Genomic DNA, 247,996 nt, shown 5'->3' on the forward strand with positions numbered 1-247,996 from the left:
AGAAGAGCAGGAACGAGGATGGGGGCTTCGTGCATTCCATCCTTCTTCTTCTTCTTCTCTCTCCTTCTAGGGCGGTCTGAATTTCTCATTTCACATTGGTACCGATCTTTGTCGCTTTCAAGCCGAACTTCCTTCTTCTTTTCTTTCTTGAGATGGTCTTCCATTTTCAGAACACTGTCTAGAAAATTCGTAAAATCATACTTTCGTGTTTGGCTGTTGCTCCCTCATTTGATTTCTAAGTCCATCATAAAATGGACATAGGTGAGACGTTCCACTTTGGTCTTACTATGCTGTCTTTTCCCATGTTTATATAGAAGTCGAAACTCCGATCCTGCTGATTTAGATAGCAGCTTATTGGTCTTCACTACAAGGGCAATCTAGATGGTGTGTCCTCCATGGGGTGAAATCTTCCTCTGTGTGCCTCTGCTAGCCCAGCCTTTTCTGTGCTGGTGTTAATTATTAAAATCAAAGAAGGAATGTGACGCCATCCCTGAGCTAACCAATGGCAGCCAGCTCAGTCATTTACAGGTTGGACCTCTTTTTTTTTTTGGACGATGTTCACAAAGGTAGTCCCTCTTTTTTAAAAGAAGATTTGCTTTATTTATTATATATACACTGTGTCTGTCTTCAGACTCACCAGGAGCAGTCATCAGATGGCTCTAAGCCACCATGTGGTTGCTAGGATTTGAACTCAGGACCTGTTGAAGAGCAGTTCATGCTCTTAACCACTGAACCATCTCTCCAGTCCTGATTTTTCTTTCTTAACTTCTTGACAAGTATGCCACTATGCCTGGCTTTCTATTTACTTTGTAGACTTTCTTTCTTCATTCATAAAGTAGCGTTGCCCTTTGCTCTAGACTTTCTGTGACAGGAAAGACAGTTTGCTTAAGCTCCCAGTTCTGTTGGTCTTCTATGTGCGCTCAGCTGTGTTGTTCTTGAAGAAACCTAGGCTTAGCTGACATTTAAGGAGATTGTACTTGGCGAATTACACTACTCATGAGGAGTGATTAATGACAGCATCTGGCTGGAAGGAAGACTGGAGCACTCCAGAAACTGTGCTGGCGACATTTTTTCCAAGGCAAGAAGCAAATGAAGAGTGCCTTTACCAAATCTCTCCAAGACCCTGAAGAAGAGTGTCACTTGCATTATGATATATACATAAGCATGCCCCAACTCCTCACCCAGCCATCAACCAAAGACCTCGGAATGCTGCGAGCTGAAAGAATTGACCTATTCATATTCTGGCTCTATAAAGGCATCCTTGCTCCTGGAAGATCCCTGGCTCTTATCTGTTTGATCTAAGCCAAAGAAAGACAGGAGTTCATGTTTGTGTAGCTGCTCTGTTCTCACTTACAAGTAAGCACTGGGAATAAACAATAGTGTGGAGATATCCATTTCATTCAAAGATCCTGGGAAAAGGAGATTCTTTGCAGAGCTGATCTCAAGTTATAGCTATGCACCACCAGACTTACCTTCAGCCTGAAGAAAGTCAGTGTACCAAAATACAAACTGAACACAGATTTTTAGCATTCTTGCTGGAATTAATTTTTCAACAACAGAGCATTGCTCTCAGGAGAGACTGTAGGTCAGTTGTGTCATTGACAATGCTATTAGCAAGGAAATGGGCAAAGAAAGACAGTAACTGTGATTACAAAATACTAGCTATGCTCAAATGACCTTACTGGTGATCCACTATCTTGTAGCCTCAATATTCGATATTTATAAATTTTGAGTATAATATCCCTCCTTTGTCTTAGAAGATTATTTTTAATGACATTGATAAAATCTCCTTGAAGCTTTGGCCTGCTTGAAGAATTTCTGAGCAAATGTATTTGCGTTGATTTTAAGAAACTGCCACCTAAATCATAGGCCATTGCTCACTGTCTGGTTGCAACCTTGAAATCTGCTTGGTGGAAAGAAACACACATTTTCTTTTAGTAACTTTGGTCATTTGGTCTTAGGAGGCCTTGGATTGAGGGTGTACACATCTCATCCCACACTCATCTCTGACCTGGACCACAATTTTAAAACAGGTGGTTATAATTTATTTTTGTATCTTATCACGATTTATTTGCCTATGGCACAGGAAGACACTTGTGATATTTTTTTATACATACTAAATAACAAGAAAAGGTAACATTAAAAGATTGTCTGAAAACACTTTATGTCCAGGAAGACAAAAATTGACCTCAGCTAAAATTCTAACAAAAAAAAAAAACAAACAAAAAAAAAACAACCCGAGGTTTGTCCTATTTGGAAGGTCAGAAAACTTAATAAACTTGCTTAATTTAAAGCTTTATTTCTCCATTCAAGGGAGGGGGATATAAAATGTATGTTTTTTTCATGTACCTATTACTTTCCTTCTCTTCCCCTTTCTTCTTTCTCAAAATTGTCACCTACACGTGGGAATAATTTCTCACGAATTTAAAAATGCATTGCTAATTATTTGGACATTTCACTAAGAAACCAGAAACACCTCAAACTGCCTCTACTTAATTTGTGACTCAGGTTGGCTAGTTGAGTTCATGCCACAAATGATAAACCCATAGTGTATATTTTTACCCTCATGTATTGGTAGAAGGAAATAGTTCTCAGTGGTAGAAGAAGTACCCTGCCTTGTGCTCCTTCCTCTGCCTGTATGTCGTGTAGAGCATCAAGAGACTCCTTCTGATCTCTCTTTAGCCAGGAGACGTTATCCAGGAACCAGCTTGGGTTGGCATCATAGGAGAGTAGGTTAAAATATGCACGGCAAGAAAAATAACTTTTGATTTATGGTCACGGATGAGGGGCAGGGAATCAGAGAACAGGGGCAAGGAATGGTTGACGGGTGGACATTTTGAAGATCACCTTTATAAAATCCAAGTGAACAAAAAAATCAAGTCAGGACAGAAAACAACAACGACTATGAAAACAACAACAACACCCACTAAAATAAAATAATAAAATAAAATAGAAATCTGAGCACAAGTACCCAGCCAAAGCAAAATGGAATTTAAGGCAATTACCCAACTAACTCAACAGCAAAATTCAAAAGGCCCATTCAGTTTCATGAACATTTAAGACCCCCAAATGGTCATAAACTAAATGACCTGCAATTGTAGATCCCCCATGGCTACATAACTTTGCCGGCCAACTCTAGTCTCAGGCCCACGTACTGCAGAGAGGCAGGACAGGTTTTTTTTGACGGGAACTGGAAAACCACAGTGAGTTTGTTCCAATTTTCCCATGAAATAAAGTGCTGCGGTGAATTGCCTGGCTTTGGAAGTGGATTTGGAGAATTGTTTAGTTCCCTGCTGGATACTCAACAGATACCACCCAAATTCCTCAGGGTTTGTACATACACTGTATATAAGTGCTTTCCAGCAGGCCTTGAAACCAATAACTATGAAAAAGCCTCGAAGCAATTTCCTCTAGTAACACCATTCCCACAGATAGATTAAATGTTCCAACATACTGGAAAATCCTCACAGTAAATTTATTTCTTTCGAGCTTCTTTTAAAGGCTGCATTAAAAGTAATACCAGCAATAAAATCTACTCTTATGAACCTTCTAGTTATGTTCCATAACTGTGCAGAAATCATAGGATTCTGTATGAGATCTTAAAATAACCTAAACTGAAAGCAGGTACAGATATCAGAGATAATATTCAAATGCCTAGGAGTTCCCTAAGTGTAGCCGTGCTTTTGAGTAAGTACATCATGATTCTGTCCTTTCAGCTTCCCTGATTCTTCTGCTACCTACAGGATACCAGTACATCAGCTGTTGGGAGGCATAAATATTGCTGGGAAGCCCTGCATTAACAAATTGTCACCAAAATACAAGCACAAATATTTGTTCTTTAATAAAAATGGTAAGATATTTAAAATGAGGTTATTTGGACATGCAGAGGGTTTTGGGAATTACGGGGTATACACTCAGTGTACATTTTGTTTATAAGTAACACCCCTTGAAGAGGTCATTGCCTGCCTTCACTTTTGACTGAACCTGAAAATCACTTCACAGAGTAAAATAAAATTGTAGTATGCAAAAAAGAAAACTTTTTTTTTTTAAGCCCTAACTTGGAAAGAAAAACTCTAATTGGCCTCTCTCTCCATGGAAGAATTATGGAAGGGATGAATAAATGCTCTAAGGAATGAACAAATGAATTAGTTGTACTTGTAAGACACCCTCATTGTTTTACTAGGAAGTTTTTAGAAAAAATTCTAGAAAATCCTACACCTGTTTAGTTGGTAGTCCTGTTATCTTTTACTGTTACCATTTTGGGACACTTTATGCCTTATACTGGCATGTGCGACACAGCTTCATCTCTGCGGCATATCTGTGTGGTGCCTGACACATAGCTTTGTTTCAGAGTAAACTTGTCACTGCATACAAACTTGCCCCCACCATGCTCAGTGCACACATGTTGGACCGAAGATGAACTGTGTGCTGCTCCCAGAATCAGGCAGCCCATTCTTGGCCCTTGCACTTCACCACTAGGTGAGACCTGAAGCTCCACCCGCACCATATGCTCCTGATGACTGTCAGAAGGTCTCCAAATCAGAACAGAGGCTCAAGCAAACCCACAGCAGGGCTAATATTCTGGAGCCAGAAAAGCAACGTGGGCCTCAGACGGTACATTTTAGAAAGCAGGCAAAAGCCCAAACAGCACCTGTTTTCAATATGGGTTTCTCCATTCCCAAACACACATTTTTACTTGCGTCTCAAATTAGGCCATGGAGAACCAGCCCCCGGTTTCCCACTAGCCCACCCCTTTCCAGAGTGGGATCCGTCTATATAATCAGCTGGCTTGGGCCATGGTGGTCTGGCTGGCATCCACTCACAGTGCCCTCAACCCTGAGTGCTCACTGAGCTTATCTGCTCCCCACATAGCTAACCAACAAGTCTGGCCACGTTACCAAACAGGCTCTTGCCTGTTCTTAGCACAGTAAGCAAGGGGAGCTGTGTTTTCCCTCAGGGGAAGAGCTGAAAAGTATAGACTAAATAGAAACCATCGCTCTCTCAGCAAGTCACAACAAGGTTCTGGAGACCATCTTGGTGGCACATTCTCCTGAGGATGGGAAACAATCCGGTGGCTGGTGTTTTTCTCCAAGCTAATGAGAGATTTGCACCAATTGGAAGCATCCTTTACTTCCTCCTCCCTCTTGACACAGATCCCCAAATGACAATTGTCTCAGCTTAGAACTTTGCTCCTTGTCAAAATGTGAATCTTCCCAGAGGAAAGGCAGTCTGAGCCTCTGGGGTATTGGGAATGGGAGTAGGTAGGAGGTTGAAAGGTCCTGAGATGATCCTGGCTTTCCTCATAGGTATTGCCAGATCTAACTCTGAATTTCATACAACTCACACAATTTTCAATACGATAATATGCTATGTGTCACTGATATCGAAATAGGGTCCTCAGACCAGCAGCGCTCCTATTCTCTGGGCCCCTGTTTTGTTGTTTTGTTCTTTTGGGCATTTTGGGGTTTTTTGTTTGCTTGTTTTTAAAGGAGATCTCATTAAAACAACTGTTACAGGAAGGAATCTAACGGACTTTGTGCATGCAAAGCAAGTATTAAACCACTGAACATTTCAAACCCTGTGAAATGAAATCTTTAGACCCCTTTCCACAATTCTACTGAAGGAGAGAGGCATTATGGCAAGATTCCTAGATGATTTAGCTATTCATTAAAAGTTGGGACTTTCAACTTGGCACAATAGTTCATGCCTATAAAGCCAGGACTCTGGAAATAGAGATGGGGGTTCAAGGCTAGCCTGACTGGGCTATGTCCCAAAAGAAACAAAGTTGTTACATTTTGGTGTAATAGACTCAAAGAGACCTAGTTTCAAACCATGGTTCTATGACTGGAGTCATGACGCAATAGCAGAACACACATTTATTATGTAGAGGTCCTGCCTTCCACACTCTTAGCTGTGAAAAAGAACCACAGAGCCTATCCTAGATCTGCCATTTTGTCTTTAATCTTGGAAAAAATCCATTCATTTTAATAGGCTTCAGTGTCTTCATCTCGAAAAAAGTGATGATAGCCTAGTTACATAGTGTTGTAAGAATGAAGCAATAGAGTTCATTAGTGGCTGGCATGTGGTCAGTGCCTAAGAGGTAGTACATAGCACATTACTACTTTGTATGTCCACTATTATTCACCTGTTGTCCTGTAATCATAATCCCTTCATTTTTCTCCTCAGAACTAAACGTCAGTGAAAGTGTGCTTACAAGACAGACCTAAGTCCTCAATGAAAAATGTCCCCCAGGCCCAAATACCAATTCAAATTACACTTCTCATACTTTTCACCCTATGCTAACTAGAGACCAGGTTTTTATTTTTAAATCTAAGTTTCAGAATCCGTGGGTTGCCGATCGTGCTCATTTTGGTATGATTAGTCTGATCATGCCAGCTGTGACTGTCAGAAAAGTATGTCATGGGTGACAAGATGACAGAGCCTAACCTTTAAAGGTGCTTGATAGGAGTTAATGATGTGACTTACCACTAACTTAACGGGACCTCCTTTCACAGCCTCACAAGCACTATATGTCCAAGCACTATATGTCCATACTGTCACGAGGCCAATGGCTTTTGACAAAAAAGGAGAACTGGCCACCTCCCCCAGGACTGCTGCTTCGTTCCAAGCACATGTCCTGTCTAGAGCTATGCACATAGTCCCTGGGACTTGAAGCACTGTTTTGCATCCTCTAAGAAATTCTCTCCCCATCTTAAACAGTCACATCACAGTTCTCAGCAACGGAGTCCACCTAGGGCTGAAGGAGCTTGGAGAGAACTTGGCTTCCCTGGTACCTAGACTAACGCCAAAAGATTGGGATGATGATTGTCTCAGTTAGGGTTTATTGCTGTGAAAAGACATCATGACCAAGACAACTCTTATAAAGGAAAACATTTAATTGAGGCTGGCTTACAGGTTCAGAGGTTTAGTCCATTATCATCATGATGGGTTTCAGGACAGCATCCAAGTAGATGTGCTGGAGGAGCTGAGAGCTCTGCATCTTGACTGGCAGGCATCAGGAGACTGTCTCACTAGGCACAACTTGAGTGTATGTATGACCTCAAAGCCCACCTCCACAGGGACTTTCTTCCAGCAACAAGCCCACATCTCCTAATAGTGCTTCTCCCTACGGCCAAGCATGCAAACTCATAAATTCATGGGGGCATTCCTATTCAAACCACCACAATGGCAAAAATCTCTACCTGCACTCTAGACAGCCTTCACTAACTTCAGACTGTTTAAGAAAATGACATTTGGAACGGGTTCATATGGTACACTGCTTATGTAGTATACTGGAAACCCTGGAGACTGTGGCATGGATTTGTAATGCTAACACCTTGGATATAGAAGCAAGAAGATTAGAAGTTCAAAGTCATCCTTGGCTGCAGAGAAAGTTCAAGTCCAGTTAGTACTACATGAGACCCTCTCTGGAAAAGGACATTAGGAACATTATATATGTAATCACAGAATGCAGAAGTGTTCCAATAATGGGTTAGGTGCAAGTGTGCATTGGGGTGAGAGGTCTTCCCCATTGAGTTTTCAGAGAACTGGCTCATCTCTAAACAGACTGACCTCAACAGACACTGTTAGAAAGGCAAGGGTCTCTCTTCGAAAGAAAAGCAAAGGCCAGTGTGACTATTAGGAAATTTAACACATAATTGTAGATTAGATGACTGGGTTCAAGTTTTTGGTCACTTTTTAGAAAGCAGGACTCTGTATTCAGCATATTTTAACAATGCCAAAACAAATTTCAAAGCCAGATCTGAATGTGAAGAAAAAGAAGGGAGGTCAAAAGGAGAAGAAGAAGAAAAAGGAGACGAGAAGGAGGGGGGAAGGGGAGGGAGGAATGGGAGGGGAGGGGAGGGGGAAGATGTTGCAAAGGGAAGTGGTCAGGATAGCTGGTGTAAGAAAGAAGCTAGTAAAGGAGGATTAAACGGGTGATATGACATAATGATTGATGACATGCTGGCATGATATGGTTATATTTTCATGACCATATCAATATCAGTGTTGATAGAATCAATCTCATAATTAAAAGTAATATCTCCTTTGAAAGATAAAATGCTCAAAAACAAGACCTTTTTATGGTATATGAGTTTCTTTTGTATTTGCTGTGACCAAATACTTAACAAAGAGCAGCTTAAGGGGGAAGAGTCTCTTTCGGCTAACAGTTCAAAGGAACCCAGTCATCATGTTAAGAAAGGCATAGTAGCAGGAATGTGAAGCAATTGGTCTCATTACATCTTAAGTCAAGAGACAAAGAAAGACAAATGGTGCTCAACTTGCTTTCTCCTTTTCCTTCAGTCTCGTACTCCAGCCCGTGACATGGAGCTACCTTCACTCATGGTGAGTCTAAGCACTGCAATCAACTGAAGCCTGACATTGCCTTCACAGGCTTGCCCCGAGGTTTGTCCGCTACGTGATTCTAGAGCCTTGCAAGCTGACAATTCATATAAACTAACACACACACACACACACACACACACACACACACACACACACACACACACAGAGAGAGAGAGAGAGAGAGAGAGAGAGAGAGAGAGAGAGAGAGAAGGCACTGAAGGACAACTAGTCCACTAACATCATTCCCTATTCTTACACCCTTTCCACGGGGACAGTCACAAGCTTAGCTAGGTTTCTTTTATCTTACTGGGAAGAGAGCAATATGGAGCCTACCTGCTACACTGATTGCATTTTAAAAATTGTAAAACGCTAATTATCTTTTTTATTTATTTATTTGTGTACTTGCATGCATGTGTGTTAGTGTGTGTATATGTGTGTGTATGTGTGTGTGTGTGTCTCACAGTGCTGACACGGATGTCAGAGGACAACTTATAGGAGTTGGGGGTGACAAAGTTAAAAATTCATATTCTGTATATGTCTGTTATGGATGTGGTAATTAATGTAATTAAGAGGGCTCAGGATCTCTCCTTCCATCATGTGGGTCTCAAGGATTGAACTCAGGGCTTGAGGCTTGGCCCAAACATGTTTACCCACCAAGCTATCTTTCTGGCTCTATAGTGATTGGTTTTTTTTTTTTTAAGATTTATTTATTTATTATATAAGTACACTGTAGCTGTTTTCAGACACACCAGACGAGGGCATCAGATCTCATTCCAGATGGTTGTGAGCCACCATGTGGTTGCTGGGATTTGAACTCAGGACCTCTGGAAGAGCACTCAGTACGCTTAACCGCTGAGCCATCTCCCCAGCCCTATAGTGATTGCTTTTAAAGTTAACACATTTGTTTAAAATGACCATCTCAAATATTAAGTTATGGTATGGTCTAATCTTTTGTTAAAATTTAAAGCCACAGAGGCTGTAGTTCAGTGCTAATATGCTTGAATACTTATGTAAAACCCTGGGTTCCAATCCCAGCATGTACAAAACTTAAAATAAAAAATAAAAATGGAAATTAAAACAATCAAACAAAAAACAATAAAACTATGTTAGAGGTTTTTTTTTTCTTAAAAAAAAAGAAAAAAAAACCCTAAAGATCTTAACGACAGACACCTTTCCCAAAATTATTTGATTGTTTATGTGCTTGGCAACACATATAAATCTGCAAAGGAATTTTCACTAGAAACTTCCTAAAACTCCCATTTCCAGTGGCAATGCTGATGGCAAGTTCAAAAGCCGTGTCACCTCGGAGGTAAGCATGCAGCACGCCTATGGACATTTTGTAGTTCTCAGAAAATCCTAATGTTCCCTAAAGACAGAGCATAATCCAGAGTACTGAGAGTTGTTCAAGCACCGACTGTTCAACCATTCAACTTGACCATTGAAAAGATAGTCAGTCAAAAAGGATTCAAGATCAACCTGGATGACCTTCGAGGACTAGGAGGACTATGAGACTCAGTTGAGTTGGCGTATTTCTAGAAAAGGATATATTAGTTTCTGGTTAAGCTCTATAGAGATGGTGCCTGAAATCTAATGGTTTGACTTAAGGTTTTCTAATGCCAAACAACCATGATTGGTGCAGCAGAAATCATGATAGGTAAGACAGGAAAGCAGCCTAGACACTTTATCCTAGACTAGAGAACGAAAAATATGATAAATGTACACGATAGTTAGTCAATTGTAAAGAACAAAATAATGTCATTTCCAGGAAAATGAGTGAAATTAGAGACTAGCATGTTAAAAAATGGATCAGACTGTGAATGTCAATTATCACATGTTCTCTCTCTTTACTTCATCTCACCTATGGCATGATGCTCATCTGTTAGTCCATCCCTTAGGAAGATCACAGGTATAGTCAAACCACATGTTTGCCTACAAGTGATCTTTCCCCTTTCCTTGTCAATCAGACCCAGATAGACTAGGGTCCATGTTGTTGCCCACAGCAATATCTTTCAGATAGGGTTGACCTCAACTCAGGATGTGATCTTGGTTCCCTTAATGCTTTATGGTTCAGGACATTTAAACCAAGCTCTAAGTACCTGCAGGATCATACTTTCTGCAAAATATGTCTCAGCTCTCCCAAAGAGATCCAAGGAAAATGGTTCTTTATTGCTACCATTGGAAAGTACTGTATAAGGATGTGTTATCACTAGGACTGCTATAAAAATATTGCAACCACCAGGTAAACTACCCAACACACTGGGACTAGCAGAGCTGAAGGATAGAATTAACCATCCTTGGCACTTCACTGCATCATAGTTTCCTATTGTTAAATATGATGAATTCCCTTCAGGAATGTCCAATTATTTGACATTGAAACCCAATGTTCCTATCTACAATGTTCACACTTGAGAATGACACAATTAATTTACAAAAAATGCTATAAACCCTCATAATGCATTAAGGGAATTTACAATTTGGTCGTGGGCCACATTCATTACTGTCCTTGGCTGCATATGGCCTATGGGTGAGAGATGGAACACGCCTCAAAGTTACTTTGAGTTGGATCCATCACCATGTACAATAACAAAGAGCATCTTTTTTTTCCTTTTTTTTTTATTAACTTGAGTATTTCTTATTTACATTTCGATTGTTATTCCCTTTCCCAGTTTCCAGGTCAACATCCCCCTAATCTCTCCCCCTCCCCTTCTCTATGGGTGTTCCTCTCCCCACCCTCCCCCCATTACCGCCCTCCCTCCAACAATCACATTCACTGGGGGTTCAGTCTTAGCAGGACCAAGGGCTCCCCCTTCCACTAGTGCTCTTACTAGGATATTCATTGCTACCTATGAGGTTGGAGCCCAGGGTCAGTCCATGTACAGTCTTTGGGTAGTGGCTTAGTCCCTGGAAGCTCTGGTTGCTTGGCATTGTTGTTCATAAGGGGTCTCGAGCCCCTTCAAGCTCTTCCACTTCTTTCTCTGATTCCTTCAACAGGGGTCCTATTCTCAATTCAGTGGTTTGCTGCTGGCATTCGCCTCTGTATTTGCTGTATTCTGGCTGTGTCTCTCAGGAGAGATCTACATCCAGTTCCTGTCGGCGTGCACTTCTTTTCTTCATCCATCTTGTCTAATTGGGTGGCTGTATATGTAGGGGCCACATGTGGGGCAGGCTCTGAATGGGTGTTCCTTCTGTGTCTGTTTTAATCTTTGCCTCTCTATTCCCTGCCAAGGGTATTCTTGTTCCCCTTTTAAAGAAGGAGTGAAGCATTTACATTTTGATCATCCGTCTTGAGTTTCATGTGTTCTAGGCATCTAGGGTAATTCAAGCATTTGGGCTAATAGCCACTTATCAATGAGTGCATAGCATGTGTGTTTTTCTGTGATTGGGTTACCTCACTCAGGATGATATTTTCCAGTTCCCTCCATTTGCCTATGAATTTCATAAAGTCATTGTTTTTGATAGCTAAGTAATATTCCATTGTGTAGATGTACCACATTTTCTGTATCCATTCCTCTGTTGAAGGGCATCTGGGTTCTTTCCAGCTTCTGGCTATTATAAATAAGGCTGCGATGAACATAGTGGAGCATGTGTCTTTTTTATATGTTGGGGCATCTTTTGGGTATATGCCCAAGAGAGGTATAGCTGGATCCTCAGGCAGTTCAATGTCCAATTTTCTGAGGAGCCTCCAGACTGATTTCCAGAATGGTTGTACCAGTCTGCAACCCCACCAACAATGGAGGAGTGTTCCTCTTTCTCCACATCCTCGCCAGCATTTGCTGTCACCTGAGTTTTTGATCTTAGCCATTCTTAGTGGTGTGAGGTGAAATCTCAGGGTTGTTTTGATTTGCATTTCCCTTATGACTAAAGATGTTGAACATTTCTTTAGGTGTTTCTCAGCCATTCGGCATTCCTCAGCTGTGAATTCTTTGTTTAGCTCTGAACCCCATTTTTAATAGGGTTATTTGTCTCCCTGTGGTCTAACTTTTTGAGTTCTTTGTATATTTTGGATATAAGGCCTCTATCTGTTGTAGGATTGGTAAAGATATTTTCCCAATCTGTTGGTTGCTGTTTTGTCCTAACCACAGTGTCCTTTGCCTTACAGAAGCTTTGTAGTTTTATGAGATCCCATTTGTCGATTCTTGATCTTAGAGCATAAGCCATTGGTGTTAACAAAGAGCATCTTATCCAACATCACAGTCTTTAACTGATCGCATGAGGAAAGCACTCTCTAATCCATGAGGCAGAAAATGATACAAAGGATGGGCAATGGGATCTCCTAGACTCTTTGATTTCCTCTAGTCCTGGTCTAATAGCAGTCCCATAACCTAACTTTCACTTGTTTCCCTTATAGACTGATCCTGCACAGGGGACTCCATGATAGTTTCTAAAATAACATGCTTCCCACTTCTCTGGCCTTTTCTGGATCTTAGGGTATGGCAGGCACAGTGGACAGTGAGTGCTTTGGTTCAATTTAGCAATGTGAAAGATTGACAAGAAATTTAATAGTCTAAGGCAATTTACCTCATTCTGTTCCTGCAAGTATTTCTCTGCAGACATCCCAATGACTACCCAATAGGACTGCAGAGCTCCAAAGCCCTTTGATTGGACCAGTGATTTTCTAAGTGTCATCTCAATGGGAGTTTGGTAAATATACAACTGATGGGGCTCCATTCCTGTCCTGCAGAATCAGAAAATCTGGAGCTGGGTTCATCAAGCTCTCAGCAGTCCAAGTATGCCCAAGTTGAGGGAGGGTTGCCCTAGACGTCAGATGCTGCCATAATTGCTAACAGAGGTAGGGTTCGCTAAGGCCCTAGTTGGATTATTTTGTGCTGGAAGGGTCTTATTTCCCCTTGTAATTACTTTCACTGGTATGATCATTTAATCTCTCTTCCTAGGGATGAGAACCACCACAATGGATGCCAAGTCTATTTTCCTTCATTCACACATCCCCAGTGTCTAGCACAATGCTTGACACATAGTGTCCTATCAGTATTTGTGCAATGGGTGAAGCCCGGCCCTCATAGGCCACATAAATTTCTAGGTCTCTCTTCTAGTTAGCTTCAGCTAACAACTTGACACAGCCTAGTTTTAGCTGAGGGAGTCTTAGCTGAAGGCTTCTCTCTATGAGATTAACTCATGGTCATATCTCAAGGGGCCTTTTTCATGATTGCTGGTTGATATAGGCAGTCCCAGCTCATTGTTGGAAGTGTTGGAAGTGTTACCTCTGGGTTATATCAGAAACTGGTTGAGCATGAACAAGGGAAGCAAGCCAGTAAGCAGTGTTACTCCATGGACTTTGCTTCAGTTCTTGCTTCCAAGACCCTGCCTTGAGTTCTTGGTTGACTTCCCTCAAAGACTGACTGTGTCCTGAGATTGGAGATAAAATAAACCCATTCCTTCTGCAAGTTCCTTTTTGATTACAGTGTTTGTCATAGCAGCAAAAAGTAAAATAAAAAAGTGTTACATTTGCCCCCATAATATATCCAGAAAACTTCCTAAGACACTCATCTAGTGCCGCTACCCATGCTGACCTCAGTGTCCTGGTGTTCATCTGTCATGCCAGCACTTTGGAGTCTGACCTTGTATCACCTTGAGCAAAACTAGGGAAACTACATGGGCAGACCCTGTCTCTGCCTTCCCACCAAATGTCTTCAATTATACAATACAATATATTTTCCCTGAAGGAGAGTACAACTGATAAATTGACTTACAGATTTCCCTACCTTGAACTCAGTGATGAAGATCACTTCAAATTATTCCAGATATGATTGTCATCAGACTATTCCTGATGTGAGTGCCATCAGACTATTTCAGATATGAGTGCCATTAGACTATTGCTATGCAAAGAAACAGTGGGTTGACGTTCCCTGAAAGTTTTCTTTTATTGATTTCCCCCAAAGGCTTGATTGTAAAAACCACTGAGGACTCAAGAGCCAGGCTGAGAGGAAAGATGACAACCATCTAATGAGTCCCTGTCCTTCGTTAACCCCAGCCTATATCTTCTCAACTACTGCTCTTCTAAACACAACTTTGGATTCTTTTGGAGACAGTAGCTAGGAATTTGACACTGGGCAACATTTCTACAGAGCTTCTCTTTGATCCATATCAACCCTGGAAACAGAGGGGCTGGTGTCCCTTTGCTATGTGACCAAGAGAGAAAGACTATAATCTATAAAGTGTGGATGGTACTTTCCCAGAAACTCAGAACCTGGCAGGAATATGGTGGGAAGAGTGGGACAGAGGGTAGGCAGCTGAGGGTCACCTGAGTGTGCTACTTGCCACCTATGGAAAAGACCTAGTATTTGTATTTTCCCCATGGTTGTGTGCACACAACATTAGTACAGACTTAAACTCTCCCTTCAAGTCCCTCTTTTCTCCCCCTTCCTCCTCTTCTTCCCCTCCCCTCCTCTTTTCTCTCCTACCCTCATTTTTTTCTCCCTTACTTTTTTAAAAAAAGCAGTTGAATGTAGGCTAATCTGGGTTCACTATATTATTGAGAATGAATTTGAACTTCTGATTCTCTTGTTCTCCCACTCCCCTGTGTGCTTGGCTTATAGACACCACTACATTTAGTAAATGCTGTACTCAGGATTGAGCCAAGGGTTTAGTGCCAGGATAAAAAAGGTTTTTCACCCTTGTCTAGACGGCTGATTTCCTAGCACAACTCGGCAGTAAAGTTTTCATGTGAAGGTAATCTTCCTGTTGTCATTGGATTTGGGCAGAAGGCACAGGCTTTGCAGCCAGACTAAGTCCGTGCTAACTATGAACAGTGTATATAGACCAAAAAGATGGATCAAGATGACTGATGGGGTTATGGTCTCAGAGTCCCCGTAGCAGAGGTTCCTGCTGGCCATGTTCCAACATGTGCTCATTGCAGAAGGTAGAGTTCAGTGACCAGATCTCATAAATGGTGCCTCCTCCAAGCACCTAGTGGGCAAGGGACTGCACAACAGCCACTGACCTAGGGAAAGTTCTATGACAGAGTAGCTCCCTGTACCCTAGCCCATGACCTTAGAACAGTGTTCCCCTTTCCAGATCCTCAAAGATCTATTCCCAGTCTATCCTCACAACCACTCTGCACTGGAAAGGGCCACATTGACCCTCATTTAAGAGAAAAACAAAGAAGATGCCCTCAAGAGGTAGTGACAAGAGGATCAGATGTTCAATGTCAACTTCAGCTACATAGAATATATATGAGATCTTTGTCACCAAAAATGTAAGTAAATAAAATAGGAAGTCAGACTTCCCTTTGTGTTGGATCAAATCAAGACTGTCTGGGGTAGCTAAAACACAGAGGTCGAAAGGAGGCCGAACTGCCTTAGACTGGAAAGTACTTTTCTCCACATAATGTTCATCCATGGAACAACTGCAAAAGATCCACGTCACAGCCTCCCACTATCACATCGTACTCTGCTCAAGAACTTACCTCTAAACCTATCTATTGGAATTCTAGATGTCCTTGCATGGCCTTTTGAGGGCACCATTCTGACCATCCTTCCCCAGTCCTGTACTAGGGAGCCCAACCTCTTCTGCTGTTTGCTTATTGTGCTTCTGGAGATGAAACTTGTTTGTATATGATGGGCAAAAGCTTTCCTACATATCCAATGCTGTTTTCTTCTTTTTGTTATTATTTTATATCTCCCAGTATTTTGCCTGCATGCATATCTGTGTACCATGTGACTTGTGACTTCAGACGCCAGAAGAGGGCTTTGAATCTCCAGGAACTGGAGTTACAGATGATTGTAACCTGCCATGTGGAGGATAAGAATTGAACCCAGGTCCTTTGGAAGAATAGCCAGTGTAGCCTTACCTTCTGAACCGTCTCTCCATTCTCTCCGCTTTGTTTTTTAAAAGCACAATTCTTTTCTGCCTTCCTTGCTACCAGCACAACAGCCCACTCATCCTTTATGGTCCAGAGACAACGTTCAGCCGCACCTTCCTGCCTTTCCTCCTGCAACTGACTGCACAGCAGCCAGTGCTGTGTTCCACAGTGGGAGTAACTGGCAACACTCACACAACAGGAAAAACCCATCATGAATCCTTCCCACAGGAGCTCTGAGGTTAATTCCCTCTTCTGCTTGTTTATTGAAATCCTACCCTCCCACGGAGACCAGCATTATCTGTTCCCCCTCCATAGGGGCGCACAGCTGTCCAGAGCCCTGCAGGCCAGCTGAGAATGTATGTTCTCATTGCCATGTTTCCTGACCAGCTTTGCCTCCAGTGGGACTATAGGGGTCTCCTTGGGGTACAGGCTTCACTTTTACATTTTTTTCTTGCCCTCCCACGTGGAGACCAGGAAAGAATATGTCATAAATTATAGTTTTTGCCTCAAGTTCAATGTGGTTTTCAAGGCCCACACACCCAGAGAGAGATTGCTGCTATCCAATGACTGGCCATCCTGTGGGCACTTCCTCTCTCTAGTCTGTTTCTCAATATGACAGGGATTTCTTTTCTTTTCTTTTCTTTTTTTGCATGGATGTAGTTTTAAGACCCCCATAAAAGGAACTGGGAAACACTATGTAATGTGGGGCATATATGAGTCTACCACCCATGAGGCCTGATTTGCATATAGACTGATAACCTAACGAGCAGAGTAAAATAATACAGAATACTTATCTCTGACAAGTACCTCAAATATCATCTCCTGCCATTTACTGGGAATTTCCTTTAACCTAAGGATTGTGTTTCCTATTGGCTAGCCCCCATCAGGTAGCAGTGTCTTGAGCTCGGTAAATATGGCTGAATTTCTTTTTGCAAAAGCTTCCAGTTCTACAAGCCTAGGTTACGTTGATAAACCATGTCTCCCTTGTTCTTCACTTGGTGGTCGAGCCTGAATCCTTGCTGTTTGCACTGTGTTTATGTCTCTGTACCCTATAGGCGAGAGGAAGGTAGAGTCAAGAGTCTGCCTAGATCAGGTCCATTCTGCTCACTGTCAAATGGGCATGCTGGAACACTTATTCATAACACAGGCTTTGGAGTCCTTTCCTGGATAGTAAATGGCAAGTCAAAAATACCTTCTCAGTTGGACGTTGGTGGTACATACTTGCCACCCCAGCACATGGGAAGACACAGGAGGATCAGCTGCACCAAAGTTTGCCTTGGCTGCCTGGCAACTTCATGACTAGCCTGGACTGGCAATATGTTTTAAACAGAAAAATTTCTAAAACATGGATTCTCTCTTCGATTTTTTCCTTTCTTTAGTGTGCTCAAAATCCAATGGGAGAAACCTCTTTTTAACAACAGCCTACTTATGGACTGGCTCAGGGTACCTGTTAGGAAAATATGACCTGAGTCTGAGTTCAAATTCTCAACACCTATGTTAAAAACTGGGCAAAGAAGTCCATTCCAGTAACCCAGCAAGGGTTTGGTGGGGCAGAGTTATCCTAGGGGCAGAAACAACATGGAGCTCCAACTTCAGTGACAGACCTTATCCCAAAGTACAAGGGGAAAAGCAGTCAAAGATATGATCCACGAAACTTCTGGTTTTCTGCATGCATCTCTCTCTCTCTCTCTCTCTCTCTCTCTCTCTCTCTCTCTCTCTCTCTCTCTCTCTCTCTCTCTCTCTCTCTCCACAGTGCCTGTTGGTTTCTATTCCTTTCCCAATCTCTGACTCCGGTGGTAACTTTAAAGAAGCTGGAATGTTAAGAACCCTAGATTATGCCCATTGGACCATACTTAACTGAAGGTGATTTTACCTGTGCCAAGAGTGAGTCCCAGCTGATAAAGTAGGTATGGATTTTCCCTACAGAAATTGTAGTAGTTTTTTCTCATCAGTTTGTGTCATTGTTCAGCTAGTTGAACCTTCCCAGAACTGCAGATGCCAGGGTACCTCCCAGGACCCTTTAACATGGTCATTGGAGGCTGTTCTGGAGGATCGTTTAAGATTGGTTCTTTAAGAGCAGGCTTACTGATGTCACATAGGCACCATACAAGATCGCTGGATCTCTTTCAGGATTAAAGTCCATGGAGCAAACAAACACTGTGTGAGGCTTGAAATTTGTTTCCAGGTGGCCTTGGACTTCCTTTACTCAGGTCAGTCAAGTTACCCAGTACCACCCATAGCCTTTCCCCTGACCCTCCCTCAAGGCCCTAGGATACCTTAACAGGTGGCCAACTTGACAAACTTCATTTTTTCCTACTGATTCAGATATCATGGAATAAGGTAAGAGATCACAGAAGGATCAGCAGAATTTGAAAAGAACAAGCTCTGATGGGAGACCCGGCTTTGTTTCCAGTCTGCTTCTTGACATTATTTGCATGTCACCCTTAAACAAATTTCCTAGCTTCTTCTAGACCTTTTACTTTTCTGCATGGTTGTAATCTTCAGGACTGTGTTTAGTAATCAATGTGGCCTGGTCCTAATGCCAATCACATTGTTCTTCCCACTTGTGGTGATTTGAATAAGAATGGTTCTCATAGGCTCATAGATTTGCATATCTGTTACCAGGAAGTGGCACTATTTGAAAAGATCAGGAGGTATGACCTTGTTGGATCAGGTGTAGACTTGCTGGAGGAAGTGTGTCACTAGGGATGAGCTTTGAAGTCTCAGAAGCCCCAGCCAGGTCCAATTCTTTCTCACAGCTGTTTGTGGATCACGACGTAGAACTCTCAGCTACTTTTCCAGCACCATGTCTGCCTGAGTATTGCTATTCTCCCACCATGACAAAAACGGACTAAACCTCTAAAACTGTAAGCCAGTCCCAATGAAAACTCTTTCTTTTATAAGAGTTACCGTGGTCATGGTTATCTTTCCCCAGCACTAAAATACTAAGATACCACCTTATTTCTGGCAGAACATTACAGGTAACTAAATAGCAAAAAGTTTTTTTCTCATCACATTGTGTCTAAATGACTGTTAATTGCTGCTGCCAATGTTGGTGGCAAATGATCAGACAGAAAGAAGAGTTTAAGAAATCATTCCATTTGGAAGGAGAGTTTAGAGCAGGGCCATGAAAGGCCTTTAAAGACACATTTCATCGAAACAGAGTTGAGATCTACATACATGTTTAGAAAAGCCTACCAATGACTGGTATTGTGGCCAATCCCATACCCAAATGCACTGTACAGTGAATGCCCATGAAGACAGGCTAATGGTCCACTTTTGGTTATATGTGGTGAGTTTAAAAAAAACAATCCCAGGCAGTGGTAAATCTAAGAAATGCTATTTAGGCTCTGGAATGCATTTTATATGTAATTTTTTCTTGGCAGGAGACTTACCTTTCTAATTATGTTCCCTTTAGGCTATTATTAAAATCAGTCTGCATTTCCTAAGCATATGCCACTGACAGCAAGAGGAAGGCAGTCCACAGGCGACAGAGTAAGTAAGGTCTACCTGGGGTTAAGTGCTAGAAAGTACATGATCAATCAATCATAGAGTGTATGTGTGGGACTACGTGCACACACAAATGTTCTAGCATCTTCACACAAGAAACAAGAATTAAGAACAATAGGACAAAGTTCTTGCAAAAAGCTTTTCCAGAGATCTGAGTACAAGATCAATCATGTAATCTTTCTGGAGTCACCATGTACATGGCCCCTCTGAGGTTGTCCACTATCAGCCTTTATCTGCTGGGGTTGATGCAGGAGATTGATGGGATTGATGATTATTCTTTCTACTGCTCTTCCGCATTTTTCCTAATCTTCTGTTAATTTGTTAAGAAATTCAAAATATAGGGCCAGGTGTATAGTTTAGTTGCACAACACTTTCTTATCATGTGCAAAATCCTGGACTCCCTCCACATCACTAGAACAAGGGGATACAGCGGAGGGTGGATGAGGAAGACAAGTGGTCTCAGCTATTTGGGAGGGTGAACCGGGAGGATCACTTGACCCAAGGAGCCAAGGGCATCCTGAGCAAAAACAGCAAGATGCCATCTTAAGAAAAAGAAATGTCAAAAGTACACTGCACTGTATATTTTAATTCCACACATGGACATTCGTGCTGAAAAATAAGTTTCTGTAGGCTTTACTAACAAATGCTGAACTCAGAGGTCTCTTCAAACACTGACCATAAACATTCAATTTTACACAAAATCTGAATTTGTGTATAATAATAATTCCCTATCCATAGAAAAGGTAACTTCATGTAATCACCAGAATCCATTTACATATTTTCCTAACACTCTTAACTCCATCTTGTGTGGTGCCTGATAATGCTGAAAGCATCAGGAGCTTGAGAGAGCATCAGAGAAAGAGTACTTTGTACAAAGAAATACAAGTACGTTTCAGGTCAAAAGAGGTCCTTTGACCCATTCCTAAACATCGCTAGTAGTACTGTATTCTTCCCAATAGCCTTCGTGAGTGTTGTCTCAAATAGTAATAATAAGACTGAATCTTAAAACAAATGCGGTACACTTGAGTTGTACCCCCATAATTACAGATAGTCCATCTTTCTATTCAATATTGACTTCTTGAAAAGCTGCACTGAGATGATTGTGGGCCGTGTGCACTAAATATCAAAGTATGGCACCAGTGAAAAGTCATGCCCTCAGGGTAGGTGTCCTCAGATCCATTATCATTAGTCTTCCACTATCAATATATTTTAGCTAACTTAACTGGAGAATAAAATGTGACATTCTGATGTTCTTGCCCCAACATATGCACCATCCTTCAGTCTATTGGGTACTGGAGATGGAATCTAGGGTTGTCTTAAATATGCTAGCCAAGCATTCTACCAACTAGATACTTCTTCAGCTCTTTTCAACTAGTATTTCAAATATACAGAAGGTTTAGTTAGGAGTTAAAAAGTATAGGAAATTAACAAGGTTATTGTAGAATATAGTTACATTGTTCCCAGTAAGTTCTGGATCGGATATCTGAGTGTTTTTCTGTTGTTTCCAGATATAACTTTATATTTGCCAATGAAATCTATCTGTGTGTCTCAGAGAAAGCCATTCCTCTAGAACAGGGTTTTCAACTTCCTAATACTGTGACCCTTTAATGCAGCTCCTCATGTTGTGGTGACCCTCAGCTATAAAATAATTTTTGTTGCCTCTTTATAACTGTAACTTTGCTACTGTTATGAATTGTAATGTAAATATCTGATATGGAGGGTATCTGATATGCAACCCCATGAAAGGGTCATTTGATGCCCAAAGTGACTGTGACCCACGGGTTGAGAACGGCTGCCCTACTAGATACTGTCATTAAGTTACTAAACTCTTTCACTATGTAAATAAACATATTCTTTCAACACAAAACGGGAAGTCCAACTACATATGGCACCATCTACTTATTTTATTGTTGGATCTATTATCACAAGTGACAGTTTATATTTCATGTAACTCATATTTAAAAACTAGTTTAAGATTTTTAAGTAGTCTAATTCAGGCTTAAAGGTGCAAATCAGTTCTTCGCACTTCTTTGATTTTACGGAAATAGGAGGTGCTCACTCTTTTACAAATATACAAGTTGAATTATGGAACTTTTTTCTTTTTTGCCTTGTATTCCCCTTTTCTGGCAAGCTCTTCTGTAATGTTTGTCTTAGAGTCGAGTATGCGAAGTGTTTGAAAGAAAAGTACTTTATAAATAACTTGGTAAAGCTCAGAACCTTCACACACTGCTAACTTCGGGGAAGTCAGTCCTGTTCATAAGGCTTTTATTCTGCCTCCCGCTCTAAACTCGAAAGGTTTTCAAATATTCAACTTGCCTTTATTCTCTTTTGGGGAGGGGTGGTGGGGTGGGGAGGGTAAGCCTGCCAGCTGGCGAGAAGCCAAAGTTGTCCGGTCAGACCTGAATGGAAAAAATCTATGATTTGTTTATTTCATAGTTCAAGTTCAAAAGTAAAAGACAATTTAAATAATAAAAGGGCCACAGAGGAAAAAAATGTAAAGAAAGAAAACAAATCAGTGAGCGTCCAGAGAAACCTTCAAGAATATTTAATTCGGAAAATGTTATTAGGTTGGAGGACTTGACTGAAAGAAAACAGCTGGGCAGAGTTCAAGGTTTTAAATTAAAAACAATCTAACAAGGTCTACAGGGACAACTCTTTGAGCCATATTTTGGAGACCAGATTCATTTCTACCAAGTAAAAGTAATAGCAGTCTAAGCTAAAAAGGAAATTCCTCACAACTGAGGTACTTCTAACTATCAGCACATTTTTCCAAGTTTTCACAAGGCAGCCCAGCTATTTACAATCTCGTTTTCCTCTTATATAAATGGAGTTATATTTTCTGTGATTTGCTTTAAGAAAAAAAAAAACCACTTATACACAACCAGCCGGAATATGCCTAGTTTATTAACATCGTGCTTTAATAAATAACTGGCTACTTCTAATAAAATTAAGCCTCTGTTTACAACACCCCCCAATATTTTTAGTTTGACCATTCTTCAGAATTTGGTGTAAAAAGTTGAATGAAATGTAGACCCTGAGCTATCAAGTAATTCTGTTTCAATATAAAAATAGAGTTTTCCTCTTACAGCTGAAGATTGAACCACCTCTGTGTGGGCTTTCAGTTCAGTAGAATTCTGTGATCTAAATGACTTTTAGAGCAGGAAGAGACTTGCATGGTTGTTGTCTTTCTGAAGACCTGAGAACTCATTTTGAAATGGTCTATGTTCTCCAGATTCTCTGACCAGTTATTTGTATACAAGGAAGGGGCTTCCAAGGGGGCAAGGCAATGGATAGTCTTTGGCCTGGGACAACAGTTAGAGCCTTCACCACCCCATCCATGTGGCTAAGAGTCACTGAGAAGATGTGCTCTATTCTCACCCCTCCCACAGATAAGACACCGTATCTCAACACTCAGCTCTCCTCCCTATGAGCGCCGTGGCTGGGATGGGTCGCAAATGGATGGAGACCACTCTAAGTCCTTCATTTGACTGATCAAAAAGAGTAGGCAAAAAAAAAAAAATCAAAGTACATAGCCATACACTATTTTAAAAACTGGAATCTAAAACAAACATACCCCCCGCCAAAAAAAAATAATAAAACCAATGCAAGTATGTACACACAAACAAAATCGGCCGGAAAGGAGGTTGACCACTAGTCACTAAGCCCAGGTTATACCCCACCCAGTTCTGGCTAGCTGCCAGACAGCTCCCTTTTACAGCATTCTTCCCACAGTGGTCAGTGGGTCAGAAAGCTGCATCAGTCTAACACCGGGAAGAAATGAGATCTCTGGTCACTTGCTACTGCCATTGGGATTAAAACAGAGTGTCAGCACTAATTGGTACACTGTGACTTCCTAACTTGTCTGGTGTTCAATAAACACCTCAAGCCAAAGGGTGTCTATGAACTAAGTGGGACATCCTGAAAGTCGTTCTTTCAAGGGACACTACATCAAGAATCTTTTCTGGATGAGGTCCATTTTTAAGTTTGGGTGGGTTCAAGAAATCGAGTTATGTATCATTCAACTCATTAAAAATGGGTGATTTGCAGTCTTTTCCAACCTTCGACTATGAATGAAGTCCCATTCTGTTCTTGTCCTGGTGTTTGAATACAGTCTGGCAATTGGCTCAGAACCCTGCTTGTGCCTTCACATTCTGTCCTAACTTAGTACAAATGAAAGAAAGAAAGAAAGAAAGAAAGAAAGAAAGAAAGAAAGAAAGAAAGAAAGAAAGAAAGAAAGAAAGAAAGAAAGAAAGAGAGAGAGAGAGAGAGAGAGAAAGGAAGAAAGAAAGAAAGAAAGAAAGAAAGAAAGAAAGAAAGAAAGAAAGAAAGAAAGAAAACCCAAAGTCAACTCCACTTCTCTCCCGATAAGGCAGCTAAAACAACAGGGATAATGGAAAATTTTTAGCTTGTTTGGGCTTTTTCTTTTAATAAGATAACATGATAAATAATCCTGCTTCTGTACAGCTATTTAATATTTCAGAAATACGTACATGTTACATGCCAAGAAACGACCCTGGTTTTCTTGTGAGAAACAAGGTGAGACCATAATTGGAAAAGGAAAACCCCACAAATAAAATGAGAAAAACCAACAAAGAAAACAAGATCACCAATACACAACTAACTACAGTTCTGTAACTACACCTCTAGCCGCGCATAACACGAGTCTCAAAGGAGGGGAGTGCGGAGGGACACACTTAAAGGCAGGAGGCCCCTGTCCCCTCAAACTGAATGAGAAAAACAAAGTCAACAAGTCAACATTGCTTAAACCAGTGGCCACACAGTAAAAACTGTACATTGTTGTCCATTCATTTAAAAGCAAAGTCACTAGGATGGTTAAAAAAAAAAAAAGTGAGAACTGGTGCCTTTGAACTTTCTGATGATGAACACTTTTACTCAGAGTTTGACAATTATCTCCACTCTCCCTGCACAGCGAGGAACAGGATGCAGAGGGCAGCGAGGAGATAGGGCTTTGCCTCTGCAGGGGCACCACCGGCACTGTCAGCTTTCTCGTTGGCACTCTTCCCAGAATGGTCAGTGGCGTTGTACTCAAACTCTGAAGGGCACTGCTGATATTCACATCCGCTTCCGCTTCCCTCTCCACTACTCTCATCGCCTACATTGAAAAGAAGAGAACAGGGAGTCCATTGCACACATTCTAATCAAGTCAGAGAAGAACAAACCCTGTATTTGAAAGACACCAAGCCTTACTGATATCAAAGAAGTCCACGTCATTTCCGTTGTAAGCATTCTTCATTTTACTGGTCATAACCCGAAGGGCCATGATTTGACGAAGGATCAGAATGTCCGGCTTGCTGGTGTCAACCTGCACTTCTGGGTTGTTGCCCTGGTTGGCTAATCCGTTTCCTGTCACTGCAAACAGGTACCTGAAAGGAAGAAATGGTCCTGTTGAGATGATCACTGAGTAGAGGAGACCGAAGATTTGTTTAGGATCTCCACTGAGCACGGTAGAATAGAATTTCTTCCATTTATAATCAACTGTAATTACTCCTTATCCTAGGAATGTGTACTTTCTGTGATCTGAATGAGACCCTTTTGGTTTTTTTTTTTTTTAATTAACTTGAATATTTCTTATATACATTTCGAGTGTTATTCCCTTTCCCGGTTTCCGGGCAAACATCCCCCTCCCCCCTCCCCTTCCTTATGGGTGTTCCCCTCCCCACCCTCCCCCCATTGCCGCCCTCCTCCCAACAGTCTAGTTCACTGGGGGTTCAGAGACCCTTTTGAAAGTAATCCTTTTTTCGGTCACTGTCAAACCAAAACTACCTCTTGATGGGTGCTTATCTCAGTCAAAGAGTGTGCCAGGGTGGGACACATAGAATCATCAAGAAAGAGAATATGGCCTTTTTGGGGAGTGGTGCTTTATAAAAGCTAGGCCCCTCAGCCAAGGGCCACGGGTACTAAATGTTTTTTAGTAGGCTGTAATACTGGAATATAACTACTGTCAAAGCTACTTCTTTATAAGTATCTGGATGTCTTTTTGAACACCTAAATGGGTATGCCTAGAGTCATCCAGAAACCTTGTGTCATCACTACCTACTAAAAGCTGCTTCCCTTGGGTAACAGCTGTGAGAGCCATGCTGGAAAGCAAGCCAGGTACCCCGGATGAGAGAAGATGCTACTTCCCTGAGGGAGGCTGACCTGCTTTTGCTCTTCCCGTTCCAACAGTCATCCTCATTCTCATTTCCTGCTGCCATCCTCTCATCATTGCAAACGGTGCTTGGGAGAGAGGACCAGAACTTCTTAGCTTGCTTCAGTTTCTCCTTGACATCAGTAACCTAAGGGGGAAAAAAAGAAAAAGGATGGGCCATCCATGTATGAATACAAAACTACCATGTATGATTCCAGCAGGAAGGAGGTTAAGGAGGAAGGTTTCAAGGTTGAGGTTAGTGGTGGCTGATCTATACTGAGTTCCAAATCAGCCTGGGGCACAAAGGAAAACCTCATTCCATTCTTGTCAGAGGTATAGCCACTGACAAGCTGCCTATGATTCTGTAAATAACCCCTTACCCTTGCTTCTTTAATGAACCCTATTAAACTCATTGGGACACACACATGTGACATACAAGTAGAAAGGGGACTAATTTGGAAAAGGACAAAAAGGTTAATAGGGTTTTCAACAAATGGTGCTGGTTCAACTGGCGGTCAGCAGGTAGAAGAATGCAAATTGATCCATTCTTAGTGCCCTGTAAAAAGCTCAAGTCCTAGTGGATCAAGGACCTTCACATCAAACCAGATACACTGAAACTAATAGAAGAAAAAGTGGGGAAGAGCCTCAAACACATGGGCACTGGAGAAAATTTCCTGAACAGAACACCAACGTCTTGTGCTCTAAGATCAAGAATCAACAAATGGGACCTGATAAAACTGCAAAGTTTCTGTAAGGCAAAGGACACTGTCATTCGGACAAAACAGCAACCAACAGATTGGGAAAAGATCTTTACCAATCCTACATCTGATAGAGGGCTAATATCCAAAATATACAAAGAACTCAAGAAGTTAGACTGCAGAGAGACAAAAAACCCTATTAAATTGGGTACCGAGCTAAGCAAAGAATTCTCAACTGAGGAATATCAAATGATGGCTGAGAACCATCTAAAAAATGAAATGTAAACATCCTTAGTCATCATGGAAACGCAAATCAAAACAACCCTGTGTTTCTCCTCACACCAGTCAAAATGGCTAAGATCAAAAACTCAGGTGATAACAGATGCTGACGAGGATGTGGAGAAAGAGGAACACTCCCCCATTGTTGGTGGGATTGCAGACTGGTACAACCACTCTGGAAATCAGTCTGGAGGTTCCTCAGAAAACTGGACATTTACTACCTGAGGACCATAACTCTCCCCAGCCATATACCCAAAAGATGCTCCAACATACAACAAAGACACATGATCCGCTATGTTCATAGCAGCCTTATTTATAATAGCCAGAAGCTGGAAAGAACCCAGATGCCCTTCAACAGAGGAATGGATACAGAAAATGTGGTACATCTCCACAATGGAATATTACTTAGCTATTAAAAACAATGACTGCATGAAATTCATAGGCAAATGGATGGAACTGGAAAATATCATCCTGAGTGAGGTAACCCAATCACAGAAAAACACATGTGGTGTGCACTCACTGATAAGTGTATATTAGCCCAAAAGCTCAGATTACCCAAGTTACAATCCACAAACCACACGAAGCTAAAGAAAGATGACCAAAGTGTGGATGCTTCAGTCCATCTTAGAAGGGGAAACAGAAATATTCACAGGAGGAGATATGGAGACAAAGTTTGGAGCAGAGACTAAAGGAAAGGCCATTCAATTCAAACCCTGCCCTACCTGGGGATCCAGCCCATATACATACAGTCACCAAACCCAGACATTATTGCTGATACCAAAAAGTACATGCTGACAGGAGTCTGATAGAGCTGTCTCCTGAGAGGCTCTGCCAGAGCATGACGAATACAGAGGCAGATTCTCACAGCCAATCATTGAACTGAGAACATTGAACTGGAGGAGTTAGAGAAAGAATTGAAGGAGCTGAAGGGGCTGGCAACAATATCAACTAACTAGTCTCCCCTCTCCCCAGAGCTCCTAGGGACTAAACCACCAACCAATGAGTACACATGGAGGGACCTATGACTCAAGCCACATATGTAGCAGAGGATGGCTTTATCTGGCATCAATAGGAGGAGAAGCCCTTGGTCCTGTGAAGGCTTGTTTCCACAGTGTAGGAGAAAGCCAGTGGGAGTGGATGGGTAGTGGGAGCATCTTCATCAAAGCAAAGGGAGGAGGGGGATTGGAGAAGAGGGGAAAGGGATAACATTGGAAATATAAATATCCAATAAAAAGGGTAATAGGAATATATATGATCAAAACATATTATATACATATTTAATTCAAACAACGGGAGAATCTGGGTTTATTCCTAGTACCCACTTGATAGCTCACGAGGGTTTGTAACTTCAGTTTCAGAGGATCTGATGCCCTTTCACTTACCAGGTACACAGGCCATACACACATACATGCAAGCCAAACACCCATATATATGAAATGATAATTAAAACCAGAAGCAGGCAAATAATGTTGCTAACACAAAGCCATCACAACCAACCAAGCCAAATTCCAACTATTTAATAGATATACCTTTTGATCATTTCTAATGTGGATTATATACATCTCACAGTTTCAATACCAGCTGAAGAAAACATACAGGTCTTACCCTCAGAAAGAAATCATCTCTCTCAGGAATTAATAGCTCAAATGCAAACTCTAAAGGAGCTGTCTGGATCCGCTGTCTACCTCCTCATGTACCTGCCATCTGAGTCCTGTACTCTGCAAACACAGTCTTTCGCTCTAAGGTTTTATCCACATCACACAGGAAAACTTAACTGGCATTATGCGTCCTCCTTTCACATCAGTACCCTGTCAGGCTTCCTTCCTGCTCTATGGTCCCAGGTTGCCACAGAATGCTGCCATATATGTAATCTTGTTCATTTGTGGTGTGTCGCTTCGCTGATACCCACAAGTCACTTTTAGACTTTGGAGGAACCTAGCATTTTCTAGCAAGTACTGGATTCCTTAAAGAAAACAAGCTGTTCTTTGTTTTCCTGCCATCTGTGCATCTGGGGACTGTGAGTTGGTATTTTTACCTGATACTTGCACAAAAGTATCTAATTATCCTCCTCGCATACTATTATCTCCTTTCACCTTACCTTGTGGCTTTCTGCCCTCAAACCACTTTAACTTTAAAATCCAGTACACTAAAATGCATCGCTGAAAGTTTTGAAAACACAGTGAAGATGGACTGAATCAAGATTGCTTTTCTGTAGGAGTACATTTACTTTGAAAAGGTGATTGGGAAGGAGTAGCCAATGGTAAAGATATCTTTTCTACCCAGAGGTACGTACTTGTTCATTGATTTACTCCGTACAAGGTGGGTGATGATCATGTCTGGATGTTTTGGGTGTGGCACACATAATGTTAGGATGTCTTAAATTGACATTATTAATTTTATTGACCAAAAATAAATCCATGCATGACCATAACACGTTAATGTTCTATGAAATCAATTCAGGATTTAGTCCTAGGCTATTTTGGTACCTATTGGACAGCTTAGACTGGTGACCCTCTCCCTTTGTTGAGGTCTTTTGAGATTAAGGCCTGTCTTACTGCTCTGAGCTTCCCCTTCGGCATAACCTACTGGCAGGCAGGTATACGGCAGATGCTCAGTAAACACTCAGTGACATTAAAGGGAAGTCAGGAGATGAAAGGCGTTACACCCCATTTCCTAGACGATACAGGAACATTCTGAGACAGAAAACGAGGCACATTTACTGCCACCCACATATAACTACATTAAAAAGGCAGAATGTGAAAGGCTCACACTTGTATGCTTTCCAATGAAAAGTTCATTTTTAAGCAAACGTTTGCAGTTCCTTGCCATTAAACACACCCATCCCTCTTAAAGTGCTCACCAGTCGGTCCAAACTAGTGCCAGCTGCTGTAGTTGGGCGTTGCTCTGGATGATAAGGTCTGAATCGAGCACTGAAGGCACTTTCAGAGATGGAACGAGAAATTCGTCCAGCCGGGAGAGGCTTTGGAGGTCCACAGCCCTGGAAAACCTGCATTGGAATAAGTTTATATTAGGGACGATACAGGACAGGACAGAGGGTATCTCTAGCCATCCTGCCCAGCATCCTGCCTTCGGTACCTTCTGAGACACCTGAACACTATTATCCTGCATGTTCATGATAGCATCAGAAATCTTCACATCGATGGGATCCATAACGGACTCGATGTTGAAAGGACCCTCCAGCCTCTCTGCCACCATCAGCATGGCATCTAACAAGGTTTGGAGAAAAACACAAGAGAGTAAATCATTAGTTCAGGTGTGAGCATCAGTTTTGATTAATTGACAGTCTTTTCTTTCTGGAGAGAGAAAGAAAACAGACTTTCCTCCCCCCCCCCAATTTATTCATATTTTCTAGTCATTTCCACGCGTTCACACTGCATCTCTACATTATGTATCCGTAGTATGCTAAAGTGTGAAGTTTCTGTTCTGCGGCAATTCAATCAGGACTCGTCTATCACTGGCAGTGTTCAAGCCAGCATTCCAGCTGCCAGCCGTGAGGCTGAGGGCAGAGTCCCATGCCTGTTCTCCCAGACACTTCCCTGGGATCTTTTCCTTTCAGGTTCCATTTACGAGACTTGAAAACATAAATCAGTTACAATCCTGGTGCAACAATTCTTTTCGTTTCGTTTCGTTTGGTGAGACATTGCAGATCCCTGAGTGCACAGTTGGATAACAGAATGAAAGTGTTCTGGGAATTCTAATGACTTCACATAATGAAACTTAGAGGCATGCCATTTGGGGGATAAGATAAGCTCATTTTCCAATGTGAGGGCCTCGATTAGTTTAGTAGTAACACAAATGCTTTTTTTGTAGTCCACTGAAACCATGAGCCAACATGCCCTGCACAAACTTTGTCCATTTGTGGTCGTGTCACTGATACCTGAAAGTCACTGTTAGACTTTGGAGGAACCTGGCATTCATTTTCCAACAAGCACTGGATTCCTTAAAGAAAATAAGCTGTTCTTTGTTTTCCTCCCATCTGTGCACTTGGCGATTATGAGTTGGTATTTTTACCTGATATTTGCACAGAAGTAGAAGAACTCTTAGAAATGAAATCCCTCTCCACACCCAAGGAGGAAAAGGATGCATAGTTATTAAACATAAATTTAAAAAGTTTTATTATCATTTCTTTTTTTTAAAGATTTATTTATTATATATGAGTACACTGTAGCTGTCCTCAGACACACTAGAAGAGGGCATTGGATTTCATTACAGATGGCTGCAAGCCACCATGTGGTTGCCGGGAATCGAACTCAGGACCTCTGGAAGAGCAGTCCAGCTGAGCCATTCTCCATCCCCTTTTTACTATCATTTATTAATTTGTCTGTGTGTGAATGTATGCAAATGAAGAGTGTGCACCAGTGGAGCCACAGTGGTCTGATCCTCTGGAGCTGGAGACAGAGGTGATTGTGGGGCACCTGATGTAGGTGATGGGAACCAATGGAACCTCTAGAAGAGCAATTAAGCGCTCTTAACAGCTGAGCCCAACAGTTAACTTAAATGGGGTTTTCTCTTTTACATTCCAGTTCTAATGAATGACAAGCAAATGATCCCCATTGTCTACTCCTCTGGGTACTTCCATGGCAAGAACCAGAAAGGAATATTCCTTTCTAGAAGGCTTGGTGTCCCCCTCAGCTGCTACCCCAGCTGAGCCTCTACCTAAATTTTCTAGTGTGTGTGTGGGGGGTGGGGGGAGATTTTAACTATCAAAATGTAAACAAAATCGAAGTTGGTCATCGACATTTTATCTTCAATTTACAACAAATGCTACACAACATTTTAAAGTGTGAGGTCATTTCTCTAAACTACAATTCCGAAGTCACCAACAATGAACAGATTTCTGTGAAGCGCGGTATTTTAAAGTAGCAGCAAATGAAGTTTCAGACTGCATTGTGGTAAGCACCAATAAAGTGATGCCTCTAACCTTTAAGGAAAGGCTGACAGCATGAATATGCCATTGTACTAGAGGAGAGAGAAAAAAATGCTTTTGATGTGCTAGCGAAAAGGCGACTTTTGCAAACAAGTGGAGCACAATGTAAATGTGTTCATCACTGTCAAAGTGTCAGGACCGCCACATACAGAAAGCACATTCCTTCGCAAGCCAAGATACATTGCTGGCTTCAAATAAAAATATTATGAATAGATAATAAACATCTAAAATCAGAGGTTTAAATAGGGGGTGCATTTTGTATCTACTTATTCCCCTAGTGGTGAGGAAAGGCCAGATTGATTGCTAATGTGTTTGTGAAAGACTGAAAGGAAACATAAACCCTAATTCTTCTGGCTGTTTGGCGTCTTTGTAAACTTAGAGCTGCTGGCCATACACAAGGACCTGGGAATGGAAAGGGAAACCAGGCCTTTGTTGGGGCCGGTGCCATGGCGTTGCGTGTTGCCCAGCTGAAGAATGCAAGTGAGGATGCATTCTGCCGGTAGCTCACAGCCCAGAGCCAAAGCTGCCTCTAACCCTGCAGGAAGTTATGATTGGCCATCTATTGGCCAATAGCTGCCACCAATACCCCGCCCCTAAAAATTACCAAGAGGAATCTAAAGATGGCTGGTCTGGTGTTTTATTTTCCTTCTGGTTGATAAGAGGCCACAATTTTCATATGCATTTGATACCATACTTGCTACTGCCATCTGCCAGAACCTGGCTAGTGTCCTTGTCAGCAATTCCAATACCAAATTCCCATTGGCAGCAAACAATATATGACATTAATAGGGTTGGCTCCAAGTGAAATGAGTGTTAACAGAGGCACAGTATGTGACAGACAAGTCAAACCTAAGAATAATTTATGGTTCTCTGAAAACAAACTTTTTTTGGTGGTAGTCAAAGGGCCAGCATTTGGTTTGCTTTGCAAATCGAAGGCTTTGTATCAGCCTGTTATAAAGGTGAACTTTCAAAGGTGTTTCCTGTATTTGGACCCATCCTATTAAGACTAGCAAGACTTAGCACTTAGAACTTGTGGTGATAGGCAGATGTAGTTGTGGGTACAGGGAGAGCCCAGCAGCAGGGCTGACTTGGAAAAATTCCTGCTCAGTTTCAGAAAAAGTCAAGTCTGGTCCAACCACAAGACCAGCTCAAGGCACTAGCCTGAACGCCCCCTCCCAACTCACCCAGAAGAGCATCCCTTTCTGGGGAATCAGCAGGAGTGGGAGGGGACAAGTGAGGGTAATTGGAATGAGTATGATCAAATACATTATAAGCATGTATGAAAATGTCATATGAAACCCATTATTATGTATAATTAATGTATGCTCATAAAAAATGTTGAAAAAGAAGTATCCCCTTCTCACTAGGGAAAGTAATTCTTTTGTCCTTTTGTCTCCAATAAATAATGAGAGACCCATATCTTTAGCTTCCCAACCTGACTGGAAGAGCTGAATACAGATTCCCAACTTAACCATAAAATTTGATTTTAAAAGAGATAAAACAAATCCTTGACTGTGCAATCATTTAAACAGCAAAGAAAATAGAGAGAGAGGGAGAGAGAGAGAGAGAGAGAGAGAGAGAGAGAGAGAGAGAGAGAAATATTTACAGCAGAGGTGTGGTGTAATTGGGACTGAATTGTACAACCATAGAGATTAATTAAGCCCTTGTGAAAAATCCCATGAAAAAGAACAGGAGATTAACATGTCTATTATGCCTGGCTTTTTATATCAGCTTATTAGAAATAAAGAGTAGTGTGCTCATTAAAAATATTTACATACAATTGCATGCTACACCACTCCAAGTAGTATCATTTAAAATAGCTGTAGAAAATCAATTCCAAAATCCCATCCATTTCCACTTGGGTTTAATTTTGCTTCTTCACAGATAGCGCATGCAATTTAAAAAATACACTCCAAGAACAGCAGCAACAACTCGAGGCTGAAAACATTACTTAAGCCAGCCAGAGTATGTTTTTGATATGCTGTGGATCTGTAACGTCTTAGAAGAGATATAGAGAAAGTTGTAGTTTAATACAAAGATGTGAGAGGGCCTTGGTAGTAGTCGCTTCTGGGCAGAATGAATAACAAAGCACATGGTGGAAAATGCCGGGTGCTATCCTCGGGGTGCCTAGGTAAGAAAGGAAGCAAAGCTTAATCCCTGTCACCACGATTTGTACTGCATGCCAAATGCCTTGTCCCAAAGAAGCCTGCTATGAGCAGAAGGTAAATAAAAGTCTACCACCTTTCTTTAAGAACTAAGTTTAACCAGCTGTGGTATAGTACACCTGTAATTCCAGCCATCTGGAGGCAGAGGCTAGGGGAGTTGAAGGCCAGCCTGGGCTACATGGCAAGAAACAAAGCAAAACCAAATGAAAGCAGCCAACCCAACACTGGAATTTAGGAAGGAAAAGGAAGTCGGCTATGGGGGAGTGTCTAATAGTCTACTTCCCCTTAGATGGGGAAGTACCATAGCTTTATTCCCATAGGAAATGTTTGGTTTCTCCCCTGGTTTCATTCTGTATGTAAAAAGCTTTTTTCCCCATGCTTTCCAGCTTTGAGCTATTTAGGCCACAGATGTGCTAAAGTGCTTAATATTTACATCTTTTCTCCCCAGTGTCTATGTTTTAGAATCTGTGGGAGCCAATTTATTGATGCACTTTCAAACAGACTTAATATGGCAAGTCACTCTCACTCCAGGCTAAAAGGATTTCCTTACTCCAATTTCTCTATTCAAAAAAAAAAAAAAAAAAAAAAAAAAAAATTAAGCCCCACAAACAACAAACAAAATGAAACAAAATAAAGCAAATCCAAGGCAGCAAATTACATGTATGCTCCCATAATGTCAATGTTTCAGCAAAAACTTGGTTTCTATAAAGATATTTCAGCCTGCAATTCTGTAAATGTGATTAGGGAGCGAGAGAGCAAATTGGTACACTCTAAGCATGTGAGCGATGTTCCATCAGTGCTCTGCTTTGTCAATTTCGATGTTGGCCTTGGAGGCTTCCGGACTGATGTACGCACTGGGCACTAAAGTAGATGACTGCTTATGTTGTCCTGGAAATCCTAATTGCCTTCTCAGAACCTAGCTAGCTTGCTTAGAGTATGGTCTGCGTTCTAGTAATGTTTCTCTAAGTGGCAGAATCACTGAACAGTCCTACTTTTCAAATAATCAGAGACTCTGTCCATTCACATAAGAGGATTCTACCATGGCTGAGTCCTCTACAAAAACAAACCCAGTAAATTTCTACATCAGAGTTCTAATCCGATGATCAAATGGGTATCTGGTCAGTCTCCCAAAGATTAGGTTGCAATGTAAAAGAAAGGAGAGACAGACAGACAGAGACCAGATATTGTTATCAAACTTACATATCAAATATGAAATAACAAATTCCGGTTCCCCAAAAAGCTACTGCCACCCTAGTCTTTTTTGCATCAGGGTCTCTCTCACTGTCCTGGGGCACTGTACTCAGAATGGGCTGACCGTCTCTACTTCCCAAGCCCTGGGATTACAAGTGCACCACCACTCCTAGGATTTTTTTCTGATTCTGGAGATCAAACATAGACCCTTGTTCTAGCAAAACAAGCACTTTGTCCACTGAGCCACCTGTCCAGCCCAAGAGAGAATCTTCAAAGCTACTTTCATGGCTCTGTGAAGACTGTACATCAGAGGGAACATGGAGAGAGACCTAGGATGAGGACTAAACCTGAGTGTTTCACAAAAAATATCAAAAAGGTACCTCTGCAACATTCGAAGTCAGTGTACCTAACTCTCTTCTGAAAGAGGACACTGACTTGAAGTACTGATTCTACTAACCTCAAGCACTGAGGGCAGCATAGCAAGGACTCTGGTGAGTGTCTAACACTTGAATAAATTGAAATTTTCATAGCTGGCAATGACAACAGTCCTTGTGGCCAGATATGGAGTCATCTCTAAGTAAAGCTTACACATCAATCACAGGCTTACCTATGAAATTGTTCCACTCTAAATCAAGGTCTCCTTGGTTGGCCAAACAGCCTCTCATGATGTTTGAGCAATAGTTGTAACAGGGCTTCACAGTCACCAGGCCCGGCAGTGAGAGCAGTAGATCATCTTCAGCAGTGCTTGGGTGCACTGAGCTGTGGGGTTCACCTAATGTGAGACAGGAAAAAAAGAAAGTCATGGTTGAATCAAAATAGACACAACTGACACTGGAGCATCAACCATGAACTGAAGGATGGGTTGATGCTGTTCCCAATTAGGAGGCTTGCCTCCAATGGAAATCAATTAAGAGTGAGATCAGACAAGTGGAAGAAGACAGGTACTGGAAAGCTAGAGTTAAGAGTTGGGGTATCACCTGAGGTGTGCTTTTTATTCGTTTGTTTGCCATTTCTAGTGCAGATGGAACTCAAGACCCTGTGCATGGCCTGCTGCAACCGTTGTTTCCTTCAGTGCCAGACTGAAAGAAACACTGGTACAACTTCTCAAATTGTTAAGACTGCCCTTCACACCCTAACACCCAGCTATATTTGCCAAGGACGTCTTGTATATACTTTGTTCTATGCCCAGTTGGTGGAGTTAAGTTTAAATTTCACAGGCTTTGTGGAGAGTCAAGCATGGCGTACTCTTGTAATGTATGAGACTTCTGTTCAATTTTGAAGAAGCTTTTGAATTTAAGTGGGGAAGTAAATGGAGATCATCACAGGGACAACAAACAGTAGGACTTTTCACAATAAGGTAGAAGAATCTAGGATAGCAGTGTTGCATATGAGTGTGTGTGCGTGCGTGTGTGTGGCCAGAATTTAGAAGTGTTTGACACTGAACAGAAACTGGGGCCCTACAGATGAATGTCTGCTAAGGAGTCAAATAGCATCGAGTAAAATACTACTCAAGTTAGACTAGGATAGCTATCCTCTGCGGAGAAATGGCATTTTCTGCAGGATAAAATTGTTTGGGGTCATGAAAGAGCCAATCCCATCGTGTCATTCATTTCTATCAATAGGCTAAGAATCAAGTGCAAGCAGCTAAGTGAAAGTTCCTGACTTGCTCTCTCTGCCCTCTTCTCTTTTGGAGCCTTTATCAGGGGATTAGTGCACTCTTCACTGTCCTCATCAGCTAGTTCTTCAGACATAGACTTTTGGAAGTCGATACTATCACAGGGAGCAAATACATCCCAGAGATGATGCTGGGTGGCTGGCCATGCGTGGCACCCTCTCTGGTATGTCACTTTGGATACCACTTATCAGCGGTGCCCTTAGGAACCCGAACAGGAGATTAGTATTGTCAGTCTCCTATCTGGTGTGTACACACACACACACACACACACACACACACACACACACACACACACTTACTTCTCTGGCTTATTCCCAAAAGAACCGTAGCGTAAAGGAAAGCATACACCAAGATAGTAATTGTATACACTAAAGTCAACATTCTCTACAAAAGACTTAGAATTTTCCACAGTTTAACCAGTCCCAAATGTTTTCCTAAACACTAAATTAGTCCCTTTAACTGTATATTAATGTACAGTAAAATTCTGGCTAACCACTATCCTTGAGGATTGACCTCTCTGAATAACTTGATTTTCTGGATAGCTAAAAGTTCATTCCTTTGAAGTCACACATTCTTAGGACTTTGATGCTCGTTCACCTCTCGTTTTCCAGATGAACAAACAGGCCTCAAGGAGGAAGGGTGTCCAAGTCATAAGATCTCAGGAGTCTGCACCGGAAGGGGCCTCAACTATCACCAGTAATGCTGCTCTCACATTGTAGAGATAAGCAAACTGAAGCCAAGAAGGTGGGAAACACTCTGCTGACAGCCACCCTCTCATGTTTGATTCCAGTATCACACCTTATCAAACACTGTGTCACACAGATTCCCAAATGGGTCACGTTTTCCGGCCATCCTAAACAGCAGATAGGAGCCTCTATTCTTAGGCAGTGCTTATTTTCTCCTTTATTTTTAGTCCCAGGCCACATTAGTGAGGCTGCTAAATGGCTGGAGCTTCGAGATGTAAAGGTTATGCAAATGACTTATAAAAAAAAAACCCACAACACAGCTGGATGTGTTAGAGCATGCTTCTAATCCCAGACATGGGAGATTGAGGCAAAAATACAGCATGTAAAAGTCAGTCTGGACTAAAGAGTGATAATAGTAACAAGAGAAGAGATAGAAAGCAGCAGGGGAAGAGGAGGAGGAGCGGGAGAAGAGGAACAGGAAAATTATGGAATAGTCCTTGACATGTTGAATTAAGAGCCAACAATAGCGTGGTAAATTAAATGTAGAAAGCTAAAGTGTCAACAAGTAGGTGTCGAGCATTTCACACGTGCCTGGGATTATTACAGATATCAAGATAAGTGAGAATTTCTATATTAGAATATGAAACCTGTTCTATAGAACATAAATAAATCCCAAGGTAGAACAGACCCTTTGAGGAAGTAAACAAAGATGTTCAAGTGGAGATAATTAGATTCAAGAAGCATTTTCTGAAGCACTTGTTCTACTCTTTATTGTTCATGGAGTCAGAGAGATCACGTTAGGAAGTAGCACTTTCATCCCAAGTTTGATTGCTAGTCAAATCATTAATGCACTAGACCCCATGATGATCCCCCCAAAATGAGTCTGATGGGGTCTTCAGTTTAAAATCAGAGACGAAACAAAATGATACGACACAGTGGCATTTAGTTAAAGGAAGATTGTGGAGCTGGGTTTGGGAACATTTTTTTTCCAACTCGAGTTCTGCATGTGATTTGTGACTTATCTACTAAAAACGATCACAAGGCACTCAGCTATAAGATGCTATGGGAACACTAAATACCACAACTGTGAAGAGAGTGGAGAAGTTATAAGAAAACTGGGATGGAAGGAACATGTTAAGCACTAAAGCTAGAGGAAAAAAATGTTCTTTATTTTCACAGCCATAAATCAGACCACCATGCATGGTTCACACAAAGGGAATTCATGACCTGGGAAGCAAGTCCAATATGGAGGATGAAACCGTGTATTGGGAGGTTTTTTTTTTTTTTTCAACAGCCAAGGGATCTAAAGATCTAAAGGGAGTGTTCCCCACAGGACCTCCCCCTTCTAGAAGACATTCCAAAAAACTAATATTTCAGGACCTGTACCCCAGCTATATCAACCTGCCCAAGCCCAGATGGGAGATGTATCAAGGACAGCTCTTCACTCTGACTTTGTAACAGCCCCACCACTTGGGGATGTTAGTCAATGGAGCCCCAGAGGACTTCTTGGTAAAAGGAAAAGTACGTTAGTTTAAGGTGTCTCAGTCAACACAGGAAAGAAAAGGGCAAGTACTAGTGTGTGCATAGTGGTGCACGGGCAACTCTCTTCTGAAGTCTCTGGCAAAGCCCAGAACCCTGTGGATCCAGTGATGCCTGTCCCATGGTAACAGGCCATGCACTGCACAATACTTCTCCACAAAGGTTCGATGGAATCTCTCACTCCTGGATAGGAGTGAAAGGTTACATCTTTCTCACCCATAAGGAAGCATACAGTCATAATACCATCATTTATTTTGGGACCAGGGGGGCCTTAAACTCAAGATATACATCTTCCCCTGCTGGACCTGGCTGGGGGAGCTTTTTAAAAAGGGAAAATCAAATTTCATTTGCATTTTATTCCCTGGTGATCATATTTTTAAAAAGTCAATACTGCCTTCATTCTCTCTAAAACTCACTTACTGAAATAGATTTACTTTAGAAGTCCCAAAACCAAATAGCAGATCATGGCACACAGGGAATAATTAAAAGAGCAATATGCTCTAAGGTCTCCATTTCATCCTCAGCTGTGTACTTTCCTCTGTGTCACAGCATGCCATTTAAAATGTTCAATCTGACTGGGACTTTGGGGCACATCTCTGGACTAATAGCTGTTACATTTTTCTTTCATTCAGAAGGGTCTGCTGAATCCAGATGTGAATCACTTCTCGATTTCCTTAGGGCTGAGATAAGAATAGGGGTGGATGTTTATGATTATATTTCATAATATAATGAATATATATAAATATATTTCAATATCTCTATATCTATCTATCTATCTATCTATCTATCTATCTATCTATCTATCTATCTATCTATCTATCTATCCCTTCTACCTTTGAACAAACATACTGCTTAAAGCATTCACAGAGAACATGCTTGCTTAACTTGTACACTTTGTGCATGTGTGTGTGTGGGGGGGGTTGTCTTTCTGAAAGTGGCAGAGCTAAAAGCAGGGCTTTGGAGCCAGGTAGTCAGGGATTCTCGAGTGCATGCAGTTAACTTCCTTGATCTCTAACATTTGTTGTCAGTGATGAGGATCAAATATAGGTCGCATACACGCCAGGAAAGTACTATGCAACCCAGATGCTTTGGTGAACCCCTACATGACCTCTTTGGAATCAAAGCCTATACCGGAAGCCTGAGGGCAGTACAGGGGCTCTCAGACTTCACACACTTTCTGCACACTCAGGAACGCTTAGCTATAGGGCTGGGTGCTTTCTAGTGATAAGGTGTAGTTTTTCATGTTTACTGGCAAAATGAATGAGGTTTTACGATACAGGGCAATTTAGGACACTACTATATGGAGCAATGCCTACTAGATACTGGGAGGAGAGGACATATTGTTTAATAAAATAATAATGACTTACTGAGTGCCAGCACCATGCCTTGAAAACCATTCAAACTGCTATACGGTGAGAAAAGAGATATAATTACAGTGTATTACTCACCATCTCTGCTCACAAGAGTTCAAAGGCTCAAACAAACACCACTGGACATAGTACACAGGCATTCCCTTTGCTGGAGGGGAGGGGTGGGTTGCAGCTGAGTGGCAGAACACTTGCTTAGCAAGCACAGGTCCTGGGTTTCATCCCTAGTACCACAAAAAGTTCCCCCTTTAACCTAAGCTGCAAAATAACTCATATTTTACCTCAGTTCTAAAACTTTTAAAGAACTTCAGTGAAATGTATCAGAGATAATGAATTCCTACCAGAAAGGACAAGGTTTAAAAGAGGATAAGGTTTATTGAAGAAGGGGTGACATTATTTATGGAAAGATGAGAAGATGTATTCACTTTTGCTAAAGAGGGTATGGCTTCTAGACTGAACATTTTCTGTATTAACTCAAACGCAAAAATCAACTTGAATGATTGTCTCAAAATCCCAATACGTGCATGTCCAATTTCTAAGACACTTAAAATTCTTTTACAACCAACTCATCATTTTTTCCAATATTAAGACAACTCTACTCAGAATGTACCAAAGTAAGAGTTACTGGGACAACATTCATCTATTTTCTGACCTCTTTTAGAAGTATTCATTGTGGGCTGGGGATGTAGCATGAAGATAGGAATTTTTAGAGCTGAAAAATGGACAAAGAGGAGGATAAGAGAAGAAAGAAGAAGGAAAGGAAGGGGAGGGAGTAAGGGGAGGACGGGCAACAGCAGCAACTCTCTCCTCTTGGCCTTCCTGAGTGTGTACCGTGACATCTGTATGCCATATCTGCTATAAAAAAGCCTTTATAGAAAAGTTTCCTTGTCAAAGCCTCTTTTTAAAAAAAATCGATTGAGCCTTTCTACCAAATAACCTGCATATTCGAGCCCCACATTAAAAACTCCAGTGAGCAGCCTACAAAAGAAAAATGCTGGAGCATAACTCTTCCCACAGTCTGGTTTTCATTTCAGAAACTCACAAGGAGCTTTAAGCCACATTACACAGTGACTACAGTCAGCGTGCTGCACTCAAGTTAGAAACACACTGCCTTGTAGTTTATTCTAGCTTTGAAAATGCATTTGTCACTATGCACTGCCCCCCTCCCCTGCATTTTTTTTTACACAGCCACTCACACCAAACAAACAGAAAAGGTCTAGATTTTCATCTGTTGCCTGGTAACACAAGCACCCAATAAAAACAACAAGAAATATTTCACCAAATTATGGTAAGAGAAAGAGATAGGGAGCCCACACTTGCTGTGGGATGTGATGAGTTTATTCAACAATTTCCTAAGTCATCTCGAATTCAGTACACACACACACACACACACACACACACACACACACACACACACACACACACACACACCAAGAGATGAGACATTCCTGCTGTTGATCTGATAAGGAAAATTCAAAATCATAATATATAGACTAGCTCCCATTCACTCAAGAATAATTGCAGGCACACTGTAGATAGAAGCGCTACAAATACCTGAAACTCTCATTTTTGTCTGAAATCAAACTTAGTTATGCTCCCGTAAAGTGAAAATACGATTATATTAACTCCCTTGAAGACTCTATATTTTTTGTTTTCTACTTTGCAGTATTTGTTTTTAATTTTTTTCATTGTATATATTCATTGTATGTGGTACTGTTACCTAAGGATGTTTCCATACAAGTACATTGAGCATGACTTCCCACACTTCACTGTGCCCCCTTTCTCTCTCTTTTCCCTGTCATTAGTCATCTTTTGTGCCCTGGACGGTTTCTTCTGCTTTTATGTCATAGTTGATGTATCTATATAAAATGTAGAAATCGTAAGGCAAAAAGTATTCGTCGTCCTGAGATTGGTTTAATTCACTTAATGCCATTAGAGTGTTTGCAACGCACATTTTATTCAGCCTCTGGGTTTATACCGCCTTATCCCTAGCCCTCAGCATAGCTTGACTTCTACCATGCCCTTTGCAAGTCTAGCCTTTAGACCTAAGTGAAAAATACTATTAAGGGTAGAATGGAAGTTTATATTTGGGTTCTTAAAAGCTTATTTGCATTTATAATGGTGTGGGAAAATATAAAAAAATGATGTGGTACTTGGACTCATTGGAGAATAAAGGGAAGGAAGGAGGAATCCACAGAAATTGTTTTCAAGGCAGGATGGTCATTCATACATCTTGAAGGTAAAGAACCATTTTCTAATTATAGCCCCTGCAGTTGGGCATGCGGGTGTGGACACAGACCCATTATGCCAGTGTTAATTGAAACCAGGAGACTAGATCTCTTTGCTAGAAGAGCTATTAATTTTCATGATGCATGTAACCACTTGTGCATTTCTTAAGCACCACAATGGACTCCATCCTCCCAGGCAAAACTGCTGCTCCAAGCAGGTAAGTAAGGAATGCATCAGAAACCGTGGCAGATAACAATGGAATGAGTCAGACAAGGAGGCGTAATGGCAGGACCCTCTTGAACTGCCTGTTACTAAGGAAGGGGTGACCTCTGCAGTTGGAATCCTAAGGCTCCAAGGAGTGTGCCGACACCACTGGGTTCAGCAAATGTGAAGCACAGCAAGAGTATTTCAACCAAGTAGTGCCCTTCTCTGCAAGGAAGGGAAGCTTGCTGGTGCCAACGGCCCTTTCCGAGGCCTGGTGATGAAATCATTATTCATCTTGGAAGTGCAAAAGGAAGCTGTAAATACAAGGCGCCATCCACTTAGAAAGAGAAAGTGAGACTATCCCTGAGTTAAGTATTCAGCAGGCAACCCCTCAGCCACGGTGCTTTTCCAGTTTGCCTTTACATGTGTCTTTGTAGTCAAGTGGTTTGGGTCTCCTCAACTGGCAAATATACTTCCTACTCTAAAAGGCCTTTTTCAGGCTAGAGGGCATTCATTTTATCAGGCACAAAAAGCTACATATGTTAAATAGTTCTTCCAAAGAAAACGTACTTGAGCAAGGGTTAGTGGGAAAAAAAAGCCCCATAGACATGGAAAAAGGACTCAATACATAAATTGGTAGGGAATCCGAATTATGTTAATCAGATGGTGTTTGTACTTACTTGTTTGAAATCTGTCTGACAGTTCATTCACTATATCTCCCACATACTAAAAGTTTATTGGCTTAACAGAGAGCTACACTCCAAATACATTAAACAATAAATATTTTCCCAAATATAAAAATATGCCTGGCATACTGCTACATAGGGACATCCCATACAATATGTCTTATTTTGTCATCTTCAGGAACTGATTTAATGCCTATGTATTTTAGTATTGTGTTATTAAAGTAACATAAGCAAACTTAATTTAAAATTTGGGTTTCAAATCAGTCCTTAAGTCCAGAAGTTGCTCAATACTAAAGCCAAATCAGTCCTATATCCTAATCATCACCACCACCACCACCACCACCACCACCACCATCATCATCATCGTTGTCGTCATCATTTTTATTATTATTTTCCAATTACAAATATAGTATTTAACATAGCCTGATGATATTATTTTTAGCAATGTAACTGGCAAATAACCTTTGCCATGTGTGAGTTTGATGACACATCTTACATTCTCTGTATTTCCATAAAACTATAAACTATCTTTTAAAAAGCCGCAAGTACAAAATTAATACAGAACTGAGCTCAATTCTGAAACAAAAATCTTTAAGGGGTTATGTTAAAAAGCAGCTTTTCTTATTCCCCCAAACTAACAGTGGAACTTACATTTAGTTAAAGAGAGTATTTCTCAAACATTTACTTAGGGATATGTATCCCTTGTTTTCCTCTGAATACTTGTGTATATAGCACATGGGTACACATGTATATATGGACATTCACACCACACATTAGCTCCTTCTAGCCCATTCATCTTAGAATGAACATAAGAAACTCTTAAAAGTGAGTAAATATGTCAGGTGAACTGCTATGCCAGTAACATGGGCCTTAAAGAATTGGATACTGTGGACTGCTTCCAGACTGGGACCACGAATAAAATGACGACTGGGGTTGACAGAAGCACAGCATTGAGATTATTTTCTCACTATACCAATCACCTCACTTACCCAAGTCTAGGTTTATATGCCTCACCAAAAATTTGCCATGGACAATGGAAGTATCAGAAGGAAAAGAGAAAGTGAAAAAAATTTTCTACAAAGAAATTCCTAACTATTTGCAACCTGGAGACAAGAGAATCAGTTTTCTAATTCCAACCTATCGGTACCTATTTTCTGCAGTATCTCAGCCTCCAGACTCATTTGCTTCTCTCTGGTAAACATCAGCTTCCTGTCTGACTAAGGCGACAGTACATTCTGTGCACTTAGTTGCTCATTAACAGTTAGTGGTCCCTGTTGCCTGGTTATATTTGTTAATAAGCATCTGTTGGTTTAGACAGTAAGTGCCTTCATTTGGATAATAAATTACACAGTCATCCTACCTGTAGATGAACTCTATGGCAGTCAATCTGGTGGGCATTTTGGTATATGTAATATTGTTCAGTATTTACATGAACCATTTGTCCAATCACCAAAACAACTAAATGGCAAAAGCCACTATCTATATATACAGGATTTTGAACAGTGGCTTACACATTGGCCATCCAGTTTCGAGCCTAAGCTAAGAGCCCTAAGAGCTATCTGACAAAGATAACTTTGCTCCAGTATGTATGTCTCTTCCCTGGTATTAAGTCATAACGAATCTCTAGCTAGGTTTCTATTGCTATGATTAAAAACAAAATGACTAAAAGCAACCTGGAAGGTCTGCTTTACATGCCTGGGTCACAGTCCCATACAGATGGAAAGCCATGAAAAACTGCCTTACTGACACTCTCTGGTTTTGTTCATTCTGCTGTCATACCAACCAGGTTCATACCAACCAGGACCCCCTGCCCAGAGGTAGCAGCACCCACAGGGAGCTGGGCCCTCCAACATCAGTCACTAAGCTCTGAATATTCAACACCTTCTCCAGCCCCAGATTCCAAAATGTTTGACATAAGGGGAGGGGCACAAGTTCCTTCGAAAGTGTTCAGGGCTTAAGGGCACAGCTCAAGGCTAAAACACTGGTTAAGCAACTGTAACGCCTTGGAGTACCATTCCTAGTGCTCCAGAAACAAAAACTTGGCAATCTCACAGAAGGGTGAACCATTTTCACTTTGACATCTTACGCAAAATCCTCCTGCAGGAAATGTAGGAGAGCAAGGCTTCTCTGTGGTAGTTAAGGTACAGATGACTCAGTCTTAGACACACCGATACAAAGGAGCCCTTCCCCTGTGCTTTACCTCACAGGCGCTCATGAAGTCCCTTCCAAGGTGGCTTCCATGGAACACAGTCTGAAAGATGATGCCCTAATCCAACTCTTTTAGTTTACAAATTCATTTTATCACATGTCACACTAGTATTTTCCACACTGATAATCCTATAAGCAAATTCACTATCAAAACCTGAATCGTGCACATCTTATAATAAGGAAACGAATGCTCATGGATACTGAGGATTTCCTAGTCTACAACTCATGAGCTCAAACAGTCATTTGAAAAACCTAAGCATGGAGCCTTTGTGTAAAACACACACACACACACACACACACACACACACACACACACACACAGAGAGAGAGAGAGAGGGGGGGGGGAGAGAGAGAGAGAGAGAGAGAGAGAGAGAGAGAGAGAGAGAGAGAGTGTATTTTGCAAGAAGAGAAAAAAACTAGAAACAGATGGAGGTTAATTTGTTAAGATCATTTTTAAAATTAAAATTTTGGAGTCAATGTACATCCTACTTAAGAATGGCTACCACGGAAACTCCAGAAAATAAGAATGATCTATAAAGATGCTCCTCCTAGCCCTGGTGAATAATTGTAAGTAACACATGCCTGCGGACAAAGTGTGGGAGGTGAGAGACCAAGGAAAGATTGTTGTTGAGCCAATGGAACACTAATGACTTGCTTTTGAACCTTTCTTCAACCTTCTTTTGAAACCAAACCAAGCAAAAAATCAAAATACAGAATACACACAGAGAACTTACCACAGAGACTCTGTTCACGACATCCCTTGCAACTGCTAAGCCTTGAGCGAAGGTCCTGGCTGCAACGAATGCACGGGTAACCTGGAGCTTCAGTTTCCGAGGGACGTCTCCAAAAGGCTTCAGCTGCTCAGTGTATTTGCTCACACATTCCAGGTACTCATCTGTGAAATGGTACTGGGAGTTCACCAGGCGGAACATGCGCTCCAGAAGGCGAGCCCAGAAGTCATTTAACATTTCTTCCAGGTTCACGTTTCCCGCCACATAGTAGCGCTTCAACTCTACGAACAGATCTTTAAATAGCTCTGAATTTTGCATGTATAAGTGGCCGTATGTCTTCACGAACATATCATTCAGGGATTTCTCTGCATTTTCAAGAAGTTCTTTGAAAAATTCTAAAAAGAAAAGCCACAAAACAGGAAAGGGAAAAAATGAGAAAGGTTGTTTTCTAGTAATTAAATAACCAAATGAGATAAGTTAGAAAAAAATGAAAAACAATTGTGAGATTAAACTGGAAAACACATTTGCATATACAGTGTGCTTCTGAGGAATTTACATCTTAAATCATTTGTCAATGAAAGGAAATCTCTATCAGTAAGTCACTTTTTCATAGATGTCTATGTCCGAGGGAAGGAGTAAGAAAATTTTAAATCAGCAGCTTCTTGGGAATCAGTACAACATTCTGAAATCCCACAGTAAACAATGGCAAGCTGAACATGGTGATGCCTGCCTCTATTGCCAGCACTTGAGAGGCAGGAGGATCAGGACCTCAAGGCCAATATACATACACAATAGATTTGAAGTTGGACACGAGATGCCATCCAACAAAGCAATGAACAAATAACCAAGCCAGAAAGCAGCAGCAGCAGCAACTAAAATCAAACAAGACCTAGATAGGAATGAACATAGTATGTTTAAAAGATGAAGTTTCCCCAAAATATTTTATTTTAAGACTCTAAACCAGTGTTTCTCTATATTCCTAAGGCTGACACCCTTTAATACAGTTCCTCGTGCTGTGGCGACCTCCAACCATAAAATTATTTTTGTTGCAACTTCATAACTCATTTTACTTTAATTAAAATGCAAATATCCATGTATTCTGACTATCTTAAGCAAACCCTGTGAAAGGGTCGTTTGACACCCCAAGGAGTTCTCAACCCACAGGCAGAGAACTACTGTTCTACACTAAAATAGATCACGAGCCCTGGTTATGACCTAAGATTAGGACAGGTGTTTTAAAGACTATTGTTTTTATCTCATTTCTTCTTTACTTATTTACATGATATGCCTGGAAAATGACTGGGGGCACAAAACGTAATGAAATGGCCCTAGATTCAAGCACAAGCTGCTGAAAATAATTTCTTGAGCGTTTTCTCTGTAACATTAGTGTACCTTCGTGGTATCCGACTTTACTTTGGACTCCTAACGGATTCATACTGTAAGATCATAATGTTCTTTTGAAGGTTGCAAAGACAACTTTATAATAGATGCCAGCACAGCTCTGTTGTATTTGTGAAATGACATAGAAAAATAACTGAAAAAACACAAATGGCAATATCTGGATAGTTCAGATTTATACCTTAGTCATCATACATAGTCAAAGTCCAAGTGTTAAAGGCTTTAAATTTTAAGAGAAAACTGTACCATAGTTTTCGCTTGAAGTTTAATGAGATTAAGAGATGCAGAAGTCCCAGGCTAGCTAGCGTTCACAAACACAGGTGTGAACAGGAGATCCTGCAGTAAACAAGATGGAAGAGGAGAGCCACACCCCAGGTCATCTTCTGACCTTGACTCTACACTATGCCACGTGTGCTTTCACTCACATGGTACGTGCACACAAATATCGTTCACCAGTTTTTTTTTTTTTTTTTTTTTAAAGAGTGAGAAGCTAACATTAATCATTCTTAAAGAATTTCTTGCCTGGTATAAAAATAAATACCCCATGATATTAAGTTTAGAAGCAGGAAATATAATGAATGCCAGAGCAAAATATAAGTACTTGATCAAATGAGAAACTGTGTCTAAGTGAACATGGATCAGAATGAAAGGCGGTGCCACTTCAAAGGCAGAACACTGGTGAGCTTATCAAAATGCAACAGTGCTACAAAAGCGTTCTCTTCCCACGCTGGGAGGACAAACCAGAGGCTGACAGGTAATTCCAAATAGTTTTCAAAAGCCTTAGACTAGTAAGTGCAGCCAGCCTTCTGGAAGAAGAAAGACGTGTGGGTTTCCATACACGCCAAGAGAGTTCATACCAATGTTTTGAGCCCCAAACTCATCAATACTTGCTTTTCTGAGGTTTAGGAACAAGGTCCAGCATTCTGTCAGGTTCCAGATTTTTCGACTTTTACTTTTTCAACTGTTTCTTCTCTCTTGTTCCTATTTGTGGATTTTTTTCCTTTCCTTTCTACTACTTCTGGTCTTTTGTTTCCAATGTTTTCTTCAGAGCCCTTTCTGCACAGGAGCCAAGTAAAGAAGCCCATGCATCCTCACTGGCCTGTATACCAATGTTCTCTCCCTTAGAGAGAGAGCAGAGTATACAAAGAATTACGAGATATGTATGTACTAGGCTTCTCCAGAAGACCAGAACCCAAAAGAGGGGAGCTAATTGTACAGGGGATTAATTGGACTGGCTCCCAGGACCACGGAGACTGCAAAGTACTGAGATGCTTATCAGCACACTGGAGGGCCAGGGAAACCAGTAGGCAGGTCCTAAGTCGATAAAGGCCAAAGGGCTGGAAGCTGCCTAAGGGCTACTTGTGCCAAGGAAAACCTGATATACATAAGCACCAGCAGAGGAAAACAGACTGCCTTAAAAAGGCCCATCAGCAAGGGCTGGGCTCCCCATTTTTGTGTCATTATTTTATCAGGGCCAGCAGCCTATTACATGGTGCTGCCTGCACTGAGGCCAGGGTCTTCTGTTATTCAGTTCACTGGCCCACGTGCGTCTTCTCTGGAAATCGCCTTCACAGACACACCCAATAGGATGCCTTATCACACCTCTGAAGACATTTTAACAACCCAAACAAGGCATCATAGGAACCTGTAAGAAGAACGTTGAGGAATCCATGTGGGGAGGCCTTTTATTGTCTATGACATCTCCTGATCAGTTCTCCAATGGTACACCAAATGGGGCTGGAGAGATGGCTCAGTGGTTAAGAGCACTGACTATTCTTCTAAAGGTCCTGAGTTCAATTCCCCAAAACCACATGGTGGCTCACAACCATCTGTAATGGGATCTGATGCCCCCTTCTGGTGTGTCTGAAGACAGCTACAGTGTACTTCTATACATAAAATAAATAAATCTTTAAAAATAATGTCTTGGCCCCAACCAGACTCATGGAACCAAAAACTTTAGGTGTGGATGTAATCATATGTGACTCTGATGTGCTGTCAATTCTTTTTTTTTTTTTTTTTTTTTTTTTTTTTTTTTTTTTTGGAGCTGGGGACCCAACCCAGCGCCTTGCGCCTCCAAGGTAAGCGCTCTACCACTGAGCTAAATCTCCAACCCCCTGTCAATTCTTTTAATGAAAAAATGTCTCCATTTCCCTGATTACTAATGGCAGGGAAGAAGATGCGATCTCTTGGGCATAAATGTCCTTATATAGAGTTCTTTCATCTACGTGTTAACATGGATGACTAGTGAATGCAGCATTTTCCCCTAACGCCAAGTTGGTCTGTGTCCTTTCCAGTGCCTTTTCACCAGCATCCTTGGTAAATGGTGCTTGTTGATCAGTGGCATGAAATGTGGGTGGACTGTTAGTTCATGCCCAGTCTGCTTCCTTGCATCTTGGAGAAGAAAAGCCCGTCACTGGAAAAGTATAGAAACCTTATAAAATTCAAGAGTCTAAAAATATTCCAACATCAACAGGTCCTTCCTTATATTACATTTTTATCCTATTATTCATAACATCATTATACACCAGAAGAAACTGGGTATGAAGAATTGTTTGACTTCTGCTTCATATTTGTTTAATAAGTAAATCTGAATGTTCAGTTGCATTTGTAATCAATAGTATCCAGTCATGATTTTACAGGGTAAATAGACACCCAGTGGTCTGTTGAGCTCAGTTTAATTTAAAACTTTTAAAGCAGTCAAGACTGATCCATTAGGCTTCAGAGTACTGTACAGCAAGGACATTATATCGTTCTCTTTCCTGGGTTTTTAAAATTCCGTTTTGTTTTGTTTTTGAGTTAGAGTCTCACTATGTAGATCAGGCTGACCTCAAAGTCACACAGAGCTGCTTGCCTCGCTCTCCCAGGTGCTGAGGTTAAAGGCATGCTCGGTGAGTTCAGTCATGCTCATCAGGAGCTGACCACAGACGCAGCTGTCTGTAATACAGCTACACAGAACATAAGAAAAATAGCCCAATGAAAAGGAGACGGATTTGATGGTGACATTTCTCTTTGTCTAGCATTACCACGTGGACTTTACATTGGGTCACATGACTCAAGATTTTCTAGCAAAATATAAGCCTCTGTGCACATGCACGGTGTGTGTGTGAGTGTGTGTGTGTAAGGTGTGTGTGAGTTTGTGTGTCAGCATGTGTTCTAGGGAGATTAGCGTGGTACCACATATACACTAAATCCTAATATATCTCATTACCCCGAAAATTTCTCTTCTTGACTTCACATTAAAAGATTTGCTGTGGCTATTTAAGTTACAGATACAAAAAATTTCTGAATAGGTATGTGGTTAATAAATGCTTGAGAAATTGTGTAAAACTAATACAACAAGTTACAACCTCTCAGCTTAATCTCTCCAAATGGCTATGCAATTTCACAAGTATGCACTGAGTTTCTATTATGGGCTCAAGTCAAAGCACAGCTTTCCCGTGTACCTTAAGATTTCTTCTGTCCAATCTGACTACTCTAGAGAGACAAATTTCCCCTATCCAGTTTACCTTTACTATACTGCGGCCACATTCCACTGTGGCTTTATGAGTGCACGAGAGACTTTCAAGCATCTATACAACTGTTAATCCTTCACTTCATACAGTGAGTTCGTCAATATTTATTTCACCCTTGAGTCAACCAAACAAATAATTCATGAGACCCAAATTCACTTCTCCTTACATTCACTTCATTAACGGGACTATTCCACCTAGTTTTTGGTGTGTGCCTTAAAAGAATGGCAGACATTGTGCAAATTCTAAAATTAGGCACAATATCAACCAAATCATAATTTTCATGCATAATTCTGTCCCATCTCTACGGCTCCCTATGATCCTTCCTATGACATCCCCTTCCGGAAAAAAGAACAGAGCACATTAGACAGTGAAGTACAGGGCCATGGCCATCCTTCGGAGCAACTCCTAAGTGCGGCAATTCTCTTTTCCATCTGTGCCCCACCCATCCTCAACGTTATTCCTGTTCCCCAGAGTCAGGGCAGATCCTAACTGCTGAGGAAGACCTGCCTAGGCCAAGACACATAGCAATCATCCTTCATAATCGTTAATGAAACCAATTATAATACAAGAGTTGGCGAAGGGAAGCAGCCAAGGGTAACGTAAAGAAGAGTTCCCACTGATCAGAGGCTGAGGTAATTGGAAGGTAGAGCTCCCATACAGCAGCTGCTTGTACTTGTGTCAAAATACTGCTCAGATGGAGTCTGTTTCAATTCCGTGAAACTACTGGTCTGAGAGAAAGTCAGAGAAGAGGCAGTATCCGAGCATTTGGGAGCTGGTTTATTTCTGTAACTTTCCATTTGGAAGCTTACGCATACATGTTGTGAGGATCAAGCAGCTCTTACACCTTGAGCCCACAGTTGGCCACAACTGAGGGGTGGAAGTGAGCACTCTAACATGCTATGAACCTAAAGCAGTGTGAACGGTGGGGGAAAGCACGAAAATGCCTATTTAGAAACTACATGTCATGGTTGGGAAGAAAAGAAAAGCCTAAGTCTTTGATGGCATCAACAAAACAGGCGATTCTCTCTCACCTCAATTGGCTAATGCTGGCACTAAGTAATAATGCGTGGAGTGATGTTATTGTCACTCCTAGAATTTCTTTATGTCAACAGCATTTTCAAACATCTTTTTAAAGGCTGCTTTATGCCTGGTCTGGTGTCGTGGAACATAATCCATCTGGGGAAATGTAAAGGAAGCTAAAGCTGTTGGAGGTCTGCTTAGACCTAAAGCCTTATAAAACCTGGAGCTGTTTATCCAAAGGGAAATGCTTAATGGCTCTACCTTCCAGTGTTGGGAAACGTCCCAGACATCCATGAGACCAGCAGCAACTCCTGGGTGAAAACTAAGGGATGGAACCTCAGCAACAACTGAGGGAGACGACACTACCTGTAAGGTACAATGGAATGCCACAAGCACGGCACACATCGGAAACTTAAGGATCAGAACTTCGTCCTCCTCTCCTCCCCTGGATTTTAGATGCATACTATCTTATTTATCAGGGGCCTAGTGGGCATAAGAATTGAGCTGGGGGCCTGTAAACACTCTCGAGTCTAAAATTCAATTATTCGTAAGTGTTAAAAGGACTGATTTAACATGGGAAAAACTTGAGTGAAAAGCCAAGCCTTTCCTATAAACATATTCTATGTAAATATCCTGCTTTTTAAAAAAGAACATCATGCACTTCCGGAATTTCTATCACCAGCCACTTGTCTTGCATCAAATAAACATTCAAAATTTTTGAAAAGGGTCAAGGGAGCTCTGGTTGTGCTATTAAATAGCATTGGTTACTTCTACATAAACAATGGGCTGGGTGTTGATGAATGAGCTAGAATGTATTCTAGAATGAACCCATGATCTTGAGAGACTGGAAGCCCTTTCTCTCCAAGCCATTTGTTTGGTGCTGTAAATCACCCCTTTGCGTTTACATTATGAGGAAGCTGTCTTTACATATAAGGATTAATTTCTTCTTCACTATAAATGCTGCCTCTCACTAAGTGGCTTGCCAACACTAAGTTAGCACAGCACCAAAATTCTTGAGACGCCTTCGTAAGTGCTACAACTCATCCTTTTCTGGTAGGAGGAGTCATACTCTATCCAGTCTTTCACTACAAGCAATATGAAATGAAGAACAGCTAAGATAGACATCTACAAATGGAGGGAGAAGGAGAAACAAAAAACTTTTCCTGACAATGTGAACCACTGGCTTTGTCACTATCTCCTCCTGTACCTCACCTTTTTGGTAGTCTGAAACTGTAGCAGATGCTTTCCTCTGCCATGGCATGTCACTCCTGGAGAGCATGTTAGAGAGCATGGGAGTAAAAGGTCACATACCCAAGTCATGTTTAGCAGGAGATAGGAAATGAATAGGCTGCCCCTAAATTGGCAGGCCAATTGCCAGCTGTAGTCCTCATTTAACTGTTAACGTATCAGAGTGCTAGGGGATCCTGCCAAAGGCTGTCTTTTCTTCCAGTGGTTAATTTTATTAATGACTTCTCCTAGGGAGAAAATAGAGAATTCATTCTCTTATGGACCTTGATTTTGGCTAAATTAGCCAGTGATTCAGACTTGGTACTACGTACTTAGTACTTCTGTTAGTATTGTTCAGTTTACAGAACTAACCACTCATATCTCTTTGTACCCAGTAGAGCCCCGCCCCCCACCCAAGCTTTGGGCACATATAAGTAAGCAACCACAGCAAGCATTCTAATGTACATTTTGTGTCCATCATTCAATAGGCTGTCATTTAGCTTCACAAACACATACATGTGTGTGTATGTATGTAAGTATGTATGTATGTACAAACACACACACACACACAGGTTTCATGATCTCATATCAAGAAAAAACAGGGCACCAAGTCATTTAGTGATTCTAATTTCGTGTGTGTGTGTGTGTGTGTGTGTTGTGGTCACACATTTAGAAAAAGGATGAAGTAAATACAGTGGTGATGGTGGAATGATAATGATCAAAAATGACTTTTTTAATGTATTTCGAATTTTTGCTCCTTCAAAATTTTCAATGACATTCAAAATTTATTTATTTATTTTATACATGTGAGTACAGTGTAGCTGTCTTCAGACACACCAGAAGACGGCATCAGATCTCATTACAGATGGTTGTGAGCCACCATGTGGTTGCTGGGAATTGAACTTAGGACCTCTGGAAGAGCAGTCGGTGCTCTTAACCGCTGAGCCATCTCTCCTGCCCCAGCATTCAAATTTTTTGACTTATATACCATTTCTACAAATTCATGTGGTAAAAGTGATATTTTGATTCATAAATGCATTAGTAATGATCAACATGGGGGATTAACACACCTGTCACCTTAAACTTTTGTCCATTCTTTTGGGCAAGTGTATTTAAATTCTTCTTTTCTATTTGAGATATCCAATACATTACGGCTGTCTATGGTACCTCTACTCGGCAACAGAACATCAGAGCTTACTCCTCTATGCAACTACACTTAAACAGAGACCAACCTTTTCTCTTATATTTTTGGTTGTGAGCCAGTCTTTAACAGTTGAGCCATCATCTCTCCAGCCCAACCAACCTTTTCTCAACTCTCTTCCCTTCTACTCTTCCCCCTCCATGAATGTACTCTCTAATTCTCTGAGTCCTGAAAGAGTCATATAGTACTTGCAAGTTGTCACCAATGTTAGGATTTAGTTCTTATGGCTGAGTCATATCCTGTGTGTGCTCATCAAATTGTCTTCTTCCATTTATCAGTTGAAAGACAAGTTGATTCCATACTCTGGTCAGTGTCAACAGTGTAGGCAGTGTGACTTTAAGAGATAGGTTCATTTCTGTTGACTCACCATTCAGCAGTGGAACTAAATACTGGACCACATGATAGATCTACTCCATTCCACAGTTGCTCTACGACTCTTACAACACATACAACAGTATACTAGGGGCCCTCCCCATCACATTATTTTATGATCAGAAAAACGGTATTCCTTCTTCCTGTCTGCAAAAGGAGTATTAGTTTCTTTTACTCAGTTGCATCAGTGAAGGCTTCAATGCATTTTTTTTTTTGCTTTTTCCCAAATTGTGTACAGTGAACAGTGACAACAAAGAAAAATATAATTTAAAAAATACCAATGAGGGTCTATTTTTTCCACCAAGTAAAGTGCTTTTTCTGCGGAACAAAATGTTTCTCATTGTAGCAATTTGAAAATTATGATAGGTGTGTAGAAGGCCCCAATTACCTGTAACTCCACAACTGAAAGAAAGCCCTAGCAGCTTGCTGAATTTCTTTTGTCTTTTCTCCCATGAAAATATACAGTACCACATGACTGAGAGACTAGGGCCTCCACATTTCTGTCATGTAACATTATGTACTTCATATTTCCAATGTCATTAAAGGGTTTTCAGAGGCATCATTTTTAAGGTGAACATTTAATTTTATGAAGTATTTCTTTTTGGAGGTTATAATATAATTACATCATTTGCTCCTTTCTTTTCCTCCCTCCCAGCCCCCCCCAATACCATTCCTTGTTCTCTTTCATAGTCATAGACTCTTTCTTCATTAATTGCTGTTATATGCATTTCGTTTGTACATGTAGATATATATATATATATATATATATTCCTAAATATTACCTGTTTGGTCTGTATAACGTGACTTATATGTGTGTTTTCAGGGTTGATCATTTGGAATTAGATAAGCAATTGGTGTACTTTTGCTTGAGGAAGACTATTTCTCCCACATGTAACATTCTGACTAATTTCCAATATTTTAGTTAATTAATACTGTGATGTGCATCCTATATATTAATCTTTATGCACTTCTTCTTTTCCTTACAATACATAGCTAGCAGTCAATTACTAAATCAGAGGATATGAGTATATTTAAAACTTCTGCTACATCAATCGCCTGAAAGGTGTGCCCATGAATTATACTTGATATTCGAGTCATGTTTAATTCGAAGTTTCCATTGCTCCATTAATTCTCCCAAGAGGGGGGATGATGAAGCTGGGATGGACCAATGAAAAAGAATGGCCTAAAGCATGACTAGTTTGGGAATTTTCTCAATTAAGCAACTGGATCCAGTAATAGCTCAAATAAGCTCTTTCTTTACCTGGACAGGCAGACCCATAAAAGACATCTGGGATGAGCGACAACATTTCAAATCCCTAGGCTCAGTAGACAAGAAATAGTAAAGTCAAAGCTTATACTTGTCTCCAATCAGATCAGTAATTCCTTCCTGACGCTGTTCCTTCAAAAGAAGTTGAAGCGAACTGCTGAGCCTCAACTGGCATTGTTCTAGATTCTGCAGAAATTGCACATGCACTTTCTTCTTCTTCTTTTTTTTTTTTTTTCGGAGCTGGGGACCGAACCCAGGGCCTTTATTTATAGGTAAGCGCTCTACCACTGAGCTAAATCCCCAACCCCACGCATGCACTTTCAATCTAATGAGATAACTAATGCCACAGCAAATGCCTACACCTCAGAGAATAATTCAAAAGGCAGAAAAAAAAATCACTAATACCAAACTGTTCTCATTCCGTCCAAGTTTCACAGATACATAAAAAAAAAGAGTTGGGGTGGGGGGCAGAGATGGCTCAGTGGTTAAGGCGCTGAGTGCATTTCCAGAGGTCCTGAGTTCAATTCCCAGCAACCACATGGGGCTCACAACCATCTGTAATGAGATATGATGCCCTCCTCTGGTGTGCAGATAGAGCACTCATATACATTAAAAAGATGAATAAATAAATCTTTTTTTTTAAAGATAGGGCATAGAGAGATGGCTCAGCAGTTAAGAGCACTTGTCACTCTTGCAGTGAGTGGATGAGGGTTCGGTTCCCAGCACCCACATGGTGGCTGACAGGTTCCAGGAGATCCGATGACTTCCTTTTACCTCCGTGGATACCAGGTACACACCTGATGCAAATCATCTGCATGCAGACACTCATACAAACACAAAAACATTCACAAGGAAATCCTTTCAAAGGGATTAGCAAAGCTACCCAGGTCCGTATCACATGGATGGAAAAGAAAATGGGAAAAATAGCAGTGCATTCCAAAGAAATCAAAGGCAGTTAGTGTGATGGAGGACAATGCATTTTTAAACAGGCCAGATGGCTTCATGTCTTTCTCTGTACTTTGTGGCTCCTCTGCCTGTGAACTGTTGCCCGATACACTGTAATGAGGTTTCCAACAGCATTACTTGTTTTAAAGCCTTAAGGACTGAAATCGGAAGTGAAGATTAAATATCAATCTAAGGGACGGAGAACTGGCTCAGCTATAAGAGTACATACACAGTGCTCTCGCAGGGCATCCAAGTTCAATTGCCAGCACTCACAGGAAGTGGCTCACAACAACCTATATTTCTACCTCCAGGGCATTGGAAGCCCTCATCTGGCCTCCTTGGGCACCTACAGCCTTACTACATATACTCATGCATAAACACATACATATACAAACAATTAAAAATAATAAAAATAAATCTTTAAAAACTCAAGCAAAAGCATGCAGTGGTCATGGACTCCTTCAATCATAGGTGGATCTCTGTGACTTCAAGACCACCCCGATCTTAATAAAAGCCTGTCTCCAAAAACAAAAGCAAACAAAATAGGCAGTGTTTATGTGACTATATGCATTTTTACAATATTCAAAATATGGGTTTTAGGGTTTTTACCAAACATAAAAACAAGGGCTTAATTATGGGTAAGCAACCAACTCTTCACCCTAATAACAAATTCATGAAGTTAAAATATAGTTAAGACCAGGGCCAGGAACATTCTAGAAATTTCAACTTCACTAATGGTCATGAAGCTCAATTAAATATATCTGTCACTGAAGGTGAATGGACAGCTCACTTCCACCGAGGTCATTACTTTCAGAGGCCTATGACTTCAAATGCCTTCAACCCCCTGAGTCTCCACATAGGTTTCTTATTGGTTTAATGAAATAATGGCGGATATGAATGAACTCCGGTGATTACAAGACAGCTTTAGCTAAGTCTGAAGAGTGCCTTATGTCATGCCTGTGTGAGATAAGCACAATGGGAGTGGGGGGCTGTGAATGATAGCCACTCTAGCTTACACAGCCTATGCAGAGAGATGGGATGGACAATTATGTCTTTTATGTGCATTTTAAGCTAATTTGGAAATTTTCTATTATTCTTCAAGTTAACAAGCTGCAGGCTCAGGGGAGGGTTTTCAAAGAAAGATCTGGTGTAAGTAGCTGTGGCTAATTAACATCTTACAAGACCTTTCACTAAGGCAGCTGGTCTAGTCCCATATTTAAAAGATCCACACAACTTTTAGAATTTGAAAGGATTTTGAGGGAGCATCTTGCTCAAGCCCCTCATTTTATGGATGGGAAAACTGAGACCCAGTTAATTGCCCTGGGTCACAGAGGGTCGTGCTGCAGAATCAGGCTGACAATTCGTTGTGTTCTGCCTCCCAATCAAAGTGGCCTAATTTCCTCCTAAAAATGACAAATTAAAGGTTTTTCCCAGTAGGTAAGTATCAGGTGACATCTTTAGTTCCTTAAGATTTAATGTGCAAAATATCCAGCAAATAGTTTGATTCAGGGTTGTTTAGCCGTAGTGTTTCTTCGTGGTTATTATATCATTTATTATGTAATCCAAGCGTATTTAACACAGCAGCTTTGATCACCTTAATAGCCCATGTTTCTTTTCAAAACAATGAGTTTCACAAAATGCCAGACCTTTGGGGATGGGTCTTTATGTTGTAGTCCCCAAACACGGATTATGCCCCACTTCTATTTCTATTCCCCTTGCCAAGTAATTCTTCCCAATACCCACTTCACTGACTGATTAGCATATTCATGAGACAACTGCTTCAGCTAATTAGCAGTTTTATTACCAAAAAATTCCCAAGACTGGCCAAGAGGGGGAGCAGCTAGCCCTGTCACTCTAATGTTCTAGCTCTAGGATCATTCTAAGAAAAAAGAGTTGCCCCCCCCCCCCCCAAAAAAAAAAAGGCATGGAGGAGAGCAAAATACAGAAGCCAGTCCTCACACTCAGAGGTTTTATATTGAAAGCATGGGAGGCCAAGTGACACAGGCTCAAAATTTATAAGCTGAGTCTGATCCCCAAACCCACAGTGTAAACACAGAGAACTGACCCCTGAAAGTTGCCTGACATCAACACACCCAGTGCAATGAACACACCATATGCACACACACAAAAGAGTGCTCACTACCGTTGTTATTGTTACTGTTATTAATAAAAGTTTAATATTTTAAAAATAAACCCAAGAAACTGGTTGAAAGTACTACATGGAGCTACTGCCAACTGAGGCATTTTCTTGTATTTACCGAGATCTGAAAACATACACACACAGCTTAGAAGGTACAAATCAACTTACAAACTTTGTACTTACTTGAGACACGCAAAACAATAGAAAACAGAAACTGTAGAAGCAAAAAATAAAAACCACCAGAAAACCCCAAAAAGCAACTACCCCCCCCCAATCCTTAGAGACAAAAGAATGGGCAAAAGGATTTGTTCTTCACATTTGGTGGGTCCATTACTGCCACAGCAGGTACTACAGCACTTCCTGGCAATGGAGTCAGAACGAACAAAAACTGAGCCGAGTGAGGCTACTTCTTGCCTCGTGCATATACATTCATTTTTGAGAACACAGAAAGCTTCCAGGGCTCAAAATCATCTCTTGTGAGTCGGCATTTCGAGCTTGGACACAGCCAGATGTTCTTTGGAAGTCAATCTTTGGAAGTCAATGGACCTACTGCTATGCTTTGTTTGTTTGTTTGTTTGTTTTTGCTACTCGCCTTATGTCCTTTTGCTATTTCCTCATTATGTATCTCCAGGTGGGTGGGGGGTGTGGGTAACTTTGCCATCCTTCTTGGTTCCCCAGCCACCATCTTTTTCCTTTGCCTAACTGCCGCTTTTCCATTTACATCAAAGACCGATGGTTTGTCCTTTTTTAAAAACAAATCATAGTTTGAACAATTCTTTGATCAAAACAACTACCTTTGGACTTCTGAGAATTGAAATAACCCTAAAGTGCTTTACTCAACATCCTGGATCTTTTAAAAATAGATCTATCAGCCAAACAACTAATGCAGCATCCACTAAAGGATTGCTAAGCACCAGACAACTGATGTTTTATTGTGGAAAATTGTATCCGAAAACTTAAAGAAAATGTGTACAGTATTCCAGCTCTGTTCTGATCTCCAGACCAAACAGATTTCGGCGGCTTACAACAAATTTTAATTGGTACTCATTAACTTTATTGTCTTTGCCACGTTTTAAATTAGAGTCAGAAGACATACACAGGAGCTTTTATAATCATTTTTGAGTATGCTTTAGGATTGATAAAAGTATCATTTTAATGTATTTATTGAATATGAAGAACAATTGTTTCTATATTTAAAAAAAACAAGCATATGTTAGCACTTACTGATAACAGCTCTCTATACAGTTTTTTTTCCTAAAGAAAAGCTTGCACATTATGATCATGCTAAATATTATGCTCCTGTAAAACCATGGGGAGGGAGGAGAGAACAGCTAAACTAGCAGACCTATAGGCGGTAACTGTGGGCTTTACTCTAGAGAAAGATATGTGTAACAAGCTCGTACCTTTCAAATATGCCAGAGTCAAGAGACGTTCACTGTTTCTGGGCATGGTACTGTGCACCTATTCCTCATTTTCCCATAGCCCAATGGCTCCAAACAGAGCAGTAGACCTAGTGCTAGCTGTGGAACTGGGGAAGCTAAAACAGCACCATGAATTAAAGGTCTCCCTCTCAAAAATTAAAAAATTAGATGGACTCAGAAGGGGCAGGTAATCAGAGTATAAACGAGTCATTGCTTTCAATAGTAAAACTAACAGTGACCTGGAGACAGGTGGGATCCAGCCTTGTACTAGCCAATGATAGGTATATCCTCATGAAGTATTAGCACCTACTATTGAACAGGAAGAGCTAGATATGCCAAGATCGGGTGGGTTAATCAAGAGGTCTAAAGATACATATATTTGTTTCACTCATCCAGGTAAAGGAGACAGACATACGACCACACTGATTGGAGGTGTAGGTAGGAGGTTGAAGCCATGTGTAGCATATGCGATGTTCTGGGTTCCTTCCCCAGCCTCAACATGCAAGAACAACACCACGTTGCACACAGTGTACTTGAAACAATGAATAGGATCAGTTGTACATACTATAATATCCAGGCAGTATTAAAGTTCAACTACATTACAAATTAAATGTGTCATACTTCTAGTGTAGAGAGCTTACTAATACTTATTAAACTGGTTACAGAAAAAAAAGTTTCAAATAATAACTCTCAAAATAAATGCCGGAAATATAACCTGTTCTATAGTTGGGGACTGTCTTATCAGCTATATCAAATCTAATTTAGTCTAACTTCTCACCATGGTAACAGCCCTTTGCAGGAAAACTCAAAGACATTTCACATCTAGAAAATTTGCCTTGTACTACTTAACCACGCATAATGTCAAGAAAAGCCTGCTTCAAAGGTACTATGTAATTAGAATGGCCTTTAAAACAGGCACAAAGCAAATTGTTCTGATTAAAATCAAGTCTACTTCACAACGATCATGAGTGAGCAACATCACAGAAAGGAATCCTGGGGTGTCTGGGACCACAGAGTATAGCTTCGCATCTGTTATCTGTAGTGTGGGCTCAGGTAGGGCTTGAAGTGCCTCTCATTGGCCGACTTCCTCTCTTTTAAATGAAGTATAAGTGTGAGAGGGCTTAGAGCTCTGCTGTGCTTTTCCAGGGAGAGACTATGGCAGACCTCAGCTAATAATGATCCTGAAGAGAGAACCAAGCTTAGCGAAGACTGCAGACTAGCAGCCATTTCGAGCTTATGGGCCACATGGATGTGTGAGAGCTGAGCACCGATCCTGTTGGTTGGGTGGATTCTAACCAGCACTCTAGCTGACAATCCATTTGAGATGTAACATGAAGTCCAGCATCTCTCTATGGGTGAGGGACTTAAACAGTTTTGAGATGCCTGCTTTTTAATAGGAACTCTTCTCTTTCCTCAGTGACATGTGTCAACACCACTATGGAGCATTTACCCAAAGAAAGAAAAGGAAAGCATTTAAATTAATCCTATTTATTTTTAACTCTCTTTGACCATATTTCCATAACGCCTAGGATATAGATGCCAGTGGAGCTATTTAGTTAACTTGCCCCTAGAAGCCTACTTCAACCACAGCACCACATCTTGTAAAAAGATTGAAGTTCTTAGGGGACGGAAGATATCTGAGAACTGATCGTACAAACTAGCCGTCAGCTCTTCCATGTAACTTAAGTCACATACCATCAAACTTCTTGTAACGGGATGCAAAGATGGCTTGCAAATGGTTGCACTGCTCGCTGACCACAGTTTGGAAATCATCTTTACTTTGCACACTGTACTTCTCCTCCATCTCTTGAGAACAGCATGTGTAATCCTGGGAACAGATCTTCAAATGGTCACCTGGAAGGGAAAGAGACAATCTATATCACCAATATCCATCAGGTTCAAGAGGGGCAGGCTTGATATCAGATGCATATTCCACCTCATTTAAGCCAGGAAGGCTCTGTGTAGAGGCTCAAACGTTGCGCATATCTGAAAGCTTACATGGCACAAGATAACAGTCTCAAGGGTTGATGTTTCATTTTATTTTGTTTTGTTTTGTTTTACTTAAAACTTTATTATTAAAAACAGCTTGCAAACAGATAAACCACACACAAAAATAACCAAACCTACCCTCTCTACACCTTAATGAACTTACATAGTTAAAATCAGCATTAAAAATGGAAATTGTCACCAGTGGAAGGGGAAGCCCTTGGTCCTGCCAAGACTGAACCCCCAGTGAATGTGATTGTTGGGGGGAGGGTGGCAATGGGGGGAGGGGGGGAGGGGAACACCCATAAAGAAGGGGAGGGGGACGGCTTAGGGGGGTGTTTGCCAGGAAACCGGAAAAGGGAATAACATTCGAAATGTAAATAAGAAATACTCAAGTTAAAAAAGATCAAGAAAAAAAAACTTGAAAAAATGGAAATTGTGATGCATTGTACTAAAATTTTCACTTTCAGTATCAAATATATTTAGTATACATATCAATTAATTTAAAATAAAATAACTACTAATGTCACCCCCCCCCCAAAAAAAAAGAAAAATCCAGATGAGCTTCGTAATCCAGAAGATGCCTTAATCACAGGAAAGTTGGCGTGAGGCAGTAAGAAGAGCATCATTTGGTAGCAACACAAACCACTTTCCTGAATTCATTATGATTCTGTGTGAATCACTGCATGTAAGTCATGCAAACAAGAGATTTTTTTAAGGATGGGAGTTTATATTTCAAGAGAAAGAGAAGAATTTATAACATTTGTGATAAGAATCATAAATTAAGTAAATATTTAGAAAGCAACATATAAATTTATAAGCATCAGTTCTACTAAGGGAAAGCAAAGAGTTTTAAAAATTCAAATGTGAAGTTAAAGTAGTTTAATTTCAAGGGGTTGTCAGCACAGAGGCAAACTGTTCCTACTGGAAAATCTGAATCGATACTAAATCTTGAAGAAGTGATCACAGGCCACTCTCTATGTCAAAGATTGTTGTATTGCCTCTTTCTAGGCAGGTTATCAGACTAATAATGTGTGTGGTTTGACACGTGTTCCTCATACTCTCATAGACCAATGGTTTCCAATGAATGTGGTCTCTATGTAGTGATATAGCCCAGAGTTAAGAAAAGTGTCTGATGGTTCATTCCATAAGAAATTAGCCCCCAAAATATCAATGTTCTTAAAACTACACATTGTCCACTGCTTACAGGTAAGGGTTTGGATAGGTTCTTCTATGGCTCCTCCCCTCTGTTCTCCCTTAGTCACAGAATGAAAACTATGCTTTGAAGAAACCGAAGCTTCATCCTTCACAATGACCAAACAGGTGGAGTGAAGGTCAAAATTAGGCCACATCAGGTACCATGACTTGAGTCATTTCAATATTTACAGGTTTGTTAAAATTGTAAGCACCTTCACCAAGACTTGCTTCCAATGCTCTGCTATTGCTGTCCACTTATGTAAAACAAAGAAGGATCTGAAAAGAATCAAGAGCTCAAGAGTCTAAGCCTGTGCCTGAAGTGTGTACCTATTGTCCCAACTACGGGAGTGGGTGAGGAGAACAGGGGGAGACTTCATTTCAAAATGAAATTTCAGGAATGGGTCCCCTGCAGACATGGGAACTTCACACTGGTGTGTTGAACAAACCAAGGGCCATGGAATGGCAAGTTTATCTTTCTACTGCTTGGCCTTTGGGCATGTTCATGAAACAAACGTTTCCCTAACACAGACACAAGAGGAGGGTTGGGGTTGGGCAGGGGAGCTGACCATAAAATAGTGTTGGCATATCAGTTAATTAACTAGATTAATAATGCATAGATACAATTAATTATTTACTTAGGAGACAGACAGACAGACAGACAGACAGACAGACAGAAATGGAGAGATAGAGAAAGAGATATTCCTGATCGTTATTTGCAATTAAACGTTATGGAGACTGTTACTACTTTAAAAGTGCAGCATTAAAGGACAATCTTCAAATCTCTATCTAGAGACTATTGTTTCTTTAGTGATTTCTGAAAGCCTTGGATAATAGATAATTCTGAGAGTGGAAAAACGATTTAAAGATCGTGAAGTAGAGTTTAGAGCCGAGATTACAGGATATCTGAGAACTCATTAGTAAAAGAAAAGCAATGGCTACGGTTGCTGAGGTTCAGTCTGATGGAAACCCCTTCCTTTAGACCAAAGCAAAACCTCCTCGTTATAGGTTATTGGAATCAGAACACAGAATTACCACAGTGACAGCCAGCTCTCTGCTGTTCTTAAGCTGGAAGGTCCCTTTGTTATTCTACACACATAAAACACTATAAAGGCCCCCAAGTATGTAGTACTGTACTTTTTTCATCCCAGTACTCAAAAGGTAGAGGCAGGCAGATCTTGGTGAGTTCAAAGCCAGCCTGGACTAGCTGATTCTCAAGCCCTTACAAAGATTCCAATGGGCAAGTATCAAATCCTCAAGGCAAGAATATATCCTCGGGAGTCTGGAAAAATAGCTATATTGATTCGATCTATTTTTTTAAGACAGGGTAACGGCATGTCTCTGGATGACATGGAAGTCATCATGCTAACCTCAAACTCATCTGTCTATCTTTTGCCTCCAAAATGTTGGGATTGACAGCACCTTTTATGTCTAGGGGTTGCCTTTCCAATCTTACTTAGGTTCACACAAGTAAAATGGATAATCTATTGAAGTGATATGAAAACATACCAAAGCAAAAGACCCCTTTCTTCAGCAATTGGCATGTGTGTGGGACTACACACACACACACACACACACACACACACACACACACACACACACACACACACACCCCCTTGGAAGGTAGAGCATAGTGAGAAGTTGAGAGGGAACCCTCTTCTCTAATGAAAAAGACACTAGACATTGAGAAATTCAAACTTGCCTACAAGACCACAAAGACACAACACATCCTTCAAGCTTTACCAGTAACCTTGCTCAATGTTTACAAAGAAAAGAATAAAGCCCCACACACTCCACCCTCCTCACAACCACCAAGACTTTCAGCAGGACCTTACAAGGGCCTACTTATACTTGAACAGTGGGGAGTACATTTGTTTGGGCAACGTCTAATAAAGTCCATTCATGTACCTTCATGTTAGATCTTTCCAGGAAGACTCTGCTCACTGTGACAAAGGCCTGCCTTGTGTAAAGGAAGTCAACAAGGTAGAAACATGGGTAACGTGTTGGTCAAAGTCATCTTCCTGAGAGGGATCTCATTCTTAAGAGAATTCTTTGGGCTATATAGCCTTCTGTACAACACTTACGCTGTCTCCATTTAGAAAAAGCACTCCTTGAAAATATAATGTAACGTTTTGGCCAAAAGCTCTAAGAAAGGTATAATCTAAGCTGTACTTGTAAATTAAAACCCAAGACATACTGAGGCTACCGAGGATTAAGGGACATGAGCAGTTAATGCTGCTGAGAAGGAGGAAAAGGGCCACAGTCTTGTGAATTTAAATTATAGCTGTGGGGGTTGGGGATTTAGCTCAGTGGTAGAGCGCTTGCCTAGGAAGCACAAGGCTCTGCGTTCGGTCCCCAGCTCCGGAAAAAAAAAAGAAAAAGAAAAAGAAAAAAAATTATAGCTGTGTTCCAGTAGGAATCTCTGAGGACTCACTGGAGCATCAAGGTCTTTTAAAAAGAAGTTTTACCCTTAATTATTTAATGTCTTGGGCTGTGTGTGTGTGTGTGTGTGTGTGTGTGTGTGTTTGTGTGTGTGTGTGTCTGTCTGTCTGTCTGTCTGTCTGTCTGTCTGTCTGTCTTAGTACCATCTTTATTCACTGAGCCATCTTTTGGATGCTTGGTTATGTGTCTTATAAAACTGAGTGCTTTTTAACTTTTTTCAGTAGTGTGAGTGGTTTTTCTATATGCCTGTATACCATGTGTGTGACAGGTGCCTGCAGAACCATCCCCCCCAAAGCATTAGCCTAGAACTGGAGTTATAGATATTTGTGAGCCTCCATGTGGGTACTGAGAATTGAACTGTGGGTCCTCTGGTGACACAGTGAGCTAGAGAGCAGCTTAGGCTGTGAGAACCATTTCAACTTCCCTTTCCCAATGTAGGAACAAAATAGATATCTGCATTTCCTTTATGAAGAACTCTCTTCATAACTCTGAAGCAATCACTTTCTTTGAGAATGGCCAGATGGGAACTCATCGCCTGACACAAGTTAAAATGTATCTAGTTTGTCTTCTCATTATGTCCCCCACTGTATCCATTCCTCTTATCATATCAGGCATTGTTTGATCTCAACTTGAACATTTCATGGTCAGGGATGTGGCTCACTGGTAGAATGTTTCCCTAGTATGTGTAAGGGCTCTGGGATCAATCCCCTACAGCAAAGAGATGAAATGCAAAACAAATCAAAAAACAAAGAACTCTAACTAATTAAACTTTAATTAGCAAAATGCTGTATCTGAAAGACAGAGCACATCTGAATAGTTTTCTGCTTATATGTTTGCTGTGTTCAGTGAGAAATGCCTTTTCTTCCTGGTAGACTTCCTTTTAAAACCTGATCGTCTTATACATTTCTCATTTAAGAAAGATGTCATAACTCCTTTAGGCTACAGGAGCACAGCGACAAATGAACTGATTTGAGAAAGAGAAGCTTCAGTGTGAGACAGCACTAGTATACAAGCAATGTATACTAGGGTCCCACGTAATTCTTATATACACCTTGCATAAAGAATCATCACTCGGGCTGGAGAGATGGCTACGTGGTAAAGAGCGCTGACTGTTCTTGCAGAGGGCCAAGGTTCAGTTCCCAGCAACCACATAGTAGCTCACACCTGCCTGTAACTCCAGTTCCAAGATATCTGGCACCTTCTTCTGACCTGTGTAGGTCCTAGGCATGAATGTGGCACACATTCATATGCACAGGCAAAACACTTATACACATAAATGGAAATAAATCTAATTTTATTTTTTAAAAATAACCATTACTGGATACATATTTGCAAAACTACAATTGGCATTGTTCATCACCACCACCACCAAAAAAAAAAAAAAGGGCTTCTGGATTCACGTAGTTTCCAGACAAATAGGAGCTAGAATCTCCAACTGTCATTTGTCCCAACATTTCCAAGTCAATCTCCTCCTTCCACAATTCCAGATACATATCCATATATACATGCGTCGCTTTAATATTCTGTCTGCTTTTCACCCTGTCTTCTTCACTCTGCCTACTGTTCTTTTTTAACCACACCCCTCTGATTTAGCTGCATGTACTATGAAACAGAAGGGCTGATTTTTTTTTTTAGTTTGTAGTACTAGATCGGAGTTCCTTGGTCTTCATTTAAAAAGCAGGTGAGCTGAATACTTTCTGATTTTCTAAGGAAGCAACTAAATTAAGATGAGTTCTGTACATGGCCCTTGATTACTTTTTTTCTATTGTGGGCCAGCCCTGTTCTAGGACGCTTGAATTGAGATTCAATGAACCATGTTTTTAAAGCTTAACTCTACAGCATTTAAAGAAAAAAAAAACTCGAAAGAGCCAAACTTTTTTAATCATACCAGCTCTATGGAATTTCTTTTTGGTTTTAATATAAATGCCTTAGCTTTCAAAGCCAAAGGCAATCATAAGAAATTACTATGAAATCTTGCTGAGTGTTTATTGGTTCTTGTTTTAAGGCAGTTGAAATCAATGTTTAAAAAAAAAAGGCATTGAATATTAGCGATCTCTTCCGTCCCATAACAGAGTAACAGCAACTTGAAGTGAACAGTCTGTAGAAGTATGTTTTTTCTCTTGCTTTTCTGTCCTCTACTCCTTTTACCAAAGACTGGCTCTGATGCACAAATGGAAAGTTCATTTATTCTCAGATGCTCCTAACTCCGCTTCTCATGAAATATGTTGTAAATGGTAGCTGAGTTCTTTATTTTGTTCTATGTATATCAGATCCCATGGAACAGGAGTTACAGACAGTTGTGAACTGTTAGGTGGGTGCTAGGCATGAACCAGGGTCCTCTGAAAGAGAAGTCAGTACTCATAACTGATGAGCCATCCCTCCAGCCCCAGTATTTGGGTTTTTAAATGAAGGGAGAAACCGTTGGCTCACACCATGTGATTGGGAAAGCACATTCTCTATTCATAGACAAAGTGCCTGCTCAAACACACTTGGAAAGGGATACCAAACTGAATGCTAAGGGTAAGAAATGTACTGAGAAGAGAAATGGGATAGATTTTAAGTGTAAATGTTAAAAGGCAATGAGTTTGCACCAGTTTCTCAAAAGAAACACTGACTGTTTCCCATGAGATATAAAGAGTTCTTTAGACAGAAGATCAAAAAATACTTTATTGCTGATCCAGGTGTAAAAAGGGGGTCTTACACAGCCCAAGCGGGCCTCTAACTGTGTGACCATGGATGACGCTGAATTTCTCATCCTCATGTTTCTGTCTCAAGTACTAAGATTATAGATGTATATCAACAAAATCCAATCAGCCAACAATCTAGATGTACTCACATTTATGGCAACTTGTATTAGGTGACAAAGGAGTTATTTTGACACAAGATAAGAATGTGGAGGAAAAACCATACCCAGTAGTTGAGCAGTATGTATATATGGCCGTGAAGATGGCAATCAAGTATAATCCTTTAAGAAGCACCATAAACAAAGTCAAGATATGGAACCAGGCTAGGTGTATATCCACAGGTAAATGGATGAGACAACATGGTGTACACACACTATGGAGTTTCTCTTCAGCCACAAAGGACAAAATCATGTGATTTGCAGAGAAATAAACAGACGTGAAGATCATCATGTTAAAGGAACTAAGCCAGAACCAATCCATTACATAATCTAGATGTTTTAAGGATACCTAGGTTTTGCAATGAGGACTACTGGAGACAAAGGGATTAATGAGAGGGGAGTTAATTAATTATAGCGGGGATAGATCCAAGCAAAGCACATAGGCTGGATATATGAAGACATCATGATGAAACTCACTGATTTTTATAGGGTTTTAAGCTTTTTATTTTTAAGCAATAAAGCAAAGTCTTGGACTGTATGTATACCCAATAGAGAACACCCATGAGCTATGAATCCCATCTATGGCAGCAGAAGGTGGGTGACAAAAACACCAAAACCTTGAGTGCTAAGAAAACATAATATAATACAATATAATGTCCCAGGTGGTACTAACACTAGGAAAAAAATCTAAGAAAAGTCACAAATTGTTATGTTGCTATTCAAAGCAGCACTGCTGGTAATAACCTAATTATCATCAACAGAGGAATAGGTCAACACAATACAGCCTATCTGTGTAATAGAATATTATCCAATCATAAGAACAAATCAAATTCAGATATATGTTACAACCTGACTGAAGCTCACACATCACCAAGTAAAAGGAGCCTGTTAAAGAGTCCATGCAAGAGTCCATTTGTAAGAAATGTTTAACATCAGCAAATCTAGAAACAGAAAATACATTAGCAGTTATTTACGAAGGGATCTGGGGATGAGTAGAAACTGGGATTTATGAGGAAAGAGTGTGTAGTTTCTTTCTAGAGTGTTTCCAACTTATTTTGGTGAAGGAGGTACAATAGCCAGCATATAAAAGGCACTGGTTCTTACAAATGTGTGAATGAAGTGTAGGTCTGAGTCAATAGTAATTCATGAGTTGGGACAAGCATCCCAACTAAGGGCAGGTATTAGTAAGAAGACACATGGGAATAGGATATCTAACAATCACTATATTATCTGCTACAATGAAAAGTTAAATTTGAGAAGAGTAAACCTTGGCTTTAAAAGAATAAACAATTCATAATAAATACATGTGGCAGGCAGGGGGGCAGGGGCCCCATGATTATGACTTTCAACATGCTTTTTTAAGAGACCAATACTTGATGTAATTCTAATATTAGAAAGCTACATTAAGCTATTCTTTGCTAGGGCAATTTTCCTAATCTCTCAATTGCTACCTTAGCCATTTTCTAATTTTTATTTGTTGTGAACATAAAACAATTCCTTGCTGTTGGTCTAAGGCATTACTAAAATAGTTTCAGCTCACTTTCTAGATGGGATATGCAGCTACAAAGCAAGCTAAAATACAGGTTGTTATACAAGTTCAGCCTTTCCAGGCCACCTAAGAAACCCCAGAGGAACACACAATGGTCTGCTTCATGGAAACAAAGGAAGCAAATCCCAGAGGTTTTTAATAATCCCAGGAGGTGGGGGAACGTATACATTAATCCATCCTCCCTGCTTCCAAAAAGGAGTGAAATTACTGCATATAACGTGCTATGCACATTGAAAGCCTGAAGTCATTTGACCTAAACTTCAATAATAAAGCACACAAATTACAGTCATTATGCAGATCTATGATTTGAGATCACCTACCAATCAGTAGGAGAAACACAGCTAGTTAGCGTTTTTCAAAAACTTTGCCAAAATACAGCTTTAAGACTGCTGATTATTCTTAGGTCTACTAACCCTGCAAGGTAAGAGAAAGGAGACCAATGAGAAAAACGCACATTTCTGCAATCAGCTTTATCATATTTCACTAAGAATCACTTTCGTGTGTGTGTGTGGGGGGGGTGTAGTTGGGAGAAATAGTGCTATTACTTTAAAAGCCCATCCTTCATTTTGGTGAGTTCCTAATAGTTTTAATTTTACTCCACATTGAAACCAAACAGTCTGCTTATTACTTACTAAATGACAAGTTCATTATGAACTTAAAATACTATCTAAGGATCTTAGATCCCCATTTGAACTGCAAAGGGACCTATGCCAAACCAGAGTGAATGGCCTGCAACGCATACTGATTGACCTATGCTTGGCTATTGCATTGGCACTGTATTGCCTGGGTATCCAGAGCACCCTCCAGGAGGGAGAGAGAGAGAGAGGGAGAAAGAGAGTCTTGGAGTGTGTGTTACATTTATTGTTCACTGAAATTCTTTTGTGTCCACTTCACATCTAACCTCAGAAGCTCTGGAATCACAAATGTTTATTACTGCATCCAGCACTATCTGAATTCCTGCATGTCAAATGGTTTGCCCAATTGAGTCAACCTCATCTATTTTGCACACTTACACTCACCTATTTTACCACTACCTCTAGGGTTCAATGCTAGGGACAGCCATCAACACTCAGGACAATACAAAAGAGCAATACTAGAACTTCACCAGACCTCTCCAATAACAGTCAAGATTCCAACAGATACGCCCACAACAGTGTTAGGAAAAGTATCGAAGGAAATATGTTGAGGTCCTGAGGGGTAACTAGGGGCAGTCAGGAAAGACTTTTTTCTGTCACTGATTCTCTGAGGCAAGGACACATAATTTGTTGGCACTGTGAATCCAACTCAAATCCTAATTTATAACTTTTAATTGATCTGATGATCTACAATTTCAAATTCCTCAATGGACTTCAGAACCATACAGTGATCTGAAAGAACCACATGTGATCTTGAAATCCTCAAGGAAGTATATATACAGAGGTTCTAAGGATTTTTGTTACAAGTGCCTATGAAATTAAGCTTCTCACAACTCTCTCTAAGTCTGTTTTGCTTCTGAACTTTATTGTTTTGCCCTACATCCCAATCTCCAAGGTTTCCTTCTGATGAGTGAAAGACAACATAAAAAAAACAACCTAACAGTCCCAAGGTTGCTTGCATCCATTCTAGCCTCAACTACAAATACAAAGTGGCCTAAAGAGGAAACACCCCTGGCTATGACTTCTTGCTTTGTTGCTCAACAATGTATCTCAACTGTCATCTCCAAGCCATGAGTCACAGTTGCAGAAACCCCAGAGACACGGGGCTTATCAATCATACCAGACAAAGGCCTTGGTAGGTCCATTCCTGCAAGGTGGTTGATATAAGGCTAAGCTCAAAGTGTCAAGGAAATTCCTCAAGTCAGGGAAGTCTGGCCATTAGCAACATAACCTTTCTCGGCACTCAGCAGATCTCCTGTGCAGTCACAGATGACCCCAGAGAAAGACTAAAATTGCCTATATCCAGGAGTAGCAAATTAAATTTAAAAACTAGGAAAATCTAGTGGATTAAAAGCAATAAAATTGATACTGTTTATGTACTTATTCGTCAATCAATGTTGACATTGTAGAAAAACACAAATATGTCCATCTTCTGTTTGTAATATAGTTTGCTTACAATACCTAGTCTGTACCACCCCAAAAATGGGCATTGGGTTTTTTTTCTGAGACCTGTAATGCTCCAATAAGAGGATATCTTAAGACAAGGTATATATTAGCCAATTCCTCTCCAAAGTCCCATGGAAACAAAAATATAACTAGGTATGGTGCATGCCTTTAATCCCAGCACTTGAGAGGCAGAGGCATTGGGTGTCATTTCAGTTTAAGGGTAGTTTAGTCTACATAGTGAATGCCAAGCTAGCCAGGGCTTCACAGTGAGATCTTGAGAAAATGAAAAGGTATATATGAAGGCATATCTTTGAATGTAAATCAAGGTCTTAATGTGTTTACTTACATGAAAAACTGAATTCACATTGGCTAGAGATATAGTTTAGTTGTAGGTCACTTTCCTAGTATATGTACATACACAAGACCCTGGCTTTCACATCCTCCTCCTCCTTATCTCCTTCATCATCATCACCACCACCACCATCATCATCATCACCACCACCACCACCACCACCATCATCATCATCATCACCGTTTTCTAACAAAACAGAAAGTGTAGGAATAAAGACAAACACTCATTTGCTATGCATTCACGTCCCTACACATCTGCTTAATTTCTGGCAATCTTCAGATATACATATAACCAGACTGGGGTTCCTCAGTCACTATATAACCAGTGCAAATTTATAGCCAGTGCACTAGAAGTGTCTTTGTTCTCTTTACTATATTACTGTCAGGAAACCAAAACTGAAGGTCTGTGTGTTTCCATTCCCACTGTGGGCAGAGATGAAGGGAGAGGGGCTGAAGCTGGAATTGCTTTAGAATTGTGGCATTTGCCATAGGATCTGATGCAGACAATGGTGTTTGAGAAATCTGGCCAAAAGACGAACTTGAGACCCACACTCCCAAACTCAGACTATCAGTCAGGTTTCTCTGGCTTAGAACAACAGGGTTGAGGGCACGCTGGCAGCATTACTCTAATCTACCAACTCGGCTGCCATAAATTTGGGGATGGGGTCCATGTGCCAACTATTAATTCACAAAGCAATTATTGTCATCATCATTTGAACCCAAAGACATTACAATTACCTACCACTCCCATGATGTGGCTGGCCCTTTGTCAATTTAGGATGAGTTATGATCATGGAGAGTAGGTGTTTCAGGACTACAGTCACTAGGACAGAAGTGAGCAAGAAAGAAATGGCTGGGATGTGCCAGAAGAGAGAGAAAGAAAAGGGAAGTACACAACCTAGTACTACCAGTAATGGCAAAGTCACTTCCAACTGACGCAAATGGTGACCTGGCACCAAAGCCTCGGGTTCCATGCTAACTCCCAGCAAGCGCAGGCGTCTGTTTTTCTCCCTGGTTTCCATTACACATAGCCTGCAGATAGCACGCGGCATTACTGGTGCAATTACTGAGTATAATTATCATGAAGAGTCTTTGATGTGATAGAAAAAATTATGAAAATGACCCTTCCTAGAGGAGAAGGGCAGTAAATACAGCCTCATTCGGAAAATTCAAGGACCGCCTTTTGTACCAGGCCCTTCTGCCGGAAAAGCATAAGTCATTTAATATACTTGGTTTTTTTTTCTCCCTCTCCTTGAATATGTTTTATCCTATGTGGAAATGAATAGCGGTATGTCATTCAAGATATATTTTAAGAATATACTTAAAAGTACTTCAAAGGAAAAGAAAAAAATGAAATGACCTCCTCTGTGTAGTTCCTCTGATCCCATGGTAACCAAGAAAGAACAATTTTTAGAATCTGCCTTCAAGGATGAGAATAAATAACAACTGAACTAAACCCTGGCCTCATCTTAAAGCTAATACTTGTCAATGACACAATTATCTGCTGGAACATGCCAACACTGCAGTACAGTGTTATAAGAAACACTAACTAGAAGTATAAATGTCCCATGTCACATTTTGAATCCATCTGATCCTGTGTTTTAATACTGAGTCAAAATGACCCAATCCTAAATCGTATGTAATATTACAGAAGCATATACATTTACCATATCCAATTCACTCAGTTTCAGGGTAGGACAGCAAAATTATTTTAAAAGTTGAGACAAAATTATGGATGTCCAGCATTCTGAGCCTTGATTTTTTTGTAAATTGACTGTTCACAATTGTGGCACAATTGGGGTGAACCTATAAGAAGAGCCTCGTAGGAAGTCATTTGAGTACTTTCTGGAGAGACTGTGGAAGCCCAGCCTCTCTGGCTTCCTGTGAGAAGCAAGTTCTTCCTATACAAGCTCCTCAGTCTGTGACACCATCTACAAGAAGTCTTTGGCATAGCTAAGCTGAGACCAGCACCATACCTTTGAATTGCTATAACTATGAGCTAATGAAACGTCTGTCCTTCATAAAGCTAGCCTGCCCCCAGAGATTTCATTATAGCAAATGAAACCATTTATAACCCTGGGGCTAGAAAAACAGAGGCAGGTAGATGCCTGGGGCTTTCTGGCCATTTAGTTTTGCTGAATTGTTGAGTTCAAGGTTCAATGAGAGCCTCTTGTTTCAAAGAAAATTATAAAGTAAAAAATTAATAGAGGATAACTGACATTGACCTCTGACAACCCCCCCACACACACAGTAATAAACACAAACAGGTACACATACAAAGAAATGAACTATAGTTCAGTCTCACTTTATAGGCATATGCAGACCAGAAAAGGTTCTTGGTAGCCCAGACTCTGAGTTTCCACTTAGCTTAATGACCGCCAGGAAGAAAAAGGGATGGGGTCCTATAGTGTTTCATCATTTCATTAGTCTGCTGTGATTTTTGGCTACAAATAAAATGAATTATTATTTCTATGATGGCCAATCTCGACTGTCACCTCGACTGAATTGGCAGTCACCATGGAAACATACCTGTGGGCATGTCCATGAGGGTTTCCATAATGGTTAAAAGAGGAGGAGGAGAGAATGATCTGAATATGGGTGGAATCATCCCAGGGGCTGAAGTTGCAGGCTGAATACAAAGGAGGCAACTAAGCAGGGGCACTCAACTCTCCCTCTCTCTGCTTCCTGATCAGCTGCCTCGTGCTCCTGTCATGCCTTCCCCTCCATGATGGGTCCTGTCAAACCATCGGCCAAAAGAAACCCTTCCTTAAGAGGCTTGTCAAGCATTTTTGCCACAACAGTGAGAAAAGTAACTAATCAGCCTATGCCTGAAAAAAAAATTTCAGGCTGAGCACACTGGTGGTGGTGGCACACTGGCGGTGGCGGAGCACTCATTTAATCCTGGTACTCAGGAGGCATAGGCTGGTGGATCTCTGAGTGTGAGGCCAGCCTGGTCTACAGGGCAAGTTCCAGAACAGCCAGGGCTACACACAGAAACCCTGGGCAAGGCAAAGCAGGAGCAGAACACATGCTTGGCACATGTGAGGCCTTCAGTTCTATCCCTAGAAGTGAAATGAAAAAAGATTGTTTTTGTTTTTTTGCTTAGTGGTTAAAATTCTAATAGCATTCAATGGTCTTTATACATTTGTTTAATTAATGTCTTGTGTGTATGTAAATTTGTGTGAGCACACTTTGGGTCTGACACCTCTGGAAGTCGGAGGACAACTTGAGGGTTTTGTTTCTCTCCTGTTGTGTGAAGTCTGGAGACTGAACTGAGAATGGCAGGCAGGAAATGCACTTACCCTCCCCTCCCTGCTTCCCCCAGCCATCTCACCAGCCTGAATTAACATGTCAGTAGCCCAGGGATATCTGCTCCAAAAGTGTATTACTTACTGTGCACTTGTTAGAACCGAATTAAAAATCTGCCTAAAATTCTGTGATTATACTCATTAAGCCAGAGACACCATGTTTTATGAGAAGCATAGAAGCTTCGGTATAGGCTTACTTAGGCTGCTTAGCAGGTATGACTTGGGGATAAGACCAGAGCCTACTTTGGAGAGCTGTTGGAAGCATTATAGGTTCATAGTCTCCAAGTCAATAGTATCCACAGGATGGGTACCTCAGGGATAGAATTGACCTTGTTCCATCTTTAACACTGTAAGAAAGTATTAGCTAATTTTACAAACAGCAACATCAGAAGATACTATAGATTTCTCCTTTTAGCTTCTGGGTTCTGCATATTTAACTGATAAAAATTGGTGTCTTAGTATCAATAGCCTTAAAAGCACTTATTTTTAAAGATTGTGGTACTTTTAAAGAAAAGACTTATCTATTTATATGCATGCTCTGTCTGCATGTAAACCTGAACCCTAGTAGAGGGCATTGGATCCTGAGCCACCATGTGGTTGCTGGGAACTAAACTAAGGACCTCTGGAACAGCAACCAGTGCTCTCAACCACTGAGCCATCTCTCCAGCTCCCTGTTTTTGCTATGTTCAATTCTGTGTGTGTGTGTGTGTGTGTGTGTGTGTGTGTGTGTGTGACGGGGGGAGAGGGGAAGAGAGAGAGAGAGAGAGAGAGAGAGAGAGAGAGAGAGAGAGAGATATGCATGCATGTGCCTGGCACAAGCTCGCATCTGGAATGTACTTAAGTGTTCTCCAGAGGCCAGACATGTCATGGAGCTAGAGTTATAGACAGTTGTGAACCATCTAATGTGGGTGCTGGGAACGAAACCTGAGTCCTTCATAAGAACAATATACACTTTTAATTATTGAGCTATTTCTCCAACACCCAAAGCAGGCTGACCAATAATTTCACTTTATTCAAAAACTATCCCTTTTTGAAATATAGACAATAGAATCTTTAATTTTAAAAATGATTGTTATAAAGTTGAGAGAAAAAAGTATTAAAAGTTGACCCATGTCAGCAAGCTTATACTCTGATCTAATATATTAGGGGATAAATTCTATGTCAATATCCAAGTATTTCTACACTTTTCCTTTGTATCTTAGCATATTCTTACTCATAAATAAAATGAAAGAAACTGAAAAAGGACACTTCTGTTATTGTTTTTAAATATGCACATGACCTTTTAAAATTTGCATGCAAAAAAATGTACCTACTGCACTGCCCGGACTAATGACTACTCTTTTCCTAATAGCAGTCATTTTGTTGAAAGAACATTCTGTTCTGTGAGGTAAAAGCAAAGCGGGTGATGCAGAAATTCAGACTGTCTACTAAGGATAAATGTATGTCAACTAAAAACTAAAACTATAAATAAATAAAACACCCTGAGATGAAGGGAGTTTGTTCTTTATCACATCAAAGGCAGAGGGAACAAAGATGGAAATGACAGCTCGCCACACAACTGGTTAGCATTTACGCACCTTTTTTTCTACTGCCCCCCACTTTGATGTCACTGACGAGAGTTTATGGACCTCAGAGCATCTGTCAGCTTATTGCCTGATCACTTCCTTATACTTTCTTTTCGTCTTAAATATCTCTGTCAAATTCATAGGTGTATACAAAGGCAGGCGACCTCAGAGGTACCCTGGCCTTGATCCCAAGTAGTATACAGGATTGAGGGCACCAAGAAACTGGATAAACAAGAGTGTGATTATAATTACAGCATTATTAAATTCAACAATATAACAGGAGAAAAGCATAAGCTCTAGGGGATTCTATGCCCTCTTCTGGATTCCCATGTGCACATAACCTACCCGACATATATTTACACATAATTAAAAATAATAAAAATAAATTTTCAAAAAAGAATGTATATGCATATGGGGATATGTATGCAAGGCCTTGGATTTAAGAGTTCCTAAACACAGAGGAGTTAAGGGTGTAAGCTGGAGAAAGAACAAAACCTTCAATATATTTAAAGAGCAGAAGACAGGCCAGTGAGATGGCTCAGGGTAAAGGTGATAACTGCCAAGCCTGACAACTTGAGTTAGATCCGAGACCCACATGGTAGAAAAAGGACCTATGCCAGCAAACTGGCCTTTAACACACACACACACACACACACACACACACGCACGCACGCACGCACGCACGCACGCACACACACGCACACACACACCCCACACAAGTAAATAAGAAACAGTTGTTTTTGTTTTAATAAAAAAAAACTACTTCAGATTAGGGATAGAAAAAATTCAGAAGGCCTAGTAAATTAAACACAAAATCAAAACTAGACAGGAACAATTTATTTCTACAGAGATTCCAAAACCCACAGTAAGAGTTTGTATATCTGTCTGTCTGTCTATCTGTCTGTCCGCTCCTCCCCCTCACTGTGTGTGTGTGTATCTGTCTCTGTATCTCTCTCTCCCTGCCTGCTTCTTTCTGTGTGTCTCTGTCTCATCAAAGGGAGGAAGCCATTTAGAGTAACCACTTCATCACAGTCACGGGGCTAGAAAGGAGATGGTCAAGTAACTGAATGACTTCTTTGTCTTCTAAGTAGACTCACATTCTCTAACCAGAACACTGAACGGAGCAGGTCAGAGGTACTAGATCAAATAGTGGGATCCACGATGCTCTGCATCTAGTCACCGAAGCAGGAGGAGATAAATCACTGAGACAGATGGTATCCACCAACCAGTTTGGAGGAACTCAAGGTGAAATTGGTTGGCCAACATGTGTGGCTGTCTTTAAAAACAGCTACTGTGCACAAGAGACTGGTGCTTGTCAATGTGATTCCTATTCTAAGAAGGGTTCCAGAAGGATCCTGGGAAGTAGAAACCAGTGCACTCATTTCCATATCAAGCAGGCTGGTGAACTTTTACAAGAAAGTTGAAGTCACTGCACACTTACAAATGAAAGTTTAAGAGGAGGGAACAGAATTTTAGCCAAGGGGGAAAAGTCACAATAACTTATTAACCCTGAGCTATTGGAACAGGTGGAGCAAGGACAGTTTATGAAGAATGCTAAAAAAGCAACAAAGGCACTAGCGCCGTTTACTGTGTATTACAACTGAACTTTCCTTAAAGGCTGAGAGAGAGAGAGAGAGAGAGAGAGAGAGAGAGAGAGAGAGAGAGAGAGAAACATCAGAGGTTCAAGAAAATGACTGGGTCACTGATTTCCCTCAAACAAACAAAGAACGAAGCTAGGAAAGGTACAGAGTAAGAAGTTCAGGTTCAATATGGGAAAATAAGAATCTGACCTCTTTTGATTAAGTAAACGGTTCTTTGCATCGCCTCCTGCTATGCTAAAGATACTTAGCAAAGAACCCAGGAACTATAGCAGTGACTGACTCAGCATCGATTCAGATTTGGGAATGGACTACCACACAAAGCAAGCCTTAGTTTCACCCCCCAACACCCCTCGCCAGAGGAAAGGGGGCAAAAGAAACATTCAGCCTGTGAAATTTACTGTAGAAGTCTGAAGCCACCCTCTGGGACACAGCCTTTTCTTTTGCACACAAATACTTCAGTTGCATATTTAACCAACTCTGCCATCTGACTTCTAGACATTCAGTTCTGCCCTGGATTGAAAAGGGACAAAGAGTGGACCAAAATCAATGACAGCAGAAGTGACAGCTGAAAAGGAAGGCAGAAGCGACAGCAGCAGAACAGTCTGGGGCCACTTAGCTTAGGGGCGCATAGTTCCTCATACTTCAAAGAGCCCTAAGGCCGTTACTGCATTCTAACAGCATTTGTTAGCTGACTTTCATAATGATGACTTCAAGTCTTCTTTAAGGGATTGTTGTTTCTACCTTTTTAATAAAGTGGAAGAACAAATACTTTAGAAGCAACTTTCCTGAAAAATGTTTAAAATATTTTGAAAGAAGACAATTTGATATCTATCATTGGGAACAACAACAACAAAAAAAAAATTTACACAGAGTGTTTTTTTTTTTCAGAGAAAGAAAAAGAATTAAGACTTTATTTTTACTGGTACTAAAGATAAACTCAGAGCCTGACACAGGCACTGAGGCACCTATCAGCAGGAAAGGTTCCCGGGGTGGGTGTGGGAGGTTTGATCCTTATCCTCTTAGATCCTCCTCCCCAAGTACTGGGATCACAGGAATACAACTGCATCCTAAGACACGACTCTTTCCCAGTGTGTTTGTTTCTTTCATGTATGTTCATGTACATGCCACAGTGTTCACGTACATGGGGAGTCAGAGAAGAACTCGCTGCATGCACTTGGTTTTTTTCTTTCCAATACATGAGTTCCTGGAACTGAACTCTGCTGCTTGGTCTTGGCAGCAAGTGCCCCTATTGATTGAACCCATCTTGTCAGCCACCCAAGACATTGTTTTATTTATTTATTTAGGTATTATTGCTGCCCCCAACACATAATTTGAAAGACATAAGCCAACACATGATACAAGGTGCAAGTGAGAATGCTTACAGTCAACCATTGAACTGAGCCCAGGGACCACAATGGAGGCGTTAGAGAAAGGACTGAAGGAGCTGAGGGGTTTGCAACCCCATAACAAGAACAATGATATCAACCAACCAGAACCCCCAGAGTTCCCAGGGACTAAACTATCAACCAATGAGTACACATGGAGGGACCATGGCTCCAGCCACATATGTAGCAGAGGATGGCCTTGCCTGGCATCAATAGGAGGAGAAGCCCTTGGTCCTGTGAAGGCTCAATGCTCCAGTGTAGGGAAATAAAAGAAAGGGTGATGAGGTAGGAGTGGGAGGGTGGGAGGGGGAGCACCCATATAGAAGCAGGGGGAGGAGGATGGGAGATCGGAGACCAGGAAAGGGGATAACATTTAAAATGTAAATACAGAAAATATCCAATAAAAGAAAAAGAGCATGAAAGAAAAAATAAAGACTTCCACAAAAGTACTAGACATGTTTGAGAGAAAACTGTATGCAGGAGGATGCTGTAAGGAAAACCAGTTTGCTTGGTGTACATTTGGAATCTAAGAACTGCTCCAGGGGAGGACATTAGTGGTCCTCCCACCCATGTGTGATGTCCTTGCCAAAGACACAACATCTGAGAACTGACTGGCAGAGCAAGGCAAATAAAGGACAAAAAACTAATCCCTGAAGATTTAGAAGAGGAGTTAAGCGAACATGATAATAAGGTTTATTCCTAGGGTGGGTTCAAATTATTTCTTCAAACACACAATTTCCCAAGTGAGTAGAGAAAATGTGCTGAACACCCTTCACATCTGCTAAATGCATTCCTCTTGAGACAACTTGGGCATGGTGAATGGAGCAGAACCTACACAAGCAGGAACAGAATAAGAGAATGGTGCTTGAGAGGACTGAGCCACGCTCACACTGTATGGCCACAGCAGCAGTAGGACGGCACGCCCTACTCCCTGGGAAAGGTACCAGGTGCTCCTGGAAGTGACATGGTGCCTGGATGATATGAAGGACTAAAGAGCAGTCTCTTGAAAAATCAAAGTTGCTCACATTGCATTAGTCATGTTCCTGTGTATGAGAAAGCCCCCCAAGGTCAGGGAGAAAAAGTGATGTTAACACCAGCTTCGCAAATAGGGACTCCACATGATGGAAACAAAGACCTTCAAGAACGGACTGACAGGGAAAGGGGCAGGAAAGAAAACTGTGAGTCACTCTTTTATGATCTAAATGCCAATATTACTAAATGTCACATGCCCTATCTGGAGCCTACACAAAACATAGACGATACAAATGTTCGATATGAGAATGAATGCATTATGACTAATTTTATAGTTTTAGGTGGCCTTGATGTTAGATGGAACTCAGCATAACCCATGACCACTCCCAATCTCAGAAGGCATTTCATAAATGGGTATGGGGACGTGTGTGTGTGTGTGTGTGTGTGTGTGTGTCTGTGTGTGTGTGTGGTCATATATGGCACTTAGTGCTGATATTTGGAGAGTGCTTCTTGAGAACAATGCCCTCTTAACATTTCCTACTTCTTAGCAGGATCAGACACTAAAAGCTCCAGAGTGATGCCTCACTACAGGAGGGATGAAAAGCTTACAATCCTGCCAGCATTTCTGGAAGGAACAAGCATCCTCTGTGCGGGCACACAGTATTTATTTCATGAGACGCCACACAATGCCGACTTTTCAGTGAAAGCTTGTAAACTCCTTGTTTCCTCTCCGAGGAAAGAACGAGCACTGCTGTGGTCCTCAAGGCTCCCTGCCTCGTCTCCAGCTCCCACCTCTCCACAGCTGCTCCCACCACAGAAAGTAGGTGAGTCAGATAGCAGAGCCAGCCTAGTGGCAGAGGAGGCAGCAAACAGCTGGAAATGTCTGCCTGTTTTAACTGCACTACACTGGCGAGTATGTTTTATTTTTGTTTTGAAAGATGTGTTTCCATTCACGCTCACCCTCCCCTAAACATCTCAAGTTTGTCAAATGAAAAAGGACAATATCCCCATTTCTCTCCCTTCCCAGCTCTCAATGTCTCCCTCTACATTCTAGGGATGGAAGGAGGAAAACTGCCTATGTAGGAATGAATGACTGCTCTCTGGGTTTCAAATCACTGAGACACCGAGGGAGCTTTAGACCTTAAGATGAAATTTCTTAAGAAACTGGAAAGGCAAGTGGAAGTTAACTTATAACTTTGGTCTCTTGTTCTCCAACCTGTGACCAGTGAAAGAGAGGCTAAGATCCCCTAGAAACAGTTACAGACCGGCTACGTGGGAGTTAGGAATCTAACGTGGGTCCTCTGGAAGAGCAGCCAGTGCTCTTAACCACTAAAGCATTCCATCTTTCCAGACCATGTACCATTTTCTTTTAGGTCACATTAGTTAATACCAGACATTAGAATAATGCCAATCAAAAAGTATGATTTGAGAGTATTGTGCTACTGGGTATGCTGCTTGCTTGCCTCATCAGACGTTTTTTCAAATGTAAGTGTAACTCACAATTTACCCATACTCAGTGTACATACAATTTGTGACTGTTCATTTGCTCACAGGGCTGTCTATCACCAGGCTCAAACCATTCCTATCACCTCCAACAGAAGGCCTGCCCTTCCTCTACACACACACACACACACACACACACACACACACACACACACACACACACACACACACACGCAGTGCCAGACATGCGCTTAAACAGATATTTTCAACGCGTTCTCCATGGCTCTGAATTTGCCTTTTCTAGGTAGTTCATTAGCCTAATGCTGATAAAAACATGTACTCCTACCTCCAAAGCCTTTCCTTCATCTCAAACATGTTTCTGTTATATATTTTATTTTTAGTCTGATGTGGGATAAAATATTAGTAACTTCTTTAGAACACTGAAACCATACAAGTCTCCAAAGTCATGATAAGCTCCCCACCACCATGCTAGGGTTCTAATTTTCTTGAGCAACTATCCAGGACTGGGTTGCTGGACTATATGAGCCATTAATCTCCGTCTAAAAGAAATTCCCATCTGCTAATGGCAGACATGTAATGTGTCATTGGTCTCCACAAGCTGACATTCCTACTACTCAGGATACCAGAAACAACAAAGCCATTTAAATTGGGAGAGGGACCAAAAGACAAAGCACTCTAAACCAAGGTTTTAATTCCTCAAGTAAGAAAACATACTTAAATTTAGTCCCTACTTCCTGTTTTCAACCTGGAATTTAGCATTCTGAACTTTTAACATAACACACACACACACACACACACACAGAGAGAGAGAGAGAGAGAGAGAGAGAGAGAGAGAGAGAGAGAGAGAGAGAGAGAGACAGAGACAGAGACAGAGAGAGAGACAGAGACAGACAGAGACAGACAGACAGACAGGGGGTGCACACATTTGTAAAAGTCAAATGAAGTAGTAAGAGACAGGCCCTCCACCTTGACAACTTTCCTGTGAATTATATCTTTCAAAAAACAGTGGAGGGAACACATAATCAACTCTCAGGATCAGAACACAACAAATTATCCCCAAGCTATCTAGACGTGAATGCAGCTGAAAAATCTAAGAATATCCAGTGTTCCGAACACAGCTACAAAGTGGGCTTCCTAGTCACTAAGCAATTCAAGCCAGTCTCAGGCTATAACAAGACACTCTCGTAATACAGTTGAGCGCAAACATGATCAAGCTATTTTAGGAGCCTGGCATGGGTGGGTTGAATGTCTTTCTCAAATGATGGTGGGAGGCAGTAATTGGCCTTTGTGAAGGAAGTCATAGAGCTTGTTGATTTCTTTTCACTCTGAAAATTCTCTTTATTCATTATTCCAGCTGTCGGGCAAAACACTTCCCTGATAATCACTGCTGCATTCTAGCCCCCTAGTCAAGGGATGGTTTTTTCTACTCCAAAAGTTCTCTTTTATTTAGTATTTATTTTCTCTTTCATCAGTAATTTTGGTGGTTATCCTGTGATTCCCACCTAATTCATAAAACTTTCTCTTTACAGCAACTTCAATCTCTCACCAGTTTCATGCTTGCTTTACTGCCTTTCCCCGGCTAGCCAATCAACAAACATTTAGTGTTTAACTAAATGAAGTGGTGCACAGTGCCAAACATCAAAGATAAAAATGGCCACACTCTGCTCTTGAGTCTAGTACGTTCCCTTGCTAGCCCCATTCAATTCTGGTCTTAGCAATGTCTTGGCAAGCTTGGCAGTTGAGAGAACCTTCCCAAGGAGTGACTAAGTTTGAGATCTGAGTATCTTGGCTGTCCCTGCCCCAGGCAAACCCTCTAACATCTCCATCATATTCAATTGGTTTGATTTTATTCAGATGCTGAACACACGCAGGAACACAAGAGTCTCAGGAACACTAATGGCTCAGGAATCTCCACCTCCCTTACATAAGCCAAAGCTACAATTACTTTTTTTTCCAAAAAAAACCCATCAAAACCTACCAACTGATGTGGGGGGAGGGGAATGACACACAAGGAATCAAGCCGGTTGAAAGTTTCAAATATGCACTATTTTCCATATTACTCATCTTTCCTAAATGTCTACAGCTGTCTCGCCTTCATTTCTCTGCAGAAAGATGGAGCAATAGCCCATAATAGTTGACAGGTCAGAGAGCAATGGGTTCAGAAACAGCAAGTGACTGGACAGTAGATGTAAAAGGCAAGGCCTCAGGAGTGGACCAGAGAAGGCATTAAGGCACCAGTATACACATCTGCCCTCCAAGTGTAAGCATCCTATCACAGAGGCCATCTCAAGTCCTCAGTAGCTAGCTTCAGAGGTTGCAGAGGTCAAGAGCATATAATAAAGGCACAAATCTAGTGTGTTCTGGGATGAAGACTGAAAGTGTAAAAACTCTCTGGATCACAGCGCTGAGTTCCAAGACTGAATTCCAAATGCTATTTCATGAAAGTATAAACATATGGTTTTAATGGTTCAGTTCCATGGTTCCCAGCCTATGAATGGTAGAGGTATTTCTAAAATAATTATCAACACAGACCTAACAAGTGGGTCCACAGGACCAACTCCACAAATTACATATATCTAAAGTTCTTAAAATGGTGGTATGGTATCAGTTTTCCCATCAAACTACATGTCCAATGAAGTATTTTAAGCTCTAATGTACGTTCACGAAAGTCCTGGATCTCACTATGTTGTTCAGGCTAACATACTCCCAGTTCGAAGGGAATCCTCCTGCCTCAGCTTCCTGCGTGTGTAACTGGAACTACACACAGTATACCACCTTCTCTGGTTTCCAACAAAAAAAGGATTCTAGATAATTTTCCTTTTAAATGACTCTAGTTCGTAAGAGTTGTAATTGATGAAGGAAAGGAAATTGTAATACTTGTTCAGGGAAGTCAGAAGAGTAACAGAATCTGTTAAGATTTAATTACTGCCCAGATCTATACTCAAAGCTCCAAACCATCATCTACACAGATTCCAATGAATCTGGACTTTATACTCTAAGGCATTTTCTAACTGTAATCTAGAATTTTCAGCTTCATCCTTACTACTTGTATTGGACTCTACCAGTAACCCCCACCCCAAACCAGGCTGCTCAATGTAAGCCAGCTATCTTGACAATGCTAGTTACAAAGCCAGGGCTGGCCCGAGACCCCATCCTGCCCTCACTCAAAGCTTGCCCAGAGGGCCCTGCCACTCAGGCTCCAGTTCACAACACTGCCCTGGAAAACAAGCTGACCCACCCTAGTGCCCTGGAACTAAAAATAACCCTGCCGGCCTGCAGGCTAACCAGGTTCAGGCAGCAAAAACATTCCTGGACCTCCTTAACCCTGGATAGTCTTAGGTTGTACACTCTTGCCAAGAACTCACTCCACATCCTGAGTCGTCTCATGCTCCAGGCAGAGGGTGGAACTTACCGCATGTTAAAGCCTTCATGACCTCTCCTCCTTTATCTAGTAATTCACAAGGGGAGGCAAGTGGCTGCATCTCGAGAAAAGAAAACAACTGGCTTTCTTAACCTAACCTCAGCCTCAGAGGGTAGAAGACGGACCTCGGGACACAAAAGAATTAAGTGAATGATTCAAGGTTATCCAGCACAGTCTGGGGATCAGTCTTACAGCTCCTAGCCCGCTGAGCCATACACTGTAATTGTAAACACATAAATCTGATTCCAAAATACGCATTCTACAGAGTTTGGACACTTCTGTACAAATGGGTATTGTGATGATCTCTAGGCAATCTTTGACCACTGCACTCAAAACCATAATTCATACTTTAGCCTATAGTACTCCATCCTGTTTTCAAAAACAAAAAGCACCGATGGAATAGAAAGAGTACTTCTTTGCTGCTTTGTGGCTCCCCAGGAAGAGATTCACATACAAAAATTATTCACACTGTTATTTCGAACACAGGAACACCAACAGGTCGTAGAGAGAGGTAGCTGTATATTCTATGTTGAATTTCCATGCAGAAGCAACATGTGGAGGGAGGCTAGTCTTTGGAAAGCCATTCATAAAATTGCCTCTGAAGTACAGATCCTGGCTTTATCCTGTAGTTTTTATCAACTACATATGCAGCCAGGGACGGGATGCTCTTATTAATAACATGTCATCAGAACTAGACATCATTCTATTCTGTATAGTCTGTCTGTCTGACTATCATCTATTATTCATCTATCCATCTATCCATCCATCCATCCAGTTATGCACAAGCTGAGTATATCTGGACCAGCAGTCCTTCTGAAGCTGGAGCTTTTCAGATTTTGGAATATTTGCATATATGTCAGACATCGTGAAAATGAGACTGACATCTAAACGAATCCATTTATTTCATGCACACCTTATCATATTCGTACTTGGAAGTGATTTTATACAGTATTTTTAGTGGGCTTGCATTTTTACTTTGACCTAGCTGCCACATGAGACCAAATGTGGTGTTTTCCACTTGTGAGATCATGTCAGAGCTCAAAAACTTTCAGACTTTAGACGCTTTGAAAATTTCAGACTAGAGATGCTCAACCTATATGACTTCTTTGCATCTGCTCTTCTAGTTTATGGACCGTGCTGAGTGAGGAAATCGACCATGTTCCTCTTCCTCCAACAGGTTACATTATATAATATAAAGTTCTTATAATCTTTTCCCCCTAAGCACTTAAGAAAAATATTTTTGAATATTTTATATCCTTAATGTGACCATAAATTTTTGTTCAAGACACACTGCAAAAAGGTACTAGTAGTAGTGACACTGGAGGTTATGGCTACAGCTCAACTGGTTTATCTAAACTGCATGAAGCCCTGGGATCCACCCTTAGCATCAAATATACAAGGTATGGCACAGCTTGTACTTGTGACATCAGAGGATCAGAAATTCCAGGTCATGCTCAACCACATAGTGAGTTTGAAGCCAGTCTTGGAATACATGAGATTCTATGGAATAAAAGGGTAAAAGCCTGTTAAATTCCACACTATCGTCTCTTAAAATGAGTCCTGTAGAAAGGGTATTGGTAATCGGTAGGATTTTTTCCCCCTGGCAGCATATGAAAATAATTTAATCTTCTCTGTTTGGATAGCACAGTCAAGGTCCTTTACCAAGGATAGCAGCCTCCCTGATCAAGAAACCCTGAAAGCTATAGCTGCACAGGGTGCCTTTCCCTGTCCCAAGTGTCCACACTCTCCTTGCAAGTCATTCTTACCTTCAAACCTCAGATCTAAAATCATCTGTTCAACTCATGAAATCCTTATTGGGTCAGATCGCAGCACAGGTATAGAGTGTGCGCCATTGCAAGCCAGGTCCTTGTTCAGTCTCTGGCGCCGCTCTGAAAGAAGTCAATCAACCTGACCCCGTTTCTTCGCTCTTCTGCAGAGCCATGACGAATCATCTAAAAGCTTTTGGCTCATTTTTCACTCTTTTAGGATTTTTAAGAGCACGATAAGGAGACGGAGAGATGGCTCAGTGGTTAAGAGCACTGGCTGCCCTTCCTAGGGTCCTGAGTTCAATTCCCAGCAGCCACATGGTGACTCACAACCATCTGTAATGGGATCTCATGCCTTCCCCTGGTGTGCAGGTGTACATGCAGATATACATTTAAAAATTACTTTAAAAAACATGGTAATTTACTGCCTAGGAAAATAGACAAATCATTTCTTTATCATAGGTACCATAAATTATTTCAAAATCCTGGGTGCCTGACATTATTTTCATTTATTGTCACAGCTGCTTAACCTTGCTCATGTATCTAACTAAGTATGGAGCCTACCTTAAACATAGTAATCATAGCAGGTACCACAAATTACAGTCTTTACCCTTCTATGAAACTCAGAAATTAATTTCATTCTACATAAAATTAATAATGTCATATAAAACCATTCCTTTAATCTCCCCACAGTGAGACACACAATTTAATCCTTGTTAGTGCTGTGTGTTTGCTTTAAATCCTGTTGCTGCATTCCTTCATGCAATCAAATTGCCCTTTAAAAAAACCAGTATATCAGTTCCATTTTCCTTCTCTAAGAGAGGTTATGACCTTTTTATACCCTGTGGGGCTTTTGACCCTGGTTCCTGTTCTTCTTATATTACTGTTAAGTTACAGTTCTCACAGAACCACTGTCACTTCGGTGAGATAACCAGAATTGTCTTAAATAATATTGAGCTTTCTCCTACTAGACAATGTGAGCTAAGCAAAGAAGCCTACCATAGTATTACGATACATTTGATAAAGAATGACATGAAAACCTAGTCAAGGATGTCACAATATTTTTAAAATACTTCCTTGCACGGTGAATTATAACGCAGGCTGATTCAACTCATGGCACTGTTCTCTTCACAATGAATTTTAGCTGAGTTTGATGCTGCAGCATTTGCACAGCCTGCTTTGCAGAATAAATCATGATTTCTGTATATAATACAATTATTTAGAGGACAATTCTTGAACAGCATATAATTAGTTAAGGTTATAGTACTAAGGATTTAATTATCCTAAAGGAATGGGGGAAGCCCAGAATCTGAGAATTAGGATTGAAATAAATTGTTTTACTCAAAAAAAAAGTGTTTCATGACCTACGAACACTGAACTAAGAAATCTGGAGTTGAGCACCCACAGAGCAGCTGTGACTGATATTACTATTAGGGAGCCGCCATGCAAGAAGCAGATCAAAATAATTAACACTCAAGCTGATTTTTTTTAAAAAAGAGAGAAGGCCAAATTACTCCCATATGATTGCTTTTAAAATAAGAAAGTTATGTCAAGTAGTTGATTACTTAGTTAAAGATGGATGTTGACAAGGTGGACTGAAGGAAGGTGGCGGTCAGCTCTCTCAAGCTGGTACACGGGAAAAGAAAATTTCAAAGTCAAGTGTCTTCTTACCAACTGTTTTAAAACAAAAACAGAGGAGCTCCTCAAAACCCACCCACATTGCTCCAAAAAGAAGGCTGGTGGGTTTTTTATTGTTTTTGTTTGTTTGTTTCATTTTTCTTTTGCCCAAAGAATGGCAGATAGGAAATCTGAGGGTTTTTTTCCAACATCAGAAGCAACAGCAGCAAAATCTGTCCCCCAAATTTTTGAGTATAGTCAACCATCTGTTTTGTCTTTCGTTGTTCCAAAATCTAGCTGGAGGGAAAAGAGGTGTGTGCTCTTTTGCAAGAATTGGTTTATGGTTATTGGAGGGGGGGGGCGTCTTATTCAAAGAGGAAAAGCAATTTTATAGAGAAATAAGCAAACAACAGGACCAAAAGCATCAAAAAAAAAAGTTCCATGGAAAAAGAAAGTGGGCAGTGACAGTTCCTCCACCAGAGGATGGGCTGTTTGCATGTGTTGGGAGACTAACTGGAGCTTAGCTTTTCCTACCCTCATGGCCCCAGTGGGACAGTTTCCTCATGTGGACTTCACAGCCTAGATCACATTTCCCAGCTTCTCCAGCAATGCTTGAAATGTCTCACCGTGAAGAACCTTTTCTCTTCTTGTCTTCGTCCTCTGTGTCTCTTTCCTTGGATGCTCTTCAGTCTCCAAGTCAGTTTTACCCCATTGCCCTCCCAAGGTTTGAATGACCACTAGCTGAGTAACTATTTGCAGACAATGTCTCTATTCAGGAGTACAAACAACTGTAGCTCTTGGGGTGGAGGTGTCTGAGCGCCAAGCAAAGAGGAAGTTTCAATTACTTTGTGAAGTGAAGCAGAGAAATTAAGTGAGATCCCAGCAAACTTTATTAGTGATGACAAGCAGTACTTAATGCTTTTGTTTTAGGAGTGTTCTGGAACCTTTGTTAAAATATATGAAAAATACATCTGACTGTCTTCCTCTACTCATTTCTTGTTCAAGAGCCCTGTACCTCTGTGTGTGTGTGTGTGTGTGTGTGTGTGTGTGTGTGTGTGTGTGTGTGTGTGTGTGTATCTACTTGTGAAAGGGTGTCTGTGACCAGATTGCATTTCAGTATATTATATAAGCAAAACTATGCAATTAAGCAAAGTCCTGAATCTTCTTGTTTAACTATAAGCATGACTAGAAACTACAAAGTTTCAATCTTTTATGTAATTCTTGACTTCTAAGTCTAAGACCACTTGCTTTGATAGTTCTTGACGAGTTTATCATGAGCAGAGAAATAACATGACAAGGGAGGCACCAACATATTACAAACAAGCAACTCATTCTCTGTATTCTCTATTGTGGGAGTGGGGGTTGGAGTTTAGTCAGAATTTCTGTATGTAGTCCTGACCATCCTGGAACTTGCTCTGTAGACCCAGCTGGCCTCAACTCAGAGATCCACCTGCCTCTGCCTCCCAAGTGCTGCGATTATCCTCTCCATTTTAAGGTAAATATACAATACAGCAGTCCCGATATTTAAGTTTCTTTCTGTTTTCAGAACCTCAGAAGGTTCTAGGGGTATGAACTCTTTAGATTGGCTTAAGCCCCTGTCATCTTTTCAGCAGCCCGTACAACAATGCTAAAGCACAGTTTGAGTTCTAGAATCAAAACACACACCAAATAAAAGCTTAAATACAATGAAAGCTTTCCTTACTCATTGCATTTACCTTTAACAGGTATACCATTACTTTCATAGAAAAAAAAGTGCTTCAATTGAATGAACTCTTTTTACAGTTGGTTAAGTGGCGCCAGCAACAGGGCTCGGCGGTTAAGGCACATGCTATGCTTTCAAGCCTGATGATCTATCTGGGCTTCATCTCCGGGAATCACAAATGAAAAAGAGCCTACTAATTCATAAGTTGTACTCTGAGAACCATGCATGCACATGCTCCAACACACACACACACACACACACACACACACACACACACACACACACAAATAAATGTAGCTAAAAAAAATAACATTTGGCCAATATAATGAACCTTAACCTTAGCCCATTATACCAGTTTCTGTATTTCTCATAGGGAAAAACCAATGAACTCACAGAACAGAAAATGGCACCCCAAGAGAAGCAATTTACTTTTCAGGACATTCTAACGGCACATTATGATCCATCCAGGGGTTGCAGGTGATGGCGAAAGCGGAGTGCTAGTCCACTGCAAATGACTGCCTTTACTCTTTCAACACCTAACCTAAATGTCACCACACTACTCCACTCTGGCCCTGCATTAGCAGCCAAGAGATTATAGAACACCATTTTAAAAATATAATTTTCAAAAATTGAGATGAGCCAGGCATAGTGGCACACACCTTTAATCCCAGCACTCAGAAGGCAGAGCCAAGTAGATCTTGTTTGTGAGTTTGAGGCCAGCCTGGTCTACATAGAGTTCCAGGACAGCCAGAGCTATACAGCGAGACCCTGTCTCAATAATAATAATAATAATAATAATAATAATAATAATAATAATAATAATAACAACAACAACAACAACAACAACGAGACAAGTATGGTGACTCACACCTGAAATCACAGTTCAAGGCCTCCTTGACTACATGCCAATTTGGAAGCCAGTATGAGCTACATAACATGTCTCAAAGTAATACACATGTATGTGTGTGTGTACACAAATGCACACGTGTTCCATACATTCATGTACAATCTTTTGTTAAGAGTCCCCAAGAATATAGCCAAACTGTAATCATATAATATGCTGGTGTTTTTTTTTTCTAGAAAACTCAAGTCTCCTAACCAAACTTTTAAGTTCACTACTAGTCACTCTCTCAAGATTCAGACCCCTACTTAGGACCAAGGACCCCAGAGCCAACCAACTTCAAGATTCCTCATTGTAGCCACATCTCTTACATGTTAACAGGGTAGGGGGTCTAAAACTGCACTCTGATTCAAGGAGAATGCCCTTGCTTTTACAGAGTCTTACATTTGCTGAAAATGATTATAGATCAATTGACACACTGGCATTAAGAATATGTTCTCCCTTCCCTTCCCCCTTCCCCCGCCCTCTTTTATAAGGTTTCTTCCAAATGCCAAAACACAGTAAAAGATTTGTATTCCCTTACCATGTTTTGGAGACAAACAGCTGCAGTCCCTGTTTACTGATACAAGCACTGTCCTCATCGTTAAATGAAGGAGCTCGCATGGAGACACATGCTTTGTGTCTCTGTAAACATTGTTCTGACCTTGTCTTTCAAAGATTCTCTTTGAAAAACATAGATCCTATTTCTATGGAAAATGATTTTAAAATTCACAAACATTCAGATATGTTACTTGTACTCCTAACCGGTTTGCCTTTTGTATCAAGAAAAACTACCAGTAAGGAGGGGCTCACTGACACTATGCCTAGCTTGCCTGGCCCTGAGGTCCTTCCTTAGAATGTACACAAAGGAAAAAAAAAAAAAACCATTCCTGATAAAATTAACAGTGAAGTGCTGGGGAGAAGATTCAGTCCACAAAGTGCCTCCCACATAAGCATGAAGACCTGAGTTCAGATCCTAAAGCACACACAAAAAGCCAGGTGCAGTTGGACCTGGGAACTCAGCTCCACAAAGGTGGGGCAGGAAACAAAAACCTGTGGCTTGCTAGCTAGCCAACCCAGCTTACTCAGATTCAGGGAGGGACCCTGTCTCGAAAAGTACAGTGGAAAGCAATTATCTCTGGCCTCCTCGAGCACATAAACACACACATGCAGGAACACAAACTCCACATTTGTACACTTTCACAGGCACGAAATTTAGAAGTAAATACACATTAACAGTGCAAGATTTCTTCTTTTCTTTTAACAGAGAAGGTCTCCCTCACAGGGGCTAAGCAATTCACAAACGGGGCTAACATGTTTACTGTGCGTCCTGTGTGTGAGCGTTCACGTCCAGGAAACACGAGTGGGACAATGCTCTTGGAGGAACGGTTAGCAAGCTCCAAAAGGAAGGGCCTGTTCGAACTCCATCCCTCTTCCTATCACCCACCATCTGCTCATAAAAGACTTCACCTGCTTTGATGGCTGACAATCAAATGAGATGACAAGTCTCCACTACCCACCCTTGGACTTGGAGGTTAAGTGAAACGAACACTCGTAATTGCCGAACTGGAAGTTTTGCAAAAGCCCTTTGATAAGGTCTCTGGTACAAATTAGGAGCATTTTAGGCGCTTGCTTAAAAGCAAGCACGTGGCTTATGAACCTCTGCCCTTCCTGCTTATCACATCTTGCAAGTCCCTGGGATATTCTAGATAGGGAGCTTTGAAAGTTCAAAGTAATTTTCAAAATTCTCTTCCTTAGTGTGTGGCTTTTAATATGGAATGGTTAGAAAAACCTTAAAGCCGAATCATGCTACAGGTCGCACTTTGGAATTTTGGCTGTTACCACAGTGATGTGAACAAGTACCGGACAACAAAATGTCCTAACTCCTTGAGAATCCCTCTTAACACTTACTGATACTCTTGAAACTTCTACATAAGGGACAAGTTAGGGCACTTAGGGCCAGTGAAGAGATTTGCACTGATTTCCTGGCAGCAGCGGTGGTGGTGTACAATGCATTACAAACAAATGGATTCCTTATCAAACATTCATTCTCACAAAAGACCTTAAAACCTGAGACTAAAGGAGTAACAGAGTGGTAAAATAAATGCTTAGCATGCACACCACATGAAAAAGGAAATTAAAGAACCTTAAAACAATCTAAACAATCTCTCTGAGTTCTCTTCTCCCTCTCCCCCTTTTGTTTTTGTAAGACACACAGTCAGGCTGTCTTCCAACTCACTCTCAAGGAGAGACTGACATGAACTCCTGATACTTCTGGTGCTAAGCACAAGTTGCTATGCCTGGCTCAGAGCACTGTCTTCTATAGAATCATCAAGAATGATTAAGAAATATGTTCCAGTGCTGGAGAGATGGTTCAGTGTTTAGGAATACTTGTTGCTCTTGCAAAGGACCTGAGTTTGATTCCCAGCACCCACAGGGGGTGGCTCACCATCATCTAGAACGACATTTTCAGGAGATCTGATGGCTTCAGGTACCTCACAGACATGTGGCATATACACATGTACAAAAGCAAAACAAGCACACGTGTAAAAAACAAAAGATAACCTGAAAATATTTTTTAAAGAAAGGAAAAATGTTCCTTGTGCTTCTACTCCCTGCCACATGTACTTTTAAAACTTAGTATGTCATGTCATTTTCTTCTGGATAGGAAGTGGACTTTATGAATTCTTTGGCTAGAAATAAATGATGGGCAGTAAAAGCACCCATCTTGGCTAAGAATACAAATTGGGATATGCTAGGAATTCACTCTGATATTATCTGTACTTTTTCTTTTCTTTTCTTTGTAGGGGTGGGGTTGGGGTGACCAGCGTCTAGCTATGTGACCCTGGCTGGAAATGCAAGGGCTCTGTAGACACAAACTCTCATTCTTTTCTCATTCTCCCAAGGCCCAAGGGTTAAGATTATAGGTGGCACAACCACAATGGATTTTACCCCTTTTAAAATAATCTCCCAGTTCAATTATTCACACACACACACACACACACACGCACACACATGCACACGCACACGCACGCGCACCACCGAATGGTGAAAAGAGGAGGGAAGGAGGGAGGGAGGGAGGGAGGGGGAGATGCAGGCTGACTAAACTACCTTAACTAGTTCCCAGAGTGGTGTTTTAAAAGGGAAGTCAATGGAACTTTCATTAATCAGTATGTAAGTTTATTTATTCACTGACTGTCATGGGCCTACAGGACAGGTAAGCATTGCAATCCATGTTAGGGAAAACTCCAAAACCTCTCTCCTGAGGCAGTGAATGGTCTATAGACTTTTCCCCTAGGGGACCACAGGCAAAGGGTAAGCAAGTACCTAGCAAAATCTGGAGCTAAAAACCAAACAGGCATTAGAAAGGCATTCAGTTATAAGCTGGCCAAAGTCCCATTCTGGAGTCTCTAAAATAGGAATGACTGCACAGGATAAACCCGTCACCAACTTTAGGCTCCTAGTCAGTGATATGCAGAGCTAACAAAAGAAATAAGCACAATTCTAGCAAAGTTATCAAGGTGAACAAGTGAGTTGGTCATGGCTACACCTATTGCTGGGAAATAATTGTGGAATATCCGTGTGCAGAAAAAAAGTAGATAGGTATGCCAGGCCTGGTGGCTCACACCTATAACACCAGTCCTCAAGAGGGTGAGGCAGAAACATTGTTGTGAATCTCGGGCCAGCCAGTGCTACCTAGAGGGTTCTAGGCCAAACTAGGCTATACCATGAGCCATCTCGAATGATCAGACTCAGGCTGAGAGAAAAAGGAGTAATGGCTCAAAAGTGTGCAGTTTATGCAGGACAAAATGTTTTAAAATAGATTGAGTTATAGTTGTACAATTCTAAACATACTTAAAATCCTATACTTTAACAATATAGAGTTATGGTACACCAGTCATGTGGCAATCAAGCTGGAGAGAGGAGCGTTGTGATACTGCCACGGCTGCAGCATCGTGGGAAGACATTGGAGAGCCAAGATAAAGCTCTCCTGGCATTAACCAAAGGAATAAAAGGCAAACCCTGTTCTTTATGTAAATGGGTAATTTGTACACATAGGTGCACATCCTACTCACGGGCACTATGAAGGAAAGTTCTAGAAGAGAGAATCCCAGGGAGACTAAAGATGGAAGGGGAGGTGGAGAAAAAAAAAAACTGTTGAGAGTTACAAAGAAGTTGAGCCAAGGTGAACCAAAATTTCTCTCTGTGGAAATCTTTAGAAGCCCGGGGGTTCAGCTGGGAACAGGCAGAGCCTACAGATTGCACTGGGAAAAGGTTCCTAGAGATCAAACCCACTCCATGACCTTGGGAGAAGTTTGCTGACTCTGCTTGGCCTTCTATTCCCCTGTCTTCACACACAGTATGATTCTCAAGTGCACTCAAATCCTCTCGGATTGACCAAGTGTAGTCCTTCAAGAAATAGAAAGAAGCTTCTCGAAGCAGACTTATCATATTCTGATTCCCACTCCAAAATTCTGTGAAAAGGGGCATTGAGCTTGCATGTGGCTGACCATGTTGTTGGACTAGTCGGTTCACATGCAACTTCCAAATTCTCCAAATACCCAGAGGGTCAGAGACCCTGGCAAAACCATCGATGACCCTTGTGGTGTGCGCCGATATTGTTGCAGTGTATTGTAGGGTTGGGTGGGTTTTGTTTCCAGCTTGGTCAGTGTAGGTGGAAACAAACAACATGCAAACTGCCATGTGTACACAATGCATAATAAAGCGTTCTCAAAGCTTCTGACCATTTCAGCCCTCAATTTGTAAATGCCCTCTATCACACACAACAGACTATCTCACAGGACGAATACAATCATTGAAATTCAGCCAACATTGGTGTATTAAGGGATTGTGGGAACTGAACTGAGTGCCCCTGGTATGTGTATAGTGCTAGTCTATGCTTTTTGATTTGTTAACATGTCCTCAGGGAAATCATTCTAATGGAGGCAGTACAAAACCTAATTCTCTCCCAAGTAGCAAGAAAACACAGTAACAAAATGGAAAAAGGTTTTTTTTTTTTTTTGTACATTTACACCAAAAGAACAATTTGTAAATGTAAAACTTTAGTGTGATGGAAACAGGTTTAAGCATGGAATGCATATTTAAAAACAAAAAAGGAACAGATCTGGGGGATAAGGAATTGAACTCAGGGCATACACTAATCAAGTGGCCTCCCACTAAGCCACACACCTCCCCCTACAGACCTTCCCCACATACAAGTTTTAACATAAAAATAAGGACTCCTTTCAACTGTGGCAATTTCCACGTGTTAATAATGTCAAACTGGAAAGACTTCACACAATTACACATTTGACAAAAAGCAAACAAGATAAATAAATAAAGCACAGTACACACAGGAATTACCATGGCCTTTGGGCATTCAGTGAACCAGTTCTCAGGCTCAGTTTCTCTCCAGCCACTGAAAAGCAGATCTGTTTTTTGTTTTACTTTTTACTTTCTTCCCTTGTTTTGTTTAAGAGTGAGAAATACCAGCCCAGGAAAGCAAGTAGTGACTGAGACTGGTGATCGCCATTGAAAGCATCCGAGCCTTCTTTCACATCTTTGTCGACAGTCTTTAAAATCTTTGATTGGTCTAGATACCTGTGTGACCCCCGAGGTAGCTGTGGAATCACAAAAGGATACTAGGGGATCATGCCACAGGGCCTGCAAGCAGGACAAACTCGTTTCAGAAAGGAAGAAGAATGGAACTTAAAATCAGTCTGAGGAAGAAGTGGGCCCCAGCCCTCTCAAATGGCCATTGAGCTTAGTGAGCTGTCCATAGCCAAGTCTCCCCAGGTTTCTCTAATCCTCAGCAGCCACTGGAGAGAGCCAGGATGAAACTTTCTTCTGAACAAAGAGAACTGAAAAGGGCTGCGTCTCAAAGTCACAGGCTCCTAACTAGCCACTGGCCCAAAGCCAAGAAGAGTCCAAGTACTCAGGCCAGAGGCCCTGCTGCTGAAGGACAGTGAGCTGACAAGCAGGGTCAGGTGGGGGTGGGTAGTAGCACATATGCAGAGAAGTCTGTCTTCTGGGCTCTAGGATAGCTCTCTCTTAGCCCATGGCATTTCACACCCCCAGACTTTCCCCCAATTAATCTATGTGACATGACTGGGCATGTGTGCGCTCCTGTGTGCACACATATGGCTTCGCCTGACATACCTCCATGATGGAATCCAACACAAACAAACACCCTTGCAGAAACAGATATTCATGTAGAAGATGCTCTTGGTAACAAATGACAATATGTAGGGAGTTCAGGGTTCTTCTCCCAGCTGTAAAATACAATCAGTCGGGGCACTGCACCGGGTTACCAAAAGCAGTTAAGGAAATGGCAGTAAAGCACTCTAAAAATAAACCATGGACCAGAGTGCCTGAATGCTTTACACAAGCAGTTTAAAGTCCCATCCAGTTGCAACCTCAAGCTTGTTCTGGAGAAGCACTCTTTAGTCCCTTTCACTGTTTCCTTTGAGTTCTGTCTCCTCAGGAACCTTGGGGGAAGAAAGAAGGCTGACTATCATTGCTTTGGTCTCCCCAGTACCTCCTGGCACAGGTACTCACAGCCTTTGAATAAAGAAACAGATAGCCCTGGGGCTGCCTTTCCTAAAGGGTCTCCCATCCGAGCTCGGGCCAAGGAGGATGGATGGCTGTTTTGTCTTTCCTTCTTCTTTCATATGCCTCTCTCTCAGCCTTCCCTCAAATCTGAGCTAATCCCTCTGCGTTTTATATTAACACGAATCCTAACTACCTCTGTACCTACTGGAGATGGGAGGCATCAGGGAAAGAAAAATGACTCAAGGAATTAATCCCTGCCAGGGTCATACCATCTGTGGGATAACCTCTGGAGGAACCAGAGAGAATTTCAAGGATGTCAGATGCCCCTGAGCTCAGAGCCCAGGACTTCCCAATATCTGCTGTAAAGGCTAAGCAGTCTTTTAAAGAAAACTGCATCTCTTGCCTCAGCACCAAGTTTCTTTTCCCAGCTCTTACGTGTAGCCAACACCTCTTCCCATATGACTTCATCTCCTGTTACCATTCAAATTATGGCCTCATTGCCATGTCCTGTATTGCTCATTTCCCCTTGGCAGCATGGTTGGATGAAGAAGTTCAATTTTAAGAATAAATTCTAGCTATTTCCAGTCTTCATTGCCCTATCATAAATACCATCTATCAGTTGGAACTTCAAAAAATATGTTATGATGTAATGTTAATATTTAGTAACCAACAATGAGTGCTTATTATGGGCCAGGCACTCAAGTGCTATGCTTTCTATCTTGGCTCAGTTCAGTGCTACGACTTTGTTCTCCCCTCCCCCAGCTCTACTGTACTGCGGGACACTGGAGTAGAGTCACTTGGAAACATGTCCATATCCCAAGCTAGCTGTAAAGAGGGCACTTCACCATATATATTACTCCATGTTTGGTATGCCATAAAATGTCCAGTGTATTCAGGGAATGCTCAGTGACCACCACAAAAGCAGTAATGTAACATTTCGTACGGTCAAACTCTCTACATACATAATCCTCCTAACATCTCCCCGTGTGATTCGTTTCTGTCTCCCCATCGTTTTTTGCTCATGGATAGTTTCATGAAATTGGAATTGGAATCATAAAAATGTGCTTCTAAAGCTTCCACTCTGAGCCCGTCACAGGGGAAGAGGAGTTTCTCTAGTACGGACACATCTCTAACACCTGTTCTTTTCCCAAGCCAAGAGTCCTATTACCAACAACTTCCCCTTGCAATGTGAGATACATGTGGGACATTTTTTTTGGCTGAAGGTAAGGCTTGGCAGAGGGTTGCTGGAGCCTTTTGGGAGTTCTTAGGATATGGTCTGCCCTGAGAAAATGAGCACAGTCTCTAGAGTCGGAAAGACCTGGTTTCACCTCATACACTGGAAATACAAAATGGTGTAGTCACTACGGAAAACACTTTGGCAGTTCCTCAAAAGGTTACGTGTCAAAACTGCTACGTACTCATTCATTCTACTCCTAGAAAATAAATCAGGAATGTAAACGAATATTAGAAGCATTGATCACAGTAGTGGGAAGGTTAATAACAACTGAAATGTTCATCAAATGGTAAATGGATGATCCATTCAGTGGACTAGTAATCAACTCTGAGAAGGAAAGTCTGACAATGGAATGGTGAGCACAAACAACTCAAACAGGTAAATTCAGAAACAACAAAAAGCAGATGAATTGACAGGAACTGAAGGGAAGAAGGACTGAAAGTGCTATATCTTTTCTTTTAACTTGTCAGTGTGTGTGTGTGTGTGTGTGTGTGTGTGTGTGTGTGTGTGTGTGTGTGTGTGTATAACATATAACACTCACTTTTCATCCTCCTCACTGCCCCTCCTCCCGGTCACCTCCTCCTGTTTCAGTGTGTGCTTGACCAGTCGGTGTTGTTAAAGAACTCTATGAATTCACTGAGTCCCTCTAACCACTCCTGCCACTGAACTGCTCATTTTAGCCGGATATCAAGCTACATGCTATTACTTCAACTGAAAACAAAAAAGTTAGTTTAAAGCCATGGATTCATCTTGTAGAAGGGAAGGCAAGTCTCTGCACCCTTACAGGGAGAATAAAGTGGCAGGGGAGAGGAGTAGACAATCAGTCATTTTACAGGGTTTTGTGAGAGTTACTCAAAGACCCATAAAGATCAAGAGCACTGGCACAGAGGAGGTGGTCAAGAAAGATAAAAAAAAAAAAAATAAAGAAAAAGGAAAAGTGGGGGAAGAAAGAGAAGAATGAAAATCACTACCCTTGCTACTTAAAGCAGAGAGCAGAATGGCTGGCCTTCTCAATTGCTTTTTCAATTTGGTGTGTGCTTATAATAGCAGCATTGGAGAGTCATACATAGGCAGATAGATGCCTGGGGCTCTGTGGCCATGGCTTCTAGCACCAATGGTGTGCTACCGGTTCTAGGAGAAACCCTGTCTCTAAAACCAAAGTCAATAGCTCTTGAGGAATGAAACCTGAGATCAACCTCTGGGCTCCACATCCATATGCACACACATACACATACAGTAACACTCACACACATTCCAGCACAAGCACACACACACAGGCGTGCACATACAGAGTCACACAAGACGAAGGAGGGAGGGAGGAGGGGGAAGGAAGAAGAGGGGGAGGAAGAGGGAGAGGGAAAGAGAAACAGCAAGACAGAGAGAGAACACCTTGTTTAGCTCTTGGCATTTGGTTGCTGTTGGAGGACTTGTCGATACTATTTATACACAATGCGAATTTTACATCTATTTTTGAAAATCAGTTATTCTCTAAAGTGGTGTTTTCTCTTGGAAAGTGGAAAGTACAAAGACAGGGATAGAGACAGACAACTGGATGCAGCCCTGCTAGTTACTGTCCCATTCCAGAGCCCAGAAGAAGACCTGCTTCCAATGTGTTCTTCATTACTCCAGGAAGACAGTCCATTTAAGGACTCAACTACAGAGCCAGCCCTAGTTAGGCAGGCTCAATGGTAACCAATGCTCTGTCCACACTAGCAATTTTGAAGAAGCAATAGCTCTTAACAAGCCAGCACTCCTTCCTCAATATAAAATCAAACATTCTCTCCTGCCTCACAGGCTAACTCTCCTCCAGAGCAGCACATGAGAGCAGGGTGTGGCAACTGACTGTTGAGGAAAGAATCGTGGGTTAGTACAGGCTAACTACCAGCACTAGAGTAGCACTCACTAACAGCTCCATCAGGGTAAAAGGAACACATGAGATCTTAATTAGAGTTCATTATTCTATAGCATTTATTTTGAAAATGTGAACTTGTTTCAAGGCAACTGATATATTAGGGCATCATTTGAGCATAATGTGGACTTCCCATTTACTTAGGCACACAATTTCATCGACAAGAAACATAAAGTGAGTGCAGAAAAATGCAATCAGCTGTCCTGAGTCATGTCAGAAGACACCAACTGTACACAGCAAACATTCACCAGCCCTCTGTGTTAGCTGTGTAGCCTGAGCGACCTCATATGCAGTCAGTGACATTTTTCATCTAAGTTCAGATAACCCCCATCTACCACTTCACATTCATGCTGGCATCCATGCTCCAAGAAAAGTCTAGGTGTTTTCGGGATCAAAGACCACAGTTACTGTGGCAGCTATGTGCTTCTTAACCACTCAGCATGTAGAAAAGTGCCCTTGTGTGTTTCTTCAGTCAGTCCTTTAGTGCTGTCCCCTAACTCCAATCTTATAGGAATGTGAAGAAAACCGCCCGGATCTAAGTCAGGACATCATTCAGTGCTGGTGAGGTTATTACAAAGCGGGAGGAATGCTCACCATTTGGGCAGGAATAAAAAATGGCACAGCCACCTAGGAATACATTTCCTTTGGCTGTTTCTTCCAAAACTAAACATACTCCTACCATTTCAGCCAGTGACTATGTCCCTTGGCATTTACCAAAAGGATTTGAAAATATATGGTCACACAAAAACTCACCCACAAGTGTTAACAACATCTTTAGCCATAATTGTGAGATTTGGAAGCTACAAAGATATCACTCAGGTGCTAGAAAGGAAAATATAGACTATAGTATATCCAGACAACTGAGTATTATTTACCACTAAAAAGAAATGAACTGTCTAGCCACAGTAAGGAATGAAGGAAACCCATCTGAAAAGGCTGTAGACACCATGATATCATTCTGGAAAAGGTAACATACTATAATGTTTAGTGTATGTTAAAATTTTGCCCCAAACCACAGGGTGTATGCCACTAAGAACCCCTTATGTATACCATGTACTCTAGGTTAATAATGATATGTCAAAACAGATCCATCAACTATAATTACTATGCCAATCTGGGCAAGAGGTTGATAGCTGTACTATGCACATGTAGGAAGGAAGGGATATGATAATTCTTTGTGCTTTCTGTTCAATTTTGCTTTGATTCTATAAGAGCTCTAAAAATAAAGTACTCTAAAATATTAAGGATGGAATTATTACAGTTGGTCAGTGGTCAAGAGCACGTGCTGCTCTTGCAAAGGACCACGGTTCAATTCCCAGCTCCTGCATGGTGGCTCACAGTCATCTGTAACTCCCGTTACAGGGGATCTGACATTCTCTTTTGACCTACAGAGGTACACCCATACATACACAATTAAAATTAAAATATATACACGAGAAGGGGGGAGTAAATCTTAACGTTCAAAGGCTTTCAAAAATAAATAATTCATGATTATTGTAATAATGTAACATAAGAATTTTCATCAAAGGAATAAAAATGACGAGATATGCACTTTGACATGTTTCAATGAACAAGACAATCAATCATACACGCGATAAAAATGTAAAAGACCTAGATAATTCAGACAATTTTGACTCCTTTGTAGATAGAACTTGTGTGCTCTTTTTCTTGTTTTCGGGAAAGAATAGCACTATTGAATTTTCAGAAGTTAATGTTTCAAGGATCTCTGTCAAACAAGGCCATATCCTTCAGCTGCAGACAGGAGAGAGTCTATACCCTGTTCTTAAAACCTGCAGTAAATTAAAGTCATTTTTCTTTTTTTTTTTAAGTGTTTTTTCTCCCTGAGGATCTCAAAGTTCAAACTTTAAAAGAGGAAAGAGACAGATGAGAGAAACTTAAGAGTTGCTATAAATGTCTCTGTCTTCAGTTTGGAAGGTTACGCAAGGATGCACAATTACGTGAGTAGGAGTGAAAGTCCCAGCCAAAAGCAGACACAAAGCATTGACGGTGGTTCATGGAAGCTTCAAGACCATGGGCAATAGAACTGCAGGTACGACCAAGGCACCAGAAAGTCATGCATCATTACAAAGACTGACATCCAAGACCTCAAGAGTAAATGGTCATCCTAAAGAGCTGCAAACGAATTCTGTGTCTTACCCATTACCCATCCTTAGATGTTCCAGTGACTCTTTTACTAGCCAGGAGTCCCCTTTTCTGACCTGCCACAATCCTCCACAATAAATAAGAATATCTGTATTAACTGTCATCTTGGACTCTGCTGGAACCTGAGGCCCTCTTTCCTAGTGTCTGACCATACTTGAAGTACTGCTTGGTGGAGGCCCCCGCTACCCAGCAGGAGATGATCTATATTGCTCAGTGGTAGAAAATGTGTCTTGAATGTGAATATCCTAGTCAATCCTTGGGGGAGGTAGATAGATAGAAGGGGGAGGGAAGAACAGTGGGAGGGAGGGAAGAAGGCAAGACAGCAAAATAGGCAAGCAGAGAGGCAGGCAGGCAGGCAGGCAGACTCTCTCCATGCCACTTCATGAAATTATTAGAGAGGACCATCAGGCTCAACAGTGTAAGGCCAGTGAAATGGTTCAATGGGTTAAGTCATTTGCTGCGAGGCCCAACAGTCAAGTTTTAATCCCAGGTCCTGTAGGGTGAAAGAAAAGAATAGACTCCTGAAGTTGTTTCTTGACTGGGTGTGTAGGCGCAAGCACCCAAAGTAAATGAATAGGTATTTAAGAGCATAAATTTGTAAAAAATCATAAGCTTCTCCATCCCAGCCCTGATCTTTACTGACTACAGCCATTCTGTTGCTTCTGATACTAATTTAAAATGTGAAAAGCAGTCTACTACTAGTTAAAATACAGCTCACCTACCTGCTGAGCACTTTTCTGTGGCCCACATGACCATATGAAATGTGTGTATATTATTAGGCTGACACTCAAATGAAAGGACTTTTCCAAAACAGTACTTTGGCAGGAGATAGTACTGTGATTTGGGCCCAGCCATTAACTTTCTTGTACAGTCGCTTCACTCCATTTACCTCTGTTTTTACTTCTCCCCTCTAAGCTGGCTTTTAAGAGGATTCTACCAGGGACACAAATAAAATCGGAAAATGTTTAAACAAAGAACACAGATTTGCTTGTTTCAATTAAAGTTAGGCTAGGCACGTTCTCAGGAAACTTTATCTGGAAAGTAAGTGGGCAGCACAGCACTCTTCATTTCAACACACAACATCTTCAGGAGAATGAAAGAGATATGATTTTATTCCCTTTCAAAGGACAGCGATAAAGACCCTGATGATCCTGTGTAGCATGTCATATGCAGCCCCTAATAACATTAATGGAAATGAGAGAGGTGCATATTCTCAAGAGACTAAAGAATAACCTGAGAGGTGGCTATTCATGAAGAGACCTGTCTATTCAGAAGTCCTAGCCTCCCTTGTTTTAAGGGCCTGCTCAATCACTGGCATGCTGTTCAAGCACTAATAATAGTCCTAATTTGCTCTGATACACTTGAAGTAAAAGTACCTATTCTCCCAGGACAAAGGAGTCCTACTCCACCCCCAGTTTCTAGTCTGTTAAGTTGCTTTCTGAGAAGATGGGCAATTTGTACAGAATTAGATTTTTAGGACAAAAAAAAAAAGCCCACATGTTAATCCACCTGGTGTTTTTGGACTTCGAGCTAATTCTCACGGACATAAGAGACCAGATTCTGTCTCTCCTAGTTGAGGGAGGCAGTAGCCAAGTGCTAGCCCCTCTTTCTGAGGGTTAGATCAGGGATTCCATGCCATCTGACATGCTGGTGCTGGCAGAAGTTGGACTCTCTCCTAAAGGAGAAATGGCTGCACTACTCACGAGCAGGTGCTTACATCTGCCCTGACTTATGATCCGCTGTGTACTGACAGGATCCTGCTTTCTCATATGGCCACTAAATCTTACTTGGCCATAGTACAGTAGCCTTGGTTCATAAGCACCAAGTGACTTTATGGATGAAGCTGGCTATGGAGGAAGCCTGGCACTTATCCTTGGGCTGGGATCCAAGGCTGGTGATCTCCCAGTATGTCCTTTCAACTGCAGTGATGAAAACAGAAGTGGCTTTCAATTACATGTGCTGATAATCCTCAGAGTGACATTAATTCCTTCTGTTTTTTAACTTTCCCTCTACCCTTTGAGATAGAAAGTCTATGTAGCCTAGGCTGGGACTGTAGCCCAGGCTGAGACTGTAACTCCTTGTAGATGAAGATGATCTTGAACTTTTGACCCTCCTATTTCTACCTCCCAATGACTGAAATTAGAGGCACCAGGCCAGCACAAGTCCTTTATGAGGTACTAGGAACCAAACACAGAGCTTTAGGCTAGGCTGTATCTCAGGCCATATTAATTTTCTTCTCATTTCCAGTTGTCTTTCAGAAAACAAATAGCCCAGAAGTAGAAGACATTCTGGTGAGCAAATGTTCATTTATTAAAAGATTTTCTAGACTTAATTATGGTGGGAGGGGTATGAACACGTGTGTACAGGTGTGCTCAGAGGCCAGAAGAGGGTGTCACATCCCCTGAAGCTAGAGCTACATGCAGTTGTAAGCTGCCCAAATTGGATGCTGGAAATGAACTGCTGTCCTACGTGCAAGCTGTATATGCTTTAACCCCTGAGCCATCTCTCTGGCCATGATGTGCTCCTCTGATCCTAGTCCTGGGAAGGCTTGAATAGAAGGAGAACATTCAACTCATCTTCATGTCATAATAAATCCCAGGCCAGTTTAGAATACATGAAATCCTGTCTCCAAAAAACAGACACACACACACACACACACACACACACACACACACACACACACACAGCCAGACAGAAAGACAGAAAGACAGAAAGACAGAAAGACAGAGAGAGATCCCAGTGAGATTTCCACCTTAGTGAATTATATGGTCAGGGTTTAAAATATTAAATAATATTAAATATTATTGTCTGAAAACTTTAAGAACAATTACATGGCAAGTAACAGGCAGGCATTGCCAGCCAAGCCTAATGTCTAAAATTTGTACCAGAAGCAAGATTTCCTGTAAACAAGAGCAGGGTTTAATTTTATAATCAGACTTAAACATGTGTGCTCCTTATTGATCACATAGAACATCCCACCTGTGAGGCGGCAGCTTCTTAGCATACTGATTTTAGTGCAGCACTGACACTCATAATGGCTCAAAAACTTGAACCAAACTCTGTCGTAAGCTCTCTGAGCTGTAACGTGGAATTCATACTAGATGAAATTGTTTTCATGCTAGATGAAAACTTAAGAAATAGATGATCCAGGGGTTGGGGATTTAGCTCAGTGGTAGAGCGCTTGCCTAGGAAGCGCAAGGCCCTGGGTTCGGTCCCCAGCTCCGAAAAAAAGAACCAAAAAAAAAAAAAAAAGAAATAGATGATCCATAGCCATTTTCCTCAACACTTTCATGTGGTCACAATAGCTTGGTTCTTCCTGAGACAAACCTTTTGCTGACTCTTCTGTTGCTAACAACAACACTGAATGTTTCAGTAAACGTTTGCACCTAAAAGGCTGGCCGTAAGTAGACGAGAGCTATAGTATGCTCTTAATCAGAGAGCACAAATGGCCCCAGAAGTCCAGAGGTTTGAGACTTCAGAGGGAAAAGACCTTTTCTCTACCAACCAGCATTAGGTCTTTGCCTGCTGTGGTTTTAGTCCATTTGATGTAGAGGGAAAGACATGCTTCAAAGCCTAATGGCACTGATGGTCTAAAATCAAAGTACAAAAGCCAAGATGATGCTTTGGTCACACACAGGTACTCCTTTTATTATTATTTTTCTAAATGGGAAAGAAAACGAGTTTTCAGGGGGTAGGAGCACAATAAAAAAAAAAAAGAAAATGAGTTTTTCAAATCAAGTTAATAAAGATTTACTTAATCCCTGACCTTGCATGCAAGGAATGATGAGGTACTGTAACAGTGAGTAAAGATATAAAGCCTGAATTCAAGAAGCTCCTACAGAGGTAATTAAAAAGTAAAGTCCCTACCTCCCCTTTTTGAACCAGGGATTTCTTATAGCCCAGGCTAGCTTAGAATTCATTTTGTAGTCAAGGATCGCCTTCAACTCTTGACCTTCTGACTCATCCTCTCAGTGCTGGGAACACAGGTTTAAGCCACCACACCTGACACAAGAGTCAATTTTAAAATAAGATGAAGTATATTGCCTTGAGGACTAGGGCTATGTGTACCTTACTCATGTTTAAACATTAGGAATTAGCATTTAGGCTGGGCCTGTAGAACATCCTTAATACATCCTTATACAAGAAATGAATGAACAGTTCACTAATCAAATCATTTACTCTTTCATAGAAAATTGATATAAGGCAGAAGACTTTGCTAACCATGCGTGTGTGAACAATCATATGCAAAGGTTCATGAGGGATTTTTTTTGACCCACAGAACCACCTAGGGATGGAATGAAGCACTTACCTAGCATGTACAACTAACTCCCTAGATTCCATCCTGAGGGCCAGAAGAGAAAGGAGCCGAAGGTAGAGAGGGGAGGGAGGGAAAAACTTCCACAGAAGTCAAAACAGTGTGCAAAGACCCAAAGAAAGAGAGAGCAGTCCCAGCATTAGATGGTAAAGTGAGAATGGCGGAGGAAAGTAGCCCATGGTCTCTCACAAACTCACTATTGTGACACAGAAGACATTTGTGGTAAGGTTCACCGATTGGGAGTATATACTCCTATTGGCTTATTGGTCTGAAAGACTGTTCTGAACGTCATGACTGTGACTGTCATTAGACTTTGTATAGGAAGAGCCTATGTGGATGTTAATGCCTTCACATTCAACTGTCTTAAGAAATAGATGAGTTCAAGTTTGCCCCGAGATGAGGTACTGAATAAAGAAGAATGGGCCCTCCAGAGCCATTCAGACATTGTCATCTCACATTGCAGGGCTCAGCCAGACAAGCACACTGGCTGAGACCAACCTCGAGCAGAGAGACACATCCCAGCCAGTCTGCTTATTAAAATCCAAGCTACAGAATGGACTCCAGCTGTCTCCAAAAGCTCTGAGCCCAGCTCTCCATACTGCTTTTTTGATCTCTAGTGAAAGGGGGCCTCTTCTGACATATGTATACCACATACATCAGCCCCATCCTCGCTTCCCAACCCCCTCACTCTCTATATGAAGTACCCTCTTAATTTATTAATTTGAATGACTGTATTAACAATACTAACCTGTAACACACCACCTATATAAAATCTAAACATGAGCCCACAAAGACTCTGATCTGCCAAAAATCCATGGGGTGAAGAAATAGAAAAAGCCCTCACCTCACAATATATGGGGGTTTATATGACACAGAGTTTTGCTAAGCTTAACATTATGATTCCACAGACCACAAGGGACGCAGCCAAGAAGGAGGAGGGACAGAAATTGCTAAAAAGCCAGCACAGAATGACAGCTGACAGCAGGGAAGGAGACAAAAACCATTCAGAAAGCTCAGTTACCCAGAACTGCCCATTTCAAGGTTTGATTGTATTCAAGAATACATATGCAATGAGGAAGGGGCTTTCCTCACAGACCCCTTCTCTTTCCCGATCATCTCATCAGCTCTCAACCCACTTGTCTGTGAGACAAAGAATGTCATAGCTGGGCAGCATCTTCATAAGAATTGAGCTCAATGCCCTCATTTTACAAATGCTAGGAACGAGGGCCTCGTAGGAAGAAATGTCGCATACCCTTTCTCCATCTGGTTAGTGGAGCAGGTACTTCAGTTTCAAGTCCCAGGCCAGATTTAATGCACCACCTCCTGATTATAGTGATAGCTTGATGTGTTTATGCTATGGTGTGTGTTGTAGCTGGTATGGTAATACATATAGATAAGCAGGGAGTAAGAAGAGACAGGGAAGCCATTAGCCTAAGGGAGAGGAATTCCCTTCACAAGAGGCCCCCTTTCACAGAGATCAAAAAAGCTTTATGCACAGTTGGGCTCAGCGCATAGAGAAAGGACAGGTAAGATGGGTCAACAGATTGAAACCCTTGCCAACAAGGTTGAAGATTTGACTTCAATCTCCCAGACATACATGGTGGAATAAGAGAACTGACTCCTGAAAGATGTCCTCTGACGTCCATCCATGCACCGTGGCACATGTGTGCCTATACATATATACATACACATATACTCCCTTATACAAAACATAATCGTCCTAGTTGGCCTGGAGAGGTGGCTCAGCATTAGCTGCTCTTCCAAAGGACCTAGGTTTGCTTTCCAACACGCACATGGAGGCTCAAAACTATCTGGAACGTCAGAGCTAATGCCCTCCTCTGGCCCCTACAGGAACTATACTCACGTGGTACACAGACATACCTGCAGGCAAAACAGTATTCGCACACAACAAAACCTTGCACATTTCCTCAATAACAAGGTTCAAGTGTCAAGTATTTAGAAACTCATCTCTAATTTGGTTGGTCCTTCTTACGATTATTGTTGGCATGTGCCTTCACTTTGGAGCTTTAGAACACCCTTCCCAACAGGGAGTGCTATCTGTATCACTGAGAATTCTGAAAATGGCCCCCACAAAAAACCGTCCCCCTTCACAACCCAGTACACAGAGTGCTCTCCCTGCTTCCGCAGCTTCGGAAAGAATTTGTTACAATATTTCTACAAAAGGCCACGTGAACTGCTCTTAGCTCCCTGTTTCTACCCTTATCAACCACATCCTTTCCTCCCAAGGACAGGACTAGGATAGAACAAAGGCTTTGCAAAAGAATTGTGTAGCTCCCACAACCGTTTAGTTATACACTGCCATAGCTTCTCTGGTTTCCACTGGCTAATTCCTTAAATTGAGTTGAACCTTACATATTGTTCTTAATTATTAACAGGCTGTAAACCATTAAATGTAGTATAGTCAATAAAAAAAGGTTCATGAACAGAGAGACAAGGCATGGGATTAGAAAAACAAACTCTCTCAACATTTCTGCAAGCCCTCTGGAATAGTACTGCATAATTCTGGGCTGGAGGACAGAAAATGAACAACTGGGAGCTCAGTAGAAGTTATGGAGACTTGAGGGCAAAGTAGCCTAATAACAGGATAGTGTGGTACGAAAACTAACACATATAGGAATATATCCACGGTCCTAACAAAGGCCCCTTAGTCCTACAAGGGTAATGTAGGGTGATAGCAACCACCAAAGGTTAAACCTTATTTAGCTTCAACCAAGGGCATCATTGCCTGATCCAGTAAGCAACCAAAAGCCATTTCTCCCACCTGTGCATGTGGCATGGACAAAAACAAGCAAGCCTGGGGCAAAACGTGCTATGTGAAGGTTATTTCTGAACCCCAGGGCTGGGGCTACCTCAGAGCCCACACCAGTCTGATCGCTGCAACTTATCCACTTCCACTGATGCACATGCTTACCTCTGAAAGGATTCATCACCCCTGTTCCTCACGGAGAACTAATTCACACAGCTCTATCTTGTAGGTCCTAAGTCAGTTTCCATACCTCAAGCCACAGGCCCACATATGCTTGCAGAGCAGACACAGTCTGTCTTGTTGAATGGAGCACTATTGGACAGACCTTCTTTTTAGGTCCCACTGAGGAAAAGAAGAATATAAAAACCTTGTTCCCCCTATGTCAGGCTGCCCCCAATGAAGTGGCTAACCTTTGCTCTCTTTCCATGTCTCTGCCCCTCCTCCCTCTACCCCACCCTTTAAGCACCTCTTTCACTGGCCACCTGTCAAAATACAAGCCTCCTCGGATCTTTCAAAAACTGATGCTGCAAAGAGGCTATTAGATGATTTCTTTCCAGGACCTGTTGAAAGATAAAAGATGCAGCAGACAATTTAAAAGGCGAGACTGTACCCTCCCAGTCACAAAGCTCGAAACAGACAAACCGTGGAAGCCAATGACACAGAAACGCCCTTTGACCAGACACAGACACTAGGCTGGACAAACTTATTTTCATAAAAGAATACGAGGCTGAATTAATCCATTTCACAAGTAATAGTCATAGAATCATTTCATTGTAATAAAGTAGGAGAGGAGGGAGGGTGGAAGGTTAAGACGAGCCCCTCTTTTAAGAAAAACAATAGCCGTCAGTACTTTCTAGAATTTCTGTTCAGATGACAAATGTTGTAAGCAGAAAGGGTTTTGTTTGTTCACTGTCTATGTTTTTAAGTGAGACACTCAGGCACATGGGAAGCTTTGCACCGATGAAAGGAGAAAAGCCAAGAGAAAAGGTACTACCCCTTCAACTGGAGATATTCAACTTGCGGGGCTAACCCGACTTTCCACCAGTAAATGTTTTGGCTGTTTCCAGGAATATTGCTAAACTTGGTTTTTCAGAAACCAAAGGAGATGCAGATTCCTGGCAAGAGCTCGGGAGGGAAGGTCAATTTGGGAAATGCTGAGGGGAGGGGCACCTGATCTTATGGTGCTAATTCCATGGGCGAACACTCGAATTGGCTTCCCTTTGCTTTCCCTGCTCTCTGAAGAGTTTAAGAATATGCTGTGTTTAGACTAGGCTTTATGCCCAGGGCCCATTTACCTTCCTTAACATCTCCTGAAAGTAAAGAACTTGGCAATAAAACTGAAGTGAAGAGTAAAGGTGGTCATTGCCATTGCCCAGCATCAAATCAAAGAGCCACTGGAGCTGAAGAAACACTTGCCTAGAATCTGTAAGGCGCACGTGCACATTTGTGCGCACACACACACACACACACACACACACACACACACACACACACGTACACACAGGTACTATTCGGTCATTTGAAAAAAATCACCAGTAGAGTGCTATAGAAACATGTTTATAATTTCACTTTCGAAATAAACAGATGTACCAGCTTGTTACCTACTGTGGTTTAAACCATGTAGAAACATGTGAGCAGGGCTGGATTGTGATAAGAAAAGAGACAGATACAGAAGTGACTCGTCACTGTGGCTGTGACACAGTACCTTCAACTGCAAAGCATTTGACTTGTGACTTGCCATAAACCATAATCTCAAGAGGCCAACATTTGCACCCAGGTACAAAGTCCCAGTGGCATAATTATTAATCAGGGCTGGCAGGAAGCAAAGATCTGAAAAAGAGAGTATGCCATCTGGCACCCCCCAATTCCTTTCGCTTTCTAGATCTCATGGGGACAGTCTGGGGCTAGAGATCAGAGCACTTGCCCTGCATACTTGAGGCCCTGGGTTCCATTTTCAGAACTTGAAAAAACGGTTTTGTCAGCCAGTGGTGGTACATTCCTTTAATCCCAGATCTTGGGGGGCAAAGGCAGGCAGATCTCTAAGTTCGAGGCCAGGACAGCCAGGTCTACATACAGATAACCCTGTTTCATAAAACAAACAAAACAAAAAACAAGAAAAAGTGTTTTTAGGGTCTGGAGAGGTGATGGCTCAGTGGTTCAGAACACTAGCTGCTCTTGCAAAGGGCTCAGGTTCGAGTCCCAATACCTACATGGTAACTCGCAACTGTTCGTAACTCTCAGCATCTGGCACTCAAATGGTGCACAGACATACAAGCAGACAAGACATCTATACACCGAAAAGAAAAGAAATGAATCTTTTTGAAAATGAGTTAACTTTAAAAAAATTGTGTTTTAAAAAAATTAGAAAAAATAAATACTGAAGAAAAGAACTGATGGGATGGCTCAGCAGATTAAGGCACATGACACCAAGCCTGGAGAACAGTTTGATCCCTGGGACCCACATGATGGGAGGAGAGACAACTCCTACAGCTTGTCCCCTGACTTCCACACGTGAATCATTGCACGTACACACAAAAATAAATAAGCAGGCATAATTTACAAATTTTTAAAAAGAAAAAAGTATCAAATGGCACACAGTTTCTTGGATTTTTATGATGTGCTTTTAGCAGAGAACAAAAGTATTGTCAGGTTTCTGGTTTATTGTATAGGGCTAATGCATGGTGTTGGTAGCTGCATGGGAGAATTGTGGCTCCTCAAGTAGGAGATGTGAAAGTCATAGATACAAAGGACACCGTTACCACTAAAGATAGGAAGTCTGACTCTTTAGACTAAAGATGCACGATGACACCCCAGACCTGACAGCCCGGCTGAGTTTCTTGATCGCTGTTTCTTTGGGCTTTATGGGCAATCAGTGGAAGAAATGGCCATGTGAAATCATGTTGACAACACTGATTATTACCCTGTCTAATGTCTTTACAAAAGGGCCTACCGTAATAAATTCTTTCTAGATTTAAGAACACTAAGAAAATACCTTGCCTGACGAACTATTGTGTTTCCTTTTTTATCAGACGAGAGGGGGGAAAGCAAAAGTAGTTGGGTGTGTCTTATTTTGCCTCAGCAACCTGGAAGCCCAAAGATCACTTATTGTAATAGGTCTGGTTTTAAACCCGTTCTGTGTGAAATTCTCTCCTCTGTGCTCCCCCCTCCTTTGTATTTCCTATTTGCATTAAGTGGATTAATCCACATAATGTATTCAAATTATATCTAAAATGAATGCTCAGTGAATGTTATCTCTTATTACTCAAAATAATTGCTGTAAATAACAATTTTCCTTATGATTGTAGGAATCCAATTGAATATGGCTAAAATAATTTTAAGCAGGTGGGGTTTTCATTAATTATTTTGTGATTTTTTTTTTAAGTTTCATGTCCTGCCAGAATTTTTTTTTTTTTTTTAGTTAAACATATGGTTCAAGGATCAGTAAATCAGTTCCTTTTAAAAACTGCACCTGTGGTGTTTGAGAGACTAACAGATTTCCATTAGTACAGCAATTAGAGAGCTGATGAAATCATTTGCATCTCTTGTTTTTTTCTTTAAATGGAAAAAATTCAATATTGACTGATTAAAAGAAAACAAATATTAGGAAATGAGGGAAGAGAAGAGAGGTATATGAGACATGCTGGGTCAAAGTTACAATAAATTGTTTGGAAAGAAACATGGACACAAACCATCCATCTCATAGGCAAGTAAATTTGTAGTGTATAAAAAAATCACCAACATTGAACATTTATTAACATTTAAATGTCCTACTACTCTGTCTTAATTAAAATAATGACAAACCACCAGGTATGATGGCTCGTACCCATCATGGCGGTCCCAAGCATCAGGAGAAATTATATCAAGTAAAGGATAACTAGACGCTGGAGGCCAGACTGACGTACATAGCAGGTCCCAGACAAGAGAAAACTTATTAAATAAATAAACATTTTTTTTGGTATGCTGTATTTCATAAAATGACTGTTCTAATCAAAACCCTTCATGATGAATTAATGATCCCTTGGGCCTCTCTCTAATCAATACTTTCTTCAACACGAGCAAGCATGGAAGTGTAAAAATACAAGCTCTAGCCGGGTATGCGGGTGCACGCCTTTAATCCTAGCACTCAGGTGGCAGACACATGTGAGTCTCTGTGAGTCTGAGGCCAGCCTGGTCTACAAAGTGAGTTCCAGGACAGTCAGAGCTACACAGAGAAACCTTATCTTGAAAAAAAATTAAAAAATTAAAAACTACAAGCTCTGACCAAGCTTACTGATCACATTTCTAGGAACCATTGAAAATGATGACAATTCCTCCAGAATCAATTAAGAACAAATGCCCTAAAACTTGAAGCAATTTATATTTGGCAAAATACAGGATCAAACTCTCCATTTCTTAAATGTCACTCTAGGAAGCCCCAAAGCATTGGGATAATATCCAAGCATATAGCATACATTCAAAGACATTTCTGAAATTAATAACTGTGCCAAAGCAATCATTCCCTTTTATTCTGAGTGATCAGCTACATCCTCCTCATATTAAAAGCCTGTCTCAATTTTCCCTGTTGTTTTTCCTCTGTGCAAAACATGAGGGTACAACAGCTGCTGGGACTTGAAGAAAGAAAACAAATATCGTGTAGTAACAGCAGAGCTACCAGTAGTCTCTCACATTAATCTGGTCAACTGGAGAAATGCCTTCCCTAAGTTTGAGTCATTGGAAGGAATATGGGATGAACCATACAGTATTTTAAAAGAAAGGAAAATTCCCACTTTCTAACACACACCAACCGCAGGAAGTAGAGCAATGAAAACAACTTAGAGATCTACCTTTATAAACGGAGATATTGGGAGATGGTCCAGTGAGAAAGCATTAAGGACCTGAATTTGAACCCTAAGTTAGGTAAAAAAGCCAGCACAGCTCTGCACGGCCATAACCCCAGCATGGGGGAAAGGCAGAAACAAGCAATTCACTGGCAAGGAAGCAAAGCAGAAACTGAGGCACGCCAAGATATGAGAGACCCGGGGGTTGGGGATTTAGCTCAGTGGTAGAGCGCTGCCCTAGAAGCCCAAGGCCTGGGTTCGGGTCCCCAGCTCCAGAAAAAAGAACAAAAAAAAAAAAAAAAGATATGGAGAAACCTGTTTTAATGGAATAAACCAGAGTGATGAAGCAACACATTCATCTTCTGTTTCCACGCATGCAACCAACAAACACACACACACACACACACACACACACACACACACACAGAGAGAGAGAGAGAGAGAGAGAGAGAGAAGAGAGAGAGAGAGAGAAACACGCATACATACACGCACACACACCACAAAATAAAGAAAATAAACAAATATTGTTGAAATTAACACGATGGTTCTGATTTCAATAGTTCCTGATGTTTATTAACACTTTTCCCTCCCCTTTTTTTTTTTTTTTTTTGGTTCTTTTTTCGGAGCTGGGGACCAAACCCAGGGCCTTGTGCTTCCTAGGCAAGCGCTCTACCACTGAGCTAAATCCCCAACCCCCTTTTCCTCCCTTCTAATATCATATTTGCACCACTCACTACTTGATTAGCAAACCCTTTTGTTATACACTCTGCATGTGTAATGTGTTAGAATAAACATGTTCTTCCCCGGAATCTCACTGTGTTTTATGCACTCTGAAGATTAAGGGAAACCAAGAAAATAATTGGGGCTCCAGGACAGAAGCTAGGAAATCACTGATGAACGTGGTAAGTGCTGTGCGCTTTACAAATAGACTGTTCCTTTTTCTTTTTCAAAGCAAACGCATAATTGTGCACAAAACCTTAAAAATAAAATAAAAGCAGAAGCTGGGCGTGGCGGTGCACACCTGTACTCCCAGCACTCAGGAGGCAGAAGCAGGTGGATCTCTGTTAAGCTACATAGGAAACTGTGTCTCAAAACCAAACAAAAAATACATTGAACCTCTTCCTGTAAGCTCAGGTTAGACAAGAATTGCTTAAGTCTATCGCGAACTCCCATGGCTTAGCCTACATCATGAGTCCTTCATAACCCCAGACTCATCTCAAAGTTTAAATTTTAAGAAACAAAACACTTTTATTCTGATTTGGACAAATTATCGTCATCATAATTGTAAGCTACAGTATTTTAACTAGGCCACTGGTCATAATCATCTCACAGCAATTTGTACTGAAACCACGGTATATCCTAATTGCCATCATGAAGCAAAGACCTGAGCCTCTGTACGAACTGGTATATGCAATTTATTACTATGCAGTCAGGATTCTGCATCAATTGGGGCTTAGACCCTCACTCAGCCTTTGTCGTTTCACTGTGATCAGCTCTTGAGAACAGGAGAGTGTGTTGGGAAAGAGCAGATAACCCAGAAGTGTAACCGGTCAATGCTCCTAATACTGGGACCTCAAGGGCTACTCATTTTAACTGTAAGTTGCCTACATGCTGGTTATCTACATACACGGTACCAGCTCTTTGGGACTTTGAATTTCTGAGGAAATCACCATCTAAAGATGGATTTTATACACAACAGTTATCTAAACTTTTTGGAGAAAACAAATGTAGCAGGGGATGTTGTCCTGTGGTCGACCACATTTTCTGCGTATGTGAAGTCCTTCAATCTTAATTAAGCACAGGGAAAGAAAAAGGAAGGAAAAGAGAGAAATGACCTAAAACAGAATAAAATTAAAAACTCGAACTTTCGGGGGTTGGGATTTATCTCAGTGGTAGAGCTTGCCTAGGAAGCGCAAGGCCCTGTTTGGTCCCCAACCCGAAAAAAAAAAAAGAACCAAGAAAAAAAAAAAAACCTCACAGAATCTTTGAAATGGTGAAAGCCAAGGCTGAGCAGATCATGGGGCTTCCTGCAAGTGCTACACTTATCACTTGGGTTGCATTTGTTTCTGTCCTAATCTCTGAGACCAACCTCTCTGTACTTGCTCCCCAGGCTAGGGGCCAGGGTCCTCCTCTCCTCCTGCCTGCCACCTAGTCATCGCCAATAAAAGGCTCAGAGAGGAAAGTTAGCAATTGACAGGGACATTCCAGCCATAATTTGCTGAGCCAGTGTTGTACTCTAACAATCATTACTGGACTAAGGGACACCATTCTGAGGCACTCTATCATTATGGGATGAGAGTGGACACTGCCTTTTCACAACTATCTGAAGGCTTTGGTGCTGCGTATACACCAATTCCTGTCCAGAATACAACAGAAAATTGATCCAAGAGTTAACTTGGAACTTTCTAATACCCATACAAGTCCAACAAGTGACAATAAAGATGTCCATCCAGAGTATATGGCCAAAAAAGTAAGTGTTCCTTCTAGGTCCTGATAACAGGTCCATAACCTCTGCACTGCTCTGATAAGTATTCTCCAAGTGGTGAGGACTCATGGTCAGAAACACAAATGGCTTGTATATGGGTTGGGGTAGCAGGCAGCTAGAGAACAGTTCTCCTCCAATCCTTGGTAGTCCATGAGCTACAAGTCTGTGAGGCCTGGTGCTAAATTCTCTTTCTCACTACTTTGATTCCAGTACCTGCCAGTGAACAGCCAACTCAATAGGGATGGACTCCTCAGCCTAGGTACCCCTTCCTATAAGGAAAACAGGTTAAGATGTGCATATTGTCTCATGCACTATGGCACCAGAAACTTTCTCCTTAGAAAAGCTCATCTGCAAAAATATGTTCATGTATGCCTTCATTTAATAAATATTAAGTACCTAACAATATATTAAAGACATCAAGTGCTGGGCAGTGAACAAAGAGATCAAGTTCCCTGCCCCAAGGTTGGATGGTGATAACACAAAAAAGAAAGTGGAGAAGGAGCATGACAAAATCAGCGTGGGGGGCATTTTCCTGTTTTAAATATGGATAAAGAAAAGCTTCTGTAGTGAGGCAATAAGTGGTGAAGCCTGAAACTTATGAGGGGGCGAACTATATTCTGGCTACAGGCTATTATTCTAGACACTGAGAAAAGTACAAAGCCTGGAGGTGGAACCCTATGGTACATTACCTACCTAGCACGGGTGAGGGCCTAGGACGCGACATGCAAAGGCCCAACTCTGCCTGCATACTTGAGTTAGAGAAGATAGTGTGATGAGAATAGAGCCAGGGGCATCACAGAAGAGAGAGAAACTGTGACAACTGATAGACCCTGATGGCCAGATACCATATGGCATCAGAAGCTCTGACGTTTACTCTGGAGTGGGTCGGGGACACGGGAGCAACTAGAATCTTTATTTAGATTTGATTTGATTTGGTTTTGTGTATGTACTCAATGCTGGTGTGCACACCACGGTGGACAAGTGGAAATCAAAGGAACACTTGTGAGAACTGGATCTCTCCCACCGTGTGGGTCCTGGGGATGAAACTTAAAGTCACCACGCTTGAGGGAAAATGCTATTACCTTCGAGGAATCTCACTGTCTCCCACTAGAGCCTTTTGAGCGGAGAAAGTAATGTGACCTGAGTTAAGAGTAAGAAAACAGGAACACACTGGCTGCTGTGTTGACGGCAAGGACACTAGTGATGATAAACCACTAATGAATCCAAGCAAGAGGTGATAGGCACCCGGATCATTGTGGCAGTGTGCGAGATCGATTTCAAGAGGAGTGGAAGTTAGGGACACACCTTGAACACAAGGCCCAGTGGTAGGTACCATAGAAGACCCTCTGAGCAAAAATACATCCCACCCAATCACTGGAATCTTGTTCACACTATAAGAAAAATGGGTGACTGGAATCTTTGTTCAGACCATAAGAAAATGGATGCAGACATTTACATGGCAAAAGTTATTTCTTTTTCTTTTGCCTCTGTACCTGAATGAGAATGTGGCCTCAGGGTGCCAGACTGCTTAATGATCAATTACCTGACCTCCTCCCACGAGAACAGTCTCTCCCAAGGGCATCCAGGCCCAGTGGACCTGAAGCAGCAGAGCAGAGAGAGCAAAGACACTCAGTACCAAACTGAGGGTAAACAAGGCCAAACATTAACCACACGGCAATTCATTCAAGTGCAGCTTAAAATGCACTCACTTCAACACCCTCCTCCCAAGGCCAAAAAGAAAGAGAAATCTTTCCATCGACCCAAAGCACTAACCTACTGACTTCCCTGGAGAAGGAGTAACTGTGAAGGACTGTAAAGATACGCTGGTGAGAAGTTTGTCTTGGTTTGCTTAAAAAAAAAAAAAAGTCTTAGCGCAGGAGAATATTGTATAATTAAAGCAATTTTGACAATAGTACATAAAAATTCAACTATAAATTGTAAAGACTATAGTGACCGTCTATTCTGGTGCACACACGCGCGCGCACATGCACATACACACACACACACACACACACACACACACACACACACACACACACACACACACACACACACACACGGACTTCTGTGAAGTAACTGCCAGAAAAATGACACTCCCACTCAGACTGGACCATTGCAAGTGGGAGCTGTTTGCAAGGGCAGAGGACTTTTGTTTTTGTCTCTGACTAAACACCAGACTGAAAACTCAATGGAGACAAATATGTGAGAGAATAGAAACAATAAAAGGAGGAAGGAAAAAACCTCTATGCCGCAGACCTCATGCTTGCTGGGATGCTGACATCAAGGGCTTGGGGAACCAAGGAAACTCTATAGTAAATGCAACCACTTCCAGCCACTCTGGGAGACACAAGCTGATAGTTTAGAATGAAGCCAGGCTGGCAGGGAGCAGGGCTGTGTGTAAAGAATGGTCGGGGGGCTGGAGAGATGGCTCAGCGTTTAAGAGCACTGACTGCTCTTCCAGGGGTCCTAAGTTCAATTCACAGCAACAACATGGTGGCTCACAACCATATGTAATGGGATTGATGCTCTCTTCTGGTGCGTCTGAAGAGTGCGACAGTTTAGTCACATACATCAAATAAATAAAATAAAAATCTTTAAATAAAAAAAAAAAAAAAAAATGGTCGGGATGAAGTTGACATGAGGGCCTGGGTAAAAGGCAGGAAAGGAGCACGTGGTAGGCAGGAACGAAGCCAGGCGAGCTTCAAAAAGCTCATCTGCAAGCCCAGTGAGTTGTGCTGAAGCAGACAATGTGAGAAGTCTCCCGGGATTAAAACAAACCACAAGCAATGCTGTCCTCTTACCCCAGAGCAAACCGAGTAATAGCAACACTAGGAGGTGAGGTGGAGAGGAATAAAACACACTAGGCATTGCCCTGTTTCTTTTGGGCAGCAAGGTCTAGGTAACTGTAATAAAGTAGAACACGTGGCTTACAAAATAGCAGAAGTGGATTGCACACCACCAGAAAGCTAAGAAGGAGTTCAAAATCAAGGTACTGACATATTCATATTTGGTGTCTGGTAAGGGTCCACTTCCTAGTTCACACGTGCCAGGCTTCTCACTACTGAATGCGTATAACACATGCTCTCTGAAGCCTTTTAATAGAATACTAACCCCATTCAAAAACGCTCGCTTCCCTCCCAAAAGTCCCACCGTCCCAATATCACAAGCATGTGCAGTGTTTAGCTCACAATATATGAACTTGAAGGAAGATAAAAACATTCAAACAGCGCAGGTGGAATGAAAAGGCCAGTTCCTAGAATGAGGGCCAAGCTCAGTGATGTAAAGCCCTTGCCATGTAATTATGTACATGGTTCCACCCTCAGAACCACCCCAAAAAATCTATTCACAGGATTAAAATAAAACTTTAATAAGTCCTGTACTTTTGGAAACCACAAAATACTTCTGAAGAACCTACCAGTGGACCACCTGGTATGACAGAATTGGAGCCCATGGGTCTGGTCTTTAAGATCAAGTCTAACAGGGCAAAGGGAGCTTTCTTCTTAAAAGGCTCAAACAGCTACAGGGTTAAGTATACTTAACTTATAACTTTCTTTTCTTATCATTATCCATTTACTTAGTTTGGTCAATGTTTAAAAGAGAAACCAATATTCAAATATTTAAACCTGAGAGCCAGTTTGCTTGCATCTTCTGACTTTAGGTCAAAAATGTTGGTTTCCCAAACTAGGCAGAGCAGGCGACTCCTGTAACGTGGATGTTCTAGAGGGCTTGGAAGAGAAGCTGGAGGGGAACAAAATCATAAGCCAAACGCTCTCAAGTGAATAAGCCATTACATTAATAATACACAGTCTTTAACTGATTTTAGGGGTGGGAAGCTGGAGACAGAACTCGGAGCCTTGAACACACTGGCCAAGCACTCTACCGCTTAGCTATAATCTATTTTTTCTTTTAAAAATAAAGACACCAGCCAGGTAAAATGGTGTGCACAACTGCGCATGCAGCGCTAGGGAAGATGAGACGAAAGGAGAGCAAATTGGGGCCATCCTGGGCAACAATCAAAAAGACCTGATTGAGAGGAAATAGGGAAGGTAACAGGGAAGTGGAAAGAGAGAAGAGGAAGATGGGGAAGGAAGATGGGGAGAGAGACAAAGGAGCACCTTGACTGATTCACTCACAGGGACCCTGGGTAGTCTCAACAGGCGAAAGTATAAATTAACTTAACCCCACCCCCTGTCCCCTGCCACTGCCTTGAGAGCTTTCATTCACTTCCCCAGTATTTCCAGTGGAAGTCTCTCAAATGTATCTTCTGAACTTTCATTGCAGAACACATCAAAGCCAAAGGTTCCTGTCCTGAAAAGGGTGCTTTGCCGGCTGGAGAGATGGCTCCACAGGGACGCTGAGGAGTTTAGTGCATGCTGCCTGGAAGAGGACAGGCATCTGTTTCCCAACACCTGTGGCAGGTGCCTAAAAGCACCTGTGACTCGAGTTCCATGAGAGAACAGACACCTCTGGCCTCTGCATCTACACAATGTACACAGGAACACACATGCACATAATTTAGAATAATAAAGAAAACTCTTCAAAATTGAAGGGGGCCTCTAGTCTAGGCATCCAGTCCAGCCTAAAAGGCATCAAAGGGCCCAGATCAACAAACTGGTTGTGTGTATAATGTGTTCAGCTTCTGACCACTCAGTTCAGTTCACGCTAGCCTCTTCGCTTCCATCAGATGTCAAGTTTTAGGTTCCTCCACGAAACAAAACACAAAGCTTTCTAGAACACCCCCTCTGAGCTCCCAGCCAGCACACTTGCAACAACTTATCAGCCACAGGTTAGGAAAACAGATGTACTTTATCTCCTCCTGTGTAAATGCTATCTACGTAATCTATCTGCTTCATTCAGATGGAAACTCAAAAGCTTGATTCCGCTTTTACACCTTTCAGAATCCCCAGAGTCTAGCATACTGCTCTGCTCAATGATTACTGATGCTAAAAGTTCTCAAGGCCTTTTTTTTCCAGGCAGAACACACAGGCTTTCTCACAGCTGTCCCCATCACTGAGCCTTTCCAGCAGTTCCCCCATTCCCAGCTGTGTTCCTGATGCCTGGGCCCAGGAGAAGCCCAGGGATTTGTTGTACTTCTTTTTCGAGATACGACACTTGAAGAAAATAAACACGTGGCAAAGAGGACATTAAAGTTGGGAATAAAGAGATTTGGGGTGATTTTACCAATAAAGAGAAGGGAAAGAAATATCACCATGCACACTGACATTTACTCAATATATGACAAGAAAGCTGGATTCACCCTAATTCCTTCCAAAGTGCTTTCAATGTCCTTGTGTCTCTACTTTCAAAGAGTCAATGGTTCAGGTTTGTGCTTGTAGCCTGGATTTAAAATCTCTTTCCCCAAATTTAATAGGCATTCACTTAACCCCAGACTAGTCAAAATTAACGCAAGTATGCAAAGTGTTGCAATGAAAGCTTTTAGCTGAGTCAATTTCATTGGAAAGTTCAGAATCTCAGAATCACAGAGATTCAGAGATGAGATGGACCAGAGACATCGTTAATGGCAGTGGTTTTTAACTGCAGATAATCATTAAGAAAAAACATATGCACAGAGGCCTGAAATTCCAGCCGCTACTGCTGAGTCAGGAGAACTTGAGTTAAAGGCTTGCTTCAGCTACAGATAAGTTCAAGACCAGCCAGGTCAACTTAATGACACCCTGTCTCAAAATGAAAAAGAAAGCCAAGGATATCACTCAGAATTAGAGCACTTTGCTTTGCACAGGAGGTCCTAGTGTAGGTTCGATCTCTAGTACCAGACACAGGGGAGGGGGGAAGGCAGGGGGCAACCCAGTCAGCCAACACATAGCCCCACTCAGATTTTGCTGTTCTGTAGTACCCCAGACATCAGTGTACTTTAAAATCTCCCCCAAGTAATGCTATAGTACAATGTGAAATGACAACCACTAATCTAATTCTGCATTTGAATTCACATTCTAATACCCCCACCCCTTTTTCAAAGAAAGAAAATTCTCAACAAAAGTATCAGACAAATTTGTCAGAGTTAGGCTAGAGCTACTCCTTCTAAGAAAGCAGGTCCTCTCCATTTACTTCTAAGGCACTAGACTTCTTTTTCTCCCTCAATTAATTTCCCATCGTTAATAAACCACCATCACTACCTATCCCAAAATAAATAGACCTTTTAAGTATTCTCTGCTCCAGTATCCCATTGTATAACTTTTTTTTTTTTTTTTGAAGCTGGGGACTGAACCCAGGGCCTTGCGCTTCCTAGGCAAGCGCTCTACCCCTGAGCTAAATCCCCAACCCCATGTATAACTTTTTTTAAATCTAAATTATGTATGTCTGTTTCCCAGTGTCCAAATGCTTTTATTGATTGGATTGAATGACTAATACTGGGGATAGAATCCAGAGCCCTGTGCATGTTAAGCATGTGTTCTATCACTGAACTATACACCCAGCCCTCTCATGATCTTTTTTTTTTTTTTCCTGGCATGGAACGCTGGGTGATTAATCAGACATGATATCCCTTTAAAGAAACCATACTGCTTCTCCTCTGGAAAGCTGAGCTCCGCCTACCTTTTTCACCATCTTAGTAACATGGAGGAATTTTCAATCTACCTCACAAGATTCACCGTCAATTATCTTTTGTCTCACTTAATTTCCAGTTTGTACCTGCCTCGCCATACCTGGTGGACTTCTCCTGCCCTAGCCTCTGTGTTGTGAGAGACGTCTTTTTTCCCTGAAGCAACTTCTTTCACTCTGCCAGTTAGTCATGCTGGGTTCTTTCTTTCTTTTTTTTTTTCCTTCCCCCCAAGCAGCTGGTCTTTTTGATGTCTGGTACACATTTATCTGGGCTTCCAATAAGATGTTTTTACATAGTTTCCAGGCTTCCTGGGGGTTATTGACTTTCTTTAACTCTTCCATTCAATTTTTCCCCTAATTTTGAACATTTGTTAGAGTTTCTTTTTCAAAAGTTGAATACCTGGCTGATGGATCTCTTTGATTTTTTTCTCTCCCACCAGATTGCTAAATTAAATGCATCAGAACTTAAATATAATATTTCAAATTACCTTCAGGATGGAATTGCTTCGTGAGTTTTCTGCACTTTCATGTTCTCTCTAGTAAGCAACAGATGTTTCACTGAGTGGAATTGGAAATGCTGTTACCTGTTCACATTTGAATGTATCTGCTTATTTATATAAAATATTCTGATCCTGTTATGCTTGGTAAATATAAAATTTAGATTTGGGCAAAAAGTATAATTCATGCACACCGAACAAGCTCAATGCTCTAGACCAACATTATAATGTGCCTTTCTAAGTGTGCAAAAACCATGTTCATTCTGTTGTCTGTTCCTAAACTGTTTTGTGTAAGGCATGAAGAAACACAGAATTTGAATCTTTTTCTAAAATTTCCTAATAGGGCCCTGTGAGATATCAGATATCGGTGCTCAGTGATCACTTGAGTTCAACCCTGGGACCTAATATAGAGGTAGAAGATCCACTACCAAGTTACCCTGACATTCACAAACACATCTGACTGGCACCTCTACCCCAACTTCCTGCCACTGCCACATATACACACAGATAAAGAAATGTAAAAAATATGTAAGTGCCTATAATGCTCAGTTATTAGTTCAATAACTGCATTTACTCCCTCAAAGCAAAACAATGCTCTCAGGTAACATCAACATATCATAGAAATTTATTCTCAATTTTTTTCCTCTTTTAAATGTTTAGGTCCAAGATTCCTGGGACTAGAATGAAACAGTGAGATTGTTATATACTATGGAAGTAGAATGCTGTTTCATCATGGGTACCATAGAACCATATGCATGAGCCCATCAGCTGGAACATTTTCGTTACTGACTGGTAGGCAGAGAACTCTTGGTGAGTTCAGCAGTGACTCAATGAAAACAGGGTGATTTAAGAAACCTGGAGCCACAGAAGCTCAACACAGAGGGATGACTCCATCCAAAGCAGCTGGCAACAGCCAAATCAGAATGAGAAGTTGAGAGTGGTAGGCAGACTAGTTAAGAACTATTTAAATACCCTCATACTAGATCTGCCTGCCTTTATCTCTTGCCTCACGAACTCCTTTAACTCCAAAGTGTTGCTAATTATTTTTCTAAAACAACATAAGCCATATTTCCCTCCGTAGGAACCCTCACTGCTCCCTATGGTCCAGGAAATAATGTATATTCCTCCTACTATGGACTCTATACTATCTATAACTGGGTTTGACATTATGCCTGTTGAAGAGGTGACTGGATCCTCTCCACTACAGTGTGAGGACAGGGGGGCTGCCTAACTTAGATCTCTAGAACCTCCATAGGAACCAGAGAATATATCTTCCCATCTTAGCACAACACAGTGCCTATTTTTTCGAGGTCAAAGAGGACTTGGGTTCCAACCCTGCCTCTGCCACTCACAATCTGTACAACTCTGAGTGTACTTCTTATTTAATTACCGTATTTACTTACTTCTATGTGTATGGGTGTTTTGCCTGCATGTGCCTGTGTACTGTGTGCATGGCTGGCGCCCTCGGGGACCAGAAGAGGGCGTTAGATCCCCTGTGACTAGAATCGCTGATGGTTGGAACTTGCTGATCTTAACTGCGGAGCCATGAGAGCCACGAGAAAGAGCTTTTATCTCTCCAGCCCCATGCATGTATTTCTTAATCCTTTCCAATCTCAGTTTCTATGAGTAAATTGAAGGTGATAATTTTTGACTGTATAGATGACAGTTGTGGCCTTTAAATGAGACAAAGTCCTTAGTATTGGCCTGAGCCAAAAGAAACTACACAAAAGCTACTAGCTATTATAAGGCAAAAATGTATTTTTGTGAGCCTATAGGAACAAACCTTGTGCTACACAAAATAGTTAATGTTCCTGGAGAACCAAAGTAGGATACTTCAGACTGATTCAGACTAAAACTGATGTTGGGGAGGGAGGCAGAAAACTCCCTTTTCCTTTCCTCAGTGGAGTCTCCAGCTAATCCCCAAATTGCATGCAACCTAATGTGAATAAAATAAAGGTAAAATAGTAATTACACTGAATCAAACATTTTATATTTATACATTCTAGAAGAGATTCAACTGCATAAGCCAGAACTGTTACTGAGTTCTCTTTTTAGCACACCCAGAAGACAGTTACTTTAACATTGAAGAGACAGGGCCCTGGGGTTCAATAAGAACCTCTCAAATGAAACACAGAGAGCAAAACTGATCATGCCAATAGATGACCACAAGGTCAATAACAAAATCCAACCCCAGTTGGGTGTAGGGGTGCTGCATGCCTTTAACCCCAGTACTAAGAGGAAGAGGGAGGCAGAGCTCTGTGAGTTTAAGGCCAGCCTGGTCTACACAGTGAGTTCTAGGATAGCCAAGGTTACATCATAAGGCCCTGTCTTAAAAAAAATAAATGAAATCAAATAATATAAAATAAAATCCAACCCAGCTAAATGGAGGAACAACAGAAATCTCGAAACATATACTTTTTCTTATTTACAATAAAATTTCAGTATCTCCCTCCCTGCCCTCCCGTCCCTTCTGTCCTCACATAGCTTAAGTAATTTCCAGAATCCTTTGAGATACATATATGAGCACTTCAAGTGTAGGTATGTGTCCACAGGTTCTTTGCTCATAAAGATAAACAGAACAGAAACAATGACTCCAAGATGACAGTGACTGGTACAAAGTTCTCCCGTATCATTCCCATGTTGCTGTGAAAAAGGGACCTTTACAAATTCAACTATTTCTAACTAAATGCCATACCTCTTCAAGGCAAATTCCAGTATATTAATGAAGTTGTCACATATCCTAATGAAAATGATTAGGATTTTAGAGAGTAAGGTCTGAGGAGATAGACAGCTCACGGCTTAAGAGCACTGACTGTTCTTCTAGAGGACCTAGGTTCAATGCACCTACAAGGCAGCTAACAACTGCTTGTAACTCCAGTTCCCTCACAAAGACATTCCTGCAGGCAAAACAGCAATGTATATAAAGTAAACCTTTAAGAAAACATTTACATAGCATATTATTTTATACTAACAAACTACCGTGTACCTATGTAATACTCTAGTCCCAATCCCTTCTCCTTGTGTTTTGTTCGGCTGTGGATTGAACCTAGCGTCCGGCACATGCTAAGCACATGCCTCACCATTTAGATAATCCCCAGCCCACACACTTAGATAATCCCAAGCCCACACTTCTCATATCAGTCACATGGTTCTATCACACCTCCTCATGGTACATTCCAAGCATGTGACTGGGATATTCTCAACTACCAAGCCCAGTGTTTTTTGTTGTTTTTTTGGGGGTGGAGGTGATTAATCACCCTTCTGTTGTTTCTAAGATGCTAAGCAAAATACTTGACATAACAGGCACTCCAACAAAATATGGCCAATGAAAGCTATTACAGATGCTTTGTGATTGTGGCATCTGGACTCACCATTATTTGAAAAGTATTGGAGTCAAGCATGTGGGCAATGCAGGACCTCATTCAAAAACTCTGGCAGTATGATCCTTCCTGACACCCTCAAGAGAACGTCACGATTGTCACAACTATGATCTGTAACTGAGAGTTCTTCACTTAAGTGAGTCCTTCACTTCAGAACACCAACCAAATCTGCTCAGTCTTTCCAGACCTCTAGAAGGCCAAGTGCAAGGCTATCAAGACTAAAACTTCAAGAAGTGGGGTCTGGTATCTCTCAGGGGTAAGAGTGCTTGCCTAGCATGTGTAGAAAGCCCTAGGTTAATCTTATTCCTTCTTTCCAAACAAAATAAAACATTAAACCTGGAGAAGCCTAGGGTCCAGTGAACTAATCCTATAGACATTACAACCCACTGCCTGCAAAATCATCCCCGGCTTTGAGGAAAATACATACAAGTAAAGTGCTTGGCAACTAATTCATTCAGATCTAGGCTCATGCCAAATCATTACATTGACTTCCCCAGAACTGCCTCCCCAAATGGCCAAAGTTACCTAAGGACAGTCCACAGAATGAGGCTAATGTGAGCAACTGGAGAGGCCAGGATGATGGTAAAGATTACCCTGCTTCTATACCAGCCATCTAAAGGTATTTGCTGGGGTCTGTCTGTGTTGTGACAGTGCCCTAGACTCAAATGAATGCCTCTAACACTCCACATTTTTGAGCCATTCAGTCATGCATTTTTGTTATTGTTGAAAGTGGTGCGAAATTGCACTGCATGAGCTAAAGTCCTTGGTGGTCTTCCAAGGATTCCAGCTAAAAAGGCACTTCCTTTGTTCCTCAGGAGAATGCGGTCCAGTAGGTCACTGAAAAGGGAAATAAAAGCAGCAGCCCTGGAGGAGATGAAGGACAAGACAAAAGAATAAAATGTTTTGGTGAGCACACTAGCTTCCTATTTCCTGCTGCTGGGGGACTAATAACCCCTATCTTTTGGGGGGGGGGAGTCCAGGTAGACATTTGCAAAGATCTACTCCCAGGTGTCTTACAGTGCCCATGACAACTGGGGGAAACACCCAGTTGTCCCTGACCACCTTTCCAACTTCCTTTTCCATTAGATGCTGGCTGGGGAAGATACCCTGCATCTCTAGAGACTGCACACCAAAACCTGAAGGACCTGGAGAGGGTGCTTTCGTAGCCCACTGCCAAAATGCCTCTAGTCCATCTTTGACGCACATATTGTTTGCACAAGCAGATGGAAACTTGTCACTGTCCCATTAAGGGCATAGCTACATGCCTCCCTTCAGAATGTGGGAATGACAACTGTAACCTTCACGCCAATCATCTCTGAAGCACTCAGGCCCAAACTGTGCAGGACACAAAGACCTCAGGTCTGACCTGCAGAGCCCTCAAGCTTCTGCGGCTGCTGGTTCAATTCTCTTTTACTGGCAGGGCAAGAGGAAGAAGGAAAAGAAAGGGGGCTTTTCAGAGCTCTACAACCAATAAAATCATGAGGCTGGGAGGACATACTTGAGTTCCCAAAAAGACAGGCAGCTGAAGGGTAAACACCCTTTCATCAGAAGCGTGTGAGTTACTTGACAACTGCCAAGGTGCAATGGACGCCTGGGCTACTACCAACAATTTCTTCAGTTCTATTTCTAGACGGAGGCCGGTTACACTCTGAAAGTGCCCAGCAACTTCCCTCAATTACTTTTGTAATTTATATGTAATTGATAACTGCACTTAATCTCCAAGGTTATTAATAGCCCTTCCAAAAGATGACCCCCAAGTCTTCTTAAGCCTTTGGAAGCGCCTGGTTAAAATTACAGTATTTCCTTTGCTGGCTGCTGGCCCCTGCCTGCCCCCACCTGGGCAAATTCAGCACAGGAGGCAAAGGCGCACTCTGCACACTTCCATGAAAGGTTCGGAATGGAGATTTGGCCTTCGGGGCTCGCATCTCTAACTCCTCCGTTAGGTTAAGCTGGCCAAAAGCCAGTTAGATCCGTGGCTCCTTCTGAGCCCCCGGGGTGAACAAGCTACCTGTGCTGCTTCCGCCGCCAGTTCGCAGGGCTGTGCGCAACAGTTGGCGGCTTCAAAAATCGAGTACAACAGAGAAGGAGGGCTCGCCCAGGCACTGCCACCGGCGGGCCTGGAGACCTCGCGAGCCGGAGGGGAGGACGTACCTGATGCTGCCTCCCCTGCGCTCCAGGAAGACTCCTCCAAATACCGTACGCAACCCCCCCCGCAACCCCCCAGTGCTGAAATCCGGTGAACTTTTTCAGAGGCAAAGCCATTTTCATTTGCATAACCATCTCCAAACTGAGATTTAGGTTTCCTGTAATCAGTCCTTTCAAAGGTCTGTAATTGAAAGTGCAATTAACCCTTAAAATGAGGTGAGAAAAGAGAAAAGGAAGGGAAATACCCTTTTTATCCAACACCTTCCGGAAAGCTGGAGACTTCCCAAAAGTCGGGATTTGAACGAGCACGGAGTAAAGCGTTAGCTTTCTAAAGGTGACTTTGTGCCCTTGCAGTTCCTAAAAAACTTAATCCGTGTCAGCGGTGGAGGAGAAGGCAGGGAGGGGTTTTTGAAGAACGTCAATGAAGCCGCTCTATTCAGTCGCACGTTTGCGCCCCACAAAGAAATCCTGCAAACTCAGGAGGTTCCCCACCTCTTCCCCTCGCTGGCCTGCCGTCACCCACACACACAACAAAAAGCAGGGGAACCCAGGCGAATTCAACCCGGAAAAGGCAAAGAGCCCCGTGTCAAGCAATTTTGAGGGCCAGAGTCTAGTGGCTTCCCAGGAGGAGAGGGCTTGGGTGGGGGGGCAGCGGAGGACCTGAGGTGGAGTGGCGCTGAATAAACCGGCGGCGCCCCTCCACTCGCGGTGCCCGCTCAAAGCCGGGGCTGGCTCCTGCCTGCCCGTTTCTCCCTCTCGGCTACCTGGTGCGGCGTGGGGGGCCGCCCCCTTTCCCGGGGTGCCCACCGCCCGGCAGTGGGGGGGTTAGGATTCCCACTTACCGTTGATCTCATAGAGGGGGGCATCGTTCTTGTTGAAGCCTTTGGACACGTAGAGACGTCGCACTTCCGAACAACTTTTCGACTTGTGCTCCGCAGCCAGCAGCGAGGCGTTGAGCGCGGCCAGAGTGCAGAGAAGCGCGAGCAAGCCTAGCCGTGCCATGGTGCGGACCCTGACGGACGCGCTCCCACCTTTAGGGGACAGAATGAGACTGGATGCAAAGCAGCGCTGCGGGAGCGGGCAGAGAGGCGCGGAGTCAACACTCACAAGCGGAGCGTGAACCGGGGAGTTGGAGTTGGTAGTGAAGGAGGAAGAGGAGGAGGGCAGGAGGAGGAGGAGACGCGGGCGAAAAGTGGAGCTGGGCCTCGCGTCAGGCAACGGTCCCCGGTGCCAGGCGCCCAGCCGGGGTGGGGTACAAGGGAAAAGGCGTGGAATGGGCGCGGGACTAGGAAAAGGATCGGTGACCTCGGGACTCTGAAGGCTAGAGAACCCGGGCCAGCTAGCCAGGGGTGGAGGGGCTCAGGGAAGGAAGGGAAGGTGGCAGGCGTCGCAGGAGAGCAGAGTGTGGGCGGCGTCGGCGGGTGATCGCTGGCGCGAGGCTCCAGCTACCCGGCGCTGCTCCGCTCACCCAGCTCGGCTCAGCTCACTGCCCTCGGCCGCACGGCTGTGCCCTTCTCAGCTCTGCCGCTGATTGACTGGCCCGGCTTGCACAGCGAGGCTCCGCAAACTTGGCCAAGCGGGGCGGCCCTAGGGAGGGAGGGGGCGGGCATGTGGAGGGGGGGGCGAGCCCGAGACAGGCGGGAGCACGCAGGGCCGGGCCGGGAGAAAACCTGGAAGCTGGGTTGGATCTGGAGCGGGCCAAATCCACTTCCTAGGGGGCCCGCACGGGGCGCGCCGCGCTCCCTCTTGCAACACGCCCTGCTGAGCTCCTCCCTCCTGCCCTCCTCTTCAGAGGCGGGGAACCTGCCCCCCGCCCCCCGCCAAGAGAGGAAAGGGCAGTTTCTTCCCACTTAAGGAGCCAAGTCTCAAGAGATCCTGGTGGCCTGGGTCTCCGGCCTTGAGCCCCTGTGTGAGCCACAACCTTTCCCCACAGCCACTTGACAGCCTATCCCCGTGGGCCAGGGCAGCACTGAGCCCTTCAGCCCCAATACCAGCCTCGCTGCTGCCACCCAGCATCTAGGGTCACTCCTAGCCAGCACCTGGGTGACGAAGGCACCCACTCATGTTACTGGCATTGTTTTGATCCAAACAGCGGACCCGGGGGTGGGGAGTGGGGGACGGGACTTGGAACTCACAGCTGGGCTGAGAGGCTCACCTGGCTTCCCCTAACCTGCTTCCCATCACAGTGTTTCCCCAAGAGCACAGGCTAGTCCCCACCTCTAACAATCATTTTCCCAGCCTGCTTCATCCCCACACTCACAGCTCACGCTCACCCCCTACGTTCTGCAATAAATATAAACAAACTCTGAAACTGGCCAGAAAAAAAAAAAAAAAAATTGAACCTCGAGGAGATGAATTAAATCAAAAGGTTGCTCAGGAAAACTTTGACCCCACACTGCCCTGTTGTAGGGTATAAAAATTGACACCCGGTCCTGAGTTCAATTCCCAGCAACCACATGGTGGCTCACAACCATCTGTAATGGGATCCGATGCGCTCTTCTGGTGCGTCTGAAGATAGTGACAGTGTACCTACATACATAAAATAAATAAATCTTTAAAAAATATTGACACCCCGCAGAAAGAAAAAAATGCTAAGAATTAACACTCACCTAAGGTCAGTATGTCCAAAGTCCCGGGACTCTTGAATGGAAGACCTTAGTGGTGGCAGGGAATGACAGCCCAGGATCTCCAGTCCTTCCTGATCTACGTTTAGCCACAAGAAAACTGGGAATGGGTGAGTCTTCCCACCTTCCAAGCTTTGTCAGATTCCATTAATGAGTGTTTTTGAAGCTCCCAGGGCTCCTCTAATGAAGGGAACGGTGCAGATTGTGAACTTGTCATTACTGTTGTTATTGTTACAATCTGCTCTAAGAGCTTAGGGTGAGAAGTGTCTCAGACACCTCGGGAGTGTGCTGGGAACTGGGCAGATGAAAAGGGCTGAGCTTATTATTTGGCTAGACTCTCAATTCCCATAAAATTACATAGGGGAAGATACGAACCATCATTACAATTATCGCCCTCAGAGGCTTGTGGAGGCTTCCTCCACTGTTCTTTGGAAACCGCATTGCCATGGTTGGCTGTGAGGAGCCATAGAAACCAGTGGGGCTGTTTGCAATACCCACTGCAGACTCCTCTTCAATACATTAACTCTTGTAGGGCAGTAGCATGAGCAGGCACACTGTGACCTGTCTGTAACTGGGACTTCCAAATTCTCTTCCGTTTCTTTGTTTGTTTGTGGTAGGCTTTCTCCCTCTGTGGAGCCCTGGCTTTTCTGGAACTCATTCTATAAACCAGGCTGGCCTTTGAACTTCAAACATCCACAGACTCTGGCTCCCAAGGTACTGAAATGAAAGGCTTTCATCACCATACCCAGCTGGATTACAAGTTTTGATGTCCTGGCAAACACATTTTCATTTTGTGCAAACTCAAATCCACTGAATTCCCTGCCACTTTCAAGGAACTTTTGAATAATCCACGTAATCCTTAAACTGCTGATGCTTAGCCCAGCGCTCTATCTTTCATTGATGCGTACCTAGATTCTTCAGCAAGGGAATTATCATCTGCGATGCAACCAAAATTAACAGTAAAATGAAATTCCAAACTGGGTATATGATATACACCTATAATCCCAGAAGGTGTAGGCAGGAAGATCAAGAGTTCAAGACCAGACTCAAAGACAGAAGAAATGTGTGGCTACCTTGGGCTACACATGACCCTCTTTCAAATTAAAGGAAAATAAAATAAAACTCTGTGAACAATAAGAAAGAAAGGGATTTTCCTAAAGCGTATAAAAGGGCCACATTGGGACACTGCCTCTCACAGCAAAAGGAACTCATTTTGGCCTCCCTCAAGTCACTGATGCTCTTTCTCCTAGTGTAATATTAACCAAAACTTGAGCCTTTTCTACCAGAAACAGTAACCTCTGGCTACAGGCAGATCTGGACAAGTCTGAACTTTACCAGGAAAGGCAGGAACCCCAAGCCCTGCTCAGGGGCGGCTCCCACTTCAAAGCCTCCTTTCATTTAAATACAAACAGGGTGAACAACTGGCAATCTATGAAACAAATATCACCCAGATGGAAGCTTTTCAGATGGCCCTCACTCAGCTCCTGATGCTCTCCCCTCCCACACCCCAGTTCCCCAAAGGAGGCTGGAGATGCACCTACACCAGGATAAGTCCTCTGCCTTCAGCCTGTTGGCGGAACGGACAAAGGAACACTTTCAAACTGCTAAACAAACTAAGACTTTGGTTTGGATTTTACTTTGTTTATTATTATTATTGTATTATTATTATTATTATTATTATTATTATTATTGTAAGAGTCCATACAATTTACCATTTTAACCATATACAGATATATACAATTGAGGGCCAAGGAATTTGCTCTGTTGATAAAGTGCTCACCAAACATACGAGAATCTTGAGTTCACTATCCAGAACCAGTTTTTTTAAAAATGTCCACTGTAGGATGGGGCGTGGTGACACATGCCTTTAATTCCAGCTCTAGGGAAGCAGGGCCTGAAGGATCTCTGAGTTCATCAAGGTCAGCCTGGTGTACAAAGCCAGTTCCGGGACAGCCAATACTGTTTCACAGAGAAACCCCCTTGTCGAAAAACAAAACACAAAACAAAACAAAAAGTCTCCATTGTAGAGCACTCATTTGTATTCACAATGCTATAGAAGATGCTTGGCTCCCTGGACAGCCAGATTAGGCAAATTGGTGAGCTCGGAGCTCTAGGTCCCAGTAGGATTTCCTGTCTCAGAGAGCAAAACTCCTCAGGACTAACACCCAAGGTTAACCTCTGACCTTCACATGCATCTCTGCACATATACAAACACATTACCGATGACACACAAATAAACTATATTTAAAATAATCTAACATTGTTCAGTCATCACCATAGCTGGTTCCAGGACATTTTCACTGTCCCAAAAGCAATGCACATACTCATGAGTACTCCATTTTCCCACTCTAGACCTTAAAAGCCACCAAATCTGCTTCCTGTTTCTGGGGGTTTGCCTAGTCTGGATGTTTTCTATGAAGAGAATTATACAATACGGGGACTTTTGTCTGGCTACCTTCATTCAGCATCAAGTTCTCAAGACCTATCTATGTGGTAACCTATTTCAGCATTTCCTTCCTTTTTAAGGATGAGTAATATTCTTTTACATAGGCATACCACAATGTGATGCTATAGAACCTTGCACTTCAAAGACACTTCAAAGTATACCCTCATACCAGAAAAAAAAGTAGGTGTCTCTAGGGGCTTAGGATATAACTCTGTGATAGAATAAAAGTTTAATGTACTCAGGGCAATGATCCAACTCCTAGCCTCCCTTCAAGCACAAGGACATCTTGAATTTTGTGTCATTTTTAAATCCACCCACTTATGATATCACAGACACACGATATGCTTTGAACATATCTCCTTTTTCTTTTCATCACAGATTCTTTACTTTGTAAAACCTTTAGGGGTATAGAGTTCTGCCTCTTACATGCAAAACTGGTAACCAAGTCAGGTAAAGAAATGCTTGTAGAGAAAAAGAGAATTCTGGATGATGTCATTTCCACTGTAGCTCAATATGCTGAGACTGAGACAGAAACAGAGAATTTGTGTGTTTTTGTCAGGGGCAGGGGAGCATGTCTCTTTTTACTGAATTCCTCTCCCACTGAACTTTTTCTTCTCAGAAAGTAAGTTCCTCTCCTGCTTTGATTTCTCGTGTGGCATACACACTGTGTGTGTGTGTGTGTGTGTGTGTGTGTGTGTGTGTGTGTGTGTGTGTGTGTGTCCCACTGCATTTAATTAGGGATGCCTGCATAAGCACAGGTAGGGATTATGAGCCTAGCTTCTGACATTCCTAAGAGACACAGTCTCACAGCAAAGTCTTTGGATTCTTTTAAAGAGACAAGGAAACAAGTCCCAAACAGGTTATATAGCTTACTCACAGCCACAGAGATCTTTTTTGAGTAGCTGAACCACCAAGACTGAAACTAAGTGTCTGACATAATCCCATAGTATTTCTGTCAGAAAATACAGTGCTCTGGGTCTTAGGATCAGTAGTAAATGTGTAACTTCCCCAGATCCTGTAGAACTATCTTTGCTTCCGATTAATAACTGAGCCTGGCACTCATACAATATAAGTGCTTAGTTCTAAGGGGAGAGAAGATGTATAAGCCAAGGCTGGCTTATATATAATGCACTTATAGCATGCCTGGTTTTCCCAGATGAGGGGTGTCTTAGTTAGAGTTGTACTGCTATGAACAGACACAATGACCAAAGCAACTCTAATAAGGATACCATTTAATTGGAACTGCCTTACAGGTTCAGAGGTTTAGTCCATTATCATCAAGGTAGGAGACAGCAGTGTCCACATAGGCATGGTGCAGGAGGAACTGAGAATTCTACATCTCCATCTGAAGGCCAATAGAAGAAGACTGGCTTCCAGGCAGCTAGGATGAGGGTCTCAAAGCCCACGCCCACAGTGTCACACCTAGTCCAGCAAGGCCACACCTTCTAATAGTGCCACCCCCTGGGCCAAGCATATTCAAATGGTCTCACAAAGGGTCTCTCTTCTAGTGGGGGTGGGACACATATGTACAAGGAATGAAGTACACGTTGTGTTATCCTCTAAGCAAAGAGAATAAGTTAAATCAGGTCCTTTTACCAACTGGTGAGCTCCCCACACCATCAAATACAAAGATGGGAAGAAAGCATATTCCTTTCCTAGTTATGCTAACTCGTTGTGCCCTTACTGGATTCATCTTAAATATATACTGTCATTCTTCCCCATTCCATGGACAATTCTCTCCGATTCATTCTTCAGAAAGCCTGCTGGGGAACTCCAAGAAGAAATAGCAGCAGTTCCTTTCGCTAGACCCTCAATGCAAAGAAACTGCCAAACCTTGTCCCTGTACAGAATCCATACTGTGTAAGAATTCTTCTTCCCCTTAGCAAGGGGAGCTATTCCAAACTGGAATTCCCTGGGCATTTCCCCAGGGAAATAAAAGACGTCTATTTGAAATCTTCTGGTTTTCAAAGTGAGCAACTGCTTCAGAACCTGTAAAAGTTCATTTAGACAAGACCTGGAATGTAGCTCAGTTGGTAGAGTAGTAAAAATTTGTGTCCAATTTTTAGCACCCTTTTGGTGGGACATGTCTGTAATCCCAGGACTTGAGAAGTAGACACAGGAGGATCAAAAGTTCAGGGTTATCCTTGGCTACTAAATGATTTCCCGGCCAGTCTGTACTGCATGAGACTCTCACTAAACTATTTTTTTTTAAGTTGGTTGGACAAACTTAACATGTTCTTTGACCAAATATCACCCAGTGGATCGTGTTGTCCCCTGATTCTTCATCTTTTCAAGCAACCAGGCAAGTTATACTGACTACTTTATTTTATACAAAGGTTGACTCTAGGGCTGGGGATGTAGGGTAGTGATAGAGAATTTACTTAGAGTATGTGAAACTCTGCCTTCATTCCCCAACACTATGGAAATTTTTTAATGTTTTTTAAAAAGTGATCTAGGAACTAGGGTTGATAAAGTGCTTGCCTGGTATGCACAAAGCCCTGAGTTCGATCCCTGGCAACACACACACACACACACACACACACACACACACACACACACACGGTGTTAAAGTGTGTGTGCCAATAAGCACATGTGAAAGAAAGCAAGAAAGCTCAAGGTCATCTTGGCTACATAGCAAGTTTAATGTCAGTCTTGATACTTCATGCTGGGATGATCAGACATTGTTTTTAAACAAACTAATAAATAACACTTTAGTTCCCTAAAGTCCTTGAATGCTCCGAAGATCAATGGCCTTAACCTAGGGATAAGAATAAGGCCTATATCCAAGTGGAGACAACCACCTCAGATTCCTCTTTTTGCAAGTTGGTGGTTGTGCTTAATCCTTTGGAATTGAAACCAGTACAGAAGTAGTGGACCTATGGCACTGTATGCGATTGGTTCTAGGACCTCCTATAACAAAGCAGATAATTTCCTGTGTGATAGTTTCACTCTCCAAGGGTTTCAAGGCATTGAGGGACACCCTCCCCCAACTGGACTTTATGGAACCTGCTTCTCTGCAGTAAGGATCAAGAAACTGACAGAGAAAAAGCTCACCGACAAAGCAACAGAATGCCTTAAATGGCCGCAAGAAACTTCTTAATGGAGGGCCTGTGTAATCTAACAGGTTTGTGAGCCTGAACTTTAAACCTGAGAGGTTGCCATGAATTTCTTCACTTTTTTCTCCCCCCTCCCTCCGTCAGCACCACCTCCCTCAGCCTTTATGTGAAGAGACAATATGCATTTTTAAGAAGACCCAGCGGGAAGCAGGCATTTCTATTCCAAAGACATAGCACTGATAAAAAGAGTTGGAGAGCAGGTCAGACACACTTTGACATTTGTCATTTTTGAGCCACTGATGGGCAATGTCTGCAGAACAGCCACTGTTCCTGCCACACTCTTAACAATAATGCATTCAAATGAGCCAGAGACTGAAACCCCGCATGCACCTTCTTCCCTGGCAATGGAACGCAAGACATGCAGCACAGGGGGAGTAGCTTCTCCCATGCTCCTTCTATGCTAACTGATGCAAGCTTTTCTCAATCAGACTGGCTTTCTATGATCATTCTAATGGGCATTTTCTTAGTAGTTCTCAGAGGACCTGGAACCTTCTGGCAGACACAAGGACTTTAAAGATGGCGTTTTCTCATACCCCTCCACAACCTCCGAGAAAGTCCTGGTTCTCTTCCTTTGAGTTCATGGATTTTTTTTTCTTTTTTCTTTCTTTCTTTTCTTTTCCTTTTGCCTTTTTTTTCTTTTCAAGACAGAATTTCTCTGTGTAGCTCTGTGTGGACTCAAACTCAGATATCTGCCTGCTTCAGCCTCCCAAGTGCTGGAATTAAAGGTGTGCATCATCACTGACTGGCAATTTTAGGATTTATTTTAAAAAGTTGCATTAAGAGAAAATTCTTGAGAACCAAGGATGTGACTGGGTTAGTAGTACTTCCCTAGCATGCATAAAGCCCTAGGCTTGGACGCCAGTGTCACATGGTGTAGTGGCATGTACCTGCAAAGCTAGCACTATGGTAGTAGACACGGGAGTATCACAAGTTCAGTATCATCTATAGCAACACAATACGCTTGAAGCCAGTCTGGTTTACATGAGACTTTGTCTCAAAAATATAAAATTAAATAAATTAAAGGATTTAAATACATTTTTTGTTTGTATGGTTTGGTTTTTTTTTATTTTTTGGGGTTTTTGTTTTGTTTTGTTTTGTTTTGTTTTTGTTTTTGTTTTGTTTTCCTGTTTTCAAGACAGGATTTCTCTGTGTAACAGCCCTGGCTGTCCTGGAACTCTCTTTGTAGACCTGGCTGGCTTAGAACTCACAGAGATCTGCCTGCCTCTGACTCTTGAGTGCCGGGATTAAAGTGTTTGCCCAGTTACAAACACTTTAAAAAAAAAAAAGAAGTATTTTGGAGAATAAAATGTAGGGTATTGTGTGTGCTACATAAGAACTGTACTAAATGAGCTACATTGATTAGATTAAATAATCTAGTCTAATTTATGTTTTCTGCCTTTGTAAAATTTAAGTGTGAATTTATATGGATCTACTTGTCTCTGTGTGCTTGGTTGGGGATAGAACCTAGGGACTTGAGCATGCTACGTACCCTACCACTGAGCTACATCCCCTTCCACACACAAGCTTTTTGAAATTTTACTTTGAGAACTGATCTTGCTAAGTTACCCAGACTGACCTCTCCTGCCTCAGTCTTCTGAGTGGCTGGGATTATAGGCAAGAGCCACCATGCTTAGCAAACTACTTGCCTTTCCTAAAAAACTACAAGTGATATGATTTTGAAAACATGCTCAGTTTAGTCAATATTTTACTTACTTTGAAGAAAGAAATGTGAGGAAACCTTCTGGGGTTCTAGAAATGATCTACATTTTGATCCAAGTGGTAGTTTCCTGGGTACATACATATGTACAAATTTGTCACTTTGGATTTATGCATGTCACCATATGCATGGCATTCCTTAATACCAAATGGGGGAAATACAAGAAAACAAGATTATGATGTATGTGTGCATATGTATATACAACCTGTAATTTATACCTTAAAATACTGATTATATATTATTATATAGTTTGGATTGTTTTCTATTTTATGACTGCATATAAAATTTAATCACCTAAAGCTGCATATGCATTTTTGTGTATACATGTGCATATAGGTTAAAATATATATGCTTGTATGCAACCTAATCATGTGCTTTTGTGCATGTGTGCATATGTGTGTGTGTGTGCCTGTGTGTGTCTGTGTGTGTACCCACGTGTTCACGAATATGTTTAAGTGACCATAACTGTCTTGGTAAAGAGCACTTGTTTTTCTTGCTTACCTTTTTTCTCATCAGTTAGTGTTCCCTGTTTTGTTTTTGTTCTTATATCTCAAAACAAACTTTCCCCTTATACTTAGCTTTAAATGTTTATCAATTATCTCCTTTTCAAAATTCAAGGTTTTGGGGCCCCTAAATGGGTTTAAGAAGTCAGAGGTAAGTCACCAAGACCTGCACAGGGTACCCAGGAGCTGGCAATATCTGCGGAAAAGTTGAAAATGGAAAATGAGAATCAATTGTAAAGACAGAAGCCTCACGGCATTCAAACAGGGCCATTACCAGTTAAAGAACCACCCATAACGAACCATACAGAAACCAGGTAAGTGCAAGACTCAGGTGGGAACAGGTAAGGAAAAAGGATCAAGAATTCAAGGTCAATGTCAGCTAAATAAAGCATTCAAGGCCAGCCTGGGATACAGGAGACACTGTCTCAAAAACTAATAACAAATTCTATCAAGAGCCCTAACCTCTCTTTACTACTCAGGAGAAACTAGGTACCTGATTCTCATGCTTAAAACAAGTAAGTTGAGTGGAGCCTGGTGTGCATGCCTGCAATCTCAACTACTTGGGAGACTGAGGGAGAAAGATAAGTTTGAGGTTAGTTTAGCTGTATTAAGTTCTAGGTCAGTGTGGCCAATTTAGAAAGCCTCTAATCTTATACATCTGTTGTGTGACAAAACTTCATGGAGAGACACAAAACACCTGTGTACTCACTCTAGACAGGGAGCCCATGACAGACCAAAAAGGGGACACGACCAAAGTCCAATACATATGTCTACTCACCCCAGATAGGGAATCCACAATAGAACAAAAAGAAAAAGGACAGATGCCATCCAAGTCCAACTTGGTGAACCAATGAGTTTTATTAGTATTATTTACAGGAGTAAAGGTGAGGAGAGATTATTTACAAAAAAAAGCTGCATCACCAAAGCCCATGCCAGCTGGCAAAAACTGGGAGGGGGGAGCGCACTTCATAGCCTGCAGGAGGCTCAATAGGTTGGAAAGTGTCCTTTCCAAGTGACTCAGTCTAAACCTACTACAGGCAGTTTGGCTACTTTTTGCTTCTTCCAAAAAGCTTGGCGTGTCTGAGAATCTTTGTAACTTGGCTTGTTTACTCTTTGTGAAGAAGGGGCCTAGTGAATCTGGTCAGTTTCGGGGACTTCCTGATGCTATTTTAGGTTGTTTGTTTGGCCTCTGCCTGAAGAAGCTTCCCTACAGAATAAAATGTTTCAATCTCAAAGAAGACCACTAAACATCATTGCTAAGACTTCAGTGGTGTAGCCACTGGTAAATTGCTTATGCCCTGGTAAATAACTACTCACTCATGCTTCTATAGGCAACTCTAAGGAAACTCAGTGGATTTTTTTTTTTTAAAGACATCAAAATTGAAGAGGGGCTAGCAGGAACAGAAGAGGGACAAAAGAGAGTAATGGCAGTTGAATATGATCAAAATATATTGTATACATGTATTAAAATGTGATTATGAAGCCCATTAGAATGATGTGTGCTAATAAAATATTGCTCAATAGTGGCCTATTTACCTAGCATATATAAATCCACAACAAGTACTGCAAAAAATAGAACAAACTAGAATTAATAATAATATGTTAGGACAGTCATCTACTCTGACCTGGATACTATAAGCTGTTCTATTCTTTGCTGTTTTTTTTTGTTTTGTTTTGTTTTGTTTTGTTTTGTTTTGCTGTTTCAAAAAGCTTTATTTTTACTTGGTCCAAGACTTGGGAGAGGCTCCAGGACGGTTACAAAGCTGCCTAGTGGCTTTAGAGGTTCATTCGGGTGGAGGTGCTGAGGCGGCCGGTGAGAGCAGAGCAGGGAGCCCCTTGGAAGGCACAGAGGCCTAGTCGTGCTTCAGAGTGAGGCGCTCAAAGAGATACTTGCCCAGAGATGCCCGGGGCATGCCTGTCTGCGCTGGTTGTGGCTCTGCCACCCTATGGAGGTTGGTTAGGTGGTTGCCCATCTTCTTGATGAGCTTCACCTCCTTATCCAGGAAGTGGCTTTCCAAGAAGTCACAGAGGTGAGGGTCTGTCGGGCAGATCCCAGGGCGTGCAGATCAAGAGGGCCTGTTCAGGTTCTTCTCCAGGGCCAAGGCAGCTTCCATGGCCTCCAGGCTTTTACCCCACTCATCTTGAGATGGCTTCTGCACATCCTGGAAGAGTGCACGGCACCCGCGTTCGTTCTGCAACTTGAGGAGACGCTCGCTCGGTGCCCTCGTGCTTCTCCTCCGCCAATTCTCGGAAGAAGTGGCCTACTCCCTCCAAAGTCACGTCATCCCGATCAAAAAAGAAGCCCAAAGAGAGGTAGGTGTAAGAGGCCCGCAGGTGCAAGTTGACCAGGCGGTTCACCGCAGCTTCCACTTCGGTGGAATAATTCTGACGAATCTGAGAGGTCATGGCTGATCCGGAGTATGGAGCTAACCGCAAAGACAGGGCTGGCTGGTCCTAGGAGCTGAAGGCGGCAAGGAGATGGTCCCGGAGGCTGCGACTGGAGAGACTTGTAAGGCAGCTGGAAGTGAATAAAGTGGGAGTCCCCGGGTCTGTTCCGTCCAAACACTGTTGAAGCAAGATACAGATCCTCGAGGGTTGGAGATTTAGCTCAGTGGTAGAGCACTTGCCTAGCAAGCGCAAGGCCCTGGGTTCGGTCCCCAGCTCTGAAAAAAAGAATTAAAAAAAAAAAAAAAAAGATACAGATCATCAGGATCTCCAAAGCGCTGCTTCTTTGCTGTTTTGATATGAGACCCCTCTTCGTGTAGGCCAGACTGGCCTTGAATTTATTATTTAGTTGAAGCCGATCTTGAATTCCTGATCCTCTATCCTCTGCCTCTGTAGTGCTAAGATGTCAGGCTTACAGCACACCTCAGCTCACGTACAGGCTCAGCGGTTGCAGTTTGCCTGTCCAGTGCTGCTTCAGCTCCTTGCTCCTTTGAGGTTGGTGGAAGTAGTTGTTATCTGACCCCAGATAATCTCTTATCGTCTATGTACTTCTCCAACATATTTTTGTATAGTCTTTTGAGTGCTTCCCGTGCATTTCGCAATTTCTGTGGCAACTGCAGGAACTGGTCATCCACATTTCATAGATAAGGAAACAACTAGTTTGCTTATCTATATCTCATGTCCAGAGGCCCAGACAGCCGAGGTAGAGCCAAGATTACCACACAGTACTGCCCGAAGCCTTTGTTCTGACTACTGTGCTTGCTGTAGAATCTTATAATAGGGTGTGTGTGTGTGTGTGTGTGTGTGTGTCTATGTGTCTGTGTGTCTGTGTGTCTGTAGATTTGTTTTTAATGTTTTGGGACTTCGCTTGTTTGGGTTGTTTTTGTTTTATAGTGTGAAGACAGAACTCATAGCTTTATAAATATTTAACAAGAGTTTGAACACTGAACTATACCTCTATTCTTATGTTATTTCCTATAAATGCCATGATATTGCTTGATTGACAAGCAACAAGAAAATTAAATAATTACAGCAATATATGTAATAAAATTTATGTAAATGTATTTGATCTTGAAATTTTTAATGTAAAAATATGTACATTTATTTGTTACTATTATTAATGTTTATGGGTCGGGGATTCATGGGGAGTGCATATGTGTCACAGCACACATGTGGCGATCAGAGGGCAACTTCCAAGGGCTTCTTCCACTATGGGTTCCAGGGATTGAACAGGTTTGTGCAGAAAGTACTTGGACCAGATGAGCCATCCCACCTGCCCTCAAAATGTCTCATTGTACCACATTCATCCTTGTGATGATGCTTGGTGATGCAATGCCTGTGTGGTGAGGTGAATAATGCAGTCATGGTCATGTGATGTGGTCTTAGGTATTGTTCAGCTTCTCCATCTATCCCTAGGGATCGATTCTGAGTACCATAATAAAACCTCTCCCTATCTGACTCCATCACAGCCTGGAAATGAGCCAGGCCTTTGTCCTGTATCCATGGTGTATTGGCGACTTACCCATTAGACGCTTGGTAGACATCTCAGTTATCTCAATGCTTATGTTCTTGTTTCCCTTAGAACAGTGTACAATTTTAAAGTTGTACATTGCTTATTTCTACAGTTTTCTATTTAACTCTTTTGATTATGTTTGCTACAGGAACTTGAAAACACAGAAAGAAAAATTGTGGACCAGGAGGGACTACTGTCCCAAATCTCCAGCTCGTCTTTCAGCTTTGCACAGTCATGAACCTGCCATTCAAGAAACCTAGTTTTCTTAGGCAGAGAAAACATGCCTACCCCAAGACACAAATGGCAACCTATAGTAGCCATTATGTGTGTAACAGACTTGTTTTTCTCTCTCTTAAGATAGTCTCATGTAGCTCTGAGTGGCCTCTAATTTGCTATGTAGTTGAAGGTGGCTTTGTTTCTGATCTCCCTGCCTCCGTCTCCTGAATGTTAGGATTGCACGTATCTACCACCACTACCAGTTTGGATAATGGTGATGAGGATGGAGCCCAGAAACCTGGGTAATACTAAGTAAAAATTCCACCACCTGGGCCGCCTCCACAGCCAAGTTGTCAGCTGCATACTTTTTTTTTTCTGACTTACTTTCCCCCATGCAATGCAACCAAAGTCATTTTGATGATTTCCAAATTTCGAACTATTACAGCTGATGTCACCATCAATAATTTCAACACCTAAAGCCTCAGCAAATTGGTGGTATTGAGTGTGGGAACGGAAGACAGTAGTGAAAACACAGATGTGAAAATGGCCCAGATGTTGAGGCCTCGAGTTCAATTCCCAGTACTGCAAAGGGTAGATAAAGTAAGAGTGAGAGGGCTGAGCTGTCAGCACTGCTCAGCTCCAGCTCACAAAGCCAGCTCTTTGCTAAGAAATGAAGAGTGCTTGCTCTCTGTCCTTTCCACCACTTAACTCTAAGAGTGCCAGTACCAGCCTGCACCCAGGAAGAAACAGTCCTCTCTCATGCCTGGCAGCCCCTATTCATTTGGTACCCACAGACGTGCCTGTGACACAGCCTCCCTGTGCACCACCATGAAACATGGAATCTTTGAATTCCATTGAAACATCACTTGACAATTAGGAGAACTCGCTGGACAACATGCAGCAGGGACCCATTAAAACCTCGCTTTGGTGGGTATAAAAATATACTCATTTTCACAGATTTAAATACATCTCGGTTCTCTGCAAAGGGCTGTATGACAGATGGCTTCAAAGCGAGTCACATTTACAAACAGCACACAAAAATATTGTTTAGCAGATTCTCAACGAGTTCTTCAGATCCCTCCAGAGCCAGTCTTTTTCACCAACTCTTTTGCTTGTAATTTGCGGAGGCTCCTGAAAATGTCTCTGGACTTCCTAACAACATTTCTGTCTTTCCTGGGCTTCTAGAATAGAAAAGTTCTAGAGCCATGGAGGTGGCTCAAGTGGTATTTTAGAAAATGTCATCTAGGCATGAAAATTAGCAATTCTTTAGCCTAATATAATCTCTAAACCGAAATCTGGGCGGTGTGAAAGAATAGAGACTGCCATAGGCGTTATGAATCATGTATACGGCTATTTGATTTACTTCAAGTCCTCAAGCTGGCCAGAAGCCTGGTACTGTAGCTCATGCCTGTAATCTCAGCATTTGAAAGGCAGGGGGAGAGGGCAGGAGAATTACAAGTTAGAGGCTAACCAGAGCTATATAGTTCCAGGCTGCCCTGGAATATACAGGAAGAACCTGTCTCAAAAAGCAATAGCAGGGGAGGGGATGTAGGTCAGTAGTGCTTGCCCAGCATAGGTGAAGCCATGGGTGCCTATAATACTAACAATCTAGTAATGGGAGAAAAAGGAATGAAAGCTTAGGGCCAGCCTCTACTACATAGCAAGTTGTAGTCCAGCCTGAGTTACATGAGACATTATTTCCAAAAGGAAAACAAACATAGTTCCACACAGCACCACCCACAGAGAAGAATGATAAAAGTCTTAAGTTTCTGCACAACTCCCCTAAAATTGAAATCTACAATAAAGTCACACATTGAGCATAATTACTGAGCAAAAAATAAGTCACAGTATGGGCCTTGTCCCCAAGAGTGTCCAGCCTTGCAAAGGACCTACACATTAACTCACAAGGCAGGCACTGTGTGTTAAATCCAGATAGGCAGTGTGTGGTGGGGTCACTGTGGGCAGTTCCAGACCAGAGGAGGTATTTATAACACAGGAGCCTCAAAGGGGCAGATGGAGGAGTGAGGTCATACCAGAAATACAAAATGCCTTGAACCTTGCAGGTGTATCTAGTTGGAAGTCCACAAGCCACGTGTGACCAAAGCTGGTTATGAATACAACCAAACACAAAATCATAAACGTATAGAAAAATGATGATATTTTTGTAATGTCAGAGGGTTGGATTCCCCTGAGAAAGGATGAGGAAGGTAGAAGCTAAGCAGAGACAGAAGAGCAGAAGACATTCCAGCTTGGAGGGAGAGTAGGAAGGGAAGGAAGAAGCTGGCAAATGATCCATGAGCTGAACCCTTGGGTCAATAGCATAAGCCTGTGTGGTTGGAAGGAAGGGTGCTTGGCACAGTGGCCATGCTATCAGCTCCCACTAGGATCTAGAGACTGCCCTCCTTCTCTTAGTGTCAGCCCTATCCTAACTCCACCAGGATTCATGGCATATTTAACACGTGGATTGACAAGGAGACGAGAAAGCCTGGGCAGAGCCCCGTTTCTGATTCATAGCACAACTGTGGCTTGTCAGCACTCCACAAGGAGTTGGTGCATTTTCAACTCTTCCACTGAAAATTTTCTGTTTTTTCCTCCCACTCATGTTCTAGAATTTTATTTATAACACTTTTTGGCCAGCTCTTTAAAGCGTGTGTGCCTCTGTGTGTGAGAGACTGGGAAACTAAAGTACTCTATTAAGCTTGGAGCTTCTGGAAAGCAGGCCCCACATACATTCCAAGTATTATAATTATGATCCATTATGCATAAGGAACAGCAATATAGACGCCACCCCACCCCCACCCCCGGTTCTGGTAGCACCATCTTGCATCTGCCTCCTAAGCAGAATGTGAGTCTAGCCACAGCTTCTTGTCTGGTCCCAGGAAAGCTGCCTTTTCCCAGGGCCCTGAGACTTTCTGGACCACTGACTCAGACCCTGGAAGGGACTTCAGAGTCCCCAGGCTCAGTTCTTTGCTGGCAGATAAGTCTAGCACAAGGCACTCCCTATGTCAAAGGATAAAGAGGTCAGCACTATCTCCAAGCTGCAAAGGAATAACAGACTATTTTGGCCACATGAGGTTATGTTCCCTTGGGCAAGGGGTGTATTTTGGGTACCAACCTTAAACCTAGACAATCACATGCCTTTCCATCGGGTGGTTCTCATGGGAGGACTGGTGGTCCTTCCTGGTACAGTGCAGGGCTACTACCCAGCCACAAGCTCTTCCTCTGGTCCACAGGGAGGTAAAGCATTTAGACTGGCCTGGGGAGTAGCCTCCTGTTCAGACATTCATTGCTACAGCAAAATTTGGTGGAATAGTACAACATACCTGTCCTTGAGCCACTTCTCTGCCCTTTTGTTCATAAGTGACCTTGGGGAAACTAATCTTCCTAAGCGTCATTTTACTTGTGTAGAAAATGGGAATAAAAAAGCTCTCAGAGACAGTGAGATGGCTCAGGACTTGCTGCCAAACAAAATATACAAGGAGGAGTTGGCCACACAACTGTAATCCCAGAACTCCGGAGGCTGAAGCAGAAAGATGATAAAGGAGGGCTCAAGGCCAGCCTGAGCTGTGTACACTAATTAAACCAAGTCTCAGCTATAGAGCAAGACTCTGTCTCATAACAAAGACCCATGATGAATCTGCCTAAAGATCTAGTCATTCAAAATGGTTTAAATTCATGTCCCAACTGGGTAAACATTCTTTTACAAGATGATAAGGTTGAAGCACAAACCTTACAATATCTGATATGTACACGTTCTTGTTTGTTCTGAGTCCCCTTCAGATTTATTTTCATCAACCTGCAGAAGAGCTCCAAGTTGGACAGAGAACTCTAGCACTTTTCATTACTGCCTGCTTAAATGGGAAATGCTTTTTTAGTTGGAAAGGTGGATGTTGCTAAACTAAAACCAGAGAGTCTTAATTGTTGTCATTTGCTTTGAAGGACAGCTCTTTTACTGGAATAGCTTATCTCAAATATTAGAGTGAACACTCAACGGAAAATGGCAGACAAAGAGACAAAATGTAGCCATTTTGGTAAGTTATCACTTCTGTTGAAATTATAGAGCAGGAAGCAAAAGGAAGCTTTTGGGACTGGCCTTGTGGCTCAGTTGGCTGAGTGGTTGCCTATTGTGCATAAAAAGCCTGGGTTCAGTCCTAAGCACCACACCAAACAGGCTTAGGGTGTCACATTCTTATAATTCCTTGGAAGCAGGAAGATCAGAAATTCAAGACAAGTGCAAGGGCGGGGTGGGGGATGCAGCGGAGACGGAGGGAGGGAGGGAGGGGGAGAGAGAAAAGAGAACACAGGAAGGAAGGGAAGGGAAGGGAAGGGAAGGGAAGGGAAGGGAGGGGGGGGGAGGGAGGAAGGAGAGGGGAGGGAGGGAGGGAAGGGAAGGAAGGGAAGGAAGGAAAAGGAAAGGAAAGGAAAGGAAAGGAAAGGAAAGGAAAGGAAAGGAAAGGAAAGGAAAGGAAAAAGAAATTGAGGAAAAAGAGGAGGCTTTACCATTTCTATCCTGGCCCACATAGCTGAACTCTAAGAGGAGAGATACTTTGCCTCCAAAGCCTATTCAGTCAGCTTAGGAAGGTGTGGAAATTTCCCCCATTGGAAGCCACTCCAGTGCTGGTGTTTGTCCACCTGATCCTTGAGCCTGAGGCCTCTAGAGAAAGAGCAGGAGGCCAGGGAGCCTAAAGTCTGTTGTAATTCCTCCAAGCCTAGAGTTAATGAGGCAGCAGAGAGGCCCTTCCTCCGGACACACAAAAGCAAGATTCTCCCCTCAAGGAACTTAGAATCTTTGCCAGGCTCTCATTCCCTCCCTGTCACACCCACTTGCATGTTTTTTTTTTTTTCTTTATTATCCTTGAGTCTTTTCTTGAGAGAATTGCCTGGCCATCTCTAATTAGGCCTGTAAACTTACTGGAGACAAGGGCCCCTGGCCCTTTATTCCTTTTGTTTCCTTCTCCCTCTCGCTGCCACGAGAGCTGTACTCAGCCATGGCAAGGCCTCTATAGAAGTTACTGACTATGTGACCTTGGGGACTTGGTCAACATCTGAATTTGTGTTAAGTGGCGTTCACTGATGGCTGTTCCTGGCTGGCTGGCTCACACAGAGTGAAAGAGACCACAATGTCTAAGTATGCCAAGGGCAGTTTGAGTAGGGAGAGGCAAGCTGTGAGCAGATGGGGGTGGGGGAGGTGCACGGGAGGGGGGTGTTCTGTCACCGCCCTCCATAGATTGGATGTAATTACCTCTCCAGCATGTGCCCAGATTACCTTCTGTGAAATTGAGTCTTTGACAGCAAACTGCCTGTTCAAAGTGACAGGAGCCAAAGGAGTGGGGGGGGTGAGGCGGATGAGGCTATATTTTGAAAAGCCTGACCTTTTCAGATACAATTTAATATGGAAAACATCTTCTGGATGCTCTACCACCACCACAGCAAAGACACGAACTCTAGGGGGCGGGAGGGGGGAGTTTTAGATCACACTTGGTTCTGCAAACTTAGGGATTGCTTTCCCACATTAGCTAAAGCACAGTATTCTGGCAATCCAGGGTAGGCTTTAAAAATATAGATTACATTTATTTGTGTGTGCGTGGGGAACAGGGCTTCTTGTATGCCACAGCACTTGTCTGGAAGCCAGAGAAAATCGAGTGGGAGTCTGGTTTTCTCTTTCCATCTTGTGGATCCCAGGAATCAAACTCAGGTCGTCAGGCCTGCTACCAAGTGTCTTTAATGGACGAGCTTTATCTCTCCAGCCCCAAGGACAGCTTTTTGATCTGCAGGAAGCGGAGGAGAGCACACTTGGGAATCCGAGGCCATCCTAGTGGAACCTCTGTGAGCCTTAGGGGCTGTCCGATCCTTAGGCAACATCAACTTCCTCTGCAGAACTGTAGGAAGGAAAGGCACCTATATCACATGATAGCAAGCATGACACTAAATCTGACTTGGAAGACTATTCCTCAGGCCTGTTCGGCAAGAGGGAGCAGATTTGTTCCACTTGGCTCTTTTTAAAATCTCTTTATTACATTTATTTCTTTTGCTGGTGGGCGGGAACTGGGTATGTATATACCGGTGTACAGGTGGAGGTCAGAGTATTTATGGGAGTGAGTTCCCCCCATGTGTGTCTCGGGACTATAACTCAGCTCCCCAGGTTTGGTGACAAGTGTATTTACCTGCAGAGCCACCTTGCTGTTCTCCACCCCCATCCCCACCCCACCCCCACAGTTGGCGCTTAAAAGTGGAGCTGAGAGAAGTTACAAGAATGACGACTTTAACTCTGGATAAGGAAGAGCTTTTTGACCTGGAGGAGAAATTGCTGTTAAAGTGTCAATAGGCTGCCTGCTAAGGGAATCCTGGTTACATTTCAGGTGCAGTCCTCTTAGCCACACATCCTGCTTCCTTGTTCAAATCTGCAAAATCCAAAGCTCTAAAAGCTCATGATTCAATGTGACTGCCTGTGCGATCCTGCTGGGATAAGGGGGAGGAGACTCTTAGCTTGCTTGTTTTTGACTCTGTCTCATTATACAGCCCTGATGGGCCTGGAACTCCTTAGGCCTGGAACTCCTTAGGTAGTAGACCTGGCTAAAGGCTGGAATTAACAGATGTGAGTCACCACCTTAGGCGGGATTTCTCCTTTCCCCTAGAAAGCAGAGTGAAGGTCTCAGAGTTGGGTCTCCAGGGTAGGAGAGTGAGTCAGACTGTCAGCACTTTCTGCAGTGCCTTGGGATGCTCTTGCTCTGACCCTGGAGGAGTCATTCCAGGTGTCAGCCTTCCCTTCTCCTGTACGGCTGTTTTATGTCAGGCAGGTCCAGCAACCCACCTGCTTAGCTACTCTGCAGAAGAAGTCCATTCCTCTGCCTCAAGGGAGAACAGCCACTGAGCAAGCTTGGCAAGGAAATACAAGATGTATGAACCCCTAACCCATTTTTCACTCATTTACCAGTCCCCTAAAGGTACTCTATGAGCAAAAGACATGAAATTAGCATTCTTGACCTTTGCCCCCCACAAATCACCATTCCCCTGAAAGGGTGACTACTCACAAGGCAGATTTCAGCCATTCCTGCCTCATAGACAGAGATAGATTTAGAGGCATCTTGCATTCCACCCCAGCTTGAAATGTGTTTGGCCTCCTAATGTGCATTTCTCACAGAGAAAGCATTCAATTCCATATCCTGCTTTCAATAATGCATCATGTTGGCAGGGAGGGGTGACCTGTTGACAATCACCAAAGCAAAATTTCACAAGCCTCTGTGCTTATTAAAGCAGTGACTCAGGGGATACTTGTCAAGATTGGGGTGGGAAAGGTAACTCGGCAGAGTGCTTCCCCAGCATGCACAAAGCTCTGGATTCGATGTCTGTCTTAGGATTTTACTGCTGTGAACAGACACCATGACCCAGGCAATTCTTTTTTTTTTTTTTTTTTTTTTTTTTTTTTTTTTGGACCTGGGGACCGAACCCAGGGCCTTGCGCTCCAAGGTAAGCGCTCTACCACTGAGCTAAATCCCCAGCCCCGACCCAGGCAATTCTTATAAGGACAACATTTAATTGGGGCTGGCTTACAGGTTCAGAGGTCCATTGTCATCAAGGTGGGAGCAGGGCAGCATCCAGGCAGGCATGGTTCAGAAAGAGCTAAGAGTTCTACATCTTCATCTGAAGGCTACTAGCAGAATACTGGCTTCCAAGCAAGTAGGGTGAGGATCTTAAAGCCCACATCCACAGTGACACACCTACTCCAACAGGGCCACACCTTCTAATAGTGCCACTCCCCGGGCTGAGCAGATACAAACCATCACAATGGCCAACACTACATTAACTGGCCTTGGTAGCACATGTCAGCCATTCCTGCCATCTCAGCGCTGGGGAGGTGGGAAATGGAGGCAAGAGAATGAGGGGGTTCAAATTCATCCTTGGCTAGAGTGAGTTCAAGGCCAGTCTGGGCTACAGGAGATTCTGTCTCAAAAGAGATGTCAGGATTCCAACAGTAATCTCAGAACATGGTTTAGGGTGTTGTTCAGTGTCTGGTAAATTGTGTGCCAAGTATGCAAAGCCCTGCTTCTGTACACAGTACTGGAAAAATAAAACGGTTCACTCAGGTGTTCCAACTTCAGTGAGTAGAACAGATATTTACAGTCAAGGAAGCAGAACCTACAGTCTCCCTTCATCTGACCATCATGAGCCAGAGCATGCCAAAGTCATGAAACAAATTATCTTAGGCTGTTAGAAGGTATACCATGTTAGGTCAAGGAAGGCTTCACTCCAAAACCTCCTTTGGCTCCCATGCTGCCTGGTCACTAAGACACAGACATTTAGCTGTCTAAGAAGCTTGAGGGCTGAGATGATACCTTCTACCTCTAGATCTTCCTACAGAGCTATAGAAACAGATGCTTTCTTTGGTAACTCAATAATTCCGATCTTCCTGAGTATTGTCTATGTTCAATTGCAGAAAGATACTGTGATCATTAGATTCGTTTGCTTGTTGTTTTAATTTTTGTTGTTTGGAAACAGAATTTTGCTGTGCATCCCAGGCTGGCCCTGAACTCACTGTGCAGCCATAGTAACCTTACCCTCAAATCAATCCTTATGCCTTAGTCTCCCAAGTGCTAAGATTAAAAGGCTAGACTAGACCTAATTTCAAAGGGTTCTTGGGTTTCCTTCCTTTTAAGATCCCTCTTCCTCTTCTCTCTCTACTCTTCTTTCAAAGTAGAGTACCTGTTGCTGGCAAGATGACTCCACGGTTAGAGGATGTTTACTGGCAAGCTTGATGGTCAGTATTCAAGCCTCAGGATGTACATGATAGAAAGAGACAATTCATACACACCTGAAAGTTGTCTTCTGATCTCTCTTCTGACTGTGGGGCTTCCACCAAAAATAAATGAGTGGGATTTTTAAAAATTCAAGAGGGAATACTTGACAGATGTGTGTTTTCATTTGTACTTTCCAGCAACCCCAGCATCTGGGAGGCTGAGGAAGGAAGAATTCATTCAAGGCTACTTTGGACTATAGAGTAAGATTCTATGTCAGAGAAATAGAGATGGAGTGATAGAGAGAGGGCAACACACACACACACACACACACACACACACACACACACAGACAGATGGACATTCAGGAAAAATAACAAAAGAGAAAAACACAGGAATATTCTAATACTGGTCATACCTAGCTTTTCCCTTATTTTTTTTTTTAACTAAACTTGTGACCTGGGTCCCATGCTTCCTCTCTTGCTGGCTCAAGACTCATGTCAATGCATCTTCATGATCTCCATGAAGCAGAGCTTCCTCTGTGGATTTGCTCAGCAAACACCATCTTCCCCTATGGCCCTTGAGGGCTTCTCCAGAAACCCTTAGATAGGAGTAGGACTCAACTCATCATTGAACCTACTGAAGCCATGTGCCAGGGCTGAGCCCTCTGAAGGAAAGCTGTGGGGCAGCTATAGCAGTACGCCTACTCTGCTTCCTACAATATGGATAGGCTCAAAATGACTAGTCAATGATGACACTGAGGACATATGTCACAGGTAGAGTACTACTAGTCTAGCACACACAAGGCCTGGGTTCTATTCCCAACATAGGGGAAAAAACCAAAGCAAACAAAATGAGATTTGGTGAAAATTTGTAGAATGTGAATGACAAAGGGAATGTTTGGGGGGCGATAACACCGCCATTTGCTGATGGGCTTGCTATTTGTTGCTTATTTATGTAGGGGTCTTTCTTTATGTCATCTCATGTGTTCCTAACAGCCTCCTGAGATAAACAGTGTGTTATGGTAATGATGAACAGAGGCAGACCAAAGAGAGATACGTGTGAGCATCTGTTCAGTTTCATATATCATGTTCTCCATAACTCCTGTGCCCATCATTTCAGCACCTGTGCACTTCAGGCTTCACCATAGCGTACCCACTGCCTAACACTACCCCCATAAAGAAGATGCTGCCAGGAGATGCATCAGGCTTCTGTGCTCTGGTCCGTTGCCATGGGAAGGGCTTGAGCTGTTATGCACATCTGATTGGTGTTTTATCTGACTCTTCCTGTGTTTTCCCCCTCCCCCAACACACACGCACACATTCCCAGGAACACACAAAGTCTTTAGAGGGCATGGCTGCCCCTTTGACTTACCCCTCCCATCCAGGCTGGAACTATTTTCCTAGGATCCAACCCTCCCCGGAAGCAAGAATCTATGTGCTAATGTGTTAATCCTTCTATTCAAAAGGTCGTTACTTCCCTACTGTGGGGACCAGCAGTAGTCTATAACCCGCCCCCTTACAGTATTTCTGTCCTGGGGTGAGCCTTGTTCCAGCCTAATTATAGCACAAAGAGGAGTTTAGACCCACTCAGGCAGTTGTTTAAATTTACTGGGAGCTATGGGGGCTGGGGATTTGAAAGGTAGAATGTGGGTTCCTTCTTCCAAATGACTGAAGACCCTGTGGTGCCTGGGCCAGGAAGGCATAGTGTTGAGCCCTACACACATGCGTTAGCCAGAGGGGTCACTCAGTGAACAGTGGGCGAAAGCCTCAAGAATTGGTTCCTTCTGCCGGGCCAGGGGTCCTCTGTTGTTGGAGACTTTCTTGACAGTGTCAGACAGGCTGGGTTCAGGTTTTCCATTGGACCATTCTGAAAGCAAAGAAAGAAAGGCATGGGGACACAACCACCCTAATGGTGGCAGGTGGGGAGGACAGGTCCGAACTCCATCAGCTAAGTGGTCTCTCGGGTAAGGGATGGGACTCTGGCTCCTATTTAGCTGAGCCATCACAACAGGGAAAATATTTGGGAGACAGTAAGGCTTTGCATCCTGTCCGTCCCTTGCCCTGCCATCGCAGGATTTGTGGCAGCCAGGGGAGAACCGGGTTCTGGCCAACGGATTCTGTGAAGGAGCAAAAGGAATTTGACCTGGGGACCAAAAGTCAGGTTCTTATGTAACTCAGGCTAGCCTTGAACTAATTATTGCCTGAAACTACTGATTCTGCTGCCTGAACCTCCCAGTGCTGGAATTAATAGGTGTAAGTCACCACATCGAGTTTATGTAATGCTGGAGACCGAACACAGAGCTTTTGTGCTTGCTAGTCAAGTTCTTAAAAAACTTAGTTCAGTTTCCAGCCTGGCCTCGTGCTTTACGGTGCTCTGAATACGTCGCATGGACTCATCTCTAGTGAACCTTTAAGTATTTGTATTCCAGAATTTATCTCTCAAGAAGTTTCTGCAAAGTAAAAGAAAGGGTAGAGTATGACACTAAACACAAAGAAGACCACTGCTCAGCCCATCTGAAGCACTCTGTGAAGCCACAGATAACCAGTCCCATGGGGGCCTGTTCCCTTGTGAAGATATTCTGACTGCTAAAAGGCCCAAGAGCCTATTGAGAAAACAGAAAAGACTAGGGAAAACACATCAAAGACAACCAGTGTTTACAACCTTGAGATTCAGGATGATCCCTGGCCGCATAGCTCAGAAATGAACAAGACCTAGTTTCTGTGATAGGTATGGCATGTCCGTTTATATTAAAAAAAATTATCTCCCTGCTGAGAATGAAAAGCAGGACTTCAAACTTGGCTGTAATTCTGGAACCTGGGAGGCAGAGGCAGGAGGATCACTATACATTTAAGGCTGGTCTGTGACACATGTTAATCTCCAAGTCAGCATGGGCTTCCTAAGAGTGAGAACACGGCTCAAGACAAAGCAAAAGAGGATGGCTGTGGTGGCTCACCTTCTAATACCAGCGCTCTGAGGAAGCTATGATAGGATTTTTGTGACTATGAAACCATCCTGGACTAACAAATATGTTTTGGGTCAGCCTGGGCTAGCCAAGGAACCTTACCTTAAAAGCACCACCCCCAAAGGAAAGAAAGAAAGAAAGAAAAGAAAGAAGAGAAAAAAAGAGGAATAGAAGTTGAGAAGCAGAGAAGAAATGAGAGAAGAGGATGTCCCAAGAAGAGTCACAGAGTGATGACGTAGTGGTCCATGCTCTTCAGTGGAAGTAGCATACAGTTTGGGGTTCCAAGCTCAGCTCCAATAAACTGCATTCTAGCATTTGGAAGATGGAGGCAAGAAGGATCAGAGATTAATGTCATCCTTGGCTACATAGCAAGTTAGAGTCTGTCTTGGGTTGCATAAGGTTCTATCAGTGCCCATGTGTATCAACAGATGTTTCCATACTCACGCACATACAGGCAGGGTTAATAGAACTTAGCAGTTATTAAGGAAAAAGAAGACATACATAAAGTATGGGAGGGGGTCTTTTGAGAGGAGCAAGGAGTAAGAGGGCAAAGTGTAGGATTGTTATGATCAAGCTATATTATAAGGATGTAAAAAATAAAAACAAATAAAAAGAATTAGAGGCCTTTAAAACTCAAAAGAAAGAAAAGAGAAAGAAAGAAACATTTTAGAAGAATATTGACTGTGTGTGTGACTCTAAGTTAGACATTACATGATATAATGTTACTGAAGATAAATGCTTAAATATATGATGATTTCTAATGACAACTAATATGCATATCTTCCTGGGAAATGATATGAATTCAGGGAGAATTGGTCCTAACAAGATTAAAATGTCATATATATTTATTATCGCCCTGGGTCTAGAACTGGACTCTGCAAACATTAGGCAAGTTACTCTCCAATTGAGTTACACTCCTCAGACTGAACATGGTATTTAAATATTTAGCTGATCCTGAGAGGCAAGAAGGCAACTTGAGCCAATTTCTCCTATAGCCTTAGGCACATACCTTATCCTAGGGTGGAAAGAAAAAAGGAGAAGAAGAGAAGGAAAAGGAGAAAAGACAAAGAAAACAGAGCAAACAAAACAATGTTTCCATAGCTGACAAGAAGCCCCACTAACTGTTTCAATAGTTTTGAGCATACTTTTTTTTTGTCTTTATATTTTTCCCTGATCTATTTTCAGGAGAATTTCTTTCTCTTCTCTCTTTTGATTTCTAGAACATTTCAAAAGTCTTCACATGAAAACATAAGAGTTACGGCTTTTGGGTAGCACATTAGGGGTTGTGGGGCAAGTAGAAGGTTCCAGACTTAGAACATATTGAATCGGGTCTGTCTTGGAATCTCCTACAGTAGACAGATTCCTGGGAAACATTAGGAAGGTCAATACTCTTTTCTGGTTTTTTTTTTTTCTTTTAAGAAAAGAGTTCATTCTCACACTCAAAAGTGGGGATATTAGATATCATCCAGATAATACGATCAATGGCGGGGCAGACTTCAGTTTCAAACATAAAGCCTCGGGGCAAACAGCTTGTATGTATTCAGTTACATGGTCTTTATTTCACAGATAATGTTTTTCAACAAATGCTTCTCAGCCTTGGAGGAAATACAGAAATGAACACTCAAGTAAACTAAAAATCATAATCAAACCAATAACAATAAATCCCCAAGTGCAAACAATCCCAAGAGGCATTGCTCTGGGCTTTCCAGTCAACCAGAATGGCCTCAGAAAGACAAACTCTGGAATAGGTTAGGGAAGGGCCTCCTGCCAAAGATAGGAGGTTGGTGGTCAGGCAGAAGTAGGAAAAGCAGCCAGCTGCTCAATCAGAGGACTTCCCTTCAAGTCCTGCCCTCTCTCTGATGAGCTCTACAACAAGGTGTAATCACTTCCTGTCTCTGGCTTTCAGCTTCCTCAAATTCAAAAGAAAGGTCTGGGCCTTGACCTAGAGGAACTGGCACAGGAACGGATGGCTGAGTTGAGCTAAGATGCAGCTCAGCTTTCTGCTTCTCCCACTGACCCGCCTATAAAGTTGTTTTTGGAGCCTCAGTTTCCCCTCTGTAATGGTAATAATACTCTGTCAATGGTAATATGACTTTTCTGTCTGAGCCACCCTAAGATGAAAAAGGTGACTGCTTTTAAAGTGTCTGGAACATACTAGGTTAACACTGAGGAAACTTTCTTTCCTTTCTAACTTCTTTTCTAGTACTATAGCACAAGGGACCCAATCCAGTCCTTTCTTGTTGGAAATCCAGTCCACACTTTAGAAGAAGCCCTCAGTCCCAATCACAGCAAAACACACACACACACACACACACACACACACACACACACACACACACACACACACACACACACACACACACACCTGAATTGCCTCTTTTGAGTTTTCTAAATTGCCACTAAAATCTGAGAAGTATTTGGCCAATTCACCTTCTCAGAAAAAGCCTATCCACTAGGTTTTTCTTTCCTAATACTATTTAACTTTCTCTTCCCCAAAGGCAATGCTGGAGCAAAGGGGAAAGGACTGTTATTTCTTTTGCTTGCAAATACTGCAAGGACACTACCCTGGAGGCAGAGCTCCCTTTAACGTCCCATTTCCTTCCCTCCAGGTGTTGCATTGCTAGCCTGAGATGTCACTAGGGCTTCCAGCGGCCAAGATCCAAGAAGAGCAGACTGTATCCATCTTCTAGTTTCTGGCTTGAGGGACTAGTCTATTCAATAACAGGCCCTGAAAAACAGAACATCAGCAAAGACTCTCCTTGGGAGAATCTGGACAGATTGACTAACACAACAGTTGAGAGCCACTGCTTAATAGCCCAAAGGAAAGGAATTCCTTGTTCAGAGCACCTTGCCCCCCAGGATGGGTGTTTGTAAAAGGAACATATATGGAACACACACACACACACACACACACACACACACAGCCTATAACTTATATATTCCACATATCTGTAATATATATTCCATGTATAAGACTATAAATGAAGAATATAGTCGTATTACAGAAACTTTGAAAAGCAGGGGATTAAAAGAGAAACCCCATTCACTCCTAATTACAGCTCTCTGACAGTAGAGGTAATTAGCTGTTTTAGACATTCCCCCAATATATAGGGTGTGTGTGCATGCACTCACACAAACGCACACCTTGCTTTCTACAATTATAAGCTTTTCTATGTGTAGATTTCATAGTAATTATTTTAGTAGCTGCACATCATACTTAGTGAACTGGTTTAACTAAAAGTGATTCTCTGTTAAAAATTAAAACCACAATGATTATGGATGAGTATAAAGTCTTCTCACTATACTTGCTATTTCTTTGAAGTAATTTCCTAGACATTGACCTATGAGACATTGGTGGTCACGTTTATGGTCATAGAAATGCAGACTACATGCTTCGTAAAGGGTTGGATCTCTTTTTCACACGAGTAAGGTTTTGTTTGCTTTTTGTTGTTGTTGTTCTTAGAATTTGGGGAAGAAACAGGGTCTTACACTAGCCCTCGTTTGGTGAAAGTATCTTTCTACACAGGCTAATCAATATTCTCTTATAAATAGCCATGCAAGTTTTCAGAATTTAATGCGTATATCATTTTTTTCTCATGGAGTCACATGAGGTCTCACACATGCCAAGCACACACTTTGCCACTGATCTATACCCTCAGCACAATTTTGTTTTGAGATAAGGGTCTGGCTATTTGGGCTAGCCTCGGATTCTTGGATTCTAGGGATCCTGCTATTTCAACTTCCTAAGTAGTTGAAGTTGCAAGTGTGTCCCACCACAGTACTCACTGGTTTACAGAGAAAGTAGCAGTCATCCCACCTACCCCCATCCATGAACTGGATTACTGTAGTTTTCTTGTTATTGTCGTCTTATTTGTTTGTTTGTTTACATACTTACATAATTATTTTTTTGGGACACGGTCTTATTATGTGACTCTGGCTGCCCTGGAACTCACTCAGAGTTCAGAGAACAGGATGACATCCAACTCAGAGATTCACCTACCTCTGCCTCCAGAATGCTGGGATCGACCTATTGTTTTCTTAAGCTTCTTGAATTAGTGGGATTTGAATGAAGAAATTAAGCTTAGTGAACGTAGCTTCGAGTTCTGGTCCCAGAAGGATGTTAAAGGAGGAATGGCAACACGCAGGAAGCCAGAGCAAAGGGAAAGGTCAGAATAGGCTATGACACGGGAGAGCGGCTAAATGGTTGTTAATGTGGTCCAAGTTTGAGACTTGAGAGATCTGTAGAAGTAGCCATTTGGACAAATTGAAAGGAAAGAAACTGGGATTTACAAGTGAAATTAGCAGCATCGATTTGGTTAAGATAGTAAAGAATAGTTTTGATTTGTTAGAGAAATAAGAATCCGAGGCAGCCATGGTGCAAACCCATGGAATGCCAGCAGCCAGGAGAGAGCTACTGGAGAATTGTAAGTTTGCATCTATCCCAGGTGGCACAATAATACGTTGTTTTAAAACAAAGGAAACAAAGAACAAGTTGGTTTCAGGTACTAGCCAGTAGGGGCGAGGAGCATGCTGCTGCCTCTCACCTTCTGTCCATGCTGGAGATGGCAATAGGACCTTTTGCATACTAAACACAGGCCCCACCCACTGCTCAGTTACTGCCTTTCATTTATTGAACACCTACCTTCCTTGTGCCCCACACTTCTTGGAAATCATCCACAGTAATCTAAGAGGAGAAAAATTGTTTCGTTATACCATTATACCATTTTACAGACTTAGAAACCAAGGATAAGAGATGTTTCATGCCATAGCCAGCATCTCTTATGTATTACAAATAGTCAAAGTGAGAATTTGTAACCTATACTTCATACTTCAAACCAAGGGTCATCCAGATCAAGAACAAAATTTGGATGAAGAAAGAGAAGTAGTGTTTTATGTGACCATGACAGTTTAGATTTAGGCCTGGGAAGAGAAAGACCAGAGAGACCAGAAGTGCACAGGTCTACATTTTGTAGGATTGGGTGCCAGGTATCTGCTCAGACCGCAGCTTCAGTCTGAACAGGATGTCCTTGAGGACTGCTGAGCAAGGCAATAAAGGCTATGAGTTCATCTACATATCCCCTTCCCCATATTCATGGTATTATGAATACCATGGTACTCAAGGCTTGCTAGGTAAGCCTATTCCTGAATTATTGGACTGATTTATATACTTTATATATGTGAAGTACACACATTGCAGTCTAGACTGGATTTAACCTCTTGAGTTCTGGGATTACAGGTGTATGCCACTATGCCCACCAGTATTCTAATTTCAAGATCCTCAACAATGTCTTAAAACTTTGCTACTGCCTCTGTTCTGTGTGTGTGTGTGTGTGTGTGTGTGTGTGTGTGTGTGTGTGTGTGTGTGTGTGTGTGTGTGTGTATGTTTGGTGTGTGTGTATGTGTGGTGTGTGTGTATATGTGTGGTGTGTGTGTGTGTGTGTGTGGTGTGTGTGTGTGTGTGTGTGTGTGTGAGAGAGAGAGAGAGAGAGAGAGAGAGAGAGAGAGAGAGAGAGAGAGAGATGTGTATGTGTGGAGTGTGTATGTTTTGGAGATAAATCCCAGGTCCTATACATGCTAAGTGTATGTTCTACCACTGAGCTACCTGTGAGCCCCCAGCTCCTCCCAGAATCAACATATTGATTGGAGCTTGTGAGGATTTTGTTTAGTTAAACAAGCTCTACTCTGCCTTAGATCTATGAAAATATATGCTTTGTGCTCAATTTCAAATTCCTCCTGTCTCTCGGTGAAAGAGGATTTCAGAGTGCTGGAGAGATGGCTCAGCTGTTAAGAGCACAGATTGCTCTTGAAGAGGACCCAGGTTCAATTCCTAGTACCCATATGGTGGCTCACAACTGTCTGGAGCCCCAGTTTTCAGGGGATCTGTTAGGCTTTTCTGGTCTCCCCAGGCACCAGGCATACATGTAGTACACATACACACCTGCAGGGAAATATTAATACAATAAATCCTTTTAAAAGTTTTTTTAAAAGCAGGAAATTCAAGCCACGCCTGGAAGAGCTGCAACCTCAGTATTTAGGAAGTGGAAGCAGGAGAATGAGAAGTTCAAGATCATCCTCTGCTCTGTGGGACTTAGAGGGTTTACAATGCACAAAACTAGAGTTGCAGCAAGCCTTGGTTTTGATATCATCTTTTCAGTGCCTTATTGTTTCTCTTCTTTAAAAGCCTTGAGTTTGAAATATAGACAGCATTCAAATGTGTGCCAATATTACCATCCTTTATTCTGCATACAATTGTTGGGTTTCAAAAAAAAAATTCCAATATGAAGGTCTCTGAAGCAGCCTAGAAAACCAAGTTTCTCTCTGATCTTCTCCTGAACTGTCTCCCTCTGCTCCTCTTCTTCCGCTCCCAAGGCAGGCCATATAAACTAGAATTCCTCTTTCCCAAGGCAAAACATAGCAACAGGACCTCTTTCCCCTAAAGCCAGCCATAAAACTTGAAAATATGACTCTGGACTTCCCCTGTCGTTTTGTTTTCAATGGAGCAAGTCATAAAGAACTGTCCTAACTTATCTTGTCTGATAGATCAGAAGACCCAACACCCCCTGCCCCAATACAGGAAGGAGTTATTCCTAGAAGGAATGCTGCAGAGAGGAAAAAAAAAATATCTGGGCAGGCTGTGTTGGGTCTCTCTCTCCCTTCAGTCTATTAGCATTAGCTTTTTGTCCAATCCCATTTCTATAAGACTGTCGGTGGTTCATAAAACTCAAGTATAAAAGTAGATAGTTCACATAAAACTACGATCAAATCAATCTGCTGTGCTTTTCCCTTGTTAATCTGTCTTTTGTTATTAGGGGTGTCTGCTTTATGATGGGCAGGAAGAGGGATTACTCCCTTTTCCTCTCCTACATAGTCTTTGAAAGCACTTGTTCTACAACTTGTATTATTGGCATCACAGAGGCTGTTCATGGGATCAGGAAAATGTCTTAGTTTGGCTCTTTTGAGACCTGATGCCTAGAATCTCCACACTTAGCACCCAGAAAACAAAGTATTTTGAGTAAATCAACAATATTGTTATATAGCTAATTATTATGTATGTGTATGCATACATACTTAAGCACTTGTAATAGCTAATTATTATGCGTATGTGTACATATGCACACACAAATATCTAAGGAACTAAATATTCTAAAACATCACTATGGATATGTTATGCCCATAGGTAATTGCATTAGAATGAGAACAACAGAACAAGGTCTCAATATGTCCACCAGACTGGCCTTAAACTTTTAACCATCCTGTCTCAACCTTTAACCACTGCCACTATACACATGTGCCACCATGCCTGGCTTTTGTACCTTTAGGATATTTCATTGTACATTCTTAGGCTTTCCAAAAATGTTTTCACTAACAAGAAAGATTCCTTTGATATTTAGAAAAAGTGGTCACTTATTAAAATGCACTGCACCTAGGACCATTAATTTGATCAATCACCTAGTAGGCAGTCAATGAGTTCCTAAGAAAAATGTGCTAAGCTAAAAGTAGGCACTGGACGAGGAGGGAGTTTGAAAGGGAAAGGGGCCCTGGTTTACTGAGTAATTAGGATTTTCTAGGCATATTTTGAATGCTAGCTTGTTTATCTTCAACAATCCTGGGAGCTGTTTTTTACTACTATGGTAACACAGATGAGGAAACTGAGGTTCACAGAGCTCACGTGACCTGGCTAAGCCCAGTTATTTAGTTGAAATAATGGGCCTAGAAGGCAAGGTTGCCTACTCACTCAAGAATCTGTGCTCATTAATTACATGCCGTTTTCTCTCCTTATATGTACATTTGAGTCTGGCCTTTTAACCCTAAGGTCTCCCAGGGAAGATAGCAGGAATGCAAACACAGACAGTCCAGATTCTATGGATGCTTATCACAGACACGGGTCCTTCTAGCATCCCAGCTGGGAACTCCACCCTTGGAGCGCTCTAGGCTGGACTGCAAGTAACCTGCTTTTAGTCCCACTAGTCAGGCTCAGAGGTAAGGCTGCAATTACCATTGCTGTTCCCAGCCCTTGCATTGCAAATGGAGGATTCATTCCCTTTTGCCATCAGACTATAATTCCTATACTAATCACCCCGGGAGCGTATTAAAATGCAGATTCTGAAAAGTGTGCCTGTGGAGGAGGGGCCGAGTTACTGCCTTTCCAACAGGTTTCTAAATGATGCTGAAGCTGCCAGTTGGAGAACTGAGAACGGGCACTAAGGAGTTAATGGAGTTATCCTTCATCCAAATCTCAGCAGGCTTCTCTCCAGCCCCAAGCTTGTGCAGAGCTGCCTTTCACCTCCCTGAGGGCCTATGGAAGAACCCTGTACTGCACAAGTTAGGAAAGCCAGACACATCGCTTCTCAGCCTTTTGGCTATGATCAAGTGCTGGAAAGCCAGTCACCCCATGAAAGGGCATGGGATTGTCTAAGCCCCATCCCATCCCCAGGAATCTGGGTCATTCCAGCGTCTGTGTGGGCGAGGGGTGCTTTTCCTGTGGTTATCCATGCAGCCCTCACCATGGGAGTTGGGAAAGCTCTTCTTGGGAGGTTGAGTATTTCAGGTGTGGTGTCTAGATGCTGCTGGGCCTGCCCCCTGTTCTGTGACACATGGGTGGGATAGATGCCCAGAGAACATTTTAAACTGTCCTTTATATGTACAATAAGTTGAAGTTTGTTTCACATAAAGCCAGATGCAGGTTTCATTTTTTTTTTTTATGCTAAGGGAGAACTCAGGGCCCAACAGATGCTCAGGAAACATTCTATTCCCGCTGAGCGTCACTTCCATCTTCTTCCCCAGGTTTTGTAATTATATAAACACTTAAGGATTTTGTTGTTGTCTTTTATTTGGGGGCAAGGTGTCATGTAGACAAGGTGTCATGTAGACAAGGTGTCATGTAGACAAGATGTCATCTAGACAAGGTTGTTCTGAACCTAGCTATGTGGCTGAGGATAACCTTGAACTTCTGATCTTCCAGCCTTCTCCTCCAGAATGCTGAGATTAGATGCCCATCACAGCACTTTGATTATGGTTTATGCTGTACTGGGGCAAGGACTTCCTGCAAGTCAGACAAGCCCTCTACCAATTGAGCTACAGTCCCAGTCCCTTATGAAGGAAACATGTAACATAAAAAAATGACTAAAAGGAAGGGGAGGCGTCCAGAGGGAAGGGTATGATGAAGGGAAGATAGGTTCAAAAGTATATTAGGTACTTCCATGTAAATGGCCTTATGTGACCCAATTTTGTAATACAAAAATACAAAAAGCATAAAAATATCTGATCTTATTACCCTGGTGTCTTAGTTAGGGTTTCCATTGTTATGAAGGATATCATGACTAAGGCAACTCTCATAAAGGACAACATATAAATGGGACTGCCTTACAGTTTCAGAAGTTCCATCCATTATCATGTCTGAAAGCATCTATGATTCTGAAGAAGGAGCTGAGAGTTCTGCATCTTGATCCAACTGTAGTCAGGAGCAACTGTCCAATTGGGCAGCTAGGAAGAGGGTTTCAAAGCCTACTCCCACAGTGAAACACTTCCTCCAATAAGGACACACCCTCTAATAGTGCTACTCCCTGGGCCAAGCATATTCAAACCACCATACCTGGTATCACATCTATTCCTCCTCTTCTTCTTCTTCCTCTTCCTCCTCCTCTTCCTCCTCTTCCTCCTCTTCCTCTTCTTTCTTTTCCTCCCCTCCTCCTCCTCTTCCTCCTTTTCCTCTTCTTTCTTTTCCTCCCCCTCCTTCTCTTCCTCCTCCTCTTCTTCCTGATTTCTCATCTTCACATTCTGTTTCTTTACTGTCCTCATATGTCTTCCTTCTTCCATTAGGTCTTCATTGACTTCTTCAGGAGACTAATATTCTCTCTGCCCTTCCAAAACATTCTGTGATTTACAAGACCTTGCAGTTGGCTTGCAAGACTGTCTTTTACATAATCTTAACCTTCTTAGTGAGAGGGACCACATCTTCACCTCTGTAACTCCTTTAACCAGCACATCTGCTACTTGGGAAACCCCAGTATGTTTTCTCAAATCAATTAGTATGTGTATATTCACAATCCTACCATAAGAAACATGTAATTTTGTAATTTGCTTCTGTTACTGAGCACCAGAGTGAGCGTGTCTCTTATTTTTCACATAATGTATTTCAGTGGCTTTCTAATGTTCTGTTGCATTCATGGAAACTGATTTTCATAATTGTTTCCCTCTTTCTGCGATGCTTGTTTTCAGCCTCAAAGTTCTCAGAGTAACTAACACTGAATGGAATGCCTCAGTATGCAAAGCATCTAATTATTTTTTCAGTGAATAAAATTTACAAGAGTAGTTTATTTCTTCATGAAGCGATGCTTTTCAAGAGGCTAAAACATGGCTGGTCTGGGAGGCAGAAGCAGGTGGGTCTATATCAGTCTGAGGCCATAGAAAGTTACAGGACAGTGATGGCTACTTGTGACTCTGCTTCAATAAAACAAGGAAGAAGAGGAGGAGGAGAAGGAGGAGGAGAAGGAGGAGGAGGAGGAGGAGGAGGAGGAGGAAGAGGAAGGGGGAGAGGAAAAAGGAGGAAGAAGAGAACAAAGAAGAGGAGAATGAAGAGGAAGAACAGGAGGTAGAGGGAAAGGAACAGGAGCAGAAAAAACAGGAGGTAGAGGAAGAAGAGGAGGAAAGGAGGAAAAGGAGGAAAGGAGGAAGAGGAGGAAGAAGAGGAGGAACAGGAGGAACAGGAAGAAGAGAAGGAGGAAGAGGAGGAAGACACAAAGAAGAGGAAGAGGAACAGGAGGTAGAGGAGGAAGAGGAGGAGGAAGGGGAACAGGAGATAGAGGAGGAGGAAGAGGAACAAGAGGTAGAAGAGGAGAAGGAATAGGAGGTAGAGGAGGAAGGGGAATAGGAGTTAGAGGAGGAGGGGAGGAGGAAGAGGAGGTAAAGGAGGAGGAAGGGGAACAGGAGATAGAGGAGGAGAAGGAACAGGAGGAGGAGGAGGAAGAGGAGGAAGAGAAGGAACAGGAAGTAGAGGAGGAGGAAGAGGAGGAGAGGAAAAGGAGGAGAAGGAACAGGAGATAGAGGAGGAGAAGGAACAGGAGGAGGAGGAGGAACAGGAGGAAGAAGAGGAGGAGGATAAACCAAAAGCCTATTACTGTGATGTGTGCCTGTAATCGGATCAGGACGAGTATTAGTTCACAGCTGACTTGGACTATAGAGCAAGACACTATGTCAAAAAGAAAATAAGCTATTTTATACCAATACTATACGAACTCAGCATTGTGACTTAAATTCATTTATGTAAGTAGCTGAAACTTTGCTCAGTGGTAACATGTTAGAGGCTGAGGGCTCAAGCCTCAGTAACACCTAAGAAATTATTCTTGTGGCTAGTGAGCTGGCTCAGCCAGTAAAGGTAAGGTACTTGCCACACAAACCTGATGAGCGGAGTTTGCTCCTAGAATCTACCTCTCCTAGCACTCCTACAGAGAAGTGGGAGGCCGAGACAGAAGAATTGTCAAACTAGCTAGTCTGGAGTACACTGCAGAAGAAACAGTGAGAAAGACCCTTCCTCACAACCACGGTGGAAGGAGAAAACATTCAGATTTGTAAAACTTTTTATTCATTTTTGTGACTTACATGTCATGCACCCCGATCCCACTGATCTCCCCATCCCTTTGTCCCTTCATACTGCCCTCTACCATTGCAAGCTTCCCCACAAAAGGAAATAAAAAATAAAAATATTTAAACAAACAAAAATATGTCCAGGAGTTACAGTGTGCCACAGTATGTCACACAGTAAATCCTTTTGTCCACTCTGTACCTCACCTGGGCAGCACAGTAGAGCTGACCATTAGTGGGAGAGCTGGCCCTGCCTCTCGTCTGTTGTGAAGTACCATGGGTACAGGAGAGATGGTCCTTCACACTACCCCTTGCCACCTTCTGGGAAGAGAGCTGCCCTCCCCCAATAACATTTATGTGTTTAAGAAAGGGCTTCATTCCATAGACTGTGCTGGCCTACAACTCTTGAAGCCCCAGAAGCTGTCTGCTTTTCCTCTGAGAGTTCTGGGATTAAATATGGATGCTACCACATCTGGCTTTTAAATTTTTCTGTTTTGTTTTTTGCTGTTGTTGTTTTAAGACAGGGTTTCTCTGTGTAGCCTTGGCTGTCCTGGAACTTTCTCTATGGACCAGGCTGGCTTCAAACTCAGAGATCTACCTCCCTCTTCCTTCTGAGTGCTAGGAATAAATGTGTGTGTAACCATTACCCTGTTAAAGGTTTTTTTTTTTTTTTAAGAAAATTATTCTTCTATCAGTTTTCAGCAATTACATTATCATCCTTCTATTTCTTTCATTGAAATGTAATGAAATTTAATAAGCATTTTTAGTTTGAGATCTATGTTAAGCCATACTATAAAACCTTGGTATAGTTGAGGCTTTTGGGTGTCAAGGGATGCTTGTGTACTCATACCTAATGGATGAATGCAAGAACCTTTGGTATTTCGTAGGAAATGACCTCAGGAGAAAAGCAGACATCTCAGCATAGACAAGACATCATGAGGTATGGCTTCCCTCGGGTGCTTATGAAAGGATCAATCTGAGCAAGCTCAGCGACTACACTGGTTAAAGCCTCCGTTCATTTACAAAGACGAAAGGGAGACTTTAGCCTTGTCTTCTATAATAGGAATTTGTTCGTGGCTTTACTGGCACTGGGTTATTTCTGAATACGAATACATTGTCTTGTTCTCTAAGTCTTTGAAGCCACTTCTAACATTTTATATCTAGGTAGCTGACTAACTATATCTTTTCTGATTATTGATTTTATATTTGGAAGTTCTCAGATGAACCAGTGATGAGTAGGAACCCATTTTCATTCTCTCTCTTCCTCTCTCTCTTCTTTCCCTCTCTCTTCTCACGTATATACATCTTTCATAAACACGTATGTATGTATGAATGTATGTATGTATGTATGTATGTATGTATGTATGTATATATGTATGTATGTATGTATACATGCATGCATGCATATATAGAAATTGAACCTAGGTCCTTTGACAGACAATAGTCTTGAAGGATAATTTCACTGATTACAAAATTCTGGGTTGACAATTTTTCTTTCCTTATCCATGCCTCCTTTTTTTTTAAATTTATTTATTTAATGTTTGTGAGTGAGTACACTGTCGCTGTCTTCAGACGCACCAGAAAAGGGCATCAATCCCTTTACAGATGGTTGTGAGCCACAAGTGGTTGCTGGGAATTGAACTCAGGACCTCTAGGAAGAGCAGTCAGAGTTCTTAACTGCTGAGCCATCTCTCCAGCCCCCCATGCCTCCTTCTTTTCTTTTTTCCTTGTTCTCTTTTCAGTTTTTCCTTTTTCCTCTTCCTCCTGATCTTAGTAAGGCTTATATTACCGTAATAAGCACCATAACCAAAAACACCTTGGGGAGGGAAGAGTTTATCTGCCTTACGTTTATAGTCTCTCATGAAGGGAAGTCTAGGCAGGAACTCAAGGCATGAAACTGAAGAAGTAGTCATGAAGGAACACTACTTAAGTGACTTGCTTAGCCTGCTTTCTCATACCACCTAGGACTACTTGCCCAGGGGTAGTGCCACTCTCAGTGGGCTATGCCCTCCCACTTTAATCATTAATCAAGGAAATACTCTCAAAGACTTGACTACAGGATGGCTACTACTTGACTACAATCTGATGGAGGCATTTTCTCAACTGAGGTTCCTTCTTCCCAGGTAACTATAGAGTGTGTCAATGGAGAAAAACAAACAAACAAACAAACAAACAAACAAACCAGCATACTCCCTTCTTTCTTCTCCAATACCACTTTCTTCTTTGATGGGGAGGCAGTGTTCCATACATCCCAGGCTGTGGTGATTTGAATATGCTCAGCCCAGGGAGGGAGTGGCTTGATTAAAAAGTGTGGCCTTATTGGAGTAGGTGTATCACTGTGGGTGTCAGCTATATAAGATCCTCATCCTAGCTGCCTGGAAGTCAGTATTCTCCTAGCAGCCATCAGATGAAAATGTAGAACTCTCAGCTCCTCCTGCACCATGCCTGCCTTCATGATGCCATTGTCCTGCCTTGATGATAATGGACTGAAACTCTGAACCTGTAAGTCAGCGCCAATTAAATGTTGTCCTTATAAGAGTTGCCTTGGTCATGGTGTCTGTTCACAGAAGTAAAACCATAAATAAGACACAGGCTGGTTTATATGAAGTGCTGGGAAGGGAACCCAGGACTTTGTGCATGCTAAGCTGGCACTCTGCCTACGGAGCTGAACTCCTAGCACCCTGAATGCTTTTGCTTTAGTACTTTAAAACTGCTGCTCTTTAGGGCTTTTTTTTTTTTTTGGCCTCCATAGTTTATGATTATTAATATTATTTCCCTACATACAGTATTTTGTTTATCTGACACAATCAATTCTGCCTTCTCTCTCTCTCTCTCTCTCTCTCTCTCTCTCTCTCTCTCTCTCTCTCTCTTTTTTTGTAACTTCATTTCTGATTATAGAATCTATGGCTTCCCACGTTGCTAGATAGTGCTCTACTACTGACTTACATTCTCAGACCAAAACCAACGTTTTTCTTTCTTTTTAAAAATGTACTTTTTACTTATTCATTTTACATCCTGCTCACTGCCCACCTTCCAGTCACCCTCTCCCGCAATTGTTCCTCTTTCTGCCCTCCTCTTCTCCTCTGAATAGATGGAGCCCCTCGGGTATCCCCTCCCCCGCCCTTCAAGTAAGACTAACTTTTCACATTTGGGTTTCAGCCGCATGGCTAATATGTTTCTGGTATAGTTTCTTTGTATTTGTCATATTTGTAGTTCCTAAAATTTTAGAAGTTTTGGAAATTGTATATTTTCTTACTGTTTTTGCATCTTTTAGGACAATTGCCTATGAATTGGGCCTTTTAATATTGTCTATGGAAACTTGAGGGCCTGCTTATTGTGGTTTTTAAGCTCTTTTCTTTGAATTAAAATTTCTTTCTTTTTTTTGGTAAAATTGGCATATATACCTTATAATATAAAGATGAGCAGCTCTATGGGCCCTGGGAACTAAATCCAGCTGAAGTCATTTAACAGTCATTTATATATATCTATTAATATAACAATTCAATTTTTAGCTTTCTGAAAAACCTTTATATTGATTTCTATGGTGTGTGAAATAATTCACACTCCCAATAATAGTACGTAAAGGTTTTCATTTCTCCACATCCTATCCAGGATTTGTTGTTACTTGTTATCTTGAGGACAGTCATCAGTCATTCTGACTGAGTGAGATAGAATCTCAATTTTGTTTGAATTGTATTTACCTGGTGGCTAAAAATGTTAAAAGATTAGAAAGTTTTCATTTGTCTGTTTTCATATTTACCAGTTGCTTTACTTTTCTGCATTCTGCCAAGTCCATTTAGTGTTCCTTTCATGTTTTCTCTCTCCATAATATATGGTATATATGTACAATATGTGATATATGTATAATATATTATAAATAAATTAATATAATTCTGTCTGGTTGACCTTTTACAGTTCTGATTTCTCTTTTTACCATTCTTCAAAAGCATGTTTTCCTTTTCTCATTGATCATAGCTTTACCGATACCTTTAACTATCTTCTTTGTCTTATTTGGCAATTCTTTTATCTGGGCTATCTCGAGGTTCAAGTGGATTGCTATCTTCTCTCTTTAAAGAGGTAGGTTGCACGCCCTTGCCTCCCTAAAGCATTAAATACTTTTGTATTAAATGTTTGTCATAAAACGGGGTGACTTGTGAAGACTCTGAATGATGCTATATTCCTCCAAAACTATTGGTTGCTGTTATTTTTTATGTAAGCTTAATATTAGGCTAGAAATTTTGCTTCATTTATGGAGGCCATAAACTTAAGTCTCAGGTCATACCTTTAAACTTTAAGGTAACTGGAATGTGCTGTGGGCACACGTGATGTGTCATTCATGATTCACGACACAGTTTAGGGACAGAGTATGTAGCTTCCTTTATCTACCTTTCTCCATTCTAGAATTCCTTCAGTATTGTTTCAATACCTGCAATTCTGACATCTTGTTCTTCAGGACAGAAGAATGGCAGGCTTCCTATTAGAATTTTACACTTCTTCTTGCAGTAGGCTTTATTTACGTTTAAAAAAGGAGTGGGGAAAACGGATTCCTCACTTTCTAGTTTCAAAATTGACTTGTTCCTTTCCTTTCATTCTCCAGAAACTCTGGCTTCCTTCATTTCTTTTTGCCTTTGTATATTTTCCCTAGAAATTCTAGTTGTTATCTTAAGAGAAGGGAATCTGTGAACAATTTCTTATTCCACACTGGAAATGGAAATTCATTTCTATATAATATTAATTAATTGATTGATTAATTAATTAACTAATGTGTGTGGTGTATATAAGCCACATTTTGAGAATAAAAGTCAGAGGACAAATTTGGGAGGTCTGCTTTTTCCTTATACCTTTACTTGAGCTCCAGGAATTGAATTCAGACTTTTATCTGCTGAGGTTTTGTGAGTGCATGCCAAGGTTTTTAATAAAAAAGGAATTCAAGGGATTTACCTCCTGTATACTCATATACAAGTTTATGTAATAAAGAACACAAATCTACCTATAATTGTATTTCATCTTTCTTTTCCCTCCCTTTTTTCTTTTCAAGACAGGATCTCTCTCTTAAGCTAGCCTGGAACTTTCTACGTATTTAAGGACCTTAAACTTCTAGTCCCCTGCTTTATCTCTGTGTTGGAATTACAGGCATGAATTCCCATGCTTGGATTATGAGTTTCTGGGAACAAACCCAGGGCTTCCAATATTCTAGGCAAGCACTACCAATTGAACTACATCCCCAGTCCTGAGAAATACATTTTTAAGTTTTTGTTTATTTAATTTATTGCACGGGTATGGATGCTTTGCCTGTGCATGTGTGTGTGTGTGTGTGTGTGTGTGTGTGTGTGCAGTGTGTGTGTGTGTCTGTGTGTGTGTATGTGTCTGTGTGTGTGCCCGTGTGCGTGTGTCTTGTGTGTGCCTTTGGCGTGTGTGTGTGTGTGTGTGTGTGTGTGTGTGTGTGTGTCTGTGTGTGTGTCTGTGTGTGTGAAATTTGTGCTTGGTGCTGCAGAGGTACTACACCCCTTGGAACTGAACCTACAGATGTTTGTGAGTCACCATGAAGATGCTGGGAACTGAACCTAAGATCTCGGAAAGAGCAGCAAGAGCTCTTAACCAGTGAGTCAAATCTTCAGCCTCTGAGAAATATTTCTTTTACTAAAACAGGAACATAATGTTGATACTATGATGTCATTGCTTTCAATAAGGATAGTGAAAAATGAGACCTGGATCTAAAGAAAAATGATCCAGAGACATGGTACCTTTGAGGGTGAGACCCACAGAAGAGCCTTAGTTTCTTCTCCTTGCCACATAACACAATAGAGTAGAAGTAACAATGTCCTGTGTTTTTTGTTTTAGTAAGTACATGGGGAGGAACTGAGGCTTGAAATGTGTTTTTTTTTCCATTCCTTTCTTTTAGGAGCCATGATAGAAGGAATTCCCAGCACCTAATTTCCAAGGTGAACTAGACAGGTCACACACAGACAATGCTACAGGATGCTGAAAGCAACTATGGTTTCTGGGTACTATCTCCAGTTCTAAACCCTTAGCGGTGCTAAATACTCATATAGGAGAGGAGGAACAACACATTGTGGAGCACCACTGTTATTTGAGACTTTTCAGGTCCTATCTGCCATAAAGGGGTGTAACTTCCTTCAAAGTCAGATTACCACATGAGAAATTCACCTCCCACGTTTTAGGATCCATCTCCCTTTGGGTAGGTTCGAGATGTTAGCAACTCTTCTCTACACTGTTTAAAAAGTTGAGTATCTGATTAGATAATTTGACTTGGATCCTTTACCCAGTTTGGTAGCCACCAACTCCAGGTGTGCATTTAAACTCATTATTTTCCTCTGAGGCTCACTTACATTGTCTTGCCATTCATACTTTTTCCAGGGTATCACCACCCAACACTGTTACCCAGAAGAGTCCCCACTGACTGCCCACCCCCACGTCTCAAGCCTTAGTTTCCAATCCTCTGTGACTGTTGTTCTTTGAAGAAATGGCACCAATGGTTTTTGGATGGTGGAGAAAGGTGTGGTCAGATTTGGGCTTTGGTATATATGGCAAAGAAACTGAGTATTCGGGAGAAATAGGTGGAAAGTTGTGCCAGTTTGGCCATCAGAGAATCAACAGCAACAGCTGTGCAATAGAACAAAGTGATGCATACATGTAGCACAGGTTTCCCAGACTAGAAGGAATCTTTGGTTTGTGTTTGTTTGTAACCAGAGCTTGGATATACAGGAGCCACACAAAAAGCCAAGTGTGGTGGTGCATCTCTACAGCCCCAGTACTGGAGAACAGAAAAGTCTGGGAAACACGGTGACTTGTTGAGCATCCAGTCTAACGAAGTGATGAATTCCAAGGTCTGGGAGAGACTCTGTCTTGAAAACAAGGCAGAGAAGTGATTGAGAAAAGACATTTGATGCCAGCACAGATAAACAACTCCATGACCACCACTCCATACAGACTAAGCCAAGCCAGCTCCCAATTCACTAAGTAGCTCAGAGTAACCTTGAACTTAACATTCTCCTGCCTCAGCCTCTGAAATGCTGGAGTTAGAGGTACAAGCCACCACATCCAACACAGATGTACTGTAGACATGCATTGCTCTTGGTGACCAGAAAAGGACATCATATTCACTGAAACTGGAGTTACACTTTGTGAGTTGTCGTGTGGTTGCCAGGGATGACACTCTGGTCCTCTGGAAGAAATCAGTGTTCTTTTTTTTTTTTTTTTTTTTTTTTTTGGTTCTTTTTTTTGAGCTGGGGACTGAACCCAGGGCCTTGCGCTTCCTAGGTAAGCGCTCTACCACTGAGCTATATCCCCAGCCCCTGAAATCAGTGTTCTTAACTCCCGAGTCATCACTCTAGCCCCCCAACAGAAGGAATCTCAAAAGTTGAAAAGATATTGATATTATTCAAAGTACAGGTTTTAAAGTACTTTAATGAGGCATAATAAGATATCGATGGATTCTCACATCTGAACACACCATTGCAACTATTATTCAGATCAAGAAACAGAACATAATAGGCTGAGGCTGAATCTCAATTGATAGAGCATTTATTATTGATAGAGCATTATTTACTTAGTATGTACAACACCTGATTTCTATCTCCAGCACTAAAAACTGGATGTGGCAGCACACATCTATAATCCCAGCATCAAAATAGGATCACCCTTGCTGCATTAAGGACTAGGAAGCCTGCATGAAATGCATGAGAGCATCTCTTAGGAAAATCTACAGAATCAACTAACCTGGGCCCCTAACTCTCACAATGGTAGCTTATTTCCAGAGCATGTGTGAGACACTGAGTTCCATCGGCAGCACTACTAAGTAAAGAAATACATCAACAGATACACAATGGCAAGTGAAAGAACAGGACAGCCCTACAGATACACAACGGCAAGTGAAAGAACAGGACATCGCTACAGATACAAAATGGCAAGTGAAAGAACAGGACATCCCTACAGATACAAAATGGCAAGTGAAAGAACAGGACATCCCTACAGATACACAACGGCAAGTGAAAGAACAGGACATCGCTACAGATACAAAATGGCAAGTGAAAGAACAGGACATCCCTACAGATACACAACGGCAAGTGAAAGAACAGGACATCGCTACAGATACACAATGGCAAGTGAAAGAACAGGACATCCCTACAGATACACAATGGCAAGTGAAAGAACAGGACATCCCTACATTGACACATTGTAGTGAAGTCTCAGAAGAGGGGAAACTTGTCACCAAAAGCATGAAAATAAGGCAGGGCATCCCTTGATGATGTATATGCCTGTGTGTATGTGTGTGGGGAAAGGGGGTGTGATTAAGTCTGAGATGGGAAAGGAAGCACAAAGTTCACATATTTGTTTGTTTTGGTAAGGACACTAGGAAAGCAACCTTCTAGGTTGAGGGGAAGCATATGTGCAACTAGCTGGTGATTTGCAAACTGGTAAGCCTTGTATTGGTTGTGGTGTCCAATGTGGAGCACAGATGACTAGGGAGAAGTAAACAATCACAAAGCAGTATGACTGTGTGACTGCTGTTGGCTCTGAGTAACTCAGAACTCCTCAAGGGAGGGAGAAGCAGGCTGAAGACAGTCAAACCAACTCAACTGGGACTCCCCACCTAAGGTATCCACTGCAAGTTGAGCTCCCTGAACCTTGTCATTTTGATGAAAGGGAAAGCACCTTTCAGTAGAGGATAAGAGGACCTCTCCATGTGTTAGAGCATGAAATGAGAGAAGAGGAAATGAGATCGCTCCCTGTATGATGTTCTCCAGAGGAGGTGTTTTTATTTGCCCTTCTAGAATTTTCTTTTGGATTCTCTTAGTTGATTGACTTCTCTCACCTTGCTTTAAGCTCCAAAGATCTGGCTACATCCCATTTTGCCTAGGCTGGTGGCAAGCATGCTATAGGATATCCATGAACATCTTGGTTAATATCTGGGGACTGTTTGAACTTTCAAAATGAATTCTGTTACTTTTTGTTCTCACTTTCAGCTTTCAGTGTTTGCTAGCTGTGGGCCGCCTCTAGCTATCTCTCTCAGCACAGCATGCTGGCATCACATTTTATATATTTAGTTTTATATTAACTTTCATTTTAAATTCTTGAGTTTTTGAGACAAGGTCTCTCTATGTAGCCCTAGCTATTCAGGAACCCTCCATGTAGACCTGACTGGCCCCAAACTTGCAGACATCCACCTGCCTCTGCTTCCTGAGTTAGGATTAAAAGTGTGTCACCATGATTAGCTTAAATTTAAATTTTGTTTATTTTTTATTGTATATGTGAGCATGGACATGTGTACAAGCCTCTCAGGAGTGACAGGAGATCAATAATAGGGTCCCAGGCTTACTCAGCAAGGGTCTCTACTAGTTTAAATATGTTGACAGTCCTATTTATTTATTTTTGAGACAGTGTCTTAAGCAGCCTGAATTGACTTTAAATTCCTTCCTTCCTTCCTTCCTTCCTTCCTTCCTTCCTCCCTCCCTCCTCCCTCCCCTCCCTCCCTCCCTTCCTTCCTTCCTCCTTCCTTCTTTCCTGTCTGTCTGTCTTTTGGCAAGCTATGACTATTTATTAACTGACCAGATTATAAAAAATACCATGGGCAATAATTTAGTTCATCCGTCTAATAAGCCTGTTTATCTGGTTTTCCTTGTTGCCAGCATCTCCACCTTCTACAAAGTGAGTTGTCTTTTTCTTCATTCCACCTCGTGGGGAAGATAGTTTGAAGGGCCACAGGAAGTTGTTTGCTTCCTTGAAGCGTTTCCCAACTGTATAGATCTCATGAATTAGATCCTCCATGCAGATGATGCCAAATTTACCAAGAGAATGAGCAATCAAGGAATTATCTATCAAGGTAATGCTCTTTTTATTGATTTTGCCATAGCCTTGCTTGTAGATGAGCTCGTTTACTGACTTCAGGTTGCGGTGCCACCATGCAATGTACAGTTCCACGATCCTCAGCATGTTAACTGAAACCTTGTTGAACTTAACAAAGGTGCCATTGAAGATCTGCCGAAGACGAAGCAGCTGTCACATCTTGCACACCTTTGGGCTTACCCCATTGATACCTCGGATTCTGATGACAAAGGCCAATTTTGGCTCTGCGGGCGCATAGAAGTTCCCAGCTCTTCTTGCCATCCTAGCCATGGAATCTCAGTCCGGCACATCTATGTGTATTCCTTGTGAGAGTGCTTTGCCTTCTCATAGATGAGCTTCCTCCTTGCCTTTCCCAGTGTCTTCAGGGCAAACTTCTTCCTCAGGCGCCCTACCCTCAACTCTGCGAAATTCCTTCGCTTTTTCTCAAGGGTTTCTGGCTCAGCGGGAACCTTCTTTTTCCCCTCTGGTACAGCCTCCATGGTTCCAGCTGGAAAATGACTGACTTCAAATTTCATGTCTGTTTATGATGACCTTGAATGATCCTGCTGCCCTACCTCCTGAGTACTGGGATTGCCTTGTGTGCCCCACCATGTTCAGTTTTCATGATGCTGGACATGCAATATGTAAGGTATTTTGCATGCTAGACAAGCACTCTAAAAACTGAATGCTGTCCCCAGCCTTTAGTTTTTATTTTATTTTATTTTATTTTATTTTATTTCATTTTGGAGTTGGGACAGTCTGTCATGTAACTCCAGCTGGATTCCCACTTGCTAGGTAGCCAAAGATGACCTTGTACTCCTGAACTTCTTACTCCACCTCCTGAGTGCTGGGATTATAGGCATGTATGTCATCACGCCCAGCTAGTGGCAAAGTGAAGGTGCTTTGTAAATCATAGCCTGAGCTTGAGAAATATGCCGACGTGCATCCCCTTTCCAATTAGATGGGAAAGCAGGGGAGCTTGAGAGCCAATGGGGCTTCCACTGAAGATCTCATTACAGTGTAAAATCTTGGATGTTAACCAAAAACTGTCCATCAATGTTCAACTCCAGCAATTACAGCTTCCGCATGGGAATGTTACTCTATCTAGGGCTACATTTCATCTGGGGAGAGCTAGCTGATGGCTGTGAGTCAGGATGCAGGTGTGTTGGAGACGTTAAGTAGTTAATTTTTGATCAAATGTCTGGAGCCCTTACAGTGAAAGCCATTTCAGGAAGAGCCCATTGTTGTCAGCCATTATCTTCTTTAGACATTCCTTCTGCTCACTTACTTGCTCTCACACAAGTTGGAGGGAAGAAAGGGATGCGACCTACCATGGTAATCCACTCCTGCAAATGCCCATGGAAATCAGTGAGAATTGGGAAAGCGACTTTCAAAGGAACCCTGCTGAAGGGTCCAGGACCTCCCAGCACCAATTATTTGAAGAAATTCGAAGCAAATTAGCACTCTGGCTAATTAAAAAATAAAGGGGAGAGGTAAGTCAGTGAAAATGACCCATCAACTTGATAAATAGTCCACATGTTTGCAGAATGCCTCCAGTGTTAATTGAGGACTGGATGACTCAACACTCCAGAAGCCAAAAAATCCAGTCCTGTGAAATAGCAAAGAGAAGGTGCTCTGGGGCCAGGCCCTGAAGCTTATGGTTTTTCACATCTGCAAGCAGCCTCCAGGCCAGTCCTTTCCAACACCAGATGTTTATGCTCCACTTCCTGACCTCCCTTCCAAATGGCAGTTCTTAGAGTCCCACGGAAGGGCTTCACAGGCTGTTTGTTATTTGTGTGGAATACTGTGGATTTGAGTGTGTGTGTGTGTGTGTGTGTGTGTGTGTGTGTGTGTGTGTGTGTGTGTCTGAAATGACTTCCTGACAGAATTGTTTCCCCAAATGACAATATTTCGCTAGGAAGCAGTTTGAAAACAAGGACCAGAATGTGAACATGACCTTCTGTGTTTTGCACAGATGAGACCCCAACGATGCCCAGGCTGTATGGGTATGGGTAAAGGTAAGTTCTTAGGGACCATAGATGATTTGCACTTGAAGATAAGGCATATTTTAGAGCCCCTAGGGAGAATCAAGCCCCAGAGTGTTCTTCCTTCCCTAGGGTGGAAACCATGCCAAGGGTAATGAGAGAAACAGACGGCAATGTTGAGACTGGCAGCTCGAAAGATTGAGCAAACCCAGAATTCGGTCATTTGCAAAGTGGCTGGAGGAATGGCATTTTTGCGGGCAGAGCAGTCCCCTGTAGGCGATGACATGTCAGTAATAAAGTGCCTGTCACTCCCACTTGCTCCAGGCTTTTTTGGTTCAGGATGCCACAAAGAAGAAACTTCTTGACTTAAGGGGATAAGCAGAAGAAATGAGTAGACTGAAAGGCATGACGGAAGGCCTTCAGCCCTCTGACAGAATAGCAGCTCTGTCTGTCAGGGAAGTGCTGTGAGCAAAGGAGGTGCTATCACATACCTCAAATCCTGTCCCATGAGGCCTTCTCTTCTCCGATTCTAGTGGCATAGACCTCTAGTCCTAGCTATTCAAGAAGCTGACACTGGATGATTGCAAATTCATGCCCTGCCTGGGTTACAGAGTGAATTCAAGACCCACCAAGGCAATTTAAGGCCCTATCTCAAAAGAAAAGGCTAAAAGGGGTTGCGAATGTGTGAGGCTGTAGGTTTAATACTGAGTACAGCAAATAAATTAAAAATGAAAATGTCAAAAGCTCTCCTGCAGACTAAGGAGGTTAATTCAATGGGTAGCGGTGGGTAGAGTAAGCAAGCATTAGGCCCAGAGTTTGGATCCCCAGCATACATACAAAAGGGCCCTGGCAGAAAGGAGGATCCCTGGAGATTAATGGCTCCATTTGGCAAAACTAGTTGGCCACTAAAAGGTCCCTGGCAGATAGGCAGATCCCTGGAGATTAATGGCTCGATTTGGCAAAACTAGTTGGTTACTGAGCTCCAGGTTCAGTGAAATATCATGTCAAGGGGTGCGGGTGGTGGGGATTGGGCTGGTGAAAAAGTGAGATAGCTCTGGAGATAAAATTGCTTGATGACCTGACTTCAATCCCCAGAGCCCATGGTGGAAGGAGGAAACTGACACCTGAACAACTGTGCTGTGATCACCACATGGGACTGTAACACATGTGTGGCTGCATTCACACACACTCATAATCCCACGTGCAATAACACTGATGATACTTTTTAAAATAAAGAGGAAAGTGATAGAGGAAGACATATTAGATACATTTCTACATATTAGATACATTAGATAGTTTCTACATGTACATTTGAGTGCATGTGTCTTAGTCAGGTTTCTATTCCTGCACAAACATCGTGACCAAGAAGCAAGTTGGGGAGGAAAGGGTTTATTCAGCTTACACTTGCACATTTCTGTTCATCACCAAAGGAAGTCAGGACTGGAACTCAAGCAGGTCAGGAAGCAGGAGCTGATGCAGAGGCCATGGAGGGATGCTGCTTACTGGCTTGCTTCCCCTGGCTTGCTTGCTTGTTTGCTTATAGAACCCAGGACCACCAGCCCAAGGATGGCAGAACTCACAATGGGCTGGGCCCTCCCCCTTGATCACTAATTGAGAAAATGCCTTACAGCTGGATCTCATGGAGGCATTTCCTCAAGGGAGGCTCCATTCTCTGCGATAACTCCAGCTTGTGTCAAGTTGACACACAAAACCAGCCAGTACAACACGCATGAACATATACACAATTATACATTACACATAACACACACACACACACACACACACACACACACACACACGGAGAGGGCTCTCCTCTTAGGTCTTTATTAGTAAGGTACTATATTTTGTGTGTGTATTTGTTTATTTCCTTGCTTATTTGAGACAAGGCTGCAAATTCAATAAGCAGCAAGGATGACATTAAATTATCCCGATCCTTATTACCTTCACCTCCCTTCTGAGTGCTGGGATTATAGGTATGTGTCACCTTCCCAATTTTATGTGATACTAAGAATTAAGCCCAGGGCTCAAGCACTCTACCAACTGATCTGCATCCCCAGTCCTAGGAAAGAACGTCTTAGAGTTAAATAAAAACACCCTTGGGAGTGAGGTACTGGTGCACACCTTTAACCCCAACAGACAGATGCAAGTGGGTCTCTTTAGAGTTCGAGGGCAGCATGGTCTACAGAGCAAGTTCCAGGATAGCCAAAGCTACATACCGAAACCCTGTGTTGGAAAACCAAAACCAAATCAAACCAAACCAAAGAATTCCCCCTTGGAGCTATTGTAAATTCTGACCCGTCCCATTGCTTTCCTCCTGGGAAAAAATGGTTTGGTGGTGGCAGTGGTGAAAGGCAGTATGACCAAAGCCTATAGGAGCCCTCACAGCATGGTTGCTTCTCCTATTTGTACTCAGAGAAACTTCTGGAAAAAGAACCAACAGGGTTTAACACTGGGTAGAAGTAGAATTGTGGGGGATGAATGTGTTGTGGGTTATTTCCAAGGTTCATGCTGGGAAGAACAGCAGCCTGACTGCTGGGCCTGGGGGACAAGCTGGGCCTGGGTGGGGCTGGTGACAAGCCAAGTTCTATTTCAGATGGTGTTTTCCAGGACAGGAGGAATAGCTGCCTCGTGGTCATTTGTTTTATACGGATATTCATCTTTGCTGGGCTGAGGCTCCAAGACGGTCTTGTTTAGAGAAATGGGCAGCAGTACAGGAGAAGGTATATTTTATAGCGACATAGCTAAAAATACTGCTTTCTCTCTTTGCCTTTTCACAGCTGCAGATTCCCGGCCCCGATCCTCACTGGGAGAAATAATAAAATACATGTGTTTATAATAAAATTCATATTTCCCTCTTCCTGTGATGTCTCCCAGTTGTAGGTTCCCATCCGCTTGCTGTTTTACCTATCATTTAACAAATGTATTTTAAGAAAAGTAATCTTTTCCACTGACATGTCCTATAAATGTCACATCCTCAGCTTTGGTTCTCATTGAGAAACAGAGATGCATGTTTTGAATATTTCTGAAAATGCCTTTCACTCCATTCCCAGGCTAAGAGTTTCAAATGCTTCATCTGTGACAATATATACAGACCAGGCAGGATACCATGCCATGAGTCCCTTAAGACTGACTATTAAGGGCAAGAGGAGAGTTTCAGTTCTGGGAAAGTAAACTCCAGTAGGTGGCTGAATCCTAGTCTCACTTCTACGAATATTCACTCAGGTGTTCTCAGTGCAAAGCATTCTGGGAAGTCAAAGCTTGGGCCTGGCCCAGCCAGATAGCTCAGTAGGTAAAAGCATTTGCTGTATAAACCTGACAACCTGAGTTTGATTTCAGGAACTCCCCAATTCCACAATATTGTCTTCTGACCTCTACAGGTATGTGCCCACACATATCACACACTCATGCACATATGCATGCACATACATGCACACACCGTGCACATTGATTATAATAAAATAAGAAAGTACTCCATCTTCTGGGGACATATCTACTAGCATTTAGAGGACAGACTCTTCTCTTTGTTCTTCAGTGGGTTGTAGTAAAATGTCTACAGTACACTTGCTATGGCATAGGGTTAATAGTAGGCCAGTAACAAGCAAGAAATGTGCCATTCATCGACAGAGCAAGAAGTATGTCAAGAACCTTGCCAACTCAGCTGAATGTCCAGAAGGGACCTGAGTTGGTGACGAGGGAAGAAAAACCGAAGTGGTGTGGTATGAGTCTGAAGAGACCTGAGGGAGCCAAGGCTGGGAGAAGCAGCAGGGGAGTAAACCACACTCAGGAGAGTTTTGACATGGGTAATAATAAAAAAAAAATCAAAGACATAAATTTAAAAAACCTTGTAATCATTCAAGTTTTTTAATGTAATCAAGTTTGAGTTGACATTTTGTTATTAATTATCGTAAACAGTTATTAAGATGTCTCTAGAAAAAAAATGTTTACTCCTCATTTTAGTTTTAGGATTTTCTTGAAAAACTGCTTAATTAAACAAATTGTAGTTATCTTTTTAGTTTATTTATTTTGAAGTTCATATCTGACATGGATGAGGACAAATACACTAGTGTAATGAGTGGAACCAAGAGCCCCGGCTCACACAGCTGTGTGGCAGCAGGTCCTGAGAGTTTATAGGCCTGTTCTCTTTCAAACCTGTCCCTTGGCCCATCTGTGGACTTAATTCTTAATGGACAGATCTAGGCTTCCTCCTCTGGTTGCTCTCTCCCTGGCTAGAATTCCTCAGACCCCAGCTCCCCATGCAACTTGGGCCAACTTTGAGTCCCTTTCCTTTTCCCTGTAGGAATCCCTAGGCAATTAGCAGCAGAGACGAGAAGCAGGCTGGATGCCTCTGCTGGGTGGAGGGTGGTTACCCCAGAGCTCTAAGGGTCACTGTCTATTGGCATCAGCTTCAGAAACAATTTACAGGAATAAAGTGCTAGGGACATGGCGATTAGAGTGTTCTTTGAACCAAGATGTACAATTAACATTATCTTTGGAGGTCACATTTCTCGTGTTTGCAGAAAGGATTTTTTCCCTGTGATGCTGTAGCAACATGTAGAAGTCAAGTCAAATAGTGTGTGTAAATACTGGAGGCTTTCTTGGACGTTTGCCTGATTCTTCCTTTCTGATCCTCTGTTTTCTATCACGGTGCTTTGAGGTCCCAGATGGCACCGCCTGTTTTTAGTTCTTCCTGATGCAGAGTGCCTTGGTTTTTCCACACCCAGAAACATCCAAATAGCATAGGCTCATAACTTCCCAGCAGCCCAGTGTGGTGACTATGGGTTGAAGAAAGGTCCGCTGTTTCCTAGGTAGCCTCACAAACACCCTTGCCATGTACCTAGCAACCCATCACAAAGTCATATTTGGGTATCCTGATGCACATGGAGATGCCCTAGCTGTTGACCAGGATGAACTTTCTTTTGTTCTTGACAACTGATACTATTCCTAGTCTTTGGTTTTTGAGAGCACCCGTTCATATCCATGGTCACACTTGTAGGAAGCATTGACATTTATTTTCTCATCAACTTCTGACATAATTGCATAGAAACATTATGGAACTTTGGGAATCTTTTTATGAGTCACAGAAATTAACTTTCTCTTCATGAGCTCTTTATAGGAAAAAACAAAGAAGAAAAAAAACAAGCCAAATGCTGGTTCTTTGAACTTGAGTCACTTTTCTGTGACTCTCAGGAACCTGAACCTGGATGTCTTTAGTCTTAGCCTTGTTCTGAATTTGAATTTGCATTGTTTAGCCTATAAACCAAGGAGAAGCACATCTCTGAGCCTGAACCTTTCCCATTGCAAAACCCAACTTCTTTCCTCACTGTCCACATTGTCTAGGTAGACCCAAAGGTGCTCCAGGCATCCATAAGCCCCTGCGACAAATTGGCCACTCGGGGTTTTATAAAAACCAGTAGAAACTGTGTGGTGGTTCATTTCTGTAATTTCAGAACTCAGGTGGCAGAGGATCAGAAGTTCAAGGTCAGCTTTGGCTACATAGTGAGGCCCTGATTCAAAAACAAAGCAAAACAAAGCCAAAACAGAGATCCCGGGTAGGGAGGAGGCTATGATATTTTCTAACATTCTAAAAATAAGATTAGGCCCAGAACTAGTAAAACATCATTAAACTGAAGATACATGTAAGGGAGTTCAGCAAAATTTCAAGTTTCCTGCAATGTCTGCTTCTAGAATATAATACTAATACTAATAAATCTTTTTAAGGCAGGAGGAGTGTAGTGTAGGCAGTAGATATGCATGTGTACGAGCATATGTGAGTGTGCACTAGAGAGAAAGAGAGATTTCTGGATTTCTGGAAGCTGATTGCTGGTGAATGTGAGTATCTGATATGGGTGTTGGCAACAAAACCCAGGACATCTGCTAGAGCAGTGGACATACTCTTAAGTACTGAGCCGTCCTTCCAGTCTCTTAGTTGTATTTTTGAAAAACTAAATTGCACATGCTTTCAGCTCCTTTTTGGGGTACCTTCTCTTTACAAGAGTCCTATGCATGTACGGAATCTGTCAGTTAGGCAATCCATTATCCAGTAAATAATTTGTGATCATGTTTAGCTTGAAAAGTAACTGGAAATGAGGAATAGTCTTGAGGGTATTTGTCATCATCTTAATAATCTGCAGCTCTTTGGAACAATGGTCAAGAGTTCTCTCAACAAGCCTGAATTTGATTTTATTGCTGCTAAAAATAAGAAGAGGACTGTTATCAAAGCCGGGCTATAGACAACTGTTAATCAGGGGACGTGTTCGAGGAAATGAAACTTCATGCTACATTGAGTTGGGATGCTGAGATCTAGTGGGGAAGAGGCAAGACACAGGACAATGTGTGACTAGAGTGAAGCCCAGTGAGTCTACCTCAGAGTCCCATCAAATCGCGGTGGGAGGACAAGCTGTGAAAAGGAGGAGGTAATCGGGAAATAATGTGACCCCCTATCCTGCTGAGACCACAGTGTGGAATAAGGCCACAGATGCAAAGGTACTCATGCACCTCAGCAAACACAATAACCCAACCCAAATGGCCTAGAAAGCTTAGGTCAAGTAGCAGGTATGTCTCTGAGTTTGCTAGACTTCCGGGCATGGCAGGGACCATATACAGAAGGGGGAATGATGAGTATCTACGTGTTGGGATATGAATGAATGTGAGAAAACAGAGCTGGGATAAGAGGACAGAGCAACTGCTTTACTGGGAGCCTTGAGCCAAAAGTAAGGGTGCATGTTTCCTCAAAACAAAACAAAAACAAAAATACCAAAAGAACCCACAAAACCATGAAAGATTAAGTTGGAAGCATGTAAGTACTTGTATTTAAGTCTAACTCTTTTTGTCCAGAGCACTAGACGGTCTAGAACTTGACTAATAAACAAGTTACAAAATACCTCCTAGCTATAGGGAATGGTGCTGGCTTATCTAATCCATTCTTAGGGCATATGACTCATTGGTTCATTTTGTTTTGTTTTGAAACCTAAGTTTCATGAGGACAAGTCTGGTCTAATTCAGTATATAGTAGAGGATGACCGTGAAATTTTCTAGCCCCCAAATCCTTAAGTGCTGGAATATCATTCGAGTTTTATTTTTAATTTGAAAAAATTGAGAGAGAGAGAGAGAGAGAAAGAAAGAGAGAGAGAGAGAGAGAGAGAGAGAGAGAGAGAGAGAGAGAGAGAGAGAGAGAGAGAGAGAGAAACATAGTTGTAGGTCAGAGGACAACTTGGGGAAGTCAGCTCATTTGCTGACACCTTTACAGATAATTCTGTGTTGTGTAACAAATTCCTCTGAGACTGAAACATTCTATTCTGCAGAGAACCTCCTAAAACAGGAAGATCAACGATACAAAATAGCCTCAGGAATTCCCTGAAACTGATCAAATTCCCCAGGTCTCAGCCTGCCAGACTAAAGAAGTCATACAACCTAAATTGCAATGAAGACTGTGACCAGACCAGCTCAGCTAGATGAGCTCATTTTGCCATTGGCACTGTGTGAGAGCTACATTTTCTTCCTTATTTTGCCATTAATTCTCATCTTTTGCTAGTGTAGATGCTATGACATCTCCTGGTTTGGGTTTGTATTTCCCTAATGACTCATTGTCTTAGTCAGGGTTTGTATTCCCGTACAAAACATCATAAGAAACATGTACAAAACATGCATAAGAAAGTATTTTAGTGGAGCCCACAGTTAAGAGACTTTGAATTGTAAAAAGACTTTGAATTTTAAAATATATTGGACATTTTAAAGGGATTGAATTTTTAATATGTAAGAATTTGTAGGGGTTGAGGATTAGCTCAGTGGTAGAGTGCTTGCCTAGCAAGCACAAGGCCCTGGGTTCAGTCCCCAGCTCCAAAAAAAAAAAAAGAAAAGAAAAGAAAAGAAAAAAAAGAATTTGTAAAGACTGTGGTACTCCTTTGCATGATCCCCTCAGTCCTGGGCCATCAACTGCGACTGAGGCTGCACCTTCACCAATGGCCTCCCATGACCTCTCGCAGTACCCAGCCTCAGCTGCTCTTCATGACCCTGTCATGCCTTCAAAACCAGTACGACCTGGGTGACTCTTAACACATTGCCAAGTACCGCTGCAACACTGGGTACAACCTTGGCTATCTCTGGAACACAGCCTCCTTGTGCTCTCAGAAAACACTTCCCAGAAGATTTCACCTCAATGATGCTGGTCTCTTCTTAATCACCACTAATTTCTTAGCTCCAGCTGACCAGCATCAAAAGTCCCAGTAATGCCAAGGTTTCGCTTTAGTAGTTCTGGTATTTTGTAAATCACAGCTGATTCGTCAGCCCGAGCTAACCAAAACCACAGAATCTTCACAATCAATCTTCCTTCTGAAATTTCACAATCAAGGCCTCTATTGTTTGCACTGTTCTCAACATTCTCTTCCAAGCTCCTGCAGAACACCCCACAGAGCTCTTAACACCCAATGGTTCTTCTAGCCCAAAATTCCAAAGTCCTTCCACAGTCCTCCCCAAAACATGGCCAGGTTGTCACAGGAATACCCCACTATGCTGGTATCAGTCTGTCTTAGTCAGGGTCTCTACTCCTGCACAAACATCATGACCAAGAAGCAAGTTGGAGAGGAAAGGGTTTATTCAGCTTACACTTCCATGTTGCTGTTCATCACCAAAGGAAGTCAGGACTGAACCAAGCAGGTCAGGGAAGCAGAGCTGATGCAGAGGCCATGGAGGGATGTTACTACTGGCTTTGCTTCCCATGGTTTACTCCAGCTTGCTTTCTTATAGAACTCAGGACCACCAGCCCAGGAATGGCACCACCCACAATGGGCTGGGCCCTTCCCCCTTGATCCCTAATTGTGTCCATTTGACAGAAAACCAGCCAGTACACTCATGATGTTAAGCATCTTTTCACATACTTGTTCTGGTCCTCGGCAAGCGCAACAAGCATTCCTAGGTGCTGAGCCACCTCTCTAGTCTCTACTTTCATTTTTTTTAAAAGAAAGGATCACAAACTCTGACGGCTTTTGTTGGGCAGTTTATCTTCTTGCTGAGCTTCAGAAATTCTCTGTCTATATTGGATATTGAAGTCTTTTTTTTCTTTTCTACTTTTTTAAACTTTTTAATTTTTTTTACATTTTTTCTTTTTTTGGATTTTTTAAAATTTACATTTCAAATGTTATCCCCTTTCCTGCTTTCCCCTCCAGAAATCCACTATCTCCCCTGCTTCTATGCTAGTGCTGCCCCACCCACCTAACCACTCCCTCCCACCTCTGTGCCCTGGCATTCCCCTACATTGGGGCTTCCAGTCTTGACAGGACCAAGGGCCTTTCCTATTGATGCCTGACAAGGCCATCCTCTGCTACATATGTAGCTGGGCCATATTCTTGTTAGATATGTAACTGTGTGCTTTTCTGCAGTCCTAGGGGCTGAACCCAGAGTTTTGGTAGGCTTGACAAGTACTGTATCATCGAACTAGATTTCAATTGTCAAATAGAGGATTTAAAATATTTCTTCACATCTGTTGAGTTTTCTTTCATTTTTTAAAAAATGTATTTTACCTCTGTGGATGGCTGTTTTGCCTGCATATGTGCTGGTGCCTGCAGAAACCAGAGATGGAGTTTATCCTTTGGAATGGGAGCTACAGATGTTTATCCTGACATGGATGCTTGCAATTCAACGCTGATCATCTGGAGGTGTGACCAGTGCCTGTAACCACTGAGCAATCTCTCCAGCCCCTTCTTTCATTCTCTTGACAGTATCTACTGAGACTGAAAAGTTTGTAAATATCTATTTGTAATATATCTATTCTTTCTTTTTTTGCTGCCTCTGCTTTTGACTTAAAATTTTAAAGAAACTATTGCCAAATTCAAGATTATGCAAATTTCCTTGAAGAGCAAAAGTATCCTAAGAGTGTTTGTTTTTGTTTTTGTTTTTGTTTTATGTTTTTTTTTGAAACAAAGTTTCTCTGTGTAGCCCTGGCTGTCCTGACACTTGCTCTGTAGACCAGACTGTGCTCAGATTTACAGAGATCCATCTGCCTCTGCCTCCTGAGTACTGGGATTAAAGCTGTGTGCCACCATTGTTCCTCTCTAAGTATTTACATTTCGTTTTTGCTTACTTATTTTTTTTTAAAACACATGGTCCAGCAGGAGCTAGTCTCAGATTCACAGTTTAACCGAAGATGACTTGAACTCTTGATCTTCCGAATTCCACTTCTGAAATCCTGGAATTGCAGGTGGCCACTACCATGCCTAGCTTATGCATTGCTCTGAATGGAACCCCAGGGCTTTGTGCATGCTAGGAAATCACTCTACCAACTATGTTATGTGATAGTTTCACATATGGCATTTGGAGTTTTTAATATACTTGAGTTCTTTTTTGTATTTAATATGCAAGGTTGATGCAACAACAACAGATATGTGCTTATATAATACACACACATATATGTACACACACAAACACACACACATATATGTACACACACATATGTGAATGAATGAATGAATGACATAGGAGTAACTGAAGAGAAGAAAGCTAGCCTACTGTTCTCTTTATCACTAAGTCTCAGAGAGAACTAAGTCTCAGAATAGCTTCTGGAACCTTCATCGCGGGGAGCCACAGACGGGCTTACTGGTTCTGCAACTGTGAGTCAGTGCTGACTGCCTCTTCGTCTTCTGTTCCTCGGAGTTTGTTAGGCATTTGTTAGGCATCAGTTGTTCACTTCTGACTTAGAAAAAGACAAGAAATCTCTGTGGACAGTCCCGCCAAAACAGCGTAAGATGGAGCAAAGATGACTGCTACCACCCGAATACAGATTCTCCTATTAGATAGAGTTCCTAGGAAGTTAAAAACAAAGACATGAATTAAAGCCACCAATTTTCCCTTTCAACCTAAATTAGGCAAACTATACCCTGGGAGTCAAATCTATCTAGTACCGGTTTTGGGGCATCTTCGGGCTAAGAATGCTTTCCACTTTTTAAAGGCTTTTCTTCTAGTTTGAATGATGCCCTGATAAGCTGTCTGGTTGCTTTCAAATTCCAGAGCTCAAGGATTCTGGAGCAGTTGCAGCTACAGGAGTCGCCACATGCCTGACTTCTACAGGATTTGAAAAATAAAACGTTACAGATTATCTATAAAGCATATGTTTGATAAGAGGTTTTTATCAAGTATTTGAAAAACACAATTCAACAACAAAATACCGAACTTGAGCTAGAAAGCTATCAATTGGTTGAGTGCATGCCTCGGATGCTCCAAGTCCTAGGTTTGCTCCTTGGGGCAACATAAACCAGGCTTGGTGGTGCACACCTGTCATTAATCCCAGCCTTGGAGGTCAGAAGTTCAAGGTCATCCTCATTTGTATGATGAATTGACACCAATCCGAGATCCATGAGACTTTGTTTCAAGCAAACAAACAAAAAAAGAAAACCAGATAAAAACATTTTATGATTTTTATCTATAGGACACGAACACAATTAGCAAACAAGGCAGGGGATGATGCTCAGTGATTGCCAATGTCTACACGGTTATTTGGTGTGTGTGGTGACAGTTGTAAAAATAGTTGTACAGCAGATGTGAACCAGCAACATATACACTTTAAATGGCTGGATTGTATGATAAATTATAGCATAATGAGATTTTTTTTTAATGAGAAGAACTTTGGGCCAACGATGTGGCTCAGTGGATAAAAGTGCCTGTCACCCAGGGAAGAGAGAGGCAAAGATTAAAACAGAGACTGAAGGAACACCCATTCAGAGCCTGCCCCACATGTGGCCCATACATATACAGCCACCCAATTAGACAAGATGGATGAAGCAAAGAAGTGCAGGCAGAAAGGAGCCGGATGTAGATTGCTCCTGAGAGACACAGCCAGAATACAGCAAATACAGAGGCGAATGCCAGCAGCAAACCACTGAACTGAGAATAGGACCCCCGTTGAAGGAATCAGAGAAAGAACTGGAAGAGTTCGAAGGGGCTTGAGACCCCTTATGAACAACAATGCCAAGCAACCAGAGCTTCCAGGAACTAAGCCCCTACCTAAAGACTATACATGGACAAACCCTGGACACTGACCTCATAGGTAGCAATGAATATCCTAGTAAGAGCACCATGGAAGGGGAAGCCCTGGGTCCCAAGACTGAACCCCCAGTGAACTAGACTGTTGGGGGGAGGCGGCAATGGGGGAGGGTTGGGAGGGGAACACCCACAAGGAAGGGAGGGGAGGGGGGATGTTTGCCCGAAACCGGAAAGGGAATAACACTGAAATGTATATAAGAAATACTCGTTAATAAAAAAAAAGTGCCTGCCACCAAAGCCTGACTGCTTGACTTCAGTCCCCAAGGACCTACATGGTACAAAGAGAGAAATGAGTTCCTCTGGTTGTCCTGTGACCTCCACACAAGGACCAAGCACTGTGGCACACACGAACATGCACACACACTAAATAAATAATGTAATAGAATTATTTAAAAGATAAGAAGAAAAGTAAATATGCTGGAGAAAGCATTTGTGCTCTGATCACCCATATTACTTCATATCTGGCCACTTATAACTCTGTTTCCAAAATCAGTGGGAGGGGACAGGAGCTAGGCATGGAGTCCTGCACCTGTGCCCTTGGTTCCCCAAGTCTTTCTCTAACCACAGCCTAAGCAGAAATGGGGAACTATTTTGTACCCTAGAGGGTTTGGAGATGGCCAAAGGTTTCCAATTCCAAGAGGCAAACTTGTAGGGACATAGGAAGATTTGAGCATCTTTCTCTTCCTAGAAGATATTTTCAGTGGAATTTAACAGAACAATTTATTTTCTTCACTAAAGCCAGTTCTTCTAACACCCTGCAACATTTACAAATTGCTTTGGGAGGAGAAATCCTTAGAAAGTGCACTATGTAAGACTCTGTATCCCTCATCATAAAACATTTAAAGTAAATTTAAAGCACGGATTTGGACAGAAACTGAAGGCTGTTTCATCTTGCTCCTTCAGGATTAAAGGTGCAGCATGAGCCTCGCAGAAAAAAAATGCCCTTCACTTACTCTAGGGAATGTTAGTGAGTGGGCCTTTTTTGTCTGGGGCTTTATTCCTTATCTTGTGTTAGATGCTTCTGGAGCCCAGCCTTTTCCTAAGCCAAACTAATCTGTGATCTCTCCCAGACTTGTTCTGGGGTTGGGATATTTACTGGAGATGTAACTCAGGGTTCACATGTGCTAGGGGCAAGGACTCTACCACTGACCCACACCCAAGCCTTTCTAAATTTTTTTATTTTCAGGCAGAGAATTGAGAAGCAGTTTGTATAGCTAGCCTTGGACTTGTAATCCCCTTGCCCCAGCCTCTAAAGTTGCTGAACTTAAAGTATGGAGCCACCATTCCAACCTTGTATAACACTCTTCTATCAGTGAATAGGGTGGAACACAGGAAGCAAGAGTCTGAAGTGTCCCAGGCCAGGGTTTCTTCAGCTTGACTCTCTTGTGTAATCTAGCCTCTACTGGAACTTAACAGTGGGGGCCCGGATCTACTATCCAAATTTGGCTATTTTTTCTCGTTCCTGCCCTACCCCCCACCCCCACTTTTTTTGTACCAACTCCAACCTATTCCACGTCCTCATTTTGGCTTTGCCTGAAAGGTCTGGATCCTGGGTCAGTCCCCTGGTATGTTTACTGGAGAATCCCACACTGTTCTCACTGCTGTCTTCCCTGCTAACATCCATCCTGGGGCCACACTGGGAAACAAGGATTCAACACTTACCTTAGCTTTGGGGCAACTTCAATATAATGAGACCACAGCTACTTATGTCTCTTTTCTCTCTTGCCTTCTCCTCTTTATCTTTTAAAGGTCCTGCAGGAAAATCAGTCAATCCCTACTTTCAGTATTTTCATAGGTTTTTATTGTTTTAGGTAATATACATAATAATGGGTTTCATCACAATTTCCTACATTGTACTCGGCTCATATCACCTTTCCCTATTACCCATCTGCCCTTCCTCTCAGTGACTCTCTTTGCTCACCAAACAGTCCTCCTTCTGCTTTTATATACATGTATGTACATATATTTAAATTCCAATTCTGCACATCACAGAAAACATGAGATATTTGTTTTTTCTTTTCCCTGCTGCTCTTATTTCTTTGTCTACCACTTTCAGCTTGCTTTTCCGTCTCTCTGATGAGAAAAACTGACCAAAAGCAAGTTAGGAAGGAAAGGGCTTATTTGGCTTACACACCTATATCATAGTACGTTACCAAGAGAATTCAGGGCAGGAACTCAAGACAGGAACCTGGAGACAGGAACTAAGGCAGAGACCCTAGCATGGCCCATAGTACACTCAGTCCTGCCACAACAATCATTAATCAAGAAAATGCCCACAGATCAGACTTTATTATGTAGACTTTATTCTCAGCATTCTAGCATGCAGAGGCAAAAAAAAAATGCGTCTTACTGAGTTTCAAGCTGGCCATGGTGACCTTGTCTCAAGAGTTGGGGATGAGGAGAGGCTGGAGAGACTGCTAAGTTAACAAGCACTTGTTGCTCTTGCAAATGCCATAGTTGCAGTTCCCCGTACTTCATATCCATGCGTAACATCAGTTACAGGTGGTCGGACACCTTCTTCTGACCTTTGAGGATACCAGATATTACACATACAAGCAGGAAAATCACCCACATACATACAATTAAATGAATAAAAAAGGAAGAACCTTTACAAGGAAAGGAAAAGGGAAGAAAAGAGACAGTTGCAATCGTAGTTCTCTTAGATTTGAGTCCTTGTTTCTCATCACTATTAAGAAAGCCAGTGTCAGGTGGAGTCCTGGGCTGAGAATTTAGTAGAAGATATACATGAGGACAGTGTGTGAATTCTCCAGTAAACAGACCAGAGGACCGAACCAGGATCTAGACCTTTTAAGTCATAGTCCCATCTGATGGAGGCAAGTCCTCAAGTGAAGTGTTCTCTCCCCAGGTGACCCTAGTTTGTCTCAAGAGCACAATACCCAAATAGTATGCCACTCTGTAGACTTTCTTCTTCCTCCTCCTCCTCCTCCTCTGCCTCCTCCTCCTCTTCATCCTCCTCGTCCTCGTCCTCCTTCTCCTGCTCCTTCTCCTCCTCCTGCTCCTTCTCCTCCTCCACCTCCTCTTCTCCTCCTCCACCTCCTTCTTCTTTCTTCTTCTTCTTCTTCTTCTTCTGTTGCTGCTGCTGCTGCTGCTGCTGCTGCTGTTGCTGCTGCTGCTGCTGCTGTTCCTCCTCCTCCTCCTCCTCCTCCTTCTTCTCATATTTGACTTCTACTTTCATGTCTATATACGCATTTTAAAAATAATCTAGGGCTGGAGACATGGCTCAGTGGTTAAGAGCACTGGCTGCTCTTCCAAAGGTCATGAGTTCAATTCCCAGCAACCACATGGTGGCTCACAACCATCTGTAATTGGATCTGATGTCCTCCTCTAGTGTGTCAAAGACAGTGTGTTCATATACGTGAAATAAATAAATAAATCTTTAAAAAGTAATCTAGAGTCTACTTATGAGAGAAAACAGGGTACTTTTCTTTGTCTAACTTACTGTGATCCACCTGATCGTATCCCGTTCCATTTATTTTCCTGTATGTGTGATTTTCTTTTTCTTTACAGATGAATAAAATCCCTGTGTGCATATGTACCACATTTTCATTAGTTATTACCACTTGATGGAAATCTGGACTGAGTATAGATAGAGCCCGTTAGGTATATACACCAAGGAATAGTACAGCTGGATCATATAGTGGTTTTATTGTTTTAATTAAAAATTTTCCATTTCATTTTTTGTTTTAGATTTATTTATTTTGTTACTACTTTATGTGTATGAGTGTTTTGTTGCAAGTATGAATGTATACCACCAGAGTGTCCGGTGCCCTCAGAAGTCAGAAGAGGGCATCAGATTCAGAACCCCTGGGTTTAGAGTTATAGAAGATTGTGAATTACCATGTGAATACTGGAAATTGAACCTGGTTCAGTGCTCCACTGAGCCAACTCTCTAGTCTTCTGTTTTAATTTTTCTTCTTGTTTTATGTGTATGAGTGTTTCGCTGTATGCATGTCTATACCTGATATACATTCAGTGTCGCAGAGGCCAGAAGAGAGAATCAGATCCCATGGGACTAGTGATGGTTATGAGCCACCAAATGTATACTGGAAATTCAGTCTGGATCACCTTGAAGCTCAGCCAGTGCTTTGAACTGTTGTGCCGCCTCTTTAGTCCCTGGTTTTAGGTTTTAAAGAAAGCTCCACATTTACACTGTACAAGTGTAACACTCCCACCTACAGAGAATAAAGGTTCCTCACCAGCATTTGTTGTTATTTGTTTCCTTGGTGGTAATCATTTTGACTGGGAGGAGATGGAATCTCAATGTAGATTTTACATGTCTCTAGTGAATACAAATGTTAAACATTTGCATACATTTATTGGCTAGTTGTATTTCTTCTTTTGAGGATTGTACAGCTTGCTGGACTATTTGTTGAAAGTTTGGGGGTTTCTTATTTATGCTTTGCAGTTCTTTATATATTGTAGATATTGGCCCTTTGTCCAATGTGCAGTTGTCACAGACTTTCTTCCATTCTGTAGGCTGTACCTTCATCATGTTAATTACTTGCTTTACTGTATAAAAATTTCTTAATTTCACAATGACTCACTTGTCAGCTATTGCTGTTATATCCAAAGCTACTGTATTTTTCAGAAAGCCCTTGTTTATACCTGTCTCTTCAAAAAATAATTATTTACTTTTGATACTGAGTATATAGATAGTACCCACAGAGGACAAAGAAGAGAATCTGGAAAAAAAGAAGAGAATCTGATCTCCTGGTTATGGACTCAAACCCATATACTTGTAACATCAGCTAGTGCTCTTAACCTCAGCGCCATCTCTCCAGCTCCAGTTATGCCTGTATCTTGTATATTTGTATGGTTTTTGTCTGCAGTAGTTTAAATTGTTCAAGTCTTACAGTTAAAGTGGCTGACCCATTTCGAACTGATTTTTGAGCATGATAAAAGATAATGATCTAGTTTCATTCCTCTAGATCTAAATATCCAGCGTTCCCAGCAACATTTGTTGAAGGGGCTGCAACTTTATGTTTATTTTTGACACCTTTGTCAAAAGTCAGGTGGCTATAGTTCTGTAAGTTTTTGGAGTCTTTGTTTTATTTTATTGGTATATGCGTACATGTTTGTGTAGGTACCATACTAATTTAAAAATTATATTTTGCATGTTCGTCTGCCTGTCTGTCTGCCTGCCAGCCTGCCTGCTTCTTCTCTCTGCATCTCTCTCTCTCTCTGTGTGTGTGTGTGTGTGTGTGTGTGTGTGTGTGGGAGAGAGAGAGAGAGAGAGAGAGAGAGAGAGAGAGGAGAAGGGAGAGAGAGAGAGAGAGAACAACTGGTGGGATCTCATTCCATTCTCTTTTTCCACCATAATACCCTGGGGACCAAACTACAGGCTATGTCGGCAGTAAGCATCTTTACCTGATGATCCATCTTACTAGCCTCATGCTGATTTTTTGAGACAAGGAATAGGGTCTCATTATGTAGACCTGGTTGCCTCTCCAACTCAGAGATTTACATGCTTCAGTATTCTGAGTGTTTGGGATTAAAAGCATTTGCCACCACAAGTATATTGCCTATTGCCTTTTCTTTTCTTTTCTTTTCTTTTCTTTTCTTTCTTCTTTCTCTCCCCCTCCCTTCCTCCTTCCCCCTCCCTCCCCTCCATACTCCCTCCCTCCTCTTCCCCTCTCTCCCTTCCTTCCTTCCTTTCTTCCTTTTCTTTCTTTTTTTATGTTTTTGTATAATTTGAGATCAGGTATTATAATACCTTGAGCTTTGTTCTTTCCCTTGGGATTTTTTTAGTTATCCAAGATCTTTTATAATTCCCCATGAGTTGTGGTATTTTATTTTCTAGTTCTCTAATAATAAGTTTGGACAGATCTGTAGAATTGGTTCTCTCTGCTCCCCTTGCATGGGCTCTGTGGGTTAATCTGAGGTTGCTAAGATTCAGAGAAGGTGCCTTTACAAGCTAAGCCACCTTATCAGTCTCTTACCTGTGCATTTGTATATGTCTGTTTCAGGGTATATGCCAGAGCCTTTGATTCTTCTGAGCTGCAGTTATAGGTAGGTATATGCTAAGAATCAAATTTGCATTCTGCAAGAGCAGTATATCTGGAATAATCTCTAGTCCCCTATTTTCCTTTATCTATCTATCAATCTATCAATCAACCTATCTGTCAGTCTGTCTGTTTAATTGTGTGTGTGTGTGTGTGTGTGTGTGTGTGTGTGTGTGTGTGTGTGTGTGTGTGTGCGTGTTTGAGATGTGGTTTCTCTGTGTAGCCCAGACTGTCTTGGAACTTTCTCTGTAGACCACATTAGCCTCAAACTCAGAGATCTACCTGCCTCTGCCACCTCCGGAGTGGAGTGCTAGGATCAAAGGCCTGCACCAATATGCCTGGTTTCTGCTTTATTTTTTTAAAGTGATGATACTTGAGCCCATTCCTAGGAGACTGTGTAAGAATGCAGGTCCATGTTGGGCTGGGGACAGCTGCCTTCCTCAGATAACAAATCCCCGGTACTCTTGGAAATGTGACGATTAGGGCAAACTGTGCCCGAAACACCCTAAACCACATTAGAAAGCCACAGACATCAGACTGAAATCTTCATGTTGTAACTTGCTGTCACATTTTCTGGCCCAGTTCTGAGTCTGGGAAACACGGAGACAGTTGAGCTATTTGTTTGGAGATTCTTCAGTGAAGTTGATGAGCGTCTCTCTTTCCAGGAGTACTTGGAAATGCCAAGAAAGTTCATGGATCATTTTTGCTGCTCTTGATTCGCTCTCGGCCATCGTTGGCCCCATCCCAGTCCTCCTCTCTGGTAGCCAATTTGCTCATTCCAGCAATCATTTCTTTGCAGGAGTTTGCTTCTAACCTTTCAACGTGTGTCCCAAATATTTAGTGATGGACTCAATCCAGTAGAATGCTTTTTTCCCCCTGAAACTCATTTAAATCACTTAGGATAAATAGAAACTATAAGCTGAATAAACATTGCATTTGCCTCAGGCCCCCTTCCTGACTAGAGAGTCCTTGATCTAGCACTTCCTGGAGCCCCCATCCACTCTACCTCTCACCTTCCTGATTCATCCAAGGACACTTGGGCTTTAATGATACATCTGGTCCCACAGAACATGCCAGTCAACATAGCTCCTTGTTCAGTGAAACTAAGTTTTCTGTATGTTCTTGTTTCCTTAAGGTTCATTATGGGTGTGACATCTGCCATTGATGACCTGATCCTGTAGTCTGGCTTAGAAGTGAGGTTGTGGAAAAATCAGTTTCCCTCTGGAAGGGGGTATAGCTGAACTCTGGCACAGGGCAGAGCTGCATCAGACACCCTTGCTCTGTTCGTTGCTTGCTATTTTGAGACTGTCTTCCCATGGAAATGTCGCATGGCTCCAATGCTAAAGGAAGGATGAGATGACTGCGACATGGAAATGTTTGTTTTCATTATGTTCATACAGTACACATGCTCTTCCAAGTCTTAGGTGTTGTCTGCTCATGCAAAGTGTGGAAGCCGTAGGCCTATGGAGACTGGATTATCTGTCTCATTCAAGGCCCAACAAAGAAATGAAGGAAGGAAACCATTTTGTCTCACATTTCTTCTACACTCTAAGGGAACATGTATGTAATTGATGTGTTGAAATGGCCCTGGTGAGGCCCTATTGACTTAATGGTTAGTAATGTTGAGGCTTGGAGAAAGCTAAGAGAAGAGTCTTTTTGACAGACAGAATATATATGCTTTCTAAGTGCTATACTTATCCACTGCTTCTAAGAGGGGAAGTGTACATCTAGGATTTGCAGACGAATAAATGTGCAGCAGTCTTGCAGGAAGGACTGGGAGTCATGGGTAATAAGCAAAGTGCTCAGAATGCCCCCCCCCTGCTCCCCCGCCCACTCCCTAGTCCCTAGGAAAAATAGAAAGCATATTAAGAACAGGAAGAAACCATTTAGCCTAACTTTTCCATCTTTGCGGGATTTACTTTAATCACGTCTTTCAGCTCTTTCGCCATCCCCAACACTTCCTGACTTCTCCTTGAATGGCTCTAGGTGTCTCTGTCCAGAGCCTGTGCAGTTCTCACGCCGGCACTGGCTCCGAGGCCCAGCCTCCGATAAGCTATTCCATATGGTTGGGCTCTTTGTTCTTGCAGTACTAGGTTTTTACAACTTCCCATTGACTCGGAGTTACTGATTTTCTTTTTTTCCCATCGGGCTCTTTAGGGATTTGCACCTCCTGCTAAGACACAAATTATTTTCTCAGTTGTATCATGTCTTTTCCTAATTTTTCAAATCTTTAATAAGGAGCTTTCTCATGTAAGGACCAGCTGGACGAACACAGGAAGGAATAACCTATGTGGAATCTCAATTCTCCAGGCAAATTCTCAGACACTGTCTTATGCAGCGTGCTCCGAGTGAACAAAATCTCATGGCTTTTGCTATAATGATTCAAAGGAGCATGGGTCTGAATATTCGCAGCCCTCTTGTTATCTCTTCACCCAGTGTACACTTCAGACCTATCCTTCTAACTGAAGCTAATGAGAAGAAAGGACAGGGTTCAGGGATGTGACCTGTGGAAGCTTTCCTGGGGTGGTAATTGGAATGAAGTGGAGATGGCTTCCCTCCCTCCCTCATCAGAACAGGTAGCAGCAGCATGTGGAAGCTGCCCCATCACCATTTGTTGGATGTTAGTGCTTTAAATAACTTGAGTGTTGCTTTTGAAAGCAACCAGTGCTAAAAATATAGAAAACCTAATAGTTGCATTCGCATTTGCGCCAGACTAATGCACCTAGAAAATGGCATGGAATACAACAGTGGTTTTACGGCCACATATTAGAATCATCTGGGGAGCTTTTAAAACCTCCTAGTCCCCAGTCTTTATCCCTAGGGAATCTGCTCTTACTGCCCTAGGAGATTTTAACAGCTCCCCAGGCGATTCTAATGTGCAGCCAAGGTTAAGAGCCACTGGTGAGGAGGGGAGAACATGGCCCTTGGGTTACTCAAACCTAGGTTCAAATCTTTGCTTGGCTTCTAAATAACAGTGGAATTTCTTGAGCCTTGGTTTCATTGTTCATAAACCATGGCTAGCCATACCACCTCTATTGGAGGAATGGAGCTAATGCTTATAAAATTCTAATGCCTGCATATGCCGTTGTTCAAATATATGCATGCTATCTTAAATTGTAAAAGTCCAGCAGTTTATAAAAACAACTTTCATTTCAATTTTTTGTCCAGCTAGAATATATAAGGAAAGAGAAAAAAATTTTGCATTTTGAGAGAGGGTTTCCATGTAGCCCTTATATCCTGGGAACTCTCTCTGTAAGCTTGTAGGCCATGAACTCCCAGAGATCCACTGTTTCTGCCTCCCCCAAAGCTGGGATCAAAGGTGTATGCCACTACCTGCTTGCTGAGGAAATTTCTTTTTAAAAGTTGCCAAAGAAGATAATTTTAACTTAAGGTTCAACAGGTATGGGTAGGTAGTTTGAAGAAGTTTGATTTTGGTCATTAGACCATAGAGTGAGACATAAACAAATCGGTCTGCCTAATTTAAAAACAGTCAGCTGAGGAAGACAGTATTTGATTGCAGTTCCCATCAGAGAACCTCATGGTACTTGAGCTAACCACAAGTTCAATGAGGGGGACAGCACCCTGCTGGCCAATGAACTCCAGAAATTTAGGGCTCCACATGTACCTGTGTCCCTTGTGACAGTGGAGACATCCCACTGTGCTGGATTTTTTTTTTTGACATGGGTGTTGGGGCTGAGTGCTCTAGTCCTCATGTTTGCACTGCAAGCACTTTACCAACTATGCCACTCTCCTGGTCTGACCTTGTTCTTTTAACTCCCTGTTTATGTGAACAATCCTTGACCTCACAGAGCCTCAGTCATTGACCAGCTGTATGATCATAGACAAGTAACTTGCTTTCTCTGGGCTCAAAGCAAAATACCGTATCTAAGACGTCTGAGAACTTACTAAGCAAATACTGCAGATTTATTATGCATTAGTCTCTATGCTAGACTTACAATTGGGTAGTTCTGACAGGATATTTCAGTCCTTTCTAAGGACACTTTCTTCTTGTCAGGTGACCTTTCGGCACATGTTGCATCTGTCTACCTGGATCACTGGTCTTGAAGTCCAAGTGTAGGAACTGAATTACAGGAAGCCCCAAAGGGTTCTTAGGCTAGGACAATGGAGACGGAGGAAACTTGCATATATGGTTTGAAGGTGAGTGAGAATTAAATCCAGATTTATCACTGAAGAACATACATTTTTCTTAGAAGAGGGTTTTTAAAGAAATTTTCTTTTAAGTAGCTTTTTTTTTGGTATCAGCTTGGTGGATCAAAAGTATTTTCTCCATGTGTGTTTGGATATATGTGGAAGCAAACTTCTAGAACCTCAGGATGGTGCCTAATTATATCCAGCCTTGGCCAAGTTAAGTCAGGAGGGTTTTCAGTCAGCAGGAGGGAAGAGGTTAGGTTGGGACATTCAGTAGGTTGTTAAGTATTTTGAATACAAATACTTTAGAGCCCTCAGGTTGGGCAGCCCTGACAAATCAGAGGTTGCTCTATATTTTTTGCTCATTCTGGAGTTGGCACAGTGATCCATAGAGCAACTTATGGTGAAGGAAACATATCCCACGTTGTCTCTGTTTTCCCAGGACCTCTGGAATCTTCTGGTATCTTCCTTGATGCTTGGGTCTTTGGGGTGAGCATGGTCATCTGCTCTCAGGAGCTATAGTGCAATTCATGGCTGTAGTTCCTCTTTTAGCTTCAAGACTTTTTACATGACTTCATGGCCCTCCTCATTTACCTGAGCATGGAACTGAAGGTCCTGGTTCTCATTATCTTCTGACCCTCAACTGTCTAGACTTGCTTTGGTAGGATCTGGGGCTTTCTTTTTACCTCGCCAACTCCAAACACATCTTATAACTCGAGGCCCAAGATAATGATGACTGAATGTGGCAGAGAGAATGAAATGTGGGCTACCTGTGCTAAGACACTGTTATGTTACATCTTTCTCCAAGATTCAAGAATTTCATCATGCATGAAGCTCCTTAAATAGGAAATTAAACAAATCAAAAGAGCTTCAGGAAGTCCCCAAAACTGACCACATTCACTAGGCCCCTCCCTGTCAGAGCAAACAATAAAAGCTAAGAGTCCTCAGACAACTGGAGTTGAGCTGCAAAAGAAGACTCTCAGACAAACTAAGCTTTTAAAAAAGATACAGAGAATCCAAGATACAAAGCAGACTAAGGCAGAAACCTATAGAGTGTACTGGAGGAGTTATTGACTAACTGATACAAGTGGAAAGGACTTTCTCCACTCTGTTGAGCTGCTTGGAGGCTGTACAGTGTGCTCCAGGTCCCAAGCTTTGGGAGCTGTCACCCTTGCTGGGGTACGATTTGGTGATGCAACTGTCTTTGAGTCATTTCTGCTCCTGTAAGTAACCCCTCACCCATATTCCTGAAAGCAACACCAATAAAACTCATTGGTTCTCCAAGTTGGACTTCAGTGGTGTCTGTATTTTGGTCTGTTGTGGGCTCTCTATCTGAGGTGTGTAGACAGGTATGTTGTATCTCCCCAAGAAAAGTCTTATCACACAACAGATGAACATATTCCTGCCCTGGAGTCTGAAGACCTAAGTTTGAGCCTAGGCTGTGACTGGTAGCAAATGTTTTATCAAATAACTTACCTTCTTTTGGTCCTCAGTTTCTCCTTCAAGAAAATTAGGGGTTAAGTTTGTCTGATTCTTTCTTCCTTCCTTCCTCCCTCCCTCCCTCCCTCCCTTCCTTTCTTCCTTCCTTCCTTTCATTTATCATTTGAGACAGGGTCTCATGTATTCAAACAGGTTTCCCACCTGCTACATAGCCAAAAATGACCATAGACTTTTGATCTTTTTGCCTTCACCCTCAGTACTGAGACTAGAGGCATGAGCCTCAATACTTAGTGTATGGGGTGCTAGGGTTGGAACTCAGAGCTTCATTAATGCAAGGTAAATACTCTATTGAGGTACATCCCTAGTCCCTGTTTCCCTTTCTCTCAATTTTATACTTTTCTGTTTCTAGTTTCTCTACTATCCCTACTATGTTTCTGTCTTCCATTTTGTATGTATGTATGTATGTATGTATGTATGTATGTATGTATGTATGTTTCTTTCTTTCTTTCTTTCTTTCTTTCTTTCTTTCTTTCTTTCTTTCTTTCTTTCTTTCTTTCTGTCTCCCTGTGCTGGCTAATTCTTGTCTCTCTTCCCTTCCATTTCTCAGTCATCTTCCATTTTTACTTTTCTGTTGAAGCTGTGCTACTCTCTGGACCTATAATCCTATGTTCCTCCATGTTCTTCCTCTCTTACCTAACAATCAGAAGGAATGAAGCATACTGATTTCATCAAGTATTAAAGTTTGCTTTTAAATGCTCTAGTGTTGTTTTCAATCTGGGCCCAAGCAGGGCTCTATCTCTTTTCTTTTCTTAAGCAGCAGTTACTGCTAATAGAATCCACTTCTTATCATTGTGCATGACCTACACAGGGCACTTGTTTTGTGGGTCAGTGGCCACATAGGAGAGGTTCCCTGCCCTTGACTGTGGCATCTGACCCACTTGGTTAGCACAGTCTGCAAGCAAGGCTTTGCTAAAAATAGCCTGGGTGAGGGCACCTTAGTCTTTCTTAGGGCTTGCTTGATGAGTTTGTGAGGGGAGAAGGGAGTGGCTCACTTTCTATATAAAGCACTAACCTTACACACATTTCTGCCTAGAGTTTTTATCTAAGAGAGAAACTCTTGTGTAACATTGTAGCAATCTGATCCTCGCTAAATCCATGAGACCTATTGAGAAGAATATTTGGACTTGGTGAAACACTCACATGGATCTCACTAGGATCTTCTCATAATCTGGCTGCACTTGGAGCAGTGAATGTGCCCCAGGGTGAACAACGGTGTCCAGCTGGGTGGCAAGGACTTACTACACAGTTTTGAGTGTTCACAGACTGGAGACCTGCATCCTCCAGGACCCACCCCATGCTGACCCCATCCCTGCTCTACCCACAGAGATTTCAAAGCTCATATTCTTTCCAGTGGGAATTTCAATTCTAGATTTAGTGACAAAATTTGAGTCTCAATCTGAATATCCCATCCTACCTATCTTCCTGTTTCTCAGTTAAGATTTGCTCTAATTGTTCAGGGTTCTCTCCTTCTGCCTCAAAGGAAATTATCTCTTTTACGCTTCAGATTCTTTTCTGTTCAATGATAGGTCTCAATGCTTTTTTCCTCTAATGTCTGCTACATTTACAAATATTGCCTTAGCATCCACAGGAAATCCGTTAGCCTCCCAGTCAGGTGACTGAACACTTTAGTAGCAGATGAAGACTCTAAAGGGAGGAGAAGGAGTGTGGGTTTCCTACCATACAAGCGTTTGTATTCTACAGGATCTGCTCAAATGATCAGATCCTCAAGTGATACAGTTTAACATTCAGGCACATGGAGCTGGAGAGATGGACCAGTGGTTAAGGTTAAGAACAGATGTTGTTGTTGCACAGGATCTGGGTTCAGTACCCTGTATCCACAAGTTGGCTCACAGACATCTATTCCTCCAGTTCCAGGGATCAGATATCCTGGAATGGCCTTTATGGGCAACAGGCATGAACATGGTACACATATGTACACACAGGTTAAAGTATTTATACACATAAAAGTAACAACGTCTTCAAAAAATGTACATGTGTAGATGGGGGACTTATAAAACTCCACGCTGAGCTGAAGAGCTTTTGCGAGTTATTAGCTTCTTCTGGAGAAAGAGTTGGGTCTTTTAAGGGTAGGGCTAGGGGTTGGGGATTTAGCTTAGTGGTAGAGCGCTTGCCTAGCAAGCTCAAGGCTCTGGGTTCGGTCCCCAGCTCTGAAAAAAAGAAAAGAAAAAAAAAGGGTGGGGCTATTGGTAGGTTGACCAAGCCTCAGCAGGTGACCATATATCTGTAAAGGTATTGGGCAACACAAATTTGACACTGAGTTTTAAAAAGACACACAAGGGGGGGGTGGGGGGAGAGAACAGAGAGACAAAGACAAAGACAGACAGACAGAGACAGAGACTGAAACCCACACACATACACACAGCATAGCACAGAGAGGGGGGAGAACACAAAATTTGGTAGTGATGTGGTGTGTGGATGGATCTGGGGAATAATGGGATGAGATCAGCATGGATATGATCAAAATACATTGTGTAAAATTCCCAAAGATTAAGAAAAACGTATTAAAATTTCAGGTCTGCCTCCATGAGATGAAACTCATTCTTGACACTGCTCAGGTAGCCAAGAACCTGAGACTAGATAGGTCATGGGCCAAGGGGAAAAATCAAATACTACTGCTGTACTAGAGTGATGTAGTGAGAAAATGACTCCTGATGACATTCTGCTAAACTCAGATCTGTGCCTTCCTCAGGCATCACCAGAGAAGCTCCCTCTTGCAATACACGGGGACAAATACAGAGACCCACAGTCAGACAATATTGAGGGAGTGAGAGATTTTGGAGCACTCAGCTCTAAATTGGATGTCCTCATCAAATCCTTCCCCTCAGGGTTCAGGCAGCCACTTAGAAGAAAAGGCAGAAGGAGCTTAAGAGCCAGAGGGGAGAGAAGATATCAAGCAAACAGTGTTTTCCGGATAAAACAGAACTGAAGCATATATGAACTCACAGAATCTGTGGCAACCAGATGGGGTACCCAGTAGAGAGATGGGGAAGTAGACACTGGCTCACATCTCTAACCAAGAAGCCATCTCCAATGGACAACTGCTTACAAAGAAAAAATAGTTCTCTCCCAAAGAACCTCACTGGGTACACAAACCACACTCAAGAGCAGGCCCCATGCCCAGCAGTAGATGGCTGACACAAAGTGAACTCAGTGCTATTTTTATAGACTTTTTGTCTCATGTTGCTTTGTTTGGGCAACTTTTTTCTTTTACTGCCCTTATGCTTGTTTATTATGGGTTTTATGGGCTTTTTGTTTTTTGTTTTTTTGTTTTTTTTTTTTGCATGTCTCTCTGTGTGTGATTATTATGTTTTTTCTTTCCTTTTTTTTTATTATTATGGCTTGTTTGCCTGCTTGTTTACTTTTTAAAGATAGAAAGAGAGGGTATAGAGTTGGGGAGGAACTAGAAGAGGGGAAACCATGATCTAAATATATTGTATGAATTATTTTTCAATAAAAAATTTGCATGTCAGGCTGGGAGTTTTGCCGAGCATGCACAAAACTCTGGGTTCCATGCACATCTTTAAATCTAGCAGTTGGGAAATGGAAAGAGGAGGATCAGAAGTTCAAGGTCATACTTGGTTATACAAGGAATTTGAGGTGCATGTTACACAGTCTCTCAAAATAGAAAGGATTTATATGTGTCTACCATGCAAATTTTACATCAAAGAATGACCAATCATTAAACACTGTGCAATATGACGATAAGACTATAAAGTATTGGGGAAATAAAGTGTACTTGAGTTTGTAGTTTATTGTGCAATGACATTTAAACACGAGATAGATGGGGCTGGAGAGATGGCTCAGTGGTTAAGAGCACTGACTGCTCTTCCAGAGGTCCTGAGTTCAATTCCCAGCAGCTACATGGTGGCTCACAATCATCTGTACTGAGATCTGATGCCCTCTTCTGATGTGTCTGAGAAGAAGAACAGTGTACACACACACACACACACACACACACACACACCTTTTTAAAAATCTTTTAAAAAAGAGTCAACAATTTGTTTAAAAAACAAAACAAAACGAGATGGACTGATGGCTGGACTGAGGGATGGGTAGGCAGATAAAAATTTAAAGATAAGCATATATTACCTGGAAAAACTCAGCTGCCCCTAGGTGTTTCAGACCACATAGAAAGAGCTCAGTACTAGGAGGAAAACAGTCATTGCCCTAAGCTCTACTTTGTCACATAAACAGGCATGCCCTAGTCTACTCCTGATTTGTTTGCTGCTAGCACCGATTCCAACATGGAGTTGCTGACAAAGTAATAATGCCCACTACAGTTGCTAGTAAACCTACTTGACGGGCACTGCTCCTTCCCTCCTTTCAGAAGTTTCCTTAAACCGTGAGCTGTGACTCACTGTGAAGCATCGGAGAACCTTAGCAGCACTTTTGGAAACAATCACTAACATTATTGGGCTTGTTTATCTCAGACCTTCTCTCTTACAGCTCAGTCCCCGGATACAAACCCACACAGCTCAGTTAACAAATGGGTAGTGTGCAGCTTCTCTATGCTGAGCAGCGCATAAGCAGCTGAGGAAGATGGAGAAAGGGTGAACAAGTATCAACCTTTTCCCATGGTGTGTGCTCAATCTGGTACTGAACTCTAGGGAGAGAGGCTGAAAGATCAGGCTGCCTACATTAAAAGACAGTGTTGTTGTCCTCCTCCCTCAGGCTGCCATGCCAGGCCAGCTCACTACCCTGCACTCTAGCTCCTAGTGGTGCCTCATCAGCATCAGCTGGACATTCCAAGAGCCATGGGAAGGCTGCAATCGGGATTTAGGACTAGGATAATCCTTCCAAAGTTTGTCTTCATTCACACCTGCCATATTGTAGCATCAATTTTTGACACGCAAATTACATTTCATTTCTCCACTGAACATTATGTTTCTGATGCCTCTAGGCAAATTTTGCTTTTACTTTTCTTCTTTTTCTTCTTCCCCTCCTCCTCTTCTTCTATCTCATCATTTTAGCATTGTCTCCATTTTAGCAGAATTTCATGTATCTGGGGATAGCATCAAACTCACTATATAGCTGACAATAACTTGAATTCCTTATCTGTGACTCTTCTCCCCTGTCCTGGCTTTACAGGTGTGTTAAGGGCTGAACCCAGGGTTTTGTTCAAGTTAGGTAAGCACTCTACCAACTTATCTATATGCCCAGCTCCTCCAGGCACATTTGCTGTTTGCCATTTAGGCATTTCCCTTGCATTTTACACAAATCACATACATAGCTCCTCCTCCTCCTATACCATCATTTTCATACCTTAGGCTGTCCTTCCTGTGTCTATTGTGAGCTCTTTCAGGACAGAACTTGTAGACTGGATCATGTCTGTAACGTTCTACAGAATATTGCATGCCATGTCACAGGAGCTAAATATACACTACTTGAACTAAATGCCTCAAAATGACTACTTTATCTTGCAATACTTCGTAACTTTCCATAAAGTTTTACAGAACCTTATTGGTTGTTGGGAGTACAACAGAAAGACAAGGGAAGTCTGCTTCATTCCATAGAAAAGAAGAGTATGAATGAAGGGTCAGAGGGTGATAAATTATAGCATGCCTTCAGCATGACATGGATTCGGTCCAGCTGGCAGGAGGAAATGCTATGGGCGACAGATAGGGCTCAGAGATAGAGTGATGGGTACCATGTGTGAAGAGCTGGCTCCTTCTATCTCTAAAGCACCCGCCCCCTAAAAGTGATTGAAAGGGAGAAAGAAAGGAAAAAAGAAAGAATTAAAGAAAAAGAAGGAGTTGGGAAGAATAAATATGGCCCAGATCATGAGGTGTCCTCAGCATTCATCCAAGACTTCAGCAGTTAGCCTATTAATACAGTCAGCAAGGACTCACTGTAAGTGTGTGTGTGTGTGTGTGTGTGTGTGTGTGTGTGTGTGTGTGTGTGTGTGTATGCAAGCACGCATGTAGGGAGCCATATTGGATTTGGGCCTGGCCACTTTGTGACTGTATAGCTCAAGGTGGCTACATGACTCTGGGCTGTATGGCCACAGATGCTCACCCCTAAGATGGCTGCTGTAAGATTATGAATCCCAGGAAGATTCAGGGAACAATCACAGGATGTTTCAGCCTGAGCAAAGCTAGTGCCCTGCCCTGAGCAGATTCCTGAGAAGGGCTCGACCTTTTCAAAGAATATGTCCCCGGAAGACTGTTGCCTCTTTGTTTAAGGAGGATATCTTGCAGAATGGGTAATTACATCAGCTGGTTTGGCAACTTTCTCCCAGGAACTAGCTGACCATAAAGTTAGATTAAAACCTTAGAGAACCATCTTGAGAAGCAGGAAGCTTCTCCCAGGAACTAGCGGACCATAAAGTTAAACAATCTTGAGAAGCAGGAAGCTTCTCCCAGGAACTAGCAGACCATAAAGTTAATCTTGAGAAACAGGAAGCTCCTCCTTGTGATTTTTCACTGGTATTCTCGACATTTTCTAATGATGTCCTTTCTATCCCCTTTTCCCCAACAGCAGTTTTTTGGCAGCAATATCCTCTTTATTGGATACATTTACCTGCCTCCTTAACTAGGGTCCTTCCCACCTATCCCTTGCTGGTGGCACAAATCATACGTCTTGGAAGAGAACAGTCCCATAAGCTCTTTGGAAGGGACCTCGATGCTTTAATCTTACCCTATAGCCCCTCCCAGGTCTCTTGGCTCAGTCAACATGTAGACGAATGGACAATTAGCTGCATTGCCTTTCAGGGTAAGATAGATAATCATTACTCCTTAGATAAGTTGATAACAGTTTTTTTTTTTTTTCACAAAATTACAGTCCCAGTGGTCTTTCCAAAGGTCACACGTGATCACCCTATGTCGGGAGTCCACCTTGTCTTTACAGATGGCTCCTCTAATGGACAAGACGCATTTTCCATTGATGGTCAAATACAACAGTTCTCTATTCCTTTAGATTCCGCTCAACTGGTAGAGCTTCAAGCTATCCTTGCAGTATTTTGTGCACTGTCTAATGCACCCTTTAACTATATACAGATAGCTCATATCTTGCCTTTTCTATCCCCCTGTTAGAAACAGTGCCCTATATTCGGCCTACCACCAATGCTGCCCCCCTGTTTGCCACCTTACAAAAGAATATTCAGAGGTGTTCTTGCCCCTTCTTTCTGGGACACATCCGAGCACATACCGGATTGCCAGGCCCCTTGGCCGATGGTAATGATACCGTTGATCGCCTCGCCTGGCTCGTGGCCTTGGCCCAGGGGGCCTTCTCTATGCCCCTTAAACTTGCCCAAAAAGCACATGACTTACATCACCTTAATGCACAAACCATTAGGATTAAATATAGGATCACTGATGAACAGGCTCGCCAAATAGTCCGTAATTACAAAGGCTGCATGACCCTACTACCTGACCCTCATCTGGGGGTCAAACCCCATGGATTGGTCCCTGGAGAGCTCTGGTAAATGGATGTCACCCATCTTCTCTCCTTTGGTAAATTAAAATATATTCATGTCACCATTGATACCCTTAGCAGCTTTATGTATACATCTCCGCAGACAGGGGAGGCCACCAAACATGTTATAAGTCTGGCTTGCCTCACAGTTGTACCGCAACCTAAGATTGTTAAAACAGATATTGGACCTGGATATACTAGTTCTAATTTTAAAGACTTTTGTTCCCAACTTGGAATTAAACATATTACAGGCATACCTTATAACCCTCAGGGACAAGGGATTGTGGAACAAGCCCATCAAACCCTTAAAAATACACTGCTAAAGCTTACTGCCGAAGAAACTCTTTATTCTCTTAAAGGCAGCACAAAATTCTTTTTTTTTTTTATTATTATTAACTTGAGTATTTCTTATATACATTTCGAGTGTTATTCCCTTTCCCGGTTTCCGGGCAAACATCCCCCCCCCTCCCCCTTCCTTATGGGTGTTCCCTCCCAACCTCCCCCCTGCTGCCTCTCTCCCCAACAGTCTAGTTCACTAGGGTTCAGTCTTAGCAGGACCCAGGGCTTCCCCCTTCCACTGGTGCTCTTACTAGGATATTCATTGCAACCCTCAGGGTCAGGAGTCCAGGGTCAGTCCATGTATAGTCTTTGGGTAGTGGCTTAGTCCCTGGAAGCTCTGGTTGGTTGGCATTGCTGTACATATAATTCTTATTATCCCATGCCCTTTTTGTTTTAAATTTCTTAACCTTGGATAATCAAGGGCGTTCAGCCGCTGATCGCTTATGGCACCCCTCAACCAAGATGGATTACGCTCACGTTCTCTGGAAGGACCCCCTAACTGGACAGTGGCAGGGTCCTGACCCTGTGATAGTCTGGGGTAAAGGGTCTGCCTGTATTTATAATTCTAAAGAGTGGGGAGCCAGATGGCTCCCTGAAAGATTAATAAAGCTTTACAATAAATTTCAAACAAATTCCAAGATTGATAAAGCCTTATAACAAATTCCAGGGTGGCACCTGAGAAAAATGCATGTTTTCTTTTTCAGAGCAATGAAGCTCCACTGGATTCTACTGAAACTTCGCTTTCTAACTGTGCTGACATCCGGAACGTCAAGCCCCTATCAGATTTGGAATTACACCTGGGTAATTATAAATGAGGCCGGAGATACCGCCTTTACCACCTCCCACATTGGCCCTAACCCCACCTGGCCACAATTAACTCCAGATTTATGTAAACTAGCTGCAGGAGGAAATTCTTACTGGGGCCTCGCAGACAAATACTTACCCCTAATTGAAGCCCCTCATGGGTCTAGTTTTAGTGAAAGATATGTCGGTTGTAACACTGTCCATCGACACACCAACTTTAGGGAAACTGACTTTTACATCTGCCCTGGATCCCACAGAGATCACTCCCTAAACTATAAGTGTGGATACAGGGATCAATTCTATTGTGCCTCCTGGGGGTGTGAAACCACAGGAGACACATACTGGAAACCCACCTCCTCTTGGGACTACATCACAGTGAAAAAGGGTGGCACAACTCCCAGAAAAACAGTACCCTAACCCAGGAATGCCTGAACACTGAGCCTTCCAAGGGCTGGTGCAACCCTCTTACAATATCCTTTACTGACGCTGGGAAAAAGATCACCCCAGAAAACTGGCATAAGGGGTTTGAGTGGGTTCTCCGGATGTATGCTGCCAATAGAGACCCCGGAGTAACCTTCAAAGTTAGATTATTTAAAACCACCCCCAACTTACATAAGGCCTCCATTGGGCCTAACCCTCAATTGCATAGCCAGGGTTCCCCGCCACCCTTTTCCAGCCCACCATACCTGTTGGGCCTATGTCCCCCACGAGCCTGATTTTATCTGTTCTTAACGCCTCAGCTCTTGCCTTGGTATATCATGAACAGGAGACAAATACCTCTATTTATGAGGAATGCTGGATGTGTTTTTCAGCTAACCCTCCTTTCTATGAGGGTATAGCCACTTTTGGCAACTTCACATATACTAATGACACTGGTGGTCTGGAACACCGTAGAACTCACTATCACAGAAGTCTCAGGGGTAGGAAGCTGCCTCCTCGGGAAGAACATGCTCCCCCCTCAACAATTATTAGAAATATGCAATAATACTATAATTGTTGACAACAAAAAAACATATTTACAAGCCCCCAAGTATACTTATCTAGCATGTTCCACTGGTCTAACCACATATGTTATAACATCTCAATTTTTACAGACTAAAGACTACTGTGTGCTGGTTCAATTATTTCCCAGACTCAGCATACATGAGCCAGAGACTTTTCTTAAATTCTGGGAAAAGGGCTCGAGATGCCTCACAAAGTAAAAAAGAGAACCAGTAACTGCCATCACTCTCTCGGTTCTCCCTAGGGTCTAGGGGCCGTGGTGCAGGCACTGCATCGCTTCCTCATTACTTCCCATCAATACTATAACCAGCTTAGTAAAGCCATAGATAAGGATATTGCTGAATTAAGAGATGGGTTGGCTAACTTAAAAGACTCAGTTGCCTCGTTGTCTGAAGTAGTCTTACAAAATAGAAGAGGCCTAGACTTAATTTTCCTACAACAAGGGGGACTCCGTGCAGCCCTTAAAGAAGAATGTTGCTTCTACATAGACAAGACTGGATTGGTAGAAGATAGCCTAAAAAGGGTAAAAGAAAGTCTGGAAAAACGAAAACGGGAATGAGAGCAACAAGAGTCCTGGTATAAAAACTGGTTTTCTGGGGTTGGGGATTTAGCTCAGTGGTAGAGCTCTTGCCTAGCAAGCGCAAGGCCCTGGATTCGGTCCCCAGCTCCGAAAAAAAAAAAAAAGAAAGAAAAAAAACTGGTTTTCTACATCCCCATGGCTCTCTACCCTGTTGCCTTCGATTTTAGGACCCCTTGTGGGCCTGCTTCTGTTGATTTCCTTTGGTCCTTGGGCCTTTCAGCGACTTACACGCTTTATTGAATCACAAATAGATTCTGATTTGCCTAGAAATTCTGTTTCAGTACTTATCATCGCTTGGAGACCGGGACAACTGAAGAGGACCAGAGAGACAACGAACAAGGTGAGGTGCCCACAATATATCATGAGAGGCTTAATTTCCACAATCTCTTAAATTAATGCCCCTGGGCTCAAGTAAGAGGAATGAGAAGATGACCCGAAGTAGTCATACTCAGTGACAGGCAACTTCCTCTGACCCTTGACCAACCTGAGACACGGAGCCTTGAGGGCGACAAGTAATCCTATGGCGGGTAAGGCTAGGGTTCGAGAGGTCTATCCTAAGACAGAGGTGGCTGCACCCCGTTTAAAGGTATGGGCCGGTCAAATGCTCCTCTGCCCAGTTTCTCCCCCCAAAAACACACACGTATAGCCCAGAACATAACTTACAGCATAAGTTCATTCCTAGCCATTGGGGTGCAGTCCTAACTGCAAGAGTGGCTCGCCATGGCTGAGCTGGGCAGTCTGTGAGGCATGTCTGATCTCTCTCAGACCACTGCTTCCACCTAATGATCTTTTATAAAAGAAAAACGGGGGAGACACGCATGCATGCCTGTGGGGTGTTCTTCATATGTCTATGCATACAAATATCTTTCTCTACCACTTTCCACCTTTTTGTCTTTTCGGCTAGGCTGGCACCAGGCAAGTCTCAGCCACCCTCCTGTCTATTTCCCCACCTGCTCCTGCCCAGCACTGGGGTTCCAGGCACATGTGACCATGTCTAGCTTTTTACATAGCTGCTTGGTATTCCAACTCAAGTCCTTCTGCTTGGTCAACAAGTACTCTTACTCACAGAATCATCTCAATGTTGAAAGGTGTTTAAAGATAGGTACAACATAATAAACTGTGCTTCTGGAAAATGTCCCTCTTGTCAGAAGAAAGATTTCAGAATTAGGAGAAAGTGGAGACAGGGACACTATCTTAGTTTGGGTTTTACTGTGTTTAGTTTGGGATGAACAGACACCATGACCAAGGCAACTCGTATAAAGGACAACATTCAATTGGAGCTGGCTCGAAGTTTCAGAGGTTCAGTCATTATCATTATGACAGGAGCATGGCAGCATCCAGGCAGGAATGGTGCTGGAAGAGCTGAGAGTTCTACACCTTCATCTGAGATGAAGCTAAGAGCACCTAGCATCTTCAGCATCTAGGAGAGTCTCAAAGCCCTCCCCCTTACTGGCATACATTTTCCAGCAAGACCACACCTATTCCAACAAGCCCCAACCTACTCCAAGATCACACCTCCAAATAGTGTCACCCCTGGGCCAAGCATATTCAAACCACCACAGAGACCAATAAGTAGATTCTTGCTATAGTTTAGATGAAAGATGGTAAGGGCAAGGAGCAGAGACGACAAACATGACAAACAGTAAAACTGAACACAGAACCAGAGTCCCCACCTTACCTATCTAGACACTAGATTTCCGCTGAGTTAGGTAATTAGAGAAATTGAAAATATAACTGTGCGCCCTTTGACAATTTCTTACCTGGAGTGCTGGGTCAGAGAACAGTTGAATGCTTTAAACCCTTGTGGAGGCTTGTGGTCTCTTGGACAACATCTAAAACAGAATCCATGAGCTGTTGTGATTGATTAGAAATTCAGAATTAGAAATTCAGAATGAGGAACCAAAGGAGACTTCAGGGTTTGGGGCCTTTGTGACTGAGTAGGTCTGGACATGTGGAAATAGGGTAAGTAGTGTCTGGGCATGTTGAGTATGTGAGGTGCTGGGAGGCACCCAAGTGGAGCCATCTGCAAGGCAAGTGGGTATATGGGCCTGGAGCCCAGGACAGATGTGGGCTGAAGATGGCGAAGATCTGGGAGTTGCCAGCTTAGAAACTGAGACGGAGCCATCAGGCAGATGAGATCACCAGTGACAGTGTGTAATGAAGAACAAGAAATCCGCTGAGAACAGAACCCCAAGGAAGAGCACATCCGAGCAGTAGATACAGTGAAAGAACCCACAAAGAGAGTAACGAAAAGAGGGGTGGGAAGTGAGGCAACGGAGCCATAGGAGACCAAGGAAGAGAGGGTCTATTCCAAAGAAGTACAGATAGCCAACCAGCACGTAGAAAGATGTTCAACATCATTAGTCATTAAAGAAATGCAAATCAAACCCACAATGAGGTATTACTTCACACTCACTAGGATGACTATAATTAAAAAGATGGGAAACAACAAGTATTGGCCGAGATGAGAAGAAACTGAAACATTCACACAATTGCTTGCAGGAATGTAAAAACAGTGTTGTCACCTTAACGAACAGCTTGGTGGTTCCTCAGTAAGTTAAAGTTCTTTCTGGCATATACCCTAGAGAATTTAAACACGTCCAAACAAAAACATATATACAGATGCATCTTTTCTTCACAACAGCCAAAAGGTGAAACAATCCAATGCCCATCCATGGATGAACAGGTAAACAACATTTTATTTGTGTACAATAAAAATATTATTCAGTCATAAAAGGAATGCATTGTTTACTCATGTTATGACATGAATGAACTTTGGAGATATTATGGCTCAGTATGGCTAAGTCACAAGAGCCAGATACAAAAGGCTATGTGCTGGATAACTCTGTTTTTATGGAATATTTGGAAAGTCAAATTAATAAGAGATGTAAATAAGATTAGTGCTTGTCAAGTATGCATGAAGCCCTAGGTTCCATGCCCAGTACCACATAACCTAGGTGTAGGGATGTATGTCTCTAATTCTAGTACTTGGGAGGCTGAGACAGGAGGATCAGGGGTTCAAGACCACCTTTGGCTATGCAGCAAATTTGGAACCGCCCTATCTAAAAATAACAAACAAAAAAAAAAAAAGGAAAAGAAAAGGAGAGGAAAGAAGCAGAGAGAGGAGAGAGGTAGAGAAAGGACACATACAAAAAAGAGAAGAAATAGAAATGAGAAGAGAGGAGAGAGAAGCAAGAGAGAGATATAAGAGAGAAAATAAAAATGAGAGGGGTGAAAGAAAGAGAACGGAGAGGAGAGAGGGAGTGTGGGAAGAGGGAGGGATATTGAGATGGATTTGAGGCCTGGACTACAGAATAGAAACTGTCTCAAAAACAAAACAAAATAAAAACAAGACAAAAAACAAACAAAAAGAAAACAAACAAACAAAAAACCCTCACATGAAACCAAAATATGGAGCAGAGAGTTCTTACAGTAGCAGACCTTTGGACAGAAGTTCTAGTAGCAGAACAAGGAAATGAACTCAAAATTCCCACCTACTCAAGCCTTTCCACCTGCCCCATGCAATTATGATCCTTCCATTACTCTAAATATGCCTTCTGGACTTTTATATATGATGGGGAAATCCAATTTATTGAGTAATTACTTCCTGCCCATACATAGCATGCTTCTTGTATTTTATCTTGTTGAATCCTCACAACACTATGAACTATTGTATATCATGATTGACTTCATTGAAGAAGTGAGAAATTGAACTTTAGAAGGGCTGTAGCTGTGGTGTCTCTGGCTTGCAAAACCCTGCTTCTTCCTTCCAGTCTCTTCCATGCTTTACTTCCCAGTTGAGCTCTGTGAGTAGCCAGAAGCAATAGGCTGTCTACTACCTGTGTGCTGCCTGCCTACTGTTGGCTGGCTTTACTAGGATAGAGGCTGCCTTAGAACTAAAAGCAACGGTCTCAGTAGAGAAATGATAAAGCTGGAGTCACTATTCATTACTGGCAATGAAGCTATAGCATGCTGACTCGTGGTCTGAGCCAAGCCTTTTTTGGACTCCACAAAGAGAAGGAAAAACAACAACACAGAAGGGAGAGAGAGAAATCCCCAATACAGTTGCAACTGTCCATAGTCTACATTCATTCTCTCCCTGTCATCTGATGCTAACATCTCCCCATTACCCAATGGGAAAATAAACAGTGTATGGCCACACCAGTTAAACTGTTTAATTACGTACATTGGGAAGAATGACATTTGTGTACATTCCCAGAAGACATGGATTAAAGTACTGCCCTTTCCCTTGGTGTGAAACTAATTTGTTTTATATTGGAATTCTGATGGCTTCAGTTGAGCCAGGCATTTTGTTGCCCTGATGTTTATGTCTGGGACTAAAGAATGGGCTGAATGAAGCTCCATCTTAGCTTGGATTAGTTTGTATATTAGTCTTTGCTAAAACATTATCAAGTGAAATACACATCTAAAAAGTGTCTCTTCCTGTTTCCACTTGTGTGTAATTTTATTTAAGTGTGTATGTATCTAAAAATATCCAAAGAATAATAAAAATTACCTTGAACTAAGGAGATGTTTCATCAGGTAAAAGCAAAGGGACCTGAGTTTGATTCCTAGGATCTACTGTAAAAAGTTATAGTCTCATTACTCCTGTACTGAAATGAGAAACAGACAAAGAAACTCATAGGCCAGAGTGCCCACTGGCTTGCTGTACACTACACAGAAGCAGATACAAGAGAGACACTGCCTTAAAAACACAATGGAAGAAGAGAACTGTCCTCTGACATTTACACATGTGCGCATGCACATGCATACATATATTAAATGAATAAATAAATAAATAAATAAATAAATAGGATAAAGGTGATCTTAGTTGTGACAGCAGGAAAAATCCAAACAATGGTGGCACATGCCTTTAATCTCAGCACTTAGAGGAGGCAGAAGCAGGTGGATTTCTTTGAGTTTTAGGCTAGCCTGATCTACATAGCAGTTTCAAGCCATCCAGGACTACATTGAAAGATCTTGTCTCAAAAAAAAAATAAGAAAAATTTTCTTTTCATGAGAAAAACATCCAGAGATCAACAGTGACATTCCCCAAGACATTTTCACTCACTGATGAGTTTGGTATTCTTTTTATAATTAAAGTATGGGACCAGACCAAAAAAGAAATCTCAAAAGTAAATGTCAAGTAGCTCATGGTGAAAGCTGTATTAATTTATTAATCAATAAACTTCATTAATTTTTAATTAACTTCACTCTGATGTTCTGGAGAAGTATGGCACCTCCCCTCTTCACAGGTATGTCTACTATGAAAATGTATGTAATAATGTCTAGCCCTTACCTACTATGCATAAGGCTCAGGACTCAATGTTAGAACTGAAAAATAAAACTGGAATTTTTGACTCTGCCTCACTCTCTGCCTCCCCCTCTCTCTCTCTCTGCCTCTCTCTCTCTCTGCCTCTCTTTCTGTGTATGTATGTGTGTGTGTGCTTGTGTGTGTCCTTTCTCCTTTTGTCCTTACCTTCATTATTTTTGGCAAGACCTGGAGTATGCTAGGCTAGCCTTGAACTTGTTTTGTAGCTGTGGATAACCTTGAACTTCTGATCTTCCTTCCTCTACCTTCTGAGTACTAGAATCCAAGGCATTTACCACTACACCTGGTTTTATGCAATACTAGGAATTGAACCTAGAGCTTCGTGCATGCTAGGCAAGTACTCTACTAAGTAAGTTACCTAATGCTACTGTGCACACTGTTGAATTAAAAATTTCCTAACCTCCTGTTTCAGGAGAAGAAATGGTGGCAGTCAAACATTAAGTGTCTCTGCAGTCCCAGTTAAGTTCTTCTGGCCACCAAAAACAGTAATAGGTTTGGGGCTGTGGTTTTATTATATAAGAAAATCTATAAGAAGTGGAATTTAATAGATTCCCCATAGGCTGTGAAATTATATCAGATATTTATTTTCGAAAGGCTCAAACTCTCAATAAAACATATTGATTTGACAAACAGAAACTTTCCTAGATGACAACATCACTATCTGTGTAAACATGCCCGGAGCTACTCATCTGCTTCTAACAGGAAGGAGGCATCTTACCTCAGCAGAGGGGAATGCTACGAAGCTGTAACTCAATCCTCAACACTTCCTGGGCTCTCTTTCTTGCCTCACTTACTTTCCGCAGCCCCATCCAGCTTTGCTCCACTCCCAACTGCACCCTTCTTCCCCAGACACAGTGCTGGCCTAAGGTAGCTCAACATATCTAATACCTAGGCAACTGCTTTCTTCATCCACAGAGTTCTGTTGTCCCTTCTCTGACAATGGGTCAGAGCCAGGCTATGGCCCTCTGGCCTGACTTCAGCTTCCCAGGAGTGTCTAAAAGCAGAGTGGGTTTGTATTATTCTATATTCCTAGCCTTACCAAATCCCCTTCTTGGTTTTGGCCCTGTTGTTCTTGGCCTGCCACAGCTGATTCAAATCCATGTTTTTATTATATTGGCTCCCACAGCTCTCTTGTAGTTACATTTTCTGCTACGAGTCAGTACCACTGGTCCTGTGAATCAGAGAGCTGTGAAACACACAGGGAAGGTGCAAATTTGGTTGTGTTTTGTTCAAGAAGGTGTATTTGAAGTCTCAGGGTCTGCTTTTCTGAAGCTTTGCTGACTGTTTTCAAGGTCGTACATTTCTCAGTAGCAGAATTCTGCTTTAAGCATCTGATGTTGCTCAACAGACAACAGTTGTGACTCAAGGGAGCCAAGAACTAGGAACTACGTTCCTGATAGTATCCCAACTCTTGAGGCCTATAATGATACATGAGTGAAGCCATGAACTACTAAATAGTTGAATGTTGGAATCAAACTTCACAACATCGTTCACCAGATTTATTTGCACATACTGGCTCTACCTAGCATGATAACCAAGCAGGGAAGTTCGTGGGAATGATAGATGCTAATTAGAACTGTAAAGATAATGGTCAGCGAAGTTATTTTAGGGAAACTTCTGGAAGTAGGAGAGGAAGGATTGTTAGCTTACATTATTTACTTCTGAAGGTCACGTATTACTCTGATACTATGCCACACTCGATTTCTATCAGGATAAATTAAGCCAGCGCTGCCTCTGTCTGATCTACAGTCCACAAAACCTTAAAGACCAAATAATCCTAGAACCTCAGGGTCTGGTTAGTCTATGGGTGTCATTGATCCTGGCTGTAGATTTTCCTAGAACGTCTGCCAAAGTGAGGCTGCTTTTGCTTTTACTGAGGGTACTCAGAGTGGCCTCTTTGCCCCATTTTTCACTCCTTCTGGGCAGGGTGACCAACTTTTTGACACTGTGATAGGATATTGTCACATACAAAAATATTGGGCTATATCCATGGCTATACTTGGTTTCATCTGGCCCCTGGGTTGAAGGTTGGACATGCCCGAGAAGAAAGGACTGAGATACAAGTATGGCTTCAGAAGATACATCTGTGTCTTCATGCAGACCTCTCAGGGTCCGGAATTAGGCCAAGTACTGGGACTTAGGCAAACATTTCTCCAATTTGCCTGCATATAAGAATAATTTGAGTAGGAGTTTTTTAACACTATTTATCCGTGTTTCATCTCCAAAGATTGGTGTAATTGGTTCAGCTTGAAACTTGTGTATCAGGAATTTTAAAAGCTCTCTCGGGGGCTGGAGAGATGGCTCAGCGGTTAAGAGCACTGACTGCTCTTCCAGAGGTCCTGAGTTCAAATCTCAGCAACCACATGGTGGCTCACAACCATCTGTAAGGAGATCCGATGCCCTCTTCTGGTGTGACTGAAGACAGCTCTAATAAATAAATGTTTAAAAAAAAAAAAAAGCTCTCTCAAGTCAATGCAGTCAAGGCTGGGAGGGAAGGAGGGGAGGAGTAAGGGATGGAGAGTTTTACATAGTAATTTTGAGCTGAGGATGTAGCTCAGTAGCACAGCACTTTTCCTACTTTGAGTGAGGTCCTGGGTTCCAGCCCTAGTACTGCAGGAAACATTGAAAGTTTATTCAAAGCACTTGTAGTTTAGAACTCTCTGGACCACCTGCCAAGAAGGTTTCAAAGGCATCAGCACCAAGATTTGTGTGGTTCCCTCTTGCCAGTGTCTTCTGGGAGGTAGCAAGCCTGTCACAAAGCTTTTCAAAATTCCTATGACTTGACATCAAGTAACCAACTCTCTTCCCTGGCCTCCTCAGGCTTCTTGGGCTCCAAAGTCTCATTCTTTTTTTTTTTTTTTTTTTTTGGAGCTGGGGGCCGACAGGGCCTTAGCCTAAGGCAGTGCTCTACCACTGATTTCGTCCCCAACCCCGCAAAGTCTCATTCTAATGAAACAGAGCTATGTGTTAGCCCTGCCAGTCTTCCTTTTTTTTTAAAGATTTATTTTATTTATATGAATACACTGTAGCTGTCTTCAGACACACCAGAAGAGAACATCGGATCTCATTACAGATGGTTGTGAGCCACCATGTGGTTGCTGGGAATTGAACTCAGGACCTGTGGAAGAGCAGGTCGGTGCTCTTAACCACTGAGCCATCTCTCCAGCCCCCAGTCTTCCATTTTTTTTTTTTTTTGGTATGTTATAATGGCGATATACTTTCTCTTAGGAGCCAGCTGATGTCCTCCACCAGCTAAGGTTCTTGTCTGAAGCTGAGAACCACTGCTCAGATATTTGATTCCTTATGACTGCTGTTAAAACAGCAGCAGCAGTAGCAACAACAATCGTAAGTCTAGTGAATTAAAAAACCAAAAAAAAATCAAACTCAGGTTTGGTGACACATGCATGTAATTCTAATATTTGGGAGGTAGAAACAGGTAGATCAGGAGTTCTAGGGCACCCTTAGCCATCTAATAAGATAGAGGCCAGTTTGTATTACAAGAAACCATGTCATAAAGACACACAAACACTCTTAAAAAGCACACAAACCAGAAAACAAAGGATTTTGTTTTCTCTCCAGTGTAGAGGCAAGAAGTCCAGAGGCACTGTTACTGTCCCCAAATTGAGTGGTGAGCACAACTATGTTGCCATCTGTCCTTAACTTGTGACCATATCAGTCTTATTCCGGCTTCTAAAGGCACAAAACGTCTCTTCTGTGTAACTTCTCTTTATCTACCTAAAGTCACAATGCCTACTTTCCTGTGTAACACTTCTCTTTATCTATCTAAAGTCACAATGCCTACTTTCCTGTGTAACACTTCCCTTTATCTCCTTGTTATAAGGACATTTAGGATCCATCTGGACAATCCAGGGTCATCTCTGCATCATAAGACCCAAAGTTTGATCACATATTCGAAGATACTATTTCCATATGTGGTAACAGACATCCTATGCCCTTGGGATTAGTATATGACTATTATTCTAAGAGTCTGATGTGGAGGAATTTTAATACACCAGCATGGGTGCTCTGATCACATTCAAAGACCTAGGTTCGAGTGATCTGGCTAGAAGGCTGACCCACCCTTAGTATACCCCTTTAATCTTAAACAATGATGGTAAAGTTAGTTTGTTGAAGAAAGCACCCGTGTTTCAAAGTGATGTCTAATTAAGAGTCAGACAAAGTGGCAAATCAGAGAAAGATTTGACAGAATAGGATATGCCCAATTCTTACGAAAACAAAAAGAAAAGGGAGTTACTTGAGGGGCAGTGTTGAGTGTGCGGGTAGTTTTACTGGGACCTTTATAGACAGGTTGCAGAGAGAGTAAGCTAGACAAGCGTGAAGACAGAACAAACCAGAAGATTAGAACATATTGCCAAAGTTAAGATAAGGCCAAGCAGGGCTGGAGAGATGGCTCAGCGGTTAAGAACACTGACTGCTGTTCCAGAGGTCCCGAGTTCAAATCCCAGCAACCACATGGTGGCTCACAACCATCTGTAATGAGGTCTGATGCTCTCTTCTGGTGTGTCTGAAGACAGCTACAGTGTACTCATATATAATAAATAAATAAATCTTAAAGATAAGGCCAAGCAGAGCATTCTTAGAGGCCAAGAGAAAGGCCAGATTGAATCAGTCAGCTTGGAGAGGAGTTTGAGTCAGAACAGCTGAGGTGAACCAAGCCAGCCTGAGATCAGAAGAACTAAGAAGGGTGAGCTTACTCAGCAGTGAGCCTCACAGGCTGAAAACATTCTAGACCTAGATTAGATGGTATGGAGGCTGGAAATTTCCAGGACTAGTCCTAGGTTAGCAGAATGAGGCAGTAAACCCTGGAGCTGACAATTACAACAGAAGAATAAGTTATTTTTACAGTCAGATTTCCACCTGCTGGGTCATAGCTGTCTTTTGAGTTTGTACCTGCCGGGAATCCCTATTCAAATTCCTCCCTGAAACAGGTACAAGGGGTCTGAGACCCACAGCCCAGAGACAGCATCTCCACAGATGCTGAGATCTGGCCTCAGCACAAGAGAAGAGAGAGAGCGCGGGAACTTGGAGATGGGTAATTGGACTGGGCTCCACCATTCAACTGCTCATGTAGATTGCCTTCCTGGGTAAAACAAACAGGACCAGAATCCAGGCTGAATGAAGAGGAGGCATGTGACTATATCTGGCACTGGTGCTCACTGACTTCAATGGCCTTCCTGTTCCTTTCTCCATGTCTGCCTTTGCAGACAGCCCGGGAAAAGAATGGAGGAGATGAGATGCCTCACCAGTGTTTTAAATGACTTCATGTTTGTATGTGTGCTTGCCATGACTGCAGGTACCTGCAGAGCTCAGAAAGGACGTTAGATCCCCTAGAGATGGAATTACAGGAGCTTGTGAGCTGGGAATTAAGCTCAGGTTTTTCTTTTTGCAGTTTTTATTGGGATATCTTCTCTGTTTTATTTTACTTTTGTAGTTCTGGTGATAAAACAAGGACCATTCATTCACTAGGCGAGCACAGCACCCACATCTCCAGTTTAGCCATTAAAAAGGTCGAATTAATACTGAAGAGGTAGCTCGGCGGGTAAGAAAGTTTGCTCTGCAACCTGTGGTCTTGACTGTGAATCCCCAGCACTTATGTCAAAACACGCATGGCTGCATGGCTGCAAACCTGGCAGAGATAGACAGATTGGAGAGTTCACTAGCCAAAATGACAAGCTTCCCATCCAGTAAGAGCCTGTCTCAGTGCAATAAAGTAGAAAGGAACAGAAGATGCCTGGTGTCTGACCCTTGCCTCTGCATCATGCACCCATACACTTCACAATCATGCACCACACACACATGTACACACACACACAACTGACTTAATGGTTTGGAGTACACTGTGTTGTTAACTTTTTTAACTGATAGCACAATATATAGAACATAAAACTTGCTATCTTAACCAGTGAAAATTCAGTGTCATTAATTAGAGAATGTTAAATAGCCACCGTGACTACTTATTTCTAAAGCTGTTTCATCACTCTTAGGATTAAGCAATAATTCCCCATTCTCTCTCCCACCACCTCTGGTTAACCTTTAATCTACTTTCTGTTTTTTATTAATTTGCTTATTCTTGATACTTCATAAAATTGGAATCATAACTATGTGTGCCTGACTTCTTTCTAGGTTTTTTTTTTTTTTTTTTTTTTTGGAGCTGGGGACGGAACCCAGGGCCTTGCGCTTCCTTCATGACACCCACTATCTCCATGTGAAAGACAAAGCTTTCTTTCTTTATGAATCAATGAATGTAAATTGTATGCAGATTTTGTTTATCCATCCATCTATTGGGACACTTGAGCTATTTCCACCTTTTGAGGTGTGTGCATGTATGAGAGAATACTAGTGCAAACATGCCTCCTGTGTGTGGACCTGTGTGTATGTGTGTGTGTGTGTGTGTGTGTGTGTGTGTGTGTGTGTGTGGAGGCCGAGGTTGATGTTAGTGTCTTCCTCAATCATTTCCACTATTTTTTAACGTTTTGAGACAGGGTTTCTCCGTGTGGTCCTGGCTGTCCTTTAACTCACTCACTAGACCAGGCTGGCTTCAAACTGAGAAATGCACCTCCCTCTGCCTCCCTAGCTCTGGGACTAAAAGAATGTGTCTAATTATACCTGGCTTCCCACCATAGTTTGTGAGAAAGTGTTCTCACTGAAACTAGATCTCACCAATTGGCTGGCCAGCAAGTCCCCTAGATCTGCCTGTCTCTATCTTCTCAGCTCTGAGTTTGTATGCATGCGTCATCTTGCTTTTTAGCATGGGTACTAGGGAGCTGAACTCAGGTAGGTCCTCATGCTTAGAGCGTTTTCCTCATCTGAGCCACCTCTTCAGCTCATGGCTATTGTGTATTGTACTAGAATTGACATTGGTGTGCAAGTATACCGGCATCTGAGTCCCTGTTTTCAGTTTTTTGGGGCCATCTAGCTAGGAGTTGAATTGACCAGTCATATGATACCTCTGTATTTACCATTTTGAAAAAAAAAATGCTAGGCTATTTTCCAAGCAGCTGTGCAGTTTCACATGCTCACCAGCAATTGAAAAGAATTATGATTTCTCTACTCTCTTACAATCACGTAGTATTTTCTGGCATTTTTGTTACAGCTGTCTGAGTGGGTGTGAAATGGTACTTCATTGTGGTTTTGATTTATATTTCCCAAATGATGATAGGGAACATCTTTGCACATGTATTTTATTTTTATTTTTGAGACAAATTTGTACTGTGGTTCCTGAGTCTCTGACCCTCCTGCGTCAGTTTCATGTGTAACCGGGATTATATGCACTGCCATACTTGGTCCTTTCTCCCTGTTTGTTTGTTTGTTGTTTATTTTTTAAGTGGGGCTTAGATCCAGGACCTCTTCTTGCATTAGGCAATTTCTCTACCTTGAAGACAAATCCATAGCTTCTTTTATCCCCATTTTTAATTGGTTGACTATTTTATTATTGAATTGCCAAGATTTTTAATAATAGATTCAAGACTCTTATATGACTTTAAATGCATTTCCCCACCCTCTTAGTCATCTTTTCCTTAATACTACTTTAAAACTTTATTTGTGGGGCTGGAGATGGCTCAGTGGTTAAAGCACTGACTACTCTTCCAGAGGTCCTGAGTTCAATTCCCAGCAACCACATGGTGGCTCACAACCATCTGTAATGAGATCTGATGCCCTTTTCTGGTGTGTCTGAAGACAGCTACAGTGTACTTATATACATAAAATCAATAAATAATAAAAAAACCCTTTATTTGTAAAAACTTAAATGTATGCATGTGTGTGTATCTGTGGGAGTATATGCCTTGTGTGTAAAGGAATTTAATGATGGCAGAAGTGGGTGTTGGAATTCCTGGAACTAGAACTGCAGGTGCTTGTGAATTGCCTGACATGACTTAGGAGAACAATGTTCAGGTCCTCTGGTAGAGCAGTAGGTAGGTACTTTTAATCACTGAGCCATCTCTCCACCCCTAATGCTTACTACTTTTTGAAGCACAAACATCTATTTGTATCTTGCTGCTTGTGGGTTTCAAGTTATATCTAAGTAAACGTGGTCAAAAATAATGCCATATAAGTTTTATGGCATCTAAGAATTGTATACGTGTAGCCCTCTTACACTTTAGTGTTTGATGTATTGAGTTAATTTTTGCATATTATGGGAGATGAGGGCAGAGTTGGGTCCAAAGTCTTTTCATGTGAATGCCCCCTTGTCTCTGTAGCCTTTGCAAGAGCCTACTTTTCTCCCCTTGAATGATATTGTGTCTTTTGTTAAAAACCAATTGGCCATCGATATACAGGCTCAGCTTTAGGCTCTCTATTTCATTTCATTGATCTGTTTCTCAATTTGATCCCATTCTCCTCCTATCTTGAATCCATTTGCTGCTGTTTTGGTGTGTGTTTTGAAACAGAGGATGGCGATTTCTCACTCTTGGCTCTTCGGTTTCAGTATTGTTTGAGTGATCACGCATTCTTTGTGTCAGGCAATTGCTAGTTCCCATAAATTGTAGAGTCATGATATCAATTTCTGAAAAAGCCAAACCAAACAGCATCCTAAGCTGAGATTTCGATAGGCATTTGAGAAGTCTATCGTTCCCCTCTTGAGATTTTTCAATGGCTGTAGTCCAGGTTGGCTTCCACATGACAACTAGGAATGAAGAGTGGCCAAATCAGCCGATTGCTTGTGTGTGTTTTATATTAGTCTCGGACTACACTGTCTACATCAGATGCCACTGTCCATGTGTGGTAAATAAATATTTCAAGTGTGGCTAGTCCAAACTGACATGAGCTAGTCATTAACCGGCAGGCCTGATTCAAGTGTTTAGTACAAAATCCTACATGCAAGATGTTCGATTAATGTTACTATTCATTACAAGTTGAAATATCGTTTTGAATATGTTCATATTAAGTATGTTTATTAAATGTTTTTTCACTTCTTTCTCCTTGTTCTCTTCCTCCTCCCCTTTCTCCTTTTCCTATGATTTTTTTTTTTCCGGGGCTGGGGAACGAACCCAGGACCTTGCGCTTCCTAGGTCCTATGATTTTTTGACACAGGATTATACGACACAGTTCAGGCTGTGTCATGAAATTGCAGCAATCTTCCTACCCCTGCCTCCCAAGTGCTGTGATTAAAAGCATACCTAGCATTGTTTCTTTTAGAAAGTGGTCACCAGAACATTGAAAACACCTTCTGACATATACCATATTTCTACTGGCCAACAGTAGCCTAGGGACTTTTTTGCAGGGATAATTTTCCATCTAAATTTGAGTGGCCATGGCCTGAGAACATGGATTTAGATTACACCAAGTTCAATTGTTCCAACATGGAAGCAGTTTGTGGAGTTTTTATGGTAACAGAACAAAGAAGTCACAAGTCAAGGCATTAAAAACACAAATGTTGGAAATAATATAGAGGTAGGTTATAGTCAAGTGGAGGAATCTCAACTCTAGGCTACTGACAGTACCTGGTAATATTTTTAGCCCTTTGATAGTGGAGAATCAGCTTTTGTTAATACATTCCAAAAGTTCATGGGATGTTAGGTCTGACACAGAGATGGACAAAGATGGCTCCTTAGGGGTCAGGGTTGCCCAGGATACATAGCAATTAGCCTCTGAGTCTGTGATATGCCGAACTCTCCAGTTTTAATCAGCTTCCCCAGACTTAGCTTCTTTGTAGGAATTCTTGTTCACAGGTGCCTTTTTATATTATCCCTTTTGCTTTTTCTCAGTAATTAATATACTTTACATCTCAATCACAGCTTACACTCCCTCTTCTCCTCCTAGTCCCACCCTCTCACTTTACCTCCCCCACCCCTTCCCTTTCTCATGAGAAAAGGGGAGACTTCCTATGGATATCAATCCTCCTTGTCATATAAAGTTGCAGTAGGACTAGGGGCATCTTCTCCTATTGAGACAAGATAAGGCATCCCAGGTGGGGTAAAGGGGTCCAAAGGCGGGGGCAGAGTTAGAGACGACCCCTGTTCCTGCTGTTAGGAATCCCTCATGAAGAACAAGCTACATATGTGTTACATTTGTGTACAGGGCCTAGGTCTGTCCTATAGATCCTCTTTGGTTGGTGGTTCAATCTCTGTGAACCCCTATGAGTCCAGTTAGTTGATTCTGTAGATTTTCTTGTGGTGTCCTTGACCCCTCTCTCTGACTCCTTCAATCCTTCCTTCCCCCAACTCGTCCACAAGATTCGCCCAAGTTCTGCCTAATGTTTGGCCGTGGGTCTCTGCATCTTGTCTCCATCAGCTGCTGAGTGAAGCCTCTCAGATGAGAGTTATGCTAGGCTCCTGTCTACAAATATAGCAGAGTATCATTGATAGTGCCCAGTGTGCTTTCTCATGGCATGGGTGTCAAGATGGGCCAGTCATTGGTTGGTCAATCCTTCAATTTCTGCTCCGTCTTTATTCCCTCACATCTTGTAGGCAAGGACAATTTTTGGGTTGAAGGTTTTGTGGCTAGGTTGATGTCCCCATCCCTCCATTGATGAAGTCTTGCCTGGTTACAGGAGGTGGCGGTTTTCAGGTTCCATTGCTAATAGTCTTAGCTAGTGTCACCCTCATAGATTCCTAGGAGTTTCCATTGTCCTAGGTTTCTAGATCATCCAAGAGATCCCCTCTACATATAGTGTAGGGATTTTTAAGATAGAATTAACCTAGAAACAATGTGACATGTGATTTAGGATGGTCACAGAGTTCCCTGGATATCTAGAAATTCTTGTATACATGTTATCCCTTGCAGTATAACAAATTACTGCCACATACTGCCTTTGAAACTATTTATTATCATGTGATTCCTTTAGGGAGTAATCTGGGTGTGGCTTAAATAGTGCCTCAGATTTCAGGTCTTTCCAGGGCTATAATCAAATATTGGCCAAGTCTGTATTTATATCTGGGTTTGACTGCAGATGAATCTATTCCAGTATTCAATCACGTGTCCATTGAAGGTCCTCATTCCTTGATAGCTAATGGACAGTGGCATTACTCTTTTACTATACGGCTCTTTGCACAGAGTGGTATACAATATTGCATCTCAGACATGTGAAAGCAAAAGACAGCTTTTGCTTCCACGTTTTTTAGGTTGAAGAACGTCTTCCTAAAAATTTTGTGTAAATGTATGTATGAGAGTCACATGTATAAATTTAAGCTAATTCCATCACATTTGCTGCAATACACTTATAAAAACAAGCCATCAGATAGATCTATACCACATTCAAGGGGACGAGATTATGCAAAAGGATAAATACCAAAAACAGAATTGTGAGTGGTCAAAGATGTTTCCTGCTACAGAGGATTTGTGACTGTTTTGTTTGAAACAGAGCCTTGACTTGTAGCCCAGGAAGGCTTGGGCTTTGCTATGTAGCTAAGGCTGGATTTGAACCTTTTCTTAGTGTCACTAGTGTTGATTATTAGTGGCTGCACTTTGTTTCTATAGATAAGCTCCATATGAGTTTCAAAGATTTCTTTATACAGTTCTGCGAGAAAGGTAGAGAGAGATAGATGGAGAGAGAGAGAAAGAGAGAGAGAGAGAGAGAGAGAGAGAGAGAGAGAGAGAGAGATCCAAAAGCAAACCCTGAACATTTAAGAACTTACTTGGCTGCGGTGGGGGTGGGGCTGGAGAGATGACTTAGTTAGAAGCACTGGCTGCTCTTGCATAAGACTCCTGGGTTCAACTCCCAGAGCCCACATAGCAGCTCTAAACTATCTGCAACACCAATTTCAATGGATCCAAAATTCTCTTCTGACCTCCAAGAACAACAGGCACAGGAATGGCACACATATGTAGATATAAGTCAAAAATGCATACACATAAATAAATAAATAAATAAATAAATAAATAAATAAAATCTTTAAAAAAAACAGACTTGACGGAATCAAAATAGAAGTTTGCACGGAGCCATATTGGATTTGGGCCTAGCCGCTTTTTGACTGCATGGTTCAAGGTGACTCTGGGCTGTTTGGCCACAGAGACTCACCCCTTAGATGACTGCCATAAGTCTTAAGATTGTTGGATAAAGCCTCTCCCATGAATTTACGGCACAGGAGTATAACATTCAAGGGATGCCTCAGCTCGAGCAGATACCAGTTATCTCCTCAGTCTACACCAGTGTCTCCACCACCTGACCTCATCGCCTGACTTCTTTGCCTCCAGCTATTACTGCCTATGCCCTTATCTCCCCCCTCCTTCATATTTTCACAAGGTCCTCCCCCTACCTGAAAGCCTTAAAAGCTGTAACGTTCATCCCAATAAAAGAGACCTTGACAACAGAACTCTTGCTTGGTCTCCTTCTTCTTTCACCCCCATTTTGGCCCACAGGTAGAAGGCCTCTTCGGACCCTGAATAACTGGGTCCCCGCTGTTAGACAAGTGGGGCCCGAACAGGGACCCCGAAGCAAGGCTGACTACAGGATTTATTTGGAATAAGAGAGCTGCAGCGGAATCGAGGGACTCTTCAGGCCGCCATTTCAGGTTTTAAGCTGGAGAGGGAGGTAAGGACCGGTCGAATAATTGTCGCCTAATTGCCATGGGAAGGTATGGATTTAGGAGGTTTGTTTCATAGGAGAGATCAAGCGCCACCAGGGAGAGAGGATTAGAGTTAGAAAAAAGGATTTAATCAAGTTCTTTTGTTTTATTGATGAAAAGTGTCCTGGTTAATTTTAAGTGAATTTTTTTGTCTTTGTGTGAGAAACTTGTCCTTGGTTTATTATTGAAGGAGCAGAAATTAATTCCTATAGTTGGAATAAGGTTGGAAAGTGTTTAAATGTCTTATTGTAAGAAAAAGGATCCTAGGGCGTTCCGATTCAGGAGGTAGTGTTGTCTGTGTCTTTGTGTCTTTGTGTTTTGTGCCGCTAAACTCTGGGTCTGTAGTTGCTCTCGTTCTGGAGTTCTGGAGTTCTGTTTTGCAGCTGCTCCCATCTCAGGCTGAGAGGGAGGATCGTGGTCTCAGGAGACACAAATGTGGCGGTAGATGTGCCAGGGACTCACCGATTAGGCTGCCCTGGGAGACGTCCCCAGGAGGTAAGAAGGGACCCCAGGGACGCCTGGGAGATTCCCGTCTGGGTGCCGGTGAGGATTCGGATTCTCATGGATTGGAGAAAAAGACCTGCCTTTCCGCTGTCTGTATTTCCAGAGTGGTCTTTGTCTGTGTGTCTTAGGTCTTTGTTTTGTGTTACTTGTGAGACTTTGACAATGGGAAGATTCTGGTTGGGAAGGAGAGTGATGTGGAATCCGCCCCGTTCATCTGTCTTTGCTGAGCTCATGGAAGCTCCCATCTGAATCAGCTCAGTTTTGTAGCAATCTTGTGGCGGCCGCTTGTTTTTGTTTTGTGCGATTTTTTTTTTGTCTGTTAATCTTTTGATTGTCTTTCTATGTGACTAAATGCTTTTGCCCTCTTCAGCAGACCTCTATTTTCTGGACTCTCTTCTTGTTTTCTCACCATCCCACTTGGGATGCTTGTTAGTGGCTGTTACAGGAAATCTATAATGTTCACTTGAGTGTGCTTGAGAAACAAGAATTTCAGGTTTGCCCTGGGTTCCTTTGGGATAGGTGTGGGGATAGGCTTGATTTCTATTGCAAATGATATAACATTGCATATATTAGTACTCGTAATACTTCTTGGGACTGTGCATCTGGGATCACAACCTGTATAAGTTAAGAAGTTCTAAAAGGCAGTCATGACCTTTGTGTGTAGGTTCAGATAGTGTCCAGATTGGAATCCTGATGCTAAAGACTTAGTAAGACACAAAAGAGAGTTGAGAATTACTTAGGGCTATCTTAAGGCGGAGTCCAGATTTATGTAAACTAGCTGCAGGAGGAAAATTCTTACTGGGGCCCTCGCAGACAAATACTTACCCCTAATTGAAGTCCCTCATGGGTCTAGTTTTAATGAAAGATATGTTGGTTGTGACACTGTCCATCGACGCACCAACATTAGGGAAACTGACTTTTAGGTCTGTCCCGGATCCCACAGAGATCGCTCCCTAAACTATAAGTGTGGATACAGGGATCACTTCTATTGTGCCTCCTGGGGGTGTGAAACCACAGGAGACGCATACTGGAAACCCACCTCCTCTTGGGATTATATCACAGTAAAAAAAAAGGGGTGGCATAATTCTAACAGAAACAGTACTCTAACTCAGGAATGCTGGAACACTGAGCCTTCCAAGGGCTGGTGCAACCCTCTTACAATAACTTTTACTGATGCTGGGAAAAAGATCACCCCAGAAAAACTGGCATAGGGGTTTGGAGGGGTCTCCGGATGTATGTTGCCAATAGAGACCCTGAGTAACCTTCAAAAATTAGATTATTTAAAACCACCCCCAATCTTACATAAAAGGCCTCCATTGGGCCTAACCCTCAATGCATAGCCAGGGTTCCTTGTCAGCCCAGGGTGGTGACTCAGCCCCCTTTAACACCTCTAGTCCTCCAACTACCTTTTCAGCCCACCATACCTGTTGGGCCAATGTCCCCACAAGCCTGATTTTATCTGTTCTTAACACCTCAGCTCTTGCCTTGGTATATCATGAACAGGAAACAAATACCTCTATTTATGAGGAATGCTAGATGTGTTTTTCAGCTAACCCTCCTTTCTATGAGGTATAGCCACTTTTAGCAACATCACATATACTAATGACACTGGTGGTCTCTCTGGAACACCATAGAACTCACTATCACAGAAGTCTCAGGGATAGGAAGCTGCCTCGGGGAAGAACATGCTCCTCCCTAAACAATTATTAGAAATATGTAATCATACCAATAATTTGACAATCAAAATACATATTTACAAGCCCCCAAGTATACTTATCTAGCATGTTCCACTGGTCTAACCACATATGTTATAACATCTCAATTTTTTAAAGACTAAAGATTACTGTGTGCTGGTTCAATTATTTCAGACTCAGCATACATGAGCCAGAGACTTTTTTCTTAAATCCTGGGAAAAGGGTTGGATATGCTCTGAGGTAAAAAGAGAACCAGTAACTGCCATCACTCTCACGGTTCTCCTAGGTCTAGGGGCCCTCAGGGTAGGCACTGGCATCGGGCTTCCCTCGTTACTTCCCATCAATACTATTACCAGCTTTAGTGAAGCCATAGATAAGGATATTGCTGAATTAAGAGATGGATTGGCTAACCTAAAAGACTCAGTTGCCTCGTTGTCTGAAGTAGTCTTACAAAATAGAAGAGGCCCTAGACTTAATCTTCCCTACAACAAGGAGGACTTTGCTCAGCCTTAACAGAGGAATGCTGTGTTTATGTAGATAAGACTGGACTTGTAGAAGACAGTCTAAAAAGGTGAGAGATAGCCTAGAAAAACGAAGGAGAGAGAGAGAGCAACGAGAGTCTTGGTACCAAAACTGGTTTTCTACATCCCCATGGGTCTATACCTTGTTGCCCTGCAACACAAGGCTTATGGAGATAAAGCTTCAGTTGTGTTAATACAGAATTGTAGGCTAGAGTCTTGAAAGTATTTAAAAAAAAAAAAAGAAAGAAACCTGGTAAAACATATCTTATTCCAAACAGCAATTAAATTGGTTATTACAAAAATACTGATATTTGCCTATCACATATACAGATTTTTTTCAGGCAAAGTTGGTAATTTTACTCTTTGCATGCTTTTATATTTCCTGTAAATTTGTAATACAAACCCATAGGAAATGAGCTTACTGTATTTATAGGTGGTTCATCTAATGAAAAGGCTACATGTATGATTGGATCACTTGTTTATTCTCTTGAGTTTCCCCTGCTTCAACACAGATTATTAAATTGCGTTAACTGTAGCCACTGTTTTTTAAAATTTAAAAAAAAAAATCAAGCTTTCAATTCATATACTGATAGCCAATGTATGGCTTATGGTTTACAGTTGATTAAAAAGTTTCCTTTTTTAGATACTACTAGCCCTCAAATTATACAATTACTTAATGCTATATTAGAGGCAGGTTTTCTACTTGAAATCAGTGAGTGATGATTTCAGTGTGAATGTCTGACAACTCACTGTCCTTTCAGTGCTCTGGCTCAGACAACTAAACAAAACCATAGACCCAGCTCTTTGAAAATGGTAATGGAGTTGATAACACACCCTCAGGAAAAGAGGAAGACTCCATTTACTTACTTTTCAACTCCCATCCTCACCTTACCAGCTCAGGGTTTCTAGTGCGACTGAATCTGGACAATATTTATAGGATTTGGCATCTCTAATTAATGCTTATGTTTAGGTAAATAAAAGCTGGTGAGGGGCTGGAGAGATGGCTTAGTGGTTAAGAGCACTAAGTACTGTTCCTTTATAGACATTTAAGAACTCAAACTGGATTGCCTGGGCTCCTTAACAAGGGAGGACAATGATACCAGACAGATTGTAGGCCTTACATAAGAACAGTTAGTCAAAAAATCTCATTCTTTATATATCCAAAACAATAATGCTGGAGAAAATAATTTTGTATAAAAAAGTCAATTTATAAATACAAGTGCTCAGTGTCCCCAAATTTAATCCTCAAGGACTTATCTTAATAAATAATATCTTAACTATATCTTAATAAATAAAAGGGAGTTATCCTGTATGCTAAAATATGCCTTTTATTTTCAATTTTAAATTTGGATGCCAAGAACACTCTGAGTTTATGGCACCCTACAACTAGGCATACTTCTGCCTAGGTGAAATAGAAAGATCCACATATTGGCATGATCCTGTTCAGATATTTTATATGGGGAAGAGGAATCTTTGTGTTTTTTCTACAGGATGCTACAGGAGTGCCAGCTGCCTGAGTGGCTGGTAAGACTTGCTGATCCTGGGCATGAAGATTCAGCTCCTGGTTCGGTCCCTGGAGTCATTCCTGTGTCCTTGGAGGAATATGGAGGATTCCCCACTCATCTTTGTCATCACAGAAATTCTGGGCGTTGCTGCAGTCATTGTGTCCCGTCCCACACTGCCTGCGCTCCAACCCTCTGTGCACTACTGCTTGTTCCAGAGAAGAATGACCGATCCTGAACTGTCCTGGGAAAGACCTTGACATTTCGCTGCTATTGTAGTAGCCATTACTACTGCAGCCATTGTGTCTGCAGTTCTGGAGCTACCCTCCCCAATCTATTGTTAGGCAGGCACAGTGGGTGAACTTTCTGGAGAAGTTGCTAACAATTGGGAATTCTAAATTTTATTACAGGAGAGGCTTGACTAGGCTCTTGGTGGTATGGCCATAGCAGCTGAGGAGAACCAGATGAGGTGCCCACTACTTATCCGGGAGGCTCAATTTCCACAATCTCTTATATTAATGCCATCTGGCCCTTGCTCTTTAAGCCCTGCTCAAGTGAGAGGAATGAGAAGATGACCTGATGTAGCTATCCTCAGGGCCGGCAACTTCCTCTGACCCATGACCAATCTAAGGCAGGAACCTTGGGGGACAAAGGTGATCCCGACAGATAAAGGGGGGTTCGAGAGGTCGATCCTAAGACAGAGGTGGCTACACCCGTTTAAACGTCTGGGCAGGTCAAATGCTCCTCTGCCCAGTTTCTCCCTCAATAACACCTGCAGTATAGCCCAGAACGGTTGATTATTGTTACAGCATGTTCATTCTAGCCATTGGGGTGCAGTCCTAACTGCAAGGGTGGATAGCCATGGCCGAGCAGGGCATTCTTTGAGGCATGTCTGATCTCTCTCAGACCACTACTTCCACCTAATGGTTTTTTTTTTATAAGAGAAAATGGGGGAGATGCACGGAGCCATATTGGATTTGGGCCTAACCGCTTTTTTGCATGGTTCAAAGTGACTCTGGGCTGTTTGGCCACAGAGACTCACCCCTTAGATGACTGCCATAAGTCTTAAGATTGTTGGATAAAGCCTCTCCCATGAATTTCGGCACAGGAGTATAACATTCAAGGGATGCCTCAGCTCGAGCAGATACCAGTTATCTCCTCAGTCTACACCCAGTGTCTCCACCACCTGACCTCATCGCCTGACTTTTGCCTCCAGCTATTACTGCCTATGCCCATTTTTTATCTCCCCCTCCTTCATATTTCACAAAGGTCACTCCCCCTACCTGAAAGCCTTAAAAGCTGTAACGTTCATCCCAATAAAACGAGACCTTGACAACAGAACTCTTGCTTGGTCTCCTTCTTCTCTTCACCCCCATTTTGGCCCACAGGTAGAAGGCCTCTTCGGGACCCTGAATAACTGGGTCCCCGCTGTTGGGGACAGAAGTTTTGACTAAGGAAGATATTTTTATGCAAAAATTTCAATGCTAAGCACAGTATATAACCATTTGTAGTGAGTTTAAAATGTAAGGGATGCATTTTATAGAAGATAAGATATCAAATAGGTACAGAAGTGAAATACATCATTTTTATCTCAACTTGTATAGTTTTCCACCAGGTTCATTTGCTTTTCTGGGCTGCTAATGCTCTGAGTTAACACCACAAATAACCTGTCAGAGGGGATTTTTTATTTTTTGGTTAGTATATTTGAGATGCAGATAAGACCTATGGTTTTACTGGTTCTGGGGTGTCCTCTGTAGGATCTCAGTATTGTCCTAAAATCCATGAAGCACAGACACAGAACCATCTCGGGAGAAATTACACCAAGGCCCCAGGTTAGGTTTCTAAAACTACTTTTTAAATTTTTTTTTTTCTCCATTCAATATGTTTGATCCTCTTTTTCCCCTTCCCCAATTCTTCCCAGATCCTTTCCATCCCGTCCCAATCAAACTATGTCATCTTTTTTTTAATCTTGCTCTCAAAATGAAACAAAAACAAAACACAAGAAACACACACACACACACACACACACACACACACACACACACACACACACTCACCCTCCCAAACCCACAAAAAGAAAGTCAAAACAAACAAAATAGACCAAGTTTTTGTGTCCCAATCATACAACACTACTGAAGCTGTAGTTCGAAACTAATGAATTCCTACTATAGGGGGAGTGTTAATTTCTCCTTACTTGTAATAGATCCTGCTTGTGTCAACCTAAGAACCTTTCCTAGAGGGAAGGGTTTTTTTCCTTCAGAAAAGGGCTTTGTCCAAGACTCAGTTGATGATAACACTGTTTATTCTACTATGAAACCAGAAGTGAAAAAGCATAATACGTTGTGCCAAATATGCTGTTGTTCTTGGAAAATGGTATGTGAAGTTAGCGGCTCAGCTCTGCTTCCTTCTAATTACGGGCTGAGCAGACATGTCAGGGGCAGGTCTCTAGATAAGTGCAGGGCGAGGTTAGCTTCCAGGGAAAGGGACAGTAAGCTGTGCATAAGTTACTGCAGAAGAAGTCCACACAAACTGAGCAAATGTATTTCTTCTTTCTTGTGCCCCCCCCCCCGTTTTTGGACTTATTAGAAATGCCTGTCAGTGAAATCTCCATTAAGTCTACTAGAATCTATCTTCCTGTCATCTTCCAGGCAATTTAATGATCCCACAAAGGAATTTATTGACAAAATACTTGTCAGAAGGACTGGTGACAAGAGGAGTTAGTGATAAGAACCCAGGGTTACTAAAATGGGAGATCATCTAAATTCTGGCCTTTCAGGTGTCTGTTTTGTTTCTGAGTCCTCTTATGAACCGGAAGCCCAGGGTGTTCTGGCCAGGAGGCTTCTGGACCTAGAATCATTCCAACACTCCTCATTTACCCCACGTCTTTCTTACCGTGTCAGCTGAGGGGTCAGGGCTGGTTGATCTCAAGGGCCTACCTGCTCTGACACTGCATGATTTCGATTTCCTTTTGGATGCACCTTGCAGAGTAGGACATGCCAAGAAGGAAAGCCCACATCCGGGCCTTGGACTGACTGCAGCAGGAAGCTCTGTCAACGCACTGGTCAGCCTCCCACTGGATTCTAAGCATTGACTTCGGGCACCTTCCTCATCCCTGCCTTTGCTAACCCTAAATCTTCCAACTGTCCCACTCAAGGCAAACACCTTGATTAATAATAGAAAAACTATGTGGGTTAGGGTTAGTCCAGAATCAGCACAGGTCAAGAGGCTGGCTACACGGGGCCATTAATCTCATTTCCCCTGGAAACTCAACTTGCATGAGCCAGTATGCTCTTCATCAGTGAGCTGGTCTTTTTATCCACTTTCTCTCCCAAATCTCAGTTGTTATAAGAATGTCAAGTGGTTTTGGAATGATTACAAATAAAAACTGCCAGAAGGTTTGTGGAGAAGCACTAAGCTCGACAGCTTCTGCAGAACTCTCATGGCAGAAGAATGTGGAAGGCGCTTGAAACCTCTCATGGCCGCTTGCCTGTTCAGAAGCTCACCGTTTCATGTGGACTCACAGGAACCTTTATGCAGCCATGCATAGCACTGACTCTGAGAACTCTGGAACTAGGGAAGGTGGGGCAGCCTTTTCAAGCTGTAGGCTGAGGGAGGAGCTCAGTTGGTAGAGGGCTTGCCTAGCCTCCACCAAGACCTGGGTTCAATCCCCAGCACTGAGTATGATGATGCCCACCTCTAATCCTAGTACTTGGGAAGTGAAAGCAGGAGGGTCCAGAGATCATAGTCATCGTATTGGATAAAATCAAAGTGTAGAAATCCAACGTTATTCTCAGCTACATAAGGAGGGCACACAACTTGTCTGACAAAACAACAGATAAACAAACTGAAGGCCTTGAACAAAATGGGAACCTCAAAAGGTTGCTAGGTCAAACTGAGTCTTTTTGTTAGATTATTTTCCCTAGGATTCCTGGGAGGGCTTGAGCCAAATCTTAGGAATAATCCTTATGCAGGTTACTCACACTGCCAGCACACAGCAGGCAGTGTGCCTGCTCTTTCATAAGAACCCCCAAGCTCCATCCACTGTTTGGCTGTTGGTTGTCTGTGTCCGTCTGAGTCAGCTGCTGGGTGGAGCCTCTCAGAGGACAGTTATGCTGTGCTCCTGCCTGCAAACATAATAGAGTCTCATTAATAGTGTCAGGGATTGGTGCTTGTCCATGGGATGGGTCTCAAGTTAGGCTGGTTTTTGGTTGACTATTTCCCCAGTCTCTGTTCCATTCCCTGTTCCTGCATTTCTTGTGGCCAGGGTAAATTTTGGGTTGAAAGTTTTGTGAGTGGGTTGATATGCTTATCCCTCCACTGGAGTTCCCACCTGGCTACAGAAGGTGGCCTCTTCAGGTTCCATGTCCCCACTGCTAGGAGTCTTATTTAAGGTCACCCGCATTGACTCCTGGGAGCTTCTTCCATTCTTCCAGGTCTCTGGAGCGTCCTAGAGATGTCCCCGACTCCAACCCCTGCCAGCTGCAAATTTCCACTCATTCTCCTGGCCCTCTGGCCCTCCTCCTGTCTCTCCATCAAGCAGATATGCAGCTTAGTCTTCATGTGGGTCTCAAACAACTGGAACAGGAGCTATCCCAAAAGCTGTTGCCTATCTGTTTTACAAGCTGGGCTGCCTGGCCTGGCCTCAGTGGGAGAGGATGTGCCTAGTCCTGTGGAGACTTGATGTTGATGTGTCAGGGTCAGGGAATTTCCAGGGGGCCTCTACCCTCTCAGAGAAGAGGGAAGGGACTTTGTGAGGCAGGATCAGGAGAGGGCAGAAAACAATAGGGATGTAAAATGGATGAATGAATGAATAAAAGAAAGTCTCTGCAAATGAAAGCTTTCATGCAGATTAATTAAATGGAGCGAGTAGCCCACTCTTGGAGAACTTGAATTTCCTTTTCCTTAGATCTGTGGTTGATTCAGCTCAGGCTTTGGCTGTTCTGGTCAACAGTTGGGAAGCCTAAACTTTCTTCACATTTTGGTCACATATACCATGACCTCTTACTAGGCACGGTTCATTCTGCTTCCGGTGTCCTGCTGGACTGTAACTGATACTCAGCCCTGAATTGTTGATGACATTGTGATGAGCACACACACTCTGGAAAGCCTAGATTATGATTAATAGTTGACAGCTGACTTTAATTGGTTTTGAATATCTCCATGGAGTGACTCTAACAGGCGGCCATCTTAGTAGCCTTGCGTCATATGCTAGACAAAGGATGGGACAAAAGTGCTTACTAAAAGGAGATGCTGGAAGAGATCCCAGAGAGCAGCCTGGGCCCCAAATACGGAAGATGGGACACTAAGTTCCTATTGTCTTCTTACTCAGAATCAGACCACTTGTGAGGCTTTCAAAAGGCCACTTCAGGAAAGATGAATCAAGAGCTGAGGGAAGGCAGTCTCATAACAAGCTTCTGCATGGGTCAGGTAGACTCTTGGCCTTGGCCACTTGTGAGTTTTCTGTAATGCTCCCTTCAAAAGAAACATTGATTCTCAGCACCAAATGTAACTGGAGTGCTCGCTTCTCAGCATCTGCCTTAATGTCATCTTTTGAAGATGACCTTCTGTCCTTAAGAGTGAAATGCTTGGAAAGGGCAAAATGGCAGATAGCACTGAAACTCTGATGCTTTTTCCTGTGAACCGGGAGGACTGTGATTGTATTTTGCATTTAGACTGCATAGACTGGCCATCTTGGTATATAGATGTAAGCGTCTATAATAGTGCTTGCTGGAGACAAATTGAGCACTTCTACCTATCTGACATAACTCTGGACATGCATATTGATGTTCCCTTCATAAACATCTTATTTGTGATGCTGGGTGTAAAAATGCTAAGTAATGTGATGATCCCAGGAATTCTTAATACTCCTGAATCATCTTTGATTACAGACGTGGTCTTGTGAAGGCTCAAGGGCAGAATCCACCTATTGTGAGGTCTTCCACTACAGACAAAACATTGCTTGTATCCATCATACATCTTTACAGTAAAAACAAAAAGCATTAATCATGTAAATTGTGAAACCCAAGTCGCATTAAACTGAATTAACTGAGCTGGCAAGATGACTCAGTGGGTGAAAATTCTTGCTGTGCAAATCTAACCATCTAAATTTGATCTCTGGGACCCACCGTGAAGGGAGAGCACTAAGTCTTTATAGTTGTTCCCTGACTTCCTTGTGAATGCCATGGCACGAACACACACACACACACACACACACACACACACACACACACACACACTTTCTTTTTTTCTTGTATACCTTTATTGTGTAGGCTGAAGAAAAGTCTACAGCCCCTCAATTGTGGTAACACGTACCAAACCAGTTTCAATGATACAAGCAAAAAGAAACTTCATTTAATATCCTGGCTAAGACAAAAAGTGTGGACAACAACTTCTCATGTGCCAAACCAAGATGACGAGATGACAATGGGCCTGGAAGACTTTTCAGAGACAGGACATGTCTTGCCTCATGCATGAAGTGATCCATCCAGCAAGGACAGTTTGGCTTGGGGACCAGATGCAGGCTAGTGGTCTCTAAGCCTTCCCTGATAGGCATCCTAGAATAAGTTACCTCATTCCACAGTGGGAGTTTGCATTGCCTCCTGGAAGGTTCAGGGTAGGTCCATGTCTAGACTGATTACAAAAGCACCAACAAAACAAAACAAATACCTAACATCTTACCGAAGACTCAGGAAAGCAAACAGTGCAGGGGAGGAGAACAATGCTTCTGTTGTGACAAGGCGTCTTTGGGAGGAGGATGAAATTCCCTCACCCCAGGTTCTAATTTGGAAGGGCAACATTAAATGTCTTTAAGCAGGCCCTGGCTTGAATGCATTCATTTGGAAAGGCAATGTGTTTTGTTAGATAAGGCATTTTTTTTTTTTTGCACAGTTTTTTTTTTTTTTTTTTTCCCCGGAGCTGGGGACCGACCCCAGGGCCTTGCACTTCCTAGGCAAGCGCTCTAACCACTGAGCTAAATCCCCAACCCCGGCATTTTTTTTTAAACTGCCACTAGGATCAAAATGAAGATCAGCATTAGCAACTCTGTCTGCCTGGGTGCAGGTTTCAGGAAGTAGGTCTTTACCCTAGCTCAAGCAGTGGAGACATTTGTTATTTCTGCTAGTACGAAGTGATGAGATGCTGACTAAGTGAGCCCTGACTTTGTATTCGTCTTGCTGTATGACCTCAAGCAAGTCTCTTAACCTGTCTTAGTCACACTTTCTACACCTGGAAAAGGAGAGCACAGGTGTAAGAAACCTATGTTTTTGAGTTGAGTCTTCCAAACAAACAAAACAAACATGACTGCCTTATGGTACTGAAAACTGGGGATTCTCACCCCAAAGGGAAGCAGCAATCATTCTCCTGAAGTAGCTCTTTGAAATGTTAAGAAGCTGCACAGGTTGCTCAGTGGCTAAGAACACTTGCTATACTTGCAGAAGACCAGGTTCAATCCTCAACACCCACGTGGTGGTTCCCAACCATACGTAACTCCAGTTCCATAGGATCTGACACTTTTCTGGCCTTTGAGGACATCATACATATACATGGTGAACATACATACATACAAGTAAAGCATTCATAAACATAAAGTAAAAATACATAATGAAAATGTTGTTATAGGGGCTGGCAATGTAGCTCAGGTGATAGGGGACATGCCTAGTATGCACAGAACCCTGGGTTTGATCCTTAGCTCCATATTAGCTGGGAGTTGTGGTGCATGCCTGTAATCCTATCACTTGGGCAGAGGAGGCAGGAGAATAGAGAACTCAAGGTCAGCCTCAACTACACACAGAGTTCAATGCCAGCCTGAGTTTCGTGAAACCTGTCTCAAAAACAAAAGGTAACAGAAGAAAACCAATCAACAAAAACTAAAACAAAAAAAAAATAAAACAAAAATTCCCTCAACCAAACATTTGTTACAAAATGAAGCTGACATTGGGCAGCGGGACTTCTAAAATTCTGAGTCCATGGCAAGAATTCTGAGTACGTGGCAAGAAGGTCAGGCAGTTTAAAGGTACATTTTTTTCATCTGGGGTAAAACGCATGAAGTGCTCATTTGTGCATTATCTAGATATGTCTTTTGAGGACCTTCTGTTTCACAATCCCTGAAGATGAAATGCCTTTTTTTTCATTTTGGGTTTTTTTTTTTTTTTTGGAGCTGAGGACTTGAACCCAGGGCCTTGGGCTTTGCTAGAAAGCGCCACCACTGAGCTAAATCCCCAACCCCTTCATTTGCTTTTTTTTTTTGAACTATATTTTTCAGTTTACTTACTCTGTTTGAGGGGGAAGAGGAAAAGCATATGTCCTAGCATGCGTGCTTTCCCATCATGGCCCCTAGGCTCACCAACATTACCCTTTTGAATGAGGAGGGTCTCCCCAGCTGCTTCCCATGCTGCTAGGTGCTGCTTAGCCTTAGAGCTTCTAAAAAGGCATCCAGTCCAATTTTTTCCAGCTTCCCTTCTGGGGGAAGACTTATCCTGGGAGGAAAGTAAAATGGTGAGGAAATTACATTGTCTCCTGGATAAGGGGATGTGAGCTGCACTAGCTGGTGGCAATATTTCCAGCTAGGTACCACAACATAGGGCTGATAATGGGTTGCACTTTCGCTTGTCCAGAGCTGTGGCTATGGGATGTCTGAAGAGCCTGTTCCATTGATATGCCTGAACAGAGCTGAGTTGTTGTCACTAGAGCCTGGAACCACAAAATATTTTGTTTTGTGTTGTTCTGTTTTTGGAGTGGCAGGGTTGAACCCAGGACCCAACCAATGTTAGCTAAGTGCTCTCCCTCTGAATTATAGCTCTCAGGGAACTGACTTTGTTCTCTGCCTTTTTTGAGGCAGGGTCTTACAATGTTGTGTGGGCAGGCCTCCAACTGCTGGCCTTTCAGCTGTAGCACTTAGATTGCTAAGAGTGTAGGCATTTGCTGCCATTCCTTGTCATATTATAGTTTTACAATTTTTTCTTACATTTAATTTGTTTGCTTTCTTCTCCCTCCCAAGTGGAATTGAAGCATCCTCACTTGGACCCTTCAGTTTGTTAACCTTCTTGAGTTCTGTGGATTGTATCCTGGGCAGTCTGTATTTTTTTTGGGGGGGAGGCTAATGTTCACTTCTTAGTGAGCACATACCACGCATGTTCTTTTGAGTCTGAGTTACCTCAGTAGGATGGTATTTTCTAGTTCCATCTATTTGTCTGCAAAACTCATGCTTAACAGAGACCTACCATGACTGCCCTCTGAAAGGCCCAACAAGCAGCTGCTGAGAGAGTCAGATGCAGGTTTTTACACCCAAGCAATGGACAGAACATGTTGACCCCTGTGGTTGAATTAGGGAAAAAACTGGAATTAGGGAAAAAACTGGAAGAAACTGAAGAGGAGGACCGGCAGTCTCAATTAACCTGGATCCCCAAGATCTCTCAGACACACCAACCAGGCAGCATACACTAGCAGATATGAGGCCCCAAACATATATACAGCAGAGGACTGCCAGGTCAGGTTTAGCCAGAGAGGATGCAACTAACTCTCAAGAGACTGGAGGCCCCACATGGACCTTAACCTGTCACATGGACCTGATGTGTCAAAACCCAACAACTTGATTCCAAACCCAGAGTTGTAATCAAAATCAAAATGGATGCCTATGGAGACAATTCGTTGTCCTTTTGGCCCCATTCCCATGAGATAGCAAGCCTTAGCAAAAGCCAGGATTTGTATTAAGAAATCTCTGGGCTGATCACTATACTTTTTGGTTCCTACAATCAGCAGCAGGGCTAGATCCCAGTACACAAATGGCTTTTCGCATGTGCTTGATCACCCATGTCAACCTAGGCCATTCGGGTCCTGCAGCCATTCCCTGTCTTTTTTTTTTTTTTTTTTTTTTTTTTTGGTTCTTTTTTTCCGTAGCTGGGGACCGAACCCAGGGCCTTGCGCTTCCTAGGCAAGTGCTCTACCACTGAGCTAAATCCCCAACCCCAGCCATTCCCTGTCTTAGAGCTGCCTCTCTGAGAGCCATCCTCCCCAAGGCTAGACCTGAATCAAACCACTCATTACCACAGCATTGCATCCAAGGACAGTCTGAAAACACTAAACGCCAGGGCCAGAAAGCCAGTTGAATGAGGTTTATTGTTTCAGATTGGGTTTGCCCCATCCCTTGAAGTTTTAGTTCCTGCGCTGGCATTGGCGGTAGTAGGCCTCCCGTTCTTCAAGGTACTTGGCCCTCAGAACCGCAGCCCTCTCCTCGTAGGGGATTTTATCCTCTTCCGAACACCTGGCCCACATTCTCCCTGCAGCCTTGGCCACTTGCGCCACAGTCCAGTTCGGGTGTTGTTCTTTTATCTCGTCAAAATGGTCCTGGGAGAAGAGCAGGAACGAGGATGGGGGCTTCCGCGGTGCATTCACATCCCTCCTTCTTCTCTCCCTTCTCGGGCCGGTGTAGTTTCTCATTTCACGTTGGTACCGATCTTTGTCGCGCTTGGCCCGGGCTTCATACTTCTTTTTTT

General features: G+C 42.2%; 1 protein-coding gene and 2 pseudogenes across 1 annotated transcript; all 3 read right to left on the reverse strand.

The window, feature by feature from the left end:
* Positions 1 to 24,078: 24,078 nt before the first annotated feature.
* On the reverse strand, positions 24,079 to 133,460 carry Gpc4 (glypican 4). The gene is given in 10 exon segments (XM_032890083.1): positions 24,079 to 24,788; positions 24,884 to 25,059; positions 25,835 to 25,971; positions 29,661 to 29,807; positions 29,897 to 30,027; positions 35,712 to 35,816; positions 35,819 to 35,876; positions 46,433 to 46,824; positions 62,628 to 62,786; positions 132,723 to 133,460. Coding segments are annotated over 10 exon segments (1,671 nt in total). The 5' UTR covers positions 132,883 to 133,460; the 3' UTR covers positions 24,079 to 24,582.
* Positions 133,461 to 143,984: 10,524 nt separating this feature from the next.
* LOC116888783 lies at positions 143,985 to 144,880 on the reverse strand (annotated as a pseudogene).
* A 34,457-nt stretch (positions 144,881 to 179,337) lies between these two features.
* Positions 179,338 to 180,083, reverse strand: LOC116889099 (annotated as a pseudogene).
* Between the last annotated feature and the right edge of the window lie 67,913 nt (positions 180,084 to 247,996).

This window comes from Rattus rattus, chromosome X (genome assembly GCF_011064425.1).
Source record: "Rattus rattus isolate New Zealand chromosome X, Rrattus_CSIRO_v1, whole genome shotgun sequence".
NCBI classification, from domain to species: domain Eukaryota; kingdom Metazoa; phylum Chordata; class Mammalia; order Rodentia; family Muridae; genus Rattus; species Rattus rattus.